The 266,847-nt window shown below is 61.7% G+C and overlaps 17 protein-coding genes and 6 long non-coding RNA genes across 70 annotated transcripts; 12 read left to right on the top strand and 11 right to left on the bottom strand.

Moving 5' to 3' along the window:
• The first annotated feature begins 47,326 nt into the window (after nt 1-47,326).
• Nucleotides 47,327-57,170, top strand: EGFL7 (EGF like domain multiple 7). 25 transcript variants are annotated; one of them, XM_082469311.1, is made up of 10 exons: nt 49,118-49,134; nt 52,566-52,793; nt 53,000-53,121; nt 53,369-53,485; nt 54,413-54,528; nt 54,740-54,835; nt 54,969-55,133; nt 55,778-55,842; nt 56,437-56,599; nt 56,806-56,915. In XM_082469311.1, exons 2-10 carry the CDS (start codon nt 52,749-52,751, stop codon nt 56,826-56,828), a joined length of 912 nt encoding a protein of 303 aa, XP_082325437.1. In that variant the 5' UTR covers nt 49,118-49,134; nt 52,566-52,748; the 3' UTR covers nt 56,829-56,915. The 25 variants fall into 25 exon arrangements, 22 of the variants coding, with proteins under 22 accessions (XP_082325428.1, XP_082325432.1, XP_082325427.1 ...); XM_082469303.1 differs by lacking the exon at nt 56,437-56,599 and having other exon boundaries at nt 49,069-49,134; nt 54,743-54,835; nt 56,806-57,170; XM_082469300.1 differs by lacking the exon at nt 55,778-55,842 and having other exon boundaries at nt 49,070-49,134.
• Nucleotides 57,171-57,628: 458 nt separating this feature from the next.
• AGPAT2 (1-acylglycerol-3-phosphate O-acyltransferase 2) lies at nt 57,629-70,646 on the bottom strand. Of its 2 annotated transcripts, XM_082468493.1 has the most exons (6): nt 70,313-70,628; nt 61,850-61,983; nt 61,271-61,446; nt 60,917-61,012; nt 59,139-59,211; nt 57,629-58,342 (listed from the first exon to the last, which is right to left on the bottom strand). In XM_082468493.1, exons 1-6 carry the CDS (start codon nt 70,492-70,494, stop codon nt 58,167-58,169), a joined length of 837 nt encoding a protein of 278 aa, XP_082324619.1. In that variant the 5' UTR covers nt 70,495-70,628; the 3' UTR covers nt 57,629-58,166. The 2 variants fall into 2 exon arrangements, with proteins under 2 accessions (XP_082324619.1, XP_082324620.1); XM_082468494.1 differs by lacking the exon at nt 59,139-59,211 and having other exon boundaries at nt 70,313-70,646.
• A 19,751-nt stretch (nt 70,647-90,397) lies between these two features.
• Nucleotides 90,398-98,601, top strand: DIPK1B (divergent protein kinase domain 1B). Of its 6 annotated transcripts, none has more exons than XM_082470044.1 (6): nt 90,398-90,652; nt 94,083-94,217; nt 96,309-96,425; nt 96,630-96,737; nt 96,841-97,017; nt 97,481-98,601. In XM_082470044.1, exons 1-6 carry the CDS (start codon nt 90,590-90,592, stop codon nt 98,291-98,293), a joined length of 1,413 nt encoding a protein of 470 aa, XP_082326170.1. In that variant the 5' UTR covers nt 90,398-90,589; the 3' UTR covers nt 98,294-98,601. The 6 variants fall into 6 exon arrangements, with proteins under 6 accessions (XP_082326170.1, XP_082326171.1, XP_082326173.1 ...); XM_082470045.1 differs by having other exon boundaries at nt 90,400-90,652; nt 96,360-96,425; XM_082470047.1 differs by lacking the exon at nt 94,083-94,217 and having other exon boundaries at nt 90,403-90,652.
• A 458-nt stretch (nt 98,602-99,059) lies between these two features.
• On the bottom strand, nt 99,060-104,299 carry LOC309664582. Of its 2 annotated transcripts, none has more exons than XR_014265937.1 (5): nt 103,936-104,299; nt 103,433-103,474; nt 102,976-103,064; nt 100,804-100,894; nt 99,060-100,279 (listed from the first exon to the last, which is right to left on the bottom strand). It is a non-coding gene; the product is annotated as an uncharacterized lncRNA (long non-coding RNA). The 2 variants fall into 2 exon arrangements; XR_014265938.1 differs by having other exon boundaries at nt 99,060-99,580.
• Nucleotides 104,300-110,839: 6,540 nt separating this feature from the next.
• LOC309663868 (epididymal-specific lipocalin-6-like) lies at nt 110,840-121,876 on the bottom strand (the record flags this gene model as incomplete). 2 transcript variants are annotated; one of them, XM_082468491.1, is made up of 11 exons in its annotated part: nt 110,840-110,960; nt 111,273-111,371; nt 112,339-112,446; nt 112,751-112,821; nt 113,170-113,264; nt 115,553-115,578; nt 115,887-115,988; nt 116,341-116,451; nt 116,969-117,039; nt 121,468-121,607; nt 121,787-121,876. In XM_082468491.1, the coding sequence occupies 11 exons, from the start codon at nt 121,874-121,876 to the stop codon at nt 110,932-110,934; spliced, it is 942 nt and encodes a 313-aa protein (XP_082324617.1). In that variant the 3' UTR covers nt 110,840-110,931. The 2 variants fall into 2 exon arrangements, with proteins under 2 accessions (XP_082324617.1, XP_082324618.1); XM_082468492.1 differs by lacking the exons at nt 115,887-115,988; nt 116,341-116,451; nt 116,969-117,039; nt 121,468-121,607; nt 121,787-121,876 and having other exon boundaries at nt 110,880-111,371; nt 113,170-113,309; nt 114,065-115,857.
• A 5,458-nt stretch (nt 121,877-127,334) lies between these two features.
• LCN8 (lipocalin 8) lies at nt 127,335-134,805 on the bottom strand. 4 transcript variants are annotated; one of them, XM_082470566.1, is made up of 6 exons: nt 134,590-134,804; nt 133,455-133,585; nt 132,945-133,015; nt 132,529-132,633; nt 132,361-132,450; nt 127,335-127,459 (listed from the first exon to the last, which is right to left on the bottom strand). In XM_082470566.1, exons 1-6 carry the CDS (start codon nt 134,671-134,673, stop codon nt 127,353-127,355), a joined length of 588 nt encoding a protein of 195 aa, XP_082326692.1. In that variant the 5' UTR covers nt 134,674-134,804; the 3' UTR covers nt 127,335-127,352. The 4 variants fall into 4 exon arrangements, with proteins under 4 accessions (XP_082326692.1, XP_082326689.1, XP_082326691.1 ...); XM_082470565.1 differs by lacking the exon at nt 127,335-127,459 and adding exons at nt 131,723-131,779; nt 132,238-132,263 and having other exon boundaries at nt 132,361-132,633; XM_082470564.1 differs by lacking the exon at nt 127,335-127,459 and adding exons at nt 131,786-131,905; nt 132,238-132,263 and having other exon boundaries at nt 132,361-132,633.
• Nucleotides 128,204-130,403, bottom strand: LOC309664297 (epididymal-specific lipocalin-5-like; the record flags this gene model as incomplete). Its single annotated transcript, XM_082469489.1, is given in 7 exon segments — nt 128,204-128,406; nt 128,630-128,699; nt 128,703-128,734; nt 129,238-129,378; nt 129,542-129,675; nt 129,882-130,015; nt 130,080-130,403. Coding segments are annotated over 7 exon segments (963 nt in total). The 5' UTR covers nt 130,329-130,403.
• A 3,204-nt stretch (nt 134,806-138,009) lies between the features above and the next one.
• Nucleotides 138,010-142,760, bottom strand: LOC309664580. The gene is made up of 2 exons (XR_014265936.1): nt 142,647-142,760; nt 138,010-140,985 (listed from the first exon to the last, which is right to left on the bottom strand). It is a non-coding gene; the product is annotated as an uncharacterized lncRNA (long non-coding RNA).
• An 87-nt stretch (nt 142,761-142,847) lies between these two features.
• Nucleotides 142,848-144,810, top strand: TMEM141 (transmembrane protein 141). The gene is made up of 5 exons (XM_082469540.1): nt 142,848-142,963; nt 143,236-143,302; nt 143,510-143,593; nt 143,862-143,969; nt 144,368-144,810. Exons 1-5 carry the CDS (start codon nt 142,910-142,912, stop codon nt 144,379-144,381), a joined length of 327 nt encoding a protein of 108 aa, XP_082325666.1. The 5' UTR covers nt 142,848-142,909; the 3' UTR covers nt 144,382-144,810.
• Nucleotides 144,811-145,455: 645 nt separating this feature from the next.
• LOC309664360 lies at nt 145,456-148,796 on the bottom strand. The gene is made up of 2 exons (XR_014265722.1): nt 148,675-148,796; nt 145,456-145,644 (listed from the first exon to the last, which is right to left on the bottom strand). It is a non-coding gene; the product is annotated as an uncharacterized lncRNA (long non-coding RNA).
• On the top strand, nt 146,974-156,174 carry CCDC183 (coiled-coil domain containing 183). The gene is made up of 14 exons (XM_082469542.1): nt 146,974-147,200; nt 147,740-147,861; nt 148,326-148,403; nt 148,609-148,776; nt 148,975-149,079; nt 151,682-151,804; nt 152,949-153,074; nt 153,152-153,206; nt 153,716-153,816; nt 154,433-154,593; nt 154,787-154,955; nt 155,041-155,151; nt 155,222-155,318; nt 155,975-156,174. The coding sequence occupies exons 1-14, from the start codon at nt 147,131-147,133 to the stop codon at nt 156,091-156,093; spliced, it is 1,605 nt and encodes a 534-aa protein (XP_082325668.1). The 5' UTR covers nt 146,974-147,130; the 3' UTR covers nt 156,094-156,174.
• LOC309664357 lies at nt 153,851-156,077 on the bottom strand. 2 transcript variants are annotated; one of them, XR_014265719.1, is made up of 3 exons: nt 155,979-156,077; nt 155,113-155,260; nt 153,851-154,540 (listed from the first exon to the last, which is right to left on the bottom strand). It is a non-coding gene; the product is annotated as an uncharacterized lncRNA (long non-coding RNA). The 2 variants fall into 2 exon arrangements; XR_014265720.1 differs by having other exon boundaries at nt 156,014-156,074.
• A 338-nt stretch (nt 156,175-156,512) lies between the features above and the next one.
• Nucleotides 156,513-176,755, top strand: RABL6 (RAB, member RAS oncogene family like 6). 4 transcript variants are annotated; one of them, XM_082469530.1, is made up of 16 exons: nt 156,514-156,893; nt 162,612-162,746; nt 164,372-164,419; nt 166,674-166,726; nt 167,681-167,772; nt 167,910-168,050; nt 168,583-168,688; nt 170,182-170,285; nt 172,430-172,749; nt 172,977-173,127; nt 173,784-173,837; nt 174,021-174,236; nt 174,319-174,553; nt 174,911-175,082; nt 175,916-175,974; nt 176,080-176,755. In XM_082469530.1, exons 1-16 carry the CDS (start codon nt 156,764-156,766, stop codon nt 176,269-176,271), a joined length of 2,208 nt encoding a protein of 735 aa, XP_082325656.1. In that variant the 5' UTR covers nt 156,514-156,763; the 3' UTR covers nt 176,272-176,755. The 4 variants fall into 4 exon arrangements, with proteins under 4 accessions (XP_082325658.1, XP_082325656.1, XP_082325655.1 ...); XM_082469529.1 differs by lacking the exon at nt 173,784-173,837 and having other exon boundaries at nt 172,977-173,196; XM_082469531.1 differs by lacking the exon at nt 173,784-173,837 and having other exon boundaries at nt 156,515-156,893.
• Nucleotides 176,756-176,881: 126 nt separating this feature from the next.
• Nucleotides 176,882-184,601, top strand: AJM1 (apical junction component 1 homolog). Of its 3 annotated transcripts, none has more exons than XM_082469528.1 (3): nt 176,882-178,209; nt 179,854-179,937; nt 180,013-184,601. In XM_082469528.1, exon 3 carries the CDS (start codon nt 180,065-180,067, stop codon nt 182,990-182,992), a length of 2,928 nt encoding a protein of 975 aa, XP_082325654.1. In that variant the 5' UTR covers nt 176,882-178,209; nt 179,854-179,937; nt 180,013-180,064; the 3' UTR covers nt 182,993-184,601. The 3 variants fall into 3 exon arrangements, with proteins under 3 accessions (XP_082325654.1, XP_082325652.1, XP_082325653.1); XM_082469526.1 differs by having other exon boundaries at nt 179,780-179,937; XM_082469527.1 differs by having other exon boundaries at nt 176,882-178,697; nt 179,780-179,937.
• A 501-nt stretch (nt 184,602-185,102) lies between these two features.
• Nucleotides 185,103-186,750, top strand: PHPT1 (phosphohistidine phosphatase 1). The gene is made up of 3 exons (XM_082469539.1): nt 185,103-185,413; nt 185,807-185,931; nt 186,483-186,750. The coding sequence occupies exons 1-3, from the start codon at nt 185,254-185,256 to the stop codon at nt 186,573-186,575; spliced, it is 378 nt and encodes a 125-aa protein (XP_082325665.1). The 5' UTR covers nt 185,103-185,253; the 3' UTR covers nt 186,576-186,750.
• Nucleotides 186,751-187,570: 820 nt separating this feature from the next.
• On the bottom strand, nt 187,571-189,965 carry LOC309664359. The gene is made up of 2 exons (XR_014265721.1): nt 189,846-189,965; nt 187,571-188,590 (listed from the first exon to the last, which is right to left on the bottom strand). It is a non-coding gene; the product is annotated as an uncharacterized lncRNA (long non-coding RNA).
• Nucleotides 188,585-197,062, top strand: MAMDC4 (MAM domain containing 4). Its single transcript, XM_082469541.1, is given in 24 exon segments — nt 188,585-189,039; nt 189,042-189,162; nt 189,236-189,409; nt 189,489-189,643; nt 189,645-189,737; nt 189,739-190,096; nt 190,247-190,372; nt 190,546-191,120; nt 191,380-191,464; nt 191,562-191,969; nt 192,130-192,261; nt 192,809-192,925; nt 193,088-193,222; nt 193,362-193,498; nt 193,569-193,788; nt 193,891-194,028; nt 194,138-194,256; nt 194,343-194,433; nt 194,587-194,733; nt 194,918-195,052; nt 195,155-195,282; nt 195,379-195,487; nt 196,010-196,185; nt 196,313-197,062. Coding segments are annotated over 24 exon segments (4,008 nt in total). The 5' UTR covers nt 188,585-188,952; the 3' UTR covers nt 196,355-197,062.
• Nucleotides 197,063-197,494: 432 nt separating this feature from the next.
• Nucleotides 197,495-201,199, bottom strand: EDF1 (endothelial differentiation related factor 1). Its single transcript, XM_082469538.1, is given in 7 exon segments — nt 197,495-197,945; nt 198,505-198,598; nt 198,888-199,048; nt 199,409-199,460; nt 200,979-201,083; nt 201,085-201,132; nt 201,134-201,199. Coding segments are annotated over 7 exon segments (573 nt in total). The 5' UTR covers nt 201,185-201,199; the 3' UTR covers nt 197,495-197,883.
• Nucleotides 201,200-201,425: 226 nt separating this feature from the next.
• On the top strand, nt 201,426-208,381 carry LOC309664356. Its single transcript, XR_014265718.1, has 2 exons — nt 201,426-201,785; nt 207,862-208,381. It is a non-coding gene; the product is annotated as an uncharacterized lncRNA (long non-coding RNA).
• Nucleotides 208,382-212,867: 4,486 nt separating this feature from the next.
• TRAF2 (TNF receptor associated factor 2) lies at nt 212,868-233,446 on the top strand. Of its 5 annotated transcripts, none has more exons than XM_082469535.1 (11): nt 212,868-212,966; nt 219,949-220,165; nt 220,623-220,701; nt 220,865-220,963; nt 225,102-225,263; nt 225,986-226,060; nt 227,629-227,703; nt 229,163-229,504; nt 230,011-230,188; nt 230,731-230,879; nt 231,531-233,446. In XM_082469535.1, exons 2-11 carry the CDS (start codon nt 219,978-219,980, stop codon nt 231,747-231,749), a joined length of 1,566 nt encoding a protein of 521 aa, XP_082325661.1. In that variant the 5' UTR covers nt 212,868-212,966; nt 219,949-219,977; the 3' UTR covers nt 231,750-233,446. The 5 variants fall into 5 exon arrangements, with proteins under 5 accessions (XP_082325661.1, XP_082325663.1, XP_082325662.1 ...); XM_082469537.1 differs by having other exon boundaries at nt 212,887-212,962; XM_082469536.1 differs by having other exon boundaries at nt 212,907-212,927.
• Nucleotides 233,447-239,911: 6,465 nt separating this feature from the next.
• Nucleotides 239,912-244,269, bottom strand: FBXW5 (F-box and WD repeat domain containing 5). 3 transcript variants are annotated; one of them, XM_082469484.1, is made up of 9 exons: nt 244,110-244,269; nt 243,068-243,283; nt 242,728-242,885; nt 242,197-242,371; nt 241,852-242,000; nt 241,372-241,777; nt 241,026-241,173; nt 240,746-240,940; nt 239,912-240,674 (listed from the first exon to the last, which is right to left on the bottom strand). In XM_082469484.1, the coding sequence occupies exons 2-9, from the start codon at nt 243,258-243,260 to the stop codon at nt 240,425-240,427; spliced, it is 1,674 nt and encodes a 557-aa protein (XP_082325610.1). In that variant the 5' UTR covers nt 243,261-243,283; nt 244,110-244,269; the 3' UTR covers nt 239,912-240,424. The 3 variants fall into 3 exon arrangements, with proteins under 3 accessions (XP_082325610.1, XP_082325608.1, XP_082325609.1); XM_082469482.1 differs by having other exon boundaries at nt 240,746-240,958; nt 244,110-244,266; XM_082469483.1 differs by lacking the exon at nt 244,110-244,269 and adding an exon at nt 243,780-244,082 and having other exon boundaries at nt 240,746-240,958.
• Nucleotides 244,270-244,605: 336 nt separating this feature from the next.
• C8G (complement C8 gamma chain) lies at nt 244,606-246,428 on the top strand. Its single transcript, XM_082469485.1, has 8 exons — nt 244,606-244,709; nt 244,882-245,044; nt 245,127-245,263; nt 245,431-245,501; nt 245,574-245,681; nt 245,936-246,037; nt 246,131-246,169; nt 246,255-246,428. Exons 2-8 carry the CDS (start codon nt 244,907-244,909, stop codon nt 246,266-246,268), a joined length of 609 nt encoding a protein of 202 aa, XP_082325611.1. The 5' UTR covers nt 244,606-244,709; nt 244,882-244,906; the 3' UTR covers nt 246,269-246,428.
• Nucleotides 246,429-251,826: 5,398 nt separating this feature from the next.
• LCN12 (lipocalin 12) lies at nt 251,827-254,507 on the top strand. Its single transcript, XM_082469416.1, has 2 exons — nt 251,827-252,345; nt 253,730-254,507. The coding sequence occupies exons 1-2, from the start codon at nt 252,029-252,031 to the stop codon at nt 253,863-253,865; spliced, it is 453 nt and encodes a 150-aa protein (XP_082325542.1). The 5' UTR covers nt 251,827-252,028; the 3' UTR covers nt 253,866-254,507.
• The last annotated feature ends 12,340 nt before the right edge of the window (nt 254,508-266,847 follow it).

Here is a 266,847-nt window from a genome sequence, read left to right as displayed (position 1 = left end):
AAGGGAGAGATGCCAGTGCTGGCCCAGGAGCCAGAGGTGGCTGTGGGCCGGGAATGCCAGGGAGGCAGGGCCTGCCCTGAGCGTTCAGAACGAGGGAAGTGGTTTCCTCTCTGCATTGCACTGATCCGGGCCCCCAGGCCAAGCCCCACCTGTGCTCCCGGCTCCGTCCTGACCTGGGAGCCCTCCCCCAAGCCCTGCGCCATCACCCCACGTGCAGTTTCCGAGTCGCTGCTCCCAACACCTTTCTGCCCATCAGAGAGTTGCCTGCTGGCCTCGCCCTGTGTGTGGAAGCACCAGCTCCCTCCAGCCTGGTGGCCCCCCGGGGCCAGGGACGGGGCTGCCAGAGAAGTGCGTGGCCAGCATTGGCTCAGTTAAGACAAGAAACCCCTCCCTTGAGGCCTCCTCCCCAGGAAGGAAGGAAGCAAGGGAAGGAGGAAGGAAGTCCTCCCAGGATCCTTCAGGCCTCTGAAGTGGACCTCCAGAGGCAGTTCCAGCCTCACCTGTACCCCCGCCATTATACAGTGAGGCCCGAAACCGCTGCCTCTCCCAGGAGCTCAAATAAAACTCTGAGCATTTGATCTCGATTTCAAAGGGGTCTTTGTCCCTTGCCCGCTGGCAAGTAGGCCTGGCCGCTCCTGACTCACCTGTCCCTCCCCGGAGCCAGGCAGGGCAGGCCCAGGAGCAGGTGTGGCCTGGCCCTGGCCCCTCCCCTGGGCGGGCAGCCTTGTCCTGGGTTGCGGGGGTGGGGTGCGGCTGGCCGGCCCCTCTCCTGTTCCACTCAGTCTCTCTCCCCCAGCCTCTCTCTCATCCACCCTCTCCCAGCACGGCCTGCTCCCTGGGAAACCAGAAGCCGCGGGGTCTCCTCGGTCGGTCGGGGGCACAAATGCCAAATGGGCCGAGGCTGTCTTCTCGGCGGGGGGCGGGGGGGGTGAGGCCCGACAGCTGGGCAGCAGCCTCAGCAAATGGTGTACGAGGTTAGGCCTCCCCGCCCCCCGCCCCACACAAGCTCCTCCTGGGGGGTCGGAAAGGCATGCCGCCGGCTTCCCCTTGGGCGGCAGCGGGCTGCGGGCACGGAGATGGAGTCAGGCCCGGTGCCAGGCAGGCCCGATGGTGCCCCCGCCCTGAGGAGGGGGTCCTGCGGATGGGCGGGGTCGCCACGCCTGGATGGAGCCCATTGCCTGCCCCACTGTGGGAAGCCCAAGGCCTCCCGGGCAGGGCCAGGCCCCTTCCTGCAGCTGCCCTCTCCCCCCACCCCGGGCTGGCCTCGCCCCAGCCCCGCACCCAGCTCCCCTTCCTCTCGGGTCAGTGGCCCCAAACGCACAGGCCCATCCCTTCTTGGAGCCTTCTCCCCTCTGAGGGGCCTTTCTTCGCGGGGCCTCTCGCCACCAACCGCCCGGGGCGCCTGAACCGTGTGCTGGCCCTGGGCTTGGGGGTGACAGCACGGGGACCAGCTCCGCCCCAGGGGAGCCACCCTCGGGGACACGGCAGGGCTCTGGGGCCCGGGCACCAGGAGGTGCCCTTCACTCAGCAAGTCTCTTCTGAGCGTCCGCTCTGTCGGGCCTCTCGTGAGGTGCGGGCAAGCCAAGGTGACTGGGCACTCTGTCCCCACGGGGCTCTGAGTTGGGGTGGTGGCCACCCTGACAGGCCTGGAAGCACACAGGGTGCAGGGGGTGACGAACAGCGGTCAGAACCACCAGAAGTCTGCTGTCCCCGCGCACGGGGTCCCGGGGGTCTCCGGTCTCTGCCTTGGGAGGAACAGGTGGCATTCGGGGTTTGCACCTCTCCCCCACAACCCGAGCTGTGGCCTCAGCTGCGCATGCCTCCTCACAAGGCTTCACCCGGGGAGCTGTCGAAACCTGACCCCACGGACAGCTGAGGGGCAGGGTGCCATCCCGCCCCGAGCCGGCCAGAAGGCTCAGCTGGTGTGGGCGACTCCACCAGCCCTCGGAGGTTTCCGGGGACCCAGAGGCCAGGGTGCCTGGCATGTCCCTCTGGCCGTTTACCACCTCCCTGAAGACCACCTGGGGCAGGGACGGCGGTTTCTGGGAAGCGAATGGGCAGACGGTGCTGCCCAAAGGGTCACCGGTGCTTCCTGCGGGGGCGGGGCCACAGCTCAGCCCAGCCAGGGCAGGGCGGCGAGGGTCCCTCCCCGTGAGCGCGGCGTCCAGGCCTGGGCGCCCCCATCCCGGCGTCCCCGGCGCCCGCCAGCGTCATCCAGGGGGCAGCAAGCGGACCGAGTGTGGGCCACCAGGGGCCAGGGCGGGCAGGGGGCTCCCGCAGGACCAGGGAGGTCAGGCAGAAAGGAAGCGGCAGCGGGGGCAGGGGCCTCACCCTGTGCGTGTCCACAGGAGCCTGGTGGGGAGGGGAGAGCCCAGGGCACCGTGGACCACAGCCGGGCGGCCACTCACGGGCTGGCCACGGTGACGCAGGGAGCCCTGGGGGCCACGAGGGCCCTCCAGTACCTCGTGCCTGAGTGTGCTTTGGTCCCGGGCTCTCTGGCTTCGGGCCCAATGGCCGGCTCGAGCCCGGGCCAGGTGAAGCGTGGGGCTCGGGTACGGGGTGAGTGGTGGGGGAACCAGTGCTCCTCGAACTCCTGCCTCGCCCAGAAGGCTGGAGAACGCTGCCCAGCGAGGGGCGGGCCAGGCGGCCTGCGCCCCCATGCCGGGGGCCCCCACTCGAGGCGGGCCATCTTTCCCAGCCCGTGCGCTCCTGCGAAATGGGGACCCGGTCTTCCTGCCTGCCAGGGCTGACCCTCCTCGGACCAGTCTCACGGGCGTCTAGTGACCGCCGGTGCGTGTGCGTGTCGGGCCCTCCTCGCGCTCACACCAGCCACCAGCTGGGCCGCCCGCGGGAGGAGAGGAGCCCAGATTGTCCAGGGAAGGCTGGCGAGCGGGTGGAGAAATCAGAACCGCAGGCACCAGTGCTGGGAATGTGACATGGGGCAGCTGCTCGGAAATCAGGTGGCAGCTCCTCGGGGGATTAAACACAGAGCTGCCAGCTGGCCTGGCAGGTCCACTCCTGGGTGGATACACGCCCAGGAGAAATGACAGCATGTCCACACAACACCTGGACACATACGTTCACAGCAGCCAGAAGCCAAGTGTCCGTCAACAGATAAACGTGTGGTCCATCCAGACCGTGGGACATCACTCAGCCAGGAAGAGGAGTGAGTACAGACCCGGGCTCAACCTGGACGAGGCTGGGACGTCATGCTGAGTGAGAGGCCAGCCTCAAAGACCACGTCGTGTACGATTCCGCTCACGGGAAACACCCAGAACTGAAGAGTCCACGGAAGCAGAAAGAGGCTTCCTTAGGGTGGAGGGGGACTTGGCGGGGGGGGGGGGGACACGTAAACGATGAGGGGTTTCTCCTGAAGGTGATGAAAATGTTCTAAAATTGATTGTGGTGACGGCCGCCCGTATTTGTGAATGCACTGAAAACCGTTGAATTATACACTTTAAATGGGTAGAGTGGATGGCACGTGAATTCTACCCCAAGCACGCCGTTAAAACAAAGACTTGCCCAGGGTCCCCAGCCGGGCAGGGTGCCAGCCCGGACTCCACACAAAGGAGCAGTGGCTGTGCCTTCTGCCACTGCTGTGTCCCCTGCCGCGGATGAGGGCGGGTAGCCACGGGGGCCAAATGGGATTGGGAAGCAGAGGCCCAGGCCTGGCTCCGGGCTGCTGTGGGTCTAGAGCTGTTTGTTCAGGAGGCCTGGGCCCTGCTCCTGACCTGCCCAGAGCCCTCCTCCCCTCCCGCCCTTGTTGGACCTTCCCAGAAGGATGTTTTTCCAGGGACCTGCTGAGCAAATGGCATTTAGTCTCAGGCCTGGAAGCCTCATGGGGACGGATCTCATATCCCACCCCCGTTCAGCAGCCGCCTGTTTCCTCCGGACAACCCAGACCTGGCCAGAGCCTGCTCTGCCGCTTCTCAGCCTCTCTGAGCCGGGCGATCCCGGGGGTGCTAGGCTCATCGGCTCTCCAGGGCCTGACGTCCCCCACCCCAAGTGTGTGTGGTCTTTTTTTTTTTTTTTTTTTTTATCATTAGGATAAAAATGGCTGCGGAGGCCCGGGCAGCTCAGCCTCAGCCTGGCAGCTCGGGGAGCACAGCCCAGTTGCCTAGGAGGGTGGGAGGCGTCCCAACAAGCATCTCATCCCTGTCCCGGGCCCAGTTCCCTTCCCCCAGACCCCGGCCCCTAATCGCAACCACATTTCCCACAGCTGGCCCCCGCGCGGCCAAGCCCTGCGCCATCAGATCTGGCGGGGGGGGGGGGGCAGTTTTCCCAGAAACGGCACCGTGAGTCACCAGCCAGCCCAGGAAGTGGCTGCCTCCTGTCCAGCACCACCAGCTGACCACTGGGCCTCAGCTTGAACCACAGAGCAAGCCGTTCACGCATGACCTCAGCGCTGACCGAGTGCCTCCTGCGCCCTGACCTGAGAGGCTCGGGGCTCGGTGGGCGGGGCTCGGTGGGCAGGTCCCCGATCAGCAGCCAACAGAGCCCTCACTGAACTGGAGGGGTGACAGGAGCTCTGGGGAGGCGGGGGTCGCTGGGCCTGGGGCAGGAGGAGGGAGGCCCCTTGGGGACCTGTGTGGCAGGAAGGGCCTTCCCAGAGGGAGCAGCTGGTGGGGAGCCCTGAGGTCAGAGCAGACAGACAAGCCTGGAAAGGAGGCTGGGCGGCTGAGCTAGCAGGAGGGGCCAGGCTGGGCCTCGGAGCTCAAAGTGGCCACAGGACTGAGAGCAGGGGCTTCCCAGGTGCCAAGGGTGCACCCCAGGAAGCCAAGAGGAGGCAGGGGAGAAGCAGCTTGTAATCCTCTAACCACTCAACTGGGCCCCCACTACGGCCTTGGACGTGAGTGCCAAAGGGACCAGAGAGGGGAAGCAGGTGGCTCAAGGCCACACAGCAACCTAGGATCAGGCCCCATGAATCTAAATCCCATCCAGCAGCTTCCAGGCCCCTCTCCTGCCAGCGTGCTGGAATCTTCCGGGGAGCAGAAGATGCCAGCTGAGGGGTATTTTCAGGAGAGGCAAGCAGGAAAACCCAGGTCCTCGAAAAATGAGGCTCCTCCGCCTTCTGGGGGTTGGCCCAGGCTGTGAGCAGGGCCCGAACACCGCGCTAAGCAGGCCGGATGACACTGGCCCTGCTGATCCTTGTAACAGCTGGGGGTCTGGGGAAGGGGCCTTGGGGACAAGGCTGGGCCTGGCAGGCTTTGTCCTGAGTGGGGAGAGGTGTACCCTGGGTCCAGCATTCTCACCCTCTGGCACCAGCTGCCCAGCCTGAGATGCAGGGGCCACCAGGGCGGAGCCTGGCACCCCTCCCCTGCCAGCAGCTGCTCTTGGCAGACGCAGGGTGTGAGGGGAGTTGAGGGCGCTTCGTCGGCTCAGGAGAGTCGAGCAGCGCACAGGCCCTGCCTTCCCGGCATTCCCTCCACTCCTGCCATCTGGCTGAGCTTCCCCAGACCTTCTTCACCCAGTCCCACCTCTGAGCCTTTGTCCCGCCACCCCTCCCTGGGAACGCATCCGCCCTGCAGGCCAGTGCCCACCGGCTCCACCGCAGCCCTGGCTTTCTTCTACCTCTCTGTGTCCGCCTCCGCTCTGGGATCCGGGACCGTCTGGGAAGTCGGCCACTGCGGGCTGTGGGACCTTGGAGAAGTTACCCAACCTCTCTGAGCTGAGACGTCCTGGGGTAGGATGGAGCTGTTTGCCTCGAAATGCCACTTGGAGGATGAACAGGGCACGTGCAGCGCCTGCCGTGGTGGGAGCACTATGGTCACCCACCAGCTCCTCCCTGCCCGGCCACAGCAGGTGCTCAGGAAATGCAGCCCCTGGGCTGTCAGAGCCGGAGGGACCTCAGAGGCTCTTGGAACAAAGCTCCCGTTGAGCCAGGAGAGGCTGGGGCCAGCGGGGGCCGGGGTGCCAGCCTGGCTACCTCCCTCACCTGCCCCTGCGGACACCCTCCCTGGCAGAGACCCCGCCTCCTCAGCCTACTCCGATCCCACCCACCCCCACCTCCTCCGGGGGCCTGTCCTGCCCCTGCTCAGCCCAGGGACCCCGGTCACCACCACGGCCCCTGCCTCCTCTTGGGAAGGGACATCAAGTCACCTGTCAGCCCTGCTGTGAGCCCGTATCAGGACTGTCCCTGCCCTGAGAAGACAGCGGCTGCTTGGGCTGTGTCTTGTCCGGGGCAGCAGGGGATGCCAGCTTCGGGGTCGCCCCCAGTCAGGGCAGAAGGCATGCCTGGCCTGCATCATACCCGAGGGTGGGCTGCGTGGGCCTTGTCACCAGACCAGGAGACAGAGGTCACACTGCTTACCGTCTCCCCACAGGGACCTGGCCCCACTGGGGCAAGGTGAGCCCTGAGCGCCCACAGAGGTCTCGAGCCTGCAGGGAACTCTGTGTGCCCAGGGGAAACCGAGGCACAGCAGGTCAGAGTGGCTGTCACACGGTGAACGCCCTCCAGCCCTATCGGACTGGCCTCTGCCCGCCTCCCCAGCGCAGGCACAGGCGGGTGCTGGGTCCCGGCTGGGGGGGGGAGTGCAGGGTCATTCACATCTTCCCCTGAGCAGCCCTACTCCCTGCTGCTTTCCAGAGCCCCGGCCTTGGGAAGCGGGGGGCCCAGGAGCCCCTCTGTCTGCCCACACCCCGGGGCCAAGAGCAGAAGTTTCCCAGCCACACAGCTGTTGACATGTGTCCGTCCCGGCTCTCCTGCCGGGGGGAGGGCGGTGAGGAAGATGCGGGGCGGGGAGCGTTCGTTCTTGGGTCACAGAAACGTTGCCTCCTGCCAGCATCTTCCTGAGGAGGGAGTGCTCCTGGATCCTGGCTGACAGCCAACTCCAGAACCTTCTCCGGAGCCCGTCCTTCCCCCCAACCCCCCCGCGGCCCCGGGGTGCCCCTCCGCCTCCAGCTGAGTGATTCTTCCCTGACGGAGGTGACTTCCTCTGCTCGGCCTCCTCCCATGTTCGCTTCCAAAAAGACTAATTAAAAATGAAACGGGGCCAGGCCGCGGGCTGGCTCTGGCCCTCCCAGCTGTCTAAACACCCCGTGCCTGCAGGGTGACCTGGACGGGGGAGGCTGCTTGACCCAGCTCCCAGACTGGGGGCTCAGGGACCCATCCTGCCCGGGAGCCCCCCGCCAGTCCTGTTGTTTCAGGGGTTTGTCACCGCTGTTGGACTTTAAGAGGTAGCCGGAGAGGGTGGTCTGGGGAGACCCTCAGGGTTGCCAGGGATGGCGGACGCTGAGAGACGTCAGCGAGCCGTGGGCCACCACGGGGGTGCGGGGGAAGGGGAAGGATGGGAGGGTTTGGGAGTGAGTCTCAGCCTTGAGGTCCAACAGGCTCTGAGGGTGGGGACCTAGCCAAGCCCTGGGTCTGGGCCCAGACAGGTCCAGGAGACACAACTGCCAGAGCGGGGAGGCCAGAAGTGGGGGGGGGGTGGCTCTGAGCTCAGGACGGTCCCCGAGGCGGAGAGTACACGTGGCCCGGGGCTGTGGGTCTGGGCGGGGAATGGAGTCCTCACCAAGGCGAGCTGGTGCACAAGGACGTCAGCAGGCTCCTGGGCCAGAGGGCTTGTCCTGTCTGGGAGGGGTAGGCTTGGGGCAAGGAGTGGGGGAACCCAAGGTGCCAGGACAGGAGGTTCCTGAGCCAAAAGCCAGGGAGGGGACAGGGCAGCTGGGACATTCGGGGGGGGGGGGTGGCAGGGAGAGGTCGCCCCAGGGCAGCCCGGCTGGTCAGGTTCCCAGCCCGCGGCATCGGGCCCCGCTGCAGGCCTGCTGTGGGGTGGCCCTGCGCCCGACGGCCCAGCTGCAAGGGGCGAGCCCAAGGGCCCAGGGCCGGCTGTCAAGGTGCTTTTCGGGGAGGTGGGGCCCCCGCTGGACCGTAGGGCTTTGGTGTGAGTCTCAGTGCAGAGGCGCCGGTGGGGAGGGCTCCCGAGAGGAGGCAGCCCCGCCCAGCCAGGGGATCTCAGGCAAGTCTCTGCCTCGCTGGTGCTGAGAGCCTCGCCTGGGAGCTGGAAAGGAAAGGAGACTGTGGATGAGAAGAGGCACCTTGGGAGCAGCTGCGAGGGAGTTGCCAGATTTGGGGCGATCAGGAGCCTGGGCCCCGGCACTCACCTGCTCCGGGGGTGCCCTGGGTGGGGAGGGCGGCAGAGGCCTCCTGGACAGCTGCAGAGACAGGCAGGCCAGGGCTAGAACCTGTACTTCAGGGCAATAAACTCCCCACCAGCCGAAACCAGGAGAGAGGAGATGCGACGCCCAGGCCTGCTTGGCCCCGAGGGATGCCATTATGGGGCAGCCCCGCCCACCCTGGAGCCCACAGGCGGCGTGCGGAGAAGCTGCGGGGTGGGGGGTGGGGTTGCTGTCGGGGCTCCCAGGTAGGACAGGGCAGGCGGGAGGGCAGAGAGCATGGGGGCACTGGCGCTGCCTGGCCAATTACTCCGGGGAGAAGCCTGAGTAGGGCCTGGTTTGAACGAGGATTCAACCTTCTAAAGGACAAGATGATGTGAACCCAGTTTTATTGTCAGGCAAGATGTGCAGGACCTGCCGTAGGATGGGAAAAAGGCAGCGGGCTGTGAAGTGTCCCTTCCAGGGTGGCTCTGGCTCTGTGAGAACCGTCTGGGTTGGGGGAAGGAGGGGGCCCGAGCGGCCATCAGTGCCCACAGCGCGGAGCTCCAGGCCCGCCCGCCCGACCACCTTTCTTCCTTTCTTGCCTACCGTGCATCTGCCAGTCTGTCTGCATTGAGCAGTACGGCCTGCCTGTTTTGTAAACAAGGCATCCTTTGTTGGAGGGCAGGCCGAGCCCCACCCAGCGCTACCTGTCCTGCTTCAGCCAGCAGGCCCGCGCCAGCCACCCCTCCCCTTGAGGGCTCAGGGCTCAACAAGGCTTGGCTCCTGGACCAGAGCCTTCCCCCTGCACCCCAGCCTGGCTGGGGCCTGGCCTCAGTGGGCGCCCATGGCTCACAGACGGGCATAGCCCTTGAGGGAAGCCATCACCCCTTCCACAGGTAAAGAAACTGAGGCAATCAGCAAACATTTAGGGACCACTTAATGTGTGCTGAGTCCAGTGGAGGAAAAAGAGAAAGAGCTGGACGAACACACTGTCCCTGAGCAGCCCGAAAGGGGCCACTGCTGGACACGGGAGGGCCCAGGGGTGGCTGTGAGTTGGGTGGGGGGGTAGCAGCAGGTAGGGCAGGACTCCCTGTTGCCTAAGGAGGCTGAGACCCCTTCTAGGTGGAGTAGTCCAGGAAGACTCCCTGGAGGAGGAAGAAGAATTTCAGGGGCCCTTGGAGGCTAGGCACTTCTCTTGACATCAGTTTCCCCCGCTCGGTGAAATGGAGAGAAGATGCTTGTCTTGTTGACTGAACAGATTTTTGTTTGGTTTTTTTTCTCAGAAAAGAGCAGATGAGCTCACGGACAAGAAGATATTAGGGCTTCTGCTCCCTCTGTGTGCCTCTGTTTCCTGTTTGCACAATGGGCCCAAGAGTCGTCGTGTTCCCGGGTTCACTGGTAAGCCCTGGTGACCTGGAGGCTGAGCCCTGGGTGGACCGAGGCCGGTCCGGGCTCTGCATGCTCCCCCCCACTCCCGTCTCAGGAGCCCAGGAAGCAGCTTCTGGGACCTGCCAAGGGCTCGGAGGTCCACACCCTCCCGGCCGGGAATGCCGCTGACCCTCTGGGTGGCTGTCAGCAGAGCAAAGAGGAAGCCAGGCTGGGAACCTAGTGGTGCAACCAGTCCGTGGTGCCGACGACCTCGTGAGCTTGTGCAATGGACCTGGGGTCCGGAAAGCTGGCTGCCTGTGGCCGCACGCAACGGGTAGGCCAAGGGGTCACCCAGGAGGCGGCCCTCTAGCCCAGGTGGCCTGGGCAAGCCACGACCACAGGTCACCCCCGCCTGAGCCGGCCAATGGGACCCCAGCCACCACTGCCCTTCCAGACACTGAGGCCCACACTTAACATCCCCCCCCCCAGCTCCAGTGCCTTCTCCCTGGGGGCTCCCAGGGGCAAGGCCACCCTCCCCCCCCCACGCATACGTGGCCACTGTCCTCCCTCCAAGGGTGCCTGTCCAAGCCCAGTCCCTATCCTGTTGCCCTTTGGGCCCTCGATCCCCCGGGACAGAGCAGGAGGCCTGGCCCTCAGTCGGAGCCGGGCTCTGGTCTCCGAGCGGCCCTGGGTTGGAGTCCTGCAGCCCCGGGACTGCCCTAGGGGCTGCGTCCGGAGATGAGGGCTGGGAGGGGGTCAGACGTGTCTCTGGGTGGACCGTGCATGGGCCGAGCCACAGAGGCCACTGCAGGCCAAGGGGGCCACGGGCAAAGGCCAGGGCAGCAGGAGATGGGCCCAGGTGAGGAATCGGCCTGCCTCGGCCCAGCGTGTGCCGGGGAAGGCCGGGCTGCGGGAGGCCCAGGGGTGGCGATGCGGGGATAACAGGACGGCTCTTCCCACAGCTCCTGGCGGCAGCCCACCCCCCAGCACACCCAGGCCCAGGCCGGCTCGGATCTGGGGTTGGGAGGGGCTGGTCGGACCCTGGTTATCTCGGCTCCCCTGACAGGGCGCTGGATACAGAGCCCAGAGCCCCCAGCCAGGCCGGTTATCAGGGGCCACTGAGCCCTGACCTCACCAGGCCCAGGCTGGGCACAGGGGCGGGGGTGCCTGAGGCGTTCCCAGCCCGCCCCCGTACCCACTATCTGGAGCAGCCTCGCCCGGCCTGAGATAATTGCCCAGAGAGGAGACAGATGCTGGGAACGACGCCACAGGGCCGGCTCCCAGTGGCCACGGAGAAGGGAGTGGGGAGGTGGCCCCGGACCCGGTGGATCGGCTCAGCGCAGCGAGCGCTGTTGGGGCGAGCCTGAGGGTCCCGCTGGAGAGGAAACTGAGGGCGCGGACTGCCTGGCGCCCACGTGTGTCTGAGCAGAGCCTAGACTGGGGCTCGGGCTCCGGCCTCCCGCCCACAGTGCCCTCCTCCCGGGACCCTCAGATGGCCTCTGCCGTGCAGGCCACGCGGTCTGCAGGCCTGGCTGCGTGCTCTCCACTCGGGAGGGAGCTGAAGGACCGAGGGGATGTGCTCGCCACCACGGGCGCGCCCTGCACAGGGCTCCCAGGGCTGCACGGCCCTGCCAGGGACCTGCCGGCCCGAGCCCATGCCCCAGGCAGGGGCTACCCTGTGCCAGGCCCAGCGCGTGGCTTGTGGCCTGGGGCGGGGGGCGGAAGGAGACACCTGTTCACGCCCACCCGGGGCCCTGGGGCCCGGCCTGGGCCTCGTGAGGGCAGAGGGGTTCCTGGGAGAACGGGATCCCAGAAAGCCCCTCTTCCCACACGAAGGGCCTTCCAGGGCCCCCACCCCAGGCCCACCCAGCGCCCGCGGCCAGCCTTCCTGCCAGCTCTTGCAACACTGCGTGAGGGCTGTGCAGAAACCCGATCTCGGGCTCAGGCCCTGACGTGCCCCCGCCGCCCGTCCCACTAAGCTCGTCTCCGTGGCGGGGCCGCCGGTCCCAGACCCCGTGGAGACCCATGGCTCGTGCCTGCAGCTTCTCAGGAGGGCAGCGGTGGGCACTGCCCCGGCCCTGCCTGCCAGGTAAGGGGACTCCGAGACGGGACCCCCTGCACGGAGCCGTCCAGCAAAGGCCTCTGTCCCACCAGCCGGCCAGGGCTGTGGAAGAAACCAGCCCCTGACCCTCTGGCAGCTGGGCAAGTCCGCCCACTGCCCGCACCTCAGTTTCCCCATCCGGGAATGGGACGCCTGCTCAAGACCCTCGTCAGATGCATCCCCAGCCCGGCCTCCTGCAGGAGAATGGGTGCCACGCTGCTCCCCAGGCGAGAGGGGCGAGCTCTCCTGATTCTGCCAGGAGCCCAGGGCTGCCCCGGGGCCGGGCGGGTGTTCGGGTCCTGCCTTCTCCAGCGCTGGCCCCACTCTTGTCTCCTGGGAGGAGGGGTTCCGTGAGGTCTGTGGGAAGGGGACCCTGGGTGCCACGGGGAGACGGTGGGTCCTGCTCAGGCACGCCCAGGCCTCAGGAAGCTTCTCCAGGACTGGCGTGGTCAGAGCTGGGAAGAAGCAGCAGGTCTGGGTGGGTGAGTGGGCACTGGGGGCTCCTAGATTCTAGCTGGACACCCCCAGGACCCGTCCAGCCTCAGGCCCAGCCTTCTTCCCCCGCCTGCTCCTCTTGGGCGGTGGAGGGGTGGGCAGGCCGAGGGCAGGTGGGCAGGTGGCCTGATAGCCTTGGCTTCCTGTTCCTAGCACTGGCCACCGCATGTGGGGCCTTCCTTCCCCTGCAGCAGATGGTGAAGGAGCAGTGGTGACGGGGGATAAACAAGCCATGGGCCTCCTCCCTGCGGGGAGCTGCCAGAGCAGGGTCCTCAGTGGAGGAGGGGGCTGGCCCTGCGGCCAGAAGCCTCCTAGAGGCAAGCAATCTCCTCTCTGCACCAGGACCAGGCCCCTCTGGCTGCTCTCTACTCTGAAGCTGGCAGGGCCGCCCTGCCTGGGTGTGCAGGTTGGGCACTGCTCGAGGGGCTGTGAATCGTCAGGGCAGTGGTCCTGCTACACGAGGCATCTTCCTAAAGCTCGAATCGGAGCCCCTCCTCAAGTGCTGGCTTCAACCTGGAGCAACGCACCCTCTCATGCCCCCCCCCCAACCCCAAGGGATGAAGCTTCACTCCTCTGCCCCCGGTCGCCACCATGGCTCTCAGCTTGGGTCTCACTTTCCCTGCGAGCTCTGTGCTCCTGCTGCCTCTGCCCTCCCCATCGGCACCCTGGTCACACCATGCTGCCACTTCCTGGTCCCTGGGACACCTTTCTCTCCACCATCCCGGCCCGTTGGTCTGTGAGCTCTGCCAGGGCCGGAATCAAACCACTTTGGAATCCCACCGAGGTCTGTAGAAGGCAGGGGGGCGGGAGGCGCCTGGGGCCGTGGGAGATAGGCTTTGCTGGTAAGGCAACCCAGGACTGGGGCAGAGAGTAAGCTGGCGGTAGGGAGCAGGTGGGCGCAGGGGAGCCTCTGGTCAGGGGCACAGTGCCAGGGCCAGCGTACTGAGGGAACCGTGTCCCTCTGTCAGCCCCCAGGACCCTTGCAGCCCCCAGTTGCCCCGCAGCCCTGAACCCCCTCCTTCCTGCCTCACACAAAGCCCAGGCTTTCCAGGCCTTACCCCTCCCTCTGTACAGGAGCCCAAGCCCCTCCACATCCCCCCGCCCGGGTAGCACCCCGAGCCGCTGGTGCAGCCGTGCCCCGTCCCTCAGGTGCATCTCTGCTCCCGCGGCAGCTCAGCCCCCTTTGAAAGTCATGCTGGCATTCAAGGGCCACCCCCAGAGGTCCTGGGAAGATGGGAAGAGCCCGCATCTCCCCCTGCCTTGAGGGAGCCCTGAGGGGCCTCTGTGGGGCCCGGCTGGACCCTCGGGACATTTGAAACCCGGGACACTCAGGAGGCCCGTTAGGGGGGCCCACGCTCGCTGACCCCGCTGGGCATTTGGGTCTCCCCCATCCTGTTCCCACCAGGCAGCCCAAGGTGCTGAGAACCGGCACATGCCCGGGCAGGGCCCACTGCAGTTGGCGGCTCAGAGGATGGCACTCCTGCCCCGCCGCTGGCTCATGCCCCCTTGGGAGTCAGGGTCAGGGAGGTGCCCATCCACAGGTCACACCCTCCTGGCTCTGGGCCCCCGCTTCCTTCCTCCCTCCTTTCTCTCCGACAAACTAGAGACCCAGAAACCAGACCTCCATGAGCCCAGTGGACTGCTGGGAGCCTGGTGACTCTGTCCTCCCCCATGCTGGGGAGCAATAGTCTCTCGAAGGGCCTCTGGGCGTCTCTCAGGCCTGTCCCCAAGGGCCGGCGCGGCTCGGGCCTCAGTGACCCTGAAGCAAGTGTTCGGCAGCTCTCCTCTCTGCAGACCCCCACTGGCCACACGGCCAAGCTGCCCAGCTGAGGCTCCTGCTAGAGACAACCGATGGGGCGGGAGGGAGCGGCAGCCAGGGGTCAGCCCTGGAGGGGCCAGCGGTGGGTGTGGTCTCCAGGCCAGTCCCGGGAAGGGCCAGGGAAGGGGCCAGAGGTGGCCTGGCCTCCTCTCGGGCAGCAGAAGGGTGGACACCAGCTGATACCGACACCCCGCTGCCGGCCGCACCTTCCTCCTCGGCCCAGCGTTTTCTCACGCTCGGAGCTGGCATAGCGAACCCTGCCATGCTGGGACTTGTCACCCCATCCCGGGAAGGTGGGCGAGGCTTCTCCTCTGGGCCTGGGGGCAGGGGCCACCGCAAGTCAAGACATGGCCTGGAGTGGCGGAGCCGGGTTGCGACACCGGCTGAGCAGCTGCAGGGGGCCCGGCCCACACCTGGCCTGTGTCCCAGTCCGTCCGCCTACCGTGGCACCTACCCTCCACTGGGGAGGGCAGAGAGCATGGGTGGGCTTGGGGAGGTGGGTTCCCATCCTTCCTAGAGGTGGACCCAGGGGCTTGGGCCAAGGCCCTGCCCCGCTCTGGTCCCCAGTTGGAAACTGAGGAAACTGAGGATCATAACGGCCCGTCGGGACACCTATGTGCGCCCACACGCTCGGCACCTTGTCGGAGCCTGGGGGTGTGGTCAGCAGTGTGACCTCAGTTTTCCCCTCTGGAGAGTGGGGTGACAGGCCAGCTACCTCAGGGCTGCTGGGAGGCTCCAACAAGAAATGCACACTTTGGGAGTCTTGGGTCTTGCAGCATCACGGCTGAGACTTCGGGACAGAAGGCCAGGAATTCCTAAGGGCCCCTGAGGCTGGTGCACTGCGGGGTCAGGGGCCTGATGGCCCCCGACTCCCAGGCCTCGCTCAGTCCCCGGACAAGACCTCGGATCTCTCTGGCCAGAGCTGGTGGGGCTCACTCTCCAGCTGAGAGCTGGGTGGAGGCCCCCCTCCAGCAGGGCCCCCGCCTCCAGCCAGTCCCTTCAGGGGCTAAGCCTCTGGTGACAGACTCTGGCCCCTGAGCAAATCCATGTCATCTGAGGTCAGGCCGGCCTGTGGGTCTCCTCAACCCACCAGGCCCTGGAGTGGGCCTCTGGTTGTAAAGACAAAACCGGATCTTCTCTGGGCACCACCCCTGTAGGGCTAGTGGGGACCCAGGCCGAGGGTGGTCCCCAGGAGGGTGGCATGAGTACCTGGCCTGTCCCATTTGCCTCAGCGAAATGGGGGGCGGGGGGTAGAGTGGGACATGGGACAGGCTGGAATGGCGCCCTGGACAGACCCTCCTCAGTTCTGTTGTCACATGGAGAAACTGAGGCCCAGGGAGGTGCAAGCCCACGGCTGGGTCCGTGAGCCAAGCTGGGCCCCCGGAGGCCCTGGGCCTTCCTGGCCTTGATGTGCAGGCCTTTCACTGGGCAGGAAGGGGGGCATGGGGCGCGGGGCTCTGGGTAAAGGGCCCCACAGCTTAAGAGCTCCTTCTGCAAGAGTCACCAGCTGCCGTCGGAGGCTGGGGAGATGGAGAGGCAGGCCCCCTGGGAGGCAGCCCCTCGACACCCTGGCAACCCCCCAGGCAGGCGTGGGAATGGGACTGGCGGGAACAGGGCCTCTCCCCCAGGAATCAGCAGCTGGGTGCCGGCCAAGGCAGGCCTGATCCAAAGAGGAAGCGAAGTTCAGCTGCTGCGGAGCAGATGAGCTGCTGGGGGCAGGCTCAGGCTGTGCGGACGGGGCTCCAGCCCCGGCACTGGCTGAGCCCTGATCCCAGGTGCAGATGCCCCAGACTGAGCCCTGACCCCAGGCCAAGCTGAGTCCTGAGCCCTGACGCAGGCGTGAACTGAGCACGCACCCCAGCCTTGGACCAACCCCCGACCCCAACCAGACCGGCCCCTGATCCAGGCACAGACCACCCCAGCTCCAAACAGACCAGCCTCATCTCTGCTGACCTCAAACTCCAGCTTTGTCCACCTCTGGCTCTTTGCTTCCTCAGCCCCCAGACCGAGAGCATCCTGGGTTGCATTAGCAGAGGCCAACCGCCGGGATGGGGAAGGTGACGGTCCACTCTGCTGGATGTGTGTCCCTTCCTGGTCCTGCACTTTCAAAGGTCCGCAGACCAGCTGGAGGGGATGCAGGAGGGAGAGTGCAGGCCTGGGGGCGCCGAGGGGGCCAAGGCTGGCTAGTGTGGAGGCAGGAGGCCTGGTCAGCCTGGTGGGACCCATGTCACCTCCGGCATGTGAGCCAGCGTGTCACCTCCACCACCTTGTCTTCCAGCCAGCCCTGAAAGGTGGAGCGCGCCCGCCCTGCTTTGTTGACGAGGAACCGGGCCGGACAGGGTCAGTGATACCCAAACGTACACAGCACGATCCGAGTCAGTCTGACCCGAAGCCCAGTCAGCTGTGCTGGGGACAGACCTCAGCCTGATCCCAACACCACCAGCCTATGGGGCGGGGGCTGCCTTGAGTGGATGGGGCAGCTTCACGGGGGCGGGGGGAGACGTCAGGGGAGACGCAGGGGACCACCGAGCTGGGGTGTCGGAGCCGGATCTGGGCCCCCAGGCGGGAGGGGGGCCAGCCTGGGCTCTTGGGCCCCTGCAGCCACCAACTCGGGCTCCCTGAGCCTCCCAGGAGCTGAGGCTGGGCATCCCGAGCTTGGGGGAAAAGAAGCTGTGTTTATTCGGAGCTCTAATCTCTGGGCCTTATCGCCGCCTGTTTGCCCATTGAGAGTTCAAACATGGCTGGAGGTCACAACGGGGTGGGGAGGGGCTGACAATATTTGCCCGCTTCTCCCGGTGGTGTTATAAATAGTACGGAGCCTCTCAGCTCGGAGGGGTCTCCCGCGGGCACCAGATGCCAGGTGGTGCGCCTGCGGTGTTGACATTCCCCAGCTCCGAGTTTGGCTTCCGATAGCGGCGCACGAGGGCGTGGCCGGAGAAGCCCTTTCTCATAGGAAAGCCCGAGAAACAGCTGCGCAGCCCCCCTCGGGGCTTGGTTGACCCCATGCTGTCCCAGCCCACACCTGGGACGTGGGAAAGTCCACCTGGAGTGTCCAGGGGCCGTGCTGGGGCTGGGGACAGCAAAGCCCCGCAGGAGGCCGGGCCCAGCCCCACGTCAGGGCCCACGGCGGGATGCCCAGACCCTGCCCGAAGGAGGCAGTGTGGCCTGGTGGTTAAGGCACACGAAGGTTCCGTGCGCTTGGGCAGTGTGTGACGTGGGGAGCCCCAGTTTCCAGCTATTAAACGGGGTGCTCGTGAGTCCCACACCACAGAGTTGTGGGGAGACGGATGAGATGCTCAGCCCCACACACACACCACCGCCCGCCTCCGCACTGGGCCCAGTAGGGCCATCGCCCCCCCCCCTCACCCCACAGGCTGACCAGGCCCCAGGGGAGGCGGGCTTGGGCATGCCCTCCCACCCAGGTACCAGGCCTTGAGCCTGGGGGACTGCTGGCCAGCAGGAGCCTCCCCAGCTCCCTCAGCCGCTCCCCGGTTGCTTCCAATGAGGGCCCGTTTCCTTTCTGGGTTTACTGGGGGTTAATCATCCTCATCACCCAGTTTACGGGACCTCTGGTTGCTTCAAAGCCCGCCTGGTACCAGCAGCCTGGAGAATCCTCCAGCCCAGCCCCTGAGGATGGGAACCCACCTGCTGCTCCTGGGGGCCCTCGCGGGCTTTAGGGGGACGGGCCAGGAGGTGGCTGGTAGCCTTGGCCGCCTCGAGGGCCTCAGCGGGACAGTGGCACCCGGACGGTGCCGTCACCGCGTCCAGCCCAGGGGAGCCCGGGTCTAGGCAGGCAGGCTGGTCCCAGGCAAGGGTGCCAGCATGGCCGGCCCGGGGTCAGGCGGCTCCGGGACCAGGTTGCGGTGTGACCTGGGTGAGCCCAGGCCCTTTGTCTTCCCAAGTCCCTTCCTCCGTAAAAAACAAAAAGAGTGAAAATTAAATCTTATGGTTGTGTTGGTCTAAAGACAAATACATTAATATTATATATGAAAGCATTTTCTTGTTCTTAAAAATTCAGTTTTTTACTCCTGATTTTAAAAGACATTAAAATACTTCCCTGAGCCTCTGAAAGTCTCCTGGTTCCTGGTCTCTGGGCCTGAAAGGGGAGTCGGTCTCTGGGGATTCAGGAGCCCAGAGAAGGGGCCTGACCTGGGCTGGGGGTTGGGGATGCGACTCAGAAAATGTGACACCAGAGCCCGGAACAGGACACAGGAGGAGCCAGCCAGAGAGGAGGGGCGGGGGAAGAGGCAGGAAGAGTCTGGGGCTTCTGGAGGTTGATGGAGCCAGGGTTCCAGCAGCCTCCAAGCGTGGAGGCGGGGCCTCGTGGAGGCGGGTGGGCGGGGCCTCTGGTGGGCAAGGGCTTGCCCTGAGGTTTACGCAGGAGTGGGGGGTGGGGGTAAGGTGCGGGGGGAGGGGCTGGAGCTGCAGCCCGGAATGTGGGGGAGACGCTGCTGCAGGTGTGGGGGGAGTCCCAGCAGGGAGCGATCCCAGCCTGGAGAGGTCCCAGCAGGGAGCGATCAGCAGGCTGGTTGGCCCTGGGCCTCGTTTCCCCACGTGCACAATGAAGGGTTGGGCTAACTGGTCTCCAGGGAAGTTCCTGAAGGCCAACGGAAGGCTTGGGGGAAAGGGGGCGTTCTACGGGTTGAGGGGTCCTCACCCAGCGCTCCAGGAGGGGAATAGGGTGGGGTGGGGCCGGGGCAGCTCCCTCTGCCGCCCTGCACTGCGGCCTCCCAGCTACAGAGCTCTGCCCACTGTCTGCCCCCCACTTCCCTCCTGGGACCACCTGCCTGGGGACCAGCAGCCCTTGCGGTCCCCCACCTGCGTGCAAGCGCCTCCCCTGCCCTCCCTCCGTCCCTCCATTGGTGGCTAAACTGCCATCAATCAGGGCAGCCACACCTGCTGCTCTCGAGTTCCCTCCTCCCTCCGCTGGCCCTGACAGCCCCTGCCACCCTCCTCTGGGCTCAGGGGGGCCCAGGCACCCAGCGGCCCCTCAAGGACCCCAGGCAGGACTGCTCAGACCTGAAGGCTGCAGCCTTCTGTCCTGTGAACCCCAAGAGAGCCCCCGACCAGAATACCTGCCAGGAGGAGCAAGGCCCTGCACAGCCTTCTCACCATCCAACAGGTGAGAAAACCGGGGCCCCCTCCCCTTAGCTTTGCACCGGAGAGGGGAGAGGGGCACAGGCGGGGACGGGGAGGGGGAACCAGGAACGGAGCCCCTCAGCTGCCTCCCCCATCACTCAGAAGACCCCCCCCCCGTCATCTGTGTCAGGGATAGAGACCAGGGTCCTCCCCTGGCACTGCCCTGACCAGCGTCCTGCCCTGCAGCTCAGGCTCCCCAGGAGCACTTGGACCTGTGGCTCTGCACCAGGGATGGGACAGGCGCTGGGATGGGACAGGCACTGGGGTGGGACAGGCGCTGGGGTGGGACAGGCCCTGGGATGGGACAGGCGCTGGGGTGGGACAGGCGCTGGGATGGGACAGGTGCTGGGGTGGGACAGGCCCTGGGGTGGGACAGGCGCTAGGGTGGGACAGGCGCTGGGATGGGACAGGCCCAGGGATGGGACAGGCGCTGGGATGGGACAGGCGCTGGGGTGGGACAGGCGCTGGGGTGGGACCTCCACAGCATCCCAGCCCTTTCTTGGCAAACAAAGGCCCTGCTGACCATATGCTGCTGCTCTGATTTGTCTGGGCTGGGGGGGGCCTGGGGGGCCTGGGGGGCCTGGCACACCCCACCCAGCCATCTTGGCACCACAGAAATGCCTCTTAGCCTGCCGGGCCCCTCCCTAATCAGGGGTCCCCCAGCCCCCCAACGCCCCCTCCCCCAACTCCATCCCCACAGCTCTGGGACCGATGCCTCCGCTGCCCCAGCTGGGCAGGCTGCCCATGTGTGGCGGTCCGCACGGGGCATCACAGCTCAGTCCCCAGAGGGCGGGAGAGGACTGGGGGGTCGCTGGGACAGACCAGAGGCCTGAGGGGATCCTACCCAGCTCCATACCAGGAGGTAGGGGGGAAGGGTCACCTCCTCCCCAGTGCCAAAGCCCCAGGCCCGTCCTGCTGCCCAACAGGGGCTGGCAGAGTGGGGTCCCGCCTGCTGTGCCCTGCCTCTCCTGAGCCCGAAGCCCCAGCCTCCTCCCAGTTCCCCTCCCCAACGCCTCCCGCCACCCCCCCACCCCACCCCCCGTTGGGCGGGATCCCACCGCTTCCCTCTGCGGGACCTCCGGGAAGGCCCGGTGCTCTGCCCCCACCTGCGGGACCACGCAGCTCACGGGGCTCAGCCCAGCATCCCCACCCCCAGGCCCCGCCCCTCCCAGCCTCCCCTAGCCCCAGCGGCGATTAATAAATGAGGTGAACACTGAGCTCGGTGAGGCCTGGCAGTGCCCCCGCACTCCAGTGCAGCGCTTGGGGCTCAGCCGCAGCCCCGCGAGCCAGTCCAGCCTCACCCAGCAGAGCCCTCCCCCCTCCCCCCCCACCCCCGCCCGCCGGGTCAGTTCCCCAAGCTCCTGGCGCCACCTGCTGGGCCGAGTGGACGCTTGCGGTGCTCGACCGGCTCAACCAGAGAGGCCCAGGTGGGAACTCTGACGGGGAGTGGCTCAGATGGGGAGGGGGCTCAGATGGGGAGGGTCAGAGAAGTCCTGTGAGACCTTGGGTGGCTTGAGGAGGGTTGGCGCGGGCACACACACACATTCTCTCTCTCTCTCTTTCTGTCGTTCACACTGGCCGTTCCTGGGGCCGCACTGCCCCCCTGTGGCAGCAGGAGGCGCTGCATGGAGCCCAGTCTCTGAGACCCTGGCAGGAATGCTGGTCCCTCAGCCACGTGTTGTATGGGGACCCTGAGGCCTGGGTGAGGGCAGAACCTGGCGAGCCATGGACCCCTTGCTCTGCCCCCCAAGTCTCCGGGGACAGTCTGAGTCTGGTACTTGGAGCCCTGGGTTCCAGACCTAACAATCACCCACCCCTTCCCTAGTGCAGGAGGAAGGGGCTCCAAGACCGTTCTCCCTAGAGAACCAGGTCCAAAGTTAGGACACATGTCCCAGCACAGCCCTGCCCTTCCTGGGGACCCAGACTGCCCGGGCAGCCAAGCAGAGCTGCCAGACCCTGCCAAGGACTGCGGAAGAGGAAATTAAACCCCAAAGAAGTAGAAGAAATAATAAAGGTAAGAGTAGATATAGATGAAATAGAAAATGTACAAACAATGCAGAAAATCAGTGAAACCCAAAGCTGGTTATTTGAAAAGATCAATCAAATGGATAAATTTCCAGTTGGTGTGATCAAGAAAAATAAAAGGAAGAGACAAATGACCAATATCAGGAGTGAAAGAGAAGGTATCACTTCGTACCCTAAAGACATTACAAGAATAATATTTCAGTATTATCAATTGATGACCAAAAATTGGACAATTTAGGGCTTCCCTGGTGGCGCAGTGGTTAAGAATCCACCTGCCAACGCAGGGGACACGGGTTCGAGCCCTGGTCGGGGAAGATCCCACTTGCCGCAGGATAACTAAGCCCGTGTGCCACAACTACTGAGCCCACGTGCCACAACTACTGAAGCCCGCATGCCTCGAGCCCGTGCTCTGCAACAAGAGAAGCCACCGCAATAAGCCTGTGCACCACAACAAAGAGTAGCCCCCTCTCACCACAACTAGAGAAAGCCTGCGTGCAACAATGAAGATCCAATGCAGCCAAAAATAAATTAATTAATTTTTTAAAAATTGGACAATTTAGATGAAATAGAAAAATTCCTTGAAAGACACAAATGATCAAAATAGGCACAAGAAGAAGTATGTAATCAGAATATTAAAGAAATTCCATTTATAATTCAAATTTTGCCACAAAGAAAGTTCCTGGCCCACACAGTTTCACTGGCAAATGCAACCAAACATTCAGGGAAGAAATGTCAATTGTACACAGACTCTTCCATAAAATAAGATTTTATGAGGCCACCATTATCCTGAGACCAAAATCAGACAAGATATCACAAAAGAAAATTATAGACCAATATCCCTCATAAACAAGGACACAAAAATCTTTTAACAAAATATTAGTAAATCCGGGCTTCCCCAGTGGCACAGTTGTTGAGAATCTGCCTGCCAATGCAGGGGACACGGGTTCGAGCCCTGGTCTGGGAAGATCCCACATGCCGCGGAGCAACTAGGCCCGTGAGCCACAATTACTGAGCCTGCGCGTCTGGAGCCTGCGCTCCGCAACGGGAGAGGCCGCGATAGTGAAGAGGCCCGCGCACCGCGATGAAGAGTGGCCCCCGCTTGCGGCAACTAGAGAAAGCCCTCGCACAGAAACGAAGACCCAACACAGCTAAAAATAAATAAATAAATAAATAAATAAAAGATTATTATTAAAAAATATATATATATTAGTAAATCCAACTGAGCAAAATGTAAGAGGAGACTACACCGTGACCACGGGGAGTTTATCCCAGGAATGCAAGGCTGGTTTAACATTCTAAAATCAATCAACATAACACACCATATTAGCAGAGTGAACAAGAAAATCCATGTGATGACCTCAATAGAAGAAGCAAGGGGACTTCCCTGGTGATCCAGTGGGTAAGACTCCACGCTCCCAATGTAGGGGGCCCGGGTTCAATCCCTGGTTGGGGGACTAGATCCTGCATGCATGCTGCAACAAAGAGTTCACGTGCCACAACTAAGAAGCCTGCATGCCGCAACTAAGACACAGCCTAAATAAATAAATAAATAAATATTTTTTGAAAAAATAGATGAGGCAAAAGCATTTGACAAAATTCAACCGCACTCATGATAAGAATGCTCAGCAAAGTGGGAATGGAATGGAACTCAACTTGATGTGAGCGTCTATATACAAAACCTATAGCTGAAGTCACGCATAATGGGGAAAAACTGAATGCTGCCCCCAATGGCAGGAGCAAGGCCAGGATGTCCAGTCTTGCTGCCTCCATTTAACCTTGTCCTGGAGGTCCTAGCCAGAGCAGGAAGGCAAGAAATAGAAATAGAAGACATACAGATTTAAAAGGGCAACATGGTCCTATGGTAGAAAATCCTTTTAAAATTTCAAAAGTAACTTCTAGAACTAATAAGTAAATTTAGCAAAGTTGAGGGATAAAGGGTAAATTTAGAAAAATCAACTATATTTCTATATGCTAGTATTGAAGCATTGGAGAAAAAAACTTTTTTTTTGGCCACACTGCTTGCGGGATCTTAGTTCCCCAACTAGGGATTGAATCCAGCCCATGCCAGAGTCCTAACCACTGGACCACCAAGGAATTCCCAGAAAATAAAATTCTTAAAAATTTACAATAGCATTAAAAACATCAAATAATCAAAATAATGAATAAAATATTAAGGAATCAAAATAATGAAAAAAATACAGAAGACTTTCAAAAAAAAGACTAGAAAACTTTGCTGAGAGTAAGTAGGGAAGGCCTAAATAACGGGAGAGATATACTGTATTTGTAGACTAGAAAACTCAATATTTCTAAGGCACTCATTCTCTCCAAAATAATGTAGAGGTTCATTGCAAATTCTATCAAAATTCCATGAGGCTTTTTAAAAGGTTTTGACAAGATGATTCTAATTTGAGGGAATTCCCTGGTGGTCCAGTGATTAGGACTCCGTGCTTCCACTGCAGGGGGCTCAGGTTCGATCTCTGGTAGAGGAACTAAGATCCTGCATGCTGCACAGCAAGGCCAAAAAAAAAGGATGATTTTAATTTGAAATTGAATTGCAAAGGATCTAGAATAGCCAAGAGAATTTTGGAAAAGTTGAAGGGCCTACACTCTAAAGACTTACTATGAAGCTGTAGTAATTAAGACAGCATGGTACTGGCAGAAGGATAGACAAATGGGTTAATGGAAAACAGAACAGGGAATCCAAGAATAGACTCCCAAACATATGGTCAATTGATTTTCAACTAAGATGCCAAATCAATTCAATAGGGAAAAAAATCTTTAATAGATGGTGCTGAAACAACTGGATACGCATAGAGAAAAAAATTGAACCTCAACATTTATTTCACTCTCTCCACAAAAATGAAATCTGAATGGATCAGAGGCCTAAACATAAAACCCAGAACTGGGCTTCCCTGGTGGCGTAGTGGTTAAGAATTCGCCTGACAATGCAGGGAACACAGGTTCGAGCCCTGCTCAGGGAAGATCCCACATACCGTGGAGCAACTAAGCCCGTGTGCCGCAACTACTGAGCCTGCGCTCTAGAGCCCGCGAGCCACAACCACTGAGCCCTGGCGCCACAACTACTGAAGCCTGCGTGCCTAGAGCCCATGCTTTTCAACAAGACAAGCCACCGCAATGAGAAGCCCGCGCACCACAATGAAAAATAGTCCCCTCTCGCAGCAACTAGAGAAAGCCCGCGTGCAGCAACGAAGACCCAATGCAGCCAAAAAAAAGGAAAAAAACAAACAAACCCAGAACCTTCTGGAAGAAAACATAAGACAAAATCTTCATGACCTTGGAGTAGGCAAAGATTTCTTTCAGGTCACAAAAGCACCAGCCATACAAGAAAAAAATTGCCAAATTAGCTTTCATCAAAATCAAAATTTTCTTCTCATGAAAAGACACCATTAACATAACTGAATCACTTTGCTGTACACCTGAAACTAACACAACATTGTAAATCAACTATACTTCAATTTTTTAAAATAAATTTATTTATTTATTTTTGGCTGTGTTGGGTCTTTGTTGCTGCGTGCAGGCTTTCTCTAGTTGCAGCAAGTGGGGGCTACTCTTCGTTGCGGCTCGCGGGCTTCTCATTGTGGTGGCTTCTCTTGTTGCAGAGCATGGACTCTAGGTGCGCAGGCTTCAGTAGTTGTGGCTTGCGGGCTCTAGAGCGCAGGCTCAATAGTTGTGGTGCATGGGCTTAGTGGTTCCAAGGCATGTGGGATCTTCCGTGACCAGGGCTTGAACCTGTGTCCCCTGCATTGTCAAGTGGATTCTTAACCACTGCGTCACCAAGGAAGTCCTACTTCAATTTTTTTAAGAAGACACCATTAAGAAAATGAATAGGCAATCCACAAGCTGGAGAAAAAATTCGCAGTACAATCTCTGATGAAGGATTTGTGTTCAGAATATGTAAAGAGCACCAATAAACAAACAATGAAAATACAGACAACTCAATTTTTAAAATGGGTAAAATATTTGGATAGGCATTTCACAAAAGAAGATGGACAAATGACCAATAACCCTGGAGAGGTACCCAACATCGGCAGACATCAGGGAAATGCAAGTTGAAATCACAGTGAGATACCAGTGCACACCCATTGGAATGGCTACAATCCAAAGACTGATGACACCAAGTGTTACTAAGAACATTTAGCAACTGAAACTCTCCTACTTTGCCAGTGGGAATGTAAAACGATATAACCATTCAGAGAACTCTTGGGGAGTTTCTTATTAAGTTAAATATGCATCTGCCCTAAACCCCAGCAATTTGACTCTTAGGGATTTACCTGAGAGAAATGAAAACACATCACTGTATCAGTCATCTGTGGCTGTGTAACAAATCCCCACAAGCTTGGTGGCTTAAGAGAACACCCACTGATTAAATCATGAGTCCATAGGTCAGAAGTCTCTTGTGGCGTGGGTCTCATGATGCTGAGATCAAAGGTCAGTCAGACTGGGCTTGTCTGGAGGCTCAGGGACAAATCCAGTTCTTCATGTTGTAAGATCCAGTCCCCACTTCCTGATGGCTGTCCCTCTGCTCCTAAAGGTACCCCTCATGCCCCCTCCATCTTTAAAGCAATAGCACAGTGTTCTTCTCCGACTCCCTCCCCACCTCCACTGGGGAAAACCCTCGCTTTAATTTTTTTTACTTTATTTTTATTTTTTAAATATGTATTTATTTATTTATTTGCCTGTGCCGGGTCTTAGTTGCGGCTCGCGAGATCTTAGTTGCGGCATACGGGATCTAGTTCCCTGACCAGGGATCAAACCCGGGCCTCCTGCATTGGGAGCTTGGAGTCTTAACCACTGGACCACCAGGGAAGTCCCCCAAACCCTCTGCTTTTCAAGGATCATGTGATTAGGTCCTTCTCACCGCATGGTCTCCTGTTGCCAGACAACGTAACTTGATCTCAGGAGTAATAGCTGGCCATATTCACAGGTCCCACTTGCTCGAAATGGAAGGGTAAAGTCATTAGGGGCAGTCTTAGAATCTGCCTACCTCATTCACCGAAAAACCTGTATAGGAATGTTCCAGGTAGCCTCATTTGTAAGAGCCAAAACGCAGAAGCCAATCAGATGTCCATCAGCAGGTGAGTGGATCAGCCTCTTGTGCTGTAGCCATATGGTGGACATACTCTGCACTGAAAAGGAGCTACAGATGCACATAACATGGATGATATCAAAACAGTACAGTGATAAGATTGTTTCCCACAGGAGTGCAGGGTAGCAGTTCTGAACCCACTGTGCATGCATCTTGGAATGGCACATTTAAGTAAATGGATGGTGGGAACCAGTGTGTCACTGTTGGAGTGGGCGTTGCAGGTAAGCAGGGGAGGTGCTAGAATGGTCCTTGTGGTGGTGGATTCGAGTTGGAGGCATCAGTATGAACCCGTGATTAGCTTCACATAAATAACAGATGCTACATAGAGAAATATTTATGGATGTGTGTGCATACATAGGTTCCAATATGCACATATGTTTCCTTGCTCTGACTGTGAGAGGGCTTGGGCGCTATGACACCCCAAGGGCAATGAGCACCTCAGCACCCAGGTCTTGGTTTCTAACACCATCCTCCAATGAAAGGATCCAGGGCTCTTTGGAGAAATAGCTGATTCTAGGGCTGGGGCAGGAAATACAGATGATGAGCCTGGAGCGTCTTGTGGTGCCAGAAAGTAAGGAACTGTTCAACCCCTTTCCCAGAAATAAACAAACCCACAACGGTGGGGTGTATATCAAAGGGACACAAAAACCAACCCCAAAAAGCCCCCAATGGGCCAAAGCTGGAGAAATTTAAGCAACAAAATAATTTCTTATTGGATTCTAACCCACGGTGTAAAATAAATATCCAGGAGTCCATAGTGATACAAATAAATGATTGGCTCAGTAAGTAGAGGTAGTAGACAAACCTCTCATGCAGAAGAACTCCTAATGGTTTATGTCGATACCCCCTGGAGGGGGAGCATTATCCCCTCTCTTCAGGTGTACATGGAGATGTCCTTCCAGAGGACAGCAGGGAAGGTGTGGGGAGTAGCTTTACCGAGAACACCTGGAAGCGCACCTCAGCCAGGTGGTCAAGGTCCACATCCTCGGTGATAAGTCATGTTGACAGCAAATGCGCCTGATACGATGTGATGAGAAGGGCACCTCGCCTCTGTGGTCTTCCCCCAAAACCCATCACTCCAGTCCTGAGGAAAACATCAGACAAATCCCAGTAGAGGGACATTCTATGAAATCCCTGGCCAGTCCTCCTTAAAACCATCAAGGTGATCAAAAACCAGGAAAGTCTGAGAAACTGTCACCGCCCAGAGGAGCCCCAGGAGACACGGCGACCAACTGTCTTGTGGGTCCTGGGACAGGAAAGGGACTTAGGGAAAAGCTAAGGAAATCTGAATAGGGTTCGGACCTCTAGTGAATGATAAATATTGTATCAATGTTGGGTCATTAGTCGTGGCTCTCCTGAAGTAAGATGTTACTAATGCGGAAATGGGTGTGGGGTGTACGGCTACTTTCTGTACTATCTTTGATGTTTTGTGTAAGTCTGAATCTATCCTACAATTAAAAGTTTACTTAAAAACCCTTAAAATGTGGGCTGCAGACACATGGCAGGCAGAGAAGGGGGCAGATTGGTAAAATCCAAACTCCATTCCTGGTAACTCAAAGCATATGCTATGGATAGAAACATCGAAATGAAACACAGTGGATGCCAAGGCCTGGTCTCACTTTCTAAAAATGCCCAGGACAGGATTCCAATCTGTTTTTAAAAACTGACCTTGTGCATCTGATCCCTGCTGGGGCCCGAGAAGCTGTCGGGTGTGTGGACATGGTCATCTGGTCCAGGAGGAGCCCACCTCCTCCCACGAACCTACCCTGCTGTCAGATCTCTGTCCCAATTCTTTCTTTCCCTCTACTAATTTATCTAAGTTTATCGGCTTAATCAAGTATAACTACCTCTTAATTGTATAAAACCCCTTTTTCAAAGTTTGAAATGGAACACCTGAGAATAGTCCAGACGTCCATGTATTTTAAACAAGCTGTGATAGTAAAATTCAATATGTGATTTTCAATTTAAAAAAATTATGCTAAGCTAAAGAAGTCAGATAAGGACAAGAACGGGCTGTCTGATTCCATTTACACGATGTCCAAAGTCCAAGCGCTGTCACAGCTGGTCTGTGGCGACAGGAATCAGAAAGTGATTGTGGGGCAGCGGTGGGGGGAGGGAGGGGATGTGGGAAGGGGCCTGAGGGAACTTGTTAGTGTAATGCCTTCCTGGTCTCTACTTTTTAAAAAATTATTATTTTTAATTGTAAAATACACATAAAATAAATCTACTATCTTAACCATTTTTTTTTTCCTTTGGCCATGCCCCACGGCTTGTGGGATCTTAGTTTCCCGACTAGGAATGGAACCTGTGCCCCCTGCAGTGGAAGCGTGGAGTCTTAACCACTGGACCACCAGGGAAGTCCCTTAACAATTTTTAAGTGTAAATTTCAGGGGCATTAAGTACATTCACACTGTTGTGCAACTATCATCATCATGCATCCCCAGAACTTTTCATCTGGCAAGTAGAAAATTCTACAACCATTAAACACTAACTCCCCTTTCTGTTTCTGTGGATTTGACCACTCTAGGTCCCTTATGTAAATGGAATCATACAATATTTGTCCTTTTGTGTCTGGCTTATTTCACTCAACATAACGCCCTCAAGGTTCACCCATGTTGTAGCGTGTGTCAGGATTCCTTCCTTTTTGAGGCTGAATAATATTCCATTGTATGGATAGAGGATATTTTCTTTATCCATTCATCCATCAGTGGACATCTGGGGTGCTTCTACCTCTTGGCTGCTGTGAAAGATGTTGGAGTAAATGTGGATGTGCAAATATCTCTTCTAAACCCTGCTTTCAGTTCTTTTGGGTATACAACTAGGAGTGAGATTGCTGGATCATACGGTAATTCTATTTTTTAAAATTTATTTAATATTTATGTATTTACTTATCTGGCTGCGTAGGGTCTTAGTTGTGGCACTCAGGATCTTTTGTTGTGATGCTCAGGCCCTTCACTGGGGCGCACGGGCTTCTCTAGTTGTAGCGCGCAGGCTTAGCTGCCCCGCGGCATGTGGGATCTTAGCTCCCCGACCAGGGATCGAACCCGCGTCCCCTGCATTGGAAGGCAGATTCTTAACCACTGGACCACCAGGGAAGTCCCTATTTTTAATTTTTTGAGAAAACTTCATACTATTTTCCACAGCAGCTGCACCATTTTACATTCCCACCAACAATGCACAAGGGTTGCAATTTCTCCACATCTTCACCAACACTTATTTTCTGTTTTTCTGATAGTGGTACCTCATCATGGTTCTACTTAACTTTTGAACATACAGAATTCAGCTATAATAACTGTTTCAATGTCTTCCTCTGCTGATTTGTGATAACATCTCTATCAACACTGGGGAGGTTTGGGGGGATTGGTTACTCTCATCATAGGTCGCGTTTCCGTGCTTCCTTGCATGTCTGGTAATTTCTGCTAGCATGCCAGTCATTGTGAGTTTTACCTCATTGAGTGCTGGATATTTTATATTCCTGCAAATCCTCTTGAACTTTGTTCTAGAATGCAGTTACATTACTTGGGAACAGTGTGATCCTTTTGATCCTTGACTTTATGATTTGTTAAGTGGGTCCAGAGCAGGGCTCAGTCTAGGACTAATTATTCTCCATCGCAGAGGCAAGTCTGCCCAGAGGTCTGGCTGATGAGAGCAGCAGTCCCATGGGGCACTGTAGCTTCTAATCTTTCCGGATGACTCTTCACATGCCCCTTCCAAGGTAGGCATGGGCCAATCCTCCACTGGAAACTCCAGGGACCCTCTCAGCTCACCTGGGTTCCCTGGGCAGCTCCCCCCTCTCTGACACTCTGTGTCATGTTGCTAGCGGCCTGACCTCCCCAGACTCTCACCCAGGGGATCCACTGGGACCATCTCGTCCCACTTCTCGTGTCACAGCCTGGAAACTCCCTCCAGGCAGTGAGCTGGGGCAGGTCTAGGGCTCGCCTCACTTGCCCCCATCTCTCCGGGATCTTTGTCCCATTTTGCCTCATATCCGGTGCCTTCAGAGCCGTTGTTTCACGCATTTTGTCTGTTGTTTTTTTTTTAACGAAGCATTTTTATTTTATTTATTTATTTTTTGGCTGTGTTGGGTCTTCGTTTCTGTGCAAGGGCTTTCTCTAGTTGCGGCAAGCGGGGGCCACTCTTCATCGCGGTGCGCGGGCCTTTCACTATCGCGGCCTCTCTTGTTGCGGAGCACAGGCTCCAGACGCGCAGGCTCAGTAGTTGTGGCTCACGGGCCTAGTTGCTCCACGGCATGTGGGATCTTCCCAGACCAGGGCTCGAACCCGTGTCCCCTGCATTGGCAGGCAGATTCTCAACCACTGCACCACCAGGGAAGCCCTTGTCTGGTTTTGTGTTGTTTTTTGGTTGTTTCAAGTGGGAGGGTAAATTCTGCATCACATCTGGAAGGGGAAGTTTTTCCTACTGGAAATATCCTAAGTCTGGTTTTGGATGGTGGCCACATAGGTGTATCCAATGGACAAAACTTATTGAACTCACTTGATCCGGCAGGTCCCCCTCTGAGCATAACCCTGGAAAACTGAAAGTAGGAACGCAGAGATTTGCTCAGAGGTGTTCACAGCTGCATCGTTCATGGTAGCCAAAGGTGGAAACAGCCCAAGTGTCCACGGACCAATGAAGAGTAAACAAGATGTGCTGTATCCATTCAACAGAATATTATTCAGCCTTAAAAAGGAAGGAAATGATGACACAGGCTACAACATGGATGAATCTTGAGGACATCATACTGAGTGAAATATGCCAGGTACCAAAGGACAAATCCTGTAGGATTCCACTTATATAAGTGTGATGGTTAATTTTATGTGTCCCCTTGACTGGGGCAAGGAGTACCCAATATTTGGTCAAACATTATTCTGCATGTTTCTGTGAGGGTTTTTTTTTGTTTTTTCTGTCTGAGATTAACATTTAAATCAGTAGACTGAGTAATGCAGATTTCCCTCCCTAATGTGGAAGGGCCTCATCCAATCAGTTGATGACCTGAAAAGAACAAAAGGCTGATCCCCCCCACCCCCCACAATAAGAGAGAATTCTTCCTGCCTGAGGGCCTTCAAACTGAGACATTGATCTTTTTCTACCTTCAGACTCCAAATAAAGCCTTGGTTCCCCTGCATGTCGTGCCTGTGGACCCATCCTGCCAACCTTGGGGCTTGTCAGCCTCCATAATCGCATGAGTCAATTCCTTGTAATAAATCTCTCTAAGATACACACACACACACACCCTACTGGTTCTGTTTGTCTGGAGAACCCTGACTAATACAATGAGGGCCCTAGAGGAGTCAAATCCGTAGAGACAGAAAGTAGATGGCGGGGGCCTGGGGCTGGGGGAGGGGAGAAGGAGTGCGTGTCTAGTGGGAACAGCCGTTCAGTTTGGGACAAGGCAGGAGTTCTGTGGGTGATGGTGGTGATTGTGGCACAACAATGGAATGTGCTTAATGCCACTGAGCTGTGCACTTAAACATAAGGTTAGGATGGCAAATTTTATGTCATGTATACTTTACGACAAACATTGAACTGAACACCTCAGCTCTGTGCAGAGAGGGATGCCACCCAGAGCCACAGCCACATACCAGGGACCCGGAAGTCACTGCCACCACAGCCACAGCGCCGGTTGACCAGACTGAAGCCGGCAGCCGAGATAAAAGAGCCTCCGTGGCCTTCCCCGCCAGCAGCAGCCGTGACATGGCCTGGCCTCCTGAAGCTTGAACAAGATTTGCGAGCTGCGTCCAACAAAGTCTTTCAGTGTGGTTATAAAGATGGGGTTTGGGCTTCCCTGGTGGCACAGTGGTTAAGAATCCACCTGCCAATGCAGGGGACACAGGTTCGAGCCCTGGTCTGGGAAGATCCCACATGCCGTGGAGCAACTAGGCCCATGCGCCAGAGCTACTGAGCCTACGCTCCAGAGCCCGTGCTCTGCAACAAGAGAAGCCACCGCGATGAGAAGCCCACGCACTGCAATGAAGAGTAGCCCCCACTCTCTGCAACTAGAGAAAAGCCCGCGCGCAGCAACAAAGACCCAATGCAACAAAAAATATATAAATAAATAAATAAATTTTAAAAAACAAACAAAACATGGGGTTTGCTCGAGTCCACCTTTTTCTCAAATGCCTGCCTCCTGGAGCCCCCTGTGCCCTGGAGCCCTCTGTGCCCCGTCCGCTGTGCCCCGTCCGCTCTCCACCGGCCACGCTGTGGCTCAGCTGTGATCCTGGTACCTCATCGTCACAGGAATGCCCCTGCGGGTCCCGGAGACTCCGGAGCCAGTCTGCCCCTACAAGGCTGTGCGCATCTGTCGCCCGTGAGGAATCTCCTCTCCAGCGGCAGAGCCAGGAGGCCGGGAGACCAGCTGCCTCACCAAGCGTTCAGCCCACAGGGCACCGGGCACCTCGGGGGAGCCCAGAAAAACACAAGCATCCAGGTGCCCGTCCAGCTCCTGCCCCTCCTGTTCCTACTGTGCCCCGAGGCCAGGCCAGGCACAGACCCAGCGGGATTCACCGCCCTGAGCGCTGCCACAGGGTGAGCAGACTGAAGGATGTGAGGAGCTCTGAGGGGCCAGCGCCAAGGGGCCCGGGGCGCGAGCCGGCGGCCCTGGCACCGCCCCCGCCCCCCACCTCCCACGCTGGGCTCCGGCTCCCGGTCCCGCTGGCCCCTTGCAGGCGGTGGGACCCTGGGCAGAGACACCTAGAGCGGGTTGGAGTCTGGCACGGGCTCGGGGGTGAAGCCTCTGCGTCGAAGCCTGGGGGCCGGAAGGTTCTCGCGGACGGAAGGAACGGCTTCATCACAGCTTGGTCTACTGACCCCTGTGCACCTGAAGCACCTTCGGGAGGAAACTATGCGCGGGTCGCCCTGGACATCTACCCACGTGGTCCGGGGAATGTGCCCGCCCAAGCGGTCCACTCAGGGCCCCGCCGCCCAAAGCCCCGCCCAGGGTTTCCCCGGCGACTGGGGCCGGGCCACGCGGTGAACACTGCCGCCTGGTGGCCAGTGGGTGAACTGAACGGGGCCGGTGCCCTGGTCGTCTCCAAGCCAGTCTGCTGCCCGGAGGGAGGGGCGGTGGAACTGGTGGGGCTGAGGACCTTCGGCCGGCCTCGGGGCTCCCCCATCCTGAGAGGCTTCCCCAGGCCTCCCTGCCACACCCCTTCCTCCGGGCCTGGAGGGGACAGGGATGGGCGACAGATGTGCTGACCTCTTGCCAAGTAGGCCTTGGTGCCCCCCCAGTGCTAGGCCCTGTGTCTGGGGTGTGGGACACAGAGATGACCCCTGCCCCCAGGGAGCCCCCCAACCTGGAGGTGGGAGCCAGGTGTCACGGAGAGCAAGGCATCGGGGGCCATGCCTCAGAGGTGACAGGCAGCAGGGGGCTGGCTGCAGGGCCCCAGTGCACCCCAGTGCTCCTGAAGCAGCCCAGGTGGGTGGGTCAGCGAGGAAAGAGGCCACCAGGGACTTCCTCCGTCCTCTCTGGTCAGCAGAGGCAGGGCCTCCGGCCAGGCTGGGCCAGGGCCGAGTGTGGACGTGCTCTGGACACGACTGCTGACCCTCCTGTGGCCCCGAGCACGTCCCGTCCTGCAGCTCAGCAGGGCTGCCTCCAGGGCTGGGTCAGGCACTGCTCACGCTCCAAGCCTGGCCCCCTGTGACAGGGGCAACTGAGGCACGGCCAAGCCCAGCGTGACGATGGAGCTGGCAGCAGGATCCTGGCTGGGGCCTCGCCCTCTCGTCCTGTGAACCACAGGCCCCAGCCAGGACCCATGGGAAGGACTCTCACAGCCAGACGCTGTGCCAGCACTGCCCACGGGGCACGGCCGTCACCCGATCTCAGGCGAGGACGCGGAGGCCACGTCCCACGGCAGACTCAGGACCTGAACCCTGGGCTGGGAGACTGGGCTCCCCATGTTTCCCCGAGATGCAAACAGGAACATTTGACCAGCCCCTCCCCACCCGCCTGCCCAACCACCCAGAGGAGAGCCCTTGGGTTATAGGGGCAAAGCATCTGGGGGCCTCTTCCATGGCCTTTCCTGCTCTCTGCAGGAATGGGGGCCCTGCGGAGGGCCCTGGGTGCCTTCCTGCAGCCGGTGTCATCAAGGTAGACTGCGTGACCACAGATGCCCCGTGGGGGGTGGGGCACCAGGACACCGCTGCCCCGTCTGTGTCCTGCAGTTTGTCAGGGTCTCCCCCAGCCCCAGTGCCCTGTTCCACCCAAGAAAGGGTGGAACCCTGACCTCACACCAGCATCCCCAGGGGACGCTCTCAAAGTCTCCACTGCCCGGGCCCTGACCCCAGGGTCGAGAGGGGCCCACACAGGGGACTTGTAAGGGTTCCCCAGGTGCCAGGACTGAGAACCATTCCCCTTCTCTGTACCTCGTTCTCTTCATTTGGGAAATGGGAATAATCAAGCCAATGGCAGTGGAGGTGGAGGCCATAAGCACCTGAGGGCCCTTTCAGATCAGGCCTCAGCCCGGGCAGCAGGGGGCATCCAGGAGAGACCCCTGCCCATTTTACAGAGGGGAAGCCTGAGGCTCAAGAGAGACCTGTCCAAAGTCTGTAGGGCAGAGCCCGGGACCTGGGGCCACTGTGGCCCAGGCTGGTGTGCTGGGGGGAGGGGCAGAGTGGTCATCACCCCCAACCCTGGGCTTAGTGCTGGGGTAAATAGTCACCCCAACTTTGGGTTTCATATGCTGGGGGGACAGTTGTACCCCCAGTACTAACAACCCCCAGAGGGCTGGTTGTGTTCCCCAGTGTCCCCACCTGCTCCCGTGTCCTCCCAGGGCTGGGAGGGAACAAATGTTGGAGCCCTGCTGGGAAAGCTGCCCGGCCAGGTCGCCCGCACGGGGCCCACGCTGAGGCCAATCCGCTCATGTGGCCTGGGGCTGGAGGTGCCCCTGGCCGCCCCTCCTCATAGCGGGGCAGCCCTCAGGCGGACCTCATGCCACAACCGATGGGCAGAAGGTGAGCACGAAGGGCCGCTGACCTGGCTGCTCTGGGTCCGCCGCCCCCACCAGCCCTGTCCTGCGAGTCTGCGCCTGCAGCCCCGCCCCGCCCCGCCCACCAGAGGGCGGGGCCTTGGGGCGGGGCCTGCAGGGGCCGGGTGGTGGGAGGGGTCAGGACCCCCACCGCCACGAGCGACCGTTCCCTTGTAGGAAAGCCACGGAGCCCCCCGCACCCACTGCCTGCGGCCACCTCCTCGTGTCTGTCCATCGAGACGCGCTTTCTGCACACGGAATAACACGAGCGGCTCCTAAGTGTACAGTGTGGTGTGACACGCGTGCTCCCCCGGGTCGTCCCCTCCCCTCCCAGCGTACTCCCAGCGGGCCCTGCAGAGCTCCGGGCGCCTGCCCCCCCCCCACCCCGGCGCTGCTGCTCTGGGCCTCAGTTTCCTCATCTGACAGATGGGGGAGAATTTTAGCTTCCACTTCCCAGCAGCAGAGTGAATAATGCTAATGCGTTACTCGAATTACAGCCCCAAACCCAGGCCAGGTGCCCCCCCCACCGCTGCCCCTCCCCCCGGCTCCCCTGCCCTGCACAGTGCCTGGCCTGCGGTGTGGCCCGGCAATGGGCAGGAAGGCGGGCGGAGAGGAGTGTTTCCGCCGAGGCCCCGGGCCCAGCGAGTGCAGACCCTGATAAGGGCGCACATGGCCAGCCGCACGTCCGCCTTTTGTCCCCAGCTCCGGTCATTCTTTCCTGCCAGGACAGAAGGACTGAGCGCCTGGCGGTGGCCTTCCTCCCCTCCGCCTCCTCTCTGCCCCGGGCTCCGAGGTCCAGGGTCTGGGGGAGTCTGAGGCCCCAGGTGGCAGGGGCCCCAGGACCAGGCAGGAATCTGGACCGAGCTGACCAGGCTTCCTTCCTGCTGGGTCCCCTCCAGGGCCAGCACTCTGCTGGCTCAGTTCAGGGCAGTGGGGAAGCGGGGAGCGTTTGGCCAGGGAGACTCCAGGGGCTCAGGCCTGGCTCAGGCTCCCTCGGGAGCAGACACTGCCCCCTTCCCTGCCTGAGGTCCCAGGGAAGCAGGGGCCTAGCTCAGCCGGACTCAGAACCCACCTCCTAGGCTGCTCATCTGTCCTAAAACAACCCGGTCCGCGTGAGCCCGACATCAAGCAGAGAGAGGGCTGTCCCCCCACCCCCACTGCCGACGTGCCCACAGGGATCTCTCCCACCCAGTGAACTCCAGGAGCTGCCCTTGGCTGAGGAAAGCGTGCCTAGCTCTGAGGGTGGGCGGTGGGCTGCAGCCAGAGCCCAGGAAGGCTGGGCTGGGTGTCTGTTTCCGGAACTCCCAAGAGAGTGGGAGAGAGGGCCTGGGACCCCTGGGGTGCTGCCTCCCCACTGGCTCCCTGGTCCCCCAAAAACATGTCCCCATACCTTGTGGGGTTGGTAGCAGGGCCTGGTGGGCAGACACTCGAGCTACCTGCTCGGGAAGCACTCTGGGGCATTTCTTTTTCTTTTACAACAGCTTCTTGAGGTGTAGTTCACATACCATGCAATTCACCCATTCAAAGTGTACAATTCAGTGAGTTTGGATATATTACACTATTAATTCTTTTACGTTGTGGTAACATATATCAATATATGACATAAAATTTGCCATTTTGACCGTTTTCAAGTGTACCATTCAGTGGAATTAATCACATCCACATTTGTACAACCACCACTGCTGTCTCTTCCCAGAACTTTTTCATTTTCCCAAACTGAAATTCTACATCCGTTAAGCAGTAACTCCCCATTCCCTGCCCCCATCAGTCTAGTTTCTGTCTGTCTGGATTTGTCCATGCGGGACATTTCATACACATGAAATCATATGACATTTGCCTTTTTGAGCCTGGCCTCCCTCACTCAGCTTCACGTTTCCAAGGTTCATCCATGTTGTAACATGTGCCAGTGCTTCATTCCTTTTTATGGCTGGATAATGTTCCGTTGCCTGGCTGGACCACATGTGTCCTTCATCCACCATTCATCGGCGGATGGACATTCGGGTTGTTCCCCTCTTTTGGTTATCGTGAGTAATAATAGTCACGGGCTGTGGTGTCCCTGCTTTCAGGTCCTTTGTGTGCACACCTAGGAGCGGAATGGCTGGAGGTAGTTCTATGTTTACTTTTTGAGAAATGACGGGCCCCTTCATTTAAAATGTATTTGCAGGGCTTCCCTGGTGGCACAGTGGTTAAGAATCCGCCTGCCAATGCAGGGGACACAGGTTCGAGCCCTGGTCCGGGAAGATCCCACATGCTGCGGAGCAACTAAGCCCGTGCGCCACAACTACTGAGCCCGCGAGCCACAACTACTGAAGCCCGTGCGCCTAGAGCCTGTGCTCCACAACAAGAGAAGCCACGGCAATGAGAAGCCCATGCGCCTCAACGAAGAGTAGCCCCCGCTCGCCGCAACTAGAGAAAGCCCACGCACAGCAACAAAGACCCAACGCAGCCAAAAATAAATTAAAATAAAATAGATTTTTAAAAGTAAATAAATAAAATAAAATGTATTTGCTATGAACTGTGGTCCACCCACACCGAGGGGTCCCGCTCAGCCACGGGCAGGAACATCATGGACCCACTCACAGCCAAGACCGTCTCTGAGGCCCGGAGCTGAGCACAGGGCACTGCTGTGTGGTTCCAGGATGGCAGGGGCCAGCCGAGGGCATAGTCACCACAGGGGGGTGTGGGTGCTTCGGGGGATGGGTGGCCCCTCGGTCGATTGTGGTGGGGATTACAGGGGGATTACCTCTACCAAAATCATGAAACCATCCACGTAGAATGCGTGCATCTCAGAGGGTGTTTAGGGCAGTGAGGCTGCCCACATGAGCCCATATGGTGGGCACGCATCTTTACACCCCTGTCCAAACCCAGGGGATGCACCACACCAAGAGTGACCCCGGGCCGCACGATGGACTCTGTGTGGTCAGTGTGGCTTCGCCCCTGTAACAAGCGCACGGCTGGGAGGCATGTGGAGGGCAGGGGCGGCTGCACGTTGGGGCGGGGGTCTGCGGGAACTCTCCCTACCTTCCTCTCAATATTGCCATGAACCCAAAGCTGTGCTAAAAATAGTCTATCTTTTATCCTGGCGCCCTCCGCCTGTAAGTGGCGGGCGGGGTGTTGCGGGAACACAGGGGCCCCCAGGACCCCAGGCGATGTGATGGAGGCATGGCGGTTTCTCTTTTATGCTTTTGGGCATCAAATCCAACTGGCTCTTTCAAAACGAGCACTTATTACTTCGTGGGCTGGACAACACACACAAAAAAATTGATTTTCATTTTGGAATCGTAAAATACAATATAAATAAGCAATCTTGGGCCCAGAGGGCCCTTCCTGTCCTGCCCCAGACACAGGCCCCTGGCGTCCCTGCCCCTGGAGGACTCGTGTCCTATCTGGCTCTGGGGTTGGTGGGGGGAGCGGGGGTACTCCTCCCCTTGCCCGTGTCCCTCTGTCCCTCCACAGCACAGCCCACAAGTTCCAGGGAGCCAGCCCAGCGAGGGGAGGCGGCTCTTTCCCTTCTGAATGTTGTTCCTTCAAATGGTGGGGGAGCCGAATGGGGTGAGGGCTGGGGCACCCCTGTGCCTCCCGAGTCAGACCCAATAAAACAGTCATGGTCGTCCGGATCGCATTCCTGAGCCCTCGAGCCGCTTTGCCCCATTAACCCAGCGGAGCCTGGAGCTGGGACTCGGTGGTGGTGGCATCCTTCTCTGAAGCCTGGGGCGGGCGGGGGGGCCCGGGTACGACAGCCACCTGTACCCGCCTCCTGAGCCCTCCACCAGCCCGGGGCTCCGTGGGCAGCTGTCCACAGTCGGCCCCGAGACGACGGGCCCTCGGGGCTCCCAGTTCCACCTAGGGGGCCTGGGGCTCGTGCAGAGCAGCCTTCCCGCCTGTCCCAGGGCCGCTGGTGGCCTGCCTGGCCCGCAGCCTGAGCCTGGGGTTTCCGGCCATTGTCGGGGGTGGGGTGGGGGAGGGGTTTGGCTCAGGAAGCTGTGATCCCCAGGCGGGCCTGGCGGTGCTGGGCGGGAGGGGGAGGGGACATCCTGGCTGAGAGTCCAGCTGGCGTCCTCTGGGCCGGGATGGCAGCCCGTGGCAGCAGCACCAATACCCTAGATGTGGGGGTGATTCCCACACCTGGGTGCCTGCCGGGCCTGGGGAGGGGCCTGACCCGCATCCCCTCCCTCACCGGGAAAGGACGCAGGGCCCCCCTCACAGGTCACACTCTGGCGCAAGTGGGGAATGCAGAGCCGTTCCCCAGAGCAGGATGTTTGGTGGAGAACTCACAGGGAGTCAGGAGACTCCAAGCACCGCTCACCTGGGACGTCTGGAATCCTAGACACAGGGCGGGGGAGGACGGGGGCAGGAAGGGGCAGCGAGAAAGCACTGGGTGGCCCGGATTCTAATCCTGGCTCTGCCACATGCCAGGTGGTCTGGAGGGGCGGTCGGCCTCTCTGAGCCTCAGTTCACTCCTGGTGCAGTGGGGGCCGAGGAGGAAACCCAAGATTTAGCCAAGGGGTCCTGAGTAATCATTGCCACGGAGGACACTGGGGCCCAGAGAAGATGGGGCTTGCCCAGGATCGCCCTGGACCCCGGGGGTCCTGAACACACAGCCCAGATCAGACCCCAGACTGCTGCTCTCCCCAAGCTGCTGGGGGCCCAGCCTTCCTGATCCTGGTCCCACATCCCTGGATTGGGGGCCAGGGAGGCGAGAACGGGGTCGGGCTGGGCCTGTAGGTGCTTCCCAGGCATCAGGGTGAGTGTCGGGGACCCCCTGCCACTCCCAGGGGCTCCAGTGGCTGAGTCCAGCACATCCAGGGGAGGGACAGGCTCCTGAGGGGTCCAATGTGACCCCTGGCTCACAGTCTGCAAGGAGGGGATGGCTCACGGGCCACGTGACGTCCCGTGAGCTTCAAGGGGCCTTGGTTCAGCTCCGAGCCCGGCCCAGAAAAGGCCACAAACTCTGGGTCCCACGTGTGCATTTCCTACTCCATCCGGGGGTCCCGGCAGGATCCGGCAGCAGCGCCTCCAGCCCTCCTGGGGTTAGCAGGGAGAGTGTGACCAACCGCCACCAGCTTGGGCAGCTCCTCAGACGATAAAGCACAGAGGGACCTCTCAGCCCAGAAATCCCACTTCCAGATACGTTCCCGAGAGAAGGGAATACAGGCGTCCACACGAGAACTTGCACACGCGTGTTCACAGCAGCCCGAATGCACATCAGCTGAGGAATGGGCAACACATGTCCATCTGCACAGTGGAACGTTATTCGGCCGTAAAGAGGGACGAAGCACTGACTCACGTTACAATACGCGTGAATCTCAAAAACATGATGCTGGCGGGGGGGTGGGATGAACTGGGAGATTGGGATTGACATGTATACACTAATATGCATAAACCGATAACTAATAAGAACCTGCTGTATAAAAATAAATAAATAAAATTTTTAAAAAACAAAGAAACAGGACGCTGAGTGAAAGAAGTCACACACACAAGCCCCCACATCGTAGGATTCCTGCTGTAGGAAACGTCCAGAACAGGCAAGTCCACAGAGACAGAAAGTAGATCGCCGGTTGCCCAGGGCTGGGAGGTGCGCACCATGAGGGCTATGGGGAAGAGACAGCATAAGGACGCAGGTTTCTTTCAGGTGATGAAAATGTTCTAAAATTGACCGTGATGATGGCCACTCAAGTGACCGTACTGAAAGCCGTCGACTTGTGCACTTTGAGCTGGTGGCTTGTGGGGTACGTCAATTACATCTCAATGGCACTGTTATATTAAAAAAAGAAACCACTGGCTGGCCCTCGGCTCTCACGGAGTGCCGGCCCGTCCCGGAGCTCTGGCTAAGGTCACACAGCTCTCGGGGCAGAGCCTGCTTGTTTGGAGCAGAGTTGCCTGCCGTGGGCAGGGGGGCTGAGCAGCTGGGGGCCGGGGGAGGCTTTCTCCTCCTCTCCTGGGCCTGGTGGGGGGGGGTCTCTGTCCCTGCACACGTGGGCCTCTCTGGAGACCTGTAGCCGCAACGGGATGGCCACGGCGCTCCAGCCCCACACCCCGCAGCCCCTGGGCCAGGCTCTGCTCTTCTCTGGGCCTCAGTTTACCCCGGTGGTCCCTAAGACCCCAGGAGCCCTGCACCCAGGGACGGAGGAGGGCCCTGCACCCCCTCGCCCAACCACGGGGCACGGGAGCTTTTCACCGGGAAAAGAACCCAGACTAAATTTACGCCCAGGCCCGTGCCCAGCGGGGAGAGGTCAGGAGGCCCCCACCCGGCCCCTTGACGCAGTTCCCTTTCCCCTCTGGAGGGGGTTTCTATTGTTCTCGAAGCCTGGCTCCCAATCTCCCGCACACTCACTTCCTGTTTCCTGGCTGAGAGGAAACAGAGATTTCTGGCCGGGTAGCCACCCCCACCCCACCCCCGCCTGTCTCTTTACATTTTTAAGGATATTAAATTGCAATGATCACAGGCGGCTTGGGAGCTGACTGTGAGGCCAGGGGGACCTCAGGGCCACCCACGGGGAGCTCTGCACTTGGGGGGCACGGGCCCCTTTGAGAACCTGGTGGAAGCTGTGAGCCCCTCTGCCCCCTCCCCCAGAAAGGGCTTGGGCGCATGCTGTCCACCGTGACAGTGTTTAGAGACCCCCAGATCCCCCCCAGGGCTCCCCATCTGATCTGACAAGCGGGGAAACTGAGGCAGGACAGCTTCCAGCCTCTAACCTCCCTGACCTTTCCGGAGCCCACGGCCGCCCCACGGAGAGGCAGACCCTCCTGGCCACACGGTCTCCCTGCGGAGGGGACCCCCCCCCGCTGCTCCCAGCAGCCCCCCTGGCCCCCCAGACGGATGGGATGATGGGCGGTCCGGACGTGGGGCCCGAGACCTGCCTGGGGGTGGGGGCCACCGTGCCCACTGCCCTGCAGACTGCTGGAGGTTGGAGGTCAGACTGCCCGTGACGGTCTTCGTGACCCTGAGAGGTCAGCCGTCCTCCACAAACGGGGTCAGATGGCAGAGTGAACCCCGCAGGGTGGGCCTGAGAGCCTGCGGGAGCCACATACACGCAGCACAGCAGCCCCAAGCTTCAGCCGTCCCTCTTGTTATTTTCTTCCCCGAAGGCCTCGGAGAGCCTGGCTCCCGGCTCTCCGTGAGTGGGCAGGGCGGGGAGGAGACAGGATGGCCCAAAACGGGGGCGCTGAACCGTGGCCCACCTCCGTTAGCCTGCTCCCCCCTCCACACACACACGTCGGTTCTCTGGAACTTCCCTTTCCCTCCCGGGAGATAAAGTGTTTTTTCCCCTCCACGTTAACGGCCGCCCCATCCGTCAGGCTTGGCAAATTGCAGCCTGACCGTGAGTGGAGCTTCCGTCCAGGGTGCCAGGCAGGGAGCGCAAGCCTCCCTCCCTCAACCCCCACGACAGGGGGAGCTCTGAGGGGCTGGGGGCAGCGTGGGTTCCAGGCAAAGCCGGGCACTGGGACAAGCCCGGGCCATGGGGCTGAGGACCCGAGGATTAGGGCCTGGCCACAGCCCCAGGAGGGAGGGTGTCAGGCTCTGTCCTCGGCTCTCCCTGCTCAGCGAGGCTCCTGCAGGGGTCAGCCCGGACCACCACTGCCCACCTGCCAGCCTCCAGGCGGGACTGGGTGCCCAGCTCCTGGCCATAGTCAGCACCTTGACCTTGACCTTGACCCCGACCTGGCCAACAGCTCTAGAAACAAACATTTCATGGAGGCTCCTGGGAGCCGGAGATGCACTGCACACCCACAGCAGAAATTATGCCAGGGGACCCCCAAGCTTACTCCCCAGGGGTGGTCTCTCCTCTCTCCACTGCCCAGACCACTGGTGCCCTGGGACATTCACTGTGCCTGCATTTTACAGACCGTTCAGCAAAGCAGAGGCTCGGAGCTCGGCCCCCTCAGAGCTGCCCTGCTCCCCAAGTGCCCCCTGCCCGGCTCTCACCCCCACCCCGGTGTCTCCCCCATAAAATGAATCTGTCCCCAGGGAGGAAATCTGTTGTTCAAAAAATAAGATTTTCTCCATCTCCCTGTATTAAAGAAATAACAACACAGCAATACCCCTGCAAAATCATCAGAGTGGCTAAAGTGAAAGAGTGGAGAGCGATTAAGTGCTGACGAGGCTGCCAGGCACTGCGGGTGGGGGAGACCTGGAGAAACGTTGGGCAGTGGTTGGTTTCATGCCTCTCCTGGAAGCAGCGACTCTCCCAGGAAGTGTGGTGACCAGGATGGGTCAGTGGCAGAGCCCATGGAGACCCTCTGGGAACCGAGGTCGGGGGGCGGTGAAGGACGTGTTCTGGGCCTCCGCCTGAGCAGCAGAAAGGTTGTGACAGCTGCGTGGGTGGTCCCCAGGGAGGGAGGACGGGGAGCAGCAAGGAGAAGAGGCCAAGGGTCCCCTGAGGGTCTCCTGCTGCCCAGGCACCCCTGGGCTACACGACCAGAGCTTCCATTTCCCGCCAGTCGACCCTAGATGGTCATCTTGCCTTGTGAGCCTCAGCTGCATCAGCTCAAGGGTAAGACGTGAGTCCTGCACACGCCGCACGGCCGTGGGCACTTCTAACAGATGTGCAAGGCAGGAGTCAGTGGGGGTTGGGGGGGAGGTGAAGACCCCCAGCTGCTGGACAGACCCCATTCTCCCTGTGGGACCTCTGGCTCCCTTTGGGGCCTGGCCCAGCACTGGAGACAGCTCACTGGACCCAGGGGAAGGCGAGCTCCCTTCCAGCCCCACTGGGGACGGGTCACTGGGCCAAGCGCCCGCGTCCCTTGATGAAGGGTCAGCCGCATCTGGCGTGAATCTGGCTGACAGAGCCATTCTGTCCCCGAGGCCAGCGGGCCACTCCGGGGGATAAACAGGAAGCCCCATCTCTCCCCTGCTCTGTCCGCTGGTCCTTCCCTCCTGCAGCCCGGCTCACACGCCGCACCCGGCGCCCCTCAAGCCGCCTCAGATGCCCACGCTGGCCTCTGCTGGGGGCTTGGTCCATCCACTCCTGGGCCTGTGGAGGCCAAAAGCCCGGCGGTGAGGGCTCCCAGGAAGGTCCCAGGAGGACCAGGAGACCCCGGCCGCCCCCGCCATGCCCCCGGCCTGACCAGCACGCTCTGGGAAGGTAAGGCAGCACGACTCACCCACAGTCAACCTCAGCACGCCTGTAGGCAGGCTGGGAGGCAGCTCCATCTCACCTACTGACCATGGAGCAGATGGGGAAACCGAGGCCCGCTGTGGCCAGAGGCTCCAGCCGTGCGAGCCAAAGCTGGGACCAGAACACCAGCTTCCCGACCCCACTGGGGCCCTGCCTTGGACGCCACACCCAAGGTCAGCGAGGCTCCGGACCCGGGTCTCTGAGCCACCCAGGTGTGGACGGCCTGGACGGCCTGGAAGTCGCTGACCAATCCCACCAGGTGGCCAGCTCCACGCTGGGCCTGTGGGGTGGGGGTAGCCGGCCAGAGGGGGGCCTGCCCTGCCCTCAGGGGAGGCACCAGCTCCTTCCCGAACTGACTCCTGCTGTGGTGGTGTGCTAGATGATCTCGAACAGACTCCAGGGTCGGGCGGGTTGGGGGCGGCAGGGGGGCCTCCTTTAGGATGGGGGTAGTCCTGGCCCACCCCAGGTAGACTCCCCCTCCAGCCTGGACCACAGAGTGAGCTCCACCCACCCCAGCACCCGGGAAGGGGGCCCATGGGGCAGGAAGCACCCCTGACCCCTCTGCCAGCCCCCAGGACCCTCCTGGAGTCTGAGAAGGCACCAGCCAGCACCAGCCCACCCTCCTGTGCAGCCCCCTCCCCGTCCCGGACCTGCCGCAGGTTAGAGCAGGACCCTAGCCCATCTCCCGCGTCTGTCTCTGAGGCTCTGGGACCTGAGAGTGGAGGGCACCGTGGGGTTTTAGGCGACAGGCCGGGCCAGGCTGGCGTGTGGAGCCAAAGCCTCCTTTCCTTGCCCTGGTTCTGGTCTCGGCCCAGGAGGGGCTGTGGGAGGGCAGAGCTTGTCGGGAGGGGGGTCACAGAGCAGTGGGGGTCCCAGAACCAGTGGGCAGCAGCGGGGGAGCCAGGGCAGGGAAGACTGGGATGTGGAGGACCCGGGACTCCGCCCTCCCCATACCTGTAATTCCACCATTCAACCCACCATTCTATCTCTGTGCTCTGGGCATCCTTCCAGAAAGTTCCCTAACAGGCTCATGCTTTAGAGGGAGGGGTGGCCCATTAACCGTTACACAAAGTTGGCTAATTAGCTACTCCCAACCTCAGCCCGTCCCCTGGCAGGGATAGATCTGCCCCTGGAGTGGGGGTGCAGGAGGAACTGGGGGCTCACTGAGAAAAGAGAGAAAGGGGACATCTTCTGTCCTGATCCGTCCCTGCTCACCTGAGGTGAGTCTCTTTCCTCCCTGGGCCTCAGTCTCCGCAGCCACACACAGAAGGCGCGGGGCCCAGCCAACCCTGATGTCTGCTGTTTCTTCCACCCAGGGGCACAGAGCAGATCCCTGGGCCTAGAGTTAGGGTTAGGCTTAGGCTTAGGGTTAGGGTTAAGGGTTAGGGTTAGGGTTAGGGTTAGGGTTACGGTTACGGTTAGGGTTAGGGATAGGGTTAGGGTTAGAGTCTAGGTGATGTGGGCAGAGGGTCACCTCCTTGGTGGGAGCAAAGCCCAACCTGGCCCCTACACTCTCGAAAGTACACTCAGCGGACATACTCAGTGTATGGTTAGGGAACCCTAACCCTTCTGGACAGATGTGCCCTCGGGTGGGAGAGCCAGGGGGGCAACAGTGGGCCACGTGGGTTGGAGGGGAAGAGATGGGGGGATGCGCACCCCCCAGACCTCCTCCCGCTCAAACCAGCAACGCTTGACAGCCCGGGGCCTCCTCAGCCGTCACTACCACCTCACTGGCTGGCAGCTCTCTTGGCCCCATGGGACAGATGGGGAAACTGAGGCCCGGAGAAGAGAAGGCCCTGGGCTGACCCCAGCCTCATGCCTGCAAGAGACCCTCCCATGGGGGTGGGGAAGGGAGCAGTCCCTGCTGACCACTGAGACCCGCCAGAAAGGTGGGCAGACTTCCCTCCTGCTCTCAGCGGCATTCGGGGGGGCGGTGCGGGTTGGAATTTCCCAAGCTGCTCCGGCCTCCCTCTTGGCCCGGACATCCAGTTGGGTGGGGCCGGAGGGAGGTAGGGCTGAGCAGAGATGCTCAAGGCCAGAGAGTCGGAGAAGGTCCCACCTGTGGGTGGGTGAGTGCTGACCCCAGAGCAGGGCTTGGACCCGAGGACAATGGGGTTTGGGGGGCGCTGCTCACTCAGAGCCCTCAGCCAGGTGTGTCCTCAGTAGCTGCCCAGTTCCTTTGGGCACCCAGCCAACCAGCATCGCAGCAGCAGGTGTTCGGCCTGCGGGTCCCCAGCACCGCCTCAATGAGGAAATTGAGGGTCCGAGCTGGGGACCGGACCACCTGGAGGAGCTCAAGGAGCGCCCCCTTTGGCCACCTAGAGGCTCCTGCCTCCCTCCCGCAATGCCCCCCTCAGCCTCTGGAAGCCAAGGGAGGAGGGGGGCCTGGGAACACGCTTTGCCCTCCTCCGAAGAGGACCCTGGAAGTAGGATTGGGGGCTTTCGCCCCTGCTCGCACACGCCCAGGAGTAGGGGGCCCACCGCCCCACTCCTAGAGAAGGCCTGAGCCTCTGAGCTGACGTCTGCCCCTCTCCGTCACCCCCACCATGGCCACTCTAGGCCCCAGGGCCTCACAGAGCAGGCTGTCCTCAGACCACCCAGCCTCCGGCCCCATCCCCAGCTCTCTTCTGGCCGCTCCCACCCCCGGGCCCTGGCACACACATCCGAGGGTGCCGGTACACGCCCTGGGGGTCACAGGAAGAACGGGCCCCTCTGTGGAGCCGCGCTAATGTGGTCCCACCAGCTTGGTGGACGCACGGCCCTGGGAGGGCCCTGTGGGCCAGCCACGTCCTCTGTCACACACTGGGCCCAGCTGGGCCCCAGGGTCACCAGCCAGGCTGCAGCTGGGCCCAAGCACGGTCTCTGGCTGCTTCAGGGTTAGACTCTGAAGTCCCCGGGGACAGCTCCCCCACCCCTGCCCCAGCCACTGGGCCCGGCCCCTCCCTCGGCGGCCCCCCACCGCCCCTCGGCCTCCTGTTTGTTCACTGACAGATCCCCGTTATCAGCGGACAGCACACACAGGAAGTCCGGCTGGGAAGGGCCCATCCCAATCCCGATTTACACGGGGACGGAGCATAAAAAGCCGCCCTTCCTCGCTCCGGGAGGAACCTCCCTGCCCCAAGTCCACCGTCCCCACGGCCGAGACGAGTCCACCGTCCCCATGGCCGAGACGAGTCCACCGTCCCCATGGCCGAGGCGAGTCCACTGTCCCCATGGCCGAGACGGAGGCTCCAGCCGACGGGACAGGCAGGCGGCCTCGGGAGTTGCCTCAAGGCGGCCGGCGAGGGGTAGGGCCCAGCCCTGGCCTGAGGGGGCAGCAGTGGTGGCCATGGCCGAGCCCGGCCCAGGGCGGCACCAGGTACGGCAGGGGCGGCCTTGGAGGGCAGGGAGCGGGAAGAGCAGGACGAGGGCCCCTCTGCGGGCCCTGTGGACCGCGGGCCCCTGCGGGCTGAGCTCTGAGGGTCTGCACTCCACTAGCTGGGGCCACCGCATCACCCCCCACTGGTGCCATCCTCACCTTGGCCAAGGGCACCCGCTGGGGGTGGCACAGTCTGGATGCCCGTCTGGCCTGCCCGACTCTGACGCTTACGCTGGGTGGCCCAGCCGCTGCTGTGACCCCTGGACGGAGAAGCCAGTGCAGCGGCCTCCCTGCCCCTCGCATGCCCTCCCGAGCCCGCTCTGCTTTCCCGGGGAAGCCCCCGGGTTGGCAGTAAGGCCACCTCAGCTGGCCCCTCTTCTCTGCGACCTGCGTGTCCCGAGGGCATCATCCCCCAAGGGTGGGGGAGCACCCGAGGGTGTCGGGGAGGGGCGCCGGTGGGGGTGGGAACCCCAAAGCGAAATCTAGAGCCAGGAGGAGCCATGCAAGCGGGGGGCACTGAGCACAGCCCCAGGAGGAGCCCCCGTCTTCTGCCGCGCCGGCTGGGGGGCGGGCAGAGGCACAGCTTGGGGCGGCGCAGCGTGGGCGCTCTCTTGGTTCCCCTTGCGCCCTAGGGGAGCCCCCCACCCAGAGCAGCCCAGGTCCCTGAGCGGGGGGGCCCTTCCTGGCCCCAGACAGTCTTGTTGTCACGTCCACCCCAGCAGTCTGTGTGACAAATAAGATGAGAAAGCAGGTGCTAACGGGCCGCCCAGCTTGGCCGCGGAGCGAGGACCAGCCACCCAGCTCGCCAGGCTGCCCCTTCCTCTCAGGCCTGAGGTCAAAGGGTCAAGTGACCAGCTTCAGGGCCTGGATGGGGGCAGGGAAGAGGGCAGGGCAGATCTCCCTCCAGTCCCCCTACGCCGGGCCCGTAACTCTTTACTGCCTGGGGCTGCCTGCTTGGGTTGCGGGGGGAAGAGACACCGCCACGCCAGGGACCCCCCCTTCACAGTCACAGGCATCCCAGCCCCAGCCACCCCAGCCACCCTCAGGTCATCTTCCAGGGGCTGCCAGGGTCCCCCGGGCCAGGAAGGGGCTCCTGTCCAGCCTCCTGTGTCCCCTCCCTTCCTTTACCTCCTGTGCACCAAAGTAGGCCTGATCCGGATGCCCCCCGAGCTGAAGGCCCCCCTCCCCATGAACCTGCAGCACCCCAGGCTTTGCAGAGCTTTCCATCCCGGGTCTCAGGACCCCCGGGCAGCAGACACACCGAGGCTGAGGGTGTGGGCAGGCCTGAGAGGCCCGTTCGGCTCTGGCCATCAGAGGGGTGGGGGTCTGTAGGCCAAGTGCAGGCCGAGCTCCCACAGCCGCATGGAGGCTGGCCCCGTCCCCCTCCCCAGCCCCTGGATGTCACGGTGACCAAGGCTGTGCGCTAACCCACACTGTGTCTCTGATCGGCAGACCCCGGCACAGGGGAGGAATGGGCGGCCCCCACCGCTCAGAAGAGCAGCTGCCACCAGTGTCCGGGGCATGAGGGAGACTGCTTCTCCAGGTGAGTGCCACAGGTGGTGCTCTGGGCAGCAGCAGGGGGGCCTGGCTGGGCCTGGGCACGTTTTACACACGTGCACACACACACACACACACACACACACACACACGCACTTAGGCGAACAGGGCCTGGGCTCCAGTTCCAGGGCAGAAACTGCCAAGAGGTGCAGGCCCAGGGTGTCATGCACACTAATGGCTGTAACAACGCTGGTGCAGAAATGCCGGAGCTCCCCAGGGGAGGAGGTGGTGGGGCACGGGGCACCTGGTTCCAGCTGTGCCGGCTGCTGTCTCTCAGTGGGCACTGCTGGCCACTCCACCACATGGGGCTGCTTTAGCCCATGTTGCAAATGTGGAGAGGGAGCCTGGAGACGAGAGGAGAGGTGACTGGCCCAGGAGCCCCCAGTGGGGGACTCCTTTGCGGCCTGAGGAGCACTCAGGGGTGGTCCCAACTGTCCTGAACAAAGGGGGCACCAGGTGGGAGCGTGGCAGGCCCCCTAACCTGGCACACTGGCTGGGAGGGAGGCTTGGTGTCACACCTAGGACCCAGCTGGGCTCTGCCGAGCCCCGCCGCCACCTGTGTGATCTCTGGAAGTACCGGCTATGAGCCTGGGGATCACTGCCGTCCACCGCACGTGTGGCCGCAGGGCAGCGGTCAGCTTTAGCCAGCCCCTGGTGCCTGGGGAGCTGGCCACCCGGTTGCTATGGCCATCCCCGGGAGTCGGTGCTCAGCCTGGGGGAGTCGAGAGCTAGCTACCCGCGGCCAGCGCGGGCTCCCCATGCGGCCTCCGGGCACCTGGCTGCTGGCTCAGCCCTGCGTCCCCGCGAGCCGGCTGGGAGGGGCGGCAGCGCTCGGAGGCGGGTAGTGCGTCAGGAGACCCGGTTCCAGCTGACTCACTGCTCGGCCCCGGGGGTGCCGTCCGCCGCGGGGCCTCAGTTTCCCAACCTGCGCAATGGGGGTGGGCGGGGGTTCGGAGCCCACCCAGGGTGAGGGCGGGCCGGGAGCGGGCCGGGAGGGGCGGGGCCGGGGTTGGCGGGCGGGCGGGGCCGGGGCCCCTCTGCGCGGTGGCGACAGCGGCGCGTGCGCGCCCCGGATCGGGCGGTGAGTGCGGAGGGAGCGGGGCGCCTGGCTGGGGGCGCGGGGACGGCCGCGGGCGGGGGGGTGTTCGCCGTTCGGGCTGGGGGCGGGGGCCTCGCCGCGCGCGGAGCTGGGGGGCGACGCAGGGCGACCGCGGGGAGTCCAAAGGTGAGCGGGCCGGGAGCGCCGGGCTCTGCCGCGCGGGCACCCGACCCCCAGCCCGGCCCCGGATCTCGCGGCTGGGTCCGGAGAATGGGCCCAGCGGCCTTGGGAAAGGGCGCCCCCTGCTGGTGACAGGTGACCCGGGCCGGGCCGCGCGGGGGTCCGGGCGGGGACCCGGGCGGGGGAGGGGGGGGCGCCGCAGCCCCTCATCCCCGTATCCGGGCCCTGCGGCTCCCCCAGGGCCTGACTCAGAGCCTCGCGGGCCCCGGACCCCGCAGCCCAGGCCAGCCGTACCCTGCGGTGGCGGAGGCGGGGGAGGTGTCACTCCACCCTCGCTCCCACTCCCCACGGAGCCGGCCGTGCAGGGGTAAGGGGAGACATGGGGTGGGCGGTGGAGAGGGCGCACCCCCAGGGAATCAGTCTTGTAATCTCACTCCACCTCTCCGCATCCACCCCCGCCCATCCTAACGTCCAAAACACCCCTCACGGTGGAAGGGGGGAATCCAGGGCTATCGCCCTGCGGTGGAGTCAGGCCCCTCCCTCTGCCGACTGTCTCCCCGGGTGGGGGCAGCGAGGCGGCAGCCCGGGTCAGGTGGGAAGGAAGGTGGTGGCAGGGCTCGTGCAGACACTCAGAGGGGATGGGACATTATTGCTTATCATTCTGGAGGCACCACAGACCACCCTGCCCTGGCCCCCCCTCCCCAGCAGGGCTGTAACACCAAAGGGAAATGAGATTCTGCCAGCCCAGCACAGGCTGGTCAGCGCCATCGGCTTCCTCTGGCTTAGGGGAAAAGCGTGACTTTCAAAAATCAACTCTCTTCTTTTAAAAAGCACGATTTCCTTTCTAACCAGCTTCCGATAGGTAGGGGAGGTGCTTGGGGTGGATGTTTGTGGAGGACAGTTACATTTGCATGAGATGCACCGCCCTCCAGGTGCCCGGTGTGGGAGAGCTCAGGGTCTGCGGAACCCCGGAGGCCCCTGCCCAGCCCTGCCAGCCTCCCGGCCCACCTCTGCCTTCCTGGGGCCCACTCCGCAGGGCCACCTGTCCCCACCATTTCACTTCTTGCCTGGACCACCACCAGGCCCTCTGCCTAACAGTGTGCCCCCCGCAGAGTTCATCTGCCGAGCCAGCTCTGACTGGCAGGACATGTCCCTGCTCAGAAACAGCTAAGAAGCACCCCCCCCCCCGCCCCAAAACTAAGTCCAACACCTCAGCTGCCCGCTGCAGCCTCTGCCTGCTCCGCCAGCCAGCCCTCCCCTCTCAGGCCCGTGACAGAGAACAGGCGGTGCAGGAAAGCCCTCGTGCAGCTGCCTTCCTGCCCAGCCCAGGGCCACGTGGTGCCGTGGGAAGAGCGCGGACCGAACACCCAGCTGAATCCCCGCATGGACCAGGCGTGGCATCGCCTCCCTCTGGGTCGGCCTGGGCAGGCATCTAGGGCTCAGTAATGCTCATGGTGGCTTATGGGACTGACCATAAACCAGAGGAGCCAGAGGAGGGGCCTCCAAGACCCTAGTGGTGTCTTTGAGGAAACTGAGTCCCAGAGTCCCAGAGAGGGAGGTGACTGTACCCAGCCTCTGCTCCCCGCCCCCACCATACACACCAGTTCATCTCCTTCCTGTGCCCTTTCCTTCACCGGCGGGGGAAGGGGTCCCCTGCAGGGCCGGGCTCAGCCCACCTAGGGGAAACCTCGGATGGGGCGCCCGGAGCATGCGAGCAGAGAGCTCCCAGCTCCCCAGACCCTCGGCTGTGCACACGGAGAGCAGCCCCGCCCCCGTCCCCTCGGCTTGTTGCAGACCATCAGTTCCCGGCTGGGGCTTCCCGGGAATCCCTCTCTGGGCCTCCCCGGCTCCCATCCACAGCCAGGGCAGGGACGGTGACCGGCTCCACTGGCGTGTGGGGCGGCTGCTCCAGTCCCCCCACCATCTGGGTGCCCAGTAGGGCCACTGTCTTGGGAGCCCTGGAGGCTGTCTGCACTACCGGTTTAGTCCCGGCAGGGGAGTGACCCCCCACTTAAGTGCAGACCCCGGCCCCACCCTGAGGAGGACCATGGTGGCCCCTGCCCGCTGGGCACCTGCACCCCAGTGGACCCCCAAGCCACCACGGCTGGCTCCCGTCTGGCACGTGAGGTCACTGAAGGCCTCAAGGGCCAAGCCAGCTGGGATGGGTTCCTGCCCTGCCACTAACACCCCAATTGCAGACTGAGGTGGGGAGTACAAGCCCTGCCCTGTGGGAAGGGCACCAAACCCAGCCAGGGGACGGAGACGTGGTCCAGATGCCCGCCCTGGGCCCCCACCTTCCCCAGTGAACTTGACCAAGCCCAGCGCTGTCCAGGTGTCCCTCTCCCCAGGCGAGGGCTTCAGCGTCTGTTCCCAGACCCCGGATGTCGTGGCCCTTCTGTGGTCCCTGGGCGGGCTGTATACGGCTGGTGAGGGGCCGGCCTCCTTGTCCAGGTGGGATGGGGGTGGGGAGAGCTGGCACCGCCCGTGGAGGCTCTGCCGCGGCGGTGAGAGGTCCCAACAAAGTGGACGAGCTGGGCAGGTGTCACGGAGCCAAGAGGCCAGTCTCCACGAGGGGCACGGGCTCGAGGCGGGATCTGCAGAGGGACTTACAGGGTTGTGCTGTGTGCTCCAGGCCATCCTGAGGAGAAGGCCGTTCCATCCGGAAACACAGGCCATGTGGGGCTCCCAGGAGCTGCTTCTGCTTTGGTTCCTGGTGCTGGCGGCGGGCAGCACCGAGCACGTCTACCGGCCTGGGTGAGCCGGGGCTCGGGCCTCTGGGTGCTCGGGAAGTGGGGGTGTGCGGCCGGGAGCCCTCGGCCCCTCCCCAGGGCAGCCCCAATGTTTGAGGAGCCGTGGCTTCCCTGGGCTCCTGCTGACCATCCTTCCCATGGTGACACTGGGAAATCCCTTCCCCACTTTCCGGCTCCCTTGGGTTCTGGGGCTGGGAGGGTCACAGCCCTGGGAGCCCCCCACTGACTTTCTGGCCCCCATCACCCCATAGCCGCAGGGTGTGTGTCATCGGGGCTCCCAGGGGCCCCGTGTCCGAGTCATTTGTGCAGCGTGTGTACCAGCCCTTCCTCACCACCTGCGATGGGTACCGAGCCTGCAGCACCTACCGGTGAGCGCCGCCTGCCGCCGCAGGGCCCCATCTGCCATGCACAAGCCCCGGGGCCGGGAGGGCAGTGCGCCCCAGAAGGGAAACCGAGGCCCAGAGCAGTGAAAGGACTCGCCAAGGCCACGTCTGAGTGGGTGGCGGAGACTGACACCTGTTGTAACCTGGGCAGTCCCGACTCGGGAAGTTACCGCCGTGACCTCAAGTATCAGCTACTACAAGGGCATCTGGCGCATCCGCTCCCCACCCTCATTTTAGAGGGGTCCCCCACCCTGTCTGCTCCCCTCCACTTTGGGGGCACTCCCACCCCCACCCAACATCGCTGGCTACAATCTCTTACCCGCTTGGCTCCCTGAAACCTTCCTCGTCCTGGCCCTGCCCTTGGGGCTCCAGAGGGCACCCCTCTCCCCATGGCAGCCCCCGACAGTTACAGATGGAGATCCTACCGCCCCCAGCACCTAAGATGTCCCAGTCTGTGCCAGTGAGAGGGGCGTGCATCTCTGGTTCTCTGCTGTGGGAATGTGGCTTTAAAAGATTTTATTTTCTGTGAGGTTCTTGAAGACCTCCCTGGTGGGGGATGGGAGATGGTGTGGCAAGCCCCTTCCCCTCAGGGCCTAGATCCCCGCCCCTAGAATAGGAGGCTGTCCCCCGGGGTGCCACCTCTGCTCCACGCCAGGCTCAGCCAGGCTTCCTTCCAAGCCTCGGGGTCCTGCTCAACACGGCAGGTTGGGCCGGGGAGGTGGCTTGTGCCGTACCCTGAGGTGCCATCCCTGGGGGAGAGGACCTCTGGGGGAACACCTGGGTGACCTTGTCCACACTGGGGGAGACGGCTCATGTGGTTCTGGAGGGCAGGGGGACGGAGCCAGCCTGGAAGGCAAGCGGATGGGGAAACCTTGGCTGGGCCCCTCTGAGCTGCCCCCACCCATCCCGCAGGACCGTCTACAGGACTGCCTACCGCCGCAGCCCTGGGCCGGCCCCCGCCCGGCCTCGCTATGCCTGCTGCCCCGGCTGGAAGAGGACCAGCGGGCTGCCCGGGTCCTGTGGAGCAGGTGAGGGCCCCTAGCGCCTGGGGTCAGTTAAAGTAGAACCCAGCGAGGGAGCGGTCCACCCCGCTCTCCAGACCCGGGGCCAAGCACCAGCTGCTTGTCTCTCAAAACCTGAGTGAGCATCTCCGGCACGGCACCCCTTCCCTGGCTGCCACCCCTGCGGGGCCCTGGGGACTCTCCTGAGTTGGTGACAGGCCTCCCCACCCACCCACAGCAGTATGCCAGCCACCGTGCCAGAACGGAGGGAGCTGTGTCCAGCCCGGCCGCTGTCACTGCCCTGCAGGATGGCGGGGCGACACCTGCCAGACAGGTGAGGCTGGTTCCGCCCTCCCAGAGGGGGAGGGGCCTCCGGGCACCTCCTGTGTGTCCTGGGTAGCCCACCGATGGGTGGGTCTCGAGGGGGCTCAGGGTGGGCCCCCCTGCCTGACAACCCTTTCCCGCAGACGTGGATGAGTGCAGGGCTGGAGGGGGCGGCTGTCCCCAGCGCTGTGTCAATACCGCGGGCAGTTACTGGTGTCAGTGCCGGGAGGGGCACAGCCCATCTGTGGACGGGGCACTCTGCCTGCCCGAGAGAGGGGCCCCCAGGGTGGCCCCGAACCCCGCGACAGGTAAACTCCCCGCTTGCCCCCCTTGCTGATGCGCCTGGGGGGTGGGCGGGGAGGGCCCGGGGTGGTGGGGGTGACGGGCGCACTGGAGGGTGGACGGGTGATGGCTTCCCACGGGGACCGCGGGGAGGGCCTCAACTCAGCCCCGAGTGGAAGGAGGCGCCCACGCCGGGGTCCCGTTTGTGTCCCTGCCCGGGCAGCCTGGAGACACAGCACCTCCCTCCGCTGGTGACGGGACATTATTACTTTTGGTACGCGCTGTGACACTTCAAACTCGTACCGTGAGTAATAATGCGCCGTTGGCAGCCCGGCACCGAGAGCGAGAGCGCGGCACGGACCTCAGCCCGGACCACCTCAGCCCGGACCCCCTCAGCATGACGGGGACCCCAGCACCGAGGGGCGGGCGGGGTGAGGCTGCGTCTGCCCAGAGCCACCTCCCGGACCTGGAGGATGGCCTTGGTGGACGGCCAGCACCCAAGGTCGGGGGAGGACTCGCCACGACAGCTGGGGCGGGAACCCGGTGCCCAGGGCTGCGCCCCGCACCTGGAGCAGAGGCTGGAGGCCCCGCGTCGGGAGGCGAGGCCAGCCGCGGTGGGGTGCAGGGTGGGGAGCCCGGCGCCCCTGACTCGGCACCTGGCTCTCCCCAGGGGCGGACGGTGAGGTGAAGGCGGAAGTGCAGAGGCTTCAGTCCAGGGTGGACGTGCTGGAGCAGGTGAGGGCTGGGCCGCGGCCCGGGGGCCTCGGCCTGGGGGCGAGGTTCAGTGGGGGATGGGAGATGGTGTGGGAGCCACAGCCTCCTGGGCGGGAGGCTTCCCGGCTGCTGACAGCCTAGGGTGCCCTTGGCCTGGGCGCCGTGCTGGGCAGGGGCAGCGGCCGGTGTCTGGGATGCCAGGACAAGAGGGGCGGGGCCACAGAGAAAGAGGACTCGGCCCAGCCCACCCCCGCCTTTGTCCCTGCAGGGACAGAGTGCCCCTGCGGCCTTTCCGCAGGGTCCTTGGCCCGAGACCCCTCAGCCGCCCCTGTCCACCCCTCCTAGCTCCTCCAACCAGGGGTCCCAGGCCTCAGGGACCATTGGCCAGGCTGGCCTGTGTGACATCCGTCTGTGCCGCCCCCTGCCCCGGTCTCCTGGCGCAGAAGCTCCCTCTGGTGGACGTCCAGGGCCCTGCAGCTAGAACTGAGTCTGGGGGTTGGCGGTGCCCTTGCTGGCCACCCTATTATCCTTAAATCCTTGTGGAACAGAGAGGGTAAGGGGCTGGCCCAGGGTCACACAGGCCCTTCCCCACCGGGCCCTCTGCCTGCCCCGTAGAAGCTGCAGCTCGTGCTGACCCCGCTTCACAGCCTGGCCTCGCGGGCCCTGGAGCACGGGCTCCCGGACCCGGGCAGCCTCCTGGCCCACTCCCTCCAGCAGCTGGACCGCATTGACTCTCTGAGCGAGCAGATCTCCTTCCTGGAGGAGCAGCTGGGTTCCTGTGAGTGCCGTGGTCCCTGTGACCTCCCCACCCACAGAGTCCCCCTCTGGTAGCCTAGGACCCCCGAGGCTGGGGCCGGCTCCTGCCCAGAGAGGCCAGAGGGTGCAGGGGGGGGCAGCCACAGGCCGAGTGGGCAGATCTGGCTGGGCCGGAGGGTGGTGGGGAATGGAGACTGCTGACCCCAGCCCTGCCCCTTCCACCCATAGGTTCTTGCAAGAAGGAGGTGTGACAGTCTGACCCAGGCCCCCGCTCTGGCTACCAAGAGCCCGAGGACACCGGCCCCACCCCGCCCTGCCCTGGGCCGTGCCCCGCCACCTCTCCGACCAGGAAGGCCCCCCTGCCCCACGTGGGGAGGTGGGAGTGCGGGCCCTCCTGTGCGAATCCAGCCCCAGCCCAGCCAGCACTCTGGCCTTGTGAGCAGAGCCCGGCCAGACCCCTGCGCCCCCCGGCCGGCTCTGCGGGCCTGGTGGGCCCACGGCTGAGGAAGGTACGAGGGCTTCCTGCCCAGGGCCTGGCGCCTGTGCTGCTCACCAGGCAGCCCTGATCATTGTCAGAATAAAATGAGACTTGAGCTGCTGTGTCCGTGGATGGATTGCGGGAACATTCTGAACCTGACGGGCTTCCCCCTGGCCGACCACCACGTGCTGGGAGGGAGGAGGCTGCCAGCGTGCCCCCTGGGCCCTCCTAGGCAGGGTCGGGGTGCCCCCTCTCCAAAAGGGGCTGGAGCAGGTGGTTTCGTGAAGGTGAGGCTGGCCACAGGGACAGCCCCCGCCTCCCCGCCCCCCCCCAAGCTGGCCCCACCCCTAGCCAGCAGCCAAAGAGCAAATCTTCAGCCTCCTTCCCAAGTGCCTGCCTGACCCCTGGGCATGCCTGCCACCCCCAGTGGAAGAAAGTATTATAGGATGACCGTGGGCCCAGGCCCTGGCAGGGGGCACCACCAGGGGCGGAGGATGGCGCTCCCACACTCCTCCCGGGGGGGACGAGGCGAGGGCAGCCCTGCCCGCCCTGAGTGACCACAACTCACCAGGCACTTCCCAGAGTTCGTTTATAAAAAACAATGACGAGCGCAGTACCAATTCAGCAGACTTGCTCCCCAAGGCCGGTGGGAGCCACAGACCCTGCTTTCTGGGGCCCCTGAGGCCCAGGTGGCATGAGACCAGGCGTCCTGGCCCCCCAGAGCCCCGCCTCTCCCTGAGAGCCTGATGCAGGCCGTGGCTGGGACCCCGGATCCAGCCTCTGTGCCCCCCAAGCCCAGGCAGGAGGGTGGGGGCCGGGCAGATTGGCCCCGCCCCATCAACCCATCAGGGCCCAGGCCCACTCCCACACCGGACCCCGGAGGCACAAGGGTGGGTGAGGCCCTGCCCTCAGAGCTTGGGGGGGCTCCAGGTGACTCTCCTTTGCAGGGACATCAGGGGCCTGGACCCGAGGCCAGTGACAGGAAGGGGTCCCTTGCTTCCAGGGCCAGAGGAAAGCTGGGGGAGCCGCGGGAGGGGACACAGTGATATTTGGTGGGCAGGGGTCCCTCTGTCCATCGTCTAGCCAGGTCCTGCCCCGCCCCAGGCCTCGGCTACTGGGATGCCTGGGCATCGGGCCCTGCGGGGGCCCCATTCTCCTGGGGGAGCTGAGATACGTGGAAGAAGGTGGTCCTCATGGCCTGCTGGCAGGTGTCCAAGAGCTCGGGGACGTCGGCGATAGTGAGGCCAGCGGTGGGGATGGCGTCCAGCACCTCCACCTTGACGGTTCCTGGTGGGGTGGGGGGGCGTCAGCAGCCTGAGGGGCTCTCTGGGGGGGGCCCCTCCTCTCCTCGGCTGCCCGCCAGCCTCCCCCGCAGAGCCTCCCGAGGGGCTGGGCGGGGCTCTTCCCCGGACACCCTGGTCCCAGGTGGTTGGCTTTTAATTGAGAATAACCGACACAGTCGTACACACGAGTCCCAAGTATGTTCTCAGTGGGTGTGGGCAAGTGTGTGCTCCCCTGTGAGGACCACCCAGGGTCCAGACATTTCCTCCCCCAGAAGGTACCCACCCTCCCTTCCACTCCCACCCTCCACAGTGGTTCAGGCGGCCTCGGGGTCTCGGATGTGGGCAGAGGCAGCTTCTATCTTGGACCCCACTTCCCACCTAGGCACCAGGTGCCCTTGTGCAGGGTCTGGAGGGAAGGGCGGAGGGAGGTCCCAAGCTCCATGGCCGGGGGGCACGGGGGTGCCCGGGAGGCTGCTGCCCCTGAGAGGCCTGGATGCGCTGGCTCAGAAGGCAACCCTGGCACAGGAAGGGGCCACCTCAAGGCCCCCGAGCCGTGTGCACGGCCCGGGCCTGTGTGTGTGAACTTGGGCACCCAGCCCACCTTCTGGGCACCTCGGCCTCCCCACAGCCCAAGGCTGAGACTCTAGACCCTTCCCTCCCTCCCTTCTTCCTTCCCCAAGCGGTCTCTGAGTAGCAGGGGTCTGTAGTGACCACCCAGAAACGGGAACTGTTCTCTTAGGGGCGCGGGTGTCGCAGTGACTGAGAACAGGTGGGCCGGCGGGTGCACAGGTTGGGGGTACCTGGGGTGAAGAGCTTCGTCTTGTAGTTGTAGAAGGAGGAGAAGCTGGAGTAAACCACGGGGATGATGGGCACCTGGGGACGGCAGACGTGGCAGCCTGAGGATGGACCGGAGCCCTCCCCCAGCCCAGCCTGATCCCCAAGGATGAGCTCTGGGGAGAGGCCTGCCTGGCCGCCAGCCTGCCCCCACCTTGGGGCTGTTCCCAGGAGTCCCTGTGGCCACATCCTGCCCCAGGGTGCTTCCACACACTGACCCCTGGGCCTCCATGCCCTGGGTGGCCCAGAGTCCATAAACTCATCCTGCACATCACCATTCAAGCATTCCCTTCTCCAGGAAGACTTCCTGGGTTGGCACGTATCCATCTGATACACATCTGCATTCCCCACGGGGTCCTAAGATTACCCAGGGCCCTGTCCCGTTTAGCCAGAGGAGGTAACTGAGGTCTTTCTGCCCACCCCTCCCTTCCCAACCCCTCACCCATCCCAGGGAAGATGGGGGCAGCTCCAGCCAGGGGAGGGGGCAGGGTATTCCTGGAAGACACCAGCATCAAGTCCAATGGTGACCCCAATGGTGATGCCAATGTCGGAAATGGCACCTGGGGGTAATCATCAACCCGGGGCGGGGGAGAGGGGTGACAGCAAACGATGTCCGGTCTCCTGGCTGACACTCGCTGCCCCCGGCCCCCCAAAGCTCCTTCGGTATCTCATCTCTCCTCTTCCACGACCCCTTCTTCACCGGCGAAGGGAAGTGACCTCAGTCCCAGGCCTGTGGCGGGGGTGTCCTCCTCCTCTTGCTTGGGCAGGGCTGGGGTCAGAGCCCAGGCTCACGCCCCCATCCCCACACGCCCACCGCCAGCTCGGGGCCCCTCCACCCCACGCTCCAGCTCCCACACCCGCCTGGCGCTGGCTGGGAGCTTCTGGAAGGAGGGCTCTCCCGTCCTTGCTCAGGGCCACCAGGGGGTGCTAGAGGCCACCTGTCACAGGTGAAGGACAGGAGAAAAGCAAACCCCTGCCCAGCTGCCCCCCTGACTCCGATCAGGCAGGATGAAAGCCCCCCCTCCCCTGACCCCAGACGATGGCTGCCTTCCCCTACACAAGTCCCCCAGCACAGGACCTGGGTGAGACAGGGCACCCCTCACCTACCAGGAGACCCCACCCCATGGATGGATGTGCCCCAACCTCTCCTGCCATCACCCCAGACCCCAGGACACCTCTAGGACAAACTGCATCCCTAGAAGTCAAGGACCAGAAAAACATCTAGCCCCGTGGAGGGCTCCCAGCTCACCTATCCTGGCCCATCGCCAGCTCCGGCCCGACCCTGCCTCACGCCGCAGGCCCCGCTCCCCCTGAGCCACTGCCCACTCCCCCGCCCAGCTGGGGGTGCTGGGGGCCTGAGCCTGGCACAGCCTTCCCGAGACAGCTCAGCCAGCAGGCCTCCTGCCTCCGCCTTGATGCCAACCCCAGCCTCCCTCCGCAGGTCCCTCGCCTGGCCAGCTAGAAAGCGGGGTGCTGGGGCTCCAGGCACAGGTACGGTGCTGGCGAGCATCACTCGAGCTGGCGCTGGGCCTGATCAGGTGCCAGCCTTAGCGCTCAGCGCGGGTAAAGCGGCCCTGCCCTCCTTAGCGGGTCAGGGCCAGGTGCTGGGGGCGGGGAGGCCCCGCCGCCTGCCCAGCGGGAGGCGGTCCGTGAGCGCCAGTGGCCTCCGCCTGGCCAGGAGGTCACCTTCAGCCTTAAGCCAACCTGGACGCGCTTCCCACCCCTGGCTGCGGCCCTGACGTACCTGGGCCTGGATGGCCAGGTAGAAGGCACCTTTCTTGAAAGGCAGCAGATCCCCATTGTCATTCCGCGTGCCCTCGGGGTAGATCCACACTTTGAGCTGTTGGAGAGACAGGAGGCGGGTCGGGGGGCTGCCCCTGGGGGGCCACCCAGCCCCAAGGAGCCCACTGCTCAGCGGAGAACACCACCGCTACCACCACTGACAGCCGAGGCACCGCGCCTGGCTTTTCTGTCTGCGGTTTACGGACACGCACCGATGATGCATTTTCTTCTGCCAAAGGGAGTCACACGCACGGGCTGTCCTGACAGCACAGAAGCGTTCACACCGCCAAGCAGCCCCCGAGCCCCAGGCGCTCACCTTCTCCCTGACCATGCGCTCGCCCACATCAGAGATCACGGTCATGGCCATCCTGGAGCGCTGCCGGTTGATGAAGAGAACGCCGCCCAGGTACATGATAAGGCCCACGGGCCCCAGGAAGAGCAGCTCGCGCTTGGCAATCTGCACGCAGCGATCAGGGAGGACCTCCATGAGGCCTGAGCCCAGGTCGGGGGCCGGGGGAGACAGAGACAGAGCCCAGCCTCAGAGCCTCCCCGAGGAGGAGCGAGCTGACCCTCGGCCTCGGCCGCCAAGAGGCCTGGGCCAAGTCACGCCTTCCCGCTGGCTACCTGGGCATCCCCTGGCCTCTGAGCCTCAGTTTCCCCTGCAGAGGGAAGGTGCTGAAGCAGGGCTCCCGTGCCCGGCGCCTTGTCTCCTGTTACCAGCCGGAGGCCTGTGTCTGCAGGGGGGCACAGGTCCCCGGTCCGCATCTGCCCCCTCACCTGCCAGCTTTTCCGGGCCCAGCCCCCACCAACTGAAGCAGCATACCCCTCCTCCCCCTCCCCCCCAGGCAACTGGGAAGGGCCGGCCCTCCCGCCAAACCCTCCGCAGCCGGCCTACCCATCATGTCCAGGATGCTCTGGTGGTTGGAAATGATGACACAGGGGCGGTCCTCCTCCAGCTTCTGGCGGCCCTTTACCTCAAAGCGAAGGCCGTACAAGTACTTGAAGGACCGGATGAACCAACTGATGATGCTGAGGGGGGAGACGGGCCGTGAGCAGAGGCCACCGCCCACCTTGTAACTCAGGCTCCGCCCGCAGACCTGGCCAGGGTCATCCCGGTGCAGGACCAGAGACAGACACAGCACGGGGACCCCCTGCCCGCCCTGGCAGGCTGGCCGCTGACCCTGAGCTCGCCTTCCCCTCGGAGAACCTTCAGGTCCTGTCCCTCAACCCCTCAACGGGATGGCGAGTGCCTCCCTGCCCCCCTGCTACCCCAGCCGGCGAGGGTAAGGTCACACAGGAGCAAGGCCTCGGGGGCCCGGACGCCCGGCAGGGGGGAGGGCGCCTCCTTCCGCATCTGCGTTCCCAGGCCTGCACCTGCCACCCAGCCCTCACCCCACACCCCTGATCGTCACCACAAGCGGGGGGGGGCCCAGCTGGACGGGGCTGAAGGCCGAGAGCCCCCGGGGCCGGGCTGGCTCCGTTCTCAGACGTGTCAGCGACCGAAGGACCCGACACGGAGAGGCCCCTGCAGAGGAGGCTGGGCCCCCACCCACGGGAAGTGACCGTCCCCTCAAGGCAGAGCCACACCGGGAAGAAAGCGTGGGTACCAAGCGGAGACCTTGTAAAGGAGCTGAAGGTTGCTTCCAGTCTCCACCGCTGGGGAGACCGGCCCGGCCAGGCATCACTCCTCCCCTGCGTCCTACAGAGCAGCGCCCTAGCCCCTTTCACAGACACACCCACGGTCACATGAGGATGGCAGTGGAGCCAGAATGTGTGTGCGCCCCGCTCCCAGCAGGAGGCTGCCCCGGGCACTCGTGACCTTGAGGGGCCTGGCCCAGCAGCACTCGACAGGCAGGCACGACCAGGCGTGCCCCTGGGAACGGTGTCTGCAGGTGGCTGGCCGACAGGGAGAAGGGTGGCCCTGGCCCGCTGCTCTGCGGGAACACTGCACACACTTGGCAAGGGACAGGTGCCCGTGAGGGGTCAGCCTGCTCGGGGTGACGGAGCCCGAGGCTTGAGGTCACTCCTCTGCAACTCAGGCAGGTCCCCTGGGTCCTTCCCATCCGTGGGTGGCAGGGGGCTGAGGGTGGGCCCCAGTGACCCAAGGGTTCCTGACCCAGAACTGTTCCGCTTCTCCCAGAAGATTTGTGTGCGCGCACACACACACACACCCACACCAGGGTCATTTGATCTCCCCGCAGTCCTGACCGGAAGGGAGGGATTTCCCACTTTATCCAGAAGGGCCTGGGCTCAGAGCTGGCCCTCAATAGAGCAGAGACTCAGAGCTGGGCCCTTGACCCAAAGCCACACTCAGGTCTTTAAAACTGTGGTAAAATACACACGACATAAAATTTACCATCTTAACTCGTTTTAAGTTCAGTGGCATTAAGTGTACTCACATTGTTGTGCAACCGTCCCCATCATCTGGGACTCTTTCATTTTCCCAGACTGCCACTCTGTCCCCATTAAACACTCACTTCCCGCGCCCCCCTTCCCCAGCCCCGGGCCCCACTGTCCACTTTCTGTCTCTATGGGTCTGTCTCCTCCAGGCCCTCACATGAGTGGACCCTGTCGGATTTTCCTCTTTGTGTCTGAAAGGCAGACTCGTATCCAGCTCACAAAGCCTAACTCCCCACGTTATCGCGCGGTGCAGATGGGGAAACTGAGGCTCCAGGAAGCAGCTGACCCTGGGCTGCTCTCACAATCAGACCGGCCAGCCTTCCCCGGATCTGGAAGCCAGGCCTTCTTCCTTAGCTTTGTAAGCCTCAGCCAGCTCGAGCCAGACCTTCCCGTTTGTCCCCATCCGGCTCAGGGGTTGCCAGGCTGGACACTCTCGGGAGAGCTGACTGGCGGTCTCAGCTGGGGAGCCTCGGGCATCTCAGCTGCAAAACACAGCTTCTCGGGTCATCTTGAGGGTTGAAGGGCACAGGGAGAGGGCCTGTGTGTCCAATAACACGGGGAAAGCGCAATCTCACTGGCAAAGAAATGCAGGCTGAAACAAGAAACCCCGTCTTCATCCTTCAGATCGGCAGATGAAAGCCTGATAACAGGAGGTGTTGGCCTGGTGTTAGGAAATGGCCCAAGGGCTGCTGGCAGAAGTCGGAGGCCACAGAGGTTTCTGGAGGGCAGGTTAGCAGCACTTGGCAAAAGCCCTTAACAAGCCTATTCCCTTTGAGCTGCAATCCTCTTCCGGCCATGGATCCTAAAGCAGTTGTGAGGCAGGCATAGGCACGGTCTGAATTAGGAAAATCTGAAAACACCTCAACGTCCCCCGTGGGGAGAGGTAAAATAAACGGGGCTGCGGCAGAGGAAAATAGCAAAGATCTGTATTTATTTACTGCCAGGGCTGTTCCCTTGACTTCTAATAACTACATATCGTTTCCATTTCCCTCCCAGGCCACATCTGGAAAGGACAGTGTTTCTCTCTGGTAGTGGCATCTGCTGGCTCCATTTTTCTTCTTTTTTTAAAATTGGGGTGAAATACACATAAAATTTATCATTTTAAACCATTTGTCAGTGTCCGGTTCAGTGGCACAGGTACATTCACATTGCTATGCAGCCATCCCCAACCATCCGTCTCCAGAACTTTTCTATATTTTCTTTTTGTATCTAATTTAAGGGATCAGTTGTATATGGGTAGGTTTTTGATTTTGTTTTGTTTGAACTATGAAAGATGCTGTGTATAAGACTCAGCTGAGCAGGGGCTCTCTGCAGCTGCTCTGCTGCTTGTTTCCCGCCTCGCCCACTCCGGCTGGGAGCCCAGGCCAAGGCAGAGCCCCCGCACCAAAGGCTCCAGGACGGACAGACAGGCCCAGGGCTGCCCCACAAGCTGCAGCAGACGGAGGCGCCCATGGCAACTCTCCACACATTTACAAATAATTGCTCTCAGACAAACTAAAAGATACAGCCACCGGGTGAGTACAGGAAGCTGGGAAAGAAAGGCGCATCTCGGGAGTGGAAAGAGGCATCTCGGGAGTGGAAAGAGGCAACGGATGTTCCTCAACGGGAGGGGACCGGTCACTCCCAGCAGGCGGCGTGCACGTGGGTGCCCACTTTTCCTTCTCCTAATGTCCCATATTTTCAAGGTTTTCTGTAAAAGTGGTGGGAAAGTATCTATTATCATTTTAATAGTGCTTCCTTGAAGAAGGAAGCAGACCGAGCTTTGCAGAGGCCCCTCCAGTGCCCAGGCAGGGAGAGCCGGTCTGTCCTGGCCTGGAGCGCAGCACGCTTCCAACCACGGGGACAGACACCCCACAGCCACGCCCGGCGTCTCCTGAACGCTGCATGCCACGCCTGCGCCTAGAACAGACGTGAACTGTCCTGTTTCGGTCAGACAATAACCCCACAAGGTCGTACACTCATTACACCCAGGTGAGGAAGTCAAGGCTCAGCAGAGCTAAGTGACTTGCCCAAAGTCACACAGCAGGGAGGCCAGGATGGGCCGGAGCCCACCTCGAAACCTGACTTTTGAAAAATGTGTGAAAAATGTCAAGCAGAGGGCCTGCTGGAGGTGGAGTGACGGCTCCAGGGTTGCCAGGTGGAGTCTCGAGCTCCTTTTGAGGCCTCCCCCTCCTCCCCTGGGGGGCTCTATGGCCCCCACCCAACCCCCAGCAGGGCTGCAAGTGGCTCTGTCATCCTCTCCCAGCAGGAAGCTCAAAGCAGCCACCCTCCCCGGGCTGCCCTGCCTGCCCAGCCCAGGCCTCATCCTGAGCGCCGACACCCCCTGTGCCCCAACACCCACCTGACCCCAGCGCCCCACCCCTCGGCCGCAGGAAGCCCGCAGCTGCTCCCTCCTCTCCCCTACGGGGAGCAGGGCAGGAGTCACGGGTGCACGCCAGGGATGTGCCCGTCCCACACCCTCCAGCCCTGAACCCCACGTCCTGCCTCCCCTGGGGGTGGAGCTAAGGTTGCCTGAAGCCCAGGTGGCCCAGGGCTGGGTTGAGTGCATGGCACAAGGTTTCAGAAGCACTGCTGACAGCTGCCAGGTAGGTGATTGGTGCCAGCTTTCCATAGCAAGGCAGGTGGCCCCCAGGACAGGTTCCTTCCAAGTGCCCTTAAGCAGAGGGGATCTCCTGGCCCTTCCTGGGTCTTTCTCAGAAGCCCTCCACTTAACCCTGACCGGGGCCGCCGGCCTAGAAGTGAGCGTCATAAACGCTGCAGATTTTGGGGGGCCTGAGGCCGACCTCCTGTGCTCGCCCGAGGACACCGGGGCCCGGCCCAAGCTCAGGGTCAGACAGACCCTGACTCCCTCTCACCAGCTGTGACCTTGGGCAATGGACTTGACCTCCCTAAACTTCCGTTTCCACTCGTGAAATGGGAAGGGTGTGGAGGGACTGAGCGAGATGAGGCTGGAACGCCCGAGGGAGCCCTCCGCAAACAGCAGCTGTGTCGGCGACGACACAGAACAGAAGAATCAAAGTAAATGAAAGCAAGAGGATCCTCCCCCGGCCGGCAGCTGCTCCAGGCGACTGGGAAGCAGTTCAAGGTCAGGTCTGAGCTACCTGCTGACCTCTGCCCTCAGCCCCTGGACTCGGCGTAGGTGGCTCTGGGGAGACCTGGCAGCTGTTTCGGCTGAGAGGCGCCAGACCTCAGCCAGACCCCACGGGCTTTGCCCCGGAAAGGGAGGGGCTTGATGGGGTTTGTTCAGGGCGGCCCTGCCAGGAGGGCAGCACACACAGCCACTGATCTGCTCAGGGGACGGGAGGTCCTGGGAGGGCCACCTGGCAGAGCAGCAGTGTTTTCCAAGTGTCATGTGAGCTGGAGCACAGAGGGGGCCTGGAGCTGGGGGCTCCAGCCTGTTCAGGTGCCCAGAGGTGTTAAGAGGGGCCTGGAAGGAGGCGGGGCCGTGAGCAGAGTGTCCAGGGCTCTCGGGAGCTCTGCTTCCTGGGCCCGCAGCAGTACACCCAGAGAGGAGGCTCTGCCCCTCACTATCCCACCGCAAGCAAAGCCAGGGCAGACCTTCCTGCGAGACCAGGGCCCCAGGCCGGCCCCCAGGTGCTGCGGCTCCCCAACAGCGCTGTGTCTGCCTCCACGCATACCCCAGGGCCACGCAGTGGCTGGCATTGCTGGGTTCAAACCCTGACCGGCATCGACAAGCCACCCGCCCCTGGCTACAGTGATGCTCGTCCTCGATGTTTCGAGCGGCTCCACCTGCCCTGCCCCCCACCCCACCCCGCAGCCTAGCTATGCCCCCCAGGTCCTGGCCACTAGGATGGACGCAGAAGTGGGCAGTTCAGTCCCCAGAGGTCCTGCCGTAACAGTGGCATGCTGGACCCCGAGAATGGGGCGGCCACAGGCCAGAGGAGCCGGCAGCTTTCTGTGGCCCCAGGCTGCCCGCCCTGGTCGCCTGTGATGCATGAAAAAGTAAACTCTCCGGGTTAAGCCGTTGTTGTTAGGTTTCCTGATCCTGCAGGGAACCCAATTCTAACACACACCGCTTCCCTGGGCCTCGCTCTCTTCTCTGTCGAATGGGTGTAATAAGGGCATGTGCCCCTGGGACGAGGAAACAGGACCTGCTACTCCAGCCTCACCCTGAACACGGGACCCTGCCACTCTGGGAGGGGTCCCTGGCCTCAGCCCACAGCCTGGTCAGAACAGAGCCTGCCTCTGCTTCTCAGTTCCCAGCACCGCCCTGCACACTCAGAGCTCGCAAGTAAATGGCAAAGGCCTCCTTGCATGCTCACCCAGAGCCCCATCGTGGGGAGGGGCAGCTGCTCACGGGGAACACGGGAAAGTGAGGGGGGTGGGCGGAGTGGGGCTGTCCCTCCTGGAGCTCAGGGATCCCCCCGAGCCTGGCCTCCAGCCCCAAGGCAGCCACGGCGCTGCCCCCAGCCCCTAATGCTGCGAGAGACAGAGGAGAAATGAAAAGCGTGCACTGTGGAGTCACTCTCAGTGGGTCTGCAGCCCGGGGCCCCCGTGTCCTAGCTCTGGGATCCCGCCAGCCGTCTCCCCACTCCCCGCCTTGGAGGCCTGAGTTCTAAGCTGCTGCTCTGCAGACTCATCTGTAAAACGGAACACGTAATAATCCCTGTCCCCAAGCTTGAGGCATCCGCGGCGCACGGCGCGTGCTCAGGAGGTGGAAGCAGAGGCTGGTGTCGAGGCTGGTGGGCAGAGTCCTTCCGGAAGTTCGGGTGGGACTGGCGCGGGCAGCCAGCCAGGCACCCACGGTGCTCAGTGGTCCCAGCCCAGGAGGGGCCTGAAGCCTGTCCACACAGCACCCCACCCTCCACTTCCGTCCTCCTGGGCCCTGTCCCTGGACCTGCTACCTAGGGGTACAGGGCACCTCCTCAGCCTCTGCATTTCCCAGGCCCCCACAGATGCACGCCTTGGGGAACTCGTGTTCACAAGGCACCCTGTCCCTACCCCCTCTCTTGGCCATCACTGGGGAGCCTTGGGGGTCATCACTGTGACCCACCTCGTGGGACCTGGGGGTGCAGGGGAAGGAGGCTGTGGGCTCCCAGGCCCGCCCCTCTCTGGGGAGGACACAGCACCTCTGCTATGTCCTGGACTGGTCCCTCTGCAGAGCCTGAGTCGGGGGCTGCCCTGGGGAGGGAAGGGCAGCAGGAAGCTCCCTCCTGAGCACCATCAGGGCCTCCAGGGTCCTGGAGAGGATGCCCCAGTTGGCCAGAATCTTGGGGGAGACTGGGGGCCAAGCCCGGCTCTGGGCTGAGGGGAGCGGGCCAGCAGACGCTGGAGGGCCGGGCTGGGCAGGGTGGGGCCGGAGCGCCAAGTGCTGGTCAGGCTGGCCTGCCAATCCAGCCACCGCGTCACAAAGGGCAGCTGGTGACTTCTGATCTGACGCCAGGAAGCAGCTTTGAAGCCCAGGCCTGGAAGAGCAAGTTGGGCCTTTGAAAGACAAGGAAGCGCCTTTGAAAGACAAGAGGCCACCTGATAATACGGAGCCAGGGAGGGGGAGGGTCACCTCCAGGAACGCCTGTCACCTGCTGAAAACCTGCTCCAGCCTTGCTTCCCACCCGAGCCCAGGACAGCACCCCCTCCAGGGAGCCCACCGGCCCTTGCTACCTGAAGCCACCCCCTCCCCCTGCCCCTCCAGGCCGGTCCCCAGCAGGTGCTGAATGGAGACTCTGGCCGTGAGCCCACTGCCTGCAGGGGATCCTCAATCTCAGGCCAGGCCCTCAGAGATATATTTCTGGAAACAGGCCCTCCCCACCCCAGAGGGTTGGCTGCTTGAGAAGACAGCTGGAAGGGCAACAAGTGGGCCGCCCCTGGGATCTGGGCTCCCTGGGACGCTGGCCTGGGCCATTTTGGGGGGGTACACTAGAGACCCATGGCCCACCCACCAGGCTCCCCGGCTCCTACTCCACACTCCCACTCCTGGTGCCACAGGAGCCACAAACCCCTGAAAACAGGGCCCGGAGGACCCACTGAGTGTGGGCCAGTCCCGGCAGGATCAGCCCGCCCAGATGAACAAGGACAGGGACGGCAGAAAGCCAGGAACCCTCACCCACTGCCCTGTAAGCACGTGGGTGGTGAGGGCCTCGGGGACCACAGTATGCCCACACCAGGCCACAGCCAAGGGCCATCATTGCAAAAGCCCCTCCCAATCGGAAACTGGGAGAAAGGGCAAGGAGCCCCCTCTCAGGCCACCGTGCCCCCGCCCAGCCTCTGACCCAGAGAGGCCCCCCGACTCTTCTGCTCAGCCCAGCCTGACCCCTCACCCAGCAACTCCAAGCTCCCCAGCTCTGGAGGGCGTCCCAGCCGCCACCCGTTCTTCCCGCCCAGAAGCCGGACCCCAAGGACTCCCGGCCCACCCTCCCCCGCGGAGCCACCACACCTTCCTAAGCGGAAGGAGAGGGAAGGGGAACCGGCCTGGTGCGCGAGCACCGGTGCGCTCATCGCCCGCGGCAGGTGGGCGCGAGGGGGTGGCGGAGAGAAGACGAGGAACGCCCCAGGCCCCGAGCGGAGGCGGGTCCGGGCGGGGCGGGGCGGGGCGGGGCACGGCGGGCGGCCCACCCTCCCCGCGGGGAAGCAGGACCGAGCCTCTGCCCGCTTGGCCCGGCCGCGTTCCTCTCGGGGCCGCCCGCACCCCGCACTCCCTGCGCGGCGCCGAGGGCGAGACCTGTTTAAACCCCTCCGTGCCTGCCCCTGGCCGGGGCCCCGGGGCAAGGGCGCGGGGACACTGTGACGCCGGCTCCGGGGACCCCGGCCCACCCTCGGCCGCCTCCCCAGCCGCGCTCTCCGACCCGCTCTCCCCTCGGCCGCTCCGAGAGCCCGGGAGAGGCGCGGGCAGGGCAGGAAGGAGGGAAAGGACACGGGAAAGTTAGGGAAGCGGAAGCGGGCGGCGGCGCGGCGCTGCCCCCGCCTCGGTGTCTCTCCCCACCCCGCCCGGCCCCCTTGCCTCATGTTCTCCACCGTCCGGCCGCCGTGGCGCAGCAGGCAGACGACCACGGCCACCGCGGAGACCGTGAAGCAGAGCACGCAGTACAGGCCGATCTTGGCGTAGAACTTGGCGGAGCGGCTCAGCTGCAGCAGCAGCAGCGCCAGCAGCAGCGCCGCGGTCAGCCACGGCCAGAGCTCCATGGCCGCGCCCCGAGCCCCGACGGCGCGGGCCTCCGGCTCCCTGCCCGGGCTCCGGCCGCGTGCTGGCGGCGGCGGCCCCTCCTCCTCGCCATGACCCGCCCGCGCCCCTTATTGCGAGGGCGGGGGACGGGGGGGGAGCTAGGGGGCGGGGCTGCCGGGGTGGCGAGCGGAGCTCGAGTGAGGAAGAGGCTAGGTGCGCCCCGCCCGCGACGTCCACACCCGCCGCTCGGTCACCGGCCCGGCGCCGCCCCCGCCCCGCCCCGCCCGCGACACTGCCCGTGCCCTGCCGCCAGGCCTCTGGCCCTGCGCCCCTCCCCAGCCCCCGCATCCCCGCAGCGGGTCGCCTGGGCCGTGGCACCCCGCAGGTCCCCACCGCCGGGCCGCCTTCCCCCCACCCGCGGGCACCGCCCCCGAGCCCTAGACCGCGGCTCCAAAGGCGGCCGAGGACGCGGCTGCCCTTGCCAGCCCGGTTGCCACACAAAGGGCCCTTGAACCGCGCCCGGTGACCGACGGGTAGCCTGCCGCTTCAGGTCCGCTCCAGCAATTGAGGGGAGACCCAGCCTTGTGCGGCCCAGTGGGCGCAAGGACTGAGGGGAGGGGGCTCTGAGTAGGCATGAGGCGTGTTTCTGGGGGGGGCTGGGAGCAACGGCTTTGGGTGCCAGGGCCTGCGTGTTATCTCCAGCGCTCCCGGTGCCAGACCAGGGCCGGTATCAGGCGACTGTTCACCACATCAGCGGATGGGCCTGCGCTGGCCTTGGGGAGGAGCAGGGACCCTGCCCGGTGCTCCAGGTCACCCCCTGTGGGCACAGCCAACAGGCCTCAGAGCAGATCGAGGCTGTAAAACCAAGTTTCCTTTCTGCACAAGTGCCCTCCACCTGTGGCCTGGGTCCCGGGTTTGCTTCAACTTACCAATGGCCGCACGTGTGGAGCCCCAGGGGCCTTAAGAATGCTGTTATTGGCCTCTTCCCTTTTTCAGATGCTGAGGTGATCTGTTACTGAAATACTTCACTGAAGCCTCCCCCCTCCCCAAACTGCTATTTTGGCTGACAAGTACAAAAGCTTCCATCATGGAGTGAATGGGGGTCTCAGGCCCAAAGGGAAGAGTGGTTTCCCTGCTGTGGGTGGAATACCCCATTCACAGGTGTTCTTAGCTTTTCACAAAAGTGGAGCGTCATTTCCTCTGCATTACACCTGTGGGCGATTTACAGTAAAACCTGTGAGAGCATTCTCTAGTTCAGTCTTGCTCCAAATCCGTCTGGCCATCATTCTGCATCAGATAGAACAGCTTGTCTCTTTTTCCACTCTTGGAACAGGATACTGCTGCCCCCTCTAGAGGAGGCCTGAGAGCCCCCCGGGGAGGGGGTGCTGTGCCAGGGCTGGCTGCAGGATTTGGGGCTCCCTGGACAGACCACAGCGAGACTCCAGAAAAGGCTCGTGGGTCAGGTGGGTGCACGACAGCCAGCAGTGCTGCAAGGAGCTGGGCATTGGGGCAGGAGGCCGGGTTCCAGGAGGGCTTCTCGGAGGGGGTGTAGAAATACATTGAGCTGGAGGCCCCAGAGGGTCCTTACAGAGGAACGGAATCCCACGCTCACGACCACCACGGGCAGACAGAGCTGCTTTACCCAAGGGCTCCTTCTGGTCCTTTAGCTCCCAGCCCACCACCCTTGCCAAGGCAGCCCCACCCACCGCTCACATCCCTTCCTGGGCTTCACTCTTCCGAGCGCTTCCCAGGACTCAGATACGCGTTTGTGGGTTTTCGTGCTCGTGGCCGTTCTCCCCCACCTCCCAGGGCTGCTCCGCTGAGCCGTGCCTGCTCTGGCGTCTGACACCCAAGAGAATAATGCCTGACACACAGTAGGTGCTCCACAAATACTCCCCAGAGCAAACACCTCCCCATTTTACAGAGGTGACGGGGAGAAGCCGGCCCCCGTCCCCGTATCCCACACCCACTGCCCCGGGAAGGCCGCTAGCGCCTGCTGCGCTGCCCTGTCTTCCTGCTCCCAGGGGCAGTGGTTCTGGACGCCGCTGTTTTGTCCTCAGACAGACAGACAGGCTGTTGCTCAATTTTGCCTCCTTTCCCAGTTCCTTCCTCCTCTGGGGAAGTGTTGAAAGAAAACGTCCACTTTTCCCCTGACAGGGAGGGGGAGGAGGAGGGGCCTCAGACTCCTCTGGGTCTGAAACAAATATTCAATATTCTCCTGTAATGCCCCATTTGGAAGGCTAACAATAACTCTTTTTGTTTCTTGAAAGTGAATCACCAGAGAATCTTCTGGGTTGGTGGAGATACCGAGACATGAAATTTTCCTCTAAAATGAGTGATTCATGACGAAGCAGGGCCTGGCGTGGGCTCTCTCCGGGCTCCTCCCACGTGGAGAATGCTACTTTAACAGGCAGGGATGTACCGGCGTCCTGCCTGACCCTCTTGGGTGCCCCGAGTCCCCACAAGCACCCAGGGAAGGTGCTGGGTGAGTTTGTTGCTAAGTCAGTCCCATCCCCTGCTGGACGACAGCTGAGAGCCCTCCTGGGCATTAGCTGGGACCTGCCCAGCCAGACAGCACCTGACATCAGGTGACACAATCGGGGCTGAACCGGCACCGCCTCCTGAGGCCACAGGATCCCGCAGCAGCCGAGGGGAGGGGCCCTGAGGTCCTTGTGTTTATCTGGGGTTGGGTGGGGTATCTGGAAGGAAGGGCCAAGCCTCTGCATTTCTGGAGGCCCAGATAAAGCACCCCTCCTCGCCATGTGGCTTTAGGGGCAGGGGCGGGATGCCCAGCCTTTGAACTCCAGAGAAATGGCTAAGCTCCAATATCCCCGAGCCTCAGTTTCCCTGTGGCCTGTTTCCAGGAGGCCAGCGGGAAGCAAGGCCACTCCTGACTTTGCCTCTGGCATCAGGAGGTGGATTCCTCTCCCTTCAAACCTGCCCAGGTAAAAGGCCAGGACGCGAAAGCCAGGGAGGGGACAAAGTCTCAGCAGTCGCCGGAGATCAGGGACCATTTAGATGGAGAGCAGCCAGTTGCATAGCTGGTCAGGGGCGCAGGGAGGAGCCCTACTCCCTCTGGGGAGGCATCTCCAGGAGTCTCATCTCCTGGGGAGAAGCTCCTTGGGAGGAAGGAAGGTGGGGAGAGCAGAGCAGGACCCTGCAGAGGGAGGCACCTGGGCTGCCCCGGGGCACTCAGGTGAGCTTGCTGGGACCTGTGTTCTGGGACCTCTTGGTGGGTGTGCCACTAGGCACCAGTGCCATCCCACCACCAGTAAATAAAGTAGCCTGTGAATCTTTCATGGACTTGTGCTTAAAAATAGATGAGGTGACGCCTCTGGGCCTGATTCCCAGGTCTCTGCAGGGGGCGGTGCTGGGGCCACAAACTCCCCAGGGAGTGGCGAGAGGACTGTACGGCCGGGCTCCAGGGGTGCTGGCCAGGGCACAGGGAGCCAGTGACACGGAGCCCGGGCTCCGGGGTCAACAGGAAATCGCCATCTGGCTGTAATGTCAGGAGCTCCTGGGTCACAAGACCGGGGGGAGGGGCTGGGAGGGCAGAGCAGCTTTTCCTCCCAGAGAGGGTGTCTGGGCTGGGAGACAGAGGGCCGTAGGAGCGCAGGGAGCGATGGGGGAGTGGGGCAGATGCCACTGGACAGAGCAGGGGAGACAAAAGCCCCAAGAGGAGCCAGAGCTGAAGGCCCCGGGGTGAGGCCCTTTCCTCAGCATCCCCTCCCATCGCTGGAGAGCTGGGCCCCCCCGTCCCAGGTGGCGGCCCCCTCGCACAGCCCCTCGTGGCCACGACACACGTGTCTGAGTGCCAGGCTTGGGTGGGAGGGGGAGCAGGGACAAGAGGGGCTGAAGGCAGAAAGCATCCAAGCAGAGGCCAAGCTGAGGCCCTGGAGCCGGCGCCCTAAGGGCCCCACCGGCCTCCCTGCCTCTGACATCAGCCGGTACCCCAGGTCTCCGATGGGTCCTCAGAGATGGCCTCACTCAGCCCCGCACTGGACAGACAGGGGCCCAGAAGGGCGAGAGGGCTCCCCCAGGGTCCCCGGCCAGCAAGATGGAGCAGGAGACAGGGTTTGGTGCCCAGGGTCGGACCCAGGTGTCCCTGTCCAGCCCCCTGGATAACCTCGGACCAGCCCTTCCTCTCTGGGCCTCAGTTTCCTCAGCTGTGTGTGGGGCCCGTGAGCTGAAGGGGGACAGGCTGGGTGGCGTGCCAGGCCTATCCTTGGGCAGCTGCCCTCAGCCGCCTCACCCCTGGCCCAGCTGGCATCAGACTCCGTCAGCTGCCCCGGCGCTCTGCAGGCCAGCCCGTGGTGCTGGACAGGGCTGGAGGCCAGACAGGTCGCCCGCTGCCTTACGCCACCCACTCCTGGCCTCGGCTGCTGCCCAAGGGGCTGCCTCTCGGGCCATGGGGCCTCGGAGGTGCCCTGGTCCCTTCTGTCCTGCTTCACCACCGCAGAGGGAGGAGGCCACAGATACTAGGGAAGCCCCCCGCCCCAGGGCGGGTGGGGGCGTCCTCTCCACCGTGAAGGGGGAGGGAGGGGGAGGGAGGGGGAGGGAGGGGGAGGGAGGGGCCAGGGCTCTGCCCCGCTGACCAGGCCTCCTTCACCCTCCCCTGCATGTGCTGAATTGAAATCCCAAATCGGCCTGCTCCCCTCACGCCCGCCACCCTGAGCTGACTGAGGTCAGGTGGGACGTCTGTCTGGTCCATCATGTGGTCGGGAAGGGCCTTTGGTGGCAGCTCTGCAAACCCACCCCGGAGACTCAGACTCTCCAGTTCAGGGAGCGGCTCTTCACTCTTCCTCAGGCGGCCCCTTGACCAGAGGAGGCGGAAGGTGGGAGGCTGGGCGCTCCACTCTGCAGAGACCCGGGCCTGGGTTCCGCCCACCATCGCTGGCCGGTGGCCTTCCCCTGCGTGGGCCATCGTCCCTGCTGGTCCAGTGGGAATAACGGACCGGGGGAGGCAAGGCCCTCCCCGTGGGTTCCTTCTGCCACGTTTCCTCTCTGTCCCCGAGCTGCGCTGGGTGACCCATGGCTGCCACCCAGGGCCTCCAGGGAGCCCCCAATCCCCCTGCAGCCAGGCCAGGCCTGGGCCGTGGGGTGCTGTGTGCATGGGAAGGAGCCGGTGTTCCTGGGTCCCGCTGGCCCTGGGGCTCCGTGGGCAGAGGTAGGCGGCTTCCTGCCCCACCTCGCCACCGCCCGTTGGCTCAGTCCGGCTGTCCGGCCCCTGAGACCTCTCCACGCAGCTCCCTGCTCCATGGCCGGGGCCTCAACAGTTCACTGGTCAATGAACGAATGAGCGCGAGAGTGAGTGAGTGAGTGAAGGACTCCTCCCTTACAAGTCCAGAGAGGAGCACGCCTGCTGCCTGCAGCCTGCCAGCCCCCGGGCGGTCAGGGGACACTCGAGGCCCTGAACTGCTGAGCTGGGCCCACCGCCCACAGAAAAGGACCGAGGGACTCGATCATCGGGGAAAAGCCACTGGCGGGAACGGCTGGCTTGCTTCTGCGCCAGGGATGGCCCTCCGGGTAAGCAGACACAAGAAGGCACTGGTCATTGAAATGACCTGCACACAGGCCTCAGGTGCTGTTGCCGTTTCTGTCTGTCCTGCCCTCTCCGCCTTTCCCCGTGGAGACCCAGTCCCAGGAAGCGGGGTATCTGAGCTCTGGCTTCTGCCCCCTCTGCGGCACTCACACACACCCACTCAAGCGAGCTGTGGAATGCTGGCCACGTGACACTGGGGCAGAGCAGCCCCAGGCGGATGGGAGAGTGAGTCAGAGCCCTTATCTCCGTTCATAAACCCAGTGAAACTCCAGGTGAATTCATGACCTAAATATGACCAAGGAAACTCCTGTGGGAGCACAGGGACCGTGGTGGGAGCAGAAGCCTGGCAGGTGGAGATGAGGGAGAGCCCCTGGGTGAAGAGGGAAACAGAGACACGGCCCAGGACCACCTGGCACAGTTACGCAGGTTGTGCACTGCACAAGTCTAGAGAGTTCCAACAACATGAACTACGGCAGCCGTCCCTTTCAGAGTGAGCAGACCCAGTTCTCTGGCCTTTGACCCTCACCACACCCTTCACCATTCAGAGGCCTAGATAAATGAGTCCCGCGTCAAAGTCAATGGGTCCTGCTACCTCTGGGTAAGAGGTCAGAGGCAAGGTTCCAGAGCTCAGTCTAAGCCACCCCGCCCTGCCCTGCCCGGCCCAGCTCTGCCTGGATGTCAGCCAGCACCACTGCCAACATTCACCTGAGTCACCATGCAAGGCAGGTGCGGCCTCCTGGTGACCCATCCGGACATCAGTCACTGAGCTGATGAACTTGGAGCTGGGGCTGCAGCCCCACCCTGGACTCCTTCCCTGCACTTGCCTGTGCTGTCCCAGGAATGGTCAGCAGACCTAGCAAATAAAATAATAAAATACAGGGCACTCTGACTTCCCTGGTGGCACAGTGGTTAAGAATCTGTCTGCCAATGCAGGGGACACGGGTTCGAGCCCTGGTCCGAGAAGATCCCACATGCCACAGAGCAACTAAGCCCGCACACCATAACTATTTTTTTTTAAATAAATTTATTTATTTATTTATGTATTTATTTATTTTTGGCTGCTTTGGGTCTTCATTGCTGCGCACAGGTTTTCTCTGGTTGTGGTGAGCAGGGGCTACTCTTTGTTGCAGTGTGCAGGCTTCTCATTGCGGTGGCTTCTCTTGTTGCGGAGCACGGGCTCTAGGCACGCGGGCTTCAGTAGTTGCAGCATACAGGCTCAGTAGTTGTGGCTCACGGGCTCTAGAGCGCAGGCTCAGTAGTTGTGGTGCACGGGCTTAGTTGCTCCACGGCATGTGGGATCTTCCCGGACCAGGGCTCAAACCCGTGTCCCCTGCATTGGCAGGCGGATTCTTAACCACTGCGCCACCAGGGAAGTCCCACCATAACTACTGAAGCCCCCGTGCCTAGAGCCCATGCTCAGCAACAAGAGAAGCCACAGCAATGAGAAGCCTGCGCACTGCAATGAAGAGTAGCCCCCGCTCGCCACAGCTACAGAGAAAGCTCGTGTGAGGAACGAAGACCCAATGAAGCCAAAAAATAAATAAATAAAGTAAAATTACTTTAACAAAATAAATATCAGTAATAAAATATTTTTTTAAAATACAGGGCACTGGGCTTGCCTGTGGCTCAGTGTTCAGGAATCCGCCTGCCAGTGCAGGGGACACGGGTTCGATCCCTGGTCTGGGAAGATCCCACATGCCGCAGGAAGCTAGGCCCGTGCGCCACAACTATTGAAGGCCGCGTGCCTAGAACCCATGCTCCGCAACAAGAGAAGCCACTGCAATGAGAGGCCCGCGCGCCGCAACTAGAGAAAGCCCGTACACAGCAACAAAGACCCAACGCAGCCAAAAATAAATAATAAATAAATAAATTTAAAAAAAAATACAGGGCACTGGGTAAGATCTGAATGGCAGATAAACAAGGAATACTTTTTTAGAACAAGTATGTCCCATACTAAAAAATGTCATTCGTTGTTTATCTGAAATGGAAATGTCACCAGGTGTCCTGTATTTTATCCGGTGACCCCTTCCCCAGAGTAGCGCCCCATCCTGTACCCCAGCCCCAATTCTCATCCTCGGCTGCACCTGCCAAGCCGGCCCGGCCTCCACCGACGGCTAAGCAGCACTGCCTTCTAGTGGAAGCAGCCCTGGCCGCAGGGCGGAGGAACGGAGGGAGGAGCTCCGGATTCCCGGGCCCGCCCCCCCTTCCCGGGCCCCTCCGCTCCCCAGCGGGGCACAACCCCCTGAGAGTCAACCTGGCCCAGGGCTGGCTGCCCCGGCGCTGCACACAGTGGTTGGCCCTGGACGGCCGGCACTCTCGAGCTCTTGTTGGTGCCCACCCTATGGCCGAGATGGTGTCGGGGGTTGTGCAGGGTTTGGGGGGACTTCTCTCCTCCCACCCGCTGGAGCTCCGTTTGAGCTCCGTTCCCTTCCTCCGAACCCCGCCCACCTGTGCACCCGGCACAGGGTCGGAGCCCGGCGCAGGCCGTCTTTCCCTGTCTCCTCGGTGCGCACAGAGCCACAGAGCGGGAGTGGCAGCGCCGGCCCACGCGCCCCTGCAGGCTGGGGGCAGCAGAGCTTGCCACCCGCCCCCAAGGCTGTGGGCTCCCAGCTCTGGCTCCGTGACTGTCCTCCCCCATCTCTCCCTCCCTCTCCTTCCCTCTCGCTCCCTAACCCTTCTCACCTTCGCCTCCCTGCTTTCCTCCCTAGCTCGGCACTGACAGGCCTCCGTCTCCGGTCCAGCGCCCCTGGTCCTCCCCGCTGGGGCCAGGGTGGGTCCTCGACCCTTGGCCTCCGTGGGCTCCTTCCTCTGTGAAAACATTGAAGATTTATTTTATGCCTGTGTTGTTATAAAAAGAACCCTAGGAGTTCTTCAGTATTTTTTCCTTCTGTTTCCTTTCTGATCTGAAAAGAGGTGAAAGCACTTCTGTGGGCCCCTAAAAGCCCGTGGGCCCAGGGTCCTGAGCTATGGGCCTGGCAGACAATGGCCCTGCTCGGGCTCCGTGTAGGGGTCCTGGGGGGTCACAGCAGCCATGAGCAGATGTGTGCGGCCCCGGACGTCCTGCAGCCTCTCCATGCCCTGGGCCGTCCTAGCCGGCAGGTGGCTTTTCCTAGTTACCCTTGGGGGTCCTGACCCATGGGAGACCCCGGGCCTGGTCACCAGCTCTGCTTCCAGGTGGACCCAGCAATGCGGCACCACGACCCCTACGCGGACGGGCGCCGTGAGGGGGCAGGGGCTCCCGGGCAGATCCGCTCACCTCTGCCTGGCCCTGGGCCCCCCCACACCTGCCTCAGCCCCCAAAATCCCTCTAAGGCCAGCACTGGGGAGGCCCCGCCTGCTCTGTTGGGGCTGATGGCCCTGCCATCTGAATAGAATCCCCACTGAAGGCAGTGGCCGCTGTGGAGTGCTGGCTGGCTCGCTCCTGGCGCCACGGGCTCCCGGTGCACGGGCTGCGTGGGGTCAGTGGGGCACTGCCGCCCCAGACGGGAGGGATGTGTGCGGGGTCCACCCTGGCCAGGGCCTCCCCAGGGCACACGCGGAGTCCTCCCACCGCACTGTGCTGCCAGACGCAGCCAAGTCCAGCCGGTGCGGGGCCAGATCCTGGGCCCTGTCTGACCCCGAGTGTCCGTGAGAGCTCGGTCCCTGCCCCGCGGCAGCCCAGGCAGCACTGAAGGTGGATCTGTTTTCACACCACCCTCTTAATGCCTGGGCAGAAGCTCAGGCCCGCCCAGGGAAAATGGCCTGGCTGGCGAGACAGAGCGTAAAGAGGCCTGGCAGGCGCTCAGCGCCTGGCCCAGTGAGACCACAGCATCACAGGAGCCCGTCTTGAAGGCCACAGGGGTCCTGCAGGGTGCTGCCCACATGCTGCCCTCTGAGGAGGACCTGCCTTCAGAAGACTGAGCCCCGCAGGGCAGCCTCGAGGGAGAGGCCTCGCCCCCCAGGGCATGGCTTGTGGGTTCTGATCTGCTGTGGTCATCCCGCAGAGCTGCCTCTAGGTAATCTCTTCCCTTCCTGTGCCCACCGGGCCCTGTCCCACAGAGAAAAAGTTGGGCAAGCTTCCCCTCCGTGTTTCTCTTAGAGGAGCACTGCACAAAGCGAGGCCAAGATGCCCACACCGGGAGTCCACCCCAGCCCCCTTTGCCCTTTGGAGACCGGATCGAGCTGGCGTCCCACGGCGGGGCTGGCTGACGCCTTCTCCAGACCCTCAACGTGCGTGAACAGTCCCTGTATGTTTGCACACGCACCTACACACGTGCACAGCTCCCCTTTCTTAGGGCCATGACATTTGTCCTTCTGCAACTGGAGTGGCACTGCGGGGTGTCTTCAAGTGTTGTAGACGTGAAAGAGCCCAGAGTGGGACATGAGCCATTTTCATGATCTGTGTTGATAACAGTCCTAACTTTACCTCTTGCAGATCCTGACTGTCAAGTGAGCTGAAGCCCAAAAGCAGGTGGGGGTGGAGGAGAAAGGGAAGCAGGACGGGAGAGGGGAAGGAATTGGGAGAGAAAGCGGGGAAATGGCCCCTGCGGCTGACTCATTCCTTCTCACGGAAGGTCTTAGATGATCTTTGTAAAAGATGCAGGTAAATGTGCATCCACTGATGAATGTACGTTTCTGTTCATGAATGGAATAATAGTCCATTGTACGTGGTCCATCCATACAATGGGATACTGTTCAGCCATGAGCAGGAACGAAGTTCTGACACATGCTACCACACAGGTGAACATCAAAAGGTAATTTTAAGGGAAAGAAGCCAGACACAGAAAGGCATATATGGTACGATTCCACTTATATGAAATATCCAGAATAGAAAAATCTTTAGAGGCAGAATTCAGATTGGTGGGTGCCAGGGGCTGGAGGGAGGGAGGATGGGGAGTGATTGCTTATGAGGTCCGGGAATTTCCTTCTGGGGGGATGAAAATGTTCTGGGATTAGATAGAGATGCTGATTGCACAACACTGTGAATGTGCCAAATGCCGCTGAATTCTGCAATTTAAAATGGCTAATTTTATGTTATGTGAATTTCACCTCAGTAAAAAAGATACAGGTGGGCAAGAATAAACAAAAGTCACCTGTACCCTCAACATCTAACCAGTGTTTATCACTGTAGCATCTAAGTGTGTGGCTTTCCAGATTTTAGGATTTTTTATTATACGCACCCATCAATATACCCCTGCATACCTGTGTGTAGTTCCCACAGATGGGGTCTCACTCCCCCGACTTTTCTTTGCTCTGCTTTTCTCAGCAGAATTAGAGTCCTCAGCTATATTCTTGGGGAACCACAGATTCCAAGTGAAGTTCTTAAATGTTGTTTTTTCATTTGGATGACACGTAAAAGAACTTGTCTAAACGTCATCATAAAAATAAGCTTCCTTTTGGCATCAGAAAGACTTGCTTCTCCCCCAGATCATGGCCTTTTGAAGGCATCGAAGCAGGCTGTGGCCTCCCTGTGGGTGTGGGGCAGGCCCCTGGGCCCTGGAGAACGTGCATCTCTTGAGAAGCGCCCAGCGTTTGAGGGCCCAGGGCTGTAGCTCTGTTTTAAGGTTTGCACGATACTCTGTTGCCTGAACAGACTTCCATTTACGTAACCAGTCACCTCGACGGGGGCGTTTAGGGTGTTGTGAACTTTCTCTTAGCAAGGCTGGTTGAGTGACCGGTGAAATCTGTGCCCCTTCCTTAATGATTAACTTAGGACGGGTTCTAGCAGGTGACATTTCTGGGTCAAAGGCTTTTAACCTGCTGCTTTCCACGGTAACACTGCATGGACCCCCCCACCCTGGGGTGGCTGAGGAAGAGACTCCGCCGTCCCCTGTCCCCGGGCCGCTGATGGGGGAGGGGGCAGGCCCTGGGCAGCGCTAGCTAACCGTGAGAACGCAGGGCCGCATTCCGGGGGGATTCAGCCTCCTACCTGCTTCCCTCGCTCCCTTCCGGGCAGCAGACTGTCCTTCCCGGTGATCCCACCCTCAGCACCCCCTCCCATTCTTCTTTCAGCCCCCAGAATGCGTCTGCTCCTTCCTGCCTCAGAGCCTTTTCCAATGCTGTTCCCTCTGCCTGGAGTTCCACCCATGCCCCCTCCCCTCCACAGCAGGCCCCTTTGGGTGGGTCCCAGCCCAAACGACCCTGTCACAGAGGCCCTCCTGATCTGCCGGTCACTCAGGCCCCCTTAATGCTGGGCTTCCCCGTGGGACCCCCCTCCCATTCGCCCGGCAGTGTCAGACTCTCCACTGACCCTGAGGCCCCCGCAGCCGGGGCCGAGTCTGTCTCTGTCCGGCCCCGATCACTGGAGGATTTCTCATCCGAGCCCAGGGCTGGGCGTGCAGGCACCTGTGAGCCTGCACACGTGCACACACACCTGCGTGCACACACACACACACACACACACACATAAACACACACACATACACATAAACACACACACTCATGCACACACACACACACTCATACACACACACACACACACACACATAAACACAGACTCATACACACACACAGCAGGGCCCGGCCCAGGGCTGGGCATGCAGGCACCTGTGAGCCTGCACGCGCACACACGCGCGCACACACGCACACACACACGCACACTCATACACACACATACATAAACACACACAAACACACACTCACACACACTCATACACACACACACTCACACACACACACACTCTCACACACACACACACACACACACACACACATATAAACACACACACACAGACTCATACACACACACAGCAGGGCCCGGCCCAGGGCTGGCTGACAGACACGTGGCCCTGGGAACGCTCGTCAGGAGGGTGCAGGCTCGGGCCACTGAGACTGCGGCCCTTGCGCTGCAGAGTCCACGGTGCCCTCTGTCTCCCCGAGGCCGGCTGGACCTCGGCCTGGACCAAGACCTTGAAGGACAGTGACCTCTGCCTCCCTCCAGAAACAACAAGGGGGTCAGGGTGGGGATGGAGGAGGTGGGGAGAGGGGGGATAGAGGGAGGGAGCGGCAGAGAGGGGAGAGAGGACACAGGAGGGAGGGCGAGGGGACCACACAATCTGAGTAAGGGCGTCAGGGGGCCTCACCCGGACAACAGGCCTGTGGCACTAGGCCAAGACAGCAGGGGTGTCGGGGGGAGGGGAAGGCTGAGCCAGAATTAGCGGATGGGTTTCAATCCTGGCCCCATCACCGCAGCGCCTGGCTTTGAGGGGCTGCTCATCTTCTCTACCCAGCTTGGCCATCTGTAGAGCGTGCAGAAACCGTCCTCCGTCTCAGGGCTCCTGTGAGAACCCTCTGGGAAATATACTGCATTGTTTGGTGTCACGCTAAGAAAGTTCTGCGCTGGGTCTAACCTCAGGGTCTCCTGCTGTGGCTTAATCCCCTTGTAGCCTCCCTGTAGACCTGACTCGTCCTTGGGGATGTGTAGTGCAGGCCCCCAGGAAACCCCAGGGACCCTCACTCCTGGCATAGGGGGGAGTGCTGGAGTGCAACTTCCAGGGACAGCGGCTCTGGCCTGGAGCTCAGATCGCTGGCCACCACGTTGTGAGGCTGCTCAAGCAGCCCCGCTGAGAGGTCAGCATGGCCGGGAACTGACCTCCAGCCAGCACCAACCTGCCAGCATGTGGTCCTCCAGTCCCACTTAAGCCTTCAAAGGACCGAGAGGCCCGGCTGACGTTTTGACATCGATGTCATAGAGATCCTGGGTCAGAATCACATGGCTGAGCTGCTCCGGGGTTCCTGACACACAGCACTGCTTGCTGTTCTGAGCTGCTGGGTTTGAGGTGCTTTGTTATACCGCAGTGGATCACTGATACGGGATGCTTTTGCAACTGGATGCATGGAAAAGAATCCAAAAAAAGGGCTTCCCTGGTGGCGCAGTGGTTGGGAGTCTGCCTGCCAATGCAGGGGACACAGGTTCGAGCCCTGGTCTGGGAAGATCCCACATGCCGCGGAGCAACTAGGCCCGTGAGCCACAACTACTGAGCCTGCGCGTCTGGAGCCTGTGCTCCGCAACAAGAGAGGCCGCGATGGTGAGAGGCCCGCGCACCGCGATGAAGAGTGGCCCCCGCTTGCCGTAACTAGAGAAAGCCCTCGCACAGAAACAAAGACCCAACACAGCTAAAAATAAATAAATAAATAAATAAATGGATCATCACGAAAAAAAAAAAAAAAAGAATCCAAAAAAAGAATCCATAGGGAGAATACTCTGGAAAGAAGAAGAGCAAGGAGGAGTCCAAAAGGCATTTTGAAAAGAATCCCTGAGCGTCTGGAAAATAAGATCAGTCCAGACTCCGGGGCAGGAGCTGGAAGCCTCACAGGACCAGGCCCACCAGCCCCATCTGTTCAGGGCCCCTGCTGCAAGCCACATTCCAGACACGGAACTTTCTGGTTCTTGAAAGCACCGCCCGTAACAAATTCCCACGAAGGGTGACTTAAAATGACAGAAATTTAGTCTCCCAGTTCTGGAGCCCAGAAGTCCAAAATCCCGGTGTGGAGGGCCGCACTTCCTCGGAGGCTCCAGGGGAGGGCCCTCCCCTCTCCCCGCTCCTGCTGGCCAGCTGTTCCTCAGCTTGCAAGCACGGCTCCTGCCTCGGCCCCGTCTTCTCCCCTGTGTCTGTCTCTCCTCTGCGAGTCTCCGATAAGGACACAGGTCATTGGATTTGCCCCCCACCCCCAAGGGTGGTCTCCTCTTCTCAAGATCTTAACTTCATGACATCTGCAAAGATCCTTTTTCCAAATAAGGCCCCATTCACAGGGTCCAGGGGTGAGGATGTGAACACATCTCTTTTGGGGGCAACTATTCAGCTCACTGCAGGCAGTGCACTAGACACCCAAGGGACCCTCCCACTGCGAAAAAAAAAAAACTTGGATTCTGGGATCTGAGAAGCGGAAGTCTCCCAAGACCTCTGACCTCTGTGGAGCAGGTGAGAGGTGAGCAGGCAGGAAGACCCCGGCCCCGAGGGCAGATGCCCGCAGCTGTGCCCTGAGCCCTGCACCTCCAGCTCTGCGGGGCCCCCACCTGCATAGGCGCAATCCCTCCCAGCACCCCGGATTTAGAGCTAAGGGATTCCCATGGGTTAAGGTCAAGCAAACATGAGTTCAAGATCAGACTGACAAGCACGTGGTGGAGACGCAGCGCGAGTGAGAGAACGGGCCAACACACGTCGGATTGAGACCCCCAGGACCCTCAGACACCTGACTAGACAGAACAGCGAAGTGTAAGTGCAGAGAGAGGCACGAGGGACTCACAGCCCCGCTGCTGCGTCACCTGAATCTGCCAACATCCATCGTGCAAAGTGCAGGTTCCATGTCTGCCCACGGTCCACTGCCTCTGGGCCTCTGCAGGTTCTGTCCCTCTGCCTGGACTGCATCCTCCCCTTCCCTCCCCCTGCCCCCATCCTTTGGGTCTTAATGCAGACATCACATTCCCCAGGCCTGGGCTGGGCCTGAAGGCATCCACACCTCCCAAAACACCTGTCTGAAGGGAACTGCGTGACCCCTGACCTCAGTCCTAGGTCATCGGGGCCTGCGGCAGTGGGATGAGCTATGTCTGGAAGGGCAATGTGCCCAGGGCCCAAGTCTCCATTTCTCCATTTTCCCCGTGACATACTTGTGCCCGAGGCTGAGGGGTACCAGAAAAACCTGGAGTTTAGTTGAACATGTGGTTGCCCAGGAAAAAAAAGACTACATTTCCCTGCATGCTTTGCAGCAAGAAAGGTCATATGACTAATCTCTGGCCAATGGGATGTGAGCAGAAGAGATGCTTTTCTAGGTCTTGTCTTTAAAGGGAAAGCCATGCTCTTCACGTCCCTTTTGCTCTTCCTCCTTGCTGGAGTGTGGAGGTGATGTTTGGAGCTGGAGCAGCCATTCTGGACTGCCAGACAGAAACCAGGTGTTGAGGAAGTCCCTGAGAAAGTGCAGTCTCCATATCAGCCCTCGGACACTTACACTCAGAGTGCTGCATGAAAGAGAACTACACTTTCCTCCTGATTAAGCCATTTCTATTTTGGGGTCCCTTGATAAAACGTGTTATATTTTCACTGACTCTTGGGCCGTTTCCAATGATGTATCTGGTCTGTGTATTGGGTTGGATAGTGGCCCCCCCACCCCCGCCGGGTTCATGGTCACCCAGAACTTCAATTAGCAATAATCGCGCCTCGGATAAACCTCACTGGCTACGATACTGCCACTGCGCAAAGCTACACCCAGAACTTCAGAATGTGGCCTATTGGGAAATAGGGTCTCTGAAGGTCATGTGAGGACACAAAGACAGAGAAGGCACCACACGGCTCTGAGCAGTGTCGTGTGTTTGGCTTCATTTGCAGCCTGATATGGTGCTTCTTCATCACAAAAGCCGCCCCACAGTGGGCTGGCAGTCAAGGTGCCAGAGGCCCTTCCCCGCTTCCCAGTGCCCACAGCCGCTGGTGTCACAGAGCATTGGAATGGCCTCTCCAAAGTTCGCTTAGGAGATGTCTGCCTCTACCTCCATCCCCTCCTCCTGGCCCACACACCTTAGCCAGGCAGCTTGGTCACTGAATGTGGCTGTCCCCAGAGAGGAGCACCTCTGTTTGGTCACCTTGGCAATGGCCAGCATGAAAGGGTGGGGGTGGGGCTACGCAGATCCTTTGGAGATAATCAGGATTCTACCCCAACCCCCCTGAGCAGATGCTTCTCCCTTCTCCTAAGGGGACCCTTTGGCCAGCCTGGATGGTCCACAAGGGGATCGAGGGGATGCAAACTTAATTCTGGTCCAGCCACCTGGACTCTCTTATGGGACCATCCTGGTTATCAATCCGAGTATAACGATCATTTGGTTGAGGACATTGGGTGCCCGCGGGTGGGCCACGTGGTCCAAAGTGTGGGGTGTAGTGGGTCTCCATAAGTTTTATAAAAATGTCCATGTCAGGAATTCCCTGGTAGTCCAGTGGTTAGGACTCTGCGCTTTCACTGCCGAGGGCCCGGGTTCAAGCCCTGGTTGGGGAACTAGGATCCCGCAAGCCGTGCGGTGTGGCAAAAAAAATAAATAAAAATAATAATGCCCATGTCCCTTTTGCACCGGACCTGTGTCAGTTGGGGTCCCATCAGGAGACAGAAGGCACATGGCAATCTCAACCGGGAAAGTTTGCTACAAGAATTACTAACTGTAACGGAGGATTGGAGTGAAGAACAGACACAAGAAGTAATCTGTAGGGAATTCCCTGGTGGTCCAGTGGTTAGGACACCACGCTTTCACTGCCGAGGGCCCGGGTTGGATCCCTGGTCAGGGAATTAAGATCCCACAAGCCGCGCAGCAGAGCCAAAAAAAGAAGTAACCTGTAGGGCTGAGCTGGAACCCCTGCACCCAGGCTGAGATCTTGTTGGCAGAGCTCAGCTGTGGCTCTCGGGACAGCAGAGAAGTCACTGTGGTGTTGGCAGAATTGCAGGAAATCTGTCCTCCCGAACTTGCTGGAAAACCACTATCTGGGAGCTGGGGAAGCTGCTTGCAGGGCAGTGTCTTGTTGGAGGCACTCCGCTACAAAACCATCCCAGGGCTCATCTTTTCAACAAATGTGCTGGAACGATTGGATATCCATGCAAAAAAACCCACAAACAAAAGCCCCAAACCCCAAACCAAAACACTGCCTTGACCCATACCTTGCACCATGTACAAAAATTAGCTCAAATTGAATCACTGACCCAAATGTAAAACCTAATACTGTAAAACTTCTAGAAGAAAAACACAGAAGGAAATCTTTGTGCCCCTGGGTTGCGTTAAGCAAAGATAAGATTTCTTAGGGCTTCCCTGGTGGCACAGTGGTTGAGAATCTGCCTGCCAATGCAGGGGACACGGGTTCGAGCCCTGGTCTGGGAAGATCCCACATGCCACAGAGCAACTGGGCCCATGAGCCACAACTACTGAGCCTGCGCGTCTGGAGCCTGTGCTCCGCAACAAGAGAGGCCGCGATAGTGAGAGGCCCACGCACTGCGATGAAGAGTGGCCCCCGCTCGCTGCAACTAGAGAAAGCCCTCGCACAGAAACGAAGACCCAACACAGTCAAAAATAAATAAATAAATTTATAAAAAAACAAACAAACAAAAGATTTCTTAGACTGGACATGTGCAAATGAATAAAAGGAAAAAATGGACAAATTGGACCTCATCAAAATTAAGAACTTGTGCTCTTTGAAAAGACCCGCAGACTGGGAGAAAATCTTTGCGAATCACATATTTGATAATGTACAGGCTTCCAGAAGATATAAAAGAATTCTCAAAACTCAACAACAAGGAAACAATACAAAAAAAAAAAAGATGCGCACAATTTTTGAATAGACTCTTTGCCAAAGATTATATACAGGTCGCAACTAAGTACATAAAAAATATTCAACATCGGGCTTCCCTGGTGGCACAGTGGTTAAGAATCCGCCTGCCAATGCAGGGGACATGGGTTCGAGCCCTGGTCTGGGAGGATCCCACATGCCACAGAGCAACTAAGCCCTTGCGCCACAACTACTGAGCCTGCGCTCTAGAGCCCACGAGCCACAACTACTGAGCCCATTCACCTAGAGCCCATGCTCCACAACAAGAGAAGCCACAGCAATGAGAAGCCCGTGCGCCACAACGAAGAGTGGCCCCCACTCACTGCAACTGGAGAAAGCCCGCGCGCAGCAACAGACCCAACGCAGCCAAATAAATAAATAAATTTATATAAAAAATATTCAACATCATTAGTTGTTAAGGAAATGCACATAACAACCACAAAGAAACACCATTGCACACTCAGTAGAATGGTCAGAATTTTTTTTTTTAAGATTTTTTTTTTTTTTTTTGATGTGGAACTTTTTTAAAGTCTTTATTAAACTTGTTACAATATTGCTTCTGTTTTATGCTTTGGTTTTTTTTTTTTTTTTTTTCTTTGTGATGAGAACTTTTTTTTTTTTTTTTTTAAATTTATTTATGGCTGTATTGGGTCTTCGTTTCTGTGCAAGGGCTTTCTCTAGTTGTGGCAAGCGGGGGCCACTCTTCATCGCGGTGCGCGGGCCTCTCACTATCGCAGGCTCTCCTGTTGCGGAGCACAGGCTGCAGACGCGCAGGCTCAGTAATTGTGGCTCACGGGCCCAGCCACTCCGCAGCATGTGGGATCTTCCCAGACCAGGGCTCGAACCCGTGTCCCCTGCATTGGCAGACAGATTCTCAACCACTGCGCCACCAGGGAAGCCCTATGCTTTGGTTTTTTGACCGCGAGGCATGTGGGATCTTATCTCCCCGACGAGGGATCAAACCCGCACCCCCTACATTGGAAGGCGAAGTCTTAACCACAGGACCACCAGGGAAGTCCCGAATGGCCAGAATTTAAAAACGGACAATACCAAGTGCTACTGAGGATGTGGAGCAACCAGGACTCCCATACCCTGCGGTGGGATGTGAACGTGCAGCCAGAAAGCGTCCTGGCAACTCTGGAGGAAGTTAAACCTACCCTGACCACACCGCTCAGCATCCCTGCTCCGTATCACCCCAGTGAAAATGAATTTCCTTCACACAGAAACTCGAACGCAGGCTTGATGGCAGCTCTGCTCCTGATCCCCCAAAGCCAGAACCAACTCCGAGGGCCTTCAGGTGGTGACTGGCTGACCAAGCTGGTGCCTGGTGCCGGGAGTGCCCCTGGCAAAGAGGGGGTGCTGAATTTCCAGGGCCCTCTGCCTAACGACAGAGGCCAGACCTGAAGGCTGTGGCTGCTTTATTCCATTTATGTGACGTGCAGGGGAAGAGCCCGAGCTCCCCAGGGCTGGGCCACGGGAGGGCTGGAAGGAAGAGGGGCCCCGGGGTCTTTCGGGGGTGGAAATGTTCTGTGGCCTGAAAGCGCTGGTGCCCACAGGGCTGTCTGTGTAAACACCGGCAGAGATGCACAGTGAAAGGGCGCATTTTCCTGTATTTCTTTACACAGTGGGAGAAAGAGGCAAACGCTGCCGCAGTGTCCACGGCACCTCCAGGCTGGGTGGTTGGCACGGGACCCCACTAGGGACCTAGCCGCGACACGCCCCGGTCTCTGGGCTCACCGCCCCTCCCGCGCCCCCGACCCTGCCCCGTGGGACCTCCTCAGGCCGCCCGGCTCCACCACCTGTCTCTTCCCTGCAGGGGCGCGCGCGACAGCCCCGCCCGTGACAGTCCCCTCCCGTGATGGCCGCGCCGCTCAAGGGTGCGGGCTGGGGGCGCGGGTGGGCGGGGCCTCGGCGCCCTCCCCTTTCTCTCTGGGGCGGGGCGCGGGGAGGGGGGGCGGTAGGGTGGAGGCGGGGCCGCGGGCACCTCCCACCAGCAGCGCCGCCGCGCCCCCGGCCCTCCCTCCCCCTCCCCTCCTCCCCCCTCCCCGCCGCGCGCCCCCGCACCGCCCCCTCGCGGCCACGCGCCCTCTCCCGCCTTCTGCTCCCCGCCCCCACCCCGCGCGCGTCCCCGCCGCGCCCCCTCCCCGCGCCTCCCCTCCGCGCGCGCCCGCCCGGCCGTCAGAGGCGAGCGCTCCGGCGCGGACGCGGGGCGGGGAGGAGGCGCGGCGGCTGTTGCGGGCCGGCCCGCGGGGCTGAGGCCGAGCCGAGCCGAGCTGGGCCGGTGCACGGCCCGCGCCCACCATGCGGCGGCTGCGGCGCCTGGCGCACCTGGTGCTCTTCTGCCCCTTTTCCAAGGGCCTGCAGGTAGGCGCGCCCCCGCCCCGGCCCCGGCCGGCTCCCGCCCCCGCCCCGCCCGCCGTGGGGCCCGGGCCTCGGCGGGGGCGCGCGGCGTCCAGCCTGGGGCCCCGGGCGGGTTCGGGACTCGAGGCCGATGAGCGCTGCGGTGCGTGGCCCCCGGGGAGGCTGGGGGCAGGGAGGACACTGGGGACTGGGGTGAGGTTTGTCCATGCGGTGAGCGGATGCTGCAGGGTGGCACCCCTGCCTCTGGGGCTGAAGGAGGCCCCACCCCGCCGCGGGCTGGACCTGCTCCCGCAGGCCCAGAAGCCACACCAAGTCCGCCCCGCTTCCCTCGACTTAAAAGACCAGGTTTGTTTTTCTGTGATGGAAAACTTGGGACACACAGAACCACCCTAAGAAGGACATACCCTCCCCCCGGGCCGTCCCCCAGCCAGCCCGAGCTTAGGAGTGTGCCCGGACCCCACAGTGACCTTGGACGAATCACTGCCCCTCTCAGGACCCTGCCGTCTGCAGGGGAGGCCCAGGCTGCCTCAGGTGCCAGCTGTCAGGAACCCTGTCACCTCTGCTTTGGGTGATCTGAGCCAGGCCCACATCAGAGTCTCAGATCTCACAGCAGGCCACACCTACGACCTCAGTGCCCTCCGGGACCCCAGCCCCTGGGCGGAAGGAGACAGCCCTGATCGGAGCCCGGGCCACGGTGCTCCCCTCTGGGGAGAAGGGTGGGAGCCGGGTAACCCTGTGCTTGTCTGCGCCGGAAGCCCTCCCTGCCCGCCTGGGGCCTTGGGCTCGTGGCGGTCCCCACCCAGCGCTGGGCAAGGTGGGAGCCCAGGGTCTGTGTCCACCCCCATGCTGGGAGGCAGGGGGTGCAGCAGCCCCCGTCCTGAGGGAAAGGCCTTGACCGAGCTGCCGCAGGGGAGGCCAGAGTCGCGGGTCCCGGACCCTGGGTGTCAGGCCTCTGAGCTCAGCCCGGGAACGGCAGATGGGCATGGACAGGAGAGGGGTTCTGGTGGGTTCCCAGTGGCTTGAGCCCAGGACCCCCCTTAATGTCAGGACACACCCCGAGCCTCAGTCTCCCTGCCTGTGAAGCACACTTCTGGGTTGGTAGTGAGGGTTGGAGGTCGTGGCACATGTGGGTCCCTGGCCCCGAGTGACCACCCCCCCAAGCGGCTTCACGAGGAGCCGGGCAGGCCCCAGTGGGGGAGCAGCTGCACAGGACCCACTGAGGAGCAAGGCCCTCCCTGTCCTGGGGGCGCACTCACCCATGGGTGACAGGACCCACGGGGCCAGGGCAGGGACTGCTCCTGGAGGAGGTGCCCGCCTAAGATAAGGGCCCGGGGCTCGGTCACAGCTAGCCAAGTGCGGACGGTGTCCTGGGAGCGGGGCCGCCACGCGAAGGCCCGAGCTGGAGGGCGTCCGGCGGGACAGTGGGCAGTGTCCAGGGTGGGCCCTGCAGTCAGTCTGGGAAGCTTGGGTCCGGCCCAGGGCAGCCCCTGGGTCCAGTGCAGGCTACAGCGTGCCCTCCTCCTGGCCATCCCCCTAGGATTCCCAGCGCTGGCCCCCGCAGAGGCCCTGCCCACCTCCGCCTTGGGGCTTGGTTCACCAGCGGCTGGAAGTCCTCTGACCTCGTCCTGCCAGACAACAGCCCCAGCTCCCCGGCCCCCCACCCACTGTTCCTCTGCTTTCCTGTTTTTCCCTTTGAACAAAACTGGAGGAAACAGATGCAGTGGCAGGCACTAGTGGGCCTGAGAGCCAACCCTCTCCCTCTGCCCCAGGGCCACCCCAGGCCCCTGGAGCTCTCAGAGGTCCTCCTGCCTGCAGCCCCTCCCGGCTGGCCAGCCGCGTGAGTTGGTGCCAGGGAAGCAGGAGGTGAGGACCCCGCCTCTCCTGGAAGAACCGTAAAAATGAGCACAGATGCCTGGGCTGGGCCTGCAGGCCCCTGCCCTGTCCTCAGTGGGGACCCGTTGGCCGCATTTCTGGGCCCCAGCCCCCAGGTGACTAGGACCCAAGACTAACCAGGACTGGAGCCGCTCCCTGGCCCACAGGTGGCAGGGTGCGTGACCAGGGCTGGCAGTGGTTCTCCTCTGGGGCAGGCTGGCCTGAAGCCCCAGGCCCTCCTGCCCTCCTGCCCTCCTGGTCCCTGGGCCCGGGCCCTGTTCTCTGGGGCTCAGCTGCCTGGTCAAGGTGTCTGAGCTCTTGCACGGGACAGCGCCTGGTAACCCCATCCCATCAGCTGGCCGCCCCTGGACAGCAGCCAGTGAGGCCTGTGAATTACCAGGGTAGGGGTAGGGAAGGAAGTTGATGCCCCTGCAATCCCGGCTTGGGGGCTGGATGGGAGACAGTGCCCCCAGCTCCTGCAGGGCTCTGGGACCCTCCCACCCTGTGATTCTACCCGTCAGCTGGGGAAACCTGGCAGAGGGGCTGAGCCCTCCATAGAAGCAGTTCCCGGCCCACCCCAGACTTCTGGGACAGAGCCTCTGGCAGCAGGGCCAGGGGCTGCATGTCTTAGTTATCTATTCTTTGTCGTGGTAAATTATACGTCACATAAATTTAGCATCTTAACCATTTTTAAGTGCACGGTTCAGGGGCATTAAGCACATTCACATTGTTGTGCAGCCGTCACCATCCGTCTCTAGAACCCGTCTCATCTTCCCAAACTCAAACTCCGTCCCCTTTAAACACTCACTCCCCATCCTCCCCAGCCCCTGGCCCCGCCCAGCCCTTCCTGTCTCTGTGGATCTGACTCCTCGAGGCCCTCACCTGGGTGGAATCACAGGATCTGTCTCCTTTGGAGACAGATGACTCTGGACATGATGTCCTCCAGAGTCACCCATGCTGTAGCCTGGGTCAGGATTCTCTGCCTTTTCGTGGCTGAATAATATTCCGTCGTGTGGATGGACCACATTTGGTTTATCCACTCATCTGTCAGTAGACAAGCGGGCTGTATCCACCCTTTGGCTTCTGTGATCGTGGGTGGGTGAGGCCGTGTCTCTTAACGGCTCGCAGGGTGACCGTGCCGCCAACCCCGCGCCGCCTGCTGGCCCGGGTCCAGCCCGAAATCTCCACCCGCCAGGGGCACAGTGCGCGGGGGCGTAGGTGCTTCTCCCGCCTGACCTTGTGCAGAGGTTACACGTCACTATGAAATGCGGGCAGGACAGGAGGGAAAATTGTTCAAAATCTCTTTATTCAGCAAAATAAAGAGCGTCTACCCCATATCTCCCTCATTTTGGAATTTATTTTTACCTGCCCGTGAGATTTAAAGGTCTGGGAGACACCAGGCCCCGGCCCCACCCATAGTGGGTAGGCGGAGGGGGAGGGAGACGTTGGGCTGGGTGGGTGCTGGCCCCCAGATGGGGGGCACCCCTCGGGAAGGCTGGGGTCCGGGACGTGGGGTCAGCACCCCAAATGCGGCGCTTCCTCATGGCCCCCTCCCCCGCAGGGCCGGCTCCCGGGCCTCAGGGTCAAGTACGTCTTCCTGGTCTGGCTGGGCGTCTTCGCGGGCAGCTGGCTGGCCTACGTGCACTACTCGTCCTACGCTGAGCTCTGCCGCGGGCACATCTGCCAGGTGGTCATCGTAAGTGTCACCTCGGGCCAGGCCTGTGGGCTCCTGGGCCAGTGCTCCTGCCGTGGCAGCTTAGAGATGTGGCTCAGAGGCGCCGGCTCAGCGGGTTTTAAGACACATCTGACCGTGCCAACTGCAGAGCTGCCCCCGGCGGGCCATGGGGGAGGCCAGAGAGGAATGCGGAGGCCAAGGGGAGGCCGCGCAGATGCGGGCGGCCGGGGACGGATGGACGGAGCCAGCTGTAGAGGTGTCCGGGAGGGAGACACTTTAGCCCAGACGGCGACAGGCAGGCACTGGTGGCCTTGAGGGCCTCTCCTGGGGCCAGGGGTCCAGCAAAGGAGGCTGCGGGGCATGGTCTTCGGGGCCTCAGACGGGAGACAGCGCTAAGTCGCCACCATGGCCTCTACAGCAAGGCCGTGCACGTGCACGTGAGGGCGCGTGAGCCTGCGTGTGCTTGTCCACGTGAGTGCTTGTGTGCCCACGAGCGTGCACACGGGGTGGCTCACTGCTCCTGCTGATGCCCTGTGACTGGCTGGAAGGCGAGGTGATGCCAGCCGAAGGGGCCCTGGCAAACCTCAGACTCTGATCCCCCCGGCCGCCCTGCCTGGCCTCCCCGGGCAGGTTGGAGCCCTTGGCGAGCCGACCAGGGTTCTGAGGCCTCCATGCCACTTGGGGACGGACCTGGGAGGACCTGCCCTGCCCCAGCAGAGCTCCTGGGGTCTCGAAGGGGGAGCCGTGGGAGACGCCCGCCTTGAACCCGTCTCCATTTGCCTCGCACCAGCCGGCGGCCTGGAGTTTCTCCTCCTCTGCAGGATGAGGGCATTCCTCCTGGGAGTCTGTGTGGCGCCCCGGAAGGGCTCAGCAGGCCTGTTATGGGCAAGGTCCCAGGGGGGCCACACTTGGGAAAGTCCAGAGGTGGCGGTGGGAGGGGCACGGGGGTCCAGAGCGGGAGAGCCCATGCGTCGGGACTTGTAAGGGGCCCATTGATGGTGGCGGGGCTGCCACCAGGCACCGAGGGCACAGTCCCAGCTCAGAGGAGGCCTCGGGCCTCCCGGCCATTCTCAGGCAAGCTCGTTTATTCCAGAAAGGCTCACTGGGGCCCTCTAGGGGCCAGCCCGAGCTGGGGGGCTGGGGAGACCCAGGGGCAGGCGTGTGTGGGGATGGAGCCCGTCCTCTGGGTTGGGGCAGGGAAAGGCCCTGCTCTGGGGACCCCTCGGGGGTCCGCCTGGTGCTGGCAGTGGGTGGAGGGGCCTTTGCGGGCAGCAAGACCTGGGAGGAGACGTGAGATGGGGTCTGGCCAGTGGCATGCAGTGAGCAGGTGCTCAGAGCTGGCGGGTGTTTTCTGAGTACCTCCTGTGTGCCCCCAGCAGCGCCCCAACATGCAGAGGACCGGGGGGCCCTGGGGGAGCAGAGGAGGAACCTGCCCCTCCCAGCCAGAGGAGCTGCAGCTTCCGTTTTCCCAGTGCCCTGGCTGCTGGGCCCCGCGCTCCTGAGGCCCGTCCCTGGCGCCGTGGGGACACCCTCTCCTTTCCAGAGGAGACCTGCCCGCCTCACGGGGGTACCAGCCGTCTCCGAGATATTCCACAGCTTGTCCAAGGCCACCCAGTGTGTGTGTGGGGAAGGCAGGACCAGGGGCCGCGGAGCCGGTGCCCATGGACCTCTGGGTGCCCGGCCGGGTCTCCACCACCGCCCCGTCTGCACACAGTAAACAGGCTGGGAGGGGAGATGTCTGATGGGTCGCAGGAGCCCTGAGGCTGATGGACACACTGCCCACCTCAGCTTCCGTGGAAGCCCCTCCCCACACTGGTGGGCGGTGTGGCCGACAGGTCCCTTCCCCCGCCCTGGCCCAGCCCTGCCGCCCACGCTCCCTGGCAGACCACCCCACAAAGGCCCTGTGGCCCTGGGGCTTTTCAGGGGTCAGAACAGACCCCTGTGGCGGAGGGCCTCCCTCCAAGGTAGCAGAATGAGTGTGTGGTCTCTTGGTTTTCCTCTTGAACGGCTGTCGTGGCCTCCTCCCTGGTTCCCATAGGTGAGTCCAGGGCCTGTGGCGCCTCCCGCCCCTCAGCACACTCTCTGCACCGCCCTTCCCTCTCCTTCCTCCAGGCCCTCGCCACCAAGGGCCTGGGCACCATGGCAAGGGTGATGCATACCCAGGAGTTCACCCCACACTCGCTCCAGACTCCACGGCTCCCCCCACCCCGGCCTCACCTTCCTGCTCAGGTCAGCCCAGACCCCCAGGACTCAGGGGGCTGCAAGGCCTCGTCTAGAGCCGAGAAGGGGCCAGCGGGGGCGGCAGCTACTCCAGAGCCTGACCTAATTACTGCAGAAAGCTTCTCCCTGTGCATCTGGCTAAAGAAGGGGCCGGCGGGCGGGCAGGACGAGCCCCCGCCCCCCAGGCCACTTCCTGCGTCTTCCTCTCCTCAGTGTGACCAGTACCGCAAGGGCATCATCTCAGGCTCCATCTGCCAGGACCTGTGCAACCTGCGCCAGGTGGAGTGGAGGACCTGCCTCTCCTCTGTCCCGGGCCAGCAGGTAAGCCCAGCAGGGTCGGGCCAGGGTCAGCCCCAGGGCTCAGACGCCCTCGGTGCAGCCAGAGGGGCACATCTGCACGGAGGGTCCCTGTGGTCCTGTGCAGGTGTACAGCGGGCTCTGGCAGGGCAAGGAGGTGACCATCAAGTGTGGCATTGAGGAGAGCCTGGACTCGAAGGCTGGGGCAGACATGGCCCCCCGGCGGGAGCTGGTGCTCTTTGACAAGCCCACCCGGGGCACCTCGATTAAGGAGTTCCAGGAGATGACCCTCAGCTTTCTCAAGGTCAGTTGGCCCTCCTGGGGGCCAGTCAAGTTCATGCCCAGGGACGCGTGACAGGGCAGGAGGCAGGCCGGGTGGAGGCCACACGGGCCAGCCAGGTGCCCGGCTAGCCCCCCAGCTCCAAGCAGAGCCTCCCTCAGGGAGCGCACCCACAGGCTTGAGGCCCCGCCCCAGGGGCATCTCCGGGGCGAGCAGGAGGAGGGGGGCAGATGAGAGGTGAGTGGGCCCCACCCAGTGCTTCCACCTCTGTGCCGAGGGCCCCAGGCTCCGAGAGCGCTGGGGGAGAGACGACGCAGGTGGGCTTCCAGGAGTGGCGAGGGGGCCTCGCAGGTCCCCGGTTGTCCCCTCCATCCTGTCGGCTGGAGGCGGGGCTCCCCCTGCCTGGCGGATGCGCGGGGTCCGGAGCGCAGCCTGCTGGCCGGCTGCCCGACGCCCTGGCCTCCTCTCTCCTGCTCCCAAACCTCAGGCAAACCTGGGAGACCTACCCTCCCTGCCCGCGCTGGTCGGACAGGTCCTGCTCATGGCCGACTTCAACAAGGACCACAGGGTGTCCCTGGCCGAGGCCAAGTCAGTGTGGGCCCTGCTGCAGCGGAACGAGTTCCTGCTGCTGCTGTCGCTGCAGGAGAAGGAGCACGCCTCCCGCCTGCTGGGCTACTGCGGGGACCTGTACATCACCGAGGGGGTCCCGCACAGCTCCTGGCCCGGGGCTGCGCTCCCGCCCCTGCTGCGCCCGCTGCTGCCACCCGCCCTGCACGGGGCCCTGCAGCAGTGGCTGGGGCCCGCGTGGCCCTGGCGCGCCAAGATTGCCATCGGCCTGCTGGAGTTCGTGGAGGAGCTCTTCCACGGCGCCTACGGGACCTTCTACATGTGCGAGACCACGCTAGCCAACGTGGGCTACACAGCCAAGTACGACTTCAGGATGGCTGACCTGCAGCAGGTGGCGCCCGAGGCCGCCGTGCGCCGCTTCCTGCGGGGCCGCCACTGCGAGCACAGCGCGGACTGCACCTACGGGCGCGACTGCAGGGCGCCCTGCGACACGCTCCTGCGACAGTGCAAGGGCGACCTGGTGCAGCCCAACCTGGCCAAGGTGTGCGAGCTGCTGCGGGACTACCTGCTGCCCGGCGCCCCTGCCGGCCTGCGCGCCGAGCTGGGCAAGCAGCTGCGCACGTGCACCACGCTGAGCGGGCTGGCCAGCCAGGTGGAGGCGCACCATTCGCTGGTGCTGAGCCACCTCAGGAGCCTGCTCTGGAAGCAGATCTCCAACACCAAGTACGCCTGATGGCCGGCCGGGCCCTCCCGCTCTGCCCAGGAACCGCTCCCGCCCTCGGCCCCTCCCCCTTCCCGCCCCCAAAGGACGGGGCTGCTCCAGGGTCCAGAGCCTGCGGGTCCCCAGAGCTCGGGCAGCCGTGGGGCTCCTGCCCCTACCCCCGCCACCCCCAGGGTTTTCTAGGCTCCCAGACAGGACTGTTCAGCTGGAACAGGAGAGGGAAGGACCTAGAGCCTGAGCACCAAGGGCTGGCCGAGGGACCTGCCCAGACCAAGGTTTTGTTACTTTGGAGAACATGTTGTGTAAATAAATAGATTTTCTGAGTCCCCACAGCCCACTCCAGACCCCAGCCTGACGGTCTGCGGGAGGGCAAGGGCAAGGTGGGGGGCAGCTACATCCTGGCAGTTGGTTGGTTGGGGTTACGACTGGAGCCAAGGGCAAGGGCGCTGAAAGCTGAGCCCCCAAGCCGGATCCGGTGTGGTTCAGACGGGGACGTAAGGGTGGGCTGACAGAAGTTTTTTCTCCAGTTCTTCTCTCGTAAGAGCTTCTACACTAACTTCTCCCTGTACTGCTTGCTGCACAGAACAGCGCGGCCCAGCCTAGGAAGGCTTCTCCACTGATGCCAATGAGCCACTAGGTGTAACACCCACTGTCCTGGAAAAAGTCAAGGGTCCCCTTTTCCCTATGCCCTCCTCCCCCAAAAACAGAAGCTGTGAGCCCAGGAGCCTGACCCTCTCACACCCTCAACTCCTGCTGGGGCCTCGGCTGATCAGAGAAACGCAAGTCAAGACAGTTTATTCAAGACCCATTTATTCTCTAGTTCTGCCCGCATGGAGACACCCTCCTTGAAAAGGGGTTGAATCCTTCCGTTCACTTTAACACCCTGTGCTGAAAACATGTCTTCCGAGGTTTCAACCCCGAGATCCACAGTCTTAAAGCACTGATTCTTAAACCTCATCTAGATTTCTCCCCTTGGATGGGGGGAGATGACCCAAACACAGAGAAGAACAGCTCAGGACTGTGGGCTCTGCTCGCCCAGAAGACCTTGCAGCTCCCCTGACCAGCCGGCTGGAGCCAGGATTAGGGCCCTGAGACGAGGGGCGCCTGCTGGGCTGCTGCCACCGCAGATGGGCCACGCTGCCGTTGGGCGCCTTCCTGCCCCACCGCCACCGGCCCCCAACTCCTGTCCTCTTCATTAGGCTGGCTGTCACCTTTAGTTTCCCTGGAGTCTGGGGCTTCCAGACGGTCTCTGCTCACACTTCTGTATCTCGCCTGCTGCCTCAGCACTGCTGATTCACACTAGGGGGGAAAAGCACACAGAACTGCTTTTCAGCACACCAATGTTCCACACCAAAGTTATTTCATAAGCCCGCAGGTTCTTTTTCATCACAGGAGACTCCCAAGGCCATGACTTCCTCCGGCTGCCCACTGCCCTCGCCAGCAGACTGGATGTGCGTGGCCACGGTGCGGAGTCGGGCACACCCCCTGGCTCCCCTCCGGCGCGCTCTCCTGGAGAACTGAGGGCGGTGCCTTGGGCGCATCCGCAGGATTTGCAGACAGAGAACCGAGATGACCCACTAGCCGCGCCTCCCCGTGCTGGATGGACTGGACCACAGTCAAGCCTCCTCAGCAGAGCAACTGCTTCTGGAATGCAAGGTCACAGCTGCTTAAGCCTCTTCAGCCTCTCCTGCCAGACATGCCAAGCCCTGCTCCCCTCCTTCTGAACATTCCACCCAGTTTCTAGGGGAATTCAGCCAGGGAGGTTCTACCAAGTAGGATGGGACAGGAAACCCAGCTGCTGCCGGGCTCAAAGGTGGACCTACCGGAGGTACCGCCACCTGCCACCCTCTCTGCTCAGCAAGTCTGCTTGCTTCCGGCAACTACACTGTCACCCCAACCCCACTCCAGTTGACAAGCCACAGCGCACGATACGAGGAAGCGGGCAAAAACTCTGGTAGCTGCTTAGTAGCGGCCAGGAGTAGCCAAGTGTTCAAGATTCTCAAAAAACAAAAAACAAAACACAACAAAAAACAACAAAATAAAGAGCACACTCCCAAAACTTGGATTAAGAGCCAACCAGACACATGCTGTGCAGGCAGCTCCCGCCCGCCCTATGGTCCCTCCCAAGGGCATCAGCATGAGGGCTGGCTCTGAGGCTGGGTCACACCAGCTCTGGAGGGAGCCAGCTGTCGTGTCGTGAGGAGCCCCGGGCCCCTGCTAGCAGCCAGAGCACGCCGTCTTGGAAGTGCTTCTTCAGATGCTGCAGCCACAGCCACCCAGCCAGGCCGCCTGAGCCACAGGCCTGGCAATCTGCTGCCAACACGCCGTCTAACGGGGAGGTGGCCGAGGTCAGGCCACTGTCCTGCCTCACCACCAGTTCTGCCCACGGTGGCTTTCACTGTCAGCTACTTGGACATTCTCACCTCCCCTCAAAGCACAGCCACAACTCATACCATGTGCTTGTATTAAAGGGTCCAAAAGTTCTGTCAGACCCCCAGCCAGGCACCCCGCTCCCAACTTACCTGTCATGAAGCCAGTCCTAGAGTGACAAGAGCCACACCTGCAGGTCTATTCCACTGACCAGACGCACAGGACCGAGCTGGGCCCACGGACCTGAGAAATGGAATCCAATCTGTGAATCCCTCCCAAATTATTTTCTATAACAGCGTTTGTCAACCTCGACCCTATCAGCATTTGGGACCCTGTAGCTTTACTGTGGGGCCGTCCTGGGCACCACAGGACACGTAGCCACAGCCCTGGCCCCCACCAACTAGATGCCAGCAGCACCCCATCCCTTTCCTGCCCTGCAAGTTGCCACGTGCCCTGGGAGGGGGACAAACTGCCCTTAGTCGAGAGCCACTAACCTACAGCTTTTGTTCAACCCTCCAACTTAAACATTTCAGGAAACAGCAAAATGCACTCTCCACCTGCAAGGAGACCAAGACACCCCTGGTTTGGATGATCATTTTTTATAGGGTTACGGTCGGCCTGTCGAGGGGCTCCACAAAGGGGCCCGACTTCTGCCTCACCGAAAGGACAAAAGCCAGGAGTGAACCTCTGGCCTTCCTTCCAGAGTGACTCGTCTCAAGGTCCTCAGAGTACGCGTGCTCGTGGACCAGTGGCTCTGGGCCCCCCTCACCCCCACCTAGGGTCCTACTCTGAACAGGGCCTGGAAGCCCCACAGGGCCTTGATACCAGCTCAGCGGCCCTCAGCCAGGGATGCAGGTCAAACTTGCCCAAGGATTCCTAAAAACTCCTTGCCAGACAGACCAACAGAACAATCATTTCCAGTAAGGAGACGCTCTCCTGGTCAATCCCATTGTGCCCAAAGCTTGCCATATGCCTGTACACATATCTCATTTAATTCTCACAACGAGCTTTATTTTATAAAGAAAAAGAATATCAGTGTCTTCAAGGGCCTGCGCACAGCTCCCACCGCAAGCGCACGTGGAAACAAGGTGCTCCCTCACGCAGCTTTTGGGGATGTCCGGCTACAAACCATTCTTAGTGCCCACTGTTCTGAGCACTGAGCGTAGAAATAGCCGCTTCCTCTCCGCCCCAGCGTCACAGGTGCAGCAGGGCGGCCGCACCCGTGGTGCCGGCAAGTCCGGCATCTGCAGGGCAGTGTCCCTCGCGCCCGCCCAGCAGGCCTCCAGGAGGAGCTCAGAAAAGCACTGCCTCTCACCTTGGTCTGGACTGTGTCGGCTGGTCATTCTTGCCTAGCTTCACAGGCGAACAGCCGCTGTCCTTCCTGTACTGAACAAAAGTGGTTGGCCCAGAATCAGAGTGCAAGAAAAGCTGGCTGCCGTTATTACTGTTGCCAGTATTTAAAACTAGTGAAGGCTGGGCTTCCCTGGTGGTGCAGTGGTTGAGAATCCGCCTGCCAATGCAGGGGACTCGGGTTCGAGCCCTGGTCCGGGAAGATCCCACATGCCACGGAGCAACTAAGCCCACGTGCCACAACTACTGAGCCTGCGCTCTAGAGCCCGCGAGCCACAACTACTGAAGCCCGTGCGCCTAGAGCCCGTGCTCCAGTGAAGAAGAGCCCCCGCTCGCCGCACCTAGAGAAAGCCCATGTGCAGCAACGCAGCCAAAAATAAATAAAATAAACTTATACATAAAGAAGAACTAGTGAAGGCTGCTACTGACACATGAACCCTTCACCTTTACACTGTCACCTTTCAGACCCGCAATGGGCAGCCCGAGGCAAAAATTAAAAAGGGCTGCCTATGCTGGCACCTTGCAGTAGGCTGGTGTGTGACGAACCCAGGGGATCACAGTGCAGCCAGGAGGGCCCTCCTTAGAAATCTCTGCACCCTCTCCCAGGGAGCTACTAGTGAGGTCCTAGACAGATCAACGGATCAAAGAAGTACACTAAACAAGGCAACACAGGAAACAGTTATCTAGAATTTAGAAAAACCTCACGTAAGGTAGCACAGCTGGCCTTCGGAATTGTCTCTGTAACGTTTAAACCTGGCAACTTTATTTCTAGAGTTTCTGGCTGCACAACCCATCATAAAATTTCTTTTAGGAGAGAGTTAACTGCCCATGGATCCACCCAAAGTAAGTCAAATTATTTCAGATTCTTAGGTGGTATTATTGAGCTCACGCTGGAAACGAAAATTCTAGTGCCACCCTTTTTTAATCCAATGTGACAAATCTTCAGCAAGTCAGCCTTACTGAAACCCACTCACCTTTCTTGCTCATCACTGCACCAGCGGGTCACTCCTACCTGCTGCCGTCACACACCTGGCAACCTCGTGTTCCGCGGCCAGCCATAGAACTAGGAGGGAATTAAAGTGCTTTTACACGGTAGGCTTCAGGCTGCCAGTAAACACACACCCCGCCCCCCCCACCGTCAGCACACCGTCAAGTGTCAGACTATCAATCATCCAGATGTCCACGGGCCAGAACGCTGGGCAGAGTCAAGCCTCGCTTCTCTCCGCCCCCTAATGACACAAATGCGGCACAGCAGCCGCATCTGCAACGCCTCTAGGGGCAGTGCCTACAGAAGATTAAATAACTCAAGTTTTTATTCCCTGACCACATGGGTGCCCTGGCCCCGTGCTTAGGATGTAACAAAAAAGGCATTCCACTAGCACAAAAATTATTCTTCAGCGCAAACCTGTCCCAGCACACGTGTCAACTCACCTGAGACCCCAGCAGGCCCCTAGTTCCCAGCAGGCAAACTCCCTAGAGAAAAAAAGAAACCCACGCTTTATAACAACCTTACAAGCCCACAAAAAGGCCCTTCACCCAGGCTTTGTTTTGCTGCATTTGACCTCCAGGCCTACACGTGTCTACACACCAAACCCAGATACCCTCCGTGTTTTACTCCCTGTGTAATTTGGGGGTGTGTGGAAATTGGAGGTTACAATACAGTGGTGCAGACCGCAGGTGATCAAGGGACCAGGCTATGAATGCGGCCACCCCTTCCACAAGGAGGCCACCGCATTCACACCCACTGTACTACACACACACACTATAATTCAGAAACCGCCTCACTCTTAGAGCAAGCAGTGACAACCAGTCCGTTTAAAGACAAAACAACAGATGACTGGGAGCATAAAGTGACTTCCTCCAGGTCGCAAGCAGGGAAAGCAGCGGCGCTGAAGGGGGGGTGGGCAATTTCTGAATGAAATGTCCCGACTCACCCATTAAACTACTGCTGCCTAACCGTGTTCTCGAGGCTTCAGAGCCGGGAAAGTGCGGAGAGGATAGCAATCCGCGGCGCCCCCAGCCCCAGACCCACGATGCTCCTCGGAGGCGCCGGAACCTCGCCGCACCCACCCGCGCCAACACAAAGGAGCTCTGCGCCCGCCTGTCCCGCGGACCCGGGCGCACACCCGACCATCGCGACCCACGATGGAGACGCGGAGGGCGGGGCTCGGCCGGCGGCGGCCGCTGGGGCGGGCGGGGACCCGGGCTCCGGCCCCGAGGCCGCGCGAACCCAGCAGGCCACTCACCCTCCCTCCCCACCCGCCGCCCGGAAAGGACGCGCGATAGCGCGCCGCGCCTTTTATAGCGCGGACGGCGGCCCGCGAGGCCCAATCCGCGCCCGCCCCGAGTTCGCCGCCGCCGCAGCGCCCTCTAGCGGACCCTCCAGGCTGCACCGCGCACGTGGCGCCTCCGGACCTCGGCCGAGCTCCCCGGCCTGGTCTCCTGGGCTCACCTATCGCGTTCACGGGCCCTTCCCGAGCCAGCCCCTCCCAGCTGTCAGAAGGTCCCGCCTTCCCGCCCGCGGGTACGGCCCGGACCCGTGGCCGGCGGGACAGCACCAGTCAGCTCCTGCGAAGCACTTAGAACAGGGCCAGGCACAGAGGCACTTGATAACGTCTCCCGTAGTTACTGCCCCGACCCCACGAGCGTCCCTGAAGCTGGGGCCACCTCTTTGTTCCCTGCAGAAGGGCCTCCCGCTTTCTGGGGAGGCTTGGCTGAGCTGCTGTCTCTGCCGCAGCCCCCCTGGAGCCCCTGCCCCTCGGGCTGGGTCTGAGGCCCTGCTAAAGCCTTCACCTTTCCTACAGCTAGGGAACTCTGCCTTCCCTCTCTCAGGAGGGGTCTCCTGGATCCCACCTCTGACACGGGGTAGGGGCTGCCAGGGGGCGCTGGGGAGCAACACTTTGCCCCCTTTGACAGGGAGACCTCTGAGGTGGGGTCAGGAAGGACCCGCCATGAACTCATTAGTCCCCTGAGATTTCTCACGTGCTAACAAGTTATTGCTGACTTGGGCTACACCCCAGTGTAAGGTGTTGCCAACGAGGCAACAATCCTACAGGATTCTCTGTGGTTAGCAGCACCTGTCCTCGGAGCAGAGTGGGGAACCCCAGACCTGCCCCTCTGGGCAGCCCCTTTGGCCCCTTAGCCAAGAGCATTCCCAGCAGCACCCTGTCCCAGGGCAGGGGGGGTGCCCTCCGCTTGAAGCCCAGTGCAGACAGAAGGAGCAATGGGGCGTGGTTTTGCGGGCACAGGCTTAGCTGGTTTGGGGAAGGAAGGACCCGTCCCCTCCCACCCACCCAACAGCCTGGAGGAAGCTAAGTCCCAGCCAGAGGGACCAGCTGGCAAGCCAGAGACCCAATTCTCCAAGAAGTTTCCAAAACCGGAGAGGGATTTCCCCTGCTCCTCTCACAGCATCCCTCGGCCACCCCCGGATCGAGTGCTCCACCACCCTGGCCCTGGCGCGGGCCGTCACGCTCCGGTCCCCGAGGCAGGTGGTGATGATGCAGTTGGTCACACTGTTGAACTGGGCGACGGTGGCACGGACGGTGGGAGCCAGGTACTCCTTGCCCCTCTCGTCCCGCTGGGACCAGATGGAGCCCAGGCAGTGGTAGGGCACCACCTTCTTGAACAGCTCCTGGGGGCAGGGGGAAGGTCACCCAGCTCTGCCGCACCCCAGCTCAACACCCACAGTCCTCCCCAGGCCCAGGCAGGGTCACTGGTCGGAGCTGGAGCTCTGGAAGCTGGGGACATAGGGGGCGACTATCTTTGCTCCCGGCCCAACCTCAGCCTCTGGGGACTGCTCCCTGTGTGTCCAGCACAAACCTTGTCTCATACGCTCACGCCCACCCCACACACAGCCCCGCCTCTGCCACCCTCCCGGGAGTCTCAGCCCCAGAGTGTGGACCCCTGCTTTCCCAAACAAGGCTCAGAGTGGTCAAGGAGATCTCAGATGTTGGAAACTGTGACCAACGTTAAAATCATGTTTGCATTAGACTGAGTCTCTCCACTTCCAGGGATCTGTTCTAAACAAATGAAGAAGTATGGACGCAGATGTTCCCTTCAGCACAGTGATGGGGGAGAAAAATAGGAAATGGACCCAACATCCACAGTAGGGGCTCTTCGGAAATTCTGATTCAGGGCCCCAGAAAATGCAAAAGAGGAAGAGGATGGACTGACCAGTGTCCACCAGGGGAAACCGGGTTCTGGAAGAGCACATGCCCCAGAATCCTCCCTGCCCGATTCCCGCAAAGGCACAGGCACACACAGAGGGGGAGGGCGGGAAATGGGGCACCACCTGCTAGAGTGGGAGGACTTTGTTCTTTACTTAATTCTTAAATCCTTTAGAATTCATTATTTTACATTTATTGTCCTTGGAGTAAAAACCTTTAAAAAATAAAAATGAAATAATGTACTTTACTCCATAGATGAGTGCTAGATAACATACAACCCTCCAGGTCCTCCCGTCCTGTCTCACCTCGGCTTGTGGGTGGGCCGCCCCACGTCGGCTCCCAGCCTCCCTGCCTCTGCCACACATGCCTGTGTCATCCCTCCCCTGAGGGTGGATGGGCTTTGGGACTGGGTTCAAATGGATAGAATTGGGCAAAAGGGATGGGTGGTTGTTTCCAAGACTGGTTTATGATAAGTCTGTGAGTTTCTGCCTGGTTCCCTCCCTCCTGTGTTCATTCTCTCTCCCTGTCTCTGTCTCTCTGTCTCTGGTACAATGTTCTAGAGAAGCAAGATCAGGTATTAACAAGCTGCCCTAAGAGGCTCCAGTGCAAAGAACCGACACTGGGTCCCGGCCCACAGACAGGAAACACCCGAGCCCCCGTCCAAACTGAATCCCGCCAATAACCCGAGAATGATCTCAGAGACAGACCCCACCCTGACTGAGCCTCAGCTGAGACCACAGCCCAGCCTCCTGGGGGACCGCGGGGCAGAGGCTCCCAGCTGAGCTGAGCCTGCCTCCTGGTCACAGACACTGAGAGGGGCAGTGTTTGTCCTTGCACGCGCTAAGTTAGGGGATGCTGTCGCATGGCACAGACACCAGGACGTCCTTCCAGCCCCGGGCCTGGCCCTGCCCCCCCATCCCCCCACCTCCACTCCTCCCCGCTCTCTCCAGCCACACTGGCTCCTGTCTCACCTGCTCTCCGGCCAAATTCTCTTCTGCCTCCGAGTCTCTGCACCTTTGAGCTCCTCGCCCAACTCACTGCTCACAGAGTGTGCAGGGCTGGCTGCTCTTGTCTTTCTGGTCCTGGCATCAATGTCACCAGGGAGCCTTTTAGACCCCCAGGGGCTCCCGGCCCTTCCTCCGGGGCCCTGACTCATTTCCCTAGAGCACTTGCTCTTCTCTCTCACGTGGATTTGCTTTATCTGCCCCTCCAGGCCGTGAGCTCCTGCAGGGCAGGGACCACCTGTCATGTCAGCACCGCCCCCGGGCCTAACACAGCCCCTGCTCAGGGTGAGTGCAGGGGGGACAGTAGCTGAATGATCTATAGGGGGTCTCAGAGCCCCCTCCCGCCTCTGAGCAGCTCCCACTGTGTGTGGGCCTGGAGGCTAACAATAAAAGGTGCCTGTTGGATCCGCGGCAGGGGGACGCCCAGAATGACCCCGGGTGTCCCTTCCCTGCTCCAGTTGCTCCATCCAGTAGAGTGTGCACAGCCCGCCCCCTGGTGGTAAGCCCCGGAACTGCAGCCCCAGGCAGGAGACCAGAAAACTAACCACAGAACTTGTTGGGGGTCCTCAAGGCAGTGGTTCCACCAGGGCCGAGGGGGCAAAGGAGCAGGACCTGCCGGCTCCTGGGGGACGAGAGGGACCTCAGAGCCTCTCTTGCTCCCCTCGTTCCCTCCACTGTCCTGGTGTCCAGTTCACTCCGGAGGCCTCCTCATCCCAACCAGGGCAGTGACTCCACCCACTTCTAAATGAGGACCCCCCAGGCGCCAACAAGGAGGGTCTTGCCCCTGGTCCCCGATGAGTGGTCCAGTCTCTGCCACCTTCTGCACCCCACGTCCCCAGTCCCCCAAGTCCCCAGGCTGTCCCCTGCTCAGAAGGGCCTCAGGGGGTAGAAAGCACTTTCCAAGGACTCAGAGCACAGTGGGTCAGGGATGGAGAACCAAGGCCAGCAGACTCCTCTGCAAGCTTATGCGACCTTAGGGATCACCCCGTCTGTGCACCCACTTTACAGAGAAGTAAGCTGAGGCCTCCTGTCCTGTAGCCCCTCCACAGTAGGGAGGGGGTCTCATCCTAGTGCCCGGTGCCCAGAGTAGTGGACACAGGGCCCAGACCCTGTCTTCTCCAGGCAGCTCTAGCGATGGCCCAGGCCAGGCAGCCCCCTGGGCACCGCTTCCATCAGCCTGGCATCTCTCCCCTCCCCGTGCTATGGGCCGGGCATGCTGCCAGGGGGTCATCATCCCCGCCCCGTGGCAGAGCTGCCCCCAAACCCCTCCTTCTCACCCCTTGTTCCTCCCCCGTGTGCACTCCCCTCTGACCCCCGGCAGGACAGTCAGTGTGTGAGTGTGTGTGTGTGTGTGTGTGTGTGTGCACGCGCTCACATGTGCCCTCATGGAGACGCCCAGAGGAATCAGCCCCACATGGGAAGGGTGGGCAGGGGTCCTCCAGGATCTGAGGGGCTCTCATCCCAGAGTAAGCCCCATGGGAGGGTTGAGGTTGACCGGGGATCAAATCTAGGACATGGCTGTTAAAGTGCAGACAGGCAACGAAACTCAATCCTGGCGCCGCAGTGAGACACGTCCTCAGGGTACAGACCAAATCAAGATTGGGGTGCGATGTTTTTGTTGGACCTCTGGAAGAATTAAGGTGCCAGGGAGGTCCTCGAGGTGCACACAAGGGCCTCTAGGATGCTCGAGGCTGAGAGCCCCCAAATTCTAATCATCAAACCTGGAGAAAGAGGCATGTTTCCTAAGGGACCCTGGGTGTGGCCCTGAGCACCTGGAGTACATTGGAGTCAAATGTACAGAAAACCCTCCAAGTGTCGGAAGCCCCGCGTGGCTGAGATGGGGGTGCGGCTGCCGCGGGGCGACTTCTCCAGGCAGGAGACGGGCTGAGCGCCTTGCACACATGGCGTGTGTCCCGACGCCTCCTTCAGACGTGGCCGGAGCAAGTGAACATGTGAAACGGAAGCGTCTCAGAGGACAGAGCCAAGAGGACAACACACCGGAGCCGCAGAGCCAGTGCTTCAGGGACACCGCCCCCAGAGGGGGCCGCCCCTCCTCCTTTCTGGACGGGAGCTCCCGGGCCGCCATCCGCTCTTGGTCCACTGGGGATGCTGACCCCCGGGCTGGGGCCACTTCTCGTTTAGCTGGAAGGTGTGTGATGTAGCGGAGCCCCTGCAGGACGCAGACCACAGGGGTCCACGTTCCAGCGCCCCGGTTACAGGAGACTCGGGGGACCTGAGACGCAAGGTGGGATGAAGACCCCTGACGTGAGCTGTTGTGGCCGAAGCGAGGACCAGGCAGCGACTCAGAGGATGAGGCAAAGTGACGCTGTGCCCGTTCTGAGCCTTCAAAGGGCCCCTGTTCCTTCCCGGCCTGTGTGCCTCCGTCACGGCCACGAGACAAGTGCCACAGCTGAAGCACAAGGGGAGCAGAGCCGGCCCAAATCAACCCACCTCCCGCCGACCCAAAACTGCCAGAACAAATACAGCTGAGCTCCACAGCTGAGCCCAGCCTACATCAGCCAATCCCAAGCTGAGCCCCAGGCAGGGAAGCTAAATGCATTTGTAGGGGGGCGTTCCCTGGTGGTCCAGTGGTCAGGACTCGGCACTTTCACTGCCCAGGTGGTTAGGACCAGTGGTTAGGACGTGGCACTTTCACTGCCCAGGTGAATCCCGGGTTCAATCCCTGGTTGGGGAACTAAGAGTCCACAAGCCATGTGGTGTGGCCAAAAAAATAAAAATAAAAATAAAAATACATTTGTGTGGTTGTTTGTTAAGCAGCAGGAGCTGACTGATTCAATCCTGTTGTTTTCTCCTTAGGTGATCTCATCCATGTGCAACCTCCGTCACCAAATAAATATCAGTCACTCCAAAATATCTGTCTCCCACCTTGACCTCTGCTCTAGACTCCCACTCCCTCAGGACACCTGCATCTGGGCATCCCCGAGCTGCTCCAAGCTTGGCCCCGGCCCTGCACCCACGCCCTCCCCTCCATCTCCACCACTCTGGGCTTTTTCAGACTGTTTCCTCTTCCAGGGAGGGCCTGCTCCCTCCCAGCCTCACCATAACTTTCTCAACCCGCACCGTCTTTCCTTTCTCAGCTCAAACGTCACTTCCTCCAAGAAGCCCTCCCTGATCCCTCCTCCCGACCTGGAATGAGCCAGGCCCGCCGTGGTGCGCACTTGGCACCTCTGGACGTATTCCTGAGGGTCTGTGACTGTGTGCTTGGGTGCCTGAGTCCGCATCCGCCTCTCCTAAAGAGAGAACCACGGCTGCCCGTGGGCCCACTGCTCTCTCCCCAGCAGCCAGCACGATGCCCGCAACATGCATGTGGTGCGTATAAGCGCACGGCTTCCTGAGACAGTGTAGGGTGTCACGGGACGCGGAGGACGGTGGCGGAGACTCACTGCAGAGAAAGCACGTGGCACATTACACGGGACCTGTGGTCTATTTTGCAGCAGAAAAGGCCCAGCCGCATCTTTTTTGCCACGTAATCCAGAGGACACAGGCTGAAGGGGTCTGGCTTCTCACCCCCCGCCCGGTCAGCATGTGCCCCTCACCCCATCCCTCAGTGATCGTAAAGGACCCTGCTGGGCTACAGCCACGGGCCCCGGGTTCCACACCATCAGAGGCCTGGGGTCCCCAAACCCCTCTCAACAACCAGTTGGATGTGAAGGCCTGCAATTTGGAACAACACTCCTGCGGTCTAGGTGGACCACAAGTCGAGCCTCAAAGGGAAGAGCAGGTGGGTGGCAGCTCTCTCTCATGGCAGGATGGTGTGTGCACAGGAAGCTGCGGAAGAGGAAAGAGGCAGTGAGGGGGTGGAGGGCTGGCTCTCCCGGGGGCCTCGGGCACCGCAGAGGGCAAAGCCGTGCAGCCCCGGCGCCCAGCCACACGGCAGAGACCTGGCCAAGGCAGCATTTGTGCTCTGGGTGCCGCGGGCTCGCACACGTGGCCGTGCCTTCAAGGTGGCTTCAGATCTTTAACAAGTGCCCTTGTCACCGCTCCACCTCTCCGTCCCCCACGGGAGTCAGCGCCCCAGCAGGACGGGCATGGGGCCGGAGCGGTGCTGCCCGAGCCCGAGCGCTTGCGGCCGCACTTTACCATCTTTCGGGAGAACTGTCACACTGCGGGTGAGCTCCAAAGCCTCACACACGTCTATGAACTTTCTCATACTCAGGAAGCTGGCCGTGCTCTGTCTGCCTGCGGTGGGAAGCAGAGTCGTGGCATCAGCTGTGCGAGGTTGCACCTGCCCCCCAGCACGGGAACGCCCCCGGCTTCGGGACAGACAAGCAAGGTGCGTGCGCTCAGGGGCAGGCGGCTACTGGTGGGTGACAGGAAGCGTCGGCCAGGGCGGGTCCCCAGAGAGCCTTGGGAGGTGGGGTCACCACGCAGGGTCACCACGCAGGGCCCTCTAGTTCCTTCTGGCCAGTCTGGCCGCTGCCCCTCCCGCTGCATCCCTGGACGGGCCCACCCCGACGGAAACGCCCCAGGACCCCCTCCCGCCCTCTGTGTACCACCCACCCAACCCGGGGCAGAACCTCTTCCTGGTTCACCTCCTGCCCCGCAATCCTGCTGTCAGCCTGGGGGCCTCTGCATCCACATGGACAGCCCGCCCCCTCCCGGCCTCTGGCTTTCTGACCCCCCTCTGCAATGGCCTCCCCACTTGCCCCTGAGGGTACCTCCCAGACCCTCCCGCGTGGTCTCCACGCAAAGGGTCCCGCGCTCTGCCCACCCTCCCTCCCTCCCTCTGCTCGCATCGTCGGCCAGCCCTACCTCCCCACTTCACCCCTCCTGCCAGGCCGCACCCCACGGGCCGTGACCGACCACTGTGGGCTACGTGTGTGTGTCCCCCAAATTCACGTGTCGAGTCCCCAACGGGGTGGTCATAGGAGGCCTTGGGAGGTGATCGGGGTAGCTGAGGTCGTGAGCGTGGGGCCCTCATGATGGAAGTGGTGCCCTTACGAGAAGAGGACGAGACCAGAGCACCGCCTCAACCCCTGTGCGAGGACACAGCGAGAAGGCGGCCGTCTGCAAACCACCAGACCCCACAGGCTGGCACCCTGGACTGAGGGGTGAGTGCCCGTCGTGTGGCCGCTGGTCTGGGTGTCCGTCACGGCGCCCGCCCGGCCCCCACCCTCTGCCCCGCACGCCAGGCCGCTGGACTCACTGAGGAGCAGCAGGGTGTTGGTGGTCTGGCCCGCCCGGCGCAGGCGCAGGTAGACCACGCTGTCGCTGTAGTCAGTGGTCAGCACGTGGAAGCCCGCCACCCCCTTCACTGGATGGGAAGAGAAGCACGGAGTCGCCTGCTCGCGTCTGGACGGTGGGCCCCGACCCCCTGACCCCGTCCGCCTGCACGGCGGGGGCGTCTGGAAGGGCCGCAGCGTCCCCTCCACCCAGGCCCCCGGGCACACGCCTGCCACGTCGGCTCTGGGCCACGGTGGCCTGACTGCGGGTCCTGGGCGTTCATCCCCACCGGCCCACGTTCTCGGGGGAGGACAGCTGGGGCCAGTGCAGTCGGTAGCCCAGGAAGCCCTGGCCACCCCTCCCCCTGCTCTCCCGAGGGCCCAGCGGTTACGCACAGGTGTTCCTGAACACAGCCCTCTTCCTGTCTTTCCGCAGGATCAGCGAGTGTGCCTGGCACCCCTGTGACCTGGGGGGAGGTGGGCTGTGAGCTCAGGGCCAGGGAGCCCCTTCTGGGCTCTGCTGCCCTGGGACTTTCGAGCGTGGACCCGGGCCGGTCCCACAGCTCAGGGGAATTACTCCAAACACCCTCTGCCCGCTGAGCCCCTGGTGGACTGCGGGAGCCTCTCCCAAAAGCAGCCGTTTGAGTTGTAGGGGCAGAGAGTGATGGGTATTGGGGTTTTGGGGACAGTCCTTGTGGGATTTCCAGACTGACCCACGGGCCTGGTCCCCGCCCCCACCCCCCGGCTCCCTTTCCCCTCCCTGGGCTCAGGGGTCTGCAAAGGATGTGCTGGGACCCCTGCCCTGGTCCACTCACCGGTTAAAGACGAGGACCACCTTCAGCTGGCCCATTTTGTGAACCTTCACTACAGACGCCCCCAGCTTCCTCTTGTCTCTGGCCGGCAATAACCCCTGGGTGTCAGAGGCGATGGCAAGGATGTACCAGAACCCTGAAAACTGTGGAGAGGGTGCTGGGGGCACGGGGTCTGGGCTGCCACACGGGTTCGGCCCCCAACCCAGGTCCCAGAGAACCCACAGGACAGGTGACCCTAGCCTGAGGCCCAGGGCACGTCTAGCACCCACAGGCTGGCACGGCCCCTGCCTTGGGGCCCCCGCTGCCACCCCAGGCTGAGGATGCAGATGCCCGGCTGCTCTAAGGCCCGAAGCGGCACCAGGCAGGGCCCTGGGCACCGGCTGTCAGAGCTTCCTGCCCACGTGGGCCTCGTGGGGGCCCCTTCCCTCCCAGCTGGCCCCTGCACCCCGTCCCACTGCTCTCCCTGCAGCAAAGCCCCTCCCAGACGCCCCCCAGTCTGCTCAGCCTGTGCCCATAGCCGCCCCCACAGGAACCTTCCACCCGGCCAGCGGCCTCATTATTCCAGGACATGTCCTGCTCGTGCTGCCTCCCTTCTGCCCACCTGGCACCTCCGGGCCGCCTCAGGCCACGCCTGTCTGGGGGCCTCTGCTACGGCCCCTCCTCGGGGCTCCTGGCGTGTGGCCCACGGCCATCAGCTGAGTTTTGAAGCCCCAGCCTGTCCCCAAAAGAGGCCATCGGCTGCCCCATGGGGCCAGCAGAAGCCTGTGCCAGAGCCCCCTGAAAGCCCGTCCAGCGGATTCCGGTGGCTCTGCGAAGATTTCCAGGGACCCCTCTTCCTGCTGCCCCTGCCCTCCTTGGCCCCGGCGCCCGGCCAGTGGGCTGGGGGCACGAGACTCACCTTGCCCCAGTTGAGGTTTTGAGACTCCCTGGGGAGCTGCTTCTGCGCCAGGGACCCCCCAGGCAGCTCTGGCACCAGGACCAGCACGGGCAACAGCCAGCCTGGACCCATCCTGGCCCTCCCCCCAGCCGCCCGCCGGACGCCGCGCTTAAATGTCCCAGGCCACCAGCCCTGCGTGGGTGTCCGGCCAGCCTGCAGCCGCGAGCCAGCCTGGTGGGCCAATGGCGGGGAGGGAGCTTGGGGCCCTCCCTCCCCGCACAGAGGGCCAGCCCTACCCTCGGCCCTCGGAGCGGCACAGCTGCTGCCCCGGGATGCCCCAAAGACAGAGACCATGATGTTCCCGAGGTCACCTCCTGGGCTTCCGGTCACCACACGTCCCCTGGAGCCATTGCACCTGGCAGGGAGGCTCCTGGGCCTCCTGTCCTAGCCCCCCGGGGACAGAGGCAAAGGTCGGAACGTGTCATTGAGTCACTTCACAGGGACGAAAGTGAAGAACGTGAAGACGTGGCTCAGATGGTGCCGGCGCTGACGCGGGGGCTGCCTTCTCGATGCCCTTAGCAGGTACTGACGTGTTTGCATATGTGCACGTGCGTGTGTGTGAAGAGCGTGGCAGCCTGTGTGCACCTGATCTCACCTCAAGTGAGGGGCAGTCCCCACCCTGCTCCCAGCCCCCCTCCCCTGACGGCTTGTGCTCTGCCAGGACTCCAGGACACAGGAGGACCGACAGGCTCGAGCCCTCTGGGGTCCCTGCTCCCCCCCACCCCCATCCGAGAGCTCCAGCCAGGAAAAGCCAATCTTTCACACCCTGGGCATCCCAGCCCAGCGCCCTGCCCACACTTCATCCAGATCACAGGGTCTTCCTCCAAATTGAGCGGACCAGCCTCCTGCCTGCCCAGGGCCGTCGTGAGCCCTGCGGGAGGAGCAGCTGCCTCCAGCCCAGCTCCCACCTCCGGGCCAGAGGGACCCTGGGGAGGGACGGGGCGGCAGGCCTGCACTCACGTCCCCAGGCTGGCTCTGTGTTCTGTGCTCTGTGCTCAGCCCTTGACAAGCCCACCCCGCCCAGCCTCCTCTCCCTGCAGCCCCCCGGCCCCGAGGAGGCAGCTCCCTGTCGGCTCTTCTGTCTGCTCTCAGCCCAGGGCCCTGCTTGGACACAGGCGAGAGGCATGGCACAGGTTTGTGGAACCGCTTTATTTGAATCTGCATCGAGAGCCCCTGGGAGCAGCTGGCCCAAAGCCCAGCACCCGGGAGGCTGAGCAGGGAGGGTGGCGTCTGGCCAACCTCCTCCGGTCCCCTGGGGGCTGCAGCATTCACTGGAAACCAAGAGGAACATTGGGGGACCCCGGGCTCGCCCGGAGAGGCAGCAGCTCCCCCAAGCCCCCAGCCCTGCACGGCGGCGGTAGAGCCACTGGGATGGAGGGGCCCCCAGGGCCCCCAGACTCCTCCCACCACACAGGAGCTCAGGGACGCTCACTCGGGAAGGCCGCTTACCTGGAAGACCTTGTGTGCACAGGTGACTGGGGGAGAAAGCGAGACGGTGGTGAGGACGGGGCGGGGCTCCCTGCCCAGCCGGGCACCTGGGACAGACTGTGGCCGCAGAGCACCCGGGGCCCTGCCGGCCCCTGCACACAGCCCCCCACCCCCCAGACGGGGGCCGTCCCCACAGGTCTGACTTTGGGCGGGGACTAGGTGACTCCTTGAAGACCCCCGAGCCCTGCCTGACTCCCTGAGGCCTGGAGGGTCCCCCAGCGCAGCGGAAGCCAGCCAATGGCCCCACGGTCCGTGCCCCTCAGCGCACGGTGGCGTCAGGCACGGCGACACTCACGGTCCTTCTGCAGCTTGGCCTGCTGCTGGGACCGGAAGCCCAGGCTCCTGCTGCACTTGGTGAAGAGGCCCATGGCCTCCTGGCTGGCCAGCTCCGTCCGGCCTGCAGGGGAGGTGCCCCCGAGAGCCGGGCTGGGGGACGGGGGCGGGCAGGGGGTCCGCAGCAGGAATCAGACAGACGCCTGGGACCCTGCGCTCTTCTGACCCCAAGGCCCTTTACCACGTGCAGCTCCCACCCCGTCCCTCCCTCCAGGCAGGGTCACGTCTCCCACGGAGGACAAGTGCGGGGAGGGGGCGGCAGGGAAGGAAGGCTCGGGGCCCCGGTGGGGACTTCATGCAGGGATGAGTGAGGAGCAGAGCGGCCGCCAGCCCGCTGGGCTCTTTCAAGGCCGGGACCCTGGGAGGACGGAGGCCCAGCCCGGCAGGGAGGCCACCGCGCCCGCGGCCGCACTCACTGTACAGCTCCACGGTGCTGAAGGCCTCGTCCTGGAGCTCCAGCTGCGTGAGCACTATGGCGTAGTCCCTGAAGTTGGTGCCCAGCACCCGGTACTCCAGCACACCCAGGGCTGGGAGACAGGTGCCGCCGGGGTGGGGTCAGACCTCGTGGGGGGCCCCCCAGCAGGCCGAGAGCCGCCCAGCTCTGTCCCCCCGGTCCCTGACCCCCACCCGGCTCCGGCACACAGAGGCTTGCCGTGGCTGATGGACAGCAGGCGAGTCCCAGCTCCTCCTGGGGCGTCCTCCCACGACCCTGTGCCCACGGGGCAAGAGTGCCAGCCGCCCCACCCCCGCGCACTACAGTGGGAGGCCTGGGGTCCCAGCTGAGCCTGCCTGACACAGTCGAGTCCTCTGTCCTCAGGACTGGCACCAAACCTCTCACAAAATGAGGACCTTTCACTTCCCGGGGGAGAGCGCCACTGAAGCCTGGGGTGGCGTCGCCCCCTCCCCTTCCCTTCCTGCGTGCTGACCCTGCCTGCAGGGGCAGGCGGCCCAGGGCTGCCAGGGGCAGAACCCGGCCCCGAGGACGGTCAGGGAAATGGAGCCGCCCACACTGCCCGGAAGGACCACCGTGGCCGTCATCCTTACAGGGATTCCCGAACACCCATCTGGAACCTTGTTTCACCAGTTCCACAGCATGCAGGTGGCATCTCTCCAGCCTGGAAAAGAAAAGGGTCTGTCATCACCCAGGGTCTGTATGCAGGGCAAGAGAAGACAGGTTTGGCCACCCAGACCCGGCCAGGGGCCAGCGTGGCTGCAGGGGGGATTCTGCCTCCCCCTCGGTGGCCCAAGTTACCCAGAAACCCTGCTCTTGACCAAAGCGAACCCGTCAGGGAAACGGGCCGGCTTGGGACCTGCAGGATGTGAATCTGCTCCGTCACCTCCCCAGAGACCCGCTCTGCCAGATCCGCACAGAGAAAACTTAGAAGTTTTGTATTGCTGCTGAGGGCACAAAAGGAGCATGAGACAAACAGGGGGTCTGCAGTTTTGTTTTGTTTTGTTGTTGTTGTTGTTAATTAATTAATTAATTTTAAAAATTTTTGGCTGGGTTGGGTCTATCGTTGCTACATGTGGGCTTTCTCTAGTTGCGTCAAGTGGGGGCTACTCTTCGTTGTGGTGCGCAGGCTTCTCATTGTGGTGGCTTCTCTTGTTGCAGAGCACGGGCTCTAGGCGTGCGGGCTTCAGTAGTTGTGGCACACGGGCTCCGTAGTTGTGGCTCGCGGGCTCTAGAGCACAGGCTCAGTAGTTGTGGCTTACGGGCTTAGTTGCTCTGAGGCATGTGGGCTCTTCCCGGACCAGGACTCGAACCCGTGTCCCCTGCATTGGCAGGCGGATTCTTAACTACTGTGCCACCAGGGAAGCCCCAGGTCTGCAGTTTTGGATGAAGAGACTCAACACCAAAAGGGGCCAAATTCCCTAAGCCGCCAGTCTGTAGAATGAGCAGACCCACTTCTGTAAGCACAGCAAGATCAGCTCACGGCCCAGTTCCGTGCAAGACACAGGAATAGCGAGGAAAAGCCTGAAAGGAAGTGTAACCAGCAAAAACAAGCCAGTAAACTGACAAGGCGTATTGTGGGGCCCCGAGAAGGAAAACAGTGGGACTTGGCACAGAAATAGACAAATCAAAGGAACAGAATAGAAAGCCCGAAAATAAAGCAAAACGCAGAGGAGGTTAGCGCGAGACAAAGTAGCATCTCAGTCAGTGGAGGAAGAGGGACCACTGGGTGAGTGGAGCTGGGCAACTGGGCCCTCCAGCGAGGGTCACAGCTCGCGCATCCCCAGGCTCAGCCCCGAGCAGGTCAGAGGTCAGAGGCCCTCTCAGCTCCAGGGAGACAGAAAGGCTTCTGAACACAAAACCCAGAAGCCCTGAAAGAAGCCAGGCGTTTACACCTGCACAAAAACTAAAAGAGCCCTTCCTATCAACAACTCCTCGGTGGTATAAGAAAAATGACAAACTGGGAAATATATTTGCATCTAACTTTATCGCAAACATGGCTAAAATCCCTAATACTTAAGGGTTCTTGCAAGTCAATAATAACCCACCCGAGGGAAAAATATGCAAAAGATATGAACAGACGTTGGGCTGGGAAGGAAACACAGAAGGAACAGGTACCGAGATGTCTCACTCCCTCGTGATCAGAGGAAGAAGCAAAAACTAACGTGGGGCAGTTTGTCGCCTATCAGAGCACAGAGGGAGCAAACGCCCGGTGCTGGCACCAGCTCGGGGGACCTGCCTCATGTGACATGGAGCAACCTCTCCAGAAGGACAGATGCACTTCGGCTCCTAGGGATTTATCCCTCTGAGGCCAGTTCACCAGCGTCCACGCCCCAAAGTGTGTTTCCAGTTGCAAAAGACTGGAGACCACTGTCTGCCCATCAGCAGAGCCCTGGAAGACAGCCCGGTAGAGCATTACCCAGCTATAAAAAATAGTTCCTCAAAAACTGTCACATAGAGTCACCATATGACCCAACAATCCCACACCTGGGTGTGTCCCCAAAAGAGTTGAAAGCAGGATCTCAAAGAGAGATTTGCACACCCGTGTTTACAGCCGTGTTATTCACAATAGCCAAAAGCTGGAAGCAGCCCAAGTGTCCACTGACAGATGAACGGAAACAAGATGTGGTCCATCCACACGACAGGATATTTCTCAGCCTTAAAAAAGGAGGAAATTCCGACACAGGCTGCAAACTGGATGAACCTGGAGTCCGTTATGTTTCGTGAAATAAGTCAGATGCAAGACAAATGTAGGACTCCCCCAGGTGAGGCCCTAGAAAAGTCAAATCCACAGGAAGTAGGTGGTAGGGCCTGGGGCTGGGGGAGGGGAGGAGGAGTGAGTATTTAGTGGGGACAGAGCTTCAGTTTAGGAAGATGAGAAGGTCCTGGAGGGACTTCCCTGGTGGCCCACTGGTTAAGAATCTACCTCCCAATGCAGGGGACGCGGGTTCGATCCCTGGTCGGGGAACTAAGATCCCACATGCCGCAGGGCAACTAAGCCCACGTGCCTCAACGAAGAGTCCCGCGTGCCGCAACAAAGACCTGACGCAGCCAAAAATAAATTAATTAATTAAAAAAAAAAAAAAGAAAGTCCTGGAGATGGATGTGGTGATGGTTGCACAACGATGTGAATGGACTTAATGCCCCTGAACTGTACACTTAAAATGGTAAATTTTATGTTATGTTTATTTTACCACAGTCTTTTAAAACTTTAATAAAGACAAAAGAGAATAAAATTTTAAATGTTTCAAAAGAGGGCAGATTGCCTGGTGACGCAGTGGTTAAGAATCCGCCTGCCAATGCAGGGGACATGGGTTCGAGTCCTGGTCCGGGAAGATCCCACATGCCGCGGAGCAACTAAGCCCGTGCGCCACAACTACTGAGCCTGCGCTCTAGAGCCCACGAGCCACAACGACGGAGGCCGCGTGCCACAACTACTGAAGCCCGCGCGCCTAGAGCCCATGCTCTGCAGCAAGAGAAGACACCACAATAAGAAGCCCGTGCACTGCAACGAAGACCCAACGCAGCCAAAAATAAAATAAATGAAATAAATAAGTTTATTAAAAAAAAAAAAAAAAAAGAGGGCAGAGACCCCGGGGACTGACACAGAACGGCATTCGGCCCTCGTGTTTAAATGACGTGCGTGGGCCTGCACGTCCCTGAGGAGCTGCAGCAGATCAAAACCGTGGGCCACCTGTGGGGAGGGGGCCGCTGGCTGAGGTGGGGGAGGAAGGACCCCAGCTTTCCACCCCTGGGGATTCTGAGTTTTCTTTTGGCTGTGCCACGCGGCTTACAAAATCTTAGTTCCCCAACCAGGGATCGAACCCATGCCCTCGGCAGTGAAAGCGCCGAGTGCCAACCACTGGACCGCCAGGGAATTCCCAGGGCACTCTGATTTTTTGAAACACGCAAATGTGTTTCCTGTTCAAAATCTGGCAAATGAAGTTCACGTTAAATGACAAAATGAAACGGCTGCTTGCCTGTCCTGTAAGCTCTGGTCTGAGTGTGAGTCCTGCAGAGGGTCTGGCCGAGGTCCTCAGGCAGAGGCACCTTGACAGGGCTCAGAGCAAGGCCACTCACCAGCCACTACCACAAGCAGATGCCAGAAAGAGTGTCGGAGACCCCCCTCCCCCGCGATCGCCGTGGTCCTCTCCCCGTCCATGGCTGTTGCACAGGGCCCAGGGCTCTCCAGAGGCCAAGTTTCCATATTCGGATTGTTTTCCCACCAGCCTCATCAGGACTCACCGAGCCATGTGGCTTTGGGGCTGCCACCCAGGGCACGTGTGACCCCGTGTCCACCCAACACAGAGGGGCCCCCACCCCAGCACAGACCTCCTCTGTCCTTGCTCATCCTCGACCAGGCCGGCCCAGGTGGACGGCAGCCCCGCCATCTCCTGAAGGGCGTGAGGGCGCCTCGGGGAGCAGGGGAGAGAGTTCTCCTCTCAGGCCGCGCGATGGCTCCAGATACAGGGTGGAAATGCCCGTGGTGCACCACCAGCTGGTGACTGCCTGGCCTTCCCCACGTGAAAGGTGGGGACGCTAGAACGACACCTCCCCCAGCACGCCATGCCCCCCGCCCCCTGCCTGGCTCCCCCCAGGTGTCCCAGGCAGCAAGGTCCCCCAGCAGCACGACCCCTCCTTCCAGCATCCCTTCCCCCAAGGTGTGCGTGGGGTCTGCTCCACTGGCCAAAATCAGCCAAGGCTCAGCCTGACACCACAAGTCCTGTCTGATAAATGACCTCAGTGACCACGTCTTCTGGGGGATTCATTTTCCGAGAGAACCAGGGGCTCGAAGCCACAGATGCACGGACCCACCTTAAGTAGCAGCTCAGAAGGGCCTTAAGCAAATAAGAGGCCTTTCCCGCTGACCAGAGACCCTGCCAAGCTAACCAAGGGCCTGGAACAGCAGGCGGGGCGGTCAGAAGCTGTGCCCGGCCCTGGTGGAGAAGGCTGAGTCCCACCCAGGGGTGCCCCAGCCAGCAGTCCAGGGATGCAGACCCCAGACGCCAGGCAGAGGGTGGCGCTCAGAGCAGAGCCCAGCGCGGAGGGAGGTGAGGGCGGGGCCCGCCGTCCAGACCCCAGCCCCACGCACCTGTGCCGGGAGGACAGCATCTTCAGGGTGTTCTCTGGCGTGAGGGTCACCACGACCCCCTCGATGTTCTTTGTGGCCTTCTCCACCACAAAGTCCTTCTCCCCCGAGGCCACGGCGAGAATGTACCAGGACCCCAGGAGCTGACGGAGGAGGAGCGGGTGAGGGGGCCTGTCCCTCCAGCCCTGGCCCATCCTCTTGATCTGGGGGCCCTGATGCAGGTCAGCCCATCCACCCACAGCCCCCGTGGTCTGGGCTGGCACTGGGGGAGCCCAGAGGCTGTGCGGCCCCAAGGCATGTGCTGGCACAAGAGGGCTGTCACCTGCCGAGGGTCCAGCCTCCCCAGCCACGCGGCCCGGGCCCTGGGCACCAAGACCAAAGCCAGAAGGGCGGCTAGCAGCACACCCCTCATCCTCTCAGAGCTCTGCACACCAGCACACCTGCGCGGGGGCCCAAGGGTGAGCGAGCCCTCCAGCCCCTGGAAGCCTGTTTATATGGCTCTGAACGCACTGCTGTGGGCGGCCGCTAACCACCGGGGCACCATCCTGGCCTCTCCTCTCACAAGGTGGCAAAAGTACTGGGTGGTGGTGGGGGCGGGGGAATTAATCCTCCAGACACGCCAGAGAGTGGGCAGTGGGCCCTGGGGAGCGTGTGCCATCCCCGCTTCTCTCACTTGGAAGGTTCCAGAAGGAGCATCCAGCCCTCAGCGGCACCATCCCCCCCCCCCCCCCCCACCAGGAGCCAACAGTCTCTGGCTCAGTCTGGGCGGGCCAGGGACCCTGCCCTTGAACCCAGGCCAAGGTCATGTCTGAGGAGAGGGGCAAGAACAAGCAGCCCCTCCAGAAGCTGCAGCTTTGCGTATCTTTTGTTTTCATCCTTAAAAGTACAAAAAGTCCCCGCACAGTTTTTTGGAAAGCTCCCACCTCCTCCCAGCCCAGCCACCCTCCTGCTCTGCGGACGCGGGCTCCTGCCCCATCATGGCAACACCCAGCGGAATGCCCTGTTCCTTCCGCCTGCCGCCCACCCGTCTGGACCTGCCCACTCTCTGGGCAGCCTCACCCTGCTGCCTCCTGCCCCTACTCACCATGACCCTGGCCAGGCCCCCAAGGCCGCATGGGAGCTCTCCCTGGGCCTGGGCTGCCCGCCCTGGGTCATCGGAGACCCTGCCTGGGAATGAAGGGCAGGGGGCTCGGCAGGATCTGTCTGAGGCCCCGAAACCCAGGCGGAAGTAACTGGGAAGATGCCTTGCCGGGGTGGGGGACCCTGCACGCCACAGCTCCCAGACTCCTCTGCTGGTTGGCTTCCAGGGGTGCTGCGGACACAGGACAGGCAGGGTTTGGAAGGTGAGGGCAGATGAAGCCATCTGTCCTGCCGGGCCTTCCCAGGAGAGGAAAGCCACTCTGACTGCAAAACTCCAATGGACACGGAGCAGCTGCCAGGACGGGACCATAGGGCAGCACCGGGCTCAGGAGGAAGCTTCAGAAAAGCGTCACTTCTGGGAGGGAGGAGTGCTAGAAAGGGCAAGGGTGCCTTTCCTCACTGGGTAGCAGGAGTTAAAAAAACGCCTGTAAACATAAGAACCTTCAAGGACTTCCCTGGTGGCACAGTGGTTAAGAATCCGCCTGCCAATGCAGGGGACACAGGTTCGGGCCCTGGTCCAGGAAGATACCACGTGCCATGGAGCAACTAAGCCCGTGCACCACAACTACTGAGCCTGCATGCCACAACTCTAGAGCTCTAGAGCCCACGAGCCATAACTACTGAGCCTGTATGCCACAACTACTGAAGCCCGCACATCTGGAGCCCGTGCTCCGCAACAAGAGAAGCCACCGCAATGAGAAGCCCGCGCACCAGGACAAAGGGTAGACCCCGCTCGCCGCAACTAGAGAAAGCCCGCGTGCAGCAACGAAGACCCAATGCAGCCATAAATAAATAAATAAATAAATAAAATTTAAATAAACAAACAAAGACCCTTCAAGACAAAAGAGAACCAAACTTCACACACACACACACACGCACACACACAACCCGGTACCCAAAATGCCATCCATTAAAGAGAATTTTCTGCACTCACATTAGCAGATGCATATGAATTAGGAATCTTGTTAGTCACCCAAACTGCCAGCCCCATGCAGGAAATGAATAGACTTCAGTAGTCTTTATACTTTGCTCCTAGAAGAAGAAATCAAAATAAGAATGAAAACACTTCCTCTAATGGAAATCCCACTGAGGGGAAAGGGGGGGTGAGTGGAAAGCAGAATAAAACTGTAACATAACGTTCCAAACGGAATTAAATATGCTGAAGCTTTGAAGGGCATTAAAGGAACATCTTGAATGAAGAATTTTTTTAATTAACTAAGAGCAGAAATGAGCAAAAACAGGAAAGAATTAAGTAAGAGCTAATTGTGTTCAGGAAACAATTTGACTATTAGACTTTACTGATAAAGAAAAATTCTTCAGGGTCTCCAGGCAAAATGATCAAATCACTTTCAAGGGTGAGAGACATAAGCTGGCATCAAACTTCCAAGAGCAAACTACCAGGCAAGGCAAACAGAATTACACTCACAGCAGATGTGCACACACCACTTCAACAAAGGCAGGGCTAATGGACCCACTGCAGGTGAGGATAAAGAAGCCCTAAAAAATCTAGGACAGGTCTTGAGGGTTTAATATATAATTGTACTCTTGATAACAGAGAGTAAAACATGCACAAAATTGATTGGTCACAAAGAAAGCATCGATGAGTTCCACAAAGTAGAAATATTACAAACAACGTTCTCTGACCAAAATACAGTAAAACTGGGACTTCCCTGGCAGTCCTGGGGTTAAGACTCTGTGCTTCCAAGGCAGGGAATGTGGGTTTGATCCCTGGTCGGGGAACTAAGATCCCACATGCCGTGCAGCACGGCCAAAAAAAACCCAAAAACATAACAAAATACAATAAAACTAGATTTTTTTTAACTTTCTATTTTAACAAATACTATTGGATGAAAGGAAAAATACAAACTGAAATTACAGGATTTATTTAAAATAAATATAATAAAAATACCATGTAATTCAGGGTCAGAGGAAACGTCGTAACCTTAAACACCCCATTAAAAATAAAAGAATGAAACTAAATGCATCAAATTCCCAACTCTAAGAGCTAGACAAAGAACAAGATAAACCGTAGGATGTCACGAGGAAGGAAATAATAATGATAAAAGTGGGAAATAATAGAGTATAGAGAACAGCAGATATAATTAATGAACCAAAGTCCTCATCCTTGGAAAAATGAACAGAATTTTTCTGTTAATTTGCAGAATTATTACCAAAATCATTAGTATTCTTTTTAAAAATAACAGAATTAACTAACATGAATAAGAAAAAATGGAGAGACCATAAATACATGAAGTAAGAAGTGACAAAAGGGTGGGAAATGACCTTTGGGACAGAAGAAAAAAGTGTTGCATCAACACAAAGTACTTTGCTGACCTCTAAGCAAATCACTTTGAAGTCCTCAATGAGATGGATAATTTTACAGGAAAATTCAGTTTGCCAAAATTTACCCTATTAGACAAAGAGCTAGATCTATAGATAGTAGATAGATGACAGATAGATAGATAGATAGATAGATAGATAGATAGATAGATAGATAGATATAGATAGATAGATAGATAGATAGATAGATAAAAGAGAAGCTATGAGGAAGGACTAGATTAATGGATGGCAGAATGGTATCCACGCGTGAGTAGACGGGACAGTGGAGCAGAGTAAAAGTTCAGAATGTAAAGGCTGCTTTAGACCTTCATCTTCCAAACTCAACTCTGGCTCTTCTCAGGATCACTTTTTTTTTTTTTTTTTCACACACACACACTGTATTTTATTTTTACAAGAGATAAATAGACTGACACCAAGCATTGTACATGGATGACCACAACAAAAGCAACAATGATTGCAATTACCAAACATGAAACACACTCATACTATGTCATAATATTGACATTCAGTCCAGTAATCCTCCACTGTAACAGCTCCTTTACTTTGCAGTGAAAATTGATTTGTATATTCTTTGCCTCTGAGTCCTTGTGGGATTTTTTTTTTTTTAATTCAGACAGAAAGTCACAAAAATTATACTCATCCTCATCAGTTCACTCAGTCCCATGTAATTAATTGTTTTTTTTCATCTTGATCTTTTGTTAGCACTTTTATGAGTTCATCAGTTTTTCATCAGAGTTCTGAAAATGCTTATTCATTCAGTTCAGCAGTACAGTCAGTTACCAGAAACCTGTACTTGTCAGAGTCTTTTCCATGAATTTCTTGAAGATGAAACCCTTTTATAGAAACATATTTGCAAAATCATCAGAGTACACCCAGAACTGTCTGTAAATGACAAAAGACTTAAAAATGACCACGGTAAAAGATTTGATGAAACTCAGGATCACTTTTTATTAGCTTCTTTTTTTTTAACCATAGGTCGTATTTTCCTGTTTCTTTGTATGTGTAGTAACTTCTGTGCTAGACGTTACTGATGATGCATGGTAGAAGCCCTGGTCTCCATTATACCCTCTGATTTGTGTCCCCCCCCCTCCAAGTTCCTGTGCTAAAGCCCTCATGGCCCGATGTGGCCAAATTTGGCGTTAGGGCCTTTTAGGGGGTGATAAGCTTAAGTGAGGTCATAAGGGTAGGACCCTGATCCAGTAGGGCTAGCGCCCTCAGAAGAGGGAAGGGCACCAAAGATCTATCTCCGCGTGTGTGCAGAGAAGAGGCCAGCGGGGCACGCAGTGGGAAGGCCACCGTCCACAAGCCAACAAGGGGATCTCACCAGACACCAACCCTCTCAGCACCCTGATCTCAGGCTTCCAGCCTCCAGAAACCTGAGAAAGTAAACTCCTGTTGTTTCTGCACCACGCCCAGCAGGGTTCTGTGTTACGGAACCAAGCAGCCCAAGCCCAAGCAGACATCCTAGAATCTTCTATGGGGAAGTCCAGCTGAGGCAGACGACCATGCTCCCTAGAGCTCTGGCCTGACAGATCTGGGGAAAAGTGCAAGTATTCCCCAAGCACCTCGAATGCGTCAGAATTCGGTCTCCAAACATCTGCCCTGTGGGTCTGTTGGGACTCGGTTCAGGATTTGCTAAGGCGAGTCCCAGGTAGGTCCTCCCTCAGGGCTGATCCTTACTCCTGCAGGGCTTACTGGTGGCTGGCTGGACACCTGAGGGTCAGCAGGGTCTCTCCTCTCTGGCTGGACCAGCACCCCAGCACCCCAGCCGTGCTTGGAACCCGGTCACGCTGCTCTGCACGTGGGTAGGGGGCTGACACCCGCCCACATTCTCTACCCTGCCCCAGCTGATGGAAGGGGGGGGGAATCACACATCACAGCGCAGGTCCTGGGGTGAGAGAATGCAGGGTGTCCCCAGGCACTGACGAAGGCTGGGCTGACCTGCGGGTGCGAGCCAGTGGGGGGCCAGAGGGCAGCCGTGGCTGAGGGCCTTGGACCCAATGCCCATGGATTTGAGTTCGGAGCAGTAGGGAGCCATGGGCGAAGGTAGACAGGCGCCGGCTGTGGTCACCTTTCATTTGAGAGGAGCTCTGCTCAGGGAGCCCAGCCTGGGGCTGCCTCTGGCTCTCAGGGACCAGAGAAGACCCTAGGAGTGTGGCAGACGGCGCCCCGTCCCCCTACCCCCGCACTGCCCCCAGGGCAGCCTGGCCTGCGGCTGACTGAGCCCCCTGCAGTGGGAGGTCCAGCCAGGGGTGGGACAGACGTGGTCACAGTAAACCCAGGCCACCTGGGAGTTGGGTTTGCTGTCCTTTTTAGGGCAGTCACAGAAAACACACCCCGCCACCCCCACCTGTCACCCCTCGGCCCCAGGAAAGACTCGGGGCAGCGGGTTTGGCAGTAGAGTTTATTCAGAGCAGGTGCAGGAGGGCCCCCCAGGGCTGGGCAGTCAGGGGAGGCCGGGTGGGCGGGGCTCTGAGCATCCTGGATGGGGGCGGGGGCTCCTCTAGATCAGCTCCTGTGACACGGAAGGCCAGGGCCTCAGGGCGCCGCCCGGCCTCCGAGGACCCCGGGGGGCAGCGGTTGTAGCCACGGCCAGGGGTGGGTGTCCTAGCTGTGTGGCCTGGGCCTCAGTTTCTCTACCTGCAAAGCGGGGTAATAGTCCCAACCTCTCGGGGCCGTTGATACAGAGGGGGTCGTGTAGCTGACGTGTTAGCACAGTGGGGGACCCGGGGAGCCCGAGAAGGGACCCACAGGGCCTGCACCCACCCCACCGCCCCCGGCAGGACCCTGCTGGATGGAAACGGGGGACGAGGGCCAGCCTCCTCCCCTCCCCGGCCCAGCCCTGCCCTCCCCCCCCAGCCTCCAGGGTCCCCTCCTGGCAGCCTGATGTCACCACCCTGGAGGCCCAGGAACTAGAGCGAGCCGGGGCTCCCCTCAGGCCGGGACTCGGGTGGGGCTCAGACCGGGGCAACGGCTTACCTCCCGGTAGGACGAGACAGCGTGAGGGGCTGCAGGACAGGTGCCCGGACCACACTCTCAGCCCAGCCTCTGTGACCAGAGGAGGAGCTGGCCCAGAACAGACAGCTGACGGCCTCGACCCCCAGGCAGCCCCTCACGGCTCGGCCCGCTGTCTGGACCTCGGCTCTGTCTGCCCCAGACAGACCCACCGCCCCTCAGACCCCAAACTCCTCTTCCAGGCGTGATGGGAAGGCCTGGTGGACGGAGCCCCAGCCTCAGAGTCAGGGCAGGACCTCACCACCTAGGGCAGCAAGTTCACGCAGGTCACTGTGGAGAAGAGAAGACGGTGACGCGGGGAGGTGGGTGCCGGGAGAGAGGCCTGCCCGGGGCCCGGACACTCACGGTCCTTGGAGAGCAGCTGCACGTCCACTGCTGACAGCCCGTGCTCCAGGGCCTTTACGAGGAACCTGTCCATGGCTTTTTCGTTGTGTTCCACCATCCGGCCTGCGAGGAAGGGTTGCCGCTGGCTGGGGGGGCACAGGCGGAGACTGGAGCCACAGACACCCTCCCTGCCCTGTTCTGTGCCCCTTCCTGCCCTACCCCATCCCCCTCCCTGTCCTGTCCCTTTCCCTGCCTGTCCCGCCCATCCCATCCACCTCCGAGCCCTCTCCTGCCCCCTCTCTGGGCTGGGACAGGGCAGAGGTAGAGATTCCCCCCGTGGGCTCACTATAAAGTTTCAGGACACTTTGGGCCTTCCCTCCTTTGCGGAAGACAACGTTCATGATGGCATACGTCTTTCATTCCGTGGCCACCACAGTGACCTCTTTGCCTCCTGGGAAATGAACCAAACACAGGCCTGCCAGGCTCTGGGTGGGGACCTCCCACGGGCCACGACCCTGGGCGCACCCCCACCTCGTAAATGACACACACACACGGTGGGCAGGGAACCCCGCTGACCAGGACAGGGAGACGCCCGATCAACATTGTCAGGGATTTCAGAGAGGAGGTCCTGGCAGCTGAGGCCAGAGGCTGGGGGCTGGGGACGGCGGCTGGGGGGCTTCCATGAGGGCTTTGCACTGAGCCTCGCGCCGAGGGCTCCGGGCCGGGTGACCAGGAGCGCCCCACGGAGGCAGGGTCCCCACGGGAAGACCCTCGGTGCCCGGTGTGGCGGAGCAAGGGCCGCACGTGGCGGGACACAGCGTCCCCACCCGGTCCAGTCCACAGGGAAGGCACGGCTGGAGGACCCCAGCCTGCTGGGCACCACGCTGACCTCCAGGCTGAGCGGAGTGCAGGGCAGGGAGCGAGGACAGGGCCCCCGCAGGCAGCTCGCCTTACCGGACTCCATAGGAAGCTTGAACTTCCCGGGGGCGTCCCCCTTCACAGCCTGGCTCTTCTCCTTCACACAGCGGCTCACGCTGCAAAGAGCAGACGCCTGCCAGCCCAGCAGCCTCCAGCCCCGCCACGCCATTGCTCTGGGCCAGGGGCAGCCCCGAGACCACCCGGGAGCCCCCAGTCACCCGGCCAGGCAGGAGGAGACTGCCCTCTGGGCACAAACTTCTCCTGCAGCGAAAGTGTGCCCACCTCTGAGGCTCAGACTAGGGCTCCTCGGAGGGGCCAGAGACACCTCCCCAGCCCGTACGCGTGCTAGGGGCAGTGGCCAGGCCGGGGGCGTGCGAGCCTGCAGGCAGCATGGGCTCGTCCACAGTGCCTGGGCTGGGGCAGCCTCGCGGGGACGCCCCGACACCCGGCAGGGCGGGGTCCCGGGCGGTGGGGCTAGAGGCCGAGCCCCAGCCCGCACTGGCCCTGAGGCTGCAGGTCACCTCATCGACCGTCTTAGAGAATGACGGCCCCGGGACTCCTGCTCTGCTCTGCGGACCCCTCATCTGGGAAGGGTTGTACCCCCAGTGTCCTTCTACCCAAAACCCACCCTCATCCCAGCAGGGTGACCGCGTGGCACAGGGGAGGGAGGCGCCACTCACTGGTCAGACACGGAGGTCAGGGCCAGGTGTGGCCCCTCCTGCTCCACCATTACGGCCCCCATCTTCTTCGTCCAGGGCGAGCCCTGGGGCTCCAGGTTGGGAGCGAAGGCAGTCTCGTACCAGATACCTGAAAACTGGGGGGACGGAGAGCTGGAGGGGGGCTGCCCCGGGGGAGCCGCAGCCAGGATCAAGGGCCACCCCTAACCACAGAGCAGGACAGTGGTCTGGGAAATTCCAGGGCCCCGCACGCTGTGGAGCTGGCAGGGGCTCCAGAGGCAGCAGGTCCTGCAGGGTCTCCCAGGCACGCCGGGGCGGGCCTGTCCCCCACGGCAGGCGCCCTGACCCGGCCACCTGGGCAAAGTCGAAGTCCTTCAGGCTCAAGTCCTCCACACCGGCCGCCAGCGCCACGGACAGCCCCAGCAGGGCTGCGAGCACCTCGCCCCTCATGTCTGGGAGGCGGGGGCTGGGGCCAGCTCCCCAAAGCCGCAGGACACGGGCCTCGGCACCAGTCCAGGCTTATACCCTTCCCTGTGGGCGTCGGGGAAGGCACAGGCTGGCTTCATTACGCGGTCTGGCAGCTCGCGGCTGCCCACCAGCCGGCGGGGCCAGGCCCGAGGGGGACCCGCCCACGGGGTGCGGGTGTCGCCCAGGCTCCCTCCTGTGTTCATTCGCCTGATCCGCTCGCCTGCAGGCTGGGCCCAGGCCGCCCAGGTGCTCAGACCACGTCCCGTGGCCAGAGGGGCCTCCAGGGTCCCCAGTCTCCAGGGTGAGGGGATGGGGACATGAAAGGGCACGAGGTGCCCTGGGAAGCACTTTGGGAATGTGTGCTGAGGGATTTCGGCGGGCAGGGCCCCTCACAGCACCAGGACCCAGCAGCTGCCCAGAAGGCTCCAGCAGGAGCCCTCAGCAGCACCCAGGTGGCTGGCTTGGGGCCCAGTACACGGCCCACCTGGGAGCCCCGAGCATGCTCAGGACGCGGGCGCGTGCCCCCCAGGGCCTGCCAGCTGAGCAGGCACGGGCCCGGTCAGCGGGGCAGGACCAAGGACATGGGTGCCCACGCGACGCTGACTCTGTGTAGCCCACCCCAGGCTGCGGGCAGCGAGGAGCGGGCCAGGACGTCCCCAGCCCTGCTGGCCGACTGAGTCCTTCGAAGAAGCCACACGCTCAGCGATTGGCCAATCAGCAGCAACCTGCCGACCAGACAGCGGCCAAAGGCAGCCCCGCCTGCTGGTACCCGCTTTTCACCCACAGGATCGTTCCCCCAGGCGGGGACAGCGTCTCCCCATCTTACGGGTGAAGAGCTTCACGGGCAGAGGGCGGAAGGCACTCGCCCGAGTCCACGCAGCAGACACGCGGCGGCTCTTGTAATCCCAGCTGCCCTCTTTGCCCTTGACCCCACCCCACCTCCAAGCGCCACAGCCGTCCTCACAGGCAGACAGGCCAGGTGAGGGCTTCCCAGCACACAGCAGACAGTAGCCAAGCCAGAGGGGTGGGGGAGAGACAGAGGAACAGAGACAGAGAGAGAGATAGACACAGAGAGGCAGAGACAGACCGAGAGAGACTACGAGGGCGGCAGGGTGGGAGAGCTGCACACGGAATGCGGAAATGACTCCTGGGGTCCCTGCTCCAAGGAGAGCTGAGCAGTTGTGCCCCTGCAGATGGAGCAGGGCCTCACGGTGCTCGACTCACCCCACCTCCTCATGGCAGAAGCTCCAGGGCAGCTGGTTTCACCTCTGTTGACCCCGCCACCTCCACCTGTCACCCCTCGGCCCCAGGAAAGACTCGGGGCAGCGGGTTTGGCAGTAGAGTTTATTCAGAGCAGGTGCAGGCGGGCCCCCCAGGGCTGGGCGGGGCTCCGAGCATCCCGGATGGGGGCGGGGGCTCCTCTAGATCAGCTCCTGTGACACAGAAGGCCAGGGCCTCAGGGTGCCGCCCGGCCTCCGAGGACCCCGGGGGGACAGCGGTTGGAGCCACGGCCAGGGGTGGGTGTCCTAGCTGTGTGGCCTGGGCCTCAGTTTCTCTACCTGCAAAGCAGGGTAATAGTCCCAACCTCTCGGGGCCGTTGAGACAGAGGGGGTCGTGTAGCTGACGTGTTAGCACAGTGGGGGACCTGGGGAGCCCGAGAAGGGACCCACAGGGCCTGCACCCACCCCACCGCCCCCGGCAGGACCCTGCTGGATGGAAACGGGGGACGAGGGCCAGCCTCCTCCCCTCCCCGGCCCAGCCCTGCCCTCCCCCCCGCCCCAGCCTCCAGGGTCCCCTTCTGGCAGCCTGGTGTCACCACCCCGGAGGCCCAGGGGCTCCCCTCAGGCCAGGACTCGGGCGGGGCTCAGCGCAGACCCGGGCAAAGGCTCGCCTCCTTCAGGAGCTTGGCACACCTCCCTGTGGGACGGGACAGTGTGAGGGGCTGCAGGACAGGTGCCCGGACCCCACCCTGGGGGCCCCTAGCCCAGCACCCACCCCAAGGTCTGGGGCTCACCGTGCCGGGCCACTAGGTACAGCCCCGTGTCTGCGGTCAACTCCCGGAACTTCCAGAAGCCTGGTTCATACTCGCCCTCAAGGCTCCGAGCTGTGGGAGCACAAGGGCCTGGGCTGGGCGGGCCCCAGGAGGACCACAGCGGCCCCGCACCCCCCAGGGGCAGCTTACTGAAATACTTGAGCACGTGGAACTCCTTGTCCCGCCAGTGGAGGGACACCCTCAGGATGGCGAACTGTTCGTAGTCTGTGTCTATCACCTGGATCTCCCTGTGGCCTGTGCAAGCAAGTGGGAGAGACAGGCCTGGGCGGACCGGGCACCCTCGGGGTGGGTAGACCTCAGAGGCCAGGGTCGGCAGGGCCGGACTCCATTCTCTCCCCACCCAGCCAGGACCCTCTCGGGATGCCAGGGTGGGGTAGGGGAGGACTAGAGCGGCCCTGGCAGGATAACCAGTCTCTTGATGGGAGAACGGGCATGTGGGGCACGAGGAGGAGGGCAGGGAACAGGATGAGGAACAGCATGGCCAAGCATAGCCGGTGCGCAGGGCCAGAGGGCTGTGAGTGCCACAACAAGGAAACGGCTCTTACCAGGAAAAACAAATCTCCCCGAAACATTTACTTCTGAGCTCACTATTTGTTCAGTCTCACAACTTCCTGAGCTGAGAGGCAGGAAAGTGCTCATTAGGAAAACGCCAGCCTGCATTCCTTCTGCTGGGCACACTTCCAGGGCGGGGGGTGTCGGGGGGGGGTGCGTGTCTTCAGGAAGGGCTCTGGCAGTGTGTCCGTCCCCAGGAGAGCCTGGAGCAGGACAAGGAGGGCAGAGGCACAGGATAGGACCGTGCCAGCCTCTCACCCAAGGATTCTGTGACCTCCAGAGAGCCACCTACCCCTAAGTGCATTTTCCTTTCTTGTAAACCGATGGGGCTTCATTATGACCCCGTGCTTTTATTTGGGAGAAGATGCAGCTCTAGGAGCCTGGGGGTCTGGTCTCAGGGGAGGGTCAAGATAGACACAGGGAGGGCTGGTCCACCCAAGTGACAATAAAGTCCGCATCCACAGCTGCAGCCGGTGCAGCCGGGCTATGCCCAGGCCGCTTACCTATTATACGCAGCCTTCACGGTCAGCTCCTCCCCACTCAAGGTCAGGAACAAGGCCTCCAGCCTCTTTGGGGTCTGCAGTGCCAGGTTTTGGCTGGAGGCCACCCCAACTTCCCGCCAGAACCCTGCAATCTAGAGAAAGGGGCCAGAGCCAAGCCCGTCTCGGGCAGACGGACAGAGACCCCACCCCTGGGCCCCAGGAGGCAGACCCCTCTCCCGGGACCTCCCCGGCAGGGATCTGGCAGGCTCTGAAGCAGCAAGTCGTCAGCCTTCTGAGGGGTCCCTTGTGGGGCAACAGGGCGAGCCCCTCCCCGCACAGGCCTGTCTGCAGTTGCCACAGGGCTGGATCTCAGTCTCCAAGGGGAACCAGCCTTGCTGCCGCCTGTCCTCGGGGACGGGACGCCAGGGGCACTGGTGGTTAGAGCCTGAGAGAGGGGGGCTGGAGAGGGCCAGCTGAATGTGGCAGCCGCCGGCAAGCGCTGGCCAGCAGCCCCGCCCCCGCAGAAGAGGCCCGGCTCTGCCCGACCAGGCTGGGGGACCGAGCGCCTGCCACAGAAACGGCCACCCGGAGCCCACACCTTCCATCTGAAACTTTTGAATATTGATAATTTTTGCAAGAGAAACGAATCCATGTCCGACATTTGTCACTTCTGAGCCTGCTGATGTGCTCCTGGCCCAGCAGCCGACACAGAGCCGGCGAAGAAGGAACTTGGGCAAAGAAGCATCGGGTTGGAAACCAAAGCCCGCGGCCGAGGTCTCCGCACCAGGAAAGCCTCCTCTGGCTCCTACACTGTGTGGGGTCAGAGGGTACAGGCGGGACCCCACACCCTGGAGACCCCAGAGGACCAGCCGGCCGGGCTGAGGACACAGGCCTGCCCACAGGAGGCCATGAGGGAGGGCGCCACCCCTGCCCGGCCCTGGGCACTTGCCTCACACCCACTCGCTAGGAGAGGGGAGACCAGGCGGGGCTGAGCTCAGACACCCCACCACCTGCCCTCACAGGGCTGGCCTGGGTGAGTCCTGGGGCCCCGACGCAGCTGCCCAGCATCAGCTGGGGCGGAGGCAGGGCCTGGAGTAGCTGCACACGCGGGCCCCTCCCCGCCCCACCTCCTCCCGGGGCCCAGAAAGAAAGCCACCTTCTGCAGGTCCAGGTCCTGCGCGGTCATTTCCACCTGCAGCAGGATAATGCCCAGGACGGCGCTCAGCAGCCCGGCCTCCATCGAGGGTCTGTGCTCCCCGCTCCCGTGGCCCCCGCACCCGGGTTTATATCGGGAGGGAGAGCTGGCGGGTGGTGCAATCACCCAAGAGTGTCCTCTGCGATCTTGGCCTCCAAATGCTCAGGGGGCGTGCATCCGGCCCCGTGACACCCACAGCCCCGGGGAGGGGCTGGGGGTGTGGCCTGTACTAGAGCAGCCGGCGCCACCCCCTGCCTGGCCTGGGGCTGATGGTGGACACTGCGGCGGGGCCCGCCTGGGGGCCTGAGAGCAGGACAAGGCCCCCCCCCGACCTGCACGGGGGTGACCCAGGACCGCATCTCCCACCCCGGGGGCGCTGACGGGATGGATACACCAAGCCCAGACCCCCAGGGGCTCAGAGCTCCGCACGCACTCCCGGGCCCTCCTCCCAGGACACATGGTGGTTTTCAGGCTCTTTCTGATGGCTCTTGGGACAAGTGGGCGTACGCTCCACGGGCCTGGACCGCAGAGCCGAGTGGGGGATTCCTCCCCCGGGTGGGGGAAACGATGGCGGGGGGTGCGAAGCTTGCGTGGGAAAGGTCGTTCCCTGCAGAGGGAGCAGCGCCTGAAAGGCACAGAGGCCCAGTGGGAGGGGAGGGCCCACGGGAGGTGGCAGTGGGGCGCAGTGGGATCGCACCAGGCCCGTGAGCCTCTGCAGGCGCCAGGGAGCCAGCAGTTGCTCCGCCTCCTTCTTGTGCCGGGGGCCTCCCCCACCCGGACAGGACCCACCCCACCCCATGCGTCCACACCGCACAGCGCAGTGGGGCCCACAGCCCAGAAGGCCGGCCCCGGGGACACCCTGTCCGGCTTGCGCTCCACGGGCCGTGAGCCGCCAGCGTCCACCTCCTCCCCTCCAGGCCCCAGGCCCCCGACCGCCCCCAAAGCGTTTCTCCTGGGCTCAGGACCAGATGACAAGCACGTCAAGGTGAAAATGGAGTCAGGCTTCCTGGGCACCAGCCCCGGCCCTCCAGCCGTGTAACCCCAGGCGAGCTGCTCTGCCTCAGTTTCCCCACCCGTCATGACAGTGAAGCAGAGCAGCAGGGGTCAGGTGCCCAAGAGGGGTTCCAGGGCGCCCAAAGCAACTGCTACCCAGATCAGCACCCCTGGTCCCTGGCCGGTGGGGGGCAGCCTTTCCACCTTCGAGGGCAAAAAAGCCCACCCGGGAACGGCTCCAGGCTTGGTCAGCTCAAAGGGGAGGCCTGCTCACCAGTGGCAGCTTGACTGGCCAGCTTGACCCCGGACGCAGCACTACCTCCAACAAAGCCTGTGGGGTTGGGTCACAGGTATGGGGGTCAAGCTAGGACAGGGCAGCTCAGAGACCAGGGGGACCATCCAAAAAGCAGGAGCAGCAGCGGCCCCCGAGGAGGCTGAGCGCCAGCTGACCCAGCCCCAGGCTGAGCCCAGAACCGGGCTGAGGAGCCAGGGCCCCCCCGGGGGCTCGGCCAGGCAGGAGAGGGAGGGCAGGAAGCGTGGGGGACACCCACTGTCTCGGGGTGGCCAGGGCCAGGATGAGGACAGATGCACTCAGGGCTAATGGCTTCCAGCTCCGGCCCCGCGAGGGCTGCAAGACGCCGGCGAGCAATGAAGCGGGACGTCCAGCGCCCTCCTGCCCCACCGCAGGCCTGGCCCTTTGAAGTGTGTGCACCGGACAGAACTGAACGCTCTGAGCTCCACTGGGCACGACGTCAGGGGCGGGAGCGGCAACGGTCTCCGGGCGGGGGGCTCCCCTGGTCCCACACCTCGTGGGGGGGGTCAGCACATAGCCCAGGCCCTGGACCCTGGCCGCCGGGCCTGGATCCCAGCCTGGCCTCTTGCTGGGCAAGTGGCCGTCCTCTCTGTGCCTCAGTTTCCTCATCTGGGCCCAGGGGTCCATCAAGGAGCGCTCAGGCGGGGTCAGAGGGCGGGGCTCGGAGTGCACTGGCCATGACCGTGACCCATTCCCAAGCCTCACAGAGGTTCACATGACTTGCCCAAGGCCACGGTCACACCAATACCAAGAGGGAAACCCCGACAAGCGCCACCCCGCAGCCCCCCTGCCTCCGGGCCTGTGGAGGGGAATCTGTGCACCTCGAGGAGACCCAGCCGCAGGGCTGGGCTGCACAGGGCACCTCGGTTTCCCCACAGGTGCCATGAACCCACGGGGGCTGGGCGGGGGCACCGGACGCTGCCTGTGGTTGCCGCCCCCACAGGTGCCATGAACCCACGGGGGCTGGGCGGGGGGCACCGGACGCTGCCTGTGGTTGCCGCCCCCACAGGTGCCACCCTTGGCTGGCGCCTCCTGCCCTCAGCCAGGAGGCCAGCAGCCAGAGTCCCCGTCCTCAGCCCCCGAGCCTCCCTGCCTCAGTGGCCCCAGGAGCCCGGGTCAAGGCAGGGCCCGCTGTGCCCTCCCTGACAGTCTCTCCAAAGAGGCAAGGGGCCTTAAAACTGCAGAATCTGTCTATTGAGTGCCAGGGGGAGGCCCAAGGAGCTGCCTGCGGAGCACAGGGGATGGGGAGGCCAGGAGGGCCTTGGGTCCAGACGACTCCGGGTGAAAAGGCCTGTTGCTCCGGTTCACCCTGCACAGACAGGAAAGGTCTGGTCACTCCTGGAACACCCCGAGCTGCCCCCCTCATGCAGCAGGGCCCCCCAATTTACTCATCACCAGAAAGGCCAGTGCGAGTGGATCCTGCCTCCTTGTCCCTCCAGGAAATGGGTCAGGGCTGAACAGATGCTGGAAAAGCAACTTGTTCCAGGGATGACCCTAAAAAATAAACCACATTATCATAAAGACACCAGTTCTCCCTGAATCATCATCTATACATTTTTTAGAATTCCAAGTTTTAAAAAATTTCAACCAGAAAAAAAAAATTGTTCTAATTTCATATGAAAAAGTAAACATGGAATAAAAACTAAAAAAATTCTACAAAGGAAAAATAAACCCAGGCAACTAGTTCTACAAGACATGAAAACCTGTTATAAAATCATGAGCAGTAAGAGCATGATTGTAAATAGAATAACAAAAGAATCTAGAAAATATGGGAAGAGACACAAATGACAGGGGAATTCAGCATACGACGAAGGACATGTTTCCGTCTGTGGAGAAAAGCTTGAACACGCAGTCAACAAAACTGTCACCACTAGGGACCATTTAGAAAATACATACGTAGCTAGATCACCACCTCACTCCTTCCATCAAAATAAATTCCAGATGGATCAGATTTCCACATAAAAATGAAATTTAACAGTGCTGGTAGGAAAAAAAATTTTTAATTTGGTATGGACCAAGTCTACGAAAATCAGAAAAGGTAAACCTGATAAAGATTAATCAGTTTTCTATAGGAATATTTAGAATTTCTTTTTTAATAACAAAAAAGATGAAAAACGTAAAAGACCGATTACAACAGTGGAAATAAATGAAGACCACCCAAATGAGAACAGGTAGGCATCCCCTGTGGTTGTTTAGGGGGCATATTTGTCTTTCTCCAGTTGGTCCTGAGTTGAAGATGCGGACAGAAATTATTGTTCGTTATCGTTCAAGTCCTGGCCATTTGGGCCAATTGTCACAGGGCACGTGTCCAGCTGCCTGTGATTCTCGGAAGCACCTTGGGTGGGGTCGGGCGAGGTGCCTGCCCTCCTGTTGGAGAAGGGTCTTGGGGCACAGATGAGTGAAGCTGGCCAAGGTCGGGGAAGTGGTGTGTTTGCACATGACTTGGGTTCCATTTCTGTGGAGAAAAGCTGAGCTGTGAGGAATGGGAGGCCCAGCCAGGCAGGGGAGGGGTCATCCCTGCACCTCGTTAGTGAGCAGGGCCCCTTGGTGGGGGTGGGAGGTCCAGGTCTGGAGCCAGGGAGCTGCAGCATTCTCGGAGGCATGGGGTGGTTTCCCTCTGGACCCTCAGGCCTCTCCTTTATGTGAAAATTAATAAAGGGAACCCTCACTAAACGTCAGTCAGGAGGCCAGAAGGGGGGGCTCTCACACCCTACCGTGCAGCCTCAATTGCAGACCCAACAGGAAGGTTACTGCTTTCTACCCAGCAGGAGAAAGGAAGATTTTCTCCCTGCCCAGCAACAGCCCAGCGAATGAGAGACCAGCACAGTTCAGCCAATGAAAAGTCATCACACTGCAAACTCCCAGTTTCCTCCAACGGACACTTTGTTTAGAACAGCCCCTCTCAACTCCCCCTTCTCCTCTATAAAAGAGTTTCCTCTCCTTTGTTCTCTGCACTTGCTGTGGTTTGCCCTAGATTGCTTGTCCTGAATTGCAGTTCTTTACTGTTCCCGAATAAACCCATGTTGCTGTTTTATTAAGGCCAAGGGAGATTATTTTGAAATGTTGAGCCAGTATCTCTTTATTGGCTATATTGTTTTTTTTTTTTTAAATTTTTTTTTGACATGAACCATTTTTAAAGTCTTTATTGAATTTGTTACAATATTGCATCTGTTTTATGTTTTGGTTTTTTGGCCCTGAGGCATGTGGAATCTTAGCTCCCTGACCAGGGATCGAACCCTCACCCCCTGCATTGGAAGGTGAAGTCTTAACCACTGGACCGCCAGGGAAGTCCCAGGATACATCATTTTTACAAAAGTTTGACAGGCAACAAAATGCAGAATTTAAAATATTCGTACAAAACAGAATTAAGACTAACATGACACCTCTAAATTGTGTGATGTTTCCAAACATGTATCTTATGCCTGAAGGTGGCCAACTGAACAAATCAAAGGACCACAGACAGGCAGGTGAGACTTGCAACTATGCCTGATTCTATGCAGTTGAGTTTCCACTTTTTTTTTTTTTTTCTGGCCGTGCCACGTGTCTTGTGGGATCTTATTTCCCTGACTAGGGATTGAACCTGGGTTCCCCGCAAGTGAAAGCACTGAATCCTAACCACTGGACCACCAGGGAATTCCCGAGTTTCCACTTTTCTGGTCATTTTTCATTGGTACTTAACTCTGACCCAAGGGAACAAGGCTCTCCCCATGGAGGGAAATCTGCAGTCAAATACGCCTGCTGGAAGTTCCCACTTAGGCAGCCATGAAGGTTTAGTAAAGTGGATCAATGGGAGGCCTCCGTTTTGTTATGAGGAGGAAATAGAACAGTAAATACAGAAGGAGCAGACTCAAACTGAAAGAATTACCTGAGTATGCTGGGAAGAAACAGCACAGAAATAAACGTGAAGCAGTAGCTGATGAGCTCTGAAAAAAGAGCAAAACTTCAAAGATCTATTAAAAATAGTATTGTTATCTCAAAAGAACTGTTTGGAACCAATTATATTATGAAAAATACAGCCTGTAAGTTTGCAAATTCAGAGAGTGTAGATAAGAACCCAGAGCCAGTTAATAGTTCAGATGAAATAAACACTGTGAATCCCGAACCGTCTAACGCTTCCCAAAAGGCAAGTAAAAGATTAATTTGTCACAGGATCATGATAAGGCTGTTTCCAAAAGGCCATAAGCAAAAGAAGAGGTTTCTCCCTTTCACAAGGGTTTGGGAAATGTGGACAAGGGTGTTGTCTTCCCATGAAAGAGAGAGAGAAGCAGCAACAGTGAGAAAAGGGCGTACAGGCCTGGTCCAGACATCTTGGGAAAGCCGTCTGGTCAGATGTCACCTGCTTTAATTCCTGGAAATCTTTACTTTCAGGTCACCAGATGGTATGCAGCTCCAGTCAGGGGTTGGTGCTTTTTCAGATGTGACGCATGAATCCAAGTGTCTGTTCCTTGGAGCTTGGTGGCACATGGATAGGTTAGCGATACCTGGGCGGGGCTTCTTCCTGAAGATGGAGCATTTGGCAGGAACGCTTCTGCAAGGTTCAGCCTGGCCTGAAACGTATCGGTTGTGCCCTTTCCCTGAGAAGTGCAGAGGCCCAGGCCCCAGCCCGCTGACCTATTCGTAAGTCAAAAGAGCTGTTGAAGAAAATGGTAAACTTCAACAACTCAGTCCACCTTCAGATTATGTAGCCAAGAAGAAATGAATGGTACAAAAAGAGAATCTGGGAAAGGCAATGGTTTTTTTGGCTGTGTCGAGTCTTAGTTGCGGCACGCGGGATCTTTGTTGAGGCATGCAGGATCGTTTTTGTTGCGGCGCGTGGGCGCTTCGTTGGGGCGCGTGGGCTTCTCTCTAGCTGTGGTGTGCAGGTTTTCTCTCTCTAGTTGTGGCCCATGGGCTCTGCAGTTTGCGGCATGTGAGCTCTGTGGCACGGGGGCTTAGTTGTCCTGCGGCATGTGGGATCTTAGTTCCCCGACCAGGGCTCAAACCCGCTTCCCCTGCGTTGGCAGGCGGATTCCTTACCACTGCCCACCAGGGAATTCCCAAGGCAAAAGATTCTGAAGCAAAAGAATATTTCATATGTCAGTAGAATTTCCACACTGTCTCTTCAACACAAGAGAAGATGAAACGGCTTTCTGAGTTCACGTATTCTAAGACTTCCAAAGCTGATCTACAGGAGTCTGTAGGTGGCTTGCCTGAGAAACTAAATACTAAGATTATCAAAACATCAGCCAAGGGTGGAAAATAGCTGCCAGTCAGTCCTAATGACTCTGTACTAAGATAGCATTGCACCCTCTGTTTAGGCTTGAAAGCCAATTTCCTCAAGTGACTTCAACAGTAAATTGTTGACCCACTTTGTGGTGATACTTCCAAAGACACACACTAACAAGTAGCAACTTTGGGTTTAACTGGAGTAGAAGTGAACCAGCCACACCTTGTCACAGAGGCAGTGGTGACTTCGGATCACACTGCACCTGGTGAAATTGCCCTGCCTCCTCCAGCCCACCCTGAGGGCGCCCCGGGCACTTCTCTCCAGAGCCCTGGGAAGGAGCAGGTGCTGGCAACGGCTGCACCCTATGTCTCTTCATCACCCCACGTCTCCCCTCATCCCCCCATCGCCCACCCCCATCACCCACTTGCACAGGGAATGTCCCGGCCAGCGCCCACATTGGTGGTGGGGGACGTGCATTTTACTTTAGGAGCATCTGCACAGCTTTAATTTTTATATGGAATATACACTATTTTCATTAACAAGCAATAATAAATTTTTCTTTAGAGAAAGCATTTTTAACTACAACCTTGACCTCCCCACTGGGTTCCAGATTCACACATCCCAGTCTCCTGTCTCCAGACATCTCAGACCCGACACAGCCCAAACCGCCTCCCAGTGTGCCCCACACCATCAGCTCCCCTCAGCCCCCACTGCTGCGCCCACCTGTGCTCAGGGCAAGCCCTGGAGGCCGGCCTGGGTCCCCTTCCTTCCTCACCGGCACCTCCAACCCAATGCCGAGGCCTGTCAGTGCAGCCTCCAAACACGCCCCAAGAGCACCCTGACAGCACTCTTGCACCCCAGTAGCCCCCTATATGCTGACAGCACGCTGCACCATGACAGCACCCCTGCCTGCTCCACTGCTGAAACACTCTCTAAACCTTAGCAGATGCACTCCTGGAAGGCTGGCCCCCCGCCGTGCAGGGACAGCGAGATGTCCACTGAGCTGACATCCCTGGCTGTGCCTGGCTGTGCGCAATCAGAGGAACTGAAGTTCCCACCAGGCTTCAAGGCCCAGCCCAACCCTCGCCTCCCGCCCTCAGATCCAGCCACGTGGGCCTCCTGAAGCTTCTGCAAATAGGCCACGCTTAGACCCACACAGCAGCTCAAGGCTGAGGGTCCTCTGCCTGACCCTCCCACGCGGGTCTCTCCTTGAGGGCGGGCGCGCACACACACACGTACACACAGGCCCTGGCCTCTCTCCATACCCTGACCCATTTTGTTTTCCTGACCTCCTCCCAGGTCTGTTTACCTGTCTGCTCTATGAGGGCTAGGAGCTCTGACTCCTCCGTGGGACCCCCAACTCCTAGCACAGAACTGGCACCAAGTACGCGCTTACGGTATTTTTGGAATTAACTCGCTATATCATCTTCGGATACGCTATTCCGTGGTCGTTTTCAGTAGATGTAATCCCGTAAGCAAAGCCCCACCCCCACAAATAATACTAACAGTAATCATTATGTCTCTGAGAGCTTGGAAATGAGGCGGACGACCCAGGCCGGGCCCGCGGGGAGGAGCGCGCGTCAGCGCCCACGTTCGCGCCGCCGCCTCGCCGCCCAACGTCACAGAGCTGGGCCTGGGGAGCGCGCGGCCGGCTCCGCCCCCTGCCCTCCGCCCGGCCCTGCGCAGGCCCCGCCCCGCCCCATCCGGCCCCGCCCCTCCGCCCGGTCCGGCGCCGCTCTGCCCCGCCGGCTCCCCGCGCCCCGCCAGCCATGGTGAACCTGGGCCTGTCCCGGGTGGACGACGCCGTGGCCAGCAAGCACCCGGTGAGAAGGCTGGCCTGGGACGCGGGCCCCGGACCTCAGAAGCTGACCTGAGCGGGGCGGGGGCCTCGGTGGGAGTGCCCTTATCAGAGAAGAGGGACAGAGGTGGGGGACCCTCTTGCTGTGGAGATCGAGGCATCCTGGGTGGGCATGGGGGCAGGTGGGATGTGTCCAGGCCCCCAGGGCCTCACGATGAGTGGTCCCCTCCCCCAGGGCCGGAGTGTGCCCAAAGGAGGGACGGGGAACTGAGCCTTCAACCCCCTCCCCCATCCCAGGGACTGGGAGAGTATGCCGCGTGCCAGTCGAACGCCTTCATGAAGGGCATTTTCACCTTTGTCACAGGTAGGCTGGGTCCAGGTGTCTGTCCTTGGGGTGTGAAGAGACCTCACCCTCCTGTCTCACCCTGACTCCCCAGCAGATGGCGCCAGGTCGCCAGCCCGCAGTGCTCGGAGCCTGGCAGGTGCCGCGAGCACTTAGGTCGAGAGCCCCGGTGGTCCCCTGGCCAGCCCCGTGGACGGGCTGGCTGACGTGGACCATGGCTCTTGGCAGGCACCGGTGCGACCGTCGGCCTGCAGATGCTCGTTCAGAGGAAGTTTCCGTACCCCTTTCAGTGGAACGTGCTGGTGGCCGTGGGTGGGTACTCCAGGGCTGGTGCCTGGCACCCCTGAAATGCACCCCCGTTGCCGCTGGCTCTTCAGCAGAAGTGGATCCCACTCGGGGTGGGGGGGCTGTGGTCCCGGGCATCCCTGCCTCCGGGGATGGGGCTCCAGTTCTCAGTGGGAGCCCTGCTGGACCCCACCACTCCCATCTGCCCGGAACAAGCCTGCACCCTGCTCCCTTCCCCTGACAAGTGCAGAGGCCCTGCCCCCCTGCCCACTGGCCCCTGCCCCCCACTCCCCAGTCGCAGGCTCAGTGGCCAGCTACTGGGTGACCCGAGTGGAGTCGCAGAAATGCAGCAACCTCTGGCTCTTCCTGGAGACAGGGCAGCTCCCCAAAGACATGGACACAGGTGAGGGTCCCGGGGGCAGCAGGACGCGGAACCGAGGCTCCAGTGCCCGGGCCCAAGGTGTAGGCGGGACAGGCCTGTCCCCTTGACACGCGTGTGGGGGTGGGGGCTGGAGGGAGGGGGCCTGCGGCAGACAGAACTTCCAGGCCCTTGTGCAGGAGGAAGACCCAGGAGGGGCTGGGTGGCCCTGGGCGAGTGCAGTGAGGAGGGCGGGCACCCCAAGAAGAGCGGCCGGATTGAGAGGCCCCGCATTGGACACCAACCTGATTGATCTCAAGCCTGGCCTCCACTGCCTGCATCCCTCCTGTTACGGGCCTCAGTTTTTGCCCCGGTAAAATGGGCACAGGGCCCGGGAGCAGCTTTGGGGTGTGGTTCTAGCTGTCTCCCTTTGCCTCTTACAGATCGGCACAGCTAGGAGAGCTCCAGCCAGGGCACAGAGGACCTGGGGCCGGAGAGTTCTAGAGCACAGCCCTCAGCACCTCTGCACCCCAGGCTGGCCTCCCCACACCCATGTCCCCTGCACACATGCATGGCCAGCTCTGTCAGACCTGAGCAAACTGCTCCTGCCCAGCCTGGACGCCCAGAAGGTCAGACCAGGAGGTGCTGCCCCTGGGGTGGCTGGCCTCCTTCAGGGCAGCAAGAAGCGTGGTGGACACAGAGCTGGAGAAGAGCAGGCCTGTCTCATGCATGTTTGGGGGCGGCAGCTCTGGGGTGGGGGGTTGGGCCTTCTGCACTTCCTGCTGCTGATCTGCCCTTTCTGACCCCTGCATCCCCCCGCCCACCCCAGTCAGAGCCGACAGCTTCTGCTGGGGGTTGTGGGACTAATAAATGCTTTCCTGCTTCCCGCCTGAGTTCTAAAGCAGTTGGGAAGCAAGTCAGAGCAGTAAGAAAATGAGAGAAATGTCACCTCGGTACCATACAGCTGATTGGAGGAGGTGCCAGGGCAGTTCCTAACACTGAACCCCAGAATTCGACGCTCTGGGCAGCCCATGGGCCCTCCACGCGGGGCTGTGCTTCTGCACCACCTGGCGCAGAGAAGCAGAGCAGACGGTGTGCAGCCAGGCAGCACCCGGCTTCCAGGAGACCAGGGACAGGAAGTGGCCGTGCCCACCTGCCTATCATTTCAACCCACCTATCAGATTAAGTCAGTTCTCCCCCGGGGAGGAGGAAGTGAGGGGTTCAGGGGACCAGAGTCAGCTTACTGGAGCTCTGTCCACATGGAGGAGTGTTCCTGGGTGGGCAAGACTGCCCACCTCACCCACCCGCAACAGAGGGAGAGGCAGAGATTATATAAACCTGGGCAAATCCATCGTCCTTTATAAGCAGGCTTCCCGGTAACACTGAAGGCACACAGGGCCGTGCTGTTCCAGCCCCAGCTCCGCCCCTGCGCCTGCTGACCTAGCCAGTCATGCAAAAGAACATCTACTGCACACTCACTATGCACCAGGGAATCTGTTCGTGGGAAGGCAAAATGACAGGAAGCCCAAGATAACCATGGCATAAGCAAGCTAGAGTTCTCATTTTCTTTCATGGAAAAGTTCAAGTGGGTGGTCTGGGGCTGTGTGGAGTCAGGGACCCAGGCTTCTTTTAGCGTGTTCTGTGCTGTGACGGCCCTCATTCCAAATCCACCTCATGGTCCCAGGCAGCTGTGCTGGCTCCGACCATCAGGTCTTCATCCCTGTCAACAGGAAAGAGGGGGAGGAGGAGGGCAGTTCACTCACTTCTCTGAACACTCCATTGGCTAGAACTAAGTCACGTGGGACGCCTAGTGCAAAGGCACCTGGGAGGGCAGCTTGCTCTGGGCAGCCACGTGCCCACTAAAATTCAGGGGTTCTCCATCGGAGGAAAGGAGAACCAGTATTGGGGGACAGGCTCTGCCTCACACCCTGGGAGAACACGGGCATCAGGGGAATAGACCCTGCCCACGGCAGGCCCTCCCAACCTCCTGAGGGAAAGACCTGGGTTCAGAGGGAGGGCAGAGGGTGAACTTGGAGTTTCAGAGGGGACTGGACTCACTTTTTAAAAACTGAGAGTGACCAGAAAAGTAAAGGATCTGTGTGAGAGGTCACAGAGAAAGATGGCTGCTGTAACAGCACATGGGTGAAGACTATTGTTAGGGCTGAACTGTGTCTCCCCCAAACTCACAGTTTGCAGCCCTAGCCTCCAGGACCTCAGAATATGACTGCATTTGGAGACAGGACCTTTGAAGGGGTGATTAAGTTAAAATGGGGATGGGCCCTCATCCGGTCTGACTGGTGCGCTTATAAGAGAAGGCGATTAGGACACAGATGAGTACAGGGGAAAGACCCCACCAGGACACGGCCGTCTACAAGCCTGGGAGAGACGCCTCAGGAGAAACCAGCCCTGCCGACACCTTGATCTCAGACTTCCAGCCTCCAGGATGCGAGACAATAAATTTCTGCTGTTTAAGCTGCCCAGTCTGTGGTGCTTTTTAGCAAACTCATGCAGGTTGGAAGAAGTAACCCATCTGATGTGCACCCCTGGAACCCCAGGCTTGGGCCACATGGCTGTAAGGGAAGCTTGTGCTGGGGGTGCAGAGGGAGGGGACTGACTCCTCCTGAAGTAAGTGACAGCTAAAGCTGGACCCAGGACTTCCCCAGGGAAGTGGGGGTGGAGCAGGGAAGGTCAGGGAGAGATGGGGTAGTCAGGGCCGAGGCTGGGGGTCTCACGAGCCAGGTCACCAGGGTTGGAGTTTGAACTTGGGGTGGGGTAAGGGAATGGAGACCCTGTAGGCAGTGAGCGGTCAGAAGTTTTAGGAGGCTCAGTGGAGGACACTGGGGGTGTGGGGGGATGAGGAGGGTGCAGTGGGGCCACTGGGGTGCAGTGTTGCCACCGTGGGGTGCAGTGCCACCACCAATCACCTCACTGTGGAAGAAAGCTGCCTTGACCAAGGCATCACACTTGAGCGGAGGGCAGCCACGAGACTCGTATCCAGGAGAGCAACCCCAGGGCTGGCTGGGGGCAGAGGGTGGGGTCGTCAGGGTGGGCCAGGAATTCCTGGGTTCCCTGGGTGTTGAGAACCTCAGCCCCCATCACAATGGGCCGAGATTCCAGGGACAATCTGAACTGTGGTTCTGCGGGTCAGGCTCAGCACAGAGAGGGTGGGAGGTGAGGACGGGCCCTGGAGGACCCCGTGGGCCACCATGAGGATTCGTAGTGAGGCAGAGATGGAGGAGCAGATCCAGGAGCTGAAGACCATCACTCGGCTCCAGGGTGCGGCTGCCGCTGGGGTGACCCAGGGGCTCTGGGGCTCCTGGGTGCAGGACTTACGATCTTAACACAGGGACAGTCCAGGGCATATGGACTGGGGGCCACTCGACTGCTCACCCCCAAACAGAGCTGGGGGGAAGGGATCGGAGGGGTCTGCCATGCAGGGGGCAGGGGGAGGAGAAGCCGGGGGCTTCAAGGAGATTTGTGAGCACAGTGGCCTCAAAGCCAGAGGGGACAGGAGAGGATCCACCCAGTTCTGTGGCTAGAGGGTCTGGAAGCAATCACAGGCCTGCCCGTCCCTGGCTTGCACCCCGCCCTCCCCACCTCCCAGCACTGCCGTCCACTGAGAGCCGTCCAGATGAGCACTGCTGAGCAGCAAAGCGGGCCCCCGTGCAGGCTGGGAGGAAGGAGCGCGGCCTTGGAGACAGCAAACTCATGCCCCCACCTCTGTGCTCCCCGGCGTGGAGCCTACCCCACCCGGGAATCCCGGCCAGGCCCTTGGCCCTTGGCCTACGTCCTGGCTGCCCTGTCCCTCCACACAGAGCAATGTCGGGCGCTGCAGATCCAGGCGGTGAAGGAGACCACGGTCAAGAACAAGGCCACGCTGGCTGTCCTGCGCGGCAACATTCGCCGCGGGTCCCACGAGTGGGCTTTGGCCAAGAAGGTGGACAGCGGGACCCTCCCTGTACCTGCTGGCTGGGGGGGGGGGGGGGGCGGGGCACGTGCTGAAACAGCCCCTCCCCCAACACAGGTGGACAGCAGGCACCTCCTCTCCTTCCCCCACTCTAACCCCAACCATTCTGAAGCGGGGTGGAGGGGGCCAGTTTCCCCACCACCCACCTCAGAGGGCAGGGCCAGAGGCCCGACAGGGGTCCCTTTCCTGGGCTACCCCCTGCAGCAGCCATATAGGGGAGCCAGGGACCCGCCTCTCTGGACCCCCATCACATCGGAGGAGGGATGGCCCGGATGGGGTCCTTCAGCACTCTGCCCCTTGTGGCCCCAGGAGCTGGGGTCTTGCTGCTAGGCTAGCACATGGCAGAGGAGACCCGGGGAGAATCCCTGGAGGGGCCGGCGGCCGGGGGGGACGCAGACGGGCCGGGACCCCAGCTCAGCCGCCGCGTCCCACAGTATGACCAGCAGACCATCTCCAAGGCCTGCGGGAAGGACGTGCCCATGAGGCTGGCGCACAGCCGCTGCACAATGGAGGTAAGGCAGGAGGCGGGACCCCTCAGCCCCGCCCAGCCAGTGCACCCCCAACTAAACTACGATGTGGAGCTGGTGGGGAGCAGAGCGAGTTCCCAGCCCCAGCGTCCCTGTGGCGTTGCCACGGGTCCCTCCCCGCCCGCCCGGCGGCAGGCGCGCTCCGTGGCCCCTGAGCACCCACGCGCGGGGAGTGTCCTCCCCGACCCAGGTGGCGCGGGAGAAGCTGCGCAAGTACGTCTTCGACCGCGTGAATATGCACAACGTGCTGACCCACCTGGTGCGGCGGCGCGAGCAGAAGCTGGCGAGCATGCAGCTGGAGCTGGCCAGCCTTAAGAACCAGCCCGAGGCCACCAAGGAGGAGCTGCGCATGCTGCAGGTGGCGGCGGGGAGCGGGGCGGGGCCTCCAGGGTGATGGGGCGGGGCCACAGGAGGAGAGGGGCGGGGCCCTATGGAAGGGCGGGACTAGATGAAAGAGGCCCCCTTGGAAGAAAGCCCAGCCCCGCCCCCGCCGGCCTCTGCACTCCCAGGTGGCCTGTCCCCACGCACCCTCAACGTGCCTTTCCTCCCCGCCCAGGTCATCCGTCAGCTGGAGAACAACATAGAAAAGACGATGGTCAAGATCACCACAAGCCAGAATATCCACCTGCTGTACGTGGACCTGCTGGACCACCTGAAAAAAGTGAGCCCCCTCACCCCACACCCTGAGACCGAGACCACATCCCGGTCCCAGGGAGCCCAGCTGGCCAGGAGGGGCGGGAATCTCAGGCCCTAGCCTGTTCGCCGCCGGGCTGGAATCTCGGTGGGGGCGTGCCCTCCGGGTTAGGCCGCCCCGCAGGCGCGCAGCTCTCCTCCAGGCCGGGTGACCCCGAGAAAGGCTGAGCCCTGCTTTGGGCGCCAAGCTGAGCAGCGGCACCTTGTAGGTGGGAAACGTTCTTTCAAGAATTTATTTGCTACTCCAAAAAGGCATATCATGTGCTACATCAGAATTGTTTGGTTTTTGGTTTTTGGTTTTTTATAAATTTAGTGATTTATTGACTTATTTATTTTTGGCTGCTTGGGTCTTCGTCGATGCGTGCAGGCTTTCTCTAGTTGTGGCAAGCGGGGGCTTCTCTTGTTGCGGAGCACAGGCTCTACGTGTGCGGGCCTCAGTAGTTGTGGCTTGTGAGCTTCAGTAGTCGTGGCTCGCGGGCTCAGTAGTTGTGGCTCGCAGGGTCCAGAGTGCAAGCTCAGTAGCTGTGCTGCATAGGCTGAGTTGCTTCGCAGAATGTGGGATCTTCCTAGACCAGGGCTCAAACCCGTGTCCCCTGCATGGGCAGGTGGATTCTTAACCACTGCACCACCAGGGAAGTCCTGTTTGGGTTCTTTACTTTTTTTTTTTTTAATTTATTTTTTATTTTTGGTTGTGTTGGGTCTTCGTTGCTGTGCACCGGCTTTCTCTAGTTGCGGCGAGCGGGGGCTACTCTGTGTTGTGGTGCGCGGGTTTCTCATTGCGATGGCTTCTCTTGCTGTGGACCACGGGCTCTAGGCGCACGGGCTCAGTAGTTGTGGCACATGGGCTTAGTTGCTCCGCGGCATGTGGGATCTTCCCAGACCAGGGCTCGAACCCATGTCCCCTGCATTGGCAGGCGGATTCTTAAGCACTGCGCCACCAGGGAAGCCCCCCTGTTTGGGTTCTTATTTGATGGTTTAGTGTTGTTTTTACTTTGCCCCATCGTTTCTCATCCCCTGGCTCCTGAGGCCAAGAGATGGGTCCTGCACCCTCAGAAGTCCCCTAACGTCATCCAGGGCAAGCTGCCTCTGAGCAGGTCAGTAACCTCCGCTTGTCGCCCACCTCTTCCAAGCCAGCCACCCTGCTCCCTGCTGAGAAGGCCAGGGGGAAGCCCCCAGGGGCCGTGAGCCCTGCTGTGAGGCAACCCCCCTTCACTGGAGGCCCCCCTTGGCCCCCACGCAGAAGAGCACAGGCACCTGCCACAGGCCAGGTGGTGGAAGATGGGGAGGACGAGCACAGTCGGAGAGGAGGGCTGGAGGGTGGGTTCCAGGGTGCAAAGAGGAGCAGCTTGGCAGGTGGGGCCCGGAGAGAGAGGGAAGACCCCACCTTCATCCTGGGGCTGGGGGAGGGGAAGCCCTGGCGGGCAGTGTGGCCGGGAGGGTGACAGGTAGAAATGCGTTTGGAGGAGGGTGGGGGATGGGTGGGCATTGCAGCTCTTCGCAGCTGGGGTCATGCCCCCCAAATCCTGCCCAGCAGCACGCTGCTTTGTCCTCCAGCCTGTCCCTCTTGCCTCAGGCCCCGCGTCCTGGAGACTCACCTTGTGGCCCTGCCCACGTCTCCGTCCTGGGCCCACCCCGCCCCCCCACACCCCTTCCCACTCCGCCTGCACTCTGGGGTCCAGCCCCTCCTTCGCCTGTACGCATTATGTCCTCCCAGTGGTACTTGCTTATCTTTTCAGAACATATGCACTAAAAAAAAATAACTCCTGTGGTCATCTGCTTTTTTTTGGCCGCACGGCACGGCATGTGGGTTCCTAGTTCCCTGACCAGGGATCGAACCTGTACCCCCTGCAGTGGAAGCGCCAAGTCTTAACCACTGGAACACCAGGGAAGTCCCCCTTGCATTAAAAAAAAAAAAAAAAAAAAAGTGAAGATTCTACGTTGTAGTTATCAACAACAAAATACTAAGAGCCAAGATATATTGGACATTTATGAACCTGACCCTGTGCTAAATATACATCATTATACCTTCTCAATCCATCCTGACAGTGACCTCCTGAAAGAGCCATTATTACCTTACCTTTACACATGGCAAAACCCAGGTTAAGTGGCTTTCCTAAGGTCCCACGCTAGCTGGTCAGGTTACAGACTTGGCCTTGAGTCCTGAGTCTCTGACCCCACACCAGTGTTTTGAGCCCCTCTGCTTCACTTCAGACAGCAGCCAGCCTCCCGGGGTTTCACAGTCACCTCTCCCACGTGGTGGGACATCCCATCACAACTTCTTTGGAAGTGTCTCTGGACTCTGGCCCTGGGTAGTGAGAGAATCCACCAGGAAGATGCTGTTTTCTCTCCCAAAACATGTCCTTTCACCTGCTTTGGGCCCGGCTGGGGCCACAGGCCAGGCTATACTTGTCCTCTGGGCTCGCACAGTCGGGGGTGAGGGGTGGGGAGTAGGCGTGGTCCACTTTGGGGGCCAGAAGAGAACGAGAGAGGGGCCAGGGGAGCCTGTGGTTGGCCCGCAGCCCCTGGACTGTCAGGCTCTGTGCCCACCTGCCCTTGCCCTTCTGCTGCAGAAGCTGGCAGGATACCCCACAGAGCTGGACAAGCTGCAGAATCTCGTGGTTGACTACTGCTCGGAACTGTCGGACATGGCAATCATGTCCCAAGATGCCATGATGATTACGGATGAGGTCAAGGTGAGAGCAGGTCCCAGGCTGGGGGCCCTGCAGGGCTATCTCTTGAACCTGTCTGGCCCAGGGTCCGTCGGGACACCCCCATGCCCACACCCCCTGTCATCACTGGAGGAGTCCAGTGGCTGCCCTGCCGGCCTGCTTGCCTTACCACCTGTGAGCCTGGGCAGAGGGGGTCCCACCAGGCACAGAAGCCACGAGGTAGACAGAGAAGGCAGAGAATTGACCTGGACGGGGCAGGTGCCACCCCTTCACCCACTCTGTGCCGAGGCCCTTGCCAGGCCAGCCTGCCCCCTCCTCATGAAATGCGGCCGCCCTGGGGTTGGTTCAGACCTTCTCAGGAAGGCAGTGAATGGCGGATTCTGGGGGTTGGAGGTTGGGCAACACAGTCTTGGGGTGTAACAGGGCCAAAAGGAGGCGTGTGGGCTGGAGCCTGTGTGGGCAGCAGGTGGCGGGGCTGCAGTGGCGGCCCTCCTAACCTGGAGCCCTGGGAGGAGATGGGGGGAGACGGGATCAGATTCGTGTCTCCAAACGGGTGTGCTCTGGCTGCAGAGACTGGAGGGGACCAGGGCCAAGACACTGGTCACTTGGGCCAGCCCAGTGGTGGAGATGGGTGGCCGAACTCGGACGGAGCCGAGAAGCCTTTAAGAGGTCACCCCGATGGGGGGGGGGGGGCCGAGTGAGACGTGCAGGCAAGGGCAGAGCGTGGCATCCAGGATGCGTGAGCAGGCACAGACAGACCGTGGATTTAGCCACCACAGCAGGATGTGCTGGGAGACAGGAGGTCTGGGGGAAGATGATGAGTTTGTGTTTAGACACGTGGAATCCACTCTAGTGAGTTCTAAGGGGAGCCGGCAGAGGCAGCGGAGGACCGGGGCTGGAGAGAGAAATCTGTGAGGCACGTCCCAGGCGGTCCCTGAGCCTATGGCTGCAGCCGGAGTGACCCCAGCTGGAGGGGTGTAACGCCAGGGAAGGTTCAGAGGCCAGGCAGGAGGGGGGCGTCCCAGAGGAGGGCAGAACGCAAGGGGGAGGGTGATGGTCGCAGGCGGAGCGTCCCAGATCAGGAAGACGGGGCCTGACACTGACGCTGGCTCAGCACCCTGCGTGGCCTTGGTGGGACAGACCCCCGCCCCCCTTCCTGTGTCCCCAGATGAACATGAGGCAAGGGGAGGCCACCTTCATCAAGGAACGCCAGGCACGGGAGAACCGGCTGAACCAGCAGAAGAAGCTCATTGACAAGATCCACACCAAGGAGACCAGCGAGAAATACCGCCGGGTGAGTCCGGGCCACGCCAGCCACAGCAGCCCCTGCCCCAAGAGGACCCCCCCTCACCTCCTCCTCCCCCTCCTCAGGGCCGGCAGGACTTGCACTTCGCCTCCAACCTGATGGGTCCCGAAACTCTGAAAGGTAAGCGCTCAGCTCCCACCGCCCCAGCCAGGGTCCCGAGAGGTGGGTCACCGTGAGGTGGGGGTAACCTGCAGGGGCCGGGGTGAGGGAGACCGACGAGCCCCGGCCCCGCCCTGGCTAGACCTGCACCGGTGCACACCAGCGGTCACAGCGCACGCTTCAAGGTGCTGCTGCCAGCTCTGGGCTCTTGGCCAGGGGTGGCTGAGCCCCCGGCTTCTCAGCTGTAAAATGCACTCGGCGATGCCCCCTGGCACCCCCGAGCCGCCTCTGAGAAGCCCCCCTAAGCCCCCCTGTGCCAGGCCGCTTTTGGTCCTCCTCTGGATGGAGCTGCCTTGGGGCATCCCTCGAGGGCTGGCCGAGGAGGGAGCCAGTTAAGGTGAAGGCGACTCTGACGGGTACCCAGCTCTTGCGTGGCCTCCCCTGACGACGTATGGGGGCATCCGACGGCCCCGCGCAGAGCTCCCACAGCATTCCTGCATGCCGGCTGACCTTCCCTCTGCTGTGCCCAGTGAGGAGAAGGGAGACCTCCAAGGCTGATATCGAATACCAGACGGACGTGACGGCTTTGGTGGAGAAAGTCAAGACTGCTGTGCGGTGCTCTCACCTCTGGGTACTGCTCCCTGGCACTTCTGGGGTGTGGGCAGAAGGACGGGTGGGGACCCTGCCCAAGCCCAAGGCCCAGCTGAGCTGGGCCAGGCTCTGCAGACACCTTCTGCGTGAATGGACACACAAAGCAGCGGCCCCACAGCTCAGCGTAGCGGGCACTCCAGGGACGCAGCTGGCAAATCCGAGCCGTGCTCCAGGGGCTGCACAGAGCCTGCTGGAATTTGAGGATCAAACCCCGAGGAGGTGGCCTTCACCTCTTAACTCCTTCCCCTTCCCAAACCAACAGCATCGTGACGAGCAGCTGCCTCTCCGCCCCACCCGCTTTATTTTAATCCGCCCTGGATTTATTATTAGTAAGCCTTCAGCTCCTGTCCATGGTCCTGACGTAAGCTTGTCCACCCTCGGACGAGTGACTCAAAGCCACGCAGTCTCTTGGCGGTGGTCTCTCTGGCTCTTCCTTGGGGTCAGCTGGCCCCTCTGCCTGTCACGAGGGTGACACACACAGAGGGCCTCACAGGTCCTCAACACCCAGCCACGGTCAATGTTACTGACCACTGGGAGCCAGAAGAACAAGCTCTCTCCTGGCTCACACCGGCTCCTCGCCCCACTGGCCCCGCCAGGACATCGCCGGCCGGTTCCTGGCTCAGAGGAACACGGAGGAGAACCTGGAGCTGCAGATGGCAGACTGTGAGGGGAGGCGGGCGCAGCTGGAGGCCGTGATGAAGGAGCTGGAGATGAAGGAGGTGATGCTCAAGTTCCACCAGACGCCCAGCTCCATCAGGTACCCGGGGGCCCCTGACTTTCTCCTCACTAACGGCCCCGTGGCTGGCACCAGGCTCGGAGCTGAGCGCACCCGCTGCTGAGGGGCCCCAAGTGCCCGCCTCTGAGCTCCTGAGCCCGAATTAGCACAGCGCCCGCTCGGGACTCCGCTACCTTGCCCTCGGTCCGCTACCCACCTCCCTCATCCTCAACAGCTTGAAGTCTGTTGAGAAGAAAATGAAGGACATGCTGAAGGAGGAGGAAGACCGGCTGCAGCTGGCCCGCGCCAACATGGCCAAGAGCCAGAAGCTGCTGCTGACCATTCAAACCGGCATCGACAACCTCCACATCCGCCTGGTCGGCGTCCCCCTGCCCGCGGCCCAGGTACCAGGGGAGCGTGGAGGAGCCCCCGGTACACAGGGTCCCCTGGAGGGGCCAGAGGGAGATGACTTGTTCCTCCTGGCCACAGAAAGAAGCGCTGCCCTCCGACACCCTGGATGTGCACAGCAAGCTGGCACACTGCGAGGAGAAGCTGCTGTACCTGGCTGACCGAGTGCAGATGCTGGCCAGGACAGAGGAGGTAGCCCTGGCCCGGGGGGTGCCCACACGCCCCGTGTGCCCTCGGAGCTGACAGTCCCCATGCCCTGCAGGTCCTCACGAAGGTGAGGGATGCCCTGGAGTCCTCGGCCCTGAAGGAGAAGCAGAACACCAGGATCAGCTTTGAGGAGATGGAGGAGGATGTCATAGGTACAGGCCGCCCAGCAGCTGGTGCTGGGCCTGAGCTGTGCAGAGGCAGAGGTTGGGGATGGCGCTTGCTGCATCTGACCAGGGCGGCCTGGAGGGACAGTGGGGGCTAAAGGGATGGAAGGGGTGTGTCAGTTGCACCCACAGGATTTTTAATTTATGGTGGTGACTTGGTGAAGTTAATGCCATTGAAAGAACTTACCACCTTTTGTGACACAGGGAGGCACCAGTGCCTGTAGGCAGGCAGGGGGGAAGGCCTTGGCCAGGGCCCTTATTAGGGTTTCTGTGGGAAGGGCAAGGCAGGGCAGGGCACACAGCTTAAGATCTGCCCGTTCGAATAATTCCAGCAGGTTTGGGGCACAGGGGCTGTCCCCAGTTGCCTGGCACCTGGCCCTGGGTGATTCAGGCTTGGGGTGTGAGTTAGACAGAGGTGGTTGGGTGTGGGCTCTGGAAGGACTGGGCGAGCCCTGGTCTGTCTCTCTCCCTGGCTGCGCGAGACCCCAAATGCCAGAGCATCAGGGACACAGAAAGTAAGAAATATACGTCGTTGGTACAATTGGCCCTGCGGTGAACGGACGCCAGGGGACAATCCAGGATCTGGGGACCCTCGCGGGGCAGACGGGCTCCGGGCGCGGCTGCCCTCCCCCCCTCCTTTGCAGAAACTTTCCAGTTTGCCGACGTGGACCACAGTTACGTGCCTTCGCGGGCCGAGATCAAGAGGCAGGGCCAGCGGCTGATCGAGGGGAAGCTCAAAGTGGCCAAGAAGAAGAAGAAGTGACCGGAAGAGGAAGAACCCGCCTCGCCAGCACACCCCGCCCCCATGCTGTCATTGGTTACACAAATAAACTTTTTTCCAGGACTGCGGGGCACCTGAGGGGACGCAGATGTGGGGGACAGCGTTGGGAAGTCTGCGGGGAAGTGGGGTGTTCGGTGTGGATCTGGGCCCGAGGGTTCAGGGGTAAGAGTGAGTAGTGGGTACGGGCGGGGATGCGGACGGGGGTCTGGGCTGAGCTGAAACCGTGGAGGCAGTTCGTAAGGCGGGACTGCGGAGTCCGCAGCCCCGCACCCGCACCGCCCCGCGCAAGAGCGCACCTCCGCGCGCCACCCGCCCGTGGCCCTCGCGGCGCCCCGTAGCCGCACGCCCCGAGACCGCAGCGCTCTGCGCACGCGCACCTCTCCGCGCGCCGCACTCCCGTGGCCCTCGCGGAGCCCCGTAGCCGCGCGCCCCGCCGAGCCGGCGCCAAGATGGCGGCACTGACGAGCGCAGAGCGGCCGCGCCAGGGGCCGCGGGGGCCGAAGCCGAGCCTCCGCGGCTGAGCCCCTGAGCCGCCCTCGAGGCAGGCGCCCGGTCGCCGGGGCCCGGGACATGGTGCGATCCGCGCCGCGCCGCCGCCGCCGCTGCCGCTGAACTCGGGAGCCGCGCCGGGCTCGGACGTGGGAGCGGGAAGATGTTTTCCGCGCTCAAGAAGCTGGTGGGGTCGGAGCAGGCTCCGGGCCGCGACAAGAACATCCCGGCCGGGCTGCAGTCCATGAACCAGGCGCTGCAGAGGCGCTTCGCCAAGGGGGTGCAGTACAACAGTGAGTGTGGCCCGGCGTGGGGTTCCTGCGGGGGCACGTGGAAAGTGGGGGCACGGGTGCAGGGGGCGCCGTCCCGCGGGGTCCGCAGGCCCGGCCGCGCTGTCCAGGACTTGTGGTAACCGGGGCGGGCCTCGCCCGGGAAGCGCTGGGGGGCCCGTCGCGCTCCGAGGGCCTCGCCGTCTGTGTGCAGGTGAGCTGAGCCCTTACCTGTGCCGGGCACGTTGCGGGTGCCCCAGGGGCGTTCCCTTGGGGTTGGGAGGTGATGCGGGCCGGAGAGGAGGTCCTAAAGGATCCCAGGGCCAGAAGGTGGGCTCCTCGGCCCGCGGCGCTCCCCTCTGACCTGTGGGTCATTCCCGAGGAATGCTGGCATGATGGGACATTGGAGTGAAATTGGTCCAGGCGGTTCCTGGTGCGTCTGCGGTACCCTCATTGGCCCAGGTGACCTCGTCTAAGAGAGATTCTTACATAACGTGGGGAGAGTCTGTGGTGTATGACGCTTCTTAAAGGGGGTGGTGGAGCTCTCCATCCATGAGCCGTGGGGTCACCCGCAAGAGAAGAGAGCGGGGGACTCCGCTGGCTCTGGTAGTTTGAGCTATGGGATTTTTCTTTGTAGACTCCGTACCCCGTTTGAAGACGGAATGTCAGCTACGCCGCACGTTCTTGCCCCCTTTTTAAAAAAAAAAAAAAAAAAAAAGCATTTGTAAGGAATATATTTAGAAAAGCTCCAGAAGGCACAGGCTCTTACTTGTTATCGTAGAGATTTCTTTTCTCCTACGGGAAAGAGGAGTTATTTACCAGATGCCCTGAAAGCCCAGGTCGTTTCCAGTCCTCAGTTATAAATTATGTAAATTGTGTAGCTCCTAGAGGCTGACCGTCCTCTTGACCTCTTTAAAGTTTTTCCATCTTGCTGGCTTTTTGCTAGGAGTATTTAAAGATTTTTTAATGTTGTTCTCTGCTTTTAAATTGTTTCCCTCTTTAAGTATTTCCATATATTGCTACAAGATACTGGACATTCCTCCCTTTGCTACTTTCAGGGGAGCCTTTCAGTCTCTGTGATGGCCCATATTTCAGTAACAATGTACCATATTAAGAAACTGATTGGAAAGACTTCGGGTTTAAAAGAGGTCGTTTTGCATGTATTTTACCCAATTTTGTGTGTATTTCTCTCACATTCCAAGAAGAGAATAGTAAGTCAAAATACGCATTTACACAAGTCTTTACAACCCACCTTTGGTTCCCTTATTTAATTTTATTATTTATGGTATTATTTTTTAAAACTTAATCTTAGTCCTTTGGAAACTGGACCTGAAAAATGTTCACCTTTGGAAAAGCACTCCCTGGTGGGCACACCCCCTGGTCCTGGGTGGGCGGGAGTAAAAAGTAGAAAGGACATGGGAGTCCTTCCAGAGAAGAGACCCGCCTCAGGAAGTTGGGGGGAGGGGGGGCAGATTCTGATCTGGAACAAAATGAATGAAAGGTGGTGCAGTTGAGAGAAACGGGGTGCTGTGCCCACAGGACATTTCAGGGTGGTGCTGCCCCTGTAGTTGGCTAATACTGCAATTTTGAAACTTTTAAATTTATTAGTCAGTAGACTAGAACATTTCTAATATTTATTTCCCAAAACATCTTACTTAGGGGAGCAAACCAGCAATATGATAGTTATAGACTCAGGACTTTTATGGGTAAGAATTGATGATTGTCTCTTACAGAACCTTGTCCTCCTGGGGCAGATAAGTCGTTTTCTTTTAAATTGCTATGACGATGAGAAGTGACACCCATGCAGTGTCCCAGCACACACATCCCGTTTAGAATCAAAACCCAAATGAGCCATTGGACGGCGCCCATGGTTTGGAAGTCATTCGCGTGTGAAGTGGAAGGACGCTGCCTGTGTGTGTTGGGTCCGGTGAGGAAGCACCGGTCTTGTGCATTTCGCCCAGACTGCCCTTGCTCCAGGCTGCGTTCCTTACTGAGAAAGCCTCCAGACGCTGGGACAGCCAGAGTCCTGGCCAGTCGGATTTCAGTGCTAGAACTTAAAATGGAGTTAAACACTTCCTTACCAAGAAACCTTTGAAAGGTTGGTTTCTGGGTAAGAGAGCTTTTTCTTTCGGAAATAAACAGCTGTGTTTGGCAAACTATTTGACCTGCCCCAGCAGGGCCGATTTGCAAATTCCCGAGCCTTTGCTGCCCGTGATCTTCCACGTTTTCATTTATAGGTTTTCCTTCCCTAGCGTTCCTTTACTTAGCAAATATTTACTGAGCGTCGATCAGTGAAAACCCAGACAGCAGTCTCTGCCTTGTGGAGCTTCCATTCTAGTGGGGGTAGAAAGGCAGACTGTGGGCACTAAACATGATCAGGAGGTAACCATATAACCTATCTGAAGGGTGGAGGAATGGAGCAGGGTGGGGGCTGGGGTTGGGACTTTAAGTAGAAGGTCAGAGCGGGCCTTGTGGAGAAGGGCCGAGGGGGTCACAGCGGAGCGAGGTCAGGAGAGAAGCACGGGGGGCCAAGCCGCAGAAGTGCGGCCCTCACACCGTCCTGGGGACTCTGTGAACGGGACACCTTAGAGGGCTCTGAGCAGAGGAGCCACTGCTGCGGTGGGGGTGAGGGGCTGCCCAGGAGGAGGTGGCCAGCTGGGCATCTGTCTAGTGATCCTGCTGCTGGTACGAGAAAGGGCATCGTTGGATTTCAGTTGTGCCTCCTGCAGAGTGGTTGATTGCATCATTTGCATCCAAGATAGACCATACTTTTTTTTTTTTTGTATGAAAATACAAAAAAAAGATTCCCTATCTTGCAGGAAATGTGTGGCAGTGTGAGAGAATTACTGTTGAATCAGGGAGTAGAAGAGATTCTTGGGTCCTGTAGTACATCCCTGTGTCTTCTGCGTCGTAGCTTTACTTAGAATAAAAGAAAAGACGTAGAATAGAAATAGAGAGTTATTCTGTTTAGTAAAACGTCTTGCATGCCACATGCTTCTTAAGTAAAGGGCTCCTCATCACTTCTTGGGTGAATCTTAATTAAAGGTTTTTCAGTGAATCACTTATTTAGCTTATCTGAGCCAATATCTAAGGTTCTGAGATTGATTTGAATTTTTAATTTAAAAGTAGAGGCCAATTCCTTTTTTTAATGGATGAAACCAGATCATTTTATTTATTTCTGACATTATACGGTTTCTTCTAATTAACTTTTATGAAGAGTAAATTTCAAATTTTAAAAGAATTTCAGTTGAAGAGAGAGAAAATTAAGACTTTTCATTCTCAAAACAGAATAGAAAACAAATATCAATATATGTTAAAATTGGTAAAGATATAAAAGAAGGAAACAGTTCTAAGATTATATCAAGACTCTGGACAGACAAGCCGTGTTTGAAAAAAGAACCAAAGAGACCCTCCAGAAATGAAAGAGCACGGTCACGAAAACAAAAAGCCGGCAGGTAGGCGAAGCAGCATAATAGCTGAAGGTGGAGTTGGCACCTGGCAGGGAGATGCGGGCCCAGAACTGAGCGATGCCCACACACGTGTGATCTGAGGCTCAGAAGGAAAGAATAGCAGGGATGGAGAAGAGGCAGTTACTGCAGAAATGCAGGCTAGGACTTTCTGGAGTTCCCGGAGTACATGAAACTCCAAGAAACCCAAGGCCAGGGCTTTCAAACTCCCAGAGTTGGACACATCATGGGAATTTCAGGACAGCAAAATCAAAGAGGAAAATTGTAGAAGCGACCAGTGCAAGCAGAGGGACAGCCAAGAGCCTGACAGCACGCTGGCAGTGATGGTGGTGGAGGCGTTCCTGAGGGGAAAGCCTGGTCGGCCTAGAAATCTACACCAAGTAAGCGAGTGCGATTAAACCCCTCTCCAGTCTAAGATGGACAGTTTCTGTGCGAAGGTTCCTGCTGAAATAAATCCTGGAGGAGGTACTCCAGACAGATGGAGGGGGAGCTCAGGAGACGGAGGAGGTTTGCAAGGCACGGGTCAGCACGGAATTGGGTGAACAAGCATCGTGACCACCGTGGGGAACGCAGAAGGAGAAGCCAGAACACTAGCAACCAGCGTGTAACCCACGATGGCACTGACCAGAGCTGTGTTTAAGTGGGAGCCAAGGACATGTATTAACTTCAGACTTTATTGCAGCAAAGGTGTGTGTTAAAAATTTAAGAATAGAAATAGATCTCAAATCTTCCAAATAAATACCAGGCAAAAGAGGAATAAAAAAAAAAAAACCTCGCCCAACATGAAAGAAGGCAGAAAAGAGGGGAGGGAACCCTGGCAGTGACTGGAAATGATCACACGTGGAGGAGGGGGTTACCCGCCTCTGTTGGCAACCAGGGAATGTGAACAGGCAGACGCACCAGTGAAAGAAAGACTGCGATTTGATTTCTTTCTGGCTGTGTGGTGTGTAAGAGACACGTCCACCACACGATGGCATAGAAAGGTTGAAAGCAGGCTTGTGGAACCAAGCAGTGGGTCAATATCAGCCACAAGGAAGCTGCACCCGTGGGGTCCTCGTGTGCTGGAGCTGTGGGGATTCACACTGGCTGCAGGTCAGACAGCCGGCCGGGCGAGAGGAAGACTCAGGAAGGAGCAGGTGTCTGCACCCAGCCCCGCTCAAAGCAAGGCGCGTTCCTGAAAGCGACAGTCCGAACAGACACCCAAGAATATGTACCATGCAGACCACATTCTGTGGCCACAGTGAGTAAAACTGGATAGGAATAACAAAAAAGTACAACTTTTGGGGGGAAACTTAAAACTATTTCTAAGTAATTTATGGGTCAAAGAAGTATTTGTAATCCAGTGATAATGAACACCCCATATACTTGTGGTGGTCATCGACCTGAGAATACAAGGTGAAAACCCAGAAGAACAGGGTAAACCTCAAGAAAGTAAAAGGAAGTAAGTGACAAAGAAAAAAGCAGAAGCAAGTGGTTTTTAAGAAGGATCAGTGGAGGCATCCAGCAAAACACACGGGGGGTGTGTGTACGCGACTGGTCAAGTAGACGAGCCTCTGGGAAGATTAATTAAACAGACAAAACAAATATCCGGAAGGACGAAGAGTACACAGCAGCAACCGCGAAGTCTAGAACACAAAATGTCATGGATGACTTTGTGCCACTACATTGAAAACTCAGAAGACGGCGCCCGGGAGGATGACCGGGTGAGAAGCACGGAGTCCACACCGGCCCTGCCAGGCGCTCGGTGCCAGTGGGGGAGGCGCTGCCCCCAGCCCTCCACGTGCCCGCGCCTAAGTACTGGCTGAGCAAGCAAAGCAGAGTCCAGGCTTCCTGCTGTCACCCCGAGTGTGGTCTTGAGGAGCCCTGCGTCCTGCAGAACCCTGCACCAAAGATGCCAGGGCTCTGGGAAGGTAGGGTGAGAGCCGACGTGCGAATCGTGCGGCCTGCAGAGGCGAGCACAGCCTGCCCCACGGGCACCTGGCTCTGGAGCACTGCATTCCTGAGAGCAGAGTCCCGGGGTCGACCACCTGCCCCGGAGGAAGTCCGTCGGGGGCCTGGGGGAGAGCAGGGCTGCCGGTGCCCCGAGTGAGCGAACGTGTGCCCACGGCCTTATCCCTCCGGGGGGGGGATAAGCCCACCCCACTCAGCTCTCGGGGCTCGCCAGCCACACTGGCCACGTCTGTGCACCAGAAGCCGTGCATGCACTCCCTCGGCGGAGTGAAAGTTTGCCTTTGCCGTGATTGTTTGCCTGATCTGTGCGCTTTCTCCCCCGCAGTGAAGATCGTGATCCGAGGGGACAGGAACACGGGCAAGACAGCCTTGTGGCACCGGCTGCAGGGCAAGAAGTTCGTGGAGGAGTACATCCCCACACAGGAGATCCAGGTCACCAGCATCCACTGGAGCTACAAAAGTGAGGGCGGCGGTGGGTGGGGGGCTTCCCGGGGGTCTGGGTGGGCACCGGCCTGCTGGGTAGGGGTTTTCCTCCCGTCGCCCTCCCCCAGCCTGGGGTCGTCACAGGAACGCCGCACACGCGTGAACTCGGGGGCTCATCAAAGCCGCTTTGGGGTTGCCCTGAAGTCCCCTGTCCCGCGGGAGACTCGGTCCACTTAGGGAGCGGGGCCAGAGGCCCAGACCTTCGGACGTCCCAGGGGCAGAGCCTCCGGGCAGGGACCATCCCGGCCACAGCACGTGCTGGGCCCCAGCAGACAGAGGCCCCCAGGGCCTTGGAGCCCAGCTCTCAGCGGCAGTTGTGAAGTGCCAGTCCCCACAGGGTCCTGGGAGGGGGTTTGTTGGCGAGATTGCCTGATGGGCAGAACACACCTGGCGGCCACCCGGCCATAGCCAGAACGGCGGGCACCTCCGCTCCGCTTCTGGGGGACAGCGACCACGGGGCGCCCTGCTGGGAGGGAGAGAATCCACTCTGCGTGCTCAGGAGCCAGAAAGCACAAGACCTTTGAGCCATTTTAAACATCCCTTTTCGGGGCTTCCCTGGTGGCGCAGTGGTTGAGAATCTGCCTGCCAATGCGGGGGACACGGGTTCAGGCCCTGGTCTGGGAAGATCCCACATGCCGCGGAGCAACTAAGCCCGTGAGCCACAACTACTGAGCCTGCGCGTCTGGAGCCTGTGCTCTGCAACAAGAGAGGCCGCGATAGTGAGAGGCCCGCACACCGCGATGAAGAGTGGCCCCTGCTTGCCACAACTGGAGAAAGCCCTCGCACAGAAACGAAGACCCAACACAGCCAAAAATAAATAAATAAAAATTAAAAAAAAAAAAGAACTGATCTAGAATTTTAAAAAAAAACCAAAACATTCCTTTTCGTTGAAAAAAAAATCCAGCGGGCCAACAGCAGGACACATGGGCCTTTGTAGAAGTTCCAACTCCCTCCTAGGGACGGCCAGGCCGCGAAGTAGGACAGCTGTGTGGACTCAGTGTTGCCCTGCCCGCCAGCTGCAGAGGGAAGCCTCACCCCCTAGGGCACCCCTTCCCGGTTTGGGGTGAAGTTGGCGGGGACAGCGCACTTCTTGTGCCCTGCAGCTTGGTGGCAGGTGCCTGGCAGTTCCCCGCCTCTTCCCTTTCCCCACGGAATCCCTGGGGTGGCGGGTGGACCTGCTGACGGCCCGGGCATGTGCACAGGCCCTGATGCCAGACTGGCCGATCCCAGAGCCTGCTCCCCTGGCCCCCCGCACGCAGCAGACCAGAGACCTCTGCCAAGGAGCAGGGGCAGAGTCACTGGAACCGGGCCTTCCCGCGGAAGCCAGGGGGCCTGCGGGGGCCTGGGTTCTGGCTGGGCACGAGCCCGCCCCAGGGACCCTTCAGGACACGCGGTTGTGTCAGCTGAGGAGGTGTCCAGATTGTTCCCTGCCTTCCAGGGAGGGGGTGTCCTGGGCACAGCACCCGCCAGCCTGGGCGGGAGCAGGGGCCCTTGGGGAGGCGCCGAGTGGGGACAGTGACATCCGCACGGCCCCTGAAGGTGGTCCATTGAAACCAGAAGTTCACACTGGGTGCTGATCTTACTGTTTTCCCCCTATTTTAGCCACTGATGATATCGTGAAAGTTGAAGTCTGGGATGTGGTTGACAAAGGTAAGTCAGATCCTTCTATGAGCGTGCTTTTCTCTTTCAAGCTTTGCTTGTGCTGTGGAGGAGAACAGCTGTCCTCTCTCCCTCGCTGGCGGCTCCTCCTCTGCCGCCTCCTGGCGCCTCGGTCCCTTGACTCTGGCTCCTGGGCACAGGGGCCATCGGAGGCCTGGCTCTGTGCTGACCGTGCCGTCGGGCTCCGGGTGTGTGGTCCAGGATGGAGCGCCCGGTGCTGACCCGTCAGGGCACCATGGTCTTTGCTCTTGAAACACCTGTTCCACCCGCTTGAGCTGAGCACGTGGCCATGGAGGGCGGACACGGACCACACCCAGAGGCTCTGGGGGGCTGTTCAGGGAGCCCTTCCTGCAGCACCGTCGGTGTGGCAGCCCACTTGTTGCTGCCCCTGTGCCCAGAGCCAAGGGTCCTTGGCTTCTGCAGTGGCTTGAGCTTTCGGGGACCCCAGCACTCACACAGACCCCAAATGGCCGTGCCCTGTGTGCAGCGGGCGGGCCGGGGCGGGGGGCGTGGGCATGTTCGCCCCCAGCGCTCCATCTCATTCATTTCCTCCTCGCACCCAGGCCATCGGCCCCTCCTCTGTGATGCTCGTGCTCCTCCCTGGGGCCGGTGCCCTGTGTGCACCATGGTCTGACCTTGCAGGTTTGACCTCCGACCCCCAGGCCCGGCCTCGGACCCCGCAGGCCTGCTATAGCTCCTCCCGTCCTTCAGGGACAAAGAGACGTTGTCTTCTACGAGCCTGTGATTTCTGGTGCAGGACATGCGCGCTCTCCTACACCACGTTCTGTGGAGGCGGGTTTGGGTTCCGAGGACCCACTGAGCCGGTGAGGATACTGCTGCCCCCGGGGTGCTTTAAACCCCACGGGGCCTGGAGGGGCCTCGTGCTGCGAGCCGTGCTTGCACGGCGTCCTGTGTGCGTGCGGCCGGGTAGCACTAGGAAGCAGCCCCTTGCGGCCCAGCCGCCAGCCCGGATGTGAGGGGGAGCCGTCGCCCGGGCCAGGCTGCCCTCCATGCCCCGGCACATCCCGCACCCCTGCCCCCGCGTGCCTGGCTCCGACTCCCTGGGTCTGCACTCATTCGGGACGGGATGCCCACGTCCAGAACGGGCTCTGTCTTTGGCGACGGGACCCCTTGCATGCGGCAGCATGTCGTGTCCTCAGTGCGGGGGAACAGCCTCATGGTACAGAGGCAGACATTGCCCTGTTCTGGGGACCTCCGAGCACCCCGCTTCCCGCCCGTGGAAGGGCAGTGATGGGCTGGCCACAGTTCCCTGGGTGGCTGTTCTCCACAGAGCTCCTTGCAGTGTGGAGAGGAGGCTTGCTCACGTGCTGGCAGCCAGGGGCAGGGGCAGCATTCCGTATGAGCGCGCAGCATCCCCAGAGCTCCGTCATCTGGTCCCCCTCGGGTGGGAATCTTCAGAGTGGGAAGGAAAAGTGCCTTCTCTACCACCCTAACTGGTCCCCTGTTGGACACGTCCGAGGCTCGTCCACAGCAGCAAAGGGCATCGAGTTGGAGGGGGGTGGCAGCGGCTGAGAGGTGGTGCCCCTCATGGTGGGAGCGGGCGTGGCATGACTCTGGCTGCCCGGCTCTCCTCCCAGGAGCACTGGCCCAGTTTCCGCTCTGCTCGCAGCCGGGCGGTGGTGGCACGTCCTGGGCTTCGGCCACACCTGTCGGCAGTCGCGGTGCTCGGGCCTCGACCCTGTGGCCCCAGGCGTCCACTGGGAGGGCGCGAGGTGGCCAGCGTCTGTTGAGCTGGGGGCGCCTCCAGAGACGGGATCAGAGGGTGGTGAGAGGTTCTGGGAGAGGCTGCGGAAGAGGCAGAGGGCGGCCTTCTAATAAACGAACCCTGGTTTGTTGGTTTCGCCCAGCCCGCTGCTCTGAGACTGAGGGCCCCAGGACCCTAGGGTGACGAGTGGTCCTTCCTCCCCTGTCAGAAATGTCTGAGGTGGAGGGAAGGGAGGCTGGGCTTGGGCGCTGTTGCTGCTCAGGTGGTTCCACGGCTTCCTGGCCCCAAGCCCAGCTCGTCCACCCTCAGCACCGGCTCAGGGAGCCTCCGTGGCCTCCCTGGGGTCCTGGCCGTGTCCTGCCCTAGGGTCCCGGGGGCTCCAACCCCAGCCCGTAAGGCACCTACTGGAGGTGGGGGCAGGGGCATGGGGGGCAGTGGGACACGAGGAGGGGCTGCCACCCCCTCAGGGCATCCTTGGGCCCAGCGTTTCCACCCCGTGACTTTGTGTCTTTTCTTAAGGGAAATGCAAGAAGCGAGGCGATGCCTTGAAGATGGAGAATGACCCCCAGGAGGTGAGCTGCGTCTCTTCCCACGTGGCCCACTACTTCGGGTGGGGGCTTGTGAGCAGGCATCTGTTTTTCAGACCCCTCTGCCCCCTGCCTGCCTGGCCCTCCTGAGGACTCCATCTGTGCTGGTGGACTCAGGTGGCTCAGTGGCCACTCCCATGCTGCCCTTGGTCGCGTTGGGGTGGCTGGGGTCCCCTGAGCTGCTGCTCTGTGTCAGGGATGCCCGCCAGACCCTACTCGGAGTTGGGGTGACCTGAGAGGTATTTGGGTGAAGTGGCCTAATTTTATATCCGTGTTACAAAGGCCTCAGCTGTTAAAAGCATAGGCATACCTTCAGGTGTGGCCCTGGGTACACGTGGGCATGAGTGGGGCTCCGAGAGGGCTCTCACCACGGTCGCCACCTCGACACAAAGAAGTCAGGGGCCAGCTAGCACTCCTTCCGGTCCGCAAAGCTTTCTGATGGCTTCTAAGGGCCCTTCTCTCCATGTCCTCCTGTCCGTAGACGGCCTCCTGACAGCAGGCAGCCTTTAGGATTCCCTTTTAGGACAGGAAGATTCAGTGACCGCCTGGCCCAGGTCTGTGTGGTCTTTGTGGGCATGTTGCCACCGCCCCCAGCTCTGCAGCCTCCCTGGTGTGTGTGCTCTGGAAGGTTCTCTGGGACATGCATCCTCAGCTCTGCGACGCACTTCTTCAGCTCAGTTGTCCCAGCAGTGGAGCGTCCGTGAGCCCCAAGGGCAGGACACTGCCGACGGCCAATGCGGGAGACCCTCAGTTGAGGGCAGGCACGATGTGGCCTCCGCTCCAGATAACCTTGCGTCTACGTTTTTTTCCCCAAAATGAAAATAGCCGTTGTCTTTTCAGTTGTGAAAGTCCTGTTCAGCCTTTCCCCGGAGATGGTGGGTGCACCTGTGGGACCTGGCCCGGGGCACCGTCTCTGAGGCCCGATTCCCCCATCCCTAGGCGGAGTCCGAGATGGCCCTGGATGCCGAGTTCCTGGACGTGTACAAGAACTGCAACGGGGTGGTCATGATGTTCGACATCACCAAGCAGTGGTAAGGGCGCTGGCCCGCGAGGGCGTCCAGCAGGGCACTCAGTGCTTCTTGAGGGCTGGCCGTGGGCAGTGTGCACGCTGCCCATTCAGCCAGGCTCTTCCCCGGGGGCGGGTCTCTCCCCACACGCGCCTCCCAAGGACCTTCAACTACATCCTCCGGGAGCTTCCCAAAGTGCCGACGCACGTGCCTGTGTGCGTGCTGGGGAACTACCGCGACATGGGCGAGCACCGCGTCATCCTGCCCGACGACGTGCGAGACTTCATCGACAACCTGGACAGGTGGGTGCCAGCCCGTGGGCACGGCCTGGCACGGCCTAGCCGCCCCGGACGCTCCCGCTCGCGCCCTCCTCCGCATCGAGCCCTGGCTGCCCACCCAGCGGCACGGCCCCGGGGCCCCAGGTGTGCCAGCTCCCCCGGCTTCCCTGCCCCGCCGGGACGGGGACGCAGACCTGGAGGGTGGGGTGTGGGTGGGCAGGACCGAGGGTGGGCAGCTGGCAGTCCCAGGTGCCAGGTGGCGGCAGCCTCCCTCCATCTCCGAGGCCGGGGCCGGGCGCTGGGGATGGTGCGTCGAGGTCCTGCCGGGGCAGGCAGGCAGCACCTCCCTGGTGCAGGCATCCCCTGGTGGGCGCCCGGCCAAGCAGAGCCCTCTGAACTTCAGGTCTCTGCCTGGCGACTGTGAGCCCGTCACCCACAGGAGGCGACTCAGCCCTGCAAGGGGTGCTGGCGCCAAGGGTGGCCCGGCCCGGAGGGGCCACGCCACGCTGCCCGCTGCCACCACCGTCCCTCATGTCTCCGTGCTTTTCACGAACAGGCCCCCAGGGTCGTCTTACTTCCGCTACGCCGAGTCCTCCATGAAGAACAGCTTCGGTCTCAAGTACCTGCACAGGTTCTTCAACATCCCATTCCTGCAGCTTCAGGTGAGCCCTGCCGGCAGGGTGCAGGGGGTGGGGCTTGGATCTGCCAGGGCCGCTGTGGCGCAGGGGTGGGGCCCCAGCGGGCGGGCAGCTTGGTGGTCTGGTTGGAGCGAGGCCATCAGTTCGGACGCCGCGCGCGGGTGCTGGCGGCCGCTGGATGGCCCGCCTTGTCCCCTCCCCTTGCTGGGGGGTCCGGGACCTGGGCCTTTCTGGAACCACGGACCCAGCTGCGGGAGAACGTGGGTGTCCTTACACGTTCCTCCCGGGAGCTGCGACCCTCTGCGCTGACCCCTGCTGGGGCCCTCGTGTGTCCGTCCTCGCTGTGGAGGTGCCCTCGGCCCCGGCACCCAGATCAGGACGCCTCGGATCCTCCCTGTGGCCGTGCCGCTGTGTCCCCGTGGTGGACCTGGCCCCTCTCTGGCGACAGGTGCCGGGATGGGCCCGAGAAGCCCCTGCCCTCCTCCCCCTGCTGTGCAGCCCTTTGCTGTTGGCGTTATTGACCCTCGTATTTGGGAACAGTTGTAGGTTTGCAGAGAGCGCAGAGGGTTCCCGTGCCCCGGTTCAGTTCCCCGATTGCAGCCTTGTGTTTCCACGGTGTTCCCGTCAAGACCACAGAACCAGGCTTTGTCGGCACCTCCTGCCGGCCCTGTGTCCTGGGCCCCACCCAGCCCACCCCACTCGTAGTGGTCACTTCCGCGGCTGCACTGGGCTGTGACAGTTCCTCAGACGTGCCTGGCTCAGGGTCTGTCTGACCTCAGATGGGTGATGGGCTTTTGTGCGCGAGACCCCAGAGGTGACTGCCCTGCTCATCACGTAGCGGGGACACGTGCCACCCACACGGCTTGTCACTGGGACATTGACCCGCGGCCCTTGCAGCCACAGTGGCTTCTGTTCTTTCTCCAAAAGGATGTAGAACTTAACTCAGGCGAGCGGCTGTCTTTCCTTTCCTCTCGCCGCCTTTTGAAGAGACAAGGCCTCTGCAGGCTAGGGCGGCGGGCATTTCCAGGGTGTCCAGACCTCGCAGACGTGCCGGCCGCCCTATCCTGCGTGTTGATCCACATCGCCTGCAGGGGTCCCTTTAACTTTCTGTCCAAGTAAAACGTGCACACAAATCGCAGGAAAACACCCCCAGCCTGGGTTGGGGGGGTGGCATCGGGCAGGATGGAAGCTGGAAGCCGCTGCTGACGCTGAGCCTGGGGCCGGCAGCAAGCGCGTGGTTTTCAGCAGGTGCTAGGGCTTCTTACACCTCGGGGCACCTCGTGTGAACAGGGCGCTGTCTCTCTGGGTGGTTCGCTCACATCACGACCTCTGCCCCTGGAGCCTGCAGGGCAGCCGAGGCGTCACGCCCCCCGGGCGAGGCCGTGCGGGCTCCCGGCTCCAGGCACTCCGCTTGAGGCGGTCTTGTCCCTTAAGGGCCAGCCGGGAGGGGCGCCAGGCGGAAGGGGTGGCTCACCGCAGTGACGGTCCCAGCTCAGGTGTCTGCTTCCTCTCTGTAGAGAGAGACGCTGCTGCGGCAGCTGGAGACGAACCAGCTGGACATCGATGCCACGCTGGAGGAGTTGTCCGTGCAGCAGGAGACCGAGGACCAGAACTACGACATGTATGTCGGCTGCAGCTGCCCTCAGCGCTTAGACCCTGCAGGCAGGGCTCTGCGGGCAGGTGACACGTGTGCCCTGTGGGCCAGGCCTCCCTCTGAGCTCGGGGTGCGCTTGGCGGGGCCGCAGCACGAGTGCCACCCACCCGGGTAGATCTGTCCGCGTGGAGTTGTGTTGCTCAAAGAAATCGAGTCATTTCAGCTTTGGATGTGGTCCAGGCCCCGTGGGAAGGGGGCGAGGGTGGCGCTCTCCACGCTGTCAGCTCTCAGCTCTTCCTTGGGAAGCAGATAGCGGGCTCCTCCTGACCCTGAGGATGTGAGGTTGGACACCCCAGGGCCCTGCCACCCCCTGCCCACTGAGCACATCGGGCCTGGCCTGCTTTAACCGGGTGTGACGGGCACACAGTGTGGCCGTCAGTTCACGGAGGTGCTTCTGCAGCTGCTGCCCCCAGACAGCTGCCTGCCTTGCGGGGGTGGAGGGAACACGGCGTGCAGGCCCGGTGCGGCTGTAGGCGCTCTAGCTGCCTGGCCCCAGCCTGCCTCTGTCCAGACCGGCCCACCTGTCGGCCACCTGGCACGCAGAACGGGGAGCCGCTGACCCGGCCACGTGTCCACCCCAGGCCCCGGCAAGACCGGCCACCCTGACGTTTTCCAGCCAAGGCCCCGTCCCTGTTTTGACGTAGGTTTCCCAGATTGATGCCAGTGGAGAGAGCTCCTTGACCTTGGGAGGGCGTGTGGGGTGGGAACCAAATCTCCTGGTCCTTGATAGTGGAGGAAGGGGCGTTGTCCTGGCACTTCCAGCAGGACGGCCGAGCGGGTGGGGAGCAGCCCCCAGGCAGGCCCTCCTGTGCCCTCGCAGGGTCTTGGGGCACCCAGAGCAGGTAGCAGGCCCATCCGCCTTCCACAGCTCGTGGGGGAAGGCCTAACCCTGAACCACCCCTAAAAACAGGTGCTTCCTTTGTTTTGTTGAATTATCCGAATGTCGGGGCTGGGGGGTAGGAAGCAGGCTGCTTCCCCGCCTGCGCGCACGGCCTGGAGCACGGGCTCTGGCTGCGGCCCAGGCAGGACCCTCGCGCCTCCCAGCTCCCACAGATGGACTCGAGGAAGGGCCTTTGGGTCTCCCAGAGAAAGATCCAGCTGCTGCTTCTGGAACAGCAAGACGGGGAGAAGCAGGAGTCATTCTAGGGTGGGGGGGGTGTGCTCACCTGCTCCGGCTGCCAGGCCGGCCTCACCGTGGACGCCACCCTGGGGCTGACCAGCTCCTGCAAGGTGTCCTCTGACGGAGAGCTTGGGCGCCCGGCGTCACCAAGCACAGGGTCCCTGGGGAGGTGGCAGCTGGAGCCCCCCCACAGCGCCCGTCCCCAGCCAGCCCCCGGGACCAGGCCATTGGAAGAAGGTGGCGCCATGGGGGGGCTCGACAGTGGTGTCCCCGTGACCTCCCCTGAGCAGCCGGGGGACCGGACGAGGTCTGGGGCGGATCCCGCTCCCGGCCTGCGCCAGGACCCAGTGCCTTGCCCGTCCTTCCTCCCACCCCCCCACCCCCTCCCCCAAATACCAACCTAGAGGTGAGGGCGGCCGGCCCAGACACCCCAGGCCCCCGGGACCCCGGCCCACAAGCACAGGCCGGCTCTCCATTCCACACCTTCTGTTTGAAAGCCCACCCCACGGGAGGAGGGCCCTGCTACAGGCCTAGGTGACACCAGGGTCCTCAGCCAGTGGGACGGTCGGGCCCAGGCCACCCGGGTCTAGGCTCCTCCCTATCTGGGAGGCTTGCAGCCTATCCCTGTAGGTGGGTCCTAGAAACAGGGTCGGGGGGCATAGGGCGGGGGCACAGCAAAGCCTGCCTGTCCGCGCACGTGCACGTGCACACACGCACAAACACAGGCACACACGCACGCACCCTTCCCCTCGCGGGAAGAGACTCCCAGCCAGCGTTGGTGTCCGCACCTGTCACCCCCCGCCCTGGGGGCGCTGTCAGTGTTTGCCACCAGCCCGCGCTGGGAAACCTCCTGGAAAGGCAGGTGGGGGCTCTGAGCCTGAGCGCGGGGACACCCCGTCACCACCGGCACAGCAGCAGCAGCCCCTGAGGAGCCTGAGAGCAAGAGACGCGGGGAGGTGGCTTTCTCACTCCTCGCCCTGTTTGCCCGCAGCTTCCTCGAGATGATGGAGGCACGCAGCCGTGGCCACGCGTCCCCGCTGGCCACCAACGGGCAGAGTCCGTCCTCAGGCTCCCCGTCTCCTGTGGTGCCTCTGAGCGCAGTGCCCACGGCGAGCTCCAGCCCCGGCACGCCCCAGCCGGCTCCGCAGCCGCCCCTCCAGGCCCCCTCGGCTTGCCCGGGGCCCCCCTCCGCGTCGGAGGCGCCGCCAGCCCCTGCGCAGCCCCTGGTCCCTGCCGCACCCCCGCGGCGCAGCGTCATCTCACGGCTGTTCGGGATCTCGCCGGCGGCCGAGGTGGCCCCTTCACCCCCAGGTAGGCTCCAGGAGCAGCCCTCGGGAGGTGGGCACAGGCATCCCAAGCGGGGCGCGGCCCTGTCTCGCTGGCCCCGGGAGCCCTTGCCGACCAGGACGGGGTCCCCCTTCTTCCTGCGGGGCAGGCAGCCCCACAGCCTAGCCACACGGCATCCCGCTTGTGGCCCAGCCTGGGGTGGACCTGGCTGGGCTGGGCGCTGGGCGAGAGTTGGTGCCTGCTGTCCACAGAGCCGGCCCCAGCTTCAGAGGCCCCGGCAAGAGTCCAGAACGTGGAGGACTTTGTTCCTGACGACAGTCTTGACCGCAGCTTCCTGGAGGACGCAGCCCCCCCGAAGGATGAAAAGGAAGTTGGAGCCACGGCCCCGCAGGACAGCGACAGGTTAGGGCCGGGCCTGGAAGGCAGGCAGGTGTCGGCTGCCGCCCTCAGCCTTGGCCCTTGGCCCGTCAGGTGTGGACTCTGCTGCCACCCTGGCACTGGGCGGGCGGAGGGGACAGGCACCCCGCCTGCATCTGGGCGCCGGGGACAAAAGCAGAGCTGGGCCTGAGGAGCTGAGGGAAGGGCAGCCTCACACCTGCAGGGAGGGAGCAGGGCTCCCCGACTGCCGGTGACCCACCTGTCGGCGGCATCTTCCTGTCAGTGACCTCCTCGGGCTGATGCCACTTGAGAGCATTGGCCGGTGGAAGGAGGAACCCTGGGGCCAAAGAGCCGCTGTCAGCTTCTCCCCCAGGGGGTGGCCGGTCAGGGCCGCATGGGGGAGGCTCGAGGCCCGGCGCACTCTCCCTTCCCGGTGTGAGCCCGAGTGAGACCCACCTCCACCTCCACCGTCACCGTGTGTCCCGAAGTGCAAAATACCAGACCGAAGCCAGCACTGTGCTCCTGCCAAGGCAGGGCCCCGGCATCACTGAGCCCCCCATCACCCTGGGCCCCACACTCCTCACCCTGCCACCCCCCGGGAGGGCACCCGCCTCAGATGTCCACCCGCGGGCCCTGCCGTGGCTTCCTGCCACACGGTGGCGTCTCTGTCCTCTCCTCAGCCCACCTTACGCCTGCTCTCCTGTCGATCTCTGCCACAGCTCTGCTGCAATGTGGTGGGTCCCCTACACAGAACAGCCCCCAAGGCCACCCTCGAAGTGGGTCCTCCTTTGCTGCGTCCACGCAAGGGTGGACAACCCCGCCGTCAGGGCCCTTGCCTGGCACAGAGGGGCCTGGAGATCAGGGTGGGCACTCCGTACCCACCTCGTGACTTCTGACTGCCTGCCTGTCCTTTGCAGTGATGGGGAGGCCCCAGGAGGGAACCCAATGGTGGCGGGTTTCCAGGACGACGTGGATCTTGAAGATAAGCCGCCTAACAGGCCCCTGCCACCCACGGGCCCCATCCCCAGGGAGCACATCACTCTGTCCAGCGAGGAGGAAGAAGAGGAGGCGGCAGGGCGCCACGAGGCCACCATCCTGGTCCCCCAGAAGTGCTCTGAACCAGGGACCAAACGGTAATGTTGGGGGTGGGAGGGAAGGGCTATCCTGGTGGGGAGGGCAGCCTCAGGCTCCGTGACCCTCCTGTGTGTCCTGCAGTTCCTCCACGAAGGCCTCGAGGCCACACCAGGATGCAGCTCCCAGGGCCACGGAGCCCCACTGGCCAGGCGGCACCAAGCGCCCCGCCGAGGGCTCCTCTCCGGGGCTGGAGGAGGGGGAGGACAAGCAGGTGTCGTCAGAGAGTGACCCCGAGGGGCCTATTGCCGCCCAGATGCTGTCCTTCGTCATGGACGACCCTGACTTTGAGAGTGACCCAGATGCTCAGCGGAGAGCGGTGAGGACCGACCTTGGCACCCACGCTGCCTCCGAGTCCAGGGCGAGTGGTGGGTGGGGAATGGCGGAAAGGCACCGAAGGCACGAGAACGTGGCGGGGGTCTCGCGGGGCGTGAGTCAGGGCAGCCTGGGTGAGCCCGGAGGGCTGCCCCGCAGGGGGCTGCGTGTGCCAGGCCCAGGCTGCCCCTGTTCTGGGGAGGATGTGGTGGGGGACCTCGGCGTCACGGCTGCCCCGCTCGGGCCGTCGTCACTCTGGGTGAGCCCATGGTGCGGGGCCGGTGCAGGAGCCTCCTTACGGAGTCACGTGACAGGGAACCGGGGAGGGGCTCGGCGGCCCACCTGCCCGCTCCTTCTCCAGGGTGAGTTCCCGGTGCGAGAGGACCTCTCGGATGTGACGGACGAGGAAGCCGGCCCTGTCCAGCCGCCTCTGCCCCCCAAACCCCCCGCCCCCTCCTTCAGATTGAAGAACGACTCGGATCTCTTTGGGTTGGGGCTGGAGGACACAGGCCGCAAGGAGAGCAGCGAGGAAGGTAGCTGCGGGGCGACACGCCTGCCCCTCCCTCCCCATCCAGCTGCGTCGGCACTGGTGACTTGTACTGTGTCCCAGCCAGGGGCCATGTTTCTGACCCCCTCACCTGTGCCTTTGAGCCTGGGGGCCCCAGAGCACAGGAGCAAGGTCAGGAGCACAGGGGCGCAAGCAGCGAGGCCGTCCCGCGGGGCCGGAAGCCCAGTCCCTTCTTTCTCTGTCCTGCTCGGGGTCTGGCTGTGTTCTGACGACATCCCAGGCTTTCAGGCCAGGACCAGGCTGGAAGGATGGGCAGCTGAGGCATCTGACCGAGTGGCCACGCAGGAGGCATTTGGCGGCGTGGGCAGTGCTGCTGCGAGCTCTTCTGGACCCTCCGTCCGGCCCTGCATTGCTGGCCCTCCGTGGAAAAATCTGGCACGGTCTCCAGGCTGCTGAGCCCCCGTGCTCCATGACGACCCTGGCCAGCTCCACGGCTCCCTGCCCCATCCCCAGCCTCCACCCTGGGCAGCTCGAGCCCAGCAGCGTCACCTGGGCCGGTCCTGGAACTGCCTCGTCCCCAAAGTGGAGAGGAAAGGACCTTCCCGGGCCTGTCCTGGTGCTGAAGTATCGGCCCGTCCACAGGAGTGGCTCCTGTTGCCTTTGTAGCCAGGGCCCCACCCAGACGCAGGGCAGAGGCTTGAGGTGCTGGGTGTTCACTCTGGGCTGTGCTCACACTGGGACCCCGGCTCAGGGCCTCTGCTGGACCCACCCACTCCCAGGCTCACACCAGTCCGGGAGGCCCGGGGAGGGCCTGGCCTCTGGTCCACGGGGAGCTGACACTGCATCTTATCCATGCAGATAAGGAGGGCAAGCCTCCCTCGAAGGAGAAGAAAAAGAAAAAGAAGAAGAGCAGAGAGGTACACACGCTCCCTGAGCCCTCCCGGGGTGCCGCTGGGCAGCGTGGGCCCCAGGGCGGGCCCTGCTCTCCCAGCCCCCGGCTGACGCTGCACCCGCCTCTCCAGGAGGAAGAGAAGGCCGCAAAGAAGAAGAGCAGGCGTAAGAAGAGCAGGGACCAGGTGGAGGACAAGGGCCGGGAGGAGCGGCGGCGGCGGCGGGGCCCGGAGAGGACTGCGGTCCACGAGCTGGAGGCCTTCCTGGGGGGCGGGGCCCCGGGCGGCCACCTCCGCGGGGGCGGCGATTACGAGGAGCTCTAGGCCTGGCTGCCACAGACCGCAGGGCACTCCGCGTGTGCTGGGGGCGCTGGGCCTGCCCTGCGGGGAGGGGCAGCAGGCTCTGTGGGCAGCCGGCCCCCAGCGCTTCTCAGGGATGGGACTGAAGCCGAGGAAGCCCGTGAGGCTGTTTGCAGGGGTGGGGCGCTGTTCCCGTCGCCTGCCCGGCCCCCTGCTTGCCCTCGGCCCGCCGCACGCACTCACCCAGGCCCGCTGCATGCAGCGGCCTCCGCTTCGGCTGCGCCGGCGCTGCAGACCTCCAGTCCCCAGACCCTCGGGGCACCTGTGCGCAGAGGGCAGGCAGCGCTGGCGCCTCTCTGGGGGCAGCTCTTCCCAGGCACAGCGACCGGCTTTGCACCTGCACCTGAGCTCGGGCGTGCGCAGGCCGAGCGGGGAGGCCGTCAACACTCATGTCCTTTCGCTGTCCTTCCACACCACTCGGACCATAAAGCTCTCCTGTCTTACTGCGCATCTGTGTATGCGGCTCCTGCTGCGGGGCTCCTGCCCAACTGGGACGGGTCCACCACCCCCCAGCCCCCGGTCGGCGTGGGTGGGCAGGAAGTTCCTGAGCTCCCTACCTTAAGGCCACAGAGCCCTTTTTCCCTGAGAGATGACTGCCTTTGGGGGTAGGAAGCCTCAAGCAGGCCCAGCCCTACACGTGCCATGCCCTATCCAGGTGGGACCAGCACAGCCACCATCCTGTGTGCCCGGTCCAGCCCTCTGAGGGCAGCTGTGTGTCCCTGCTCCCACCTGACACCCAACCCCAACCCCACAGGCCGCTCCCCGCCAGCTGTCAGCAGGGCCCTGCCCCGCCCCCACCCCCACAGGTGCCCTGAGCACTGCTCCCTCGGGGGGCATGCAGGCTAGGCCTTTGCAGGCGGAAGCGGGGCCTGGTGGCTGGGCCTCCCCCTCCCCAGTTCCTGTGCCTAGAGAGCTTCGCACCCAGGAGGCAGCGGGCCATCGGTCAGTGGGCAGGTGTTGGGGGCTGGGCCCCAGATACCTTAGGGGCTCCCTTTAGCCCAGAGTTTGTGAGGTCGACTGTCCCTGTAGTACCCGCTAACGCAGGGACCACACTGACCTGAAGCTTGCCCAGGGCCCCTCATCTAATGGACCCACAGTGTGGCAGGTCCCGGCCTTCGAGGCCAAGGGCATCGGTGGCCTGCCCCTCTGCCAAGCTAGAATATTTCCTGCTCAGCATCTTGTGTGGGAGGGGCCTGGAGGGAGGATGTCACCATGCAGTTCATGGGTGTGCAGAGCTGCCCAGGGCAGCGGCAGCCTCTGGACATTGGAGGCGGGGAGCGCGAGAGCGTGTCTTTGCTTGGGGAAGCTGGACATCCTGGGGACAGGAGGCTGCGGGCACGCAGGTGGTGCCCATCTGGCCCCAGGTACCTGGGGAGGGCTTGGCACCTCCAGCACCGCAGCACAGAGGCCAGCAGGGCGGGGAGCCGCCCATCTGCTCCTGCCCGGGCTGAACCGAGGCGTGAGTTCCGGGAGCTGTCTGCTGTGTGGGCCAGGGCTTGGGCCTCCTCCAGGCTTCCGCTCCAAGGCCTGCCAGGCCACCAGCTGCCCTTGGGCAGGTGTCCTGGAGATGGGGGCTGGCAGGACCGGCCAGGTGCTCCCTGGGCCCGGGTCCCCTAGTTAGACCCCAGGCCTGCCCTTGAGGCTGCAGAGAGCCCGTCACCCCACGCCCAGCCACAGCCCCAACCTGGAGCCAGCAGGGCACACGAGTCCCAGGCCCACGGCGCGGCCCCTTTAAGCGCAGTCCTGCCAGCCGCCATCGGGGGCAGCACTGAGCGGCCCGGCGGCCTCGCGCCGCTGCCTGGAAGCTTCTGCTGGTGCCGGGGACGCGGCGGCAGCGCGGGGGACAGCAGAGCTCGCCGGGCCTGCGCAGCCCACCGGGCAAGGTGGGGGAGCACCGCCCAGGTAAGGGGTCGAGGCCGCTGCCCCGCGGGTCTTTCGCAGGTGCGGCACCCGCAAGGATGGGGGTGCCGCCCCTGGAGGACGCCGGTCCCCACCCGGGCGCTCGGGGCAGGGGCCGGGCTGCTTGGCGGGGAGGCCACCCGCCGGGCTCATTAGGCCTAGGACCCCGGCGAGGGCGGACTATCCCATCCCCACGGGCAGGGGTGTCGCCCAGTCTAGCTCATCACAGCAGCACCAAGGCCGGGCTGTCACCTCCCTGGGGCGGAGCCTCACGCCCCGTCATCCAGCCCCCAATTCCGGCCTAGCTTTAAGATGGAAGGGAGTGGGAAGGGGTGGTCCTGCAAACCAGGGGCAGTTGGGGTGCGCCTGAGGCTGAGATGGGGGCAGGCACTGGGCCCGGGTGGCCTTGACCCAGGAGGGCAGCCCTGCCGGCAGGAAGCCCCTGGCACACCCGGGACACAGAGGGTCAACCAGACCAGAGGTCCTACCAGGTGAGGACCCAGCTCCCCGCTTTCCCCAGCTCACCCTGGAGCGTGCTCCCCCAGACTGTGTGAGGAAGTGGGTCCCTGTACCACTGAGCTCCTCCCAGCCTGCCCAGGCTCTGGGTACCCAGTGAAGCCGGTGGCTCAGGTCTGAACGTGAGCCTGGTACAGAGGGCTGGACCCCAGCTCAGCCTGCATGCGGGGGCATGGAACCTCAGGTTTCCATGGAGCCTTCCCGAGCTGCTGTGGGGAGGGCCTGCCTGAGAATCGGGGGCGGCGGGGGCTTTACCCACCCACTGCCCTGCTTCCCCGGCTGGCAGCCTCCTGGCCTGGTGCTTTGCTCAGGGACCCAGGGGCAGCCTTGAGCTCCTGGCTCACAAGCCCCCACGTGGTCCTGCAACCAGGGCCCGGTTTCCGGCTGCAATGCACTCACTGCAAAGATGGGGGGTCGCTCTCCTGGGCTTTTCACGACAGCCCCAAAGATCTTAGTGGGTTTCGCCACCCCAAGATGAGGGAGAGTCAGAGGATGTTTCTGCAAAGGAAGGGGAGCTTTAGGGTCCACTATGATCTTTGGAAGCATTACTCTGGCCTGGGCCACACGGAGAGTTGAGGGTGGGGCCGGCAAGTCCACGAGCCGAGATGCCATGCCTGGACCCGATGGGGCCACTTCAGGACCTGGGGCCTGACACAGCGCTGGGGGAGGACTGCACGTCCAGCCTAGCCAGCAGGTGGGGCGGGAGGCTCAGGTGACTGTGAGCGGAGCTGCTTAAGGCTGGGGCCGGGACCTCAGACTGCAGCAGCGGAGGGCTCGCTCTGCACTGGGTCTTAAGGAAGGGGCTTCAGCCACCTGCTCTGTGGAGCCAACATCTATAAAGAAGTCTGTGAAGGCCCCAAATGAGTACACAGTTGCTCCAGCAGTGGGCACCACGGTGGTAGTCCTGGGATCACACCCCCACTCTTCCTACCCCGCTGCTGGCCTGTCCCAGGAAAGGGGTCTACCCAAGCCTGCCCAGTGGTCACTAGTGGGCGCAGACGTTCGGGAACCACTGCAATGACATCCCCGTTCTGGCTGACCCGCCTCATCCCAACAGAAAGTGGCCCAGAAAGGATGGTCTGGATGAGGGGGCAGGACCTGCGTGGCTGGACAGCTGGCTTCCCCCTGCAGGTGCTTCTGACGCCAGCATGGAGCAAGTGCCTGCGGCCTCGGCCAAGGCCCGCGGCCAGGGCTGCCCCGCCCACTGTGCCCCAGGTAAGCCGGGCCAGCGCTGGGGGTTAGCGGGGCCTGGGCTACAGAGGGGCTGCCCTGACCCGCGTCTCCCCTCAGGGCGAAAGCCCCGAAAGGCCGAGTGAGCTGCAGCCTGGAGACCTCTTTTAAGATGACCCGCACGGACCCGCCGGACCTGCTGGTGTCGACCGTGTACCAGGACATCAAGGTGGCGGCCCCGGGGCCCGTGTCGAGGCCCCCGCCATGTGAGCGCCCAATGGCCCGGCCTGCTGCGCCCGCGCCTTTCAACAAGCGCCACTGCCGCAGTTTCGATTTCCTGGAGACACTGGACGGGGAGGCCATGGAGGCCCGTCCGGAGCCGCCGCCTCCGGAGCCCGCCGCGCCGCGCGCCCGATCCCGCGACGGCGAGCCCCGGCGCCGCGCCCGCTCGAAGAGCGCACCCCGTGCGGCCCCGGGCCTGGCGGCCGCGCCCGCCTCGCCGCCTGTGCCGCCGCGCCGAGGCCGGGAGGCCCAGCGGGCGGCGCCGGCCGACGCATCGCCCCGCCGGGAGCCCGCGTACCCCGCGCTGCGCGCGCTCGCCAACGAGCTGCACCCCATCAAGCTGCAGCCTCAGCGGGGCGGCCCGGGCCGCATGGCGCCCCTGTGCGCCGCCGCCAACCGCTGTGCGCCGGCCGAGCCACCCGCGGGGCCGGCCCCCCACGTCCGCTGCCGCCTGGACGTCAAGCCCGACGACGCGGTGCTGCAGCATGCCGCCCGGGGCTCGAGACCCTGCGGGCCCACCGAGACCGCTCCCTGGCCCCGCGCCGCCCCGCAGCTCCACGGCCTCACGGTGCCCGGGCCTCGCCACGTGGGGCTCTCGCTCACCCCCACCCCCAGTGACTCGTACTGCGCCGACCCCCGGGCGCTGTACTGCGATGGGCCGCTTCCCGGGTCCCGGGACCACGCGGAGCGCCGGAGTCTGCCCTTCACCACCCCGCCGGGCCCCACCCAATTCTTCTACACCGAGGAACCCGAGGGCCACCCCGGTGGCTTCATGGCCAGCCCTGGACCGCCCTTCGACAGCTACTACCCCAGGCCCTTTCTGTCCGAAGAGCCACCCGGGCCCAGTCCAAGACGCGGGGGCGTCTACTATGCGGGGGAAGTTCGCACCTTCCCCGTCCAAGAACCACCCTCCCGTTCCTACTACGGGGAGGCCCCGCGAGCCTACGGCCCGCCCTGCGGCCCCCGCTACGCCCCCGAGGAGCCCCGGGCTCACCCCGCCGCCCGCCACTTTTACACTGAGGACTTCGGGCGGTACCGCAGTCGAGACGCCCTGACGCGGACTTACCCACACCCGCGCGGCAGCCCGGCCTGGGGCGACTGGGGCCCGAGGCCTTACCGCACCCTGCAGGTGGCGCCTCCCCCGGACCCCGGCCCGTTGCTCGCCTCGTGGCACGGCGGCACCGGCACCAGCCCACCCCGGCTAGCGACCGACAGCCGCCACTACTCGCGCTCCTGGGACAACATCCTGGCGCCCGCGCCGCGCCGCGAAGACCCACTGGGCCGCGGCCGTAGCTACGAGAACCTGCTGGGGCGCGAGGCACAGGACCCGCGGGGCACATCCCCCGAAGGCCGGCGCCCGCCCGTCATAGTGAACCTGTCCACCTCGCCCAGACGCTACGCGGCGCTGTCGCTGTCCGAGACGTCGCTGTCGGAGAAGGGCCGTATGGGCGAGGGCCTGGCCCGAAACTGGTACGTCACGCCGGAGATCACCATCACCGACAACGACCTGCGCGCGGCTGAGCGCCCGAGCGCCAGGAGCTGGGAGCTGCCGGGGAGCCGCCCGCGGCCGCCTCCGCCCGCCGTCCCCGATGGCCCCGCCTCTGGCCGCCAGCGCAGCCTCGAACAGCTGGACGAGCTCATCACTGACCTGGTCATCGACTCGCGGCCCCCAGCCGGCCAAGCGCCCGAGCCCGCGTCCGACGGCCTGGGCCGCCAGCTGCGGCGCCTGCTAGACTCGCGGCCCTCGGGCGCCGGGGTCCCGACGCGGGCGCCGCGCTCGCCTCCCCTGTCTGCCGGCAGCGCTGAGGAGCCCGCGGGCCAGGGGCAGGCGGCCGACGCGTCCCCCGAGCCCAGCGCCGACGAGGACGACCTGATGACGTGCTCCAACGTGCGCTGCGGGCGCACCGAGACCATGTTCAACGCCTGCCTCTACTTCAAGTCCTGCCACAGCTGCTACACCTACTACTGCTCGCGCCTCTGCCGCCGCGAGGACTGGGGCGCGCACAAGGCGCGCTGCGTGTACGGCCGCGTGGGCAGCGTGTGCCGCCACGTGTTGCAGTTCTGCCGCGACAGCGGCCCAGTGCACCGCGCCTTTTCGCGCATCGCGCGCGTCGGCTTCTTGTCGCGCGGCCGCGGCGTGCTCTTCCTGGGCTTCCCGAGTCCCGGCTCCGCAGACAACTTCCTACGCTTCGGCCTCGAGGGGCTGCTGCTGTCGCCCACCTACCTGTCGCTGCGCGAGCTGGCCACACACGCGGCGCCACTGGGCAGCTATGCTCGGGAGCTGGCGGCCGCCGGGCGCCTCTACGAGCCGGCGGAGTGCTTCCTGCTCAGCGTATCCGTGGCCGTGGGCCCCGGCGCTGCGCTACCCGGCGCCCCTGCCAGGCCAGCTCCCGCGCCGCGCAGCCCTGGACCCACGGTGCGCAAGTTCGCCAAAGTGGCTCTGGCGGCCGGCAGCCCGGCACGGCCGCCCCCGGCACGGGGCCGCGAACCCGACATGGAGACGTTGATCCTGACGCCGCCGCCCGGCACCGCGGGCCTGGACCAGGACGGCGAGGCGGGCCGGCGAGCACGCGAGGTGGCCTTCATCCACATCCAGCGAGAGCTGCGGCTGCGCGGCGTCTTCCTACGCCACGAGTTCCCGCGCGTCTACGAGCAGCTCTGCGAGTTCGTCGAAGCCAACCGGCGCTTCACACCCACCACCATCTACCCCACGGACCGGCGCACAGGCCGCCCCTTCATGTGCATGATCATGGCCGCCTCCGAGCCACGCGCGCTAGACTGGGTGGCCAGTGCCAACCTGTTGGATGACATTATGTGAGCCGCGGGGACGCGCTCAGGCCCCGCCCCGAGCTCACCAGTCCCCGCCCAGCTCGCCAAAAGCTCCGCCCCATTGCATTCTCCACAGGCTCCGCCTTTCCCTCCGCCTTCCTGCGAACCCCCTTCCCCCCCACCCCCAGACCAGTCCCGCCCGGCTCCCTCTCCCCCAGCTCGCCGTCGGGCGTCTCCAGAGGCCGGTCCTCGGCCGCTTGGTGCTCCCCGCTGGGAGGCGGGGTGGGTCTGAGGAACAGCCCGCCCTGCCTTTACGCGGAGGGGTCACTGCTGCAGATCCCACCGCGCATATCCGGTTCGTCCGACCCCTGTCCGTCTGCAGGGCCTCCCTGGAACCTCTCCAACCCCGGCTCGCCCTGGTCCAGGAGCCCGAGTCGACCAAAGCCTAGTCCCGTCCCTTTAAACACCCTCCCCACCCGCCTCCTGTGGTCTGGGATGCGTCCTGCTCAGAGGCCTTTCCTCTCTAGAGGACACCCTGATTGGCCTCGGTGTGTCCGCATCCCAAGCACGTCCTGGCCTGATGGGCAGGGCCGGCGGGGACCTGCGCGTGGCGTCTCCGCCGGCCCCCGCCCCTGCTGTGCCGGACCTTGGCAAACTGACGGCGCTGCCCGCCCTGCTGCAAGGGTTGGGCAAGCAGCAGTGAAGGGGTACTCGGGGGTCCTCAGCCAAGGCGCAAGACACCCAGCCAGAGGGAAGGGAGTCCTGGGCGGGGGAAGCAGAGAGGACGTATGGGTAGGGGCGCTGGCCAGACCTGAGACCTGGCTGGGCGTGAGTCGGGCTGCCTACCGTCACCCGACAGGATGGCCCTAGGCGTGTGCCAGGGCAGACCCTAACCACATAGGGAGGCAGGAAGCAGGTACACAGGATGGATTTGCGGGAGGGGCCGAGGAGGCCGTCCAGCAGGGACCCTATCCCTTGGCGCAGGGAGGATCAAAGAAGAGGGGCGTTCCCAGTTTGGAGCAGGGTGGGGAAAGCGTGGATGGGAGCAGGTTCGCCAGGGCGGTGGTCCACCGGAGGGGTGGGGGCGCGATTAAACAAATGCCCCCGAGCGCTCGCTCTAGCCGTGCCCTGTGGTGCGGCCAGGGGGCCCGGCTCCGGCCCTCGGGAGCGCACGCTCGAGTGTCCTTCGTTCCCCGCCCTCCCCCGGGGTGCCCGCTGGCCCTGGCCCGGGCTCCAAGGATGGCGAGTGACCTGGAGAGGGGGTGAGGCCGGGAGCCCGGAAGGGCCCTCCTGTAGCCCCCACTCCCCACTGGGGCCAGGTGGGGCCCTCCTGGGGGCCCATTGTGGACCCCCACCAACCCCCGCCTCTCTTCCCGGCCCTCGCCCCTGACCGTGCACCCGCGCCCATCTCCCCTCATTCCTCCCTCCCCTAAATGCCTGTGCGCCTGCCTCGGCTCCGCGCATTTGCACCGGCCACGCGCCCCGCTTGCCCCACCCGCCTTCGCGGCCTCCCAAACTGGCCGCCGCGCCCCCCGCCTGGGTGCCTCCGCCTTCTGCCCCACGCCTGAGGGCCGGCCCTCCAGGAAGGACCCTGGACCGGGATTATTTCCAGAGGGCGAGCGCTTTCGAACCAAGGAAAATAAACTCGAATGTAGCCATTGCTGCCTCATTTTTTGTGCGGGGGAGTGGGTAGCACGCGGGACGGTGACTTTCGGAGGCGTGGGGGGGACGGCCTTCGGAAACCGGGGAGGGATACCATGGAGCAACGCGGCGTGGGAAGCAGGAGAGAGAGGCCCTCGGACTCGGTGGGGAACGGGGGAGGGAGGCCCTCGGGCACAGGGGGGGAAACCCGGAGAGAAGCCAAGGGACAGCGGGAGCGGACAGCGGGAGCGGTGTGGGGGAGGGAGGCCTTCGGTCACGGTGGGGGAGGGGGTCAGGGCCGGCGCGCGTCCCTTGGGCCTCATGGGCCTCCTAACCCCCACCAAAGGGGCCTGTCACCCCGCCCCCCACCCCCGAGCCCCCTGGAAAGGAACTTTTCCGTGGGCTGGATTGAGTCACCACCTACTCCCGGTTCCAAGTTCCTCTTTAAGCGGAACCGGCGTGGTGTCCGGGCTGCAAGGAGCTGGATCGCGATTGGCCAGTCTGTGCCGCGGGTTGGCCGCGTGGTTGGCTGAGGCACTGGGCTCTGGCAGCATGACCCCGCGGGATTGGTCAGGGGCTCCCAGGCCCCGCCTCCCGCACTGTTGGCGCAGCCCTGGGTCGCGTGGGGGAAGGGCCGCGGGCCGCAGGGGGTGAGCGTGCTCCGGGAACATGACGGCGGCGGACCTCCCCCAGATCCCCGACGTGGACATCGACTCCGACGGCGTCTTCAAGTATGTGCTGATTCGAGTCCACGCGGTGCCGCCCTCCGGGGCCCCGGCCGGGGAGAGCAAAGAGATCGTGCGTGGCTACAAGTGGGCTGAGTACCACGGTGAGGGCGGGGCGGAGGGCCAGGGGGCGGGGTCTCCGGCGTCCGTGGGCGGGGTCTCCGGCGTCTGTGGGCGGGACTAGCCACGGCTGTGGGCGGGGCCGAGGGGCGTAGTGGGAGGTGATCCTGCACCCGGTTTCATCTCTGGCTCGCCCAGAGGAGCGTGGAGTACCCAGAGTCTGGAGTATCCAGATGGTCCTGGAAACAAGGAGCTGCCATGGCCCGACTCCTCCCTCCTAGTCCCAGCGCCCCTGCCTGGGTGCACCCCCTCCTGCCTTTCATCCCGTCCCAGAGGGTCTCCTCTCCTGGGGAGGGAGCTGCTCAGAGCGAGGCTTCAGACCCCTTCAGCCTCCAAGGGCAGCCAGGGCTCATGCTGAGCCCCCCTTCCTATCCCAGCGGACATCTACGACAAGGTATCAGCTGAGATGCAGAAGAAAGGCTATGACTGCGAGTGCCTGGGGGGCGGGCGCATCTCCCACCAGAGCCAGGACAAGAAGATCCACGTGTACGGCTACTCCATGGTGAGCCCACAGCCTCGGGCCTGGGTGGGCCGAGGGCCCCAGTCCTAGCTTGGGGAGACCTGGCCCTCCAAGCTGCCTGACCTGGGGTGCTCAGAGTTTTCCGGCCCTTCTCAGCGGCAGAACCCTCCATCCAGGGCCTGTAGGCTCCCCATTTCTCATGTGGCATGACACAAGAAACACACAGGGTGGGAGGGAGCCACCCCCTGCTCCTCTGCTCTGGCGGGCTGCGTGCTGTTCCTGGTCCAAAAGGCCTGACTGCTGTCATCCTTTAGTGCTTTGAGGCCATCAGTGCTGGGGTGAAACTGAGAGGCCCCTGCCCCTCCCTTCACCAAGCTACCAGCAGATACACGGGGGCACCTAGAGGGGTCTGGGCCTCCAGCTAGAGGAACCTCCCTCAAGATCTGCTCACACTGGTGGCCACGCTTCCACAGGAGAGCGCCCTGGGGTGGTCGGAGGGGATGACAGCCCCCTCCCGAGCTGTCCCCTGGTGTCCCTGCTGACCGGGCGCCCAGAGCCAGGACCGGGCTGTGAGAGCTGCCTTCTCCCTTCAGGGTTACGGTCGCGCCCAGCACTCCATCTCCACTGAGAAGATCAAAGCCAGGTACCCTGACTACGAGGTCACCTGGGCCGACGACGGCTACTGAGGCCCACCCAAGGCCAGCCACCTCCAGCAGCCCACTCGGAACTCTGCTCTCCAGGCCGCCTCCCAAGAGGCTGGGCTGCACCCCCTGGCGCTTTGCCACCCTAGCTAGGCCTCGGTGCCCAGGGTTACCTCTCTGGGGAGAATTAAAAGCATCGTCACCTCCGCTGGTCCTTGAATGCTGTGTGTCTTGGCTTGTTTGTTCCTAGGTCACCTCTCTGTACCCCCGACTAGAGTGGGGGCAGCGGGTCACTTCTGGCTGCCCCTCACCCCGCTCCACCCCTGGGGGCCCAGGGAGTGGCAGTGCACACTCAGCCCTTTGGGGCCTGATAAGGGGGCCCCTGGGCTGATGCCCCCATTTATGGCCTGATTGCTTCTCCACGCACCTGCTATCCCCAAGGACATCTGGGAGGAGGCCTGATGAGCCTTTACGCAAGGAGCTAGGGCTGAGTCCCTCGGGCCTGCCGAGGCGGGGACCCATCCCAGTGTGCGGGGAGGGCAGGCGCCAGCAACCACCCTCCTGGCCAGCTGCCAACTGAGGTCACGAGTCAGGCAGTCTACGACCCCTTGACTCCAAGGTCAGGTCCCACAGCACTGCGCCGCAGCCACAGGCTCCGCTCCAAGTAAACAGGCAGGGCTTCAGACTCGGAGCTGGGAGCCCCTCTCCCAGGACCCTTCTCTCGCACAGGGCTGTGGGGAGCGGAGGTGCCCCTCGCCGAGGCTGTGGTCCTGCTGTGCCAGCCTCCTGTGGGCCTCCAGCACCCTCACGGGAGCCTCTCCAGGCAGGCGCCATTGCGACCGCGTGTGAAAACGAAAGACTTCCCTGGTGGTCCAGTGGTTAAGAATCCGTCTTGCAATGCAGGGAATGCGGGTTCGACCAGGGGTTAGGGAACTAAGATCCCACGTGCCGCAGGACAGCTAAGCCCACGCACTGCAACTACTGAGCCCGCGCACCACAACAAAAGATCCCACGTGCCGCAACTAAGACCTGACGCGGCCAATAAATAAATTTTAAAATGAAGATGAGGAAACTGAGGATCAGGTGAGACAAGCTCCCCAGGCCGCATGGTAGTAAACTGTGGGTGGAGCCTGGCTCCAAATCCTCCACAGGAGTCGGTGCCACAAGCCCCAGAGTCTCGAGGCTCCTCTGGACCCTGTGCCTGGCAGCGTCCAGCCCACGCTGTTCAGGACACTTGTTGACGAATAGTCTGGTCACCGTTTGTAAGTGAGCAAGCGAAGAGGAACCCACAGGCTGAGTTATGGAGAAGGCCAACGTCCCGGGTTGTTGGGGCTGCCCCCCCCCATGCAGGGAACTCAGGGGCTGGGTGTGGGGTTTGCACAAGCTGGTTTCCTACTGGCAACCTGGGCCAGGCTGAGTTGAATTCCCAACAGGCGTGGGGACAGAGACCCCAGGAGAAGCGGCCGAGGCCGGTGTCACTCGGTGCTGTCTCCAGTGGGGCCTCCACCCGGCAGGGCTGGGCAGCAGTGGGCATGATGGTCGGAGCCTGACCTTTGGCCTGAAGGAGCCAGGCAGGTGGGAGCCCACCTAGGCCAGGGGCCCCTCTCCTGGATGCTTTTACAGCCGGGCGCCCGTCCTTGTCAGCGCAGGGCGGGGCCAGGTGAGGGGCCTCAGGTACAGATGGGGCTGAGCCCCGCTCTCCAATTAAAGTAGAGTCAGCCTGTGGGGCCTCGGGCTGAGAACCAGGCAGAGTCCGCACCAGGCTGGCCGGTGTACACACTGCCCCTTGGTCTCCCTCCCTCTGGCCTGACCATGTCTCTGCCCGGCCACCTCCTGCCCGCCTTGGTCCTGCTCCTGGGTGAGTCGTCGGGCCTGGTTCCCGAAGCAGCAATGTCCGGGGGCTCGGGTGCTGGGCCTACAGAGAAGGAGGGCTGCAGGCCCCGGACGGCCTGCGGTGGGGGACGCAGGCGAGCCCTTGGGGTCCTGGGGACGGCCCCGCCGGGGAAGCGTGCTGCTCTCCCTGGCCTCAGTCTCCACCTGGGCTCCAAGGTGAGAGGGCCCTGCAAGCAGATTGCAGTCAGCCACTCTTGACCTGGACAGAGCTTTGGGGGGCCTGGGCCGCCCGTTGATGCACCCCCTGAGGGGCTCCCTGCTGGCAGCCCCTCCGCTTCTTGCTGGCCTCCTGTCCTCTTCCCCAGGGAGTGCCCCACATCAGGGGTCCTCGGTCCCTCGCTCGCCCACGCACCACCCCCCATCCTGACACGCAGCCAGCCTCTCCAGGTTCAGTCATTCTCTGCTTGGCCCTGACAGGGACTCCCCAGGTGGCAGTTCTCTGGGTTCCAGGCCCCCAGACACAGACCCAGCCCCCTCCCTGCATGACTTCCTGGCCTGGACCCCAAAGCAGGGTGACCTATGTCCTGGGATGCCCGAGTCTGAGCAGTTTCTGGGCCATGGAACAGTCCCAGGCAAACTGGGATGTGGGGTCTCCCTACCCCAGGCCACCTGGCTGTCTCTCTGCTGGCAGCAAGGTCCCCGGGCTGGGCCTGGGTCCCCAGCCGCTGCAGAGCCCCCCGCGAGGCCGTGTGCAACTTCGTGTGTGACTGCAGGGGCTGCCCTGACGAGGCCCAGTGCGGTGAGCCGGGGCCGGGCAGGGAGCGGGCAGGGCCGGCGCTTGCAGGCACCCCACCTGACCACCTGCCCTCCAGGTTACCACGGGGCCTCACCCACCCTGGGCGCCCCCTTCACCTGCGACTTCGAGCAGGACTCCTGTGGCTGGCGGGACATCAGCACCTCAGGCTACAGCTGGCTCCGAGACAGGGCAGGGGCCGCGCCGGAGGGTCCAGGGCCGCGCTCGGACCACACTCTGGGCACTGACCTCGGTGAGGCCTGGGCGGGTCTCCACACCAGCCCTCCCCTCTGTGCTTCCCGCCCGGTCTCCTGACCTCTTGGCCCGGCCAGGCTGGTACGCGGCTGCTGGCACACACCGTGGGAGACAGGCAGCCACTGCAGCGCTGCGCTCCCCCACCCTGCACGAGGCAGCCCCCTCCTGCGAGCTGAGCCTCTGGTACCACGTGGCCTCTGGAGGTGCGGGCCCAGGACCGTGCGCCCCGCGTGCGGGTCCCAAGGGGAGGGACCGGGAAAGGAAGGGGAGCTGCCGCAGAGACGGGAGGGCGCCCCCAGGACGGGACGGGCAGGGGCCCTGGGGCAGGGGCCACCAGGCTGGGGGAGGTCCCGGGGCCTGAGATGCCTGGGACGCCCCACTGCAGGTGTGGCCGAGCTGCGGCTGGAGCTGACCCACGGTGCGGAGACACTGACCCTGTGGCAGAGCTCGGGGCCCTGGGTCTCAGGCTGGCAGGAGCTGGTGGTGCCCACCGGCCGCATCCAGGGTGACTTCAGGGTGAGACGGGGACAGTCCGGATGGTGGGGGCAGCGGGGAGGGTGTGAGCTCTGCCTGAGATCCCAGGGACCTCGCTCTCTTCAGGTGACCTTTTCTGCCACCCGAAACGCCACCCGCAGGGGTGCTGTGGCCTTGGACGACGTGGCCTTCTGGAGCTGTGGGCTGCCCAGTAAGGTCCCCAGGCCGCGAACGCACACCTGGGTGGGGGAGGGGTTAGCAGGAGCCCGTGGTCCCCTCATTCCGGCCTTGAGCCTCTCCCCAAGCTGCCCTGCCCCGGAGCCTTGGGGTGGGGTGATGGGTTAACCCTCCCCCACCCTAGCCCCGCAGGCGCACTGCCCCCTGGGGCATCACCACTGCCAGAACAAGGCCTGCGTGGAGCCCCACCAGCTGTGCGACGGAGAGGACAACTGCGGGGACCGTTCAGATGAGGACACGCCCACCTGCAGTGAGCCGGGGGTTGGCGGGGCCAGGGGCGGGGGCTGTCCCTTGGCACGGTCCTTCTGGGGGTGAGGCAACTCGTGTCCACCTGGAGCTGGGGCCATCAGCGCAGGCCCGGGGAGGCGGGGGGCCCAGGGAGGAGGCCCCGCGTGGTAGCCGGAGCCCCGCTTCCCGCCCTAGACCACCACACGGCCACCGATTTTGAGAGGGACCTGGGCCTGTGGAACCACTCAGACGGCTGGGCCCGGAACCGCAGTGCGGGCGGCCTGCAGCACCCCGCCTGGCCGCACCGTGACCACAGCCGGAACAGCGCACAGGGTGAGGCCCCCCGGGGACCCCATCTGCCACCCGGGCCACGCTCGGCCACAGCACCCCGGCCACCCCGGCTCACGCCTGCTGTCTCCCCAGGCTCCTTCCTGGTGTCCGTGGCCGAGCCCAGCGCCCCAGCCATCCTCTCCAGCCCCGAGTTCCAGGCCTCGGCCCCCCGGAACTGCTCGGTGAGGCGGGTGGGGGACACAGGTGGCCACCCTGATCACCTGGGCCCTGGAGAGTCTCCCCTGACATGCTCGCTCCCCTTCCAGCTCACCTTCTATCACTACCTGCACGGGTCCGAGGCCGGCTGCCTCCAGGTGTTCCTGCAGACGCGGAGCCCTGGCGCCCCCCAGGCCGCTGTCCTGCTGCGCAGGCGCCACGGGGAACTGGGTGCCGCCTGGGTCCGAGACCGCGTTGACATCCAGAGCAAGCACCCCTTTCGGGTGAGGGTGGCAAGGGCAGCATCATGCAGGGACGTGGGGAGGTCCAGGGGCCCCTCAGGGAGTCCGGTCTGGGCCCCTCCGCTGTCTCAGCAGGAAGGCAAGCCAGAGCGGAGGAGGGGCTGCCTGCCGAGGCCCCTCCTGCAGAGCTGGGGTGGTGATGGGAGGGGGCGTCCAGCGATAGACAAGTACGAGGTGTGGGTCGTGGGGAGAGGGCTCGAGGGAGCAGACCCAGGGATGACAGAGCCACCTCTGCCCTCAGATCCTCCTGGCCGGGCAGACGGGCCCGGGGGGCGTCGTGGGCCTGGATGACCTCATCCTGTCTGACCACTGCAAACCAGTCCCAGGTGAGCCTGCTGGGCGCCCCCCTGCCCACCCCCCGGGCCCCCGTGAGGAGAAGCACAGGCCCCGCCCACCTGCCTGATTCCTGCTCTGTCCCCACAGAGGTGGCTGGCCCACCTCCTGGGCTCTGGGCTCCAGGTCCCCGGTCCCAGCTGTCCAGCCTGCAGCCCTGGAATTTCTGCGAGCCCGGACATCTCTTTTGTGGGGACCTGTGTGTCCCCCCCGAGCAGCTGTGTGACTTCCAGCAGCAGTGCCCTGGGGGCGAGGACGAGCAGGAATGCGGTAAGAGGCGGAGCTGGGTGGGGGGAGCCCTCACCTCCCTTCCCCCAGACCCGCCCCGCTCGCAGCGGTGGGCGGGGCCGTTCACACCGGCTGCCATTGCAGGCACCACGGACTTCGAGTCCCCCTCGGCCGGGGGCTGGGAGGACGCCAGCGTGGGGCGGCTGCAGTGGGTGCGTCTCCCGGCCCAGGACAGCGGGAGCCCTGGCACGGACGCCAGCAGGGCCGCTGGTGAGGCCCGAGTGCCCCGCCCAGGGCAGCCTGCAGCCTGCCTCGCAACTGCACCCGCACAAGGGTCCCCGCTCTGCCTCTTTTCACCGGGGAGGGTCTCGGAATTGGGGGGTGTCCCCGGTTCTCAGAGATCAGCTCTGAGAGGCCCACTCTTCCCCAGGGCACTTCCTGTCTGTGCAGAGGGCCTGGGGGCAGCTGGCAGAGCAGGCCCGCGTCCTCACACCCACCCTGGGCCCCTCTGGCCCCCGCTGTGAACTCCACATGGCTTACTATTTTCAGAGTCACCCCCAAGGTACCGCTGTCCCTCCAGGCCCTCTGCCCAGCCCTGGGGCGGGGGCGGGGCGGGCTGGCCCACAGTGACCCTTTACCAGGCTTCCTGGAGCTGGTCGTGGTGGAGGGCAGCAGCCGTGAGCTGGTGTGGCAGGCCGCGGGCAGCAGCTCCGGGGGCTGGAAGGTGGACACGGTCCTTCTCGGAGCTCGCCACCGGCCCTTCCGGGTGAGGAGGGCAGCCTGGGGCGGGGGGTGGGCACGCGGAGCCGGCCCTGACTTACCGGCCCATCCCCCACGCCCCCGTGAAGCTGGAGTTCGTTGGGCTGCTGGACCTGGACGGCCCTGGCCAGCAGGGCGCGGGGGTGGACAGCGTGACCCTGAAGGACTGCAGCCCTGCGACGGTCACCGAGAAAGGTGACCACCGTGGCCCAGTCCCCACCCAGGGGCCTCCCACCCAGGCCTCCTCGAGGGACCCCCGGGAGTCCCCAGTCCGGGAGCAAGTCTCTCCCACCCTCTCGGGGCTCAGGAGGGGTGCAGGGGCTGCTGACCCCCCAGTGCCTCACCCCCAGAGATCTCCTGTAACTTTGAGCGGGGCACCTGCGGCTGGCACACCGGCCACCTCACAGATGCCCACTGGCACCGGGTCGAGAGCCGTGGCCCTGGGTACGACCACACCACGGGCCAAGGTGAGGCGGGGCGCCCCGACCCGGGGGCAGCTCTCAGACTCAGAGCGGCCTCTCGTACCCTGGGGGGCTCCCAGACCGGACTCCCAGGGGGCAGAGGGGAGCGCTGGGCTGAGTGTCCCCAGCCTGGCGTCTCTGCGGCTCAGCCCCATGGCCCGCCTGCAGGCCACTTCATGCTCCTAGACCCCACGGAACCCCCAGCCCAGGGCCCCGGTGCCCACCTGCTCACCTGGCCCCAGACACCCGCGGCCGCTCAGGAGTGCCTCTCCTTCTGGTACCACCTCTACGGGCCCCAGACCGGTGAGACCCCGTGCTGGGCGGGGCCACAGTGGAGGCCCACGGGGGGCCCCGAGTTCTGTCTCCGGGACCCTCGGGGCTCTAGAGGGGGTGAGAAGCAGGAGTCGGGCTCTTGTCCCCTCCAAACCCCGCCTCCCCCTAGGGACTCTGCGCCTGGCGATGAGGCGAGAAGGAGAGAGAGAAAGGCACCTGTGGTCGCGGTCTGGCACCCACGGCAACCGCTGGCATGAGGCCCGGGCCACCCTCCACCACCCGCAGGACTCCAGCGCCAAGTATCAGGTGAGGCCCGGTGCCCGGCAGTGGTGGGCAGGGCAAGGCCTCAGCCAGCTGACCCCCCGCTGCCCCCCAGCTGCTGTTCGAGGGCCTCCGGGACGGGTACCACGGCACCATGGCGCTGGACGACGTGGCTGTGCGGCCCGGGCCCTGCTGGGCCCCCAAGCGCTGCTCCTTCGAGGACTCGGCCTGCGGCTTCTCCACGGGGGGCCGGGGCCTCTGGACACGCCAGGCCAACGCCACGGGCCAGGCGGCCTGGGGCCCCCCTGCAGACCACACCACAGAGACGGCTCAGGGTGCCGGCAGGGGGTGGGGCAGAGGCGTGGGGTGGGGGTGGGGAGCTGGGGGGCAGGGGCGGGGTGAGGGGGGGCCGGCAGGCTGACGCTGGCACCCCCCAGGGCACTACATGGTGGTGGACATGAGCCCGCAGGCCCTGCCCCGTGGCCACGTGGCTTCCCTGATCTCGGAGGAGCACAGGCCCCTGGCCCAGGCCACCTGCCTGACCTTCTGGTACCACCTGAGCCTCCGCAACCCAGGTGAGGGGCTGCCGGGCGCAGGGGCCGTGGGTCCCCTCAGGCCCTGACGTGGAGGCCGTTGGGGAGCCGCCCCGCTGCTGCTGACCGGGGCTGGCTGCTCGGGCGGCAGGCACCCTGAGGGTCCACGTGGAGGAGGCCGAGAGGAGGCAGGTACTCAGCATCAGCACCCACGGAGGGTTTGCCTGGCGCCTGGGCAGCGTGGACTTGCAGGCCGAGCGGGCCTGGAGGGTGAGAGGGGTGGAGGGCCTTCCTCACCCCCACGGGCCGTCCAGTGCCGACCAGACGCGAGCCCCCCCCGCCCTGTGCCCGCCCAGGTGGTGTTTGAGGCCGTGGCCGCCGGCGTGGAGCGCTCCTACGTCGCGCTGGACGACCTGCTCCTCCAGGACGGGCCCTGCCCTCGGCCAGGTGGGAGCCCGTGGCCTGGCCCTGGGACCTGCCTGGCTCCTGGTGGTACCGGCTCCGTGCCTCCCCCACGACGCCTGGCCTGAACTCTACCCCCCGCAGTGGTGGTGCCCCGGGGATGGGGGCAGCGCCGCTTATTGCCCAAGTCCCTTGCAGCTTCCTGTGACTTTGAGGCTGGTCTGTGTGGCTGGAACCATCTGCCCTGGCCTGGCCTGGGCGGGTACAGCTGGGACTGGAGCAGTGGAACCACGCCCTCCCGCTACCCCCAGCCCCCTGTGGACCACACCCTGGGCACAGAGGCAGGTGGGTCTGAGTCGGGAAGGGACCCCAGAGCCATACACACCCCCGGGCACACACCTCACTCACCCCAGCCCAGGCCAACCGGCCCAGCCCAGCCAGGCTCCCGCCAGGGTCAGAGGCCGAAGGTCGGGGGGGGGGGGCCGGCTCCATCGGGTCCGCGGGGCACCGCGCCCTCTCTCGTTCCCAGGCCACTTTGCTCTCTTCGAAACGGGCGTGCTGGGCCCAGGGGGCCGAGCGGCCTGGCTGCGCAGCCAGCCACTGCCCGCCACCGAGGCCTCCTGCCTCCGCTTCTGGTACCACATGGGCTTTCCTGAGCATTTCTGTGAGTCGGGCCGGCAGCATGGGTGCTGGGGGAACCGGGCACGGGGGCAGCCCCACCTCCCGCCAGGTCGGGGGCCTGACACCCCTGGCCCCCTGCTCTCAGACAAGGGCGAGCTGAGGGTACTCCTGAGCAGCGCCCGGGGTCAGCTGGCCGTGTGGGGCGCGGGCGGGCGCCTGCGGCACCAGTGGCTGGAAGGCCAGGTGGAAGTGGCCAGCACCGAGGAGTTCCAGGTGAGGCCGGGCCGCCCAGAGCCAGGAGACCTCAGGAGCTCAGGAGGGGCCATCCTCCTTCTCGGGTCCACCCAGCCTCTTCTCCCTCCCGGTTAGATCGTGTTTGAAGCCACTCTGGGCGGCCAGCCGGCCCTGGGGCCCATTGCCCTGGATGATGTTGAGTACCTGGCCGGGCAACGCTGCCAGCTGCCTACACCCAGCCAGGGTAAGCCCTGCTCCGGGTCTGGGCCTCCACCAGCTTCGGTGGTTCACGGCCCACGTGGCTGCCAGCGGCCTGCTCCTGGCCCAAGAGACCAGGAGAGCCACCGGGCCGGGCCCTGCACCATCCCCTCCCTCGCCCGCTGTGCCCCACCCCAGGCTGGGCCGCCCCTGGTCCCTGTTCCCTCAGGACTGGGGTGCCCCTCCCCGGCCTCTGCACTCCGTGCTCCCGCTCCCAGTCAGGCCAGAGACCACAGCCAGCCTCTTGCTGGAGCACCTGCGGTTGCTGCTGATTCGTGACAAAGGCTGGGTGGGGCTCTAGCCTGGGGCCACGACTCCCCCGGCTCTGCAGCTGGCAGCCGCCTGCCCGCCAGGGCCCGGCCTCAGCTGGGAGCCTTGTGTGGGCACGACTGGCGCCCCTCCTTTAGCGGGGGGCCCAGAAGTCCTCAGGGCTGTGGGGACAGCCGTGCCCGGGCATGGGGCTGACAGGGAGGGCGCGGATCCCGGGTCACGTGCCCTGCGCCCACAGGAAACACAGCAGTGGCCACGTCGGTGCCAGCTGCGGTTGGCGGCACCCTCCTCCTCCTCGTGCTGCTGGCGCTGCTTGGACTTGCGGGACGGCGCTGGCTGCAGAAGGGGGGCTGCCCCTCCTGGGGCGAGACAGACGCCGTGGCCCCCAGCTTTGACAACATTCTCTTCAACGCGGTAGGAGCCCTGGGGGGGCGGCGGGCAGGAGCCCCTGAGCCCTGCACTCGGCTGGATGGTGAACAGGACCCTCCCGCACGCGGGGCCACCGCCGCCCGGTGGTCACAGAGCTCCTCCTTCCTCCTAGGACCATGTCACCCTGCCAGCATCGGTCACCAACGACCAGTAGATGACGCGGAGAAGACCCTGGCTCCTCACCTGAGCTCCCCCCCTTCCTCAGCAACCTGGCCCAGGGACCAACACCTTCCCCACCCACCCAGGACACGTCGAGTCCCTGCATCCCTCACCCTCACAGGGGCTGCACCTACACACCCCAGCGATAAGTGCCCCGGCCCACGAGAGACACCCCCGCTGGCCAGCCAAGGTCGAGGTCTGCACGTCCTGCTCTGCCTGTCAGCAGGAAGCGGGGGCTCCTCGGGCTCCCCAGACCCAACCCGACCTGCCCAAGAGTATGTGCTTGGGGGCCCCTCCCACGTGCCTCAGTGACTCAGGAGACTGGAAACAGGCAGGCCACGGAGACGGCGCCAGGGGCTAGAGGCACCAGGAGGGAGGCGCAGCAGGACCCTGAGAAGCCCCTGCCCCAGGCCAAGCGAGCCTCCGGCCAACCTAGTGGAACTCTGACCCAGGGCCCATCAGGGGCCCTGCCTCACTGGGCGATTCTGCATCTGATTAAGACAGAGAGAAATCCCCAGAGGTGCTGGTGACAGACTTAGGAGCAGACACTTCACTGGGTCCAAGGTGGCATGGAGCTGAACTTGTAGGAGGAATGCCCTGTGTCCCCTGTCCCAAATAAAGGTCGCCGTGTCCACCCTCCCATGGTCAAGGTCCCCGCCCACATGCCACCCTCATCTAATAAAATGGAGCCGAGTCTTTCTGACCTAGGGACAGTCCCAGGCTCTGATCTTCCACGAGGGAGATTCAGACACCACCCGACAGGTCTGGAAGACCCCCCGGGCATGGCTGTCCTGGGGCAGGGGGTGACGGCCACACGTGCACGGCCAGGTGCTCCCTGGACTCCAGCCCAGGTGGCTCCACCTTGCCACCCCGGCCCACTGGGCTCTGCACGGAATGATGTGACCAGGGACTCAGTGCCAGAGGAGGGCCAGGGTCTGGTGCCAAGAAGCTGATGGACGCCCACTAACTGTCCCAGCAGAGGTGACAAGAACAGCCTGCAGAGCGGCCTTCCTGGCCCTCAGACTCCCCCCACACTGCTTCATGAAAACAGCCCTTCGCCACACCGTGGGCCAGAGGGAGGGGGAGCTGCGGGCACACGAGACGAGACTGGACAGCAAGGATTCAGCACCAGCAGGAAGGGCGACACATGTTTACTAGCTTCTCTACGGGCCGGGCTGGAGACGCAGCTCCTCTCCCAGACGGCGGCCGCCCACCCTGTGCGCGGTGGTCCCCCTCCGAGCTCCCTGGAGCCGCACCCGTGCCGGGGCAGACCCCGGGGGAGAGGAAGGCAGCGCTCTGCACCCCACGCGAGGGACGGGGACAGGGAGGAAAATAATCAGGAGAAGCAAACACTCCGCAAGGTTTTGTTAGTTTGACAGCAGGTACGGGTAGAGGGGGTTCCCGGGCAGGGCTATCGCCCTGTGTTCCGCACAGCCGCGTGAGGAGACCCACGCTGGCGCTGGTGGTCAAGGGGAACCAGCCAGACGAGATCAGCCGGAACGCACTGATTTCGAGGCTTTGTGTTCATTTCGCCCTCGGCCCCTTCTCGATCGGCTTCCCAATGTCTCTCCCCCGGAGCTTGAGGCCTGAAAGAGCCACCGGCCCATGACCACTGCAGCTCGCCCCCCGGATCTTCAAGGCACAGGGCAGCGCCGCAGCACCCCCACCCGCTGGCCCGCAGCGGGCAGCGGCACCCTCACCGACCCTGAGCGCGGGCTGCCAGGCTGCACTGGAGGCGGGGAGGGGGGGCGCGGGGGGAGGGGCGGGACGCCGATGAGCACGGTGCCCACCACACTAGATTCCACGCCTGACCCTGAAGAGCACGTGCCTGCCCACCTTCGCGGGGACAGAGGACGCCCCTTCCCAGAACTAGGCCTCCTCGCTCTGGGAGCCCCGCGGCCGCCAATGCTGGGGGCGGGGCAGGGAGAGCGAGGCCCACAGCACAGGGGGCTCGAGGAGATGCCAAAGGGGGAGGCGCCCAGACGCTACTCGCTCGTGGGAATTTTCTTCAGGCTCCAGAGAATTCCGGGGCCCCAGGGGCCTTCCTGCGCCCCTCCTCACCAACCCCACCCAGGAGGGGCGGCCGTGCTGCGCCCGGTCAGGCAGCAGCAGCCGAGACCCACTGAAGGATGGCAGGACACTCACCGATGGCTCTCTCGATCTTGCCCAGAACCTGGTTGTTAGGAATGGCCCGGCCACTCTCATAGTCCGCGATGACCTGTGGCTTTTCGTTGATTTTCTAAAGAGAACGTGTATTTGCACACATCAGTTCCAGAAGGAGATGCTGGGGGACTAGAACACAGCCAGGTGAGACGCCTCAGGCGCCGCCCCCCCCGGGACAGTGTGCAGGCCGAGGGCCTGAGCGGACAGCAGCTCAGGACGTTACAGCTGACTCGTGTGGCCCCCCCAGAGGCCTCAGGGTTCCCAGGGCAAGAGCGAACTGAAGGCCTCAAGTCACCAGGCAAGCGGAGCCCACGCCTCCCGCCTGCCCGGCCACGGCCTGGGAGGGGGGGACCCGCTGCGCTCACCGTGGCCAGGTCCTTCTGCGTCAGCCCTTTGCTCTGCCGGCCCTGCTGGATCACCTTGCCCACCTCCAGGGTCACCCGGTCGTGGTGCAGCTCCTCCGTCTCCCGGTCCAGCTTGGCTGTGTTCTTGGTGATCGAATGCTGTTTGTTCTGGCCGGCGGCCCCTGGACCGGTGCGAGGCAAGAGCAGAGGAGAGGGTTTGCAACAAAGCCGAAGGAGAGCCGTTTCAGAACGGGAACCAGGCCCGAGAGGCGCCCTGTGCCCCGGGTGACGTGCTAAGCCAGGCCACCCAAAGTGGGGCCAAGAGCACAAAGTCCAGAATCCGTGGACTAAGGAGGGAGAACAATCCCTCCTGACCTGTGCCGGCCACAGCTGCCCTGACAAGACCTCTGACAGCTCCCGGCTCTGCAGCGGCTTCAGCTGCCGGCAGCCACGCTGACAGCCCGGGGGCAGCACGCACGCATCTGCAGATACGAACCCCAAGAGCAGCCCCTGGTTTCGCGAGGGGACGCACGAGTACCTACATTTCTTGGAAGTCTCCACATCTTCTCCTCGTCTCTGAGCTGCTAAGATGGCCTAGAAAATTAGCAAGTGTGTTTCGGTCAAATTTAGCGTTGCAGTATCTGGCAAACACCAGTTTAGGCTGCTGTCAGCCAGTCAGCGCACTGCTAACGCCTGGTGCTTTTTGAGCCCGTGAGCTCCGAGCTCATGCCCCTAAGCGCCGTGCTACGTGCCTAGTACCTGATGCTTTTTCAAGGACTGACAAGTAAATGCTGGGTTTAAACCAAAGCTTGTTATACAAATCCCTCTACAACCAAATATCCAGGCAACTCTCAATAAACTCCTGCTAAGGAAAACAGAAAGAGCTCACATCTTTGCTGCTGAAGAAAATGTGCTAATGGAGTCCTTTCAGAAACCCACACTTGAAATAGATTTACCTCTCTACTACACTCTCCTGCAAAAGCAGGAAGGAACGTCAAGTGAGGACCTGGTCTGGCCTTCCTCAGCCAATCCGGCTCCTAATAAAAGACAGTACGTCGCGCAAAGCCTGCAGCCCCCGTCCCAAACATCAGCAAAAACAGCGACACCCCTTGATCTACAGTCACCGAATATTAACGTAATGTATTTCTTGAAGCTTCTGACACCTCAGAGACATGACTGTGCGACATTCTCAGTGTGACATGTTCACAGATGCTTTCTAGAGCTGTTCACACGATTCCTAGCTTGTGGCTATTAAGTTTCCTTTGGGAAAAAAAAAAAGAGAGTGAGTTTGGTTTTGACTAACTGAGAAGTCCTGGGCAGGTCAATGAATGCTGGTCACCAGGGCCAAAGCTAGTCCTGGCCCAGACCTGGCACTGCGTGTCTAAGGCTGGCCCAAGGCGGCCTGAGAGTAGAAACAAGCAGGGGTGGGGACTGAACTGCCCTTCCCCTCTTCCCTCACACCGACTCACAGACGAACCCCTGATGGACTAGCCAGGGAACCTTCTGCCCCACATACCCCTCAGGGCATGCCGGCTACCCTTGCAAGTTGGGGACGCAAGGTCCACCCGCATGCTGGGTCCTAGGCCACCTCAGCCTGGGGCCAGGGACCCCCTACGACCGGCAATGTGCTTCAGTGGGCTCCACAGGCGGCAGCAGACTGGCCAGGCACCCGGCAGCCCGCAGAACCGAGAAGGAGACCCTGGGGCGGGGGTGCCAGGCAACCGTGCCCCTGTCCCATCCCTTCCCTGGACCCACCACCTATCTGCGCTCCATCCCCCATCTCCGCCCCGAGGTCCACCCCGCTAACCTCGCCCCGCTCCCCTCCAGTCCCTATGTACCTGTCCCCACCAAGAGGTCCAGCGCCTCGCCCGCAGGCCTGTATCATTGCCCTAAGACCATCCGGACCCTTCCACCCCCACCCCGCCCCTGTCTCCCACTCCTGCCCCTGGCCCCCGTCCCGTCGCCGCCCCCTGTCCCCGCTCCGCTCCCACCCGGTCCCCGCTCCAGTCCCCACTCCCCGCCCCCAGCCCCGCGTCCTCCCCGCCCCCGGCCCCGCGTCCGCCCCGCCCGCCCGGCCGCTCCTGGGCCCCGAGGCCCGCGCTGCGCCCGCACCTGCTTGGACTTGGCCTGGGCGGCCGTGGGGCCCTTTTTGCGCAGCACCGTCACCGTGTCCCAGTCACTCTCAGCCATGGCGGGGCAGGCGGGGCTGGCAGTCCGTCCGGCGGCTCCGCGGCAGCTGCTCGAGACCCGGCGTCGCGACGTCCCCTAGTCGCTCGGCCGCTTCCGGCGCCCGCCTCGGGCCCGCCCCCTCCTCCCATTGGCCGGCGGCTCGGGGGCGGGCACTTCCCGCGGCTCGGGGCCAATCCTCGCCCGGCTCGTCTGTGGAAACGCCGGAGGTGCGCGAAGTGGGGCGGGAGAAGTCGCGGCCGAGGCGCGTGGCTCCTGGGGGGGGGCGTTGTGTGTGTGTTGGGGGGGTGGGGGGGCGGCAAGGGGCAGCTGGAAGGGCGCTTGGGAGCGCTGGGGGGTGATGAGGGGCATGTGGGGCAATGAGAGGTACAGGGGCCGTGGGCGGGGAGGCGAGAGGATGAGTGGGTGGGAGGAAGGGGAACCCGGCTTGGGGAGGCGGCGCAGGGTGGCTCTGGAACGGGGTCGGGGCGCAGGACGTGAAGAGGAGTACTGGGAAGGGAAGGGGAAATGTGAGTAGCGGGTGCTGTGCGCCGGGGCGAGAAGGGGAGAAGAGGGGACTCGGGGGTGGGGCAGGTAGGGGGAGGGAGACTGGGGTCCACACCTGGTTTCCTGGTCGCACCTTTGGGGATGGGGATCGACCAGCCTCGGCCTGGCCTGGCCTCTCGCAGGCAAGGTGGGCGCGCAAACTGGATGCAAGGGAAAGCTAGCCTCATCGATTTTCCTGCAGTTGAGGTTAGTTTCTGTTTCATGCCTTTTTTGGTCACCTTGCACGCAAATGGAAGTTCTTCTGTTTCTCTGGAGTTCTGCTCACGTGATGCAAAAATGATGGGGGCCAGGGTGCAGGTTAGGTGGGGCCTGAAGCAAATATATTTTGTGGGAGGACTCCAAGGAAATATATAAAATTATAAAAACAAAATTAGTTACAAAAGAGAATGTTTTTGTATAACATGTATATTTTGAATAATATAATGTATGCATAACTTTACAGTATGTAATATAACGTATAGCTAATATAACGAATAAGTTATTTTACAATAACTTTGTAATATTTTATAGTTATTTTATGATAATCTTATATAATGAGAAAATAAGTCAATAAATTATAAATTTTTAAAAACTGACAAATGCCACACATCACAAAATTCAGAAAAATAACGTTTGTATGAATTAATGAATGCATCTCTAATGCTTTTGCTTTCATTTTTGGCGTATTCTCATTGAATGCCGCATCATGACTTTGCAGAATTGTTTTATGGAAAGAACAGAAAGACAATTCAGACATTTTTCTAACTTGTGTGATCAAATTTGTCTCTGATTGCTAGCGTCGACCTTGGTTTGGGTAATACTTGCGCTTCGCATAGATGTTCTCGCTTTTTGTAGCATTCTTATAGGTTTATGCTCCACAACACAGGAATTCTGATAAATGTGTACACTTTAATAATATAATATCCAGTTATCTTACCAGCAAAAGCAAGTATATTTAGGAATGCAGAGGAATTACAGTTCAGAATATTAAAACTGTGGCAGACCATAGGCAAATCGGGAGAACAGGAAGAACTTGCTTTTATAGGGAGAAGGGGGAGTTGGGACGGGCTGTGATAACCAAAGAGTTCGGGGAGCTGGGGGCCCAATGGAGGCTTCCTGTTGGCTGGACTGCTGTAGTGTCTGATTGGCTGGGCTGTTGGGGTGTTGGGGAGTGGAGGGAAGTTTCCTTCCTCCTGCCTGACGGTAAGTAGAGGCACCTTCCTGCCCAAGATGTAGGCAGAGATCTCTTCCTGTTTGGGGTAATTGACATGCATGGCAGGCTTGAGGGTGCACCGTACAGGCCAGTCCCGAGTCGACTCCAACTTTGGCTGAGTTTTCCGTAATTAGATCCACACATTCTATCCAGGAGTCAGGACAGCCGAGTCCTCTGCTAACAATTTTGCACAGACTTCCATTTGGTTCATACGACAAACCTTGTTTCTCCTTTGCTCCGCGTACTTCCAGCTCCAGGCGCTGTGCGGGTAGGTAGTTGGCAGCTGTAGAAGACGTACCTGCCCCAGGACAGGCCAGCAAGACTGTGAACAGCATAAAAATATCCCATATACCCCAACTCAGGCTCCTCTTAGTGGGGTCCCAAAAATGCCTGTGGTCACTGCAGCGGGCCCAGGAAGAGTGTGAAGAGAGAGGGGGCTGCTTGGAAAGAGACAGCGGTCTTAACCTATTTCAGTCAAGATATCCTACTCCTGGAACTTAAGCAACACCCGGCCATGGGAACCCTCGAGTGAGGCCCTCTCTTGAGGGCTGTGATCCCCAAAGGAGAAGTTGCATCAGCTCTGTGGTGTCGCACCTGCCCTGGTTGGCTCAGCCCAGAGAGGGGGCATCCTAGACCTTGGTGTCTTCTGTCCGTGCAGGTGTCTGCCAGGATAGCCATCATCACATCTGGCCCTTGGTCAGGAGTCCAGGTCTGATGCCAGAGACCTCTGCAGCCTCTGTCCTTGTGGCATGAGCTACCACCAGGGCACAGGTGGTACAGGTGTCTGTGCCCCTCCCCCCGACCCATTCCCTGTCGGGTCACCCACGCTCACCCCCTCCTGGCTCTGGGTGCTCCTGATTTACTCAGGGTCCATGGGAGAGTAGCTTTGGGGGCGAAGCTGCAGCAGGTGGCATGGAGAATCAGCTTCAAGAGGCCTGGTGAGCAGCTCACATCTCCCCTGAGGTGCCACACCACTGCTGTTTAATGAATCTCCTGCCTGCCTTGTTTAAAGTAACCAGTGTCACACATCTTCATTCATGGAGAAGAGAAAAGAGAATTCTGTAGCCTTCTGGAAAACAAAGATAAAACGTGGCTATTTCTATATTTCCAAAATAAAGATATTAACTTGAATATTGTATCCCTGATGAAAATTAGATATTTTTTTTTATGTGGCCCATTTTTTAAAGTCTTTATTGAATTTGTTACAATATTGCTTCTGTTTTATGTTTTGGTTTTTTGGACGCGAGGCATGTGGGATCTTAGCTCCCTGAGCAGGGCGCGAACCCACACCCCCTGCACTGGAAGGCGAAGTCTTAACCACTGGACCGCCAGGGAAGCCCCTCCCTGATGAAAATTAGCATTAAAAGTTATCAACTAAATACTATCCAGTAAAATCTAGTAAATGTGAAGGTCTGTACACCTCATGAAGGAGGGGTTACTCACACATTTAAAGGTAGTTCGTGATCACCATGGCCAACAGCCCTTGAGGTGGCCCCATGATCCCACTTCCTGGCAGCCCAGCTTTTGTGTAATCCCTTTCCCCTCTGTAAACAAACATTTTTTATTGTGATAAAATACTCTTAACGTAAAAATTACCATCTTAACCATTTTTAAAGTGTAGAGTTCAGTGGCATTAAATACATTTATGATACTGTGAAACCATCACCCATAATCCATCTCCAGACTTCTTTATTTTGTAAAACTGAAACTCTGTTCTCGTGAAGCACTAATTCCCTATTCCTCCTCTCCCCCAGCCCTCGGCACCCACCACTCTACTTTCGGACTTTCTGACTTTAACTATTCTAGGAGCCTCATATAAATGGAATCCTACAATATTTGTCCTTCTGTGACTGGCTTATTTCACTCAGCATAACGTCCTCAAGGTTCATCCATGTTGCAGCCTATGTCAGAACTTCTTTCTTTTTCAAGGCTGAATAATAGTCCATTGCATGTACATACCACATTTTGCTTATCCATTCAGCCATTGATGAACACAGGTTGCTTCCATATTTAGCTATTGTGAGTAGTGCTACTGTGAACATGGATGTACATATATCTTTTTGAGACCCTGATTTCAGTTATTTGCATATGTATCCAGAAATGGAATTGCTGATCATATGGTGACTTTTTAATTTTTTGAGGAATTGCCGTGTTTATTTTTGAAGGATATATTTTATAAATATTGTCCCATTGTGTTCTGATCTCCATTGTTTCCAATGATAAATCATCTGTCATTCATATCTATTTTGATCATTGTCCCCTGCACGTAATGTGACATGTTCTCTGGCTGCTTCAAGATTTTCTCTTTTTTGGGGGGGGAGGGGGTTCCTATTATGTGCCCAATTATACCTTTCTTCATATTTATCCTGCTTGGGTTTGCTGAGCTTCTTGGATCTATATATTAATGTTTTTCATCAAATTGGGAAAAATTTCACTAGTAGTCAAATATTTTATTTATTTATTTATGGCTGCATTGGTTCTTCGTTGCTGTGTGCACAGGCTTTCTCTAGTTGCGGCGAGCAGGGGCTACTCTTTGTTGCAGTGTGGAGGCTTCTCATTGCGGTGGCTTCTCTCGTTGCAGAGCACGGGCTCTAGGTACGTGGGCTTCAGTAGTTGTGGCATGCAGGCTTAGTAGTTGTGGCTTGCAGGCTTAGTAGTTGTGGCTTGCAGGCTCTAGAGCGCAGGCTCAGTAGTTGTGGTGCACGGGCTTAGTTGCTCTGCAGTATGTGGGATCTTCCCAGACCAGGGCTCGAACCCGTGTCCCCTGCATTGGCAGGCGGATTCTTAACCACTGCACCACCAGGGAAGTCCCTAGACAGACACTTTGTGAAAAGAAGTAGCCTTTGGGGATTAGGAGTAACCCACTGAGGTTTTCCTTTGGGGAAGAGCCCTCTGGCCAGTGTGGAGGATGGGGGTGTGAACATGGGGTGAAGGCAGTGCTCAGGGGAGCACGGGTAGTGAATTGGACTGAGCAGGGCAAAAGGAGTGGTCTGAGGGGGCTGAGAGGGCTGAACACCCTGTGGAAACTAACTATGTCAGGTTGGATCAACAGACCAACAAGCTACTTGTTACTCATTGTTAACTTAAAAGTGATTGGTTACATCCTTTGTTAGTATTTTGATGAATATGACTGTACAAGTATTGTTCACAGCAGATCTACATAATGCATTATGATTCTACTTCCTTTCCCCTATCACTTTTTCCTTGTGTTGACAAGTGTCTCTAATTTTTTTGGTTAGCTGCGTGTTAATTCACTTCATTTTTATTTACCCCCATTAATTCATCCCCAGACTGTCTGTCAGGGCTGTAAATCTCCTCTCCACCCATCAGGTGACTGGCCATCCCTGTGTTTCCCAAGCCTCATCCTCTGCAGCCTGTTCTCCCCAGCAAAGTTGGGTGGGCTTCTTCCAGACCCAAGCCTGGAACTGTCTTTTGAGGAGTTTCTCCTCTCTCCTGGAGCCAATGCCAGCATCTTCTTTCCTTTCACTCTTATCTTGGTGGACAGGCTCTAGAAGCTTTCAGACCAAGACTACGTGGGAGGAAAATTTTTTGAGACACAGCATGTTTGAAAATGTCTTTATCCCGTCATCAACTCTCAGGGTGATTGATTGATAATTTGAGCAACAAATTACAGGTTGGAATATGTTTTCTCTTAGAATTTCAAAGTCAGGCTCTATTGTCTTCTAGTTTCCATATTACTGTTGAGAAGTCCCATGTCTTTCTTGTTGTCAGTCCTTTATTTATGACCTGCTTTGTGTGGGCTTCCTCCTCTCTCTCCCTTCTCACTCTCTCTCTTTGCCTCTGTCTCTGTCTCTCCCTCCTTGTCCTCTCCCTTCCCTCCCCCCTCCCCCATCTGGAAGTTTTAGGATCTTCTACTTGCCCTCCTTTCTATGCAACCTCAGGGTGATGGCCTTGATGTGCTTCCCCACCATGTGCTCCACACTCTAGACCCCCTAAATTTGGATAATAAGGCCCTTCAGTTTGGGAATGTTTTCTTGTGCTCTTTCCTCAATAACTTCCTCCCTTCATTGCTTGTTTCCACTTTCTGGAATTCCTATCACTAAGATCTTAGATTCCCTCCTGGGGCTGTGAATGTCCTTATCTTTTCTATTTTTAACTCCTTTTCTTTCTGCTCCATTTTGGGAGATTTCCTCAACTTACAACCCTTTCACTGACTTTCCTCTTTAATTTGATCTCACATTTTTATTTTCTAAGTGCTCCCTGCTCTAGTCTATCTGTTCCTTCTACAGCACTGAAATTTATAGCACCCTGTTCCACATATTCCTCTCTCTGTCCCTCTGAGGTTACCAAGTTTAGTTCTGGTCACGTTTTTTTTCAGGTACCTGCACCCTCCCTCCCCCTCCTTTCATCTGTTTTGATCTCTGTCTTTCATGCAACTGTCCCAACCCTTGGCTGTCTGTCTCATCCAAGAGGGTGGCCCTTGGGAGCAGCTGGGAGCCTCGTGTGCATGGCAGGACTTGCCAGGGTGGGCTCCTCTTTGGGGCGATCAGGGTGGGACAGAGCCATTTCGTCTGAGGGTCCCAAAGAGCAACATCTGGCCAACCCACTGTTTCCTGCTTAGCCTGACTGCCAGCCTGGTGGCCGCCGTGGGGAAGAACTGAGCCCGGCGTCCCTAGGCTAGAGAGCCCTTGGACTCATCACCTCCTGCCTTCCATAGCAGTGACGAGAGGGAAGGTGCCTGGCTGTGTGGGCTGGAGAGAGGATCTGGGGTCCAGCTGTCCCTACACAGTGTTCAGCCCCTCCCTGCAGCCCAGCCTGCTCTGGGGCCGGGGCCTCTGGGTTTGCCTGGAGCCAGCGCAGCTAGCCTCTGATGACCCCCCTCACTCTGGGACCCGAAGGGTAGATCGTACATGATGCAATTAGCTAAAGGTTCATTTAGTAATCCTAAATCATGTCAGTGATAAAATACAAATACTCCTCCTCAAAATGTCTCCTGTCGGCCGCTGGCACCGGCAAACTCCAGCACACTTTGTATCCTACGTGGAAATCAGCTACACCCTGTGTTTCGGGGGGACGTTCCTAACATTTGGGTGTCATGTGTACTTCCAGCCCTGGCAGAACTCTGCGCTCCTGCATTGAAACAGCAAAGCAGGTGGCATTAGCACCGCCACTACGCCCGACTTACTTCAACACTGTCGTTCTATACAGCCACTCAGAGTTTTCATTGGAATTTACAATCTTTCAACTGCGGAGATGTCTGAAAGGCACCAGGATCGGCTTTGACCAAAGACACTGACAGAATCACAATTTGCAGGACGTACATATGGTTCTTCCTAACTTGGTGCATCTGTGGTTTCAAGTGAAAGAAAATTACCACAAGTTTATTAAGGTCAATAAAAAGTATTCTTTGATCAACTACGAGTGAAAATAGATGGACAAATATGGCTGGACTGTCTATTGAACACGACAAGAAGAAAAAAGACTGATTGTGACAAAAGCCCTGTGAAATTTGCAGATAGTAAGACTCAAAAACAGAAACTGGTCTATAATGTTATTCATTAATGTGAAAAATGGATATGTTGGTGTAAGTATTCCCCTTGTTTTTGAGAAAATACATAATGTAAAGAAAGTTTTGATCCATCACTTTCCCCTTTTTTGTACTGTTTATTGAATGTATTTACTTTTTATTCACACGATTGTGTACATGAAGTTCAGCAAGAAAACATTTTCACAACTTGCTTTTCTTTTCAGCCATTGTCGTTGTCACCAAATACACTTGGTCCCGTGGAGAAGCGGAGTTAAAAGATCCATTGGGCGTCCCCAGCGAGCACTGGAAAGGCCAGGTGTGCGGGAGGAGAGGATGGGCTATGGTCCAGGAGAGGATGGGCTGTGGTCCGGGAGGGTGAGGGGCTGGACTGGGCAGTGGAGGAGGCTGCCAGCTTCCCCTGCGCACTGGTGGCCACTTCCTTCAGCTGCAGAAGGCAGGACCACTTAGACTGAGCTGGGTGCAGGGCCTCTACAGATGGCCAGGGGAGGGGAGGGGGCCAGCTGGAGAGGGTGGGCTGCCAAGGATGGGCCCGGGGTCTGGGGAAGCAAGGAGGTACGGTTGACAGCTGGCAGAACCAGGGTCAGAGGTCCCAGCTGGGCTGAAGAATGCTGGGTCCTGGACAGGTGGGAGCCCCGTGGAAGAGGGTGGCAGTGGTGGGGCGGGGAATGCCTGCTGTGGTGGGGTGCCGGGAGACCCCTGAGGGCCACCCCGAGCCTCTCTGACACAGAGCTGCGGACCTTGGCCAGGTGATCACTTGCTGGGTCCGAGTGTGAGCAGAGCCATCTTACGGTTTGCGGGTCCGAAGTGAGGCGGTGGAGCAAGGTCCCCACAGGGAGCAGGTGCGCGGTGCCTGGGCGGGAGTTCCGGCCGGAGTCAAGGGGCCAGAGCGGCAGTTCCGGATGCGGCCGGCAGAGGGCGCGCGCGGACCCGCCGCTGCTCCCCAATGAGGCCGAAGAGGCCGCTGCCCTCCAGGGACCCAGCTGACGGAGGACAAGGGCACACAAACCGAGTCTAGTCCCAGGGGGTGTGGGGGAGGGGACCCACTTAACACAGGGCCACCAGGAGAGAGACCTTCTCTAGTTGAGACCCTAGGACCTGCAGAGGGCCCAGGCTGAGCCCCTCGCCCGGGGAGGGAGGGAGCTGGTCCCGGCAAGGCACTGGCTGGTGTAAAGGCCCTGGGGTCGGGTCGGCCTGGCGATCGGAGGCCGGGGTTGGCCGGGGCAGCCCGGGCACCTGTGATTCTGCATGCGAGTTTGTCCCCCAGGCCTTCGGTTCTGGGTGTGGGGTGGCGTCCATTTTCTGAGATCGGCTGAAGGGAGGTGGGTGTTGAGTGGGGAATGTGGGCAGGGTGGGGGAATTTGGGGTGATCTTTGCCTTCTTCTTGGTACTTTTCTGTTTTCCAGAGCTTCCAAAATGACCTTCTGTTGCTTAAAACCAAATGCTTTTGAATCGGTGGTACCATCAGGTGGTTTAAAAACTGTGGGATGGTGTACAGTGACCACGGCCCGCTCCTTGGCCCCCATCACGTTGACTACTTTCTCCTGCACCCTTCCCAAGTCTACAGAGAGTACAAACGGACACGAAAACCATTCTTTTCCACCTTTGCTTACAGAGGACGCAGCGCTATGTGCACGCTGTCACCACCATGCTCTCTGCACCTCATTAGGGCCTAGGCGTGGGCGGTCCTGGTCCCAGAGCGCTGGCTGCTGCAGTGAAGCCAGCTGCGGGGCCTCACCAGCCTGGTCTTTCTCCTTTTCTTGGGGAGGGGCGGTGCTGGCTGTGCACTTCCAGGAGGGGGAGCGGGGGAGCCCCTTGTGGCTGGCTCCCGGGCAGGGGAATTCTGGGCAGAGCTGGAGGCCGGCCTTTCTGGAAACTCGTCCATCAGGTGATTACACAGTGAGAGTGAAAACAGCTCCTTTCAGAAGCTGCAGCCCCCGGTTGACCTTCAAATGTCTGAAAAACGAGAAAAGAAGCGGGGCCGAGCTCTCAGGACGGGAAGTGGGCCGTACTGGGAGGCTGGCTCTGCTCCGCACCGGCCTCTGCTCTGGGGACAGCACCGGGCACAGGAGGGGCAGCCCACGTCCAGGGTCCTAAGTGCGGGCCCATGGCGGCCTTCCTGCCTCCTGGCCCTGAGTGCTGTTCTCCCAGAGGCCTGGGAGAGTAAAGGATGGGAGGTGAGATGTCCAAGGGGACTGGCCACGCCAGTGGGGAGCGGAGGTGCCACCAGCATTCAGAAATGTCCTGGGTGCAGACCAGGACCCGAGGGAGGAAAGCCAAGGGGGCAGGCCCCCCTCCCCGGGAAGGGGGCCTTGGGGCAGAGTGGGTGGCCGCGGCAGAACCCTCCCCGGGGTCTGCAGGCCCAGTGGGCAGCTGATGGGGCCTCTCCTGCCTGGCCGGCGAGCTGTGCAAAGCCAGCGTCCACCGCAGCATCGACCTGGATCTGTAGCCAGGCCCACGCCTCTCTCTGGGGGGCACTGAGGCACAGGACAGAGGCCCTAGACCCCAGCCCTCAGGGGGCAGGTGGATGACGCAGGCCCCCTCTAGGGTCTGCTCGGGGCTGTCCCAGCCACCTCCCCGCATGGCTGCCTCAGAGGCTGAGTTTTGCTTTCTTTTTGGCAGGAAGGAACCCGCGTGGGAATCCCCTGAGCTGCCCGACGACCAGAGTGAGTCATCCCTTCTCCAGCCCGCCTGGATCGAGGTGTCACCCTTCTGAGCTGGCAGGCGGGGGTGGGCTGGCTGCTTCTCAGTCAGCAGCCCCTCCCTGCCGAGGCTCCCTCTACCCAATCTCAACTGTCTCACACACACACACACACACACACACACACACACACACACACACACACAGTGTATTCAGGAAAATCCTCTGAAACTGGCAGTCTGAGAGATATGAAATCATTTTCATGCTGGAAGCATCGCCAGGTCCTTCGAGTGGGGCTCAGCCCTGTCCGTGCCGAGGGCTGCAGGCAGCCTCCTTCCCGGGAAGCAAGACCTTCGTCCAGGAAATCTCTTCGGGATGCAGGGTGGGCTGAGGGGGCCCTGAGCCCAGCGCTTCTGTGCTGACCCCGATGCTGGAAGGGTGAGTGAGGTCTGACCCCCCCAGGGAGTCACTGCACAAGGCAGGCGAACGACTTCCACTTCACCCTGAAGAAAGAGGCGTGCTGCTGAGCGGGGACCTCCTCTCTGCAGCAAGAACCATTTCCTTCTGTGCTGCCAGTGGGTTCACAGGACGGCCTCGGCTCCCCAGACCCTGGGAGGAGAAACCTCCTTACGACTGAGAGCTCGGTTAGTTATGGGCCTTGAGGGAGACCTCATGGAACGCGTAGGTGAGGACTGGGGAGGTTTCCACGGCTGCTCGTGGCAAACTCAGCCTTGAAGTTCACGGAACTCGTAACGGAGGCCTGGTGGCCTTGCTGCTGTATCCCGGGGATGTGGCGTTTGGGATCGGGGAATTCCGACTCCAAACCAAGTAATGATTTATGCAGTGTGATGCGAGTACTTCTGGACACAGCGTGGACCGTTTACATCATGTGGCTTCACAGCCTGCCTATGTCGTTTACTCTGTCCTTGAACAGTTTGCGTGGCTTCAGACGCTCCCCCTGGAGCGGGGGCGCCCACTGTGCTGTGTGACCTGGGTAAGGAATCTTGCCTCTCGTAACCTTTCCTCTTCTGCAAAATGGGGAGAGTCGTCCCCATTTCCGGGTGCTGGTATCAGATGAGACCCTGTTCTCAGGTATTTAGAAAGCCGTATTCCACAGGAGAGAATCCAGATTGTCCCCACTCTCCTTTAGCAGATGAGAAACGTCTTGTCCTCAGGTCACACACTTAGCGGCAGTGTGCTGCCCCTTTTTTCTGGTCAAGAGCACCGCTTCCTTTCTAAATATTTCCACTCGTGTGTGTCCATGTGCCATAGGCTGTGCGTATTGTTTCGTTTGGTGGTGAAATTCACATAAGATAAAATTCACCGTTTAAACCATTTTAACGCTTACAATTCAGTGTCACTTGTACTTTGTAATGTCGGGCAACCGTCGCCACCACCTAGATCTAGAACATTTCACTACTCCGAAAGGAGACCTCGCAAGCCTTCCTACCCTTTAGGTGAGCGGCGTCTGTTTGTACTTTTTCTCATAAATGTAACCCACACTGGGGTCCAGCCCTGCGCTGGGTATCGCCGTGGTGTCCTGCGCCTGGAGCTAACCCTCTGCGGGAAGCGCGTAACACACCCTCGCAGGAGAGAACCGCGGCAGCGCAGACAGACTCTACCTCGAAAGAGTCCGCGGGCGACTTAAGTACCCTAGCCGCGTCAGCTCCGCCCAATCGGCGCCCGCTGCGGCTCCCTGCGCGCTTCTGGTAGGCTGTTGTGTCAGTCAGTCAGGAGTGAGGGCCCGAGGCGGGAGGGGCGGGGGAGAAAGCTGGCCAATCGGTGCCCGCTGTGGCTCTCTGCGGGCACTTGGTAGGCTTTTGTGTCAGTCCGTCAGGAGGGAGGGCCCGAGGCAGGGGGCGGGGGAGAAAGCTGACCAATCGGCGCCCTGTGTGGCTCCTGCGCGCTCCTGGTAGGTCCCCACATCAGTCCATCAGGCGGGCTCGGGGGCGGGGCAGCGGCGGCGGCGGCGGCGGCGGCGGCAGGCGGGCAGGCGGGCAGGCAGTTCCGGGCGCGCGGCGGAGGTTGGTGAGTCGCGCCGCGGGGGTTGCGGTCGGGGGTCGGGGTCGAGGTCGAGGGGCGGGGGCGGCGGGGCGCGCGGCGCCAGGAGGCCCGGCGGGGGGCACGGCCGCCGCCGCGCGCGGGTCTGAGGGGATTTCTCGGAGCCGGAAACTGAAAGTCGGAGCGGGCCCCTCACAGGAAAGTTCGCGAACGGCGGGGCGTCCACGGCGGCCGGCCCGGGTCCGCGCGGGGTCCACGCCCCCCGAGCCGCCCCCGAGCCTCGGCTGCGGCCCGCGGCGCCCCACCCCTTCTTGCCCCCGAGGGGCTTCCTGCCCCGCTCGGGGTCCGGACGGGCTCCGCGGGCGGCCTGGACCTCGGGGGTCGCCGCTTGTCGCTTGCTGCCCCGGGCCCTCTCCCCGTGCCCCCGACCCCCCTGAGCTTGGGCCTTGTCCGACGGTGACACCGAGCCCCGAGGTGGATGGGGAGGATGCAGGGGTCTAGGGAGCTGCCGGGGCGGACGGAGCCTGGCGTGGGGACTCACAAAACTGCTGTGTGTGCGGGGCCAGACGCTCCCTGGAGGCAGAGCGGGCTCCTCGTGGACCGGACGGTGGGGACGGGGGAGAGCTGGGGACAGCTGCGCCTGTGACAGCAGCCGCTCCGCCCGGCCTTGAATCTAGCAGAGCAGGGGGCGTGCCAGGCCTGACGCCGGGCCCTGCGTGACTCAGGGGCCACATGTCCCCGGCGAGGACGGCAGCGTTTAGCAACTCAGTTACTGGCTTTAGGTGGAGGTCCCAAGCAGCCCAGAATTGTTGTTTGAGTTTTTTTTAACAGCTTTATTGCAGTGTAGTTTACGGACCGCAGAACTCACTGTTGCTTGAATTTCAAACAAACAAAATCGTAAGCAGTGCTTTTTTGAAAGCCTTTTCTGAGGAGCAGAAGCTTTCAGTGCTTTCAGCAGTAGCATCTTAACACACTCGAGCGGCCGCTCTCTCTGATTCCAGGCCCCAGCCTGGCCGGTCCCCAACCTCAGCCCCACGCCTGGGGACACAGCCCAGCCCCCGTGAGGCTGCAGCTCCCAGAGGCCGGAGCCGTGAGTTGGGCCTCTGTGCTCTCTGGTCCTTTGGCCTGGGACAGCCCTGAGCGCACCTCCTGACACACCCAGGCCGCGCCGTGGGCCCTTCCGGTGTCCCCCCTGCGTCCCAGACCTCTGCCACCTGAGGTGGCATTGTGCCCTGTGGCCCTGGCCTGCTGGCTGCATCGGTAGTGGCGCTGCCCAGTCTCCCCAGCTCCACGCGTGATGCACAGCAGGAGCCTGGAAACATCCATGCGGAGCGACAGATAGAGTGAAGGTCACGTGTGTACATCACTGGCTCGCTCACTCTGGGGAGACAAACACGCATGTCCTTCCTCTGGGGACCTGAAGAAATGGGTTGTTTCAACAGTGGTCGTAAACTGCGGACTAGAGCGCAGAATTTACAGCCATCGCTTGGTGCTGGAGAAAATGTTTTCTCCGGGAAGAAAAGGCCTTCTGACTTAGTTCTGAGCCAGGTGTGGGCCCCCCTCTGGCAGTGGGAGATGCCAGCCCGCCCGCCCGCATGGCCAGCACACCAGCGCGGACCGGGCACGGTCCAGCAGGTGGGTTTCCACCGCAGGGCAGCGCACACTTGGGCAAGGGGAGGAAGGTCCAGAGAAGAAAACCCAGAAAAAATGACCCACAGGTTCCACAGGTCATGCCGAGAATGGGGCGCACGCCTTCCGTCTGTTCCTGAGTCCCCACCTGGGCTTGATGCCGTGCCCCCCCTGCGTCCTGGGCCTGCTCCTTCACGGAGATGGGTGAGGACCGCTCCCTCAAGGCCTGGGTTGTGTTAGCAGAGGAAGGACGTGTCCCCGTTCCACAGTGCGGCTGAGCCTCGGGGGGTGAGGGGGGCAGGCTCCGCGGAAGCTGTCCCCTGGCTCCGGGCGGGACCAGAGTGGCCACCGCGTTCCCTGCAGGACCAGCAGGCGGTGGAGATGGCGTTTGGGGCAGGTGTTCCTGGGGACTGGCTGTGATTTAGGGAGGCGAGTACACAGCAGCGGTGGGGGTAGGAGGTGAGTAGTGGAGGTGACTACAGTGCGGGCTCCAGGATTGGGGTGCCCTGCTTTGTGGCGGGGTGGCGCCCGGCGGGGCCAGTGGTGTGGCACGGAGGAAGGGTCAGACACAGGGGTATAGGAGCCAGTGGCCGGCGGGAGCCTTGGGAGCAGGGAGGGCACCCCCGCACCCCCCCATGGGCCCGGGTCCCTCCTCCCTGCCTCCAGGCCCGCGATGCTGCCGGGCCGAGGAACGGTGCGGGGAGGCGAGGGTTGTTCAGGAAGCTGAGCAGCAGAGGCCCTGGAAGCCTGGGGGTCTGAGGGAGGAGCCCAAATCCCCAGCTCGTATTTAAGGGCCTCGGGAGGCTGCTGCGGTGAGTCAGGTCACAGTGGACGGTGGCCGGGCCCAGTGGTAGCAGTGTGGTCAGGTCCTGGATGTTTGTAGCAGGTAGAGCCAGTGGATTTCCTGGCCCGTTTGAGGTGGGCGTGAGGCGGGGCTGAGGCCTCAAAGGGGCAGAATCGCTGTGTCGTCATTGATCAACGTCTCCCTGTTGATGGCCCCAGTTTTTCATAAGAATCTGGGTGTGTTGATGGCACGAGTAGCTGCGAGTGGGCGCGGGCGGGAAGGGACGGCGCAGCGTTTGCTGTGTGCTTTAGTGTAAACGGTTGTTGGGCGCTAAGTTGGTACCAGACCACTTGGCATCACGTTGAGCTTGAACGAAGATGAAAGTAGTGTCAACGATAACGTTCACGTGGACCTGAGGTCCTGGGGGCCGCACTCGCACGCTGTGTGCGGTCACAGGTCCCTGAGAGTTGCTTCAGGAGGCTTGGACCTGGGGGGCCCAGCGTGGCACGCAGCAGGGGCAGCTGTCAGTGGAGCGTGGATTTGGGGGAGTTTGGTCCTTGCGTTGGGGCATCCCAGAGGGAAGCTCCTGGGTTGAACCCGTGTGTCTGCTGGCAACAGGTGGCCCCCAGCAGCCGAGTGCTCCGTCACCTGATGTGATGTTGGTTTGGGCAGCAACGTCCCTTCTGAGAATTAGTCCCTGAGCCCCACACACCGGGCTGAGGACGGAGGAGCCCAGCTGCCCAGCGGCCTCCGGCTCCGTCGGGGTCTCAGCTCTTTCCCTGGGTCCTCCTGCTCTGTACCCAGGCGGGACCTGGGCCTGGGAAGGGGGCCTGCAGCACACGAAATGGCAGAACAGCGGTGGGGTGCCAGGTGCCCCCCACTCTCCTGGGGCTGGGGAGGCAAGAGGGAGCTGCAACCCACCTGGGGGGGCTTCTTTTGTGTTAAAACCGGTTTTTGAGGTTATTCTGCCATTGTTAATATTATGAAGCAGGGTTGTTCTGGATAAACGTGCATGGGTGTACCATAATTAGGGATGTCACCATCTTTTTTTCGACTCTCCGGGAATAGAAACTCCGTCTCTTTCTTTTTAAAATGGGGTATACATACAGTAAAATGCACAAGTCCTAAATGTACAGCCAGATGCACCTGTGTACACGTATACAGTCATTCGTCGCCTTCCAGAAGCCCTCACGTCCCTCAGGCAACACTGACCCTCCCGCACGGAAGGCTTCTGTGTTTCGCTTCTCACAGGGTTTCTGACTCCAAATGTGTGGGTTTCCCCACACCAAGCAGTTCTGCCTTTCTAGATAGAGGCCGACGGGGCGTCCTGCAGTTTAATTCAGTTCTGACACTGGCCGCCTGGAGTTAGCACACACCCCTTGTGTTAAGGGTTTGGTCGCTCAAGGCTGCCCCCACCCCACTTCAGATGCCAGTGGGGAGGCGGGGCCTCCCATACTTCTCACTGACCGACTGTAAATTGAGGGTCCCCATGACCCCCTCCTTGGGGTCAGTAATTTGCTAGAAGGGCTCAGAGAAACATGCGTAACAGCCCACTGGGAGAGACACACAGGGCCAGGTACAGGGAGGGACGCGGAGCCTCCACGTCCCCCCTTCCCAGCACCTCCACATGTTCAACCCAGAAGCTCTCCAAACCCGGTCGGTCGTTTAGTGTTTTCACCGGGGCTCCATTCTGAAGGCAGGATTGATTGAATCACTGGTGATTAAGTCAATGGCCAGTGTCGCTGCCGCGGAGATGGGGGTGGTGGTGAAGGGGCTTCTGAGTAAACAAAGGTGCTCCTCTGTCCCCATGGCTCAGGAAGCCCCAGGGGTTCTGGGTGCTTTGTGCCAAGAACCGGGCCGAAGACCCAGCGTCTGCTTATCCCGGTTCCCAGCCCCAAGGGTAACTGCTGTTCTAACTTCTATCGTCGTGGGTTAGTTTCGCCTGTCCTCGAACTTCATGTAACTGGAATTATCCTGTAAATAATGTTTTGTATCTAGTAGAAATGCCGTTTCAACAAAATTCAAGTTTGTTGTATGAAGTTAGTGCGTTCACGTCTGGAGCATGTTTGGGGAGTGAATTAAGTGTGAGACCAGGGCCGGGCCGTGTGGGAATACTTGTTCACACTCCCAGGTGAGTCGTGTGAATGGATGTAGTTTCTTGTTTTTTACCACGTCGCCTGAAAGTCAGGTTTTGGAAAATAAACTGGAAGCTTGGAAGGACCAGTAGGGGGTTTTGGTTCCATATTGGAGGCTTGTAACATCTGACCCCTAAGTACAAAGGCTGCCGGTCGCCCAGCCCCCAGCCCCGTATGACTGCAGGTGGGTGGAGTGTGCGGCGCCAGGAGGGTCCGAAAGGGCCAGAGACTCGGAGTTTTCTTCTAATGTTTGGGCAGGTGGCACGGCAGCAGCGGGTGGCTCTCAGCGCTGAGTGTGGGCACGGCGCTTTAGAGTCTGTATATGTTTTCCATTACAGTTCTCGAGGGTTCAAGTGTATAACTGTGACTTGAATAAGACATTTAAGGCCTTAAGCACTGAGACCTCCTAGGGCGTGGCGGGGGCGCCCTCTGACCGCGTAGCTGCCGCCCCTCATGCCGCGCCAGGTAGCCGTGACCGCTGAGCGGGGAAGACGAGGCCCACTGTGTGTTGGGGCCTTTTTCCTCTTTACTGCTCAGAAAAGAGACCGTTTGTGGTTCTTTTATGTCCAACCGGAGTAAAGGTCCATGGATTAATAAAATGGGCTCAATCTGCCACAGAAGGTGTGGTCAGTCGGCCAAAAAGTGTTTCCCCCAGGCCGGCCACATTCGGGCGGAAAGTCATCGCAAAAGAAGAAAGTCTCTCCTGACAGGTCCCCTGGAGACTGTTTTTGAGATTGGCAACGAGAAAAGCGTCACCCTCATCCTCGCGCCTTGCACGAGCTTCATTTTTTATTTTGCTTTCTGGCCCTGCCTGTGTAAAACATGGCTGCAGTCATAGAGGTCTTTGCGTTTAATCTTGTTAATTTTGTTTGTCTATTTATTTATTTATGGCCGCGCTGCGGCTCCCGGGATCTTAGTTTCCCCAACCAGGGATTGAACCCGCGCCCTCGGCAATGAAGGTGCGGAGCCCTAACGACTGGACCGCCAGGGAATTCCCACATTTCATTTAACACCTTATAATGAATACAGAGTTTCGACCTAAAGAAGATGGTTTTTTTTTTTTTCTAGTTATATTCAAAAATAAAAACTCCTCTTTCTCATGTAGTTTGGAGCCATGATGTTTTAAACCATCAAGGTTACGAAATCAATTTAGTAGCATGACCAGAAAAAGAGGGAAGCTAGGAACGTGATCCCTGTCACGCGGGAGGGAGTGCACCTTCACGGGCCTGTGTTCCAGACGTGCACACGTGCGTGGCCGCCACAGCCTGACCTTGAGCTGCCCTGGCCCACACTGGGGGCGTATCCGTGAGCTCTTGGGACTTTTTGTTCACATCGTCCACCAAAAGGTTTTACTAATAAAGGCACCTCTCATGCTTGCACATCTGTGTTGTGAGGGCTTGAAGGAATGAGATCCCCCAGCTGTCGAATGGACAGATGGACCCTCCAGGGGCCAGGCCTGCCAGTGTGAGGAGAGCACGAGAGAGGCAGAGCTGTGCCCTCCTGAGGTGCCTGGGCACAGCGTCCCTTCTGTTGGTGGCTGGAGGCAAGAATGTCGGTTGTGAAACGTCCTGGGAGCTGCGGAGGGCCCTCCGAGTAAGGCCTCCTGTGTTACAGACCCCACAGCTGACTGAGAGTGGCTTTGCCCAGCAGCTAGGGGACGACACCGTCTGTGCTGTCCGCTCGGTGTCAGGCCAGCGCAGGACAGTGCACGTGGCCTCCTGTGCACGGTCGCTGCCCAAGCAGACACGCCCCCCCACCCACCCACCGGAAAGGGGCAGAGTTTCATAGCATCCTGACTTGACCATGCCCAGACCCCAGTGCAGACGGGGTGTGTGCTGGGGGCGTGCGGGGGCAGGGGGAGCTCTTTGGGGGTTTGCACAAAGGACTGGGGCGGCCTGCCGGGGTAGTGGACGATGAGCAGGTCTCTGAGCGCTGTGGGGGACCCTCCCCCCGCTCGCCCATCCCGGTTACCTTGCCTTGGCGGCCTTACCAAGGCCTGGTGGACGGCAGAGGGCAGCTCTGAAGTGAGGGGGACCCTGGCTGTGGGGACGGGAGCGGAGCAGCAGCTGCACACAGGCCGCACCCCCATCTTGGGGCTGAGGGTTGGTACGGCCGTCTCCTGGGCCTGCCCGGGGGCGTCGCCTGCCAGGCTGTCCTGTGTTCTAAGGACACATTCACACCTGGAGCCTTGGGGAGATGGCCAGGCGCAAGGATTGGGGTCCGCGATCACGGTCAGATGGGAGCCCGGCCAGCTGGCCTGGGAGCAGAGGCCCCGGCCGGGTGGCCACAAGGACAGCCCGCTGGGCCCAGGGCTGCGGCGGGTGTGCGGGTGCCCGCTGTCTCAGCCTTGGCCCCGCCTGCGCAGGGCTCCCCGGAGCGCTGACGTCCTCCCTCTCAGAGGTCCAAAGGCCCAGGCCTTGCGTGTCCCCGACCCGCCGTGACACGCTGTGTTCTCCCTTAGGGCTTGGCCTTGGTGGGGCTGCGGTGCTCATGGCTGCGGCCAGCGCGACCCCTCCCGGCTCTCTGGACCTGCTGCAGCCTGGCTTCTCCAAGACCCTCCTGGGGACCAAGCTAGAGGACAAGTACCTGTGCTCGGCCTGCAGGAACGTCCTGCGCAGGCCCTTCCAGGCTCAGTGTGGCCACCGCTACTGTTCCTTCTGCCTGAGCAGCATCCTGAGGTAGGGGCACCGGGAGCAGCCAGGAGCGGATGCGGATGCCCGCGTGGCCCAGGGCTGCTTTGGTGTGGGCTGAAGTCAAGCATCTCCTTAGAGTCTGTTTTCCCTGCTTCTCCTTGTCTCTGGTGGGAACCGGACAGTTTAAGATTGCCTGGAGGCTCCCGCTCCCTTTGTGCTGGGCGCCCGAGTCCCTGCGGGGTCGGGAGGTGGGGCCTCTGGCCCGTCAGGAGGACAGCGGCCCTTGGTCCTGGCATCTGTCTGCGCGGGTCGCGTTCAGGCGGGCCGGGGTTTGGGGCTGGGCTCCGAGTGTCTCGCACGGTGCGCCGTGTCCGCTGGCTGCCCCGGTGGCCGACGGAAGTTCCGGAGCCCGAGCCGTGGCGTGGGCCTGTGTTGGTGAGGCCGCGGGCCTCCCACCCTCCGCGGCGGGTTTCACAGTGCGGCCTCCCCCTCTCCCCACCAGCTCCGGGCCCCAGAACTGTGCCGCCTGCGTGAATGAGGGCATTTACGAGGAAGGCGTCTCTATCCTGGAGAGCAGCTCGGTGAGTGAGCCGTCCACGCTGACGGTGTCGAGGGGAGAAGGAACCTGGGAACGGCTGCGGGAGAGGCGCCCCGGTCCCGAGCCTCCCCCAAGGCTTGTGGTGTGGGGCGCCAGGCGGGTGGGCGGCTGGGAGGGGGCTTACCCGAGGGACGCTCTCTCCCCAGGCTTTCCCGGACAATGCTGCCCGCAGGGAGGTGGAGAGCCTGCCGGCCGTCTGTTCCAGCGAGGGCTGCACGTGGAAGGGGACCCTGAAGGAGTACGAGGTAGGGGCTGCCCTGCGCTGGCGGAAGCCCCTCCCGCAGAGCAGCTTCAAGCCCGCCTGACTCCCGCGGAAGGGGGTGCAGCTGCTGCTCCGGACGTGTCCACCTAGACTCTGGAGCCGGGGAGCCGGGCGTGTGGCCCGGGGTGGGGTGCCCACCCTGTCTGGGCTGTTTCCTGGTGTGTCCGTGGACGCGGTCCTGCGGCCGCGGTGCAGTGGCGGTGAGCAGCGGTGTGCGCGGGGACCCTGGTCCGGCCCTGAGAGTGCCGCGCAGGCAGGAAATTAGCTTTCTCGCCGACGGGACTTTGTTGTCTTTCCTCACTTTGGATAGTGCTGACTCTGGAAGACGCAGGAATAGCCTGCACGTCCGTTCTGGGGTCACAGGAAGGCATCTGGCCAGTGACAAGGGCAGTGGCTGGGTGCATATCTTGCCGGCCTGTCTCTGCCACGCGAGGCTGGCCTGTCGGGGTCCCTGTGTGCTGGGCCTCCGGCAGCTGAACCTGCGGCTGTGAGCCCGGCCGGACGCTCTTCCTGGTGATCAAACGCCCTTAAAAACTTACGTCTCCAAGGTACCTGCGCACAAGCGTTCCCAGCAGCCAAGTGTCCCCGACAGAGGGCGGGACACACAAGATGGGGGCTGGTCGTGCTGTGGAATAGTGTCCAGTCATGAAAGGAAGGGAACCCCGCCCCAGGCTACAGCGGGGACGGACCTTGGGGACATCACGCTGAGGCCACTCTCAATCAGCTTTGGGGTCTGAGTGAGATGAGCCCAGCAGAGGAGGACAGAACCTGCGGGACCAGCCCTGTGAGACAGGAGGTGGAGTGGAGGCTGCCCGGGCCGGGAGGTCGTGTGCAGTGGTGCAGAGTAACGGGCTGGGTCCTCAAGGTGGGGAGGCCTTGGTGCTGTCCCACGCGGCCCCGGCTGGCGAGGCTGGAGGGGCTGTTTGCGGGGGACCCGGCTCGCCTACGCCCAGGGCTGCCCAGGCCGCGGAGCAGCCTCCCTGCCGCGGGGTGGGCGCCGGGCTGCGACTGAGTCACGACACGGGGGGGAGCCCGTCGGCTCTGGAACAGGGGTCCTGGGTTCCTGGCGGGCTCCTCCCTCCGGCTCCCGTCCCGGGCGCTGCGTGGCGGCGTCCTCTGGTCCTCTTGACCGACTCGACTTCGTGGGCTTCAGGCTCTCGGTTGCGTTTTGCCAGAGGAGCAGCTTGGCCGTGTCCGGGGAGGAGCCAGTGGTCGGGTGGACGGAAGCTGGGCTTTCCTCTGACGGGCGCCTGGCCTGGAAGCGGAGGCCTCTCTGTGCCCTTCCGGGGAGCCGGACTGCAGTCCGTGGACAGAGGCCCCCGACGCCCAGGGGCCACCGTGGGGCGGGGGTGCAGGCAGGGGGTGCTGCCACCGGGCCCTGCTCGGCAGACGGGCCTGAGCTGTTGTTGCCCAGCGCTGTCCGGAGAGCCGGCCTCGGGGCAGGGTCTCTCCTGGGGGGGGGGTGGGGAGCCCCAGCAGGGAGTGCAGTGGGTACTCCGTGTCACCTTTTGAAGGGACCAAAGAGCCCTGGGGACAGGCGGGATAGCCCCAGCTCCCGAGTCCTCTGGGGTTTCTGCTGCCTCCAGGCCGCCGGTGCGGGTGGCGGCTTCGCAGGCCCCTGGCCGAGGGCCTGGGACCGCAGCCAGCCCGTGGGCCCTGCACCGGCCCTGCAGGCATGCGGGCTGGAAAGTCCCTGGCTGCACCCGGGGAGCTCAGGAAAGTCCCTGGGGGTTGGTCACGTGGGAGACGGGCACTGCTCTGGGTCTCTCGGCGCAGCCTTTGACGTAGGGTAAACCTGTCTCTAGCTGGGGTGAGACCCCACCTCGGGGCGCGGGCGGCCACCTTGCTGCAGCGGTGGCCCCGCGCCCAGCCTGGAGCCAAAACGTTTGCCCTTTGGGTTGCTCAAAATTGGGGCGGTGCTGGGAAATGCTGAGACCGCGGCTGAGCTCCTGAGAGTGTGGAAAGATGGGGAAAATCCTGGTCAGCCTTTGAATAAGTTTTTCCTTTGCAATGATGTCTAGTATTTTCTAAAAACTCAGTGAATTAAGACTCCAGTTCAGTTAGAAGGTGTTTGTGGAGTGGCTGCCAAGTACACGAGCCCTGGGGATTGCTCTTCTGGAAGCGAGAAGCAGGGGCTGCGTGGAAGGAACAGCAGGGAGGAGGGGCCTCGGGCTTCAGAGGAGGGGTCCGGGCGGCCCTGAGGGACGACCAGGTTACGGGGACATTTTGCAGCTGAAAGGTGAGCAGAGTCGGATGTGCTCGCGTGTCAGGGAATCCAAAGCTGAAATGCCTGAGTGTTTAGCTGGAACTCTGGTTGAATGAATACTGATTTCTCTGAGCCACCTGGTGGGAGTGGGAGCCGATGGAGCCCGTCCCAGCCTGTGAGGGTGCTGGTGCCCCTGCTCCAGGTACGGGCTTCGGGGGCACTGAATCCCGGGGGCGCCTGCTGAGTGGCGAGCGGTGTGGGGCCGGGTGGTCAGCGCTGGCCGCGCGCGACCCTCTCCAGTTGTCCGGTGGCCCCGGGGCTCACCCTTGAGCATTTTCTTTTGCTTTGAGCAGATCCAAGTGCCCTCTGGGTGCTGTCGTTCTTGTTTCACGGGTGTGGTTGTTTCCGAGGCTCCCCTGTGGCTCGGTGTGATGGTGTGTGCTGTGCGCAGTGTGGCCAGACCAGGGCCCTGTCTGGGGAAGCTGGGGGTGCCCTGGCGGTCGAGGGAAGTTCCTCCCGGGTGTGGCCGCCGTGGAGCCTTTGAGGAGCTGTCGCCGGAGCGGGAGCCCTCGGGGAAGGTGTCCCCTCTGCTCTGCTTCCTGTACCTAGTGGCGTCCTGCCCACCCGCACGGCCGGTCTGTGTCCTGGGGCCGGGCCTCTGCGGCAGCGTCCACGGAGCCCCGTCGGGTTGAGTGGGGTCACCGGGGAGGCTTGCTGAGAAGGCCGAGTTCCATCTGATGTGTGTCCCTGCGGGAGACGTGGAGCCCAGGGTCCTGTGAGGAGGCGGGAGTGCCACGGGCACCACGTCTGAAGTCTCCGCGCCCCGGCTGCTGGGAGAGTGCCACGCGTGCCGTGTCTCTGGGGTTCACCTGGCACCACTTCTCACTCCCCGAATGGTGAGCTTTGGCCCCGGCAGCCGAGCCTGCCACATGGGGTGGAGACTCGGCCGGCCTGTTCACTCGGCCTCGGACTGTGGGCCACGTGGAGACAGAGCCCGCGTGAGGCACCTCCTTCCTCAAGGTCACTGCGGCTGAGCTGCCCCAGCTTGTCAGGCGCCCAGCCTGAATCTTGGTGGAGGTGCTGACCCCACGGCGTGGATGTGCTCGGTGCCCAGGCTGCGTACTTACCAGGGGTTGATTTTGTGTGATGCGTATTTGATCACAGTTTTTAAAAAACAACAGCAAACAAACCATCATCTCCCGTTCTCTGCTTACCGGCCCACGGTCTGTGCCCCTTCCTGGCCGGCGTTTCCTGAGAACTGCGCACAGCTTCTGTCTGTCCCCTAGGCTCGTGGCCCCGTTTCCAGGTCCCACCCTTTCTCACCTCTTCAGCCACCGCCACCTCCGCTCAGCCCGCTGCCACGGCCGCCCCAGTGCTGCGCTGCTCAGGGCCACACCTGTCCGGGTCAGGCCCCCGCTCTGCGCAGTGAAGCGGCAGCTGCAGCTCGCCTGCCCTCCTCCCTCCGCGTCCCTCCCCGTGCTGCTGGCTTTACCGGGCCCCGCCTGACCCTTCGGAGGCCCAGGCTGGGACCCTGCCTCCCTGGCCACATCACCCTGCGTGTCCTCAGCTCCAGGAGGGCGGGGACGGGAGCTCTCAGCCTGGGCGTCGGGACGAGTGGGCACCTGCGTTTCCGTCTGCTTCTCGCTCTGGTCCCCACGGCGTCACTTCTCTGCCCTCCGTCCACTTAGAACCTGTTCCCGCAGCCCCTCTCACTGTCCCCTCTGTGTCCCGAGGGTGGGGTGCCGCCGGCTGGATCTGGGTCCTGATCTCTGCGCTGGAGCAGGGGTAGTGGGGCGAACGCGGTGGCCCCCGTGGCCCAGTGCCGAGAACGAACCCAGCCCGGGCCGCGGCCGGTGGGGCAGTGGCCCAGAACCCCACGGGCGCTCCGCCGACGCCTCGCTCCCTTCGTTGCCAGAGCTGCCACGAAGGACACTGCCCGTTCATGCTGACCGAGTGCCCGGCGTGTAAAGGCCCGGTGCGCCTGGGTGAGAAGGGGCACCACCTGGAGCACGAGTGCCCGGAGAGAAGCCTCAGCTGCCGGCACTGCAGGGCGCCCTGCTGCCTGGCTGACATGAAGGTGAGGGCACGCCCGGCGGGGTCGGGGGTGAGCTCACACGGGGGGACGGCAGCGTGCGGCCACATCCCCCTCGCTCGGCCAGCAGCCTCCCTGGGTTCACGCTGAACAGGCCCCGAACACCGTGTGGCTTTATCTGAAAGTTGTCGCGTGTTTGTGAAGGGCGGGCCACCTTCCCGTGGGTTACATCACGGCTGGAGCTTCTCAGGGTTCCTGAGATCACGAGCGAGCTCGGTGCCCACGTTTCCGGAATCTGTCCGTGTGGGTCACGTGGATCTGCTGGGTCGGGACGCAGACGCCCCCTGCTGTCTGCAGGTCTCTTCACCTTCCGCCTTTCCCTGTGGGCGTCTTTTTCTCTCTGCCGGCCGTCAGTCTGCATTTGGCTGGTCGGGTCCCTGCGGTGTTTTTCACGCCCGGGAAGCCCAGCTCTAGAGGCAGCCCAGGGCCCGAGACTTCGGGCGCCCACCCTGCGCATCTCGTCAGGGGTCTCGGAGGTGTTCTGGCCGCTTGGCTCCCCCGCCACCAGGAAGTCCGCCAGCCTGGCACCCGGGTGGCAGTACTCTCGGGGCGCTGGGGCGCTCCTGCTCCTGGTGTTACCCCAGCAGCTGCCGGTCGAGGGCAGGCCCTGAATCTGCAGACCTCCATGTCGCACGCCGTCTCAACCTCGGGGCTCAGGAGCGATGCTGGCCTGGCCCCAGCTCTGACGGCTGCCACGTCTCTTCCAGGCGCACCACCAGGTCTGCCCCAAGTTCCCTTTGACCTGCGAGGGCTGCGGCAAGAAGAAGATCACACGTGAGAAAGTAAGCACTCCCCTGGCGCCCCTGAGCGCTGACCAGCTTGGTGCTCAAAGGACAGGCCGCACCTCCGCTCTGGGGGGCGGGGTTCCCAGGGTGGGGTCGCGGGCTCCTCTTCCTGCCACCCCCCTCCCACTGCGCAGCCTTGCATCATCTGAGCCACTTGGCCACAGGGAGCGGGGATCTGGGCAGTTGGACTGTTTACCTGACGTGTGTGTTGATGGCTCTTCTCGCTGCGGGAGGTCTGTGTCCCTGAGGACGGGGCGGTGGCTTGTCTGTGCTCCTGCTGTGGCGATGGTTCCACAGGCAGGCCCCCAGGCCCGCCCTGGCTGTGCTGGGAGCTGACTTGGGGCGGCCAGGCGGGCTCCATGCTCTGGGAGGGAGGGCGCACGCTCACATGCCTGTGGGAAGCCTGCGCTTGGTCCCCGGGGAGGCAGCTACAGTTTGTTCGATGAGGCCCCTTTGTCTCTGTTTGAGCTTCTGAGGTTGCTCTTTGGAGATGACGCATCTCGTGGATTTGTCCAGCGGTTATAGTGCTCCAGGGCAAGAGCTGGGAAGAGTGATTCCGGAAGCTGGTGGGGCTCGGATCCCTCCCGAGCTGTCCTGGTCGCGCACGCCTCGCCCACACGATGGGTGAAGACAGCATCCAGGCTAGCTTAGGTGGCATTTCTCAAGTTGTGAGCGTGACCGAGAGCTTTTTGCCTGAATTTCACCTGCGTTTCTCTTCCTGGGGAGCATTTGTGACTCCCGTGCGTTTCTTGGCAGGGCATTTGTCCTCTTTTTTCTCTGTTTTTGGAGCTCTTTGTGTATCAGAGCTGTAAGTTGCAGTTATTTGTCCTTTTATTTTAGTTAATGGTATTTTTGGTTTGTTTTTGTTTTGAGGGGCACTTTTCAAGGTTTTTCTCATTGTTTCTGGATTTTGATCCAGAGTTGGGATTGTTTTCTGCTCCCAGGTACAGAGGAAGTTCTCTGTTTCCTGCAGGTGTAAGTCTGATTTCTCACGTTTTGGGTCCCTGGCAGCTGGAGGCCAGTGGCTGCCCCCGCCCCTCCCCCCACTTCAGGCAATGTCGGCCTGGCTGTGTCTCCCTCGGCCCAGGCACTGCCCGGCTCAGCGGGCCACCCTCTGGGCCTTGGGTTCTGCCCTGCTCTGAGTGTGGCGTGGGCCAGCGCCACGCCGGGTCAGCGCTGGGGCTCTGATCCCTGGTCAGGCTGGTGCTCCTCACTCCTGGCTCCGTTTGGAACCCAGGCTGTCGGCCCCCAGGCCCCAGGGCCTCAGACCGGCCTGTGAGGGAGGAGGTGGGCAGGGCTGCTCTCTGGGACGCAGAGGCCCACACACAGGACGGGCTCTGCGGGCAATTCCGGACGGCCCACGCGCCTCAAGCACACACGTGCACGCGTTTGCGTGTGTGCGCGAGGGTGCACTGCAGCTTTGGGAGCAGGTTGTTGGGTTTTGTCTGGCCCGAGCGTGCAGAGGCCAGTGGGGCGGGTGCGAGGGTCCTTTGATGAGACTGACCCAGTCGGTGCAGACGTGGCTGGAGCAGAGGAGGACCGGTGTCTGATGTCAGGCCTGTCAGTTTCAGGACCACGTGAGGACATGTGGCAGATGCCGAGTCCCCTGCAGGTTCCACGCCGTCGGCTGCCCCGAGATGGTGAGTCCAGGTCTGCGGCGGGACCGCCGGGAGCTCCTGGTTCCCAAGCAGAGGCCGGCGGATGTGACCGCGCCCTGCGGACACTGTCTCCACTCTACCTCCAATCTGGCCCTCAGGTGTCCCGGCTCTGTCCACTCGTCCCCCAGGTGATCCCTGGTGCCCGGCCTTGACCGCCCAGGTGCTGGGAACCCCCAGCGTGTCACAGCCCCCCGAGCTCTAGCGATGCCCCCTCTGCCCGTCCTCTCACCTCACCCAAAAAGCTCACCTTGCTCCACCTGGCTCTTCTGGCCAAAAGCCCAGTGGTCGTTCTGGACCCGCCTCCTGTCTCTCCCACCACGTCCAGTCTCCCAGAAGAGCCTCCATTCTGCCTGCAGAGGGGTCCTGGAGCCTCTCTGCCTCCCCGTCTCACCTCTGTGGCCTGCGTGGCCCTCCTGCGTGATCGCACCCTGGTCACTGGCCTGGCTGTCCTCCAGCACGCTGACTTTCCCCGGGCCCTGACCCACCTCCTGTCTGCCCGCCGCACCTGCCAGCTTCTGTGCGGCTCCCTCGGGCCTGGGCAGCTCCCTGCTCACATGGCCCTCGCCCTCCTTTCCCACCTGTTCTGTGCCCCCGAGGGCTGGGCGTGTGCAGGCCCTGCAAGCGGAGGCTGGCTCCATAGATACGGGCACACCAACCCTCTGCTCTCAGCGACACCCCAGCAGCATTTCCGGTGGCAGCAGTCCTGGCGGTGTTGTCACTTGGTGACTGGACGACACTTGGTCTCCGTGTCCTGCTTTGTTTTTTCTAACGAGGGTGAATGAGGGCAGCGCCCCTTCTGTTCACTTGGTTTGTGTGTGACATCCTGCTTCTGGGCAACGCGGGGCTGGTCATTTCCCGCTCAGGCCCAGAGATCCCTGGCGTGGGGGCCGTTAGAGGCCAGAGGAAGGGCCTAGGGCACACGCTGCCACGGCCTCTTCACGTCCCACTGAGGACGAGTGTCCTATTGACCCTGTGGATCCAGCCGGCCTCGGCCTAGCTTCTGGAAGCCTCAGGTGCCCGGCCATCCCAGGGCGCTCCAGGCACTGGACCTCACGCGGAGGTTCATCCCTTTCTTTCCATTTTAGGCTTTTTGAGGCTGTCTGACCCTCCAAACTCGTTGTGGAGCTTTGGAAGGGATGTGGCTGCAAAGCCAGATCTGTAGGGACTATTGAAGATGCGTTTTATCCCCCTCCCCCCGCCCAGCCGCGGCCGCTTCTTTTGCGGTGTTTCTCCCGTCACCTGAGTCACGGGTGAGTCACGTAGGGCGGTCTGTGATGCACAGACGTGGTTGAGTGCAGACAGCGGCAGACGCGGCGCTGGCAGGTGAGCGAGAGGGCAGGTCACCCTCGTGTTGCCGCCGCGCGCCGGGCGCCGGTGCTCCGTCGAGGTGTGCGGCCGCGGGGCCCCGCTGGGGCTGAGCGCGGGCGTCGTGCCTCGGCAGGTGGAGGGCGAGAGGCGGCAGGAGCACGAGGCGCAGCGGCTCCGGGAGCACCTGGCCCTGCTGCTGGGCGTCCTGCAGGCCGGGCCCCCCCCAGGCGACGGCCGCCCCCTCCTCGGCCAGGGCGAGCGGGGCTGGGGGGCCAGCACGCCAGGCCCCGGGGCAGCGCCCGCCACGGCGGCGGAGCTGCTGCAGCGGTGTGAGGCCCTGGAGCGGAAGACGGCCACCTTCGAGAACATCGTCTGCGTGCTGAACCGGGAGGTGGAGCGGGTGGCCATGACTGCCGAGGCGTGCGGCCGGCAGCACCGGCTGGACCAAGACAGGATCGAAGCCCTGAGTAATAAGGTTCGTGCCCGGGGTGCCCAGGCCTCGTCGGGCGGGTGCCAGGGGCTCAGGGGGCTGCAGAGCCAGGAGTTTGAGGGCAGCGCCTGCATTTCCAGCGGGCACTCGGCTCTCCGCGCTGTGCCTGAACAGAGCTCCTCTCTGAGCCCCTTCGCCGCAGGGTCCGACGCGAGGCTCAGAGAGGCCGAGGGTGGAGCCTCTTCTCCGATTGGGGGGCAGAGGTAGCCGTGGGGAACGTGCCTGGTGCTTCGTGCGAGTCCCACGAGCACGTTTCCTCCTGGGGTCGGGGGTCTCGTGGGCATGGAGCCCATCCGAGAGCAGCTGACCCAGCAAGGCTGAGGCACTGGGCACGGGGGCCGTCCTCCTGGAAACGGGGGGAGACAGGCGTGGGGGTCGTTTCATAGCACGTTCCTGCCAGACGGAAGCTGGTCTCTGTGGAGGCGGGTGAGCCCCAGGCCCCTCTGGCCCGGCGCCCCAGGGGCGCGTCCTGACGGGCCCCGTGCCCCCAGGTGCAGCAGCTGGAGAGGAGCATCGGCCTGAAGGACCTGGCCATGGCCGACCTGGAGCAGAAGGTCCACGAGATGGAGGCGTCCACCTTCGACGGGGTGTTCATCTGGAAGATCCCGGACTTCGCCAGGAAGCGCCAGGAAGCCGTGGCCGGCCGCACGCCCGCCATCTTCTCCCCAGGTGCTCTTCTGGAACTTGCCCTCCCCCTGAGCTGCTGCCACCCTGGGCCCCCACATCCCCGGGCTGGGGTCCGCCCCCTGCCGCGGCCGGGAGCCGCAGGGTCCCCCGGCGGAGCCTGCCCGGCAAGCCGGCTCGTCACCCCGCAGTCACCAGCCTCGTGTCAGGGTCACGTCTCGTTCCTTAAACGGCAGCCCTACCACGTCCGTGGTCACCCCTCTGCTCCCCGTTGGACATGAGGCTCGTCCAGCCGCAGCCCCTCTGCCCAGAGCCCCTGCCTGGTGCTCGAGCCTCAGTCCAGCCCCTGAGGTTCCTTCCCGGTGGGTAGCAGGGCCGGTGCAGGGTTGCATTTAGGGTCTCTTAAAAGTGCCGTGTCTGACGAGTGCTTCCATTTTCAAGAGAAGTCTGTTTGCACGAGCGGCTGACCGCGTGCCTGGAGGAGCACAGTCCCTCCTGTGCCCTCCACCCTGAGTGGCGTGTGTGTGTTTCCTGGGGAGGTGGCCGCGTGGGCTGAGCCCTGGGCGCTCACCAGCACCTCCCCACAGCCTTCTACACCAGCAGGTACGGCTACAAGATGTGTCTGCGCGCCTACCTGAACGGAGATGGCACCGGGCGCGGGACGCACCTGTCCCTCTTCTTCGTTCTGATGAAGGGCCCCCACGACGCCCTCCTGCGCTGGCCCTTCAACCAGAAGGTGCGCGAGGCCCTGCCCCGGCTGTGCTGGCGCGCGGGAGCCCCTGGGTGACAGGTGTCGGCGTCACCACGCCTCAGTGCTCGGGCAGTGTCCATTGTCTCCTGGGCCATGCCGCTGGTCAGCCACTCGGGACCAGCGGTTAGTGGTGGTGCTGCTTCAGAGAGTTTGTCGCAAGGAAGGAGGGCCGCCAGGGGGCCGTGATCTGAGGGCATGGCCCAACCCTTGGGAAGCCAGAGCCCACGCGGGGGAGGAATTGGAGACCCGGGCACTAGTCAGGACAGACGCCATGATGACGCTGGGCAGCCCCGTGGCCCTCGTGGAGGAGGTGGCATCACTGAGCGCAGGGCCGACTCGTGCTTCTCCCTGAGGGGTGCTGTTCCTGGGGGTGGGGACAGCTGCGTGAGCTCTTTGGTGAGAAAACGTCCCTTAGACAAGTGTTGTCAGAAAAAAGCACAAATGGACGTGGCGCGGGGTGCTGGGCTTCAGCCTCGGATCCTGGTGTCAGTGGACAGAAAACGCCAGGATGGGCACAGATGGACAGACCGGGCTGACCCGTGGTGGCCGTGCTCCCGGCACTCGACTGCAGACCGGGCTCCTGGCGGCTGGGCAGGCTGTGACTCACGTGCTGTCCCCTGGGCGCTCTCCTCCCAGGTGACCCTGATGTTGCTGGACCAGAACAACCGGGAGCACGTGATTGACGCGTTCAGGCCTGACGTGACCTCGTCCTCTTTCCAGAGGCCGGTCAGCGACATGAACATCGCGAGCGGCTGCCCGCTCTTCTGCCCCGTCTCCAAGATGGAGGCCAAGAATTCCTACGTGCGTGACGACGCCATCTTCATCAAGGCCATAGTGGACCTGACAGGGCTCTAGCTGCTGCTCACGAGCGGGGCCACCGCGCTGGGCGGGCACCTGCGAGCTCACAGGCAGGGGCCGCCTCCCAAGAAGGGGTTCAGCCCAAGGCCATCGGCGTGGGCTGTGGGCCGTGCAGGTGTGGAGCCCTCAGCCTGCAGCGGGGCGGCCGGGGCCACAGTGAGGAGCTGCTGGAGAGGAGGGACGGTCTCAGGCCCAGCTGCCGCTCCAGGGAGAGCCCTGCTGGGCTGGTCTGACCAGGCCGGCAGGTGGGGAGGGCGTCCTGTGTCCCCTGCCCTGTGGTGCGTGCAGGGCGCATGTCCAGCGCCGCCCCCCCCGCCCAGCTCCCGCAAGACACGTTGGCTTCCCTGTTGGGTGTGGAGAAGTCGCTGTTAAACCCTTGAATCTCTGCGGTGAGTGGTGTCCATCTGGCTCTCGTCCTGGCCATCAGTGACTCTGGCCGGGGCCTCCTGGCCTGCTGGCCTCCACGCCCCGTGTGTCGCCAGCTCCTTGAGCGGTTCCGTGGGCTCCCTGACACTGGAGGCTGGCTCGTGCGGGCCTCGGTGAAGCCAGCCATTCTCTCTTCTGCGATGTTACTAGCTGGGCAGCTCGTCGTCCCTCAGGCCTCCCCAGGGGCTGCCCTGGAGAGCAGGGCCACGTGCGTGCCCCCGATTCTGGGCCTGCCCCGCCCCTCCGTGCAGGGCCCCCGGGCCTGGAAGAGTGGCCGATGGCTTCGGCTGAGTTTGGGACCTGACAGGTGGCGTCTCCCCAGGACCAGGACTTGCCCGGCCTCCAGGTGTTTCCTCAACAGCGGCAGAGCCCGGGCAGCCTGAGCACAGGCTTGCACCTCGGCTGGACCCGGTCAGGGCCTCAGCCTGGGGGCTGCAGGATGGGCACGGCGTCCTGGCCGGCGGCTGGCCACACCCAGGTGCGCTAGTGAGCAGGACTGGGTGCTCAAGAGCCGGGGTTCTTCCAGAGAGCCTGTGACAACATCGTCACTTACTTTTCTATTTTGAGAAGTTAAAGAATTGAAAGACACAGAGAATAATAAGCTCCGTGTGTCCAGACTTAACAAATGTACACGTTTTGAACTACGTATTTTAATTAAAAAAAAAAACATTGCAGACAAGTTGAAGTCCTCCTGTTTCCTTTCCCTCTCACCACCTTCACTGGCCAAGGCACCGGCCTCATAGGTCTGGATCCTTTTCAGTTTTAATTTTTGTCTCTGTGTGTGGTCACCCACAAGCAAGGCTCGTGTCCCGAGTCCCCTGCAGACCCCTCTTCCCCTCCCCCAGGGAATGCCTGGTGTGCTGAGCACCGCACGGTGGGCCGGGCGCAGACACAGACGGTATCCCTCCTCCCCGTTCCTCGGGCACGTGCCTCCCCGCGCTGCCCTCCTGACCTGGACGGAGCATCCCCGCTGCTGCCCGTCCCATCCCGTCCAGCCTTTGCTGCTTGTGCGTGCAGGCTTGTTGCTCCTCCAGGGTCCTGCCTGCCGCCTGCCTGCCTGCCTACTGGGGTGTTGGTCCTGTTTTCCTCCTGGTCGGAGAGAGCTCCCAGTATTCCCGGAACCTGGCCCTGGAGCACGTGCGGGCTGTGTGTGCAGGTGTGTACAGAAATGGAGCGCTCGGACACGCTCGGGTCATGGACAGTGCCGCTGGCCACTTAGTCAAGAAGTCCCAGCCCCCCGCCCCCGCCGGGCTGACAAATACTGTTTTTTTCTGATGGTTTTTTTTTTTTTAATTAATTAATTTATTTATTTTTGGCTTCTTTGGGTCTTCATTGCTGCACGCCGGCTTTCTCTAGTTGCGGCGAGCGGGGGCTACTCTTCGTGGCAGTGTGCGGGCTTCTCGCTGCGGTGGCTTCTCTTGTTGCGGAGCACAGGCTCTAGGCGCGCGGGCTTCAGTAGTTGTGGCTCACGGGCTCTAGAGCGCTGGCTCAGTAGTTGTGGCACACGGGCTTAGTTGCTCCACAGCACGTGGGATCTTCCCGGACCAGGGCTTGAACCCGTGTCCCCTGCATTGGCAGGCAGTTCTTAACCACTGCGCCACCAGGGAAGCCCTCTTCTGATAGTTTTAAAGTTTTGTTTTTAACATACTGGGTTTTTACGTTTGAAGTTTGTCTATACGTGGTGTTTGTGTATGTGTTTCCATCAGGTCAGTTCAGGTTAAACCAAGTAGATTAGTGAGTTTGTTTCCTTACTCTTAAAATGAAACAGAACAGTAAAACGAGAGGCGTAGAAAGGTACTCTTCACCCACAAGGACAAAGAGCGGGAAGAAGGTGACAGCAGAAGGAAGACTTGAGCCCGCTGGGAAGGTGGGATGTGGGCACGGGAGTGGCTGCCCCGAGGTGCCCAGGGCCCGGAGCAGGCAGCGCTGGAAGGGCGTGGGCTCGGAGACTGCAGCGGGAGGGGTCTCCATCTGGGGGACTTGCCAGAGGAGCTCGGGACAGGTGCCCGCCCTGCGATGGAGCGAGGAGTGGACGTCTGCAGTCAGGACTGCAGGCGCCGGCCCTGCCCTCGAGGAGTGTGAGCTGCTGTGGGGTCACTTCTGCCAGGAAACCAGGGTTCCGGGGGGAAACTGAGCTCCAGAGGAGGAACCCGGGGGCGGGCCGCTGCCTTGTAACCTGGTTTAGGACGTTCCCGTCACCCGCCCCCTGCCCCTGGCAACCACTGACTCACCAGTCTCCACCAGTTTGCCTGTGCTGGACATTCGTATAAGCAGAGTCGCGCAACCTGGCCTTTGACGCCTGCTTCTTGGAGCATAAGGTTTTCAAGGTTCTGCAGCCTCAAGCTGAGTGAGCCCCCGGTGTGGTGGACGGACACACAGTGGTGGACTCGTGGGTGGGCCCGCCTTTGGCTGCTGTGAGCACGTGTACGAGTCTCAGCGTGGACGTGTGTTTCCCCCTCTCCTGGAAGATGCCTCCGAGGGAAGCTGTGGGGCGTGTGTTTAACTATGGGAGGAGCTGTCACGTTACCTTCCGAAGTGGCTGCACCATCTGGCCTTCCCACTGGGATGTGAGTTTTAATTTATGCCTTTATTTGACCTCCTACTCCCTTGCCTTCCATGTTATCTAGAATTTTAGTTCCATCTTATTTTTTCAACGCACAAAATAATCATCTAGAAACATCGAGTAGGGACTTCCCTGGTGGTCCAATGGTTAAGACTCTGCGCTTCCACTGAAGGGGGCACGACGAGTTCGATCCCTGGTTGGGGAACTAAGATCCCACATGCCATGCAGCGAGGCCAAAAAAAAAAAAAAAAGCTTCAAGTAGAGGGACAGCATCCTGTGTGCTGTCTGCTCACAGTTGACTTGTGCCCCCTTGTCTTCCTGTGTCTCAGGCTCGTTTTGTGATGCAGGCTGTGGTCCACGGTGGTGGCTGTTTCATGTGCACTTGAAAAGAACATGTCAGGGCTTCCCTGGTGGCGTGGTGGTTAAGAATCCGCCTGCCAATGCAGGGGACACGGGTTCGAGCCCTGGTCCGGGAAGATCCCACATGCTGGGAACAACTAAGCCCGTGAGCCACAACTACTGAACCCGCGTGCCGCAACTAATGAAGCCCACGTGCCTGGAGCCTGTGCTCCTCAACAAGAGAAGTCACCGCAATGAGCAGCCCGCACACCGCAATGAAGAGTAGCCCCCGCTTGCAGCAACTAGAGAAAGCCCACACGCAGCAACAAAGACCCAACACAGCCAAAAATAATAAATAAATAAATAAAATAAAAAGAGAAAAGAACATGTCTTCTGCTGCCGGTGAGGGGAGTATTCCGTACGTATCGATTAGATTCAGTTAGCTGATAGTTGTCATGGATTGAATTGTGACTCCCCCAAAGATAATGAAGTACTAACCCTCAGTAACTCAGACTGTGACCTTATTTGGAAATACGGTCTTTACAGAGATAAGTTAAAATGAGGTCATTAGGGTGGGCTCAATCCAATATGACCGGTGTCCTTCTGAAAAGGGGAAATGTGGACATAGACGTGCACAGAGGGAAGAGGACGTGAACAGGCCCAGGGAGAAGGATGCCACGTGAAGATAGAAGGTCGCAGTGATGCGTCTACAGGTCAGGAGCACCTGATGACTGGCAAACGCCAGAATCTAGGAAGAGGCCAGGAAGGGCTTCCCCCAGAGAGAGTGGCCCTGCCAGCACCTTGACCTTGGACTTTCATCCTCCAGAACTTTGAGACAATAAATTTCTGTTGTTTTAAACTTCCCAGTTTGTGGTACTTTGTTACAGCCACCCAGGAAGCTAACCCAGGAGAGGGGCTCAGTTCTCCTGCATGTTGCCGCCTCTGTGACTAGTTTGACCTTTACTGAGAGGAGCACCTAGTCTCCAACTGTAACTTCAGATGCATCTATTTCTCCTCTCATTCTGTCACTTCTTGCTTTGTGTATTCTGAGGCTCTGTTGTTAGGTGCACACACGTAGGATTGTTATATCTTCTTGGTGAATTTACTCTTGTATCAGTGTGTAATGTCCCTCTTTTTTCTTGGTAACAGACTTTTTCTGAAATGTGCTTTACTTTGTCTGATATTAAACATCCTGTTTCTTTTCATTGGTATTTTTGTGGTATACATTTTTCCATCCTTTTACTTTTAACTAACCTATACTATATTTGAGTGAGTTTCTTAGAGATGGCATAGTTGGGTTGTAGGTATTTTTGTTTTTAAGTTTCACGTTGACAATAATGTAATTATGGATATGCTAGATATAAGTTGACCATTTTGTGTTTGTTTTCTGTTGGTTCTCTCTGGGTTTTTTGTTTGCTTGGTTTGTTTTTTGACCGTGCCATGCAGCATGCAGGATCTTAGTTCCCCAACCAGGGATCGAACCCATGCCCCCTGCGTTGGGAGTGCGGAGTCCTAACCACTGGACCGCCAGGGAAGTCCCAGTATTCAATTTGAGTTTATCTGTTGTGATGCTGACTCTCTTTATGGTTTTAGTGGTTGTTCCAGTCTACTTGGAATCAGGAGTTTGCTCTTTAATTGGGATGTAGAAACCTTACCACCCTGGAGGCCCCTTTGTGGTTCCCCCGTTACCTCTGCATGTGCTGGACATGTCACCAGACGACATCATAACAAACCTCCTTTCAGCGGCCGAACGTGTTTGAAGAACTCCAGGAGAGTGTTTACCGTTTCTGTTGCTGCCCCTCCCTGCTGACCGCCCAGGTTTCCTGACACCACCTCCTTCCTGCCGGAAGAGCTCCCATCGGCATTTCTGTTAGAGCAGATCATTTTCACTGGATATAGAACTCCCGGCTGACTCTTTCCTTTCCCCCAGCACTTAAAAAATGTGCTACTTCTGGGAGTTCCCTGGTGGCCTAGTGGGTAGGACGCCAGGCTTTCACTGCCGGGGCCCGGGTTCAATCCCTGGTCAGGGAACTAAGGTCCCTCAGCGCACCCAAAAAAAAAAAAAAAAAGTGCTACTTCCTGTGGCCTCCGTGGTTTCTAATGAGGAATCTGTAGTCACCACAGGCTGATCCCCTGGGGCCGAGGTGCATCTTCTCACTGCTTTCAGGTTTCTCTTGTCTTCAGTTTTCAGCACTGATTTAGATGTGCCCGGGTGTGGATGTCCTTGAGTTTGTCCTTTTGCTCAACCTCTTGAATCTGTAGGTTTGTATCTGTAGGTTTATACCCAAATTTGGGGACGTTTTCAGCCATCATTTCTTCAAATCGCTTCCTCCTCTCTTTTTGCGCTTAGACCTTTGCTTGCCGTCCCACAGGTCCTTGAGGCTCTGATTTTCCTTTACCTGATCTTTTTTCTCTCTGTTCAGGTTGGACAATCTCTGTTGTCCTGTCTTCAGTCAAGTTCACTGACTCTTTTCTCTGACTTCTCCACCCTGCTATTGAGTCTGTCTGGAGTTTTAAATTTTTGGTTATTTCCCTTTTTTGTTTCTTTGCTGAGATGTTTATATCTTAATATCCACTGCAGAATGTGTTTGACTGCTCACTCAGGCATTTTATAATAGCCACTCTGTCTCTGTCAGGTAACTTCAACATCCTTGGCTTCCCTTGAGTTGAACGTTTCCCAGCTCTTCGTGTGCTGGGTAACTGTAGGTTAGATTCTGGACGTTGACTTCATCAGGTCTGGGTCTGGTTAGGCTCAGGCTCACGTTCCCACTGCCACCCGTGGGCTGGATCCCCCGTCAGCCCAGCCCCCAAAGCCATGCTCTTTCGGCCGGTCCTGCCTGCTGCTCTGTAAGCTCACCAAGCCTTGGGTCTGATCCTTAGGAGCAGACCGGCAGCTCAAGGGTGGTCCTGGGCGTCACAACCACTTCACGGGCTGTTTCTCAAGCTGCTCCCTCTGGTCTAGCTGCTGGCTCCCCGTCTGGCCTCCAGCCTGAAACCTGGCACTCCTGTTAACCCTGCCCTGTCGTGCCCCTCCTTAGTCTGGCCGTGCCTGGGGCCACACCTGGGGCCACACAGCCCCCGGCGATCACCCGGCCTCTCCGCACTCACTCAGCTTCCCGAGTCCCCTTTCCCGACCCCATGGCAGGCTGGCGGCTGTGCCGCGTGCAGGCCCAGGAACTGAGGGTGGGCACTGGTGAGAGGTGCCGGTACTGGGGGCCCCAGTGCTGCCGCCGCCCCTGCCCCGCCTGCCATGGCGCCCTTTTCAGAGCCCTCGGCTGCCCCGTGCCTCTGCTCAGGTTTCTGGCCACACCTCCGGAGGAGCAGGGCCTCGAGCCAGCTCCCCACCTGCACCCACCTCCCACGGAGCTTGGAGGCTCAGGCGTGCTTGCTGCCCTCCGTCAGACCTCAGCGCGCGTGCTCTGGGGATGGGGCTCCTCTTCCAACCCCCGTCTCCACGCGCTCTCCCTCCGCCTCCCGGGCCTCCCCGTTCCTCTGGCACGTTTGTTTCTCTGCTTTTTGTCATCCGCTTCCCAGTTCTCACACCAGCTGGGCCTGGTCCAGCCTTCTTTCCGTGGGTTAAGCATTTAGTTCCAATCACCCTATCTCTTCTCTGTTGGCTCCCTTCTAATTTTTTGATTTCTGTATGTTCTTGACTCCGATTCCGCTGCTTTTGTTTTGTAGATTTTGTAGGTTTCCTTGATGGCTTTAAATTAAACATATCTCCAGTCTTTTCCAGAAACCGCATCACCTTGCAGCTACCCCAGAGCGGTGGTGTCCGTGGGGTCTCCTGGCTCCTGTCTGAGGCCGAGCCGGGGCTCCTGGCTGCGGTTCCAGGCGGGTCCCGGGCACAGTGCTCGGGCTCCGCTGCCGTCGGGCTCCTTTCCCTGTTCTCACCCGTCCAGTGGTTCGGAGACAGACCCAGGGCCCAAGCTTCCCCGCTGCAGCAGTGGGGCCGGGCCTCTGTCCTCGGGGCGCAGCTGTGCCACTGGCTGGCTCCTCCGGGGACTTTGCCCTCCAGTCCGAACTCCTCCTGGGTCAGCTTCCCCGACCTCGTGTCTGTACCCGGCCCTGCCCAGCCCGTCTGCCTGCGGCCAGCTTGGCTCCGACCCCGCAGGCGACCGGGGCAGCCTCTGCTCACCACTGCCTCTGGCCTGGAGGAACATGCTGTCCCCCGAGGCCCGTCCACGTCTGTCTTCTCAACCGTCACGTTGGCGCGTGCCGAGTGTGGAGCCGATGGCAGTTCAGCACCATCTCTCCACGTGCAGCCGAGCTGCATTTCCACCCTGGGGTGTCCCGAGATGAACAAGTGGGCCAGGTGAGCCCCCAGGATGGGCCTGGGCCAGGCCTGAGGGTACAGCTGGGGCCACCCCCGCCCCTCTGCTGCCACCTCTGCTCTGTGTCCACACTGTCACGTGCCAGGCCCCAGAGGTCTGCCCCTGCCCCTGCCCCAGCCAGGGCACCCCCTTGAGGACTCAAAGCCCTGAAACTGGCCCCCCCGCCGCCTGCCCCGCCACCCGCCCCGCCTGCCGTCCCTGGTGCCTGGCAGCACTTGCCAAGCCGTGTGTCCCTCTGTGCCCCCTGCTGGTGGGGAGCGCACACGTGCCGGACGTGCTCCGGAGTCTCTGCGCTCAGGGACTTGTCCACAGAGGCAGCAGGGGCGGCGGCTGGGGACGCAGACTCGCGTCCCGCTGCCCAGTTCAGGGCAGCTCCAGCATGTGGCCTGGGGCACCCGCCCCGTCCAGCAGGCACGACGAGGGCCCGTATAGATGCCATGCCCCTCCCTGCACACACTGGATGCCACGCCCCTCCCCGCACAGACTGGTCGGCACTGTGCTGTTGCCAACTGTTTATTCAGACCCTGAACAGGTGACCAGTGACATGCAGGTGCCCTGGGCCCACGGCAGCCTGGCCTGCAGCAGCCTGACCCACATCTCGACCCTGACGCTGGGAAGTTCCCAGAGGAGGGAGCCTGGGCTCCCTGGGCAAGGCTGGGCCCAGCAAACACCGCCAGGGCCCCACAGGGCTGGCCGAGGAGAAGGTGTTGTGCAGACTGTCCCAGAGCCCAGGCCCAGGGGAAGGGGGTGGGTGAAGAGCGGGGGCCCAGTGTCCTGTGCAGCCCAAGCCAGCCAGAGACGGCCCCAGCTGCCCAGGGCTGAGTGTCACAGCTGTGGGAGGCGGTGTGCGTGCACGAGCGTGGTGGGGGCCGGGCCGTCCCCCCCCGTGGCCCCCGTCCTAAGGCATTTCTGCAGCAAGCTTCTCTGCCCCCGTGCGCTCTGGGCAGCAGCTCAACCCCCGGAAAAGGGCCATGGGCCTCTGTAGCCTCCTCGGTGGGTCCCAGCGCCCCTCAGCGCCTCTGGCTGGCGAACCAGGAGAAGAAGGGGCGAAGGCGCGGGCGCGGACGCAGGGCTTGGCAGACACGCACCGTGCGTGGCGAGCGCCAGGCTTTGATGGTGGCGTCGTCGCTGGCCGTCAGCAGGAGCTCCTGCTCCTGGGGGCTGAAGACCACCGAGTTGACCACGTCCTGGTGCCGCAGCTTGGCCAGGCAGATGTTGTAGTGGCGGTCCCAGACGTAGCCGTGCCGATCCTCTGCCCCACTGCGAGAGCGCCTGGGATGAGCCCCCGCCCGCCCACTGGGGCCCCTCCCCACCCGGCTCCGCCCCCAGACCTGGCCACGAAGTCCCTGCTGACGTCCAGGAAGATGAAGAAGCACTCATCGTTGGGCGTGTAGGCGCGGTGGGCGCGCAGGGCCCGCTTCACCTCCCGCATGGTCTTGAGGTCAAACACCAGCAGGTCGATCTCCTCCGCGATCGGCGGTGGCTGCATGGGGTCGGCCACCACCGAGCCGCTGGGCCAGGCGCGGCTGTTTACGTACAGGTACCTGCGTGGGCACGCTGCTCAGTAGGGGCCTGCGGACGCCCCCACCCAGGCTGCCAACAGAGGCCCACCTGTTGTCGGGGGACAGGCCCATGCCGATGATGTGTCCGTGCACGTCGATGACGTGGTCAAGCGCGTCGAAGAAGGCGTCGGAGCCCCGGCCCTCGCCCAGCACGGGCCCTGCCGTGGTCATCTGGTGCGGCAGGATCTGCTTGATGCCTGTGGGGACCGGGCGGGCAGCGCCTCGGTGCCTGGGAGCGCCCAGACGCCCGTGGCGCTGCCGGCCCTGTGCCCCCGGATCTGAATGTGCGCCCCGGGGGGCTGCACAAGCGCTCACCCCCAGGGCAAACGGAGGAGGGTACTCTGCGCACAGACCGGCCCCGCCCCGCCCTGGGAAGCCTCGCCCGGGCCCCTCACCGATCTGGTGCGGCGAGTAGGTGAAGCAGCCCGTGGTGAAGATGAGGAGTTTGCTGCCAGCGGCGGCCGAGCTGCGCTCGGGGGGCTTGGTGTGGCCCTGGGCCAGCAGCTCGGCCGCCTTGGTCTCCAGCGCGCACTCTGACGGCTGGGGCTGGGCCCGGCCCTCCAGGAGGCGCCGCAAGCCCTTGGTGCGGGCCGGGCCCGGGTCGACCGCCGGCTCCTCGCTGTCGCTGCTCAGGTCGAAAACACAGCCGGGATCCGCGCCAGGGGCGCCGGCGTCCAGCAGGAGCTCCGGGCTGTCAAAGCGGCTGCAGTCGGCCACCATGACGGTGCGGATGGTGCTCGCGTTGAGGTTCTGGATCTTGAAAAGCCGCTTCACCACGTTCACGTTCTCCGACTCCACGTCCTGGGGGCAGGAGCGCGGCGGTGGGCACGGGCTGCTGGGGGCCGCCGCCGGCCGCAGGGCCCCCCCGCGCGCACCTGGAAGGCGTTGTTGAGCCAGAGCACAGAGCACGACGTGATGTCCCCAATGCGGTGCAGGTTTCCCGAGATCAGGCTGGTGTCCGTGAGCCAGCAACCGAACACGTCGTAGGGCTTGTTGCGCACGCGGGACAGCAGGGCGAAGGTGTCTGGGGGGAGCAGCAGGATGGGGCGAGGGGGGGGTGGGGGGTGGGGGGGGAGGAGGAGCTGGAGGGATGGGGTGGGGTTGTCCAGGCAGGGGGCGGGGCTGGGCATTAGGGGCGGGGTTGTCCGGGCAGAGATGGAGCAGGGGCCTGGGTGGGACGGCCCCGGTGGGAGGGCCGCCCAGCCTCGGCCCAGTCTCACCTAGGCTGATGACAGCGATCTCGCCCGAGGAGGAGTTGTGGGGCCCCAGGAACACCCCGGATGCCAGCAGCAAAGAATCATCCTGGTTGAACTGGGAGAACTGGGTGTAGCTCCAATTGTAGGGCCGCATGTCTGCGCTGTGCAGCAGCGAGATGGTCAGGTCGTTGTTCCAGATCTGCATGGGGGGGCCGAGCAGGCGTGCCTCGTGATCCCGCCCTGCACGGGGCCCCTCTCCTGGTTGGCTCGGCTGAGCCGGTGCTTGGAAACCACCATCCGGTGGGGGCCCCTTGTCTTTGGCTGTCAGACCGCCGGAGGGATGTGAGTACGCGGGGCTTGGGGCCGGCTCTGGAGCAGCTGCGAGCAGGACCCTCTCTTCTCTGTAGGCAGGTAGGGCCACCCAGCCCCAGCCTCCCAGCCCGGGTGATCCAGGCCAGTGGTCCAGGTCCCGGGCCTCCCCATGTGGACGCAGCACACGGGCCGGCTGTCACTCGTGGCCTGGCCCTCTCTTCCTACAGGGTTAGACGCTCTCACCTTCACGGTGCAGTCTTTGGAGCAGGAAGCAAACTGGTAGCCCGAGTGGGAGAAGCTAAGGTGCAGGACCTGGTCGGTGTGCTCCTTGAGAGTCTGCACCTCCACGCAGGGCACTGTGTCATAGAGCCGCCGAAACTCCTCGTACCAGGATGTGGCCGCTGTGTGTGTGTGGGCGTGTCACACTGGGGCCCCACGCCTCAGAGCCAGGGCCCTGACAGCCAGGGGCCAGCCCTGCCCACCCTTTGGCCTCCCTCCCAGGCCCTGCGTTTTGAGGCACAGCCTGGCTGTCCTCGACCAGCATGAGGACCAGTGGGCTTCACGGTGGAGTGCAGGTGCTGACCTGGGTGTCGGGGCACGTTGCGGGCCACCTGGTAGTAGCGGTAGAACTGCTCCCTCCACAGGAACTCGTCCCGGGACACGGCCTGCCATTGGTGGCACACCAGCCCCGCGGCCAGCACGTCGGCCGGGCCCAAGTTCAGGAAGATCTGGTAGACGAGGCTGTCGGGGAGCAGGGGTGTGCCCCCCTCGTCCATCGTGACATTCTGCCCAGGCGGCCCTGAAACCCATGCATGGTCCCCTTAGCCGCCAGTTGGACCAGGGAGGACACCAGCCCCCAGGCCCAAGGAGAGGCGCAGGGGCCTGGGGCTGAGCTGAGGCAGCCCACCAACTGCCCCGCTGGGAATTCCATTGGACTAAGCATGTGCGGAGAACCCCCCTGGCCAAGGATCCAAGAGCTTCATCAAGCCTCCTGGACAGCCACGCTCCTCGGACCCCACACTCCTGAGGGTCCCCCCCGGAAAGGCCAAGTGATCCCCGGAACAGGCAGCTTCCCGGCCTGGTCCAGCCTGAGGTGGAGCTGGCGGCGGGCCCTGAGACCCCAGACCCACCCTCACCCCAAAAGGCCCCCTCCTCAGGACAGGCCTTCTGGGTGGGGCCCTCTGACCCCCCCCCCCCACAGGATCCCAGGGAGTCATCTGGCTGGCAGGGCTGGTGACCGCTCGGAGGCCGAGAAACGAAGGGTCGGTGAAGCCTGTGCACCCTGCCTCTCTGACCTTGCTGCCCCAGGCTTCGGAGCTGTCAACATGGGACAGAGATCCTTCTCAGGAGAGACTTGGGGCCGGCGGGACGAGGGCCAGCCCGCCCGCCCCAGACGCCGCCAGGGACACCAGCCGGCCCTGGCCTCTGCCCTCTGGCCTAGGGGAGCCCTGCCAGGTGGGCGACGAGCCAGTGCGGCCACTGCCGGGTGAGCTGGGGCCGGGGGCCGGGGGGCCGGGCCGGGGATCGGGGCGGGGTGACGACGCTCCCCGGGGCCAGGGCGCTGGGGTCCGGGCCGGGGTTCGGACATGGCTGGTGTCGACGCTCCCCGGGCCGGGCGCACTCACCGCGGCCGCCTCCGCCCGGCTGCGCTGCCCCCGCCCCGGCGTCAGGCCTCTGCCCGCTGACCCGCTTCCGCCCTCCGTCGCCGCTCCGGCCGCCGCGTCTCTATGACCGAGGCCACCAGGCCAACGCCACGAGCCCCGAGGCATCGATGGCCGTCGAGGGCCGAGCCCGGCAGCCCGCGTTGGCTGTTACTGCGCCTGCGCCTCAGTCCCCGCGGCCCGGGCGGTACTTCTTTGTGCGCCTGCGTTTGCTCGGTCTCTCCAGAAACAGCGCCCCTGGCGGCCGGGAGGGGCGGCGGCCGAGCGCCGTGGGTCGTGGGCGGGGCTGCGGGCGAGGCTCGAGATCTCCGGTTCGAGACTTGGCTCCGGCGCTTCCCAGTGTCGGGCGCAAGTGTTCTTCGCTGTGGGGATAAGACTAGTTCGTACCTCAAGGAGCTGTTGGCAACTTAAGGGAGATGAATGTGCAAAGGGATGAGCACCAGCCACACTGGAAGTCACGTGGGGGCTTGTGGGCAAGAAGCCAGAGGTCAACTCGGACTTTGTACACAGGACATGGCGACAGGGCCCTGCCGATAAGTGCAGGGTCAAGGTCAGATGTCCAGGGTGAGGCTGAGTTCGTGAGGAGGCTGGGGCAGGGGCCGGGGCCGGGGGTGGGGGTGGGGGGGCGGTCCGTTGGCTTGGCCCAGGGCCGGGGAGGTGGGAGGATGGACACAGACAGCACTGGACAGCGGACTTCGACCCGGGACTTGACCATCCTGCCCTGCGCCTCCCCCAGGCCTGTCACTGTCGCTGCCGTCGCCATGCTGACCCCCAGGACGGCATCCCTCTTGACTCTGCTCCTGGCCGTCGGCTCCTTGGGTCAGAGGGCTCAGAGACCCCCTCGGCCCCCGTCCCCCATCAGCACCATCCAGCCCAAGGCCAACTTCGACACTCAGCAGGTAGACTTGGAGGAGCTGGAGCAGGGGCTCGCCCAGCTTGGCAGCCCCCGTCCCCGCATGCCCTCACGTGGCCTGTTCCCAGTTTTCAGGGACCTGGTTCCTTGTGGCCGTGGCCTCCTCGTGCCGCTCCCTGCAGGAGCAGGGCCACCGGGCTGAGGCCACCACACTGCATGTGACTCCTCAGGGTGCAGCCATGGCTGTCAGCACCTTCCGAAAGCTGTGAGTCCCGGCACGGAGCCCCGCCCCCACCCAGCCCCCCGACTCCCACCCCAGCCCCCAGCCCTACCCCTGCTGCGGCCTGCGTCCCTGCGACCAGTGTCCCGGGAGGCCCCACCCAGTTTGGGGTCCCCAAGCCTGCTGTGCCTCCTCCCACCCCGAACCCCCAGGGATGGGATCTGCTGGCAGGTGCGGCAGCTCTACGGTGACACGGGGCTCCCAGGTCGCTTCCTGCTCCAAGGTGAGGCGCGGGCCACTGGGACAAGGGTGTAGGGCTGGGGCTGAGGCTGACCGCCCACCTGGCTCTGCCCAGCCCGAGGCGCCCGAGGGGCGGTGGACGTGGTCGTTGGGGAGACGGACTACCGGGGCTTCGCCATCGTGTACCTGGAGCGGGCGCGGCAGCTGTCGGTGAAGCTGTACGGTACGTCCCCGCGGGACGGGGTCTGCACACCCGCAGGGCCGTCTGGGTGGGCCCGATGGGCACATGGACCCTCCCCTCCCTTTCTCTTGCCCTTGCCGTTAGGCCCAGATGTGGGGACAGAGAGGAGACCAGTGGGGGGTGGGCAGGGGTCAGATCGCAGCCCCCGGCACACAGCCCAGCTCCCAGAGCGCCCTGCCCGCCCAGCCCGCACCCACCCAGCGGGCGCCCAGGAGCCCTGTGTGTCCCGCACGCAGCCCGCTCGCTCCCCGTGAGCGAATCATTCCTGAGTGTGTTTGAGCAGCGGGTCCAGGGTGCCAACCTGACCGAGGACCACATCCTGTTCTTCCCCAAGTATGGTGAGTGTCCCTGCGTCTCCCCGCGGTCCACCTCGCCCTCCCCCGTGCCCCATCCCTGCCACCCCTGACCCCGGCCCCGGCCCCGGCCCCCAGGTTTCTGCGAGGCCGCGGACCAGTTTCACGTCCTGGACGGTGAGCGGGCAGCGCCGGCGGGGCGGTGTGGCAGGGGGCTGGCAGCCCGCGGCTCCCTCCTGGTTGAGTCTCGTCTGTGCTGCAGAAGTGAAGAGGTGAGGCCGGCGGCAGCCCTGCACCGAGAAGCAGCCAAGGCCCTGGAGGTGGCGGCACCCGCCGCCCCCCTTGCTGAGTGGAGACTCTCTCCCGTCCGCCCCCGAAGCTGCGCCTCACCCCCAGGAGCTCAGGGCGCTGCCTTCATTAAACGCTGTCAGTCTCAGCCCCTGACTTCTTCCTTTCCACGCTGGACCCGGCCGGGGTCTCTGCCTACCCGTCATCTCACGGACACATGGGGCTGCTTCCCGGGTGGGCCAGGAGGGCATCGGCTTGTCTCCTGGTGAAGAGCCCTCCCCAGGGGGGTGGGGGTGGGGAGTGGCTCCTTCTCAAGGCCTAGAGTGCCCAGACTCCCCGACCCCAGTGCCCCCTCCTCTGGCCATCGCGCTGTGGTCACCCTTGTCTTTCCTGCTCCCTGCCTCTGTGCACGCCTGCCCTGCTGGCCTCGCTGGGCTGCCCCGCGTGGGCCCGGGACCTGAACTCGCCTTGTCCAGACACGTTGGCCTTTCCTAGAGGGATGCGGAACCTGCCCCTCAGGTCCTTTTTGTCGCCTGCTGACCACTGAGCGCCCTCCTGGGAGGCAGGGGCCCAGAGTCCCAGGGGGCCGTGTGGCCAAGGCAGGACAGGCCCTTGGGGAGGGTAGGCAGTTTCAAGGGAACGGGCAGGGAGGCTCCACTCCAGTTCCTGGGTGGTGCCTGGGTCTGGGGGGAGCTGGCATCTGTCTTAGGAGGATGGGAGGCTGGGCTGCCCCTCAGCTACCCCAGGGCCTGGCAGGGCCAGACAGGGCACAAGACTGGCCCGCGATCGGGACTGACCACCCCGGTGCTGAGTCCACTCCTGGCATCGGGCATCGGGTGCCCCTGAGGGGAGAGCATGTGGGTGGGCGGCCAGGGGGCACAAAGAGAGGTGGGGGGTCTGTACCCCAATCTGGGGGAAGCAGGCCTGCCAGTATTGGGGTGAGCACGGGGGCCCTGGGTGCAGAGGGAGGGACCCCTGGACAGACGGGGTTGCCCCCAGGAGCCCACACCCAGTGTCAGCCCAAGGTCACCAGCCATGAGGGCCCACAAGATGACCTCTGGCCTATAGAGAAGACCTTTCTGGAACGTGGGAGCTCCGAGGCCCTGGGAGAGGCAGGCGGGGACTGGAAACGGTGTCCTTGCCCCCCCAGCCGCTGCCTCGAGCGGCCCTTCCGAGTGACTGTGGACCGTTGGGAGGGGGTCGAGTGCCGGGACAGGGCCAGCCCCCTGCAGACTGCATGTCCCTTCCACACACCAATGTCCCTGCCAACCCTCCCATCCCTCGCCAAGGGTCCCCCGACAGTGGAAGAAACGCCAGAGAGAAAATCCGCGGTTGTAAACATTTGATGCCCGAGAAACAGAGACCAAAGGGCGCGAGTACAGAGCAAATCACTCTGGGATCCAGCTGTCCTTCCGTCCCTCCAGCCAGGGTCTGCCCGGGGCTCCCACCGGCAGGGACAGCTGCTGGGGGCGGTAGGGAGGGAAGTGCTCCCGCCCGCGGTGCCAGGGTCCACGTGGGCTCAGCTCCAGCCTCTGCCCACGAGAGCTCGCCTGTCCAGACCCGTCCTGTTAAACAGCTGAGGACTTCGGCCAATTCCCACAGCGCTGGGGACGTGGGAGGCTGCTGCCCCCCACGCACGCCCACCCCGCTCCCCATGGGAGGCTGGCGCTCTGTCCCGTCGCCCCACCCCACTCCCTCCCTCACCCCGCACCCGCCCCTGCTGGGCGAGAGCCACGCCAGTCAGCGCCGTCCCCGGGGCGTTGTGGACGCCTGTGCCTGGCACCCACTGCCCGGCCAGAGCACCGTGTGCCTGCCTGGCCCCTCCCACTGTGCCCCTCCCCCAGTCGGGAGAACCTGGGGAGAGTTTCAGGGCAAATGGCAGCCCCAGGCTTGGGCCGGACCGGGGCTGGAGGGTCAGGGAGCTGGTCATTGGCTTGGCCAAAGCCGGGCCTGGGAAAAGGGCCCAAGTCGCCCTGTTTGGGGAGCCTTAGGGTCTGTCTGATGAGCATTCCTGAAATGCCCACTGCATGCCAGGCTCTGGGCACACAGGTGGCCGGTCCCTGCCCCTGGGAGCTTGAGGTCCAGTGCTCACCATTCCCTGATGATGGCGAGGCTGAGGGGGCACCTGGGAGCTGGACCCCCACCCCAGCCCCATGTCATGCCCCCCAGCAGCCTCTTTCCCTGGGTGAGCTGTAGGCCACAGAACAGGAGGGACCACTGCCTGGTCCCTGGAGAGCAGGTTCAGAGGCCCCTGGTCCCACCTCTGCATGCCCACCCGCCCTCCTCACCCGCTGGCCCAGTCCAGACCAGGAGGCCTGGCGTGGCGGTTGCTGGAGGGCTCGGTGTCCACAGAGGGCAGGGACTGTGCCCGACACCCCAGTCTGGGCCGTGCCCACCCCGTGTCCCTCGGCGCCGGCCTCCCAGAAGGGCAGACAGGGCTGGTGGGAAGAGGGGGAGACAAAGACCCCAAAGAGCAGAGCTGGAGGCCACAGGGGCACCTGTGTCACATGGGCCGCAGCTCAGAGCTGGCAGGGCCCCAGAGAGCCCCTGCACGCCTGGCCCCGCGTCCCCCAGATGGAAAGGAGGGCCTCTGCTCTAGGGTGTGGGCAGGCCGGGCTCCTTAGAGGCCCAGTCTCAGGGCTTCTGGGGAAGAAAGGGTCCTTCCAGCAGAGCTGAGCATCCCAGGGACCACGCCAGGACCTCTCAAGGGATCAAAGGGCCGAGGCCACAGAGCAGGCCAGCCCCACCCCCAGCTGGCTCCTTACGCGGGAGAGGGCGGTGGGGAACGGAGGGCTACCGTCTCGACGCATTTGGTTTTGCTAAAATGTTTAACAAGCTCTAACTAAATTTTCAAAAACTGGGTGAAACAATTGTAGCTCTAGATGAATCGTTTTTGTTTTAAATTTATTTATTTATTTGTTTTTATTTTTGGCTGCATTGGGTCCTTGTTGCTGCGCGCGGGTTTTCTCTAGCTGCCGCCAGCAGGGGCTGCTCTTCCTTGTCATGTGTGGGCTTCTCACTGCGGTGGCTTCTCTTGTTGCGGAGCAGGGGCTCTAGGCGCGCGGGCTTCAGTAGTTGTGGCACGTGGGCTCAGTAGTTGTGGCTCGCGGGCTCTAGAGCGCAGGCTCAGTAGTTGTGGTGCATGGGCTCAGTTGCTCCGCGGCATGTGGGATCTTCCCAGACCAGGGGTCGAACCCGTGCCCCCTGCATCGTCAAGCGGATTCTTAACCACTGCGCTACCAGAGAAGCCCCAGATGAATCGTTTTTATGTAAAGGTATTTATTAATTACAATTTGTTTGGGCCTTTTAATTATGAGAGGTGGTTTTTAATATCTTAGAAGAAAGAAAAACCTTGAAAAATCTATGGAAACTACCCTCTAACTGGCAGTCTTAGTTGGGGAACGTGGAGGGGCCGCTCACGCCCAAGGACCACTGACCTGGAGCGCACTGGCCTCTCCCGGACCTGAGGCTGCCGTGTCCCAGGCCCCCGGCGCCATGGTCCCACAACAGGTACATCGCTGGCCCCGTCACGGGACCGCCAGGTGCTCTGTGCTTAGCCCTTCTCTCTCTCTCTCTCTTTTTTTCTTGCCACGTGGCTTGCGGGAGGTCCCAGTCCAGGGACTGAACCTGAGCCACGCAGTGAAAGCCCCGAATCCTAACCACTAGGCCACCGGGGAACTCCCTGTGCTTGGCCCTTCTTGCTGGGCGCCTGCCCTCCCCGTCCACACAGGAGCTCCGGTGGGCAGGTGGGCCAGGCCCCTGAATGTGCGGACAGGGCCAGACTTCCCTCACTGCAGAGGGGCCCTCCAGCTCCCCCAGCGCGTGGGGGGCCTTCAGGCGGGTCACCCCACGCTGCCTGCGCTCACCCAGCACTGCTCCTCCTCTGCTGGCTCCACCCCAGGGAGATGAACAGGGCCTGGAGGTGGGATCCCTGGGCCTAGGGCACCACTCAGGCCTGGGGTGGCGTGGGGACCCCGCCTGGCCTCCGCTGCTGCAGGGGCTTTGTGCCGTGGCCTGTGCTGACCAGGGAAGGCCAGGTGGTCGCAGGGGTGGGCGTACTTGTGGAGGGGCCGACGGCTGCCCCCGAAGAGCTCCCCAGAGTGCCCACTGGGAGGGCACCACCTGGGGGGGCAGAGCGACCCCAGCCCAGGAGGGGTGCAGAGGGGCGGGTTTTAGGCACGATCTCGGGTGGGTTTAGGATCAGGTTGGGGTCAGCGGGGTCGGGTTGGGGCCTGCAGGGTGGGAGGTGGAGGCCAGGTCTTGGGGGAGCTGCCGCCCCAGCTTCTGTTGGAGCGTGATGGGTCCTTTGGGAAGTTCCAGGAAAACCACCTTGTTGTCTGCAGCTTCTCTCGCTGTGGCCAGAGTCTGGAAGCAGGTGAGTTGTGCTAACCGGCCAGGCCAGGGGAGGTCAAGGCATGCGGGCTCGGCTCCCCAGACGCCCCCCGCCCCTTCCCCGCCCGGGGCCTGCAGCTGACCTGGAGAGGCCTCGGCGGCCGTCCAGCTGGCAACGGGAGACACTCCCAGGGGAGGAAGGGCCCCAGCGAGGGCCAGGCCCTTCCCAGAGGAGACGGGGCCTGGGACAGAGCCAAGGCCTGAAGCCCTGGGCCTTGGGCTCTCTCAGTGGCCTGGCTGGGGCTCCTGCGCAGGACAGGCTGCCCCAGGCCAAGGGCGGGAGGAAGTGGCTCAGGATGAGCTCACGGGTCAAATACAGGTCCTTCCCGCTATCCGATGGAGCCCAGGACCCACGCACTCTGCTGCCAGTGGGGAGGAGGGGCTCTTTGGGGGCTGCCCGCGCCCCCCCCAACTAACCCCCAGCCCCCAGGACCAGCGTGTGGGTGCCCCACCCTGCCAGGTTGGCCTGCCCTGCCCCCTGCCCTCCCTCTGGGTCGTGACCTCAGGGCCCCCCACTTTGGCTTCAGGGACTGCGGAGCAGCGTGGAGGCTGGCGGGCCCAGGCTCTGCGCCGTGTTCCTGCAGCGAGAATGCCCCAGCCCTGACCCGCCGGGCAAGGAAACGTCATGCCCCGGCCTGGGACGGAGCATTCTGTCCTCCGCCGGTGGTGGCGTGCAGCTGGGGTGAGGCTGCAGGCGAGACACTGCCGGCCTCAGGTCCCCAGCGTGGGGCGCCCGGGATGGGGGCCGAAGCGGTGCAGAGCCTGGCTCTCAGGAATCTGAATGGGAAGGTCGGGGCCCTCCCTGGGAGCTGCTGGACCCAGCGGGCACCCCACCTCCCCAGGCTGGGACCCAGATGCCCCCTCCCGAGGTGGGCACCCCCCTGCCCAGCCCACCCCCAAACCCTCTGCACCCACCTCTCCTCCTGCCGGGGTCCTGAGGAGGAAAGCGCAGGAGACACACCCCCAGGGAGGGGCGCCTGCCAAGCAGGCCCATAAAGAGGTGAGTCCCTGCGTCGGCAGCACCGATGGCCACTTCTCTCCCCTCCATCCCTGCCGGGATGGGGCCGTGGTGTGCCCTGTGGGTACTACTCTCCCTGCCGAGGGCCCTGAAGGGCCAGACCTCACCCCCACGGACAGTCCGCAGATCAGTTTCACAGAGCTTCCAGGAAAACCAGGTCAGGGGCTGGGAGGGAGGGGGAGGGGGCCGGCCAAGTGCAGGTGCAGGGAATCCAGCCCGGCCAGCCCTGCTCTCGGCACCCCCATGGACCCCTGAATCCAACAGAAGAGGACCCTAGATTCCCTCCGTAATCCCCGCCCGTCCCTGAGAGGTGGAGACATCTCAGTCCCTCTGTGCAGATGAGGAAACCGAGGCCCAGGGAGGCCAGCCACGGGCCAGGGTCACCGTCCCCGCCAGGCCCAGGGCAGCCTCGGGCTCCTGCCCGTGTGACCGGGGCAGGCCCAGCCTGGGAGCCGTTGCCTAGTGCAACGGGGGGTCCTGGGCCATCCTGGACTCTGCCTACCCCCAGCCCCTTGAAGTTTCAGGGCGAGTGGTTTGTCCTCGGCCTAGCGGGCAGCACCCACAAGCCAGCAGACAGGTCCCTGCTGCGCCCTTTCACAGCAACGTTCACGCTAAATGAAAACAACCTCTTGGAAGTGGCATATGCCATGATCCGGTGAGTGAGGATCTGGGGCCTGTACCCCCAGAAGCCAATGGCTCTGACTCAGGTCCTCCATAGGTCCAGGCCACACTCTCCCAAGGCCTTCCTCCTAATGTGATGTCCAGCATAGGCTGCTAATGACCTAACCCAGCTCCGGGGGTGTCCACAAAAGAAGGGAGACACTCGCTAGATCACAGACTCGGAAGAGCCCAAGGGCTGGTGGATGTCAGGTATAGCTGGATCCAGGAGCTCAAACACTGTAATCAGGGACCCATCATCCCGTCCCTTTCCTCCTCTCAGCTCTGCGTGCCCTAGACTTCTGTTCAGGCAGGTTCTCACCTCACGGGGATAGAACGGTGGCTTACGCTGACGTCCTTCTCAGGGTCCCAATTCCAGAAAACAGGGACCATCCAGGCTGGCCTGACCATGGTGTCTGATTGGCTCTTCTGGAGTCCTGTGCTCCCCCTGGGCCAGTCCTCGTGTCGTCCAGGGTGATAGGCGCTCTGGTGGGCCAGCCTGGATGACCAGTTGGGGAGAAGTGGGGAGCCTTGATGGACTGCCCTGGGAATCCCCTGGGGGGTGGCACAGCCCTCTTTGGGGGATGCTGAGGCCCCGTGGCCTTCCTTGCTCACCCGCCCAGAGACTCCTTTGCTTAGGGCTCTTTGGTTCCAAGTAACATGAAAAAGGAAGCTCAAGCAAGGCAGTTTGTTGACAGGGGTAGCTCTTGGAGGCCAAGAGTGGGACGCAGTCCAGCCCCTGAGGGTCTACACTCAGCCCCCTGCCCCAGCCCTCTGTGTAGGCTCGGCCATGCCAGACCCCCACCGGGGAGTCTCCGAGTCCTGGGGGTGTCTGACTCGCCTGCTCCCCATCCCTCAGGAGGCTGATTAACTGGGGGTCGGGGACCGAGTGCAAATGCAGCCACCGGACACCTTCTCTGTTGCTCTTCAGACAAGTGTGTTCACCTGGCCAGGTCACCGAGCGCCGAGGAGAGCGGGGAGGGCTGCAAGCCCAGCTCCCACCCTCTCGCTTCCCCCGGCCAAATGCAGGGCTGCTGGCAGGGCGCCGGCCCACCCAGCGCTCCCACAGGGGACATCACGGACCAGAAAATGCCCTCTCTCTCGGGCTTGCATATCGGGTGCATTTCGGGTCCAGTTCCAGGCTGAGGAGTGGCCAGCGGGTGGGCTGGACAGACGCCGCGAATGGGTGGGCCACGCTTATGGGAGAGATCATAAGCCCGAGCCCCCGCCCCCTCCCTGGGAGGCAAAGCCCCCAGCCTGCCCGGCCCTGTGTGGGGCTCGTGACCACGGGCCCTCCCTGTGGGCCCACCTTGGGGCTGCCCCTGGGAAAGGCCCAGCCAGGTTCTGGAACCTTCTTCCTGTGCCCGTCCCCCCTCCCACAGGGGCCAGCGCTGTGTCACCTGGTCTTACGTGCTGATTTTGGGGACCCAGCCTGGGAAGTTCTCGGTGGACCACAGTGGCGGTGAGAGGGAGGGAGGTGGGGAGGACGGCCTGGGGGCGCTGGTGCGAGGACCCTGACTGTGGCTGTGCCCCCCCCGTGCGCGGGCCGGACCCCGAGGCGCTCCAGGTGCATGACACGGACTACGCGTCCTGGGCGTGTGCGTGTGAGCGCGTGAGTGTGTGGCTTTGCATGGCCTGGTGGGTGGCACGACGTCGTTCCGGGACACGGCCCCTCCTCCTCCCTCCCAGCCCCCTGCTGGGTGACTTTGTAGACCCACCTCCACCCCCAGAACAGAGGAGGACCCGACACAGATGCCCCCGTCTGGGGAGGGAGGGGGAGATGGGCTTCCCGCCCCTGGGGTTGTGTGGACAAGGGGCCCACGTGCGACCCCCAGTGGGTGTAAGGACACTTCGGGAACAGAGACCCCAGTCTGAGCACGTAGACACTGCCCTACCCGCCGCCAGGAGCAGCGAACCCCTCCTCAGCACCCCCTTCGAGACCCCCATGGAGCTCCCTGCAGGGGATGAGTAGGGTGCCCCCAGAGCCTGTGTAGAACTGGCCCCACTAGAGGGCAGAGGGCATCCAGAGAGACCCCTGCTCTGTGTCTGACCTTCACCTCCAGGAACACCCACCCTCAGGAGTGTGCCTGGGTGGGGCCTCATTAGCACCCGCCTGAAGGCAGACCTTCCTGTATCCCGCCCTGGGCGATGGCACCTGGTCTACAGACACTTCCACTGACTGTATCCCGCCCTGGGTGATGGCACCTGGTCGACAGACACTTCCACTGAGCAGGTTATAGCAGAGACCAGGCAGGTTCTGGGCCGGAAGCCCTCCCGGATAACCCCATAATAGACCCAAGCGACACCACGTATGGCGCTTGCACAGTCATGGTTTAAGGTCCATCGTGTATCTGACTACAACAGCACAAGCTGCCCAAGCACAGGTCTGTTTTGATCATCACTCTGTCCCAAACAGCAAATGACACCTGTCACAGGGGATGCTGTGAACACCTGTCAGCTGGGCGGAGGGGGGTGGACGGTGAGTGTATGGATGGATGGAGGGTGGGTGGAGGGATGGAGGGATGGAGGGATGGGTGGATGGATGGATGGAGGGATGGAGGGATGGAGGGATGGAGGGATGGGTGGATGGATGGAAGGAGGGATGGAGGGATGGAGGGATGGGTGGATGGATGGATGGAGGGATGGAGGGATGGGTGGATGGATGGAGGGATGGAGGGATGGAGGGATGGGTGGATGGATGGATGGAGGGATTGAGGGATGGGTGGATGGAGAGATGGAAGGATGGGTGGGTGGAGGGTGGGATGGCTGGCTGGATGGATGGATGGAGGGTGGGTGGAGGGATGGACGGAGGGATGGAGGGATGGGTGGATGGATGAATGGAGGGATGGAGGGATGGGTGGATGGAGAGATGGAAGGATGGGTGCGTGGAGGGATGGGTGGGTGGAGGGTGGGATGGGTGGGTGGAGGGTGGGATGGATGGCTGGCTGGATGGATGGAGGGTGGGTGGATGGATGGATGGAGGGATGGAGGGATGGGTGGATGGAGGGTGGGATGGACGGAGGGATGGAGGGATGGATGGATGGAGGGTGGGTGGAGGGATGGACGGAGGGATGGAGGGATGGGTGGATGGATGAATGGATGGATGGAGGGATGGAGGGATGGGTGGATGGAGGGTGGGATGGATGGATGGATGGAGGGTGGGTGGAGGGATGGAGGGATGGGTGGATGGATGGATGGTGAGGTGGATGGACGGTTGGAGGGTGGGATGGAGGTGGGTGGGTGGTTAGATAATGGGAGGATGGAGAGGTGGAGGTAGGTGTGAAGGTGGCTGTGTCTTTGACAGAAGGGGCTCTGGTTGTGGGGGTGACCTTCCCAAATGAGCCAAGGATCAGCCACTCCCCTGTGACGGGCCGGCTGCCAGGTGGTGGTACACAGGGATCCCCACGGCCGCAGTCTCTCTCCCTCCTGCCTCGCTCCTTCCCCGGTCCTTCCCCCTCTGACCCATGGTGTTCTCTGTGAGTCAGGTCTAAGCCCTTGCCAGCCTGGGGCCTGGACCAGGCAGGGGACAGCAGCTGGGTGGGGTCCGGGCACAGGAAGCAGGCAGAGAAGAGGAGGTACCCCACCCAGCCCCCACCCCGTGAGTGGGACCTCACAGGCCACATTCCCCCCTTAACCCTGAACAGCCCTTCAGGGGGTGGGTTCCTCTGACAGATGGGGAAACTGAGGTTCAGGGGTGCTGGCCAGCCCCTTGGCAGGGTCACCGGATGCCTGGCCTCAAGGCAGCCCCCCCGCCCTGCACGCCCCTCCTGGGTCTGGCCAGTCGCCACCCTCCAGGCCTCCCCACGGTGGCGGGTCTGTGGTTCACTCTCAGCTGGGCCGGAACCACCGCCTCGGCTGCAAGGTTACAACCTGCCGTGTGCAGGTGGGAGCCGCCTCCTTCCAGGCACTCGGCTGCACCCTCGGGTGGTGGCCGGCTCCCTGGTCACTGGCACAAGCGGAGAGTGACACCTGGGTCACAGGGCTGCTGGCGTTCCCCAGTCCTTGTCACTGTGGGGCACAGGGAGGACGGCCTTCAGGCCCTGCTGGGTCTGGGCCCTCACTGCCGTCAGCCGTTCTGCCAGCCTTGGCTCCAGCCGTGCGTTCCCATGGGCCCGCCTGGTTCCCTGAAATAGGTTTTAGGGGCCTCTCTCTCCTGGCCGCGCCCGGCACTGGGCAGGGGCCTCAGTGACTGGGCAGCCCCTCCGCGCAGCCCTGGGGAGCCCTCAGGCTCCAGCACCGGAGCCTCGCTCGCCCTCCTGCCGGGGCACTGCGGCTCCCTCCGGCCATGGGCCCCGGGGCCTGCCCCCTCTCCCTGCTCCACTCGGAGGCCCCCTCTGTTTCTGGAATAAAGACCCCTCCTCGTGCGCCCACTTGGGGAAGGGGCTGCGAGAGGCGCTGAGACCAGGCAGGGCAGGACCAGGAATGTCTGCCCACCACAGAGGCCCAGCCCAGAGGCCGACGGCTGGACACGGAGCCGCGGAGGGCAGCCCTGCCCGCTGCCCGCCTGTCCGCCTGCCGGGGCCTCCTGCTTGTCCTGCCCCCGGCAGCTGGATTGAGGGTCTTTACCTTGGCCTCAGTAAAGGCCCTTCAGGGCCTCCCCTCCTTCAGGGCAGGGTCAGTGGGGGACGATGGGGGCAGCTGGATTGTGTGTGGCCCTGGGCCGGCCTTCGTCCCTTTGGTGCCCACCCGGGCCTCCAGCAGGTGCAGGGAGGGGACCTGCATTCCCGCCAGCCGCGGTCCGGCACATACCAAGGCCACACAGAGCCCTGTGTCTGGGACAGCGACATCGAGGGGCCACCTAAGGCTTCCCCCGGTCCAGGGAGGGCAGGGCCTCATTCAGGAGAGTGGTGGCAAGCTGCCCTCGTCCACCTGCCCAGGACAGAGGCCAAGGTGGCTCGTACATCTGACGGCTGGGCCACATGGGGGCTGGGATCGGCTGGGAGCTGCCCCGGCCCTGTGGCAAGGAGGCCCCTCTGGCCCTTATTCGGCCACACCCTTTCCCACTGATGTCCCTACCCGTGGGGCACTTTCTCTGGACCTGTGTCCACCTGCAGGCTGAGAGCCAGCCAAGGATGGCTGGGGGGCGGGGGACAGGTGCTCAGGTCCTGAGGGGCGTAGCCGGGGCTGGGCAGAGAGGGACGCTGGAAGTGTGCGACCAGGCCTGCGGCTGCTGTATTTGTCATGGTGGGAGGACAGAGGTGACTTGTTTAATAGTCTGAAGATCGAGTTCTGACGCTGAGCTGCCCACGCCTGCGGGCAGGGGGAGGAGGGCCCTGGCCCTCGGTGACAAGCAGCACAGGGGCCCTGCAGGACGTTCCTGCCCCTGCACCCTCCTACCTGGCCCTGTCCTCGAGGGCAGGGGCCCTGCCTTTCCCAGTGGCTTGACTTTGGCCAAGTCAAGGCGTAGCTGTTCAGGGTCAGTACAGCCTGAACAGTCACTGTGAACAGTACGCCGGCTGCCCAGGACACCCCCTCGCCCATCCCATCCGCAGCCTCTCTCTGAGCCTGGCTGGACGTCCCTCCCCACGCTCTGGGCAGCCTGGTTACCAGCCTGTCCCCAGGATGGGTCAGTGTCGCCTGGAACCCCACCTTCTGCCCTTCGACAAGCAGAGACCCTTGAGGGGCCCTGAGGCCAGGGACACGGGTGGTCCAGCCAAGCCCTGGACGCAGACTCGCCGACACCTGGATCTTTAGACGCACGAAGACGTCAGAAGACCCAACCCCCCAGATGGGCTCAGCCCCTCATCTCTCTCAACCCAGCCCTCCCTGCAGACCAGGAAGTGTGGCAGTTGTGGGCCAGACAGGGGCAGACATGGGCAAGGGCCACAGACCCTGTCCCACCCCCCCGCGGGGGGATTCTAGCCCAGCTGGCCTGGGCCCAGCCCGAGCTGTGCCCATGACATTGGTGGGGACACTGAGTCCAGGAACCTGCGAGCTAGCGCGGTTCTGGTTCCTTCTAGGCCTCTGAGGTCCCTGAGGGCGGTGACATGGGCGGGAAGACGGAGCTGCATCTGGGTGGACGCAGTGACCGCCACCTGGGGGACCATTTCAAGGGGAGCAGCCCCGCCCCAGGGAGGGAGGGCCCTTGAGGTCTCAGGAGCTTGCTGGGGTTTAACCGTGCATGGTGGGGACAAGCCAGGGCAGCCAGAGGACGGCTGCAGAACTGTGGGAGCTCGGAGAGAGAGGGGACACGGGCTCCGGCCACCTTGGGACCAGCCTGGGCGTGGGAGAGGGCGGGACCACAGGAGGGTCAGACCCCCCCCCTCCTTTCCCTGCTGAGGAAGCCACAGCTTTCCAGGCTGTTGCGGAGAGGAGTGGGGGTGATGCTGAAACGTGGCCTCCACCTCCTCGGCCTTGCCGGGGCCTCCCGCACACGTGCCACACGCACACCACACACAGAGACGCCACGTGCACATGCACAGGCGCACACAGCACACGTGCCCACACAGCCTTTGCTCCTGGTAACTTCGGCGCACCTGCTGTGAGTGACCGAGGTCCGCAGCAGCCATACACGGGGGACAGCCGAGTGTCCACCCACGGGTGAATGGACACACAGGGTCCCGGCCATCCATCAGCAGAGGACGTGACCGCCGCTGCCCAGGGCGATCGAGGCTCCTCACGCCCCCCCCAGTTCCTGCACGCGGAGCTGTTTCCAGGACGCAGCCCGGAGGCAGCCCTGTGTGGCTGGACCACCTGGGCTGCGCACGCGCCCGCCTAAGCCCCTAAGGCCCCCGAATAAACTGTTCGGACTCGTTGGGTGCGGAGAGCTACTCGTTTTGCGGCCCAGGACAAGCCTCGTGAGGACGTTCCCTGTTCCCTTACTCACGACGCCTGCCGACCTGCAGGGTCCACCTCTTCTTCTGTCTCTCGTCGCCCTCCACGTGCGGGGGCCGGTTCCCGGTTTCGGCAGGAGAGCTCCGGGGGCTGTGAACCTGCACCGCAGCGTGGATCTCTCTCAGCCACAGAAAGGAAGAGGATTCTGGCACGCGCTGCACGATGGCTGAACCCTGAGGTCACCGAGTGAAAGAAGCCAGACACAAAAGGCCACAAATTGTGTGGTTCCGTCTGTATGCAAGGTGCAGAACAGGCAAATGCACGGAGACGGAAGGTAGAGCAGCGGTTCTGAGGGTGTGTGGTTAGGAACCCCTACGAAGCTCGAGGGTGGGGACTGGTCTCCAGCAAGGCCAAGGGGCTCTTCCAGCCCCACGCTCGACCTCCAGGGGGTTAATCACCTACGGGCGATGATCTCATCAACCACGCCTGCGTGATGCAGCCTCCACCAAACCCCCCAGCTGTGCGGTCCCGAGAGGTTCCGGCTTGGTGAGCACGTGCCGCCGGGGGGAGGGCGGCGCCACAGAGGGTGCGAAGGATGTGCTCCCCAACCCTGCTCGGCGCATCTCCGCCACTCGGCTCTTTCTGCCTTGTGTCCTTAGTAATAAACCGGAAATAGCAAGTAAACTGTTTTCCTGAGTTCTGTGAGCTGTGCTAGCAAATACTGAGCCTGAGGAGGGATCACAGGAGCCCCTGATTCATAGTGGGTGGAGAAGCAGTGGCGTCTGGTGTGAGGACAGTCCTGTGGGATCGAGCCCTTCATCTGCGGGGTCTGCACTGACTCCAGGCGGTTAACGTCAAAATTGAGTCGTAGGCCCCCAGCGGGTGCCGGAGAACCAGAGGGCTGGCTGGCGTGGAAACCCTCACATTCGCTGTCGGCGTGTTGCCGGTAAAAATGGCTCAGAGCTGTACGCTCAAATGGGGCTGCTGGGTCACAGGAAATCCCGTGTCTAGTGTTTCTGTGGTTTTTTTAAAAATTTATTTTATTTTGACTGCGTTGGGTCTTCGTTGCTGCGCGTGGGTTTTCTCTAGTTGTGGCGAGCGGGGGCTACTCTTCGTTGTAGTATGAGGGCTTCTCATCGCGGTGGCTTCTCTTGTTGCGGAGCACGGGCTCTAGGCACGCGGGCTTCAGTAGTTGTGGCGCGTGGGCTTCAGTAGTTGTGGCTCGTGGGCTCTAGAGGGCAGGCTCAGTAGTTGTGGCACGCGGGCTTAGCTGCTCCGTGGCATGTGGGATCTTCCCAGACCAGGACTCGAACCCGTGTCCCCTGTGTTGGCAGCCGGATTCTTAGCCACTGCGCCACCAGGGAAGTCCCCATGTCTAGTGTTAATAGACTCTGCTGACACACATATATACACACACACATACACACACACATAGTATATATATACATGTATACATACATGCATACACTCACACATACACATATGCATATATGCACACAATTATATACATATATACACACATATATACACATGTACGTATATATACATATATTTATTACGCATTAGTAGAAAGAAAATGATGAATTAAAAAATAATCCAAGGAAGTGTCAGGAAGGTAAAAACAGGTGGGGAAAATATAAAGCACAAAATAAGATGGTACATTTAAACCCCAATACATTAGTTATTACATTAAATAAAGTTAACTAAATGCGCCTCTTAAAATAACAAACTGATCAGACAGGATTTTTAAAAAATCCATCATACGCTGTTTTATGAGAGAAATATTTAAGACAAAAGGGTAAAGAAATGTTAGGAGGTAAGGAAAGAAAAAGATTCCCTGGATAATACTAATCCAATAAAAGTTATAATAATATCAGACAAAACAGACTTGAAGACATAAGAATTACTAGTGATTAAAAGATTATTTGATAATGATAGTAGAATCAATGCATCAAGAACATAAAAGAATTTTAAATTTGTATGTGACTAATACCATGGCCTTGAAACAACCAAACCAAAAATTACAGAACCACAAGAGCCACAAACCCACAATCCCTGTGGGATTACTTTACACACCTCCCTCAGTAGATAACAGTACAAGCTGGGGTGCTGATCGATAAGGACAGCGGGATTTGAATAACGTGGGTATGGAGAGGGCACTGCATTCAACAGCCTTAGGACGGACGTTTCTCACCAAGCACACAAGGAAATCCTTTCCAACAGCTCTACTGAGGCAAAACTGACGTACAACAAACTGAACACATTTAATGTGGACCCTTTGTTAAGGTTTTAAATATGTCACTTTGTTAAGGTTTTAAATATGTCTATGTCCATGAAACCATCACGATGGAGGTAAATAAACGTGTTTGTCACCCAAAAAGTTTCTTTGGACCCCTCTCCCCACAAGGACTGCTGTCACTACAGATAAGTTTGCACTTTCCAGAGTTTCACGTAAGTGGAAACATACAGAACCTACACTTTTACTGGCTTCTTCCACTCAGAAAAAATGATCTTGCGATGCATCCATATTGTTGCTTGAATTGGTGGTTCATCCCTTTTTGTTGCTGAGTAGTATCCAAGCAAAGATGTACCGCAAGCTGTTTGTCCGTCTGCCCGCGGACGGACATCTCGAGTGTTTCCAGTTTTTGACTATTACACATAAAGGTAGCCCACATGGGTATTTACAAAAATTGATGAACTACTAGACCACAAAGCAAAAAGATTAAAGAGAAAGGGAAAGATTAAAATGGAGGAATATATTATCTGACGACAAAACAAGCATATTATACATCAAATCTTCTAAAAAAATCTTTGCAGGCCTGGCAATTAAGAAATGTTCTTCTAACAAAAAAAAAAAAAAAAAGAAATGTTCTTCTAGCAATACTGTAAATTAACCATACTTCAATTTAAAAAAAGAAAGAAAAGGAAAAAAAAAAAAGAAATGCTCTTCTAAACAGCTGATGAGCCGGAGAGGAAATCACAAGGGAAATCAGAAAATATTTTGAACTAAACAAATTAAAAACACTTTACATCAAAGCTCGTGAAACATACCTGCAGCTGGAGAGGGGGGCCCATGGCCTCATCTGCGTGTGTTCACGGCGGAGACCAAAGACGGGTTAACCCTCTCGGTCAGGAAGTGTAGGAGCAGCAGCGCGAACCCCAAAGGCGGCTCAGGAAGAAATAATGCTGCGCGGCTACGACTGAAACGGAAAAAGCGACAGGGCAGGTGAGCATAGTCACAGGTGGTTTCTGAAAAGGCTAATCAAGCAGACAGATCTTGGGCAAGTCTGCTCACGGGAAAGAAATGAGGAAATAAGGGAAGAAGGAAAGGAAGGAGGAAGGGGAGAGAGACAGACAGACAGAAGGTACAAATAACCAGTGTTGCAAATAGAAGACACAGCGTCACAACACAGCCTGAGGCGATTGAAGTGGTCACAAGAGGATGTCATGGACACCTTTACACGCCCAAGCGGAATATTTCGATGAAACGGGAAAAGTCCAAAACAAAACAAGACACCTACTAAACTGTCACAAGAAAAAATAGAGAGTCAGGAGGGCAGAGAAGTTGGCTGCGGTGGCGCTGAGGTCAGTAGACAGGACCCACCCGTGTCAGGACTGGGGGCGCGTGACGCCCGCTGCGGGTTGAGCCCCACGGGATCGGGAGGAGGAGAGGGCGCGGGACCCCGTGAGGGGACCCCTACACGAATATCAGGCCAGCGGCAGAGAACTGCCCGCAGCGTGAAGTTCTTATAAATGAAGGGTAACGGAGGGCAGAGTTGGGCCGAAAGGCACTGAATTGATGAATGGCCCCCCTGCATGGCAGCCTTCTAGCTCCCCTCCAGGCCCACGCGATCTTCCCGACAACAGGGGGAGAGGATGATTTCCCCCTAAGGAGACCGGGATCCCCCGTGCAGGTGAGGAGGGATCGCCTTCTCCTAACCCGAGGGACCGCACCGCCCCTGCAGCTGTCGCCTGGAGGAAGCACCTACTTCCCACACTCGGCCGCAGCCCCACTGAAGGTTCTGCTTCCAAAAAACCACGATTATAAAGTTAACCTCCAACGACATGTATATAAAACAGTAAAGAGAAGAAGGAAAAAACACAAAAGAATCACACACGTGCACGAGCAAAGAGACGCAGGCCAGGCTGCTGGGCCTCACTCTGGGCCTGGTCTGGGGTGCGGCCGACACGTGGGCCCGCCTTTCTCCGCTGCCCGCTCCGCCTTCCCTGCCCGCGGCCCACCTGGTTTCGCACCTGATGGACGATCCCCCCTCTCAATCCCCCAGGCGGCTGAGTCTTTGGTGGCCGTGGTCCCACCAGCCTGTCCTGCAGACCTGGAAGTACCGGGTGGCCCCCAGGGAGCTCCGTGCTCCCGCGCAGCCCTCCTGGCCCTCATTCTGTACAGAAACCCACTTTCCCCTCCTGACTGGGGTCAGTAGCCAGTAGGAGAATCCTTCTCTTTGCTGGGGGCAGTCACCTTCTCTAATTCTGTTATTGTGTCCCCTGGGGGGAGACGCAGGAGTCCTGCCTGGACAGGACGTAGGTCACAGAGTGTGTGAGTGGCCAAGCCCCCTGCACCCCTGGTTCCTGCCCCCCTGGCACCATACGCATGTTGCCAGGTTGAAAACATTCCCTGCGTCCTTTGAGATAGAAGCCATCCTCCGGGCACTGCCCTCACTGCCACTGCGATCAGCCCCACAAGCCAGCCCACAGTTCCAGGGACAGGGACCGCATGAGGATGGGGGTGTCCACAGCAGGAACCCACCCTGCGTGCTTCCCTTCTGCGCAGAATGCTAGGGCCTGGGTAAGGCATCCCGTGGGCACGGACAGTGGATATGGACCCACCCGATGTGGCCTGACCATCAAACCCAAGCGGCATCAGGAAGGGGCAAGAAGGCAGGTGCCCGACCCCACTCGTCCCGCACATGGACCCCGTGACCCGGCATCAGGGAAGGGAGGGCCTGGGCGTGGGGACGGGATTGTGCGGAGCCCCAGCACCCACCTCCCCTCTCAGGTCCCGTGGTGGGTGGCTGAGCTGGTCGGGGGGAGGGTAGACCAGGCAGAGCTCGTCCTGGAATGTTGGCCCCTGAGGGGGTCACGATGGGACCTGGGGGGCTGCTGGCTGGAGCCGTGCGGGCCTCACTGTGGGCCCCGAGCCGTGGCCTCAGGCCCTGTGGGCGGCTGGATCAAGTCTCTTTATCCTGGCCCCAGAGCCCCCATCACCATCTGGGCCTGCTGGGCCCAGGACCAGCCCCCTGGGCGCTTCCAGAGCTGACGCTGCCTGTTTTCTGGAAGAGGAATGTAGGGAGAAGGTGGGCCGGGGTGACGGGGTCCTGAGTGGTCGGCCCTGGGGAACAGGATCTTTGGGTGCAGAGCTGAGCTGGAGCCCCTCCCACCCTGCCCTCTGCCCTCCCTTCTGGGTCCTGAGGCCTAGTGCCCACTCTGGCCCCTGGGGAAGCACCTTTCCCGGTAGCCCCCGCTCAGAGGGTAACCTGGGCCTGGTTGCCTGGCTCCCGAAGAGTCACCCCATGGACCTCCCTGATGCAGACAGTGAGGACACAGGGCCCCTGAGGAGGATGGTGCCACGTGGCTGGGGACCCCACGTGCTGAGGGGCCAGTCTAGGTGTGACAGGGTAACCTGGGGAGTCCCTCTGTTCACCCTGGGCCCGGGGAGGACCAGGAGATGCATGCTCCCAGTTCCCGAGGAGTCCAGACGCCTCTGCTGGGAAGAGAGAAGGGGAAGCGTGTGTGTGGAGGGGGCTCTGTGCACCTCCGGGGGGGTCCATGGGGCAGGTTCCCAGGGACCGGGGCTGGGTGAGGCCTCCAGGGCCAATCTCGGCCTGGGAAGGGGCCCCCACCAAGCTGCCCACCTCTGCAGGCCCTCTGACCTGGCCAAGGAGCCAGGCAGCAGGGGCTTGGATCCCAGCACAGAGGAGAAGTACGGGGGCTGACAGGCCAGGCTCCCCCCGCCCCGCCCCCCTGTCAGCTGACCGGTTCCCAGGAGCCGGAGGGAGGGACAGGTCCCAGGGGGAGGGACAGGTCCCAGGAGGGGGGACAGGTCCCAGGAGGAGGGACAGGTCCCAGGAGGAGGGACAGGTCCCAGGAGGGGGGACAGGCCCACTACCAGCCCAGCAGGCAGGGCCCTCCTGACCCCTGCCCTGGAGCACCCCAGAGCCATCACACCCCTTCTTTCCTCGCTGGTGACCTTGCTGGAGAAGGCTTGCGAGGCCAGGGTGCCCGGCGGCCAGAGCTCAAGCTGCACTGTCCCAGGCCTGGATGTCAGGGTGTCCAGTGTCACCCACCACCCGTGGCTGACAGCAAGACAAGGGGCACCCAGGGTTCCTCCCGGGCAGCCATCCTGGGCACCACCTCTGGTGTCCTCCGGGCAGACTAGAAACGGGAGTGGGCTCGAGGGGAGGGGCTCCGGCCACCGTGGAACCGGCCTGGGCGCCTGCAGGACCGCGGGGAGGGTCTGACCGCCCACCTCCCTCCCCCGGCGAGGAAGCTGCGGTCCCCCAGGCTGTTGTGGGAGCGGGCGCTGAAACACCGTCTCTCCCGTGTTCACGCACACAGACGCACGTGCACACGTGCACACTGGCCTCCGACCCGAGACACGCTGTCTCTCGTGTCTCTTTGGAAGGCTCTCCCCGCGGGGCGGGATGCTTGGAGGCTCAGGTAGGAATGCCCTGGCGGGAGCTATTTTGTTTTGAAGGAAGTTATTGGATTTCTTAGGTCTGTGCGGATTAGCTGGGAGTCAGGTTTTTTCCACTCCGTCAGTTACTGGGCCTCTGAGACCCTAGACAGCACATGTCCCCCGGAGCAACTGCACCTCAGCGGGCGGGGTCCCCTGGCTCTGTCCCGGGGGGAGGGCCGGGCTGAGTGGCACAGCGGCCCTGGGTCTGGGCTGGGGAGGGCAGCAGAAGGCCGGGGCTGTTCCAGAAGCAGACCCCACTCTGGCTTGTCCGACCGGCCTGATCTCGGGGTCCCCACACCAACCTTCCCCCGCGTCTCTGGGGCCTGTGTCAGGTCTCACCTCCCACAAGGCCCCTGGGGATCGGGGGCGCCGGTGCCCGTTGTGCCGCCGGGTCCCATGGTGCCATGGGGTGGGACCCTTGGGAGGCCACCGCAGCATCCATGCCTACCCTGCCCTGGCCTGGCTCTTCTCGGGGCTGAGTGGGCAGGGTGGCTCCGGGGCAGGGAGCTGCCCCCGCCCAGAGCCGGCCATCTGGAGACGGTTGTGGCGGAGCCCTGGGGGGCCGGCACAGGGCGTGGGCGCAGCACGTGTGTGGGGAGCATGCGGCCCTTCTTCTCACCCTGCAGTGCTCATTTTGCAGATCAAGATGCTCAGAGCCCCAACCCCCAGACCTGTTTATTTCTGGGGAGGGGGAGGGGCACCCCACGCCCACCCCTCCCCTGCCTGGCTGGGGGAGGAGCCACGTCATCCTTCAACAGGTGCCCGACAGATGACCCCCACCTGGTGGTGGAGGGGAAAGGAGGAGGGGCGGGAAGGAGGGAGGGAGGGGGCTGGCCGGCGCTCCAGGGGAAGGGGCCACGGCAGGGACGGAGGGACGTGAACCCCAGGGCTGCAGACGCGGGTAGCCCTGAGTGAAGAACAAGTGGCCGTGAGCACCTAGGTGTGTGTGTGCAGGTGTGTGTGTGTGCATGCTTGTGGGGATGTGCATGTGGGTGTGTCCCCAGGAAGTGTGCTCACGGGCCACACCTAGGT

The sequence above is a fragment of the Balaenoptera physalus genome (genome assembly GCF_965194825.1).
Source record: "Balaenoptera physalus genome assembly, chromosome: 7".
NCBI classification, from domain to species: Eukaryota; Metazoa; Chordata; class Mammalia; order Artiodactyla; family Balaenopteridae; genus Balaenoptera; species Balaenoptera physalus.
This window is presented reverse-complemented; position numbering and strand designations above follow the sequence as displayed.

What these genes read in the sequence shown, in the direction of transcription:
- EGFL7 (XM_082469292.1), top strand. Translation starts at nt 52,749, where the DNA reads ATGTCGTGGCCCTTCTGTGGTCCCTGGGCGGGCTGTATACGGCTG. An exon ending in GAGCACGTCTACCGGCCTGG is followed by an intron (nt 53,122 to 53,368) that starts GTGAGCCGGGGC and finishes ATCACCCCATAG; the next exon opens with CCGCAGGGTGTGTGTCATCG. An exon ending in CGAGCCTGCAGCACCTACCG is followed by an intron (nt 53,486 to 54,412) that starts GTGAGCGCCGCC and finishes CCCATCCCGCAG; the next exon opens with GACCGTCTACAGGACTGCCT.
- AGPAT2 (XM_082468493.1), bottom strand. Translation starts at nt 70,494, where the DNA reads ATGGAGCTCTGGCCGTGGCTGACCGCGGCGCTGCTGCTGGCGCTGCTG. An exon ending in GAGCATCCTGGACATGATGG is followed by an intron (nt 61,447 to 61,849) that starts GTAGGCCGGCTG and finishes ACCTGGGCTCAG; the next exon opens with GCCTCATGGAGGTCCTCCCT. An exon ending in GACGAAGCTCTTCACCCCAG is followed by an intron (nt 58,343 to 59,138) that starts GTACCCCCAACC and finishes CCACCCCACCAG; the next exon opens with GAACCGTCAAGGTGGAGGTG.
- DIPK1B (XM_082470044.1), top strand. Translation starts at nt 90,590, where the DNA reads ATGCGGCGGCTGCGGCGCCTGGCGCACCTGGTGCTCTTCTGCCCCTTT. An exon ending in CCTCTGTCCCGGGCCAGCAG is followed by an intron (nt 96,738 to 96,840) that starts GTAAGCCCAGCA and finishes GGTCCTGTGCAG; the next exon opens with GTGTACAGCGGGCTCTGGCA. An exon ending in TGACCCTCAGCTTTCTCAAG is followed by an intron (nt 97,018 to 97,480) that starts GTCAGTTGGCCC and finishes CCCAAACCTCAG; the next exon opens with GCAAACCTGGGAGACCTACC.
- LCN8 (XM_082470563.1), bottom strand. Translation starts at nt 134,673, where the DNA reads ATGGAGGCCGGGCTGCTGAGCGCCGTCCTGGGCATTATCCTGCTGCAG. An exon ending in GGGGAGATTTGTTTTTCCTG is followed by an intron (nt 132,634 to 132,944) that starts GTAAGAGCCGTT and finishes TTGCTTGCACAG; the next exon opens with GCCACAGGGAGATCCAGGTG. An exon ending in GTACCTAGTGGCCCGGCACG is followed by an intron (nt 127,460 to 132,360) that starts GTGAGCCCCAGA and finishes TCCGTGTCACAG; the next exon opens with GAGCTGATCTAGAGGAGCCC.
- TMEM141 (XM_082469540.1), top strand. Translation starts at nt 142,910, where the DNA reads ATGGTGAACCTGGGCCTGTCCCGGGTGGACGACGCCGTGGCCAGCAAG. An exon ending in CCGTGGCCAGCAAGCACCCG is followed by an intron (nt 142,964 to 143,235) that starts GTGAGAAGGCTG and finishes CCCCCATCCCAG; the next exon opens with GGACTGGGAGAGTATGCCGC. An exon ending in GAACGTGCTGGTGGCCGTGG is followed by an intron (nt 143,594 to 143,861) that starts GTGGGTACTCCA and finishes CCCACTCCCCAG; the next exon opens with TCGCAGGCTCAGTGGCCAGC.
- CCDC183 (XM_082469542.1), top strand. Translation starts at nt 147,131, where the DNA reads ATGAGGATTCGTAGTGAGGCAGAGATGGAGGAGCAGATCCAGGAGCTG. An exon ending in TGCTGGACCACCTGAAAAAA is followed by an intron (nt 149,080 to 151,681) that starts GTGAGCCCCCTC and finishes CTTCTGCTGCAG; the next exon opens with AAGCTGGCAGGATACCCCAC. An exon ending in TCCCCCTGCCCGCGGCCCAG is followed by an intron (nt 154,956 to 155,040) that starts GTACCAGGGGAG and finishes TCCTGGCCACAG; the next exon opens with AAAGAAGCGCTGCCCTCCGA.
- RABL6 (XM_082469529.1), top strand. Translation starts at nt 156,764, where the DNA reads ATGTTTTCCGCGCTCAAGAAGCTGGTGGGGTCGGAGCAGGCTCCGGGC. An exon ending in TTCGACATCACCAAGCAGTG is followed by an intron (nt 167,773 to 167,909) that starts GTAAGGGCGCTG and finishes GCGCCTCCCAAG; the next exon opens with GACCTTCAACTACATCCTCC. An exon ending in CAAGGAGAGCAGCGAGGAAG is followed by an intron (nt 175,083 to 175,915) that starts GTAGCTGCGGGG and finishes TTATCCATGCAG; the next exon opens with ATAAGGAGGGCAAGCCTCCC.
- AJM1 (XM_082469528.1), top strand. Translation starts at nt 180,065, where the DNA reads ATGACCCGCACGGACCCGCCGGACCTGCTGGTGTCGACCGTGTACCAG.
- PHPT1 (XM_082469539.1), top strand. Translation starts at nt 185,254, where the DNA reads ATGACGGCGGCGGACCTCCCCCAGATCCCCGACGTGGACATCGACTCC. An exon ending in CAAGTGGGCTGAGTACCACG is followed by an intron (nt 185,414 to 185,806) that starts GTGAGGGCGGGG and finishes TTCCTATCCCAG; the next exon opens with CGGACATCTACGACAAGGTA. An exon ending in ACGTGTACGGCTACTCCATG is followed by an intron (nt 185,932 to 186,482) that starts GTGAGCCCACAG and finishes TTCTCCCTTCAG; the next exon opens with GGTTACGGTCGCGCCCAGCA.
- TRAF2 (XM_082469535.1), top strand. Translation starts at nt 219,978, where the DNA reads ATGGCTGCGGCCAGCGCGACCCCTCCCGGCTCTCTGGACCTGCTGCAG. An exon ending in GGACCCTGAAGGAGTACGAG is followed by an intron (nt 220,964 to 225,101) that starts GTAGGGGCTGCC and finishes CTTCGTTGCCAG; the next exon opens with AGCTGCCACGAAGGACACTG. An exon ending in AGAAGATCACACGTGAGAAA is followed by an intron (nt 226,061 to 227,628) that starts GTAAGCACTCCC and finishes CAGGCCTGTCAG; the next exon opens with TTTCAGGACCACGTGAGGAC.
- FBXW5 (XM_082469482.1), bottom strand. Translation starts at nt 243,260, where the DNA reads ATGGACGAGGGGGGCACACCCCTGCTCCCCGACAGCCTCGTCTACCAG. An exon ending in CAACGTGCCCCGACACCCAG is followed by an intron (nt 242,886 to 243,067) that starts GTCAGCACCTGC and finishes ACACACACACAG; the next exon opens with CGGCCACATCCTGGTACGAG. An exon ending in GGCTCAACAACGCCTTCCAG is followed by an intron (nt 241,778 to 241,851) that starts GTGCGCGCGGGG and finishes TCCTGCCCCCAG; the next exon opens with GACGTGGAGTCGGAGAACGT.
- C8G (XM_082469485.1), top strand. Translation starts at nt 244,907, where the DNA reads ATGCTGACCCCCAGGACGGCATCCCTCTTGACTCTGCTCCTGGCCGTC. An exon ending in GTCAGCACCTTCCGAAAGCT is followed by an intron (nt 245,264 to 245,430) that starts GTGAGTCCCGGC and finishes CCGAACCCCCAG; the next exon opens with GGATGGGATCTGCTGGCAGG. An exon ending in CCTGTTCTTCCCCAAGTATG is followed by an intron (nt 246,038 to 246,130) that starts GTGAGTGTCCCT and finishes CCCGGCCCCCAG; the next exon opens with GTTTCTGCGAGGCCGCGGAC.
- LCN12 (XM_082469416.1), top strand. Translation starts at nt 252,029, where the DNA reads ATGAGGAAACCGAGGCCCAGGGAGGCCAGCCACGGGCCAGGGTCACCG. An exon ending in GTGGCATATGCCATGATCCG is followed by an intron (nt 252,346 to 253,729) that starts GTGAGTGAGGAT and finishes CCCCTCCCACAG; the next exon opens with GGGCCAGCGCTGTGTCACCT.